General features: G+C 40.1%; 5 protein-coding genes across 12 annotated transcripts; 3 read left to right on the top strand and 2 right to left on the bottom strand.

Moving 5' to 3' along the window:
* Positions 1–3534: 3534 nt before the first annotated feature.
* ANKRD55 (ankyrin repeat domain 55) lies at positions 3535–50806 on the top strand. Its single transcript, XM_062019374.1, has 11 exons — positions 3535–3584; positions 9254–9384; positions 11902–12032; positions 14162–14271; positions 17192–17252; positions 22199–22327; positions 34483–34667; positions 36335–36502; positions 37898–38559; positions 41072–41173; positions 50538–50806. Exons 1-11 carry the CDS (start codon positions 3535–3537, stop codon positions 50804–50806), a joined length of 1998 nt encoding a protein of 665 aa, XP_061875358.1.
* Positions 50807–77100: 26294 nt separating this feature from the next.
* Positions 77101–110573, top strand: IL6ST (interleukin 6 cytokine family signal transducer). 3 transcript variants are annotated; one of them, XM_062018036.1, is made up of 16 exons: positions 77101–77191; positions 84480–84560; positions 85669–85980; positions 87765–87897; positions 89004–89164; positions 89509–89660; positions 93661–93820; positions 95819–95901; positions 97048–97267; positions 98388–98564; positions 99200–99301; positions 99845–99991; positions 100970–101110; positions 102371–102467; positions 103725–103806; positions 104545–110573. In XM_062018036.1, the coding sequence occupies exons 2-16, from the start codon at positions 84494–84496 to the stop codon at positions 105292–105294; spliced, it is 2784 nt and encodes a 927-aa protein (XP_061874020.1). In that variant the 5' UTR covers positions 77101–77191; positions 84480–84493; the 3' UTR covers positions 105295–110573. The 3 variants fall into 3 exon arrangements, with proteins under 3 accessions (XP_061874020.1, XP_061874021.1, XP_061874019.1); XM_062018037.1 differs by lacking the exon at positions 77101–77191 and adding an exon at positions 77686–77776 and having other exon boundaries at positions 104569–110573; XM_062018035.1 differs by lacking the exon at positions 77101–77191 and adding an exon at positions 77686–77776.
* Positions 110574–119815: 9242 nt separating this feature from the next.
* Positions 119816–165879, bottom strand: IL31RA (interleukin 31 receptor A). 2 transcript variants are annotated; one of them, XM_062018992.1, is made up of 16 exons: positions 165868–165879; positions 153476–153556; positions 151584–151880; positions 150143–150263; positions 147880–148061; positions 146383–146534; positions 143435–143600; positions 142761–142843; positions 142075–142291; positions 139825–140007; positions 136519–136620; positions 135063–135209; positions 132422–132562; positions 131037–131130; positions 122458–122536; positions 119816–121396 (listed from the first exon to the last, which is right to left on the bottom strand). In XM_062018992.1, exons 2-16 carry the CDS (start codon positions 153549–153551, stop codon positions 120827–120829), a joined length of 2610 nt encoding a protein of 869 aa, XP_061874976.1. In that variant the 5' UTR covers positions 153552–153556; positions 165868–165879; the 3' UTR covers positions 119816–120826. The 2 variants fall into 2 exon arrangements, with proteins under 2 accessions (XP_061874976.1, XP_061874977.1); XM_062018993.1 differs by lacking the exons at positions 119816–121396; positions 122458–122536 and adding an exon at positions 128555–128873.
* Positions 165880–176546: 10667 nt separating this feature from the next.
* Positions 176547–215965, bottom strand: DDX4 (DEAD-box helicase 4). Its single transcript, XM_062017997.1, has 14 exons — positions 215911–215965; positions 215023–215086; positions 208140–208208; positions 202085–202141; positions 199296–199438; positions 194542–194694; positions 193162–193316; positions 191137–191266; positions 189976–190142; positions 187714–187859; positions 186859–186958; positions 178879–179149; positions 178635–178724; positions 176547–176674 (listed from the first exon to the last, which is right to left on the bottom strand). Exons 2-14 carry the CDS (start codon positions 215054–215056, stop codon positions 176588–176590), a joined length of 1602 nt encoding a protein of 533 aa, XP_061873981.1. The 5' UTR covers positions 215057–215086; positions 215911–215965; the 3' UTR covers positions 176547–176587.
* Positions 215966–221305: 5340 nt separating this feature from the next.
* SLC38A9 (solute carrier family 38 member 9) lies at positions 221306–266710 on the top strand. Of its 5 annotated transcripts, none has more exons than XM_062018587.1 (15): positions 221306–221452; positions 230199–230348; positions 236090–236222; positions 236807–236928; positions 237052–237115; positions 237214–237307; positions 238263–238433; positions 240397–240456; positions 243203–243400; positions 245865–245972; positions 249401–249507; positions 255881–255994; positions 257239–257387; positions 264656–264745; positions 266089–266710. In XM_062018587.1, exons 2-15 carry the CDS (start codon positions 230245–230247, stop codon positions 266252–266254), a joined length of 1680 nt encoding a protein of 559 aa, XP_061874571.1. In that variant the 5' UTR covers positions 221306–221452; positions 230199–230244; the 3' UTR covers positions 266255–266710. The 5 variants fall into 5 exon arrangements, with proteins under 5 accessions (XP_061874571.1, XP_061874569.1, XP_061874572.1 ...); XM_062018585.1 differs by having other exon boundaries at positions 237214–237331; XM_062018586.1 differs by lacking the exon at positions 221306–221452 and adding an exon at positions 222324–222388 and having other exon boundaries at positions 237214–237331.
* Positions 266711–288358: the final 21648 nt, after the last annotated feature.

The raw sequence follows: 288358 nt of genomic DNA, 5'->3' as shown, positions 1-288358 counted from the left end.
TTTCATGTAGGAATATCTAAGATAAAGCAGTGACTTTATTCTCATTTGGATGGACCTCAGATTGATCCCCACCAGAGAACACAGCTGCATCCTCTGCCTGGCTCAGGATTTGACTTCTCTACACACATCTGAACCTGGTGGTAACACTCTCAACCTTGAGGATGCAGCTCCAAATCCAATCAGGAGTTAGTGTATATATACATCATGATACTTGAAGTAATTTATAATCAAAATATTATTACTAGATTTCATCAGGAACAGAAAGTTAAGGTTAACGGTACTCCTGTGTTCATTCTGACTTCCATTCACTAGATTACCTGCTTACCAAGCAACACTGAGGGTGTAGACATTCAGGCTTGTGATACATCCATGAAAAAGTAGTGAAACGCTTCTCCCCTGGAGCTGCTGTTTCTACCGTGCTGGCTGCTGGCAGTGCTCCTTACAGACGGGCACTGCTGATCCAGCTGTTTTTCAAAGGCAGAAGATCATGGTTCCTCCAAAGCACTAAAAGGGATAAAGAACCCTTACCCACTTGCCAGTGTCCTCTGCAGGAGCATCAGAAGAGCTGATATTTAAGCTGACTCTACGTTCTTGATGGCAATGGGGCACTGAGCAGGTGCTGTCAGCTGTAAGCATCAACGATCTCTTGATCTCTGCAAGGTCAGTCTTCAGACCTGGTCTGCAGCCCAGTAAAAAACATTTGAATATATGTTTTGATTAAACTCTGTGGTCTTACCACAACTTTTGCGTTCACCTAATGAAAAACAGGAGGAAGAGAATTAACTGTCCTATGCAGACCCAAATGCTGAAACACAGGAAAACATGGGCAAACAAATATGTTCCTGCTACTCTCTCCTCATCACTTTTCTAAAACAGGGTTTTCTTCCACAATTAAAAAAAAATAAACAGCAGCCCCTTCCTCAAAAAAAAAAAACCAGCTACCACTGACTGCATGAATGAAACACATTATTTAAATTAAATAAAAATATAAACTAACAATATTAAAGCTATTATCTTTATATGCTACCTAGATTGGGCTGTTTTGTGACTTTGCTGTCCTTAGGCAGATTGCTTTCATAACCACCAAACACAGGAGGCCCTTAGGAATTTCTGAAGACATTGACAACCTTCAGATATTTGAAAGAAGCAACAAAAAGATACAGAGAAATCAGCAACTCATGCCAAATTCCTCAAAATCTCAGCTTTTCTGGCAGCCTCTGAGCTGTGATATGTCTAACATAGGACATATGTGTTAAGCTGGTGCTAAAGTCTACATGAGGAAAGGCGTTTTGCATTGGTCTTGATTCTTTTCTGGATGCAGAGGGCAAGAGTTGTTGCCTTTCAAACACACTCTGTCTCTGTGAACTATGGAGGTGCCTGGTTTTCCCATAGCTGAAGGTAAGCTGAACCCATAGCAAATGTACACAGTTCATTTGTTTATAAACAAATAAACAAACAGAAATAAAATCAAAATAAAACCAAACCTTAAAACATCTTCCCCCAACCCTCCCTCCTCCAGGACTCTCCTTCCTCCCCCCTCAACAGTAGGGCAGGGGATGGGGGATGGGGGTTAAGGTCAGTTCATTATAGATGGACTTTGCTGCTGCTTCTCAGGGGGAGGCCTCCTCACACTTCCTACTGCTACAGTGTGGGGTCCCTCCCACAGGAGACAGTCCCTCATGAACTTCCCCAGTGTGAGTCCTTCCCATAGGCTGCAGTTCCTCATGAACTGCTCCAGCATGGGGCCTCCCATGGGAGCAGCTCCTCACACCCTGACCCAACGTGGGTCATTCACTGGGAGAACAGTCCTTCAGGTACTGACTGCTCCAGCCTGAGTCCTTCATAGGGATCCCAAGCCCTGACAGCAAACCTGCTCTGGCGTGGGCTCCTCTCTCCCCACAGGCTTCCAGGTCCTGCCAGGAACTTGCTCCAGGGTGAGTTTCCCAGAGCCTTTAGGCATCCACACACTTCAGCATGGGCTCCTCCATGGGCTGCAAGTGAGTCTCTGCTCCCCAGTGGCCTCCACAGACTGCAGGGGCACAGCTGCCTCACCATGGGCTGCACCAGAGGTCACAGGGGAGTCTTTCTTTCAAGGCCTAAGAACCCTCCTCTCCCTTCTTCTCCATTGACCTTGGTGTCTACAGAGATGTCTTCACATTCTCACTCCCTGTTGCTGCTGCAGTTTAGCAACTGCAGCAATTTCTTCTACTTCTCAAAAACATAATTCACAGAGGTGTTACCTCAGTCACTAATTGGCCAGGCCTGGGTCAGCTTCAGGGTCCATCTTAGAATTGAGTGGCATTAGCCCTGTCAGCTACAGGGGAAGCCTCTGGTAAATCTTTGTTTAAAGAAGCCACCCCTGTAGCCCCCCCACTACCAAAAACCTGGCCCAGGCAAATCCACTATTTGGGCCAAAAGTGTCTTGACTTTCTGAATTTTCATATATTAGTTTGGCTTCTTCAGCAGTAATGGTATATGTCTTCCAGTGCACCAGTGCTGAGTAAACTTGTTATATCCTTCTCACCCACCAGACCCAAGGCACTGCTAGTGATCTACTGCTCCTAGCAAATTCCAGGTCTGAACACTTATTGTTATTTCTCCCATGGAAACAATCCAGTAAAACGCAAAGTACATTGGGTTCCCCTCATTTTTACAGCACAGAGTCTGAGTTCTCAATTCAGGGAGGCAGAAGCCTGGTCAAAAAGATGATGTGAAGATGTGGGTCTACATCTTGGTCTGGGTCTCCATCTTGGTGTGGCATACACTGAGTTTGGAGCCTCTGCTGTGAACTTATTATACCTGTTACTCTATGCTGTGGGAGCCATCACTACCCACTTCAGCCATGGTAATATGCTCTCAGTTATTATCCCTTTGTTAAACATTGTACTTTAACTAGTCAGAATTGAGCAGTACTAAACTAAGATAGAAAGGATCGATAATTTGTTTTCTCCATGCATGAGTTAGATAAAGAAATAGGTAATATCTGAAAGCATCATCTCACAAACCACTCTCAGATACATGCTGGCAGCATAGTGATGCAGGCAGCTTGCTCACAGGGCTGTCTCTGAGTGCAGCAGATGATGCTCAGCCACACAGCAATAGCATTTGCACCCAACCTGTGCTGGCAGCTCTGCACATGCTCTGTCTGTTAGCCAAGTCCCACTCACCCTCTGAGGATTGTTTGTCTATGAGCTGTTGAGGATGCTGAGGCTGGATGAGCTGCAGCATCTCTCAGAACTGCTAGTAGGCAGTTTCACTCGCTGAAGCTGAGATGTTTTTCAGAAGCTCAGTTATGCTTCCAGGGATGTCATTTTAAGTGGGTCCATAACAAACAGAATATGCTATTTCCATTGGGCTAGTGATAATATCCTTGCCTTGACAACAACCTGCAGCCGTAAAGCGAGTTTAATTCTCTGGCAAGAAGACTGACGAAAGCTATCCTTGTATTGTTTACTGTAATATATGGCATTCTTCCCTGAAAACCCTAGAGATGGCATTTGTCTGTTTTAGTTGTAAACAATAAGACAGACCACAATGGATTTCAGTTCCTCATCAGTGTTTGATCAGCACAAAGGTAAGTCACTTGCTACTAATTTCAAAATCCTCTGGTCCTCTCATGCCTCTCATGCAAATGTACTAAGATTACTTGACAGAATGAATAACAAAGATTTTTTTAAAAATATTAGGACTCATAGAGATTTATTTTGGTTACATATGAAGGAATTTCTTCCATTAGTTCTAGACAGGGATATTTCAGCCTATTTCAGCTACAGTCATTTTTTAAAATAAAATCTTAAGCAGAACAGAAACAGCATCTGATTGCTCTTATGCTTAGCATTGAGAGATGTGTGTAAATATTTATTGTTTATAGTATGTATTGGTCCTCTTATGGATATATATATATATATATATATGAGAAAACAATTGCAATATTAGCAGACAGAGCAGTTTAAAATGGAGTAAAAATTTAAGAAAAGCTGATTTTCATAAGTTTACTAGTTTGTATACATTAAAAAGACAAGATGTTGACAAGTGATAAACTTGACTTAGCTGTATAGGTAAGTATTGCCATAACTGTGAATTTAAGATATCCTTAAAAGCCTCAACATTAAGATTTTCTACAGTGTAAGGTTGCTATGGAAATACAAATATCTCTTTGTTGTCTGTTTTTAAGTTAAATGGTTGAATTCCATGTCTTCATTTGCCAATACAAGTTTATATGTCTTACAGCTTATAATACTATCAGGAACATAGTGGCATACCTTTTATATTCCCAAAGCAGGAACTCTTTAAGCTGTCTTTAAGTCAGATGGCCAAATAATTTGTGCAGTGGCCACAGTTTGCTGTGTATACCTGCAGAGCGTTTATGGTGACATGGCCATGCTGCCCTACAACAAAGGTGCTAATTGTACAAAAAAAATAAAAAAAGATGAAGGGCAGCAGGAAGACAGACGTAGCAGTGATTTTCAAGTGTCTAGGTCCCACAGGTTGTACTTTCATGGTAGACTGCACTGCTTAGCTGAACCCAAAGTAAATACACTCCATGTAAAGCAGTAGACCTATGGCTGCCTTTCAGACATGGTAGCACTCAAAGCCTGAAGCAAGTCTTGAGATTTCTGGCCTACACTAGGCCAGCTGGGACCCCTACTCTAAGCAGACAACGAAGAGTGGGAAGCCATTGAGAAAAACTGAGAGACAAAAAAATGCTACCAGCAAAAATAAAGGAGGAAGGGAAGTGCGATGGCAGAAAGAGGATCTGTACTGCAGGAATAGACAGGTGCTTCTAGGTCATGTGCGAATGGCAGAAGGAGCATCTTCCCCAACAAGACAGAGGTGTGAGGTCAACTGATCTGCAGCTCCAAACAGCCATTCTTAGGCTCTCCTTCTGCAGACACTACAAGGGTACTCTGTGCCACATGCTAACCAAGCAGTGCTGAGACTGGCAAAGGAGGGGAATCCCTATATACTCAGTGCCATGAAAATGGCTGCCAGGGAGCCAATGGATGTGGTGTTGGGAATGAGGCTGGAATATGAGCAGGGCTGGGGAAGGAGAAGTCAAGTCTGCAGATGGATAAGGGGGCAGGCAGCAATGCAGGATCCCACTGACCCAAACCACCTTATCTGAACAGAAGTGGTGAGAGTTGTGAGGCAACATCTGCCAACACCTCCCCTTGCTCCTAATAGCTCCTAAATAGCATTTCAACATCTTGGCACATTATTGATTTAAGCTTGCATCATTTGTTTTAGCAAGAAAGGGGAATGACTTTCAATTTGTAACAATGGGAGAATATGGACTAGCTTTCAAACTTACCAGATCAATATCTATTGGTCCAATAAAATAACCCAGCCCTCCCTAAAAATCCTTTCTCCACTCTACCCATCAGAAATCTGTCCCAGCTACAGGCCAAAAAAAACAGCATTCCAGGCTTGAAAATAATACTATCTCTTTGCAACACTTCCCACAGTACTGCTCATTAATATCATATAATACTTACAAATAGTAACTGCAGTAGCAATGTGGGAGTTAAAGAAATCAAGCAACATAAGAAACTCTTCCCTTCCTAATACTGCATGGTGCCATTTAAATCTGTTCTGTACCTGGCTCAAATGTTTACCATTTAAACAGAGAAGCTAGACAAAGGTACAGCTGGACTGGTATATGCACACACAGGCACACATAGGGATTTTTAGCAACCAATAAACCATACTATGAGAGAGTGAATTTCTGAATTTTCCAAATTTCTAAAAACCACACTCATCCACCTCCCACTCACCCTTGCTGAAAGCAATTAAAGTGTCTAGTATCTTGTCTTGCCAACAAGCTGTGTGACATCAGATAAGGCATTTGGTTACTGATAGAGGCAAGAGGCTTCATAGGAAAGAGAGGAGTAGATTACATACATAAATATTTCTTTTCATGGTGAATATAAATTATCCTGTTATACAGCCTTCTGTTTTCAAAACTTAGTGTTTTAACAAGGTTTAAATCAGTCATTGTCAAAACTATATACACTAAACTGTAGCAAATTTATATTTAGAGGTGAAAAATGCAATGCAGGAGAAAGCATGCATTTACATACATCTAACATGAATTTTGTAAAACATCAGCTGTTGGTGCAGATCATGTAAAACATGCATTCTTCATAGCAGAGTCAGAGAAGGTTTAATGCAACAAGCAGCATTTCATTACTCTGAGTCCTGTGACCATTCTGTATGTTTCTTTATATACTCCTTATTCCAACACACAACTGCTTTGTCTTAAAGAAATGACACTTATATTAGATAGACTAGCCTTTAACATTGATCCTTTCTGAGGATTTTAGCTACAAAAGATGTCACAACTATATATGTGATTTGGTCTCTGCTCACAAAGATTCTTCCAGACCTTTGTACATCACTGCTGTGCCAGCCTGCAGTTTGTCTCTACTCTAGCTGCATACACAGGCTCTTGGTTGAACCTTTTGCTTTCCTGAAGCTGATTGACAGCTTCTTTCCACCAACAGCACAGCAATTTTCCAAAATAAAATATAAAATGTACCTGAAATTGCACTAGCACTCACTGGTATTTACAGAACTTCATTATTAACTGCATTAGTATTACTTCACAACAAGTGAAATAATGGACAGTCGGGAATTTGGAGGTCACAATGCCTTTATCCCACATGGTGCTGGTGCCCCAGCTGCAGCCAGGATCCCCAGCCAGGTAAACTCAGAGAGGAATGTAAGCACTCAGTACCTCACTGTCACCTTCTGCAAAACACCCACTCTCCAAACCATTCCACCTATGCCCAGGAAGCTGTCTGCAAAAAGAAATGGCCTACAAACTTCGCACCCATGCCCCCTCATTGCTTGACAGGATAAGGTGGAGGAAGATGAGGAGGGGGATGTTTTGTCACCTGAAGCCAAGCACATCCAGCATAAATTACATCCAAGCCCTCTCAGCATTTTCTGCTCCCTGTCATGTGAAGCATCAGAAGACCACATATCCATCTTCCTCTTTCCTGCCCACCCAAGACATACACCATGTTAAAGACACACCACTTGAAATAACGTCATCCTACGGAAACTAAATTAATGTCAGAAGCACAATATGTGTACTCATCAGCTCCTCATGGCACAGTCTCCCTTGCCAGCAGTGAAGGAGACTAGTCCACCTGCCTCTCCTTGCTCTGACAGCTAGAGCTCATGGATGGGGAAATGGGAATCTTTGACGTGGTTTCATGCCACCATCCTTTAACATGAGTGGAGTCTGTGTTCTGCAAGAGCAGATGTAGGGTAACTTCTTTGTTCATTCAGCTGCCAATTCAGAGTTTTGCGTTCTCTCCTCATACAGGAAGATAATTACTCGGAAGAATGCATTTTCAGCCCAGTAAAAGCAAAAGCCCAGGGGAGAAAGTATTCTAGTCCTAGATGAAAAGGGGAGAGGGAGTCAGGGACCCACACACAAGTGTGCATTTTTGTCCTTATCTTCCTGCCATCCTGACCTCTGTACAAGCAACCACTCTGCTTGAGAGATGGAGAGCTTGCCTTTGTGGCTGGATTGCACTGCTCCTAACTCACAATCAGAAAATTTAACAGTACTGGCAAGGCTAAACAGCAAAAGACACGTACAAAATTTAGATGTGTAATGCATAAAAGGAGGTGAGAGGCTCTTTGATCCACTCTCTCACTCAGTACATCTAACATTTTCTTTCCAAGGTCAGCAGCATCTTCTCTGTACTGTTCCCATGTAAGACCCATCAGATTCAGTGGTAAGAGTAGTTGTGTCGGTGCTCATGGCTGACACCTCCAGTGTAGCTCCAGAGACTGGCCAAGAGAAGCCACACAATCGATGAACCTCTGCCTTCTCTCCTTGCCTTTCACCTAGCACATAGTACATGCCTCTGAGTAAGGAAGTAGCTCAGATCTGAGCTAGTTATTAACATGTCTTTTGCTGAGTTTATTGATTGTGAGAGCAGTCTTCAGATCTGCCATGATAAGGAAATCTGATTAATGAGTCCTATGGGAAAGTCATTTTTTTTTCATCTACTAATCATTGATGATGACTCCAGAGGCAGTGACTCCTAGTTTCTCCTGATTTCCCAAGCACTTGGGTCAAAGCTCTTCTGCCAAGTAACAAGTTCCCTCAGCAACACTCACAAATAGACTAAAACACGGTTTAACATTTTTAATTTATACAATTTATCAAATGTGTAATTTGAAAGAGCAGCTAGAGTAAAGAAAAGAAATTATATTCTGTTCAGTTAAGCAGTGATGGCAAGGGAATTTGTTCACTGGTGAAGACAGATTTCATACCAGCTTTCCGGTTTTCCCAAGCCCACAACCAGAGCTTCAGCTTTGACAAACTAACCTTTCCCAGAGTAAGAGCTGATCATCTTTCCATGGCAGCCAAATTTTGAAGTCAAGACTGATGATGGCATTCTGGGGAAAGAAGGTCACATACAGGGAATTAGGCTGGACTGGACATGGTGTTCATGAGGGTGCTCAGCTGCAACAATATCTGATCACAACATGAACAGTGTGGCTAATACTTCAAAATTCTATTTCCAGAGCTTTTCTCACTCAAAAATACATGCATAGAATTTATATCAATGAGTTAACATATTATTTTATTTGAAAAAGACTTTTTACTAACTTTTCAAATTCTCTATAAAACATCTCATTTTTTTATGCACAGCTGATATAGTTATGCCTTCTTCAGAAGACAAGACAGTAAGGATAAGTCACCAGTCTCACCAGTCACTTAATGTCTTGCCTGTGATTGACTGTCTAGTGTGACTTTTGTGCCAGTTTTACTTTTTCCTGCTGACAAGATAGTGCAGTGGCTGGACAAATGTTATACTCTGTAGTGAAAGTGAAAAGCCTCAGTCTTCTGACTGGTAACACTGGATAACACTGAAACTGGAAAGATCACACTCTATCTCACAAAAGCGTAGCCAGCAGTATTATCAACTAATTAAGTTATTACTTCATTGTTTCTCAAATCATGTTACATTAATGTTAATATCATTTCTTCTAAGAAGTGGAAATTTTCCAGAAGTCTTCTTACGTCCTCTCAGCATTTTAGCACAGTTTTAGGAACAAGTTATAATGAAAACCAAGTTTCAGATGACTAAGAAAAACCACAGTACTGATTAGATACACTTTGTTCCACCTTCAGTGTGTATTCATAAAAACTCAATGAAATGAGTGTCATTATTTTCACTGTTAATCATTTGTACTTGCTTTCTGCTTACTCATGGGCATACTCCTCCCCTGCAGGTGATGCAGCAGAAGAGATTGACTTGACTGTGGTTTACCAAGCAGCAGCTAATGGTGATGTGAACACACTAACTGCAGTGATTCAAGAAGATCCTTCCATCCTGGAGTGCTGCGACACCGAGGGTAAATGAAGGCTGAGCATTAAATTTTCCAGTTGTTTATCCTGACTTGTGTGTTCAGCAAATTATAATTAGTAGCAGAATAAGGGAAATTTGAGTTATTCTTTGGAACATCCACTGGAAATGCTCAATTTGGATACTTCCTTCCCCCTATGACTGTAAGATTTCTACAGTGATACAAATAAGTTGCTTTGCTATAATCAGACCCTACTTATCATGTACCTACTTTATCTTCTTTACGGAGATGATGAGAAGTTGTTGTCACTTCAGAGAAGTAAAAGATATCGTTTTCAACAAACCAAATGCTGTTCACTCTGTACATCTCTAGAGTAGAATGTTGCAGTCTTTGCACTTAAAAAGTATGCATACAGGCACAGTTTGAATGATTTTGCAATGTAAATGTTTGCCAAAGGGTAGGTTGTACAATGTGCACTGATCTAAGTATTCTGTTTTATCTGTGAGACTGTGCTCCCTTTCATTTTGTGTCCAGGTTATTATTTAATGTTATTACAAAGTCCTGTCCATTGTCTGGGTTTTACATGTATAAGTTTCCCCAGTGAATTAGAATCACAAATCTCTGGAAGTTTCTCTCAAGGAAGACTTTGTCTATGCAAAAGCTGGGGTTTTTTTGCAGTCTTTTTAAAAGACTTCATATGAACATTGACTCTTCTAATTGTTACAAATTTTTCACACACTTTAAATCAGATCACCATTCTATCTTCAAAACGTCTATTGGTCAGTATAGAAAATGCTTAATCAAGCTAAGATGCTCCCAGACCATATCTTTATCAAGAGAAGAGGGAGGTTGGTGGGGAAAGACTGATCAGCAAAGAGAAGAATTTCAGCTTTACTAATAAGGTGCTTTACTACACTGTACAAATTAAAGACCAATCTTGCAAGAAAAAACATATGGCTCATATCCTGCATGTGTGTCAGAGTCCGCATAACCTTAGGTCAAGTAGCATGAATTTGATCAGCAGTCTCATTGAATCCAAAGAACAAAATGTAAGAAACATTGCAAACAAAGAACAAAATGTAATAACAATTATTCTTCAGTTGTGTATGAAGCTTATAGTAGTTTCTAACATTCATGCTTATTCACAGCTTAGTCATTTTCATCTCTTCTCAGATTCTGCAGAGAAATCTCTTACAGCAGTCAACAGAATGGAAGGAATAAGAAGCAATTAAAAGATATTCTGCAGGGAAGTTGGATTAGATGATATCTAAAGGTCCGTTCCAATCCCTACCATTCTATGATTCTATGATATTATAATAGAATCATAGAATAATTTCGGTTGGAAAAGACCTTTAAGATCATCAAGTGCTACCATTAACCCAAAACTGTCTTGTCCACCACTAAACTATGTCCCTAAGTTCCCTTTCTACAAGTCTTTTAAACACCTCTAGGGAGGATGACTCAGCTACTTCCCTGGGCAGCTTGTTCCAATGCTTAGAAACATTTGGTGAAGATTTTTTCCCTTGTATCTAATCTAAACCTCCTCTGGTACATCTTGAGCCTATTTCCTCTTGTCCTATCACTTGTTATTTGGGAGAAGAGACCAACATGCACCTCACTACAATCTCCTTTCAAGTAGCTGTAGAGAGTGTAATGAGGGGCCCAGAACTGAACATTGAGCTTGAGGTGCAGCTTCACCAGCACCAAGTACAGGGGACAACGGCTTCTCTGGTTCTGCTGACCACACAATTCCTGATACAAGCCAGGATGCCATTGGCCTTCATGCCCACTTGTGCACGCTGCTGGCTTGTTGACCAACATCTCCAGGTCCTTTCCCACCTTGCAGCTTTCCAGCCACTCTGCCCCAAGCCTGTAGCATTGCCTGTGGTTGTTGTGGCACAAGTGCAGGACCTGGCACTTGTCTTTGTTGAACCTCAGACAACTGGCTTCAGCCAGGTAGACAACATTTACAGTCTTTCCCTCATCCACTCAGTGGATCATCTTGTCACAGAAGGAGATCAGGAGCTGTCTTTCATAAACCCACGTGCTAGCTGCGCCTGACCACTTCCTTGTGAGTAAATCCAGTCTATAAAATAAGTCATTGTCTACATAAAGCATTGACATACACATAGACCCTTGCATGAGACTGGGCTTGATTTCATACATCTTTTGAATACACGGAGACAGAATAAAGCTGGGGTTTGAGAAAATTAGTCAAGCATCATCTGGTTACTAGCCACTCTCAAGAATATAAGCCTCCAAAATTGTGTGAAAAACCAGCAGTTCATCTTGGGCACTTGTCAGCAGAAAAACACTTTTATTTCCAGGAGAGTTAATGAGGCAAGGCTTTTGCTGGTTAAGTCATGCTTTTTTTAAAATCAGTGGTCAGTAACTGGCATAGCAGTTACTTTCTATCTACAAAAAGCGGAGTACAATTGTTGGATGGTTGACAGAGAAAGGATTTGTTAACTTGACAGTGTCATCATTAGTAAATAAGAAAATATCTCTGTCTTACGGCTTTGACAAAATAAAAATTGTAAAAGAACATCTGACTTTCTTCCCCAGGTTGCACACCTTTGATGCATGCTGTGTCAGGACGCCAGGTTGATACAGTGAAGCTTCTGTTGAAGATGGGAGCCAATATTAATACTCAAGATGCTTGTGGACGTACCAGTTTATCTCTGGCAACTTATCTGGTACCAAGACTTGGGGGAAAAGGATGGAAAGATAGATGGAGTAAAGGAAGTAAATGTGCAGACCAAATAAGATTTCTGTAAATACTACAGAAAGAAAAAAAAAACACAAAAAATTTAAAAACAAACAAACAAAAAAAAAACCCAAAAAAAAAACCCCACACATAAAACTTTTGGTCCTAGAAAACAGTGAAACTGTAAGCCTTATTATAATGGAAAACTGAAAATAATGATTAATAGAAAAGGATCTGGATTCCTGTCAGAGTGTCCTTTCTGTTTCAGGTTGTAAAATAAGTGCATGGCATGGGAATCTCACTAGATCCAGGGTCTTCTTTGTGGTTTCAAGAAAACCACTTGTTTCTGTGCATGGGAAAGTCCCCTCTTGTTCTCAGTATGCAGATTACCTTATCTCCTCCCACTATCAGCATAAGATATTTATGCTCCAGAGATAGTATTCCTATCTCAAATTCTATGGTCAGTGAGCATGTTATCCTGCACACCACATGAGCCAGGACACTGCTTTTTATTTCACTAAAGTGCTGGACCTTGAGCACCCTGGTTCAGAACTTACGTGCAGATACTCAGATCATAAGTAATCCAATCCCTCAGTCAACCCACATACAAGTAACAGTAGGGACAGACATCCCTTTGAGACTTTTGGTAAAGAAGATGTAGTGCTCTCTATCTGAAACACACAAGAATGGTCTTCTTCTCCTTAATCTTCTACTCCTGCTTGCTGGAGAGTATTCAGGATTCAGAGAGGGGATGGGGACCAAATTATCCAGGCAGAGTGGCTGATCCTGGACTTCTATTATAAGTTAGAAGGAAAAGAGGAAGGAATGTTCACCAATGCTGCACAGTATGAGTTATGTCTGGATGACTACCAGTTCATTTAAACAGATATCATGGCAGGGTAATTAAATCAAATCCCTTGCATCTGGTTTCTTCCTGCAAATTCGTGACAAAAACAATGTTCAGCTATACGATACTCAGTCAGAAAATAAGTGTAGAAAACAGCAAAACAGGGACTGTCATTCAGCACAAAGAGCATGCCTCAGTTATTTGAGAATAAACATTTCCTCTGCCAGATATTTTAAAAAATCCCACAATTAAGTGTCATACTCCTTTTTTCCTTCCTCCTTTCCCAGAGGGGAAAAAGTATTCTCTGGGAAAAAAAAAAAAAAAAAAATTACTGGAAAAGTTTTAAACCACCCAGGCTTCGAAGATTCCATTTCTGTTTCTGTGATGGATATAATCAGAGGCCTAGAAAGCATTTGGCTCTGATGTCTGTCCAGAGAATTGAATTCAGTAGAGCTCCACAGTCACGTAATTCAGTGGTCTTGTACTTCCGGCAGGAGCAGCAGTGGGGATGTTCTGATTCTAGTATTCCACACTTTTTACACTGTAAAGACTGGTAATGCCAACCCAGTGTAACTCACACCAGAGGGAACAGTCTCTATCATTTTTGTATAGAGGTTTTTACAAAACACTTAAACACGTGTTTGATTTCCCTTCAACTTAAGTATACATTGAAAGATTTATGGAGTCACAACCAGGTTGTTTACTTTTCTGTTGAGGTGATCAGTAGAAGGTTTTAGTCCAAAAACTGATTCATTCCATCTGTTTTGATGTTGTTTTCAGTCTAACATTGTCACTTATTCAAACTTCTGCAACAATGTTTGTAAGACCACACTCTAAGGCTTTTTGCTGTTGATTTGCCATCCCTGCTAAAATATCATAAAGGAAATGAGATTAACTGCTCACATTTCTTGTTTAACCTAGCATAAATAAACCCACATGCAGGAACATTTGCAACATTTGCTAGTGATACAAGAATTAGCAGGTTTTTCACCACTGTTTAGTCAGTTGGTGCTTGCCACAGCTGCAGAAAAAAAATGCAATGTGAAGGAAACACCTTATCACAGAAAAATGAATGACTGAGCTAGTCTGAGATTCAGACTCTAAAGGGGAACCAGTCTCAGTGCTGAGAGACCTCTATTGAGTAAATAAAAGACCAGTTCCCCTATTGGTAGAAACAGCTACAGTTACACACAGAGGCCAGAACCACCAAAGAAAGATCCAGCCTGATGCATTTCACTTTCCTCTTTGACATGCTCTAATTTCTCTTTTAGGGCTGGCTGGAAGGCTGTGTCAGCCTGCTCAGAAACGGTGCTAAGCAAAACATACCTGACAAAAATGGAAGGTTGCCACTACATGCTGCTACTGCAGAGCCTGATGTGAGGTATGTTCCAGGCTTCAATGGCATTTGCTGCTTGAATCTCAACACATAGCCACAAACACAAGCTACCCAGGACAAAGTGAGCCCAAGTCAGGAAGATTAGATGTGACACTTGTGTCTTGCTTCTTTGTTTAGTGATTGACATAAACTGGCTAGGGAGGAGGAAAATTTTGTACTACTCTTGTGTGACAGAGATATAGGTCCAAATAAATTGGAGAACCTAGTTTAAGATCACAACAGCCTGAGGACAAAAAAAACTCATTGAGGTTGAAAACCTGGATTTCTGCTGACCAATTCCCTTGCTGCTGCCTCCCTAGAAGATATATTACAAGAAGCTCCTTCTCTAGACTTCTCTTCTGAATAATACAGAAAATGTGAGAAAAGTTTTCTACACAACCTCTCAGAGAGTCCCTATTGCAAAGGGGAAGATGAGGTTTGGTGGACTGGCTCATTTTTAACTTATTTTTACTGAGGTAGAGTAACAACTTACAACTTAACCGTGTTAAGAAATCCTCTTTGTCTCATTCCAGCCTGTGATAATACGAAGATTTAACTAATGTTTATTTGTATATCTGAATAAATTCACTCAAAAAAGTCTCCTAAGTAAATCATCTCTGGAGGTATAGGAAGACATTAGAGACAGGTGGTACCTGCATAATGTTCATGTGACTTAATCAGTGAGTCTCCAGTTTTGCTGCTGTCACCATACCAGACCAGTCCAGACCTCTGTGTGTTTCCAGTCTTTTTAAACAGGTTTCTTCATTTTCCACATTATTGTTGCTTTTCACGCATCACTTGAAGAGAATAGTTTGAGGTTTGTGCAAAAGTACAGGTCAAAATCATTAAACAAAGCCTCCACAGAAAGAAGGCAATATACAACACTGCATATGCTGCTACTTGAAAGGGAACAGTAATCTACTTTACCAGCAAACAGGATTCCCTGAATGGTTTTCACATTCTCCATGGATACAGGCAGACCTTTGCTTTGCACAAGAGTTTACCAGTTGTGCAATTCCCTTTCCTCTGTCTCCTTATTAAGGTTTACTCCAAGCCCAGAAGATACGCACAGAGCACTGTGGGTGAGGCTTTTCCATCACAGTTATTGTCATTCTCTTGAATCCCGTGTTGTTGCCAAAACAATATAGACAATCACCACCTACAAAAATGCTTTTTTTAGTCAAGTTTGAAAGCTGGCAGCCTGCTGCTACAAACCTATGTGCTGGAAAGACAAGAGACAGTCATCAGTCAATTTACATATTGATTTTATAACTGATTTATGTGCTCCAGTGCGCCAAGAGGAAAGGTGGAAACAGAATCCATATACTTCCTGATACATGTTTTTCAGAGTAGTTAATAGAGAAATCTCAACTGCATGGCTGAACACCTATGCATTTGAGTGGTAGCACTTACATTGCCATAATGGTTTAAGGATATAAATGAGCCAAAGTTTGAAGTTTTACACTCAAAGAATGGGATTTCCTTCACATACACCCTTTCCATTGATTTAATCTGTGGCTAAACTATAGAACCATGTATCAGATTATAAAACTATGTGAAAAATGTGGTTTACAAGCATATTATGGTTATTTCACTTTACCCGCTCACCAGTCCATTTTTATCCACACCTGTTTTCAGATACTGAATTTCCAAGATTCTGAATCATTGTACAAAATAACCACGAAATGTCTCTTCCCTTTCACAGAGTTTTAGAAAACCAATCATAGCAATCCTAAAATGTCATCCTTTCCAGAGTTCCTAGTATGACTCCACTGTGCCATTGGCTGCACAATTCAGAAAATGTGTAACATCCTTTTCTACAAGTATCTGTATCCGTATATAAGTGGTTTTGAAGTCCTAGCAAACCATTGGCATCTGCCTAGTCTTCAGCCCTTAGGGATATCCTAGTCAAAAAGAAAAAATTTGGACTTCTGGTATCTGGAGATGGTATTACCAATGGATAAGCTTTTCACTTGCAGAATTTCCCAAATCATTCCCAATCCACTTTGTATATCTTTCAAAAAAAAACCAAAAAACAAAACAACAAAAAAAACCCAACAACAAAAATATCAACAAAAAAACCCCAAAAAACCTAAAACCCTAAAAAATATAATCACCCTGTGTCGGGATGACCCTTTTCATTTCCATGGTCCACTCATGTACATAATTCAAATGTTTACCATCCTACTATTAAACACAATGATCTTTGCCAAACCTATAGTGATTTCAGAACATCTTCATAGGATACCAAAGGAAAAGAAAAGCAAACACCAAGTAGTATGAGAAATATTATTGCACTTGAGTAATATTTCATGTAACAGTCCTATTTTAACTGTTCCCTCCACCAGAGGGGAGTGTTTGTAGTCTGATATTCTATAAAATGTGCACCAATGTGTTGCTATTTATACCAGAACAATGGCCCTATCCCAGCAGGCACATCTTAAGGCCTTGTAAAATACTATCAGTTTGTGTGTGTGTAAATATATAGTATGCATATATGCACACACACAAACATGTATACAACATCACATTACTCCAAGAGTTAAGGAGAGTGAAAAACTCTTTTAGAAATTGGTCATTAGCATTTCACTCTATTTAAAAATTTATAAAATAGGATGTCAATTTCGAAGCTACCACAACCTGCATACATGTATAGTATTACACACTCTGATGCTGGCCTGGCAATCAGCACATGGATCCTTCCTGGTGGATCTGCTTTTAATTCCCAGCACTAAACTTCTGTTGTTACAGTAAAACATTAAACCCCTATCTGCTTTTCTACTATGACAAAGCTCAGACCTCAGATTCTGACTTGTGCCCATCACTGATTTTTCTTGAAATTTCATGTTTTGTTTCTCAAAACAATGCCAATTTTTTCAGATTTAGTTAGGAGTATGGAAGACTGATTATGTCATTGCTTCCACAGGCTTCTGAACATACTTTTGCAGCAGTCAAATCTTAGTGAAATTAATCATCAGGATAATGAGGTGAGTGAGCTTGTGTTAAAGTCACAGTGCCAGACTCTGGGAGTATAGAAGTCATGCTGCTCAGAAAGAGTTCACTGTACTATCAATTTTATGATGAGATTGTGTACTAGTAAAAAATTTCTGTGCCTTTTCAGAACTTTGTAAAGCATTATCTCATTTTTCCTACTACACGTGGTGCACTTTGAGGCTAATATACCTTCTCCATATACCACCAACTATGAGGTACTTTAAATCCATCTTAACTCACTTGCTTTAATTGCTTTTGATTCTTCTGAGTTAGATATTATACTAAATCTTTGCCTTTGCCAATCATCCTGTCATTTAAGTACTGTTCTCAGGAAAAATACCACATGCTGGTGTTACACAGACCAGCCACAGAGCTACAAAAATTTATGCTTTCCTCTGATCTTTAAAGAACGGTGCCTTGCATATATAGAGTATGCAGGATGTGTTCTTCTGTGATGAACACATCCCAAATGTGTTCTTATCTAAACAGAGAAGCCAAGACACAAGAGACACACTGAATGTCTTTTAGTATGTTTTTCTTGACTCTTTACAGTTGCTCAAAGGTCACAGAATCATAGAATCGTAGAATAGTAGAGGTTAGAAGGGACCTTTAGAGATCATCTAGTCCAATGACCCCTGCAGAAGCAGGTTCACCTAGATAAGGTCACATAGGAACATGTCCAGGTGGGTCTTGAAGACCTCCAAGGAAGGAGACTCCACAAAGCCTCTGGGCAGCCTGTGCCACTGTTCCCTCACTCTCACAGTGAAATAGCTTTTTCTTATATTTAAGTGGAACTTTTTGTGTTCCAGTTTCATCCCATTACCCCTTGTCCTGTTGCTTGATACTATAGAAAAAAGGGATGTCCCAATCTCCTGACACCCTTTAGATATTTAAAAATGTTAATAAGATCTTCCCTCAGTCTCCACTTCTCCAGACTAAACAACCCCAGTTCCTGCAGCCTTTCCTCATATGAAAGATGTTCCAGTCCCCTGATCATCTTGGTGGCCCTGTACAAGACTCTCTCCAGAAGTTCTCTGTCCCTCTTGAGCTGAGGAGCCCAGAACTGGACACAGGACTCCAGATGAGGCCTCACCAAGCAGAGTATAGAGGGAGAAGAGCCTCCCTCGACCTGCTGGACACACTCTTCTTGATGCAATCCAGGATGCCATTGGCCTTCTTGGCCATGAGGGCACATTGCTGGCTCATATTTAGCTTATTATCAATCAGGACTCCCAGGCCTCTCTCTGCAGAGATACTCTTCAGCAGTTTGACCCCCAGCCTGTCCTGGTGCGTGGGATTACTCCTTCCCAGATACAGGACTCTGCACTTGTCCTTGTTGAACCTCATGAGGTTCCTCTCTGCCCAACTCTCAAGCCAGTCAAGATCCTGCTGAATGGCAGTACAGCCTTCTGGGGAATCAGCCAGTCCTCCCACTTTGGTGTCATCAGTGAACTTGCTGAGGGAACACTCTGTCCCCTCATCCAGGTCGTAGATGAAGATCTTGAACAAGATTGGCCCCAGAATCTATCCCTGTGGAACTGCACTGGCCACAGGCCTCCAACTCGACTCTGTGCCATTGATCACCACCCTCTGGGCTCTGTCATTCAGCCAGCTCTCGATCCACCTCACTGTCCACTCATCCAAGCCACACTGCCTGAGCTTTCTGATGAGGATGTTATGGGAGACAGTGTTAAAAGCCTTGCTGAAGTCAAGGTAGATGACATCTGCTGCTCTCCCCTCATCTAGCCAGCTGGTTATGCACTCATAGAAGGCTATCAGGTTGGTCAAACAGGATTTCCCCTTGGTGAATCCATGTTGACTCCCTCTGATAACCACCTTTTCCTTCATATGTTCAGTGATAACATTCAGGATGAGTTGTTCCATCACTTTTCCAGGGATGGAGGTGAGGCTGACCGGCCTGTAGTTTCCTGGGTCGCCCTTCCTGCCCTTTTTGAAGACTGGAGTGACATTGGCCTTTCTCCAGTCCTCAGTCACCTCGCCTGTCCTCCATGCATCTCTTCTCCACAGAGCCAGAACCACTATAGGGCTGTTAATCTTTCCTCTTCCCATGAGCCTTCCTTATCGCCTGGTTTGCCAATTGTGCTCACAACAACCTAAACCAGACATATGCTTCGTCTTGCTGTAGAATTATATTGTTTATGAATTGCATGGAACCACAGACTGTCATTTCAAGCTGTAATGTTTTACTGTAATGCATTGCTACATGCAATTTGGAAATTTTAGTCCAGCTCACTGTCATTTGGCACTGAGAAGACATTTGTTCAAGCATCAGTACTAAGTCCCGAATATTCATGTTTTCTGAAAGATATGGATCCTCACAAATGATTGCAGCTAATCGAGCTGTTCTCTTAGCACAAGTAAAACACTTCAGTTTTCCCATCTCATACTTGAGAAAATCACCCTGATGAATGTATAAACACGTAAACAATAAGAAATACATCTGGAGGTTTCATAGTTTCCACAACTGTGGCTTTCTTTGGGTTTGCTTATGAAGTCCATCAAATGACAATGTGAAAAAACATTCTCTGAAAAAGCTAAAATCTAGGGAAAACAAGTGGCATGCTATATTTCCCACAGTCATTTCTTGGGTTTTCTCCTTTTATTTTCAGTACTGTGCTTTGTTTTATTATAAACGTGCAATTGTTTGGCTGTCTCACCTTTAATGTTGTATTCCAGTGGATCTTCAGCTTTGACCATTCTGATATCACTCTCATGTCTTCCTCTCACAAACAGCAGTCTTTTTACAGATACCACTCAAGGGTAGTATCACCATGCACAAATCAGATAGGGGTTAGATGGCTACTGTCCACTACAGCAGGCCCATAGGGACAATGCTGTTTACTCAGTTAGGCGCTCCAAAAGGACATGTGGAATGTACAAATTCTTAGAAACAAAATGGAAAGCAAAACAGGAAGTAGCATTTTGCTCTGTCTGAATCCCTGGTACATGTGTATCTTGAATGTCGTCTGCGAGCGTAATCTGAAAAAGGATATACAAGAAAAGGAACAGAAAAGGACTACAAAGACAGTTATACAGTATCTTCCTTTCACAGGCAGGCTAACAACTAGGACAAAACTACAACAGGACTTTCAGCTTGGCAGTTGTGTCAGAGGATGACATAGATAGGTCTATGGCATCACAAATTGCACATAGAAGATTAAAATAGAATTATAATTCATTGGGGTTTATATCTCAAATGATTTGGACACCTACAGAAATTATCAGGCAGCAATTTTAAAGAATATTAAAACAATTACTTTTTCAGAAAATGCATCATTAACCTGTGGAAGTCTGGATATCATAGGAAGTCTTTGGCCTGATTATCAAATGTTAGGTGATTGTATATCATCAAGACTTGTTTCTTGTATTTTGTCCCTAAGTGTCTACTAATGACCTTTCTGAGCTGTGTTCCTGAACTAGAGAGATCTTCGATTCCTACCCACAGTTTTTACTCTTACATTACAGGTGGCTCTTCTAGGTATGGCAGTACAGACAGATGATTTTTCAAGGACTTTTCATCTCTATCAACGCAGTGGGAGTGGATGACGGAAAGCTGGCCTGACACACTGTGGCTTCTCGCAGTGATTTTTCCAGCTCTCCAAGACTAGGAGTGAGGACTCTTTTCACAGCTGGAAATCACTTCACTGAAGTCTCGTTTCACAGCACTCACAGTTACTGAGTGTCCGCTGACAGTGCCAAGTTCCTTGTGTCTACTAACATCAGTGGCTGAGTTCCCATTAATTTCAGTTAGGGCGGGATTTTACCCTCTCTTTTGGTTTTGCAAAACCAAAACTGCCATGATTAAGCTTTACTAACCTTAACTAAAAACAAAACTGCTGTTGTTCAACTGCTTGATGGTGTTATCGCCTGTTTTAAGCCATTTGGGAGTTCGAAAAGCCTTATGAGATATCTAATGAATGAGAGAAGTGAATGTTAGGGCATTCAAGCTTTCAGTTAAAAATCACAGTTAAAAACTTCCACTATTAATGCACTGATAAGCTGTCTGTATCAATGTTTCATAGCTCATACTTTACCTGAGTTGTTGCCAGTTGGCTTTATTTGGTTCCATGGCAAGCTTTAATTTCTTTTCCATTCTACATTTTTTTGTATTTTATCATTTTGTAAATCAAGTAAGACCTTTGAAGGCATTTTCCCTGATAAGAGATAGTAAACGACACAAGTTACTACACTTGAACAACACTTGCAATTTTTAAGAAACACATTGAATGTCTAACTTTATAGACAAAATTTTTAATATCATGGATATAGGGTTAAATATGTGTGTATAACAATGTTGATGAAGGTGCAAATATAGGCCATGAATTCCTGATCTACCAAGAATGACTGAACACTGCTATGATGGATTGAAAAGCAGGTCAAAATAGACTACCATTGGGTTCCTCCCTAAACAGTAAATATTAGGTGTTTTATTGAAACTTTTTTGTTGACATCATTGGGACAGTTCCTTATCCGGCTGATTAGTGCCAGCTAGAATACTAGCTTATAACACTTATTATGCATCAAAGATAACACCAGTAATATACATCACACTGGTGTTACATCAAAGCACCAGACTAAAATAGGCTTTTCTCACAGGACCTAAACTAAGCAGTGAGGAACCACCCCCAAGCCATCACGATCCTGATATACTGTTTATAACAGGCTGTAGTCATAAATGAAAGAAGCATTTGTATTTTCATCCATTTTCTGAAATAACTCCAAAATGCTGATTGCTTGGCTTCCCCTCATGACTCCACTAATCCAGAATATGTTACTAATTATGTCAAATTATGCCAAGAGAGAGAGGGAAGATACTGTCAGACCTGAATGGTTTCAGAATTGTCTATCTTATCTACAGAGACTTCAAGGGCGCTCCTGCCAATAACAATTATTTGCTGTCCATGTTTGTGGCTTTCAGGGAATGACTTCACTCCACTGGGCTGCTTTCCATAACAGGCCCCAGCACACTCAGACTCTGTTGTACAAGGGAGCAGACCTGACTCTGGTGGACAAAGACTGCAAAACGCCTCTGCACTGGGCAGTACAGGTGAGCCACGGCAACAGTTTTCACCAGGCAGTTTGTTTGAGCTGAGCTTGCTATTGCGGTGTCTTAAATGCTCCAAAAACAATTACTTTGGCTTTGAAATGAGGAAAATAGATGCTAGGAATAAGCACTAGCTGCCCCAGGATTTTGCCAGTGTGCATAATTCAAGGACCTAACATCTTTGGGAGAGCATGGCTTAGCACTGTTGCCCTAAACAAAGTCAGCGTTTGACTCACTGGGATTATGTGGATGCATAATGCTGAACTCATGCTTAATTTTTTTTCACTAAATCAGGCTTGCAGAAACCAGCAGCTCAAATAGTTTTGCCAAAGCCTTTGGGAATAAATCAATGTGAACATAAGTTAAAACATAATATAATCAGTTGAAGGGTTGACACTTTAAAGAAAGAGAAGGAGCCAGACACATTTGCTGTTGAACTGTATGTTTCTATCTCCTATTTAAAGAAAAAAAAAAAAAGTCAAATTGCTTAAAATTACTCAAATTACTCAGGCCATCATTAGAGAGGGAAAATACACAGGTTTAATGAGTCATTGAACAGTGGATTATGCAACTGGTAATAAGCGGTCTAAAATATAGTGTAATTTATTAAGTTATGCCTAAACTTTAATGCAGAAAACTTACCAGGTGAAATTATATAAATATGTTTTTACTTGCTGACTTACCATAGAAGGGTTCTGTGTCAATGTTCAGAACACCTGCACACCAGAGAAGCAGAAATAGAACTTGCATGAAAATCCCGTAACATTTTCCTACAATGAGTAAATATTTGCATCCTCACCTTTTGGTCTAAGTTCACTCATCTTAAAAAATGTGTCAACAAAGAAATGTAAAAGCTCTGAACTGACGCATACTATATTTGTCAATGAGTAAGGGCATCTAGAACTAACAATCTGTTTCCTTCAACTACAGTCTCCCACAGATGGTTCACATACAATAGGCTCAACTTTTAAGTGGAGATACATTTTGGCCTCTGCAACTGATTTATTTCAACACTAGTTTTGTTCTTCTTTAATATCAATGAGCCTGAAATTGGGCTATATCCCTTGCCATTATGCCGTAGGAAACTAAATGTATCTACTCTAAAACCTCTTGTGTATTTTTACTGGGCTTACTCCAAGCCTCTTACACAGGCTGCTTCCAGTGGAAAATCTCTGAAACTCAGGTAATCTCCTGCAGACTAGGCAGCAGTCTGGATCACAGCCCTGGGAACAAGCTGTCTCTCAAACAGAAAACCAGAAGGGAATCCCCTTCGTATCAGTACCCTCAGAGTTCCCTTCATCTCTTAATCTCTTCCTGATTTGTAAATTTCATTATTTAATTCCACCACTAACTCCCACCACTAACTCCCACCTCCACCTTTCTCTCACAAACATGCAGAATAACTCTTGAGAAAAGTGGAAAATTAAAACTGCACAAGACTCATATGGTCTCAGATAGTGGCAAATCACAAATACCTTTTCTTTCTCCCTTTAAACTGCTCCCAGAAATCAGAGGAAATGTGTGCAGGATGACACACACACAGTACCACCACCACCACCCCCTTTTTTTCTTTTTCTTCTTGAGAGATTCCTTCTACAAAAACTTGTAAATTGCTTCTTTTATCCACATTCTTCTCAATATTCTAGATCCATAAAGGGTTGTTGAAATACCAGAGCATGAGATAGATCTATTAATATTTCTTTTATTCAAGCTTGGCCAAGAAAAATTACTTCCATCCAGTGCTCCCTGATGCCCAGGAGAAACAGATACTGTGGAAAGGCATGACTTTCTCAAAAACAGTTCAGCTACATGGGATTTTCATTTTGCCTAATACCCTCCTCCATGGGGCTGGAAAGGGGATATTTTTTGTCCTTTAAGAGTGGTGTTAATACCTTCAGAGCACAAGAGGCTCACAAAGCTCTGGCAGTACCAGCTGCAGGGGTTGTTTTTGGCTGAATAGGGCCCTGTGTTTAATTTCATTTTTCAAAAATGCAGCGAGGGGAAGACCAGGCAAGTCCAGAAACCTGGTTTAGAAGTTACAGGAAAGTGGCAGTTTTTGCACACCAGGCTGAAACACAGAGCAGGACCACAGAAAAACCATTGCCTCCCATTTGAAATGAAATTCTCAGGTATGTTTCATACAAAATAATTGCTCCACATTGGCTGTTTCAAAGACCACTTGTTTGGCACTTGGTCTCCCAGCAGACAATGGGTAGCTATGGAGTCCCAGACATGAAATTAGACAGACCTTGTCCACACCAAGGTCAGCTCTGTTGAAAAGCTCAAATCTCCCACCACTCAAGTTCACATCTTCAGTGCAAATGTGTTGATACATTGGTGTCAAAACCACAGATCATTCTGATTTTAAGTGAGAACATCTCATGTCACGTTTTTTACACATGAAATATTTTTAAGAGATGGTTCAGACACGGCTATATTAGTAGTGTTTCAGGAGATATTTCTATTCATTGTACCCAGCAGTAATTGCTGTAATAAAAAGGAAACACACCTTTACAACAAAAAAAAAAATGTTGACTGGTACTGGATCAAAGTATAAAGCTGCTGTAACAGTCCTAGGTAATGATGTCACTGAAATACTACTAAAATGCAGTGTACACTAAACAGTATACTCTATCCTACTTCATACCACTGTATCATAGGAGTATCTTGTAAATAGCCTGGGAAGATCTAGAGTCTTCCTGCATTGTCTTTCCAGTTGTGGTGATTTTCACCATAAGTTTCTTTGTCTCCTAAAACTCTGGCTCCCAAAGTCATGAAATTATGTTATAAAATCAGGCTTCATCTAAAGAATATGCACTCTGATAAAGATTTCCTCTAAAGTGAAGAAGTGCAAACCTCTAGGGATAAAAAGACAGCAGCTAAAAAGAAGCCATAAAAATAAATATCCTGCCATGTGGAGCTGCACTTACGATTTTTTTTATAGGTTGATTCAGACCGCAAACTTTTAAAAAGAGTCTTCATATTTGCCCCTTAGCAATAATGCAATTATTTCATTTCCCAGCTTCCTGAGAGCAGGAATATCTGTATATCTAAAATACATTGTAAAAGCAAAGGCAATTATTTATTTATGTTTGGCTGAGCAACCATGGCAGCCTCTCTGGAATCACTTGGAAGGTGAGAGCACACTTAAACGTCAAGATTTTTAGGAAATAATCTCACTGTTGCTGCAGAGCATCTGGAAGACACAGGTGGTCACACAAGCCAAGGCAAAGGGGCCAGGGAAGGCAGTGGTGGCTCGGCTAGAGTCTCTCTCAAGGGATCACTAAGCTACTCTCTCTGCCTGGCACCTGTTTTGGTTCTTTCTGTGGGCTGTAGAAGAATTCAGAGAGACATTCAACGGCTTCTTAAAACTTAGTGGGTGTTTCTCCATGGCAGACACATTTGTTGTTGGATTCAGCCAGAGAAGGTGCATTTGCTATGCGTGGTTCATAGCCTGGTTGATTTCAGGCAGATTTCTTTCATTGTAAAATTGTACTTGCTCTCTCCTTTTTTTGTGCAGTTTTCTAGAGACAGCTAGAAAGGGAGAGTTGTGATTTTTTTTTTTTTATGTCACTGAGCTTTAAATTTTGACTATTAGCAAACAAATTTAAAATGGTTTCAATTTGCATTTTTTAAGCATATCATAGAATCATAGAACGGTAGGGTTGGAAGGGACCTTTAGAGGTCCTCTAGTCTAACCCCCCTGCAGATGCAGGTCAACCTAGATCAGGTCGCATAGGAACATGTCCAGGTGGGTCTTGAAGACCTCCAAGGAAGGAGACTCCACAGTCTCCCTGGGCTCCCTCACCCTCACAGTGAAATAGTTTTTTTCTTATATTTAAATGGAACTTTTTGTGTTCCAGCTTCATCCCATTACCCCTTGTAAATAATCCCTTTTTTGTGTAAATCCTGTCATTCCAGCAAAGGTAAGGGAGTTGCTCATGGACGCTGGAATGCAGCATAGCAGCAGGGCTCTACAGAATGATCTGTTAAGTTGTAAAACAAGGAGGAAGAGAGTTTGCCAATATATTTGAGTAAGAAATAAACTTGTTCCAATACCATCAGGAGGTGTTTCCTTGGCTATGGCACCAAGGCTGACTATCATAAGCCAGCCTGTGTCCCCTACTGCTCAGCTCTCTTACTCTCTGAAACAGGATGGTCATATGGAGACCACTCACTGGGTCTGCATGGTCTTAGTGGTCTGTGGCCTATGCTAGCTCCTGAACTGCATGCAAGAACTGGTGGGGAAAGTTTTAATTGACACAAGCCAAAACCACGCCAGGGATGACTTTTAAAAGCTCCTCATACAGACAACCAAGTTCCAGTGCTCAGGGACGCAATGTTCCCTAGTGCTACTTATTTTTCTTATATAGCTGTAACCTATTTCTCCACTTTGTCAATGGCCATTGACAATGTAATTATTCAGACCAATCAAATTTCCAAGGAAATCTACTGCAGAACTCCGCCAGAGCTTAGTAAGAATTTGTTTCGGGCAAAACCTCTAGGTAAGCACAGGATAATTGCCAAACCTCTTCCCGGCACACAGCCTACGTGTAATTCCACAAGTAGATGCCAGAACATGAGTAATGTACATGCATCAGAATTTTTGCATATCTATAAATGTCCTGATCTCCTATGCCTGACAAAAGGGCACTGGAAGATGTTACCATTTCTCCAATAGTAGTAAAGAAATGCATTGTTATTCTACTGCAGAATAAAATATGATGTCTTTTTCAAAGCATATAAACTGCTCATGCAGAGGAACCAGCCCTCAGAACAATATATGAGCAGGGGAAGGTTGCCAAGTAATTTTAGTCCTAGTCATAGTCATTTACACAGTAAATTATATACACTTATTATAGAAGACTCCAAGTGAAAATAAATTCTCAGAGAGACTTGGCCAGTATTTTATGCAGTTTGAGCAAAGAGAGGGTAAGAGAGGCAGAGACATATGATAGCCAGAGAGGTATGCCTCCATGACTGCTTTTTTCATTTGGTAGCTTTTTCCAACACCCACTAAGACTGTTGAGAGGATAAACAAAAAAATACCACGTCTCCTAGTTGTACCAGAGGCAGCAGTGCTCTGGGGACCACAGGACAAACTACCCTGTACAACAACATGTTCTCTTTCCAAGAGTACCACAAAGTCAAGCCAAGCTGGGTTGCTCTGAGTCTGCAAAAGAGACTGTTTCAGTGCGTGTCTGAGGCTGAAGCACTAGGGTTAGGAGAAGACAAATGAACTTCTCTCTTAGTTCTGAGCTGGCTAAGTCTCACCAATATAACTACAGTGGCGTCAGTAGAGTTTTGTTATTGTATATTGGTTTGCCATCAGAAACACACCCTGTGAAGTGCCTGGGTTGCATCCAGGCAACTTCTGGCAAAGTTTCCATGGCAGGAAGAAAGCTTAAGACAGTATTACAGATTATTCCTTTCCTGAACACAGAGCTCAGTTGTCTCTGTCCGCTGAAAGCCCAGAAACTACAGTGTGTACTGAATTTCCACATTGGTTCTCCCTCAGAAGCATTTGGCAGCTAGGGTACGGCAGTAGTGGAGAGAGAGGGAATATGCTTCCATTCCCCTGCTTTCCCTAGTCCAGGGTACAGAGTGGGGTAGCTGGAAGTCCTAAACAACAAGAGAATGCACCTCACTTTATGGGCTTTTGTCATTGCTCTGTGTTTGCTCCAGGCTAGAAAGAGCTGTGTTATGTCTCTACCTTTGAGTCGGGCATTCTTTATGCTTAAAACAGCAGGCACTGCATCTACAATGAGACAGGGATGTGTTGTTCTGACACAGTCTTAATATCTGATTCCAACTAGACACATCCTCACTGTTAATGCAACATTCTGTTTGTCTTGCTCTGAAACTAGGACAAAATTTTGAACTTGAGTTATAGTAAAGACTCAGTGCATTGCCATGGTTCTCTGAACATGAATATGAAGAAAAATGCACTTCAGTAACATTAATCGTATCACTGTAACTGAACATAGGGCTTTTGCCATCAAAGCCTTGAGTCAAATATCAAGACTCTCCAAGCCCCAAACACCAGAGCCATGTAGGAAAAGTGTGTGGAATGGCTTTTGCTTTCAGTAAATACTGAATTTCGGAATTAAAGTTGAAAAAAAAAGGTAACTTTGAAAGGCAAGATGTGTTTACCAATGTAATAAACTCAGCTGGAGTTATATAGGAAAAAAGCCTACAGATAAGTTATCTGCTTGAGTTTTAGTATGGGTTGCTCAAAAAATACTTGAAATGGCTCATGTTTCTTTATTTCAGCAAAGGAGGAAAACACTTTGCTTTTTTTTTTTTTCAATGGTCCTGTTGATGTTAGAGTCAAATTCACGTTAAAATATGTTATGTATGTCTGTTTGTGGAGGATAAGAGGAAAAATAAAAGGGTTGGGAGATCAGTCAGCTTTTTGTAACATGAAACTCAAACAGCACCGAATGATGCACAAAGGAGGAAAATAGAAGTGCTGATGCAAATTTTATTTTATCTGAAGTAATTTATGGTGCTTCATTATAAATGTAAGTTACCTCCCTGAAGAGTGCAATGGGAATAGTATTTGCTTGTTGCTGCAGAGAATGGTTAATATGTCAAGTCATTCAGACTCAGAGCAGGACATAAAAGAGAAAGTAAAACTTTGGATTGAAAAGTGTGGAACTGAAAGAGGAGAGAACATAGAAGAGGAAACACAGACAGCCCTAAAATGCAATGCTAAGAAGCAACATCAACACCTGCTAGTATGGAATGTCTATCCAGCAAAGCTGGCTATAGATGTTGGAAAGCTTTAAACTGCACACTAATATAAAGAGACAGAAAATACAGGAGAACTAATACAACTTAACCACACAACCTCCAGAGGCATTCACTTGGAAGAAATATACTTTGTCATAGTTTCCTGAAAACACCTCTTAGCTGTGGCCCGTAGCTTGTCCTTCTCTCCCTCCCACCTCTACATTACTGGGAGCCACAAGCCAGTCTAATGGACTCCCTTCACATGATTCATCTTTTTGGCATTGAAATATCTAGTTCACCAGAGTATTCTGATGAAGGAAAAATATTAACCCTCTATACAGCACACTGAACAAGGGACATCCAATGATAGGACAAGGGGCAATGGGTACAAGCAGGAACATTAGAGGTTCCAAAGAAAGGTATGAAGAATTCCTTCACTGTGAGGGTGACAGGGCACTGGAAGAGGCTGCCCAGATGGTTTGTTCAGTCTCCTTCTCTGAGGGCATTAAAACTCCACTGGGATGAGTTCCTGTGTGACCTATTCTAGGTGGTCTTGCTGTAGCAGAGGGATTGGACTATGTGATATTTCAAGGTCCCTTCCAAATCCTAAGATTCTGTGATTCAGTGATCCTGTAAAACACTATACCTTGTACAGTTGAAGATTCAGCAGAATAAAATGCAATGTTATGTCACATAAGTAACAATAAACTACCCAAATAAAATTATCATTCTGCATAACATTTGGACATACAAAGGGCTGAAATATAAGAACTGTAGTAACAATGAGGATAAATTGAACAGACCTAGGTGAAAAAAGTGTCAAAACCAAAAAAGCGTTACAGACTTGCAGGAATCTCCTCTTGGATTTAGTGGAAACTTCCTGAAGAATTATTTTCTCATTCTGATAGAGGGAAGTACCAGAAGTCAGGAGCTGTATTAACTCATCTAAGGAAAATAGAGTTGTGGTCAAATGAAAGTTCATTGTTTGCCATTCTCTGGAGATTACTCAAACCTCAGACAAAAACTTTCATAAAGCACAATAAGATTTTGCGTTGTAAGGGCTCACGGATTGAGGTTTTAGAACATTTCTTCTTCATTGAGTTTAATTTAGATGAATGAGAAAGAAAAGTTCACTGAGAAAAATGAACAAGGGGTGAAAGCAGATAAAGGTGTGAGATGGGACAAAATTGTAAAGAAAACTGTGCGAAGAGCACTGCAGGATTACATACCAAACACATAGTAAAAATAACTAATCTTCTCCAAGAATATTGATGAAAAGAATTTTAATACAAAAATGGAAGATTAAATGTAGGGATACAAAGAGCAAGGTTACAAAAACATGTAATTTTCATATGGTAAATTTACCACTGAACATCCTAGTCTAACAATAGCAATGTGGTTCATGGTAAATTTACTACAGGGAGACTACATTTTTTGGTAACTTCAGCTTAAAGCTACAAATCTAAGAACGAGGCCAGTGTAAGCATTTTGTGTTCAACTTCAAAAAAGAAAAGGTAGGATATAAAGATAGGAAGACATTCCTCAGAAGAGAGAGATGGGAAGTCAGAGAGCAGCTGTCCAGACATATCTCTCAGCAAAAGGTTAAAAAGGTCCCTTCCAACCCCTACCATTCTATGATTCTATGATTTTATGATATCAGAATATTTCCTTTTGATTATTCAGAAAACATAATTAACAATTTGATTGAGTTTTTAAAACTGAATAGAAATTTCATAGCCATCTTCAAAGAGATTGACAGCTCCTCAGACAAGAAGATATTGTATATAGTATGTTTGAATGTCAATCAATATAATATTATACATAGATACACACTACACAGAAATACTTGAAAATTGACAGCAAAGCAAAATTCATTAAATGTCACAGAAGCTTGTTAAGCAGGTAGTGAATCAAGCTATCAGAAAAAGTCCAGTTCCTTGTCCCTTTCTGGTGTAAGCAATACATGCAATTTTAATCACCTTGATTGATGTCAATAGAACAAATTATTATAAGATAAGTACAACCTGCTATAATGGACCCACAATTCAGTTCAAAGATAGGACATCCCAGTGGGGAAGAACAAAAAGTAATGCAATCAAAATCGACCCATGGACTTATACCACATATTCTCTATCAGCCACATTCAGGACACTTCAAGGTGGACACCTCACAGACAGTCCAGACAGGGATTAATCATGTTTTTATTTGTTCCATATTAAGATGATTGAATACAGAACAGGGATATTATCCAAAGCTACAACCAAAGTAGAGGGACACTGAACACTTCATGGGTCAGAAACAAATTCAAAATTATTTTGATAAATTCTAGGAATTAACTGAAATTGATAAAATAGTACTTCACACAGAACTGTGAAAAATAAATTGCTGAATAGCAGGGGTTGGTAAGGACTTCTACAGATCACTCAGTCCACATTAGAGAAAAAAGGTACCAACCCATCCTCTTGATATACACCTTTTACATACTTGTAAGTATTAATGACAAAACCCCTCAGTCTCCTCTTCTCCAGGCTGAACAGACCCAGCTCCCGCAGCCTCATAAGGAAGACGTTCCAGTCCCCTGATCATCTTGGTGGCCCTGTGCTAGACTCTCCAGAAGTTCTCTGTACCTCTTGAGCTGGGGAGCCCAGAACTGGACATAGGACCCCAGATGAGGCCTCACCAGGGTAGAGAAGAGGGGGAGGACAATACAGCTGTTTGCTGTAGTAGATCAGTGGATTACAAAGTGAGTAGGAGTTTAAATTATGGTGTTTATGCAAAACAAACAAACATCATTCCAGGACATATTAACAGAAGTGTGATACATGTGGGCTACACGAACTAGCAATGTCATTTTCAGTGTCAGGAGAGAAGCTTCAGCTGGATAATTATGCTGTTTGGGTTGTCATGGTTGAAGAAAGCCATAGACAAACCGGAAAAGGGCAAGCATCAAGTATAGATAGGTGGAAAAACCTGACTCATTAAGAGAGGTTGAAATGGCTTGTTTAGTCTAGAAAATGGAAGATTGGTGGGAGACAAAACAGTCTGTAAGTGTATACAATGACAGTAAGAACAGTGAGAAACATGCAAATGCTGAGTTGTGCAAGAACACTGAGGGATGGAAACTATAGGAACGACAGTTTCAAATTAGAGGGATAGTACTGTCACTGGAACGTGACTTCAGAAACTGTAAGATACTGCACATTAATACATTTCTGGATCAACGCTGACATGGAAAAGGATGATAACAGATAGATGTTTATAGTGGGAGCACTAGAAGTAAATAGTAGACTTCTTGATGCAGTTAGCCTTAAATATGAATCTGATGCTAGTGACCAAAAAATGTAACTGAGAATTATACTAGTATGAAGGACATGGACTTTTGGCCCAGGGACTGAAGAATAAAAACAATTATTTACAGGACCTTGGTATTCCTGAACATGGAAATCAATACTCTTTTTCCATTAGATCTTCAGATAAATTATGAAAATATAAAGCTATAAATTAATAATAATTTTAACAGGGTTAATGAGGATGTTATAAAATAAGTTTGGATGCCATGGTCATGAGTATACTCTAAATTTAACAGGTGAATAAACAAAGGGCCTACAAACCAAAATTCCTGATTTCAGACAGATATGTTTTGCTAAATTAAGGGAATACTCTGGGACCATCAGGTTCCATGAACCCCAGATGTGTCCTGTCAATGTTGCAAAATATAGCAGGTACATATATACCAAAGGCAGAGAAGAAAAGTGTGTAGAACAAGCTTGAGATCTAACAGATCAATTATCTACCTTTAAAAGATCTATATACATTTACTATATATATGCACACAATATATCTTACAAAATAATAAGCAAAAGTACAGAGAACCAAAAGAAGCTGTATATGCAAATCACGAAGTGAGCAATAATTAAATCCCGAATAGAGGTTGTAAACAAATTGCTTTCATAGATTAAGCTTGAAATTAATCTCGCTTTTTCTGATAACTTGGCACTAAACACAAGGATTTTCTGATGAAGTCTGCCAATAATAAACTGGAAAACATTAACAGAAAAGAACGGGGAAATCATACAGGGGAAGCTGGATCACCTTCAGGTCTAGAGAAATATAAATGGAACAAAATTAATAGGATAAAATTTTAAGTCACATATTTAGGTGCCAACAACAGAATGCCCTCCTAGAAACTAGAAACCTTATGTTTGGAAACAACTATGGAATAGAAGTACTGAGGTGTAATGTGACACAGCTGTGAATAAGGCAAATGTTGTTCTGACATACCAAAAGAAATATTTCTAACACAATCGGGGAAGAGCTAGTGTCACTCTGCAAAATCCTGGCAAAAAATGTCTGTGTATGACAAGGTACAATTCTAATTCTGCCTCTCAAAGGATACACAATTGAAAACACAAAAGGAGAAGGGTTAGTACATTAATGAGATAAATAGCATCTTTAACAATGAAAATTTAAAAGACCTTGAATTATTAGACTGGCAAGAGAACAGCTCAGAAGGGCTAGGATGGCTGTTTATAAATACATCTGAAGAACAAATACCAGCAAGAAAGAAATATTCAGTCTAAATAATAATGCTAGCATAGAAACAAAGGGACATAAATCATCCATAAGCATGATTAGAGATTAGAGATACTAATTATTCAGGTAAACAAGCTCTTGAAATACTTTCTTTGGAGAGTAATGGGGACAAAAATCTACCTGCTTTTAATGGACTCAGTAAGTTTTTGAAAGAGATGATATAACAGCTCCAAGTGATTGCAGGAACTGAATTTTATGATCTAGAAAGGCTTTTCGAACCTTGTGTTTCTGCGTTGTTATAAAAAAGATATTAATCCTTCTTCTCTGTTTTCACCAAGTTAGGATATAAAATGTTCTGTTTCATTTGCAGGTTAGGGAACAATGCAAAATTTCTATTAAGACACTGAAGCATTGGAGCAAACTAGGTCAGAAAGTTATCAAAAAACATTCAAGCAAATATTTTACACAGATTTTCTAGATGTACTTGGATAGGCTTACAGAAGTAGATGAGTCTTCTGAGATCCTTTCCAACCCTAAATTTCTATGAGAAAAATAAAGCCTCTTATCTTTTTGGACTCTGGCTTAGCAAAACAGCAAAAATCCAAGTTATTTCTGAGAAAGCTGTTGAGTAGTTTACACTCTGTAACTTTTGGAGATATTTGCAGTGGTACAATATATATTCTTTTGCCAGTGTTCAAAGTGTTTTAGGAAATTCACAAAGCTAACCCAGTTCCCAGCAGGAGATTGGGTACTCTTGGCTTTCATGTCTGGGGAGTCTGGTATACATAAAACAGAACATAATTTTTGTATTTAGCCATCTCTAGCACAGAAAATGCAGTTTGGTGTGAGCCCCATCATAAAATCCTTTTCTTCTCTTAACTTCCTCCCAGAGTGGCAATAGGATTCTGTGTTCCATCATTCTGGACCACTACCAGGGACCATCAATAATAAACTATGACGACGAGAATGGCAAAACATGTATGCACATTGCTGCTGCGGCAGGCTACAGTGATATTATCAGCGAGCTGGCTAAATTCCCGGAGTGCAACCTGCAGGCCCTTGATGAGGATGACAGGTAACCATGGAAACTCTGAAACTGAAATTGCTGCTTCCTTTCTATTAACCTGAAACTAGATCTGTTTATTCTATAATAGTGTTTCCTGTTTGACAGGCCATGGCCTGGTTAATGAACTGCACTTAAAAAGACCTGTGCTTGCTCAGATATACTGCAAAGCAGTCCAGCCCACATGTCATATCTAGTATAAAAACTGACTAGTAGGAATGTTATTTAGCTTTGTATTTTTGAGAGGAAATGATGTGTGTGTGAAAGGACTTTGTCACCTTTTAACTTCTTTCAACAAAAGTGAACATTCTTTTCAAAACAATAGAACAGGATCCTGCAACTTCAAGTTGGGATCCTGTTCTATTTGTATTTCAGAAATAGCAATGTTCCCTTGATTTATCTAAGATGCTAACACAGTACTCTTATTAGGACCAGAAGACCTTTACTTTCCTTTATGAAAAAGCATTTGATTTCTTCCAGGATGAAACCCCTATATCAGAAGTGCAGAAGAATCATCTTCTTTCCTCTTTTTCCGTCCACATCTACTTTCCTTGGAACTTTGCTTGTAGATTTATTTAATGCAAACAGAACTATCTGTTTGCATTGATTATCCTTCTCAGTGGAGCAAAAGCCAAGGTTTTCTTGGCTTAGGCCTTCAGGTACATAAACTAATAGCGTTCTTCATGGAAAAGTGCAATAAAATTGAACAGAAATAGAACCAACAGGGTTCTGGAGAAGTTTCTAAACATCAGTAAAATGTAGTTGAGAAGGCTATGTTTCTGTGGAAAGAAGGGCAAAGAGAGGAATTTCACTACACTTAAGAGCACAGTAAGACTATTGCACTGTCTCAGATATTTCCATAGAAGGCACTATACTTCAAGAGTGGGGAAAAAAAAGCTATTCACTATAAACACACAGGAGATCTACATTCTATTGCATTTCTGACTGCACACATCTGAAATCATTAGCAAAACACCAGGCAGAGAAAAGTCAAACTTACTTAATATTCTTGCAGTTTTCTTATGATATTTTCTTTGCTTTCAGATTTTTCACAAGAGGAAAATAACATAATTTGGGAAAAAAAAGTTTCCAAAGACAAAACACAAATCTTCTGCCAAGCAGAAAATCAGTTTGATTCTGCTGCACATATTCAAGACAATTATATCTTTTTCAGTCTGTGCTCCTCAAACACATAAACTGGAAATGGGGCAATGACAGTCTGGTAGCCCAGTCCTTCTCATGCATGTGGGAGAGGTTTCTTCTCTTATTTACTTTCATAGAGAACCTTGAGCCAACGCATGTTAGGTGTAAAGATTTGAAGAGCTTGTCCCTCTGCAGTGAATACTACAAAGATTTTTTCTCAAATTCTGCTCTGAAAACTTCAGACACTCATTTCACTCTGCAACTGAGCAGTGGAAGAGATGCTATTATATAGCATGTATGGGCATTCTGCAGCCCCAGATCTGCTTTCTCTACAGCTAGATAGATGCACACAGGTAGATACTGTTCTGTGCCCTTCCTGTCAACACTAGAAGCTACATCAGCATGGAATAAGTTGCTGGAGAATTTCTCAAAATGGATGTCACGTATCTGGACAAGTAGCACACTGCATTATGCCACTGTTAGTTTCACCACTAAATTTATTCATCTATTTTAATTATACTCCCCCTTTTCTGTAGGACACCTTTGCACTGGGCTGCAGCAGCAGGCAAAGCTGACTGTGTGCAAACACTGCTAGAGCTGGGGATAAACAGCAGTCCTCGAGACATCAATGAAAACACTCCTCTGACATATGCAATGTACTGTGGGCACACAGCATGTATCAAGCTGCTGTCTCAGGAGAGCAGGTAAAACAAAAGTTCACATCTTGCTTACCCATTGCCACAGACTAGCAAATAAATCTTTTGCTTTTTCTATGCTACAGAAGGGTTTGAGCTCTAGGTGATGTCTCCTCAATTCATATGCAATACTAAGTTCAAGTTTTCCATCGAAATAGTAACATAACAATCAGTATCTACTGGAGACTCACCACTGTGGTTACAATGCTAGTCTGCTAATCAGAAGAGGGTTCTGTACAAAGAAGATGTGATTATAGTTCTTGCTCAGTCACCTTTGTGCAGAAAACCTATCTCATAGAATCATTTCAGCCCTCAGATACACATCTTCCACTTTTTTGAGACATCTATAAACTACGTGTTCATGTAATCAGATGGACAGATACATTGAACACAGAAGTAGTTTTGCCAGGTACAATACAAAATAAATGTCCCATTTTCATTCTCAGGGTAAGGGTTCAGGAATATTTTTCTAGCCTTCTTTAGTTCTCTACCTTCATTGTCTCTTCTATTTTGATGCTTTTTCTACTAAAATTGTAATTCTTTTACTGTTGCTTATGATCTGCCTCTCTGTTTCTCATGCTTCAGCAGCTGTCATTTTATTTGTTTCCATTCTTCAACTTTAGTAAATAAGCATGCACTTACAAAGTCATTTATCATCACATTTTTTTGTGCTTTACTGTCCTTTACACTCAGCAGTTAGTATTACTTCCTGTGTTACAAATTGTGATATATGGGTAATACTACCTCTCCTCCTGTGCTCTGCCTATCAGAGTAGGTCTGAAATACTGATTTGTCAAAATCTCACCTAAAAACCACTACAGCAACAACACTGTAGGTAATTATCATTATAGACCCTAACTGTGCCCAGCCCTTTTTGTACAGGCAAGCTAAATGGAAGCAGAAGAGAAAAGAAAAAACGGAAAGGGAAGTAGAAACAGAAAGGGAAGGAATGGTGAACTAATGCCTTTGTTATAGTGCTAGCAATGACTGTGATTTTGGATAGATAATTTTCCAACACAACATAATAAAAAGACTACTTGGTTTTAAAGACCCCAGCATGTTCTTCTTCTTATTATTGGACCTTACTTTAGCATTAATAATAATGATTCTGCAGCTAGTAGATTAAGAAGACAGAAGAGTTTGTTAGGGTTTTTTTCCTGATAGCTGCACTGAGCCTACACTAAGATGAGTGAAAGGCAATGAATCCCATAAGAGGGAGTGAAGAAACACAGTTTTATTTTCAGTCTTCGTTAATTACAACTTTGAAGTCCAAACTTGCTGTGTCTCTGAGCCACTCCTGAATATGCATCTGAACAGTATTTATCTCATTTCATGGATTAACAGAGGCAGTATTTTTTTCATTATTCAGCAATAATGACATCATGTTTTGATTTCTACCTCCAGCAGACCTGAGCCAGTTCACCATTTTCCCTCACAGAGCAACAGACTCCTAAAGAAAGAGGGACGATTTGGTATGCTGAACCACATCTTCTCTTGCAAAAATAAGAAAGATGATCAGAAAACCAGTCTGAAGGAGAGATGCAGAGACCAATACCCAAGAGAAGAGACCTCAGAAGTAGATGACATCATCACCACTTTTGATTGTATTATGGACACAAACTGCAAAGACGTTCTAGATAAGAGTGTGACTACCACTGACTTTAAAAGAAGGACCACAGACCCAAGGTACCTCATACCAGAAAAGAAGCAATCAGAGTGTCAGGAACTTCTTCCCGTCAGAACACAGAGGCTTCCTCCAATCACTGCAGGCAATTCCTTCCTAACTGGTTCCCAGAGCACAATGACAAGCTTCTCCAGTGCCAGTCCCCACCATTTTACACACAAGTCTCAAAAGAGTAGGAGTGAACACAGCTTGCTGGACCACAGAAGCAGCTGCCAGGCTTTATTGGATGATCTCTGGAATACAGGTTCTAACCAACTAGTTTCCTGCAAAGTCTATACTAGGACTCCTTCAGACAAACTGATAAATAGCTTAAACTCTAATAGACCTCATCATGTGTTTTTGTGTCCTCCCCGTCTTCCCTCACTTCCCAGTTCTCCATCAGGTAATTTCTTCCTTCTCTTATCTCTCAAATTCTAAATTCTCTATTAATGTGGCAGGCTGAGTCATAAAATATAGGTAAGTCCAACCCATGACATTTCTATTTAATGTCTTTTTCAGTTTCTTCTCCCTGTATGTAGAAGCAATCAGACAACATATAGACACGACATCAGCTCACAGCTGAAGCGAGGTGCTTAGGTATGGGAAGTAAGAGATTTAAATAGGTCTGATGAGCAAGAAAATATAAAGGTAGTTAGGAAGTATGTAAGGTACCTGAACAAGGTAAGTGTCTCCAGATTATTCATGTGCTCTCTGAATTGCATATTAACACCTACTGCCATGCCTGCTGCCTTGTATCTATGTTTAGTCTTGAAACTAGATGTGCAAGGGAACAATACTGCACTCATTTCTCTAACCATACTGAGAGCTACTTCTGGATGCAAGAAGGTAAGTCTCCATGTGCATTGCTGGATGGCACCATGCCACTTTCTTCTTACAGACATATTCTGACTCCAGGCTGTAATTTCACCCCTTCCCAATTCTCCTACCCTGAGTACCAGCTCTTCAGTTTAAAGTGCTGTTCTTAGAGTTTTTCCAAAGCTGAATTCAGGTTGCTAAATATACAGAGACAGAGTAAATGCTTTTACATTGTGGTCTGGAAACTCTCATGCAACAGTAATGAAGCAGAGCATCAAAATTTTGAAGTAAACTCAAAACCAGCATTTGGCAGGATTTGGAATCTAGCACTTTGTTTGACTCACATCACGTTTAAATGAATCTGATTGGCTAGCTTGCATGCTGGAGTTTACTTCAACATATCAGTGTCTCCAAATTTGTCTGGCTTGGGATTGGTCTCATGCCAAAATTAAACACATCCAGCATGCCTTTCAACATTTGTAATATCCTACTCAAAATGCAGCAAGTAAAAGCAATACTCAAACTTGCCGCTACACTACTACAAGGACTAAACATTACACAATAAGTTAATCTACTCTCATCCCAACAGATATGAGCCATTACCCTCTAGTGGAAAAAGGAGTGAACAGAAACCTTGTCTGAGAAGTACTCTCAGATGGGTCAGGTCACTGTCTGAGCTTGCATGATAGTACAAACTGTACTGACTCCTAAGCAAAGGGACCTATAAAATAGCAAATATTTGTTCATGCCTCTAAACAAAAAGTAAAACATGGGAAAAGGAAACCAAAGTCTGTTTCTACCAGACACAGCTCATCCATACAAGATTGTTCATACTTTAGTCCATTAGGCATCAGCTTTACCCATGGGATTGAGTAGATTGATCCAATATCTACCAACTGCTGTGGTCTTTTGACCAGAATCTTACTCCACGCAAAACTGAAAGCTGCACTACAACACAGAGGTTTGGCTGATAAACAGTTTAGCTTCTTTCACATAGAATACATAACGTAGTTACAACAGTCTTGACAACTACTTCAGTGCACCTCTAGGAAACTGTTCTACAACTGTTTTCCTTTAGCTGTAAACTGTAATTTTATATGACATGCTCCAGCAACACAAAGGTAATTTCAAGTACCAACTACAAAGCCAAAAAGGCAATTTATATAATTCCATTTCTTCCTATTGCTTAAGATGGCCTACTACATGTCTCCAGTCCATGTCTTCCCTCATCTCTGCATGCTGAAAGACCATATTCTTGCTTTGCAATGTGCTATGTTGCAATGCCATGCTGGATGAGTAGCTGTTTGGCAAGGCAACTCAAGACTCCTTATAAAGCTCATCCCAGACCTGGGGATAATAAAGATGAAAAATTTGAAGGACTCAAACATCACATAATAGGATCAACTCAGTAAAAGGATCTGAGTTACTTTTTTAATAATAGTGACATGTCATTTATGTAGTGAAGCACACTACGTCATCTAACATTTTGTCTTTTTTAGTGGTACTACACCAAAGTTAACCACAGTTAGCCAATTAACTTTTAATTTTCCAGTATCTAGTCTTTGTAAAGATGAAATTGTCAAAGTTCAATAAGAATCAGTACAGTTTATATCAGTTCTGTTATGTTTTCATCTGCAGCAAAACCTTCTCAAAGCTCATCTTCACTACTGATATACGTTCACCAGTTTCATTTTCCAGTCAGCAGCTGAACTCCATTTGTGTTCTAGCTTGCAAACTAAAGCCTGAATTCTGAAATCAAATCCATCTAGCTGAGTATTTCTAAACATTTAGTGACCAAATATTCCTCCAGCGACCTAGCTACTGAATCAAGACTGTTTTAAGACTAAAGTCTCTATTTTATGAGAGGAAGTGATAAGAGTACATGTGAAATTATATTAAATCAGTCATTCTTTTTAAATGAATGTAAAAAGAACAATACAACAGCTTTTTTTCAGTTGGTGGTCTCTTGTTATTACATGTTTCTGAGTAAGTTTTAAGTAATTAATGTTTTCTTTTTTTCTAGAAGTCAGAGGTCCACAGAGCACCACATTATTTAAAACTATTTTTGTATTATAACAGATTATCTTTTTCTTTCACAGACAAAAATTTTCAACAGATGTCTGTAGAACAATCCACAATAAAAAATGTCACTCCCATACGGAACTGCCTAGCTCCCATACCCAACCACTGTGCTCACAAAAGTAAGTACATGCAAGCCTGAGTTACTGAGTATCACACTATGTGTGTGTCACTGTCATCTGAGGGCTTGAGAGAGGTTTCATGTTAATTTTTCACAGCACCATAAAACGGCTGAGGTTGGAAGGCGACTTTGGAGATTGTCTAGTCCAACTCTCCTGCCCATAGAGAATTCACCTACAGCAGGTTGCTCAGGATCACATCCAGTCAGGTTTTTAATATTACTAGGGATGGGGACTACACAACTTCTCTGGGCAACCTGTTGCAGTGTTTGGCCGCCCTCAGAGTGAAAGCTTCTTCCCATTTATTTCTGTACTTCGACTCTTTTCCCTTCATTAGACATCACTGAGAAGAGTCTGGCTCCCTCTTCATTATGCCCCTCAATCAGGATTTCGTACATATCGACAAGATTCTCTGAGCTGCCTTCTCTTCTCAAGGCTGAACAGACCCAGCTCTTTCAGCCTTCCCTTTGAGGCTGGCCACTCCAATCCCTTAACCATCTCCATTGCCCTTCATTGGACCTGCACCAGTATGTCCATGTCTCTCTTGCACTGGGTACCAAAGAACTGGACACAGTACTCTAGATGTGTCTCACCAGTGCTAAGTAGAAGGGAAGGGTCACCTCTCACAGTCTGCTGGCAACACTTTTCCCAGTGCCACCCCAGACGTTGATGGCTGTCCTTGCCTCAATGGCACATTGATGTCTCATGTTCTCAAGCCACCAGGTCCCTTTCTGACAAAGTCCTTTTCAGCTATTTTATCTTCAGTATGTATTGGTGCAGTGAGTTATTCCTCCTCAGTGCAGGACTTCAAACTTTCCTTTGAAACAGTCTTGTCCATCCATGCTGATCACAACCCTTTTCTCCAATGAGTTTCAGAGAGTTGGCCTAGTAGAAGCAATATATATCAATACAGAGAAGTTTGGTTCTACATTTGTTTTCCAGGGCAGAAACAACTGGAATTCTCATAAACATGGGATTTTTCACTTTCAGTTTCACTGTGTATTGCACATGCCTGTATGACTCTGGTAGCTTTTCACGGAGGGCAGCACATGATGTAACATGATAACTTACAGGATATAAAAAGATGGATGACAGCAATCTAATAACTGCACAACAAAGCAAGATTGGATCTGTCAGTTGAAAGCCAGGATAAGGAATGACTCTTCTGCAAACCACATGAAAGATACATCCCACTGATTTTTTTTGTCCTTTTGCTAGCAAAAAAGTAGAGGGAAGTGGAATAGAACAAGACAATCAGGTTTCCAAAAACTCTGTCATTTTCTGAATGTTACATAGATTAAAAGATGTTGTATCTCTCTGTCTTAAGCACAACAGATAGACTAGCATTAACATGAGGATAGGAACAATTCATTTCTCTCATTCTAACAACAATTGGTTTGGGTAGCTTCTATAATACAGCAGCTAAAATAAAAGGCATGAGAGCAGCCTCTTCACTTTGGGTCAATTCCTCATTCCCAAGGCAATAAGAAGTTGGGTCTGAAGAGTAGAGGAAGTCTCATCCCACTCGCACAGCCACAGCAGAGTGTCAAGACTTAGTTCATGTCCCAGGCTGGATTCAGTCAGCAACTGGAGTGCTCTTCACATGCAGACACAAGCCCTATTCCCAGCAGTGTCCTGCCCTCACATTCATCTACTCCACTAAGTGCAAATCCCTAAATGTGCTGTAGATGAGGATTTGCAGTTTACTGTTTGCCATTCTGCAGATCAGACAGGTCCTAAAGCATTCACACTTCAGAGCCAAATTTAAGATCTTTGCCTCTTATGATCTGAGTTTCAGAAGCAATTCTGCAACCATAAAAATACTACTAAAAATGAAACAGCAGAGATAGCTTTATAGGGAACATCAGATTGGATAGAGGAAATACAGAATTCTGCGTTGCTGTTGCATAGTAAAAAAGAGAGGAAGAAAACAAGTAGAGACATGTGGAATACCAAAGTGGTACTCTCTGTCTGCTCAGAGGAAAGAAAATAATCTAACCACTTTCAAAACCTCAGCACTGAGTCATCTATTTTTAAGATTTCTACTAATGATCTCTGTATCTCCCTGTAGTTAAAATACAAGCAAAATCCTAAACAAAATTGTTTCATAATAATTGGTGTTCTTGTAGTAATTCATATGAACATCCAAGATTTTCATTCTAATCCCATGCCAAAACCTGTTTTTTACAAATAAGACAGAATTATCACAGTTAAGAGTCATGATTTAATTAACACAACTATACAGGTGCCATTACTACTTGAACACCAATTCAAGACAATAATAGAAAAGCAAAGTTATTTGCAAAACAGATTACATTTCTTCTTTGTTAATACAAATAATATGTTTGATCCTGGAGCTTTCCAAATAACTACTTCAGAGCCAAGATTTCACTCATCCTCCATCCAGCCCTAAAAATATTATTGTTCAGGACACAGCCTTTATCCAGGCAAATGGCTCCAGTAACATAGTTTGGATAGAAACATTTGTGTTTCTCTAATACTTCCGTTACACAAGGTTTGTGTTAAAAACATGCAACAAAGCCAGTAGGGGGGAAAAAAACAGTAACCAGGGAGCTAGAACAATAAAATAAGCATAAATTAGAAAGAGAACTGAAACTAACTCAGAGATCCACAGAAAGAAGAAACTTGTCCCCTCCCTCCCCCCAAAAAAAAAAAAAAAAAAGGAAGAACAGTAAAAAAAAAGGAACAGATGCTTTAATCTCTAAGCAAAAAACATTTTAAATTACACATTAAACAGAGGATAATAACAATGAAACAGTAACGTAGGAAAAGAGCACTTGAGTGACTCTAAACCACAGTTTATAAACTCCCACCTTCCAGATGTTCCTAAGGGCCAAAAAGGTCTCTTACGTGGCATCTTGAGTAATCTCAGCCCAGCCTGGCATCTCTGTTACTCTGCAAGCTGCTGCTCCACCCCCAGGACCCTTTCTATCTTGTCAAGCAACTCTCTCAAAGACCCCTGGAAAACAGGGTTGTAACTATCACACACTGCTCACACACCAGAATAATTTTCCAAATAAATACCAGGTTTCTAGAGAACTCTCTGCTGGTCTCACTTCTTCAGGTGGCTTAGAAGGTCTGGAGCCATACTGAGGTCATGACTTGTTGAGTAGGAAAAAAAAGTCTATTTATGCAGGTCGTTCAACTATATTTTCTGGGCAATAGTGGTTGGTTTTGTTGTTACTCATCATGTTTTGAAGCTTCTTCTTTCCCAAGTTAACAGTAAAGGATTACACAAAGCACTCTCCTCTCTGCAGAGAATTACCATGGTTCCCTGCTTCCAAACAAGAGAGTGTAAGAGCCCCCATTTCTGCAACAGTACATACTCCTTAGGCAATGCCTCCCTGACAGCCTTTTTCTTGCCTCTGCAATTTGTAATAGTAGCCACTCAAGAGTCACTAGTGAGTGGAAAACACTTCCTGAATTAGTAGCTTTTACTGTATCGCTAGGTGTTCAGTAGCTGATTCTGCCTTCTGGACATGAATAATTACCGGTACTTTTTGCTGTACATAGCTTCTAGGTGTATGGAAACCAGTCTTAAGTGTTCTCTCTCTAACAGACCTCAGTATTGTGGCCAAGCTCATGTGTTTCAATACAAATACTGGTTATGATACATATTATTTCAAAGCCATCCACACACCAGTCCTGAAATACTTATCAAATAGACTGAACTAAGTACAGTATGCAGGACTGTGTAGAAAGTATTCACATCTGGATGCTGCTTACTTCTTCGAATGAGCATGGGTTTGTGACAGCTACCCCATCATGGGCATGAAGTTAAACTACACTACTTTTCCCTTGCTTAAACCTATTATTAAGGGCTTATCTAGAACACAAAGTGTTCTGGAAGTATTGTACACAGGTGTAAACTTCGAATGCGTGAACACGTGTCTGCCCTTCAGAGGGAAACAAGTCTCTGCCCCAATATGCATCTGGTTTACATATCAAAATTTCAAAGAACTCAAAGCATTCTACCATGTACCAGAAAGCAAATGGACTCATTTATTTAGTCCTGTCTGATTCACACAAATTCAATACAAACTAAATTAATTATGTTATTTTCTTTTAATGGAAAAGAAAACTTAGCAATTTCCTGAACTTCTGAACATGAATGAACTTTGAATATGACCTGTGGATTACATTGCCAGAGGCCAGGCAGCTCTAGTAAACACTGCCTGCTTAGGCCATCACGACTCCAATTGTACTGAAATTAGCATGAAAAGGGGAAAAAAAATCTCATTTTTCAAAATCTTTTCTATAACGATTCTGCTTTGCCCCAAATAGCTCACCCCCGATGAGTCTCAGAGAATTACTGCTTCTGATAAATAAATGATGAATTATGAAATAAGTATAAGGCATATGATACCAGGGAATATGACAAGAAGAAGTTTGGCCTCTTTGACAGATTGTATATTGAAAAAAATTACAAAGAGGCAAAGTGCTTTCAGTGCCCACTGCAGACATTAGAGAGGCAACATTTGTTTTCACCAGGGCAAATTTCTGTCTTATTAGTTATATGCTACTTAAATCCACAGACAGAAGGGCTTGCACGACAAGACTAGTGTATTTCTGTTTTGCCGAGGCATGGTAGCTGCAGGGTTTCTGCCTGAATGTCTTCAGTGTATTTCTGATTCAGGCAGAGTCTGTGTCCCCATTTACCTGCAGGGCTGTTACTCCCTTAGCCAGTTATTCCTCATCTTACATTTGGGCTTTGGGTGGCTTGGGATTTCTTTGTTTGTTTGTTTTCTCTAAGTGCAGCAGTTTGCACTTGCCTTTGTTGAGTTTCACTATCTGAATTTCTTATTGTTTCTCCCATTTATCAAGGTAATTTTGCACATTGCACAATTATATCTTAAGTGCATTTTTTTCATCATATGTGTGTCCACATTATAGTAATGAATCTATCTTATTTTTTTAATGAAAATTCATGATAAAGTTTGTAATCCTTCCTTATTAAAACTACATAATTTCTCACTTCTCCATCCTTGCTGACAGTCTCCTAATTATTCTTTTTGACGTTGCTTGATAAGCAACAAGAAGGCAGACTTCATAGGTTGAGAGAGTCAATTCTGAGAAACATGAACTGTGGGCAGGATTTTAAGTATTTAGGATTTTTTTAGGTTAGGTAAACTGACTTGAAATTCCTTAAGGCTCCTTTTCATACCTTTTTATTCTACAGCTCTCAAGAAACTCCATCAACTATTCTACCAATGAGTTCCTCAAGTGTGTTGAATATTTAGTTTGGTTTGGGGATGTTTTTTAATATCCAAATTGACTTGTAAGGTCCATCTTATCATAGGTGCATTGACTGCAGTAATTACTCTATTCATACCAGTTGATTGTGTGCTCTGTTGAACACTGTCCCAGTTTCTATTAATGTCAGATGCTTCTCCAGGAAACACGTAAGATTTTCGTTGGCTTAAAAGAGAATACACTTCTTCATTCCTCATTTCTGTAGAACTTTTTTGAACCTGCACCAAGAAAATTTGTATGAGAGATTATGAATAGGGAATAATCAAAGTGGCTGCCAGGAGAAATGCAAACAGAAACACTCAGATTCAGGTTTTCATTGGAGCTGACTAGGAAATGGAATTATAATGACAGGCTGAGATTGTCACCTTTTGAGCAGGGTGCTTGATAGCAGGAATTATTCTTCTAGGTAAACAACCAGGATACAAGCATGATACTAATCCGAGGACAAGTGATTGGCTTATAGAATGGTTTTCAATACCTGGCCTCTAGGAATTGTTTGTGGTGAGTTTCAAAGGATTAAACCAATGAAACAGACAGAGAATCCAAATAAGCTTCAGGAGGCTGCAATGACTAATAACATGACACTCAAACTAGAACATCTCACAGGAAAATGTTAATAGCCTCTCATATACTCATCATAACAGATGCAGATGGAATCACAGACAGAACGCAACCAAGGAAATATTAATGTGAAAAATTGCAAAGAGGATTGTGTAATCAAAATAGAGATGGTATTAACTACAGTAGTGAACTTTTCATATGGTTAAACTGAAAAAACCAAACTGTTTGTATCACAGAATCACAGAAAGTTAGGGGTTGGATTGGACTTTGAAAGATCATCTAGTTCAACCCACCTCCCAGAGCAGACCCACCTAGACTAGATCACACAGAAACTCATCCAGGTTGGCTTTGAATGTCCTCAGAGAAGGAGACTCAACAGCCCATTAGAGCAGCCTGTTCCAGTGCCCCTTCACACTCACAGTTAAGAAATTCTTCCTTGTGTTTCTTTGGAATCTCTTATGTTCCAGCTTATACCTGTTGCCCCTTGTCCTATCATTGGACATCACTGAGAACAGCCTGGGTCCTCCTCACACTCGCTCTTTATATATTTGTAAACATTAATGAGATCACCCCTCAGTCTCCTCCAAGCTAAAGAGTCCCAGCTCCCTCAGCCTTTCATCATATGGGAGATGCTCCACTCCATCATCTTTGTGGCCCTGCGCTGATCTCTCTCCAGCAGCTCCCTGTCCTTGAACTGAGTGGCCCAGAACTGGACACAACAGTCCAGATGGAGTCTCATGAGGGCAAAGTAGAGCGGTGGAGAACCTCTCTCAACCTACTACCACTCCCCTTCTAATACACCTCAGGATGCCCATGGCCTTCTTGGCCACCAGGGCACATTGCTGGCTCATGCTCATCCTGCTCTCCACCAAGACTCCCAGGTCCCTTCCCCCTACACTACTCTCTAACAGTTCATTCCCCAGCCTGTACAGGTACATGGGGTTATTCTTTCCCAGGTGCAAGACTCTACACTTGCCCTTGTTGAATTTCAATAGATTTCTCCCAGCTCAATCCTCCAGCCTGTCCAGGTCTCGTTGGATGGTAGCACAGCCTTCTGCTGTGTCAGACACTCCCCCCAGTTTAGTATCATCAGCAAACTTGCTGACAGTGCCCTCTGTTCCCTCGGCAAGATCATTAACAATATATTTTGAAAAAATAACAGATATATTGAACAGCACCGGTCCCAGCACTGACCCTTGAGAGGCTCCATTAGATACAGGCCTCCAACTAGATCTTGCCCCATTGATCACCACTCTCTGCCTTCTCCCCTTCAACCAGTGAACAATCCACCTCACTACCTGATCATCCAGCCCACACTTTCTCAGTTTTGCTGCAAGGATGCTGTGGGAGATGGTGTCAAATGCTTTACTGAAATCCAGATAAACCACATCCACTGCACTACCACCACCTGTCCACCTGGTTACATCTTCATCGAAGGCTATTAGGTTGATCAAACATGACTTCCCCTTGATAAAGCCACGTTGACTGCTCCCAATAACTGTCTTGCCCTTTATATGCCTGGAGACAGTGCATAGGACAAGTTGTTCCATCACCTTTCTAGGGATAGAGGTGAGGTTGACTGTTCTGCAGTTACCAGGCTCCTTCTTCTTGCCCTTTTTTAAGACTGGAGTGACATTTGCTCTCCTCCAGCCCTCACGCACCTCTCCTGTTCTCCACAACTTACTGAAGACGATGGAGAATGGTTTAGCAATGACTTCTGCCAGCTCCCTCAGCACCTGCGGGTGCATCCCATCGGGGCCTATGGATTTATGTACATCCAGACTGCTCAGCTGATCCTTAACCCAGTCCTCATCAACCAAACACAACTCCTCCTTTAACCTGACTTCCTCTGGAGTCTGGGGCTCCTGAGAACAGTCTCCAGCAGTATAGACAGAGGCAAAGAAGGTATTCAGTAATTCTGCCTTCTCTGTCCTATTTCACCAGGGCATCCGCCTCATTCAACAGTGAGCCTACATTGTCTCTAGTATTAGTGTTATCTGCAGTGTATTTGAAGAAGCCCTTCTTGTTGTCCGTGATCTCCCTTATAACGGATAACTCCAATGAGGTTTTAGCTTTCCTAGTTGCCTCCCTACATACTCTGATGACAGTCTTATATTCATCCCAATTAGCCATCCCTTCCTTCCATGATCTATAGACTCTCTTGTTCCCCTTGAATTTGTCCAACACTTCCCTGTTTAACCATGTGGGTCTCCTGGCTCCCTGCTTGATTTCTTACCTGCTGGGATGCTCTGATCCTGAGCCTGGAAAAAGTGATCTTTGAACAGAGAACTATCTTGGGCCCTTTTATCTTCTAATACTCTGTCCCACGAGATGTCCCCTAGGAATTGCTTGAAAAGGCCAAATTTGGGCCTGCTAAAGCCCAGGGCTGTGATCCTGCTTGGTATTCTGTTCCTGCCACACAAGATACTGAACTCCACCATCTCGTGGTTGCTGTAGCCAAGGCTGGCTTCAACCTTCACCTCTTCAATCAGATCCTGCTTCCTCGTAATTACAAGATCCAGTAGAGGTCCTCTCCTAGTTGTCACATCCGCCACATGCATCAAGAAAAGAGATAAGAAAGAACTTGTGAATAAATGACATTAAAAGAAGCTGATGTAATTCACAATAAATTCCAAGTAGAAAAAAGGCTACAATTAAGTTTTTGAATTCTTCTTTTACAAAAATTAGGAAATTAGTTATTGAGTTGCCTGAATGAAGAAGTTTGAGGATTTCCATTTAGAGAAGATATAGCATTTTAGATATATTAACTGTATAGATTTATTATTTATAGGTTATGTTTATAGATATACCTATTATAGATATATTAACTTTAAAGCACAAGTAATGTTACATTGCTGAGTGTGAGGTGGAGATTAAGGATGATCTAAATCCACAGTTTCTTACAAGACTACTGACATACATAAGACCTAAAACAGCTGTGTTTCTTGCGTTACAGTGTGGGTACGGGGTGCTACAGGTAATGGCACTTTTGTGGTCTGTGAATTCCAGAGAACATGTGGATCTATCTTCATGATGGACTTTATCTAGAGAAACCCAGACAGTGTGCCCCATTCTTCCACTTCATCTTCCTAAGATTTTTGTTTGAATTTGCCCTGGGTAACAAAGCATCCCCTCGCACAGGTTTTGTTAAAAATAACATATTTCTGTGGAACGTTTCTGTTTAAATCAGCCTGTATTTTTTTATGAATGAATTTCATGTGGAAATCCAAGAAGATCAAGCTTTCTTCAGGCAACCTATAGATTCTCTGCTTAACAAAATCAAATCTTTGAATTTATCAAGTCCTACTGATCACTACACACAAAGTAAATTGCATCACACTGGAGTTGTTTTCTTCAGCTGAAGATTAGCCCTTATATAGTTCAGCAATTTTTCACTCACATTTTTATCATATTTTTCAAATGCAGGTTTGAGTACACACAACTCAAGACAAACAACAAAAAGTAGCAAAGTCGTTTGTAAAAATGTCATGCTTTTCACTTTCTGTGCACTTTCTCATTCTTTTTCCTCTAGTTCAGCTACCATCTCAGGATGCTAAGAAGTTTAATTCCCTGCCCTTAAATTCCATGAGGACTGGTACAGTTATTCTGCCACCAGCCCCAACCTCCAGATCACAAAAAAGGGAACATTCTCAGAGTCGTCTGCTATATTCTCTCTTGCCTGGTCTATCAGGAGAGCCTCTGAACCCAAGCCGTGTTCTACCTGCTATCCCAAGCCAGAAGAAATCTAATCCTGCAGAAGAGATTGAGAAATCTTGTACCAAAATAGACGCTGAAAATTAAGTCATTACACTGATCTCAATCAGTTGTAATATATCTAAGAGCTTGTTATAATTGTACAGCAAAGTCTCATTAATTTGCACTAATGATGCTCTGTGAATTTGAGCACTGTGTATTTATACAGCCATTTACATTACAGTTTTCATTTATTAAAAAATTACTAAATCAATATTTAATGTGCTGTAAATCTACTTTGTGAATGGAATCTTCATAACATGCAAACTTGTTGCAGCAACATGCTTTTAAGCCTTTCATACAAAACAGAAAGAAAGAGTAAGGTTTTCTGCATGATTTAAAAGTCAGAATTAGGGAAACATAAATTGATAGGGATTCTCTGTAGTTTGTAAAAGCAAAGGTGCTGATTTTGAGGCTATGTGCCATCAAAAATATCCTTTTATGATTAATACAATAAGCTCAAAATAAAAGGTCCTTTTAGCAAACGAGGGGGTTTGGCTCTCTGTTTTTCACATATTTTCGGTTGTAAGTTTGTGGGGTTTGTGAAATCAAGAAGCAAACAGTGAAACACTAATCCCTCTGGACCAGACAAGGCTATAGAACACACTGCTCAAAACTGTTCATTGCACTGATAGATTTATGTCTCTTTCATTTAATTCTTAATATTCCTCAGGGACAAAAATACAATTGTGTATTGTTATTTTCATGAAAGAAGGATTGCACAGTCCTGAGTTACTAGACATTATTTCATCACTTTGATCACTGAACTAAAAAAAGAAATCTAACTAGACTGCTGTTCAGTCAAGAGCCTTGGCAAGTGCTATAAGCCTTTGACTAAACATTTCACAAGGCTGTACTTTCTTGGAGGCCGAAAAAGATGCCAGCTTCTGCTTGCTTCAGGATTCTTATCTAAATCTTGATACTATTACTTTAGAGGCTTCCCTGCTTCTGATTATGGAGGGGCTGCGGGGAGCAGATACAGAGGGGCAAGGCGAGGTGGGGAAGAGGGGGAATCATCCCCTTTTGTCACCATTCTGTATCACTATTGCTTGTCCTATGTTAGCTCTAAATCAGCAGCTCACTCAACCAGGACATGGCATTTCTGCTTATCTCTCAATGAATGTTTTATTAGCTGTACAAACATTTCTTTTGCTGTGTCACATTAAAAGACAAATCTGACATGAAAGAGAAGATAATCATGTTCCAGTAGCTGGAGTTTCCAGTTTCCTTGTGGTTAACTGCTGTAAATAGCAGAATGGCTGTTGGTTGTCACAGACAGTCCAGAAAGAAAAAAAACAGAGCACAACAGTTGCTCTGATGCAACACAGGGAAGAGAGAACTTTCACATACAAATAAAACAGTATTTTATTTTTAAACATCTAATCCAAATGTCAGGGTATGAAGCTCAAATTCAACAAGTGATGTAAACCTCTGGCTTCTTGCTGAAAATCTCATGTGCTTAAGCCTGAGAGACAAACTAGTTGCCAAGGCTAGACGGAAAAAATATGCATGACAGAAGCTTGCCTTGTTAAAGGAAAAATCAATTCTGGCATTTTCTGCCTTTACACTTGACCAGTCCTGCTCAGTCCAGCCTCAAGGAAAAGTCCAGAGTGCCCCCCTACACTGTAGCAGACTGGTATTTGCTCCACGGCGTTACTGCCTGAGCTGCTCTATTCTTTCCAGCCTCTAAGCTTTTCCGGTCCGGAACTCCACCAGTTGCAACCTCCAAATTCTCTATTCTGATTACAGCCCTTTTGTACTTCCTAGGAGCATTCAAGCTTCAATTCAGACCTTAAGCCACTATCAGATGGTGTGGAGGGCAGATTACTTTGGTGCAGATTGCATAGAGAAGGAAAAATTAATTCATATAGTTCTAGCTGGCAGTGAATAACATCTGTGTTAACCCTAAGTACGAGTGTAGACATTACAAGAACGCAGTTTGTCTTTGCAGAGAGCAAGAGCCCAGAGTCACTACTCTGACAATGATCAATTATCTTTAGTTTAACAATCTACTGGGGAACCCCTACAGTGTGTTGAAGGAAGAGAACACCAAATGGAAGGAAATCCCAGTGAGGTCAAATGTTTGTAACTCCATTGCCACTCTAGCCCCAAGTAATTTGCTCTCAAACTCGGATGCCTCAAAAGAGGCAAGTCACCTGCCATGATTCCCTTTTTTCCTGAATAGAAGGGGATCCTATTCGCTATTATTCGCTTTGATAGACAGCATGACTCTCTCTCATCTCTTGTGTTACCTTGTGGGTCTAGAGGCCAGGATAGTTCTGGTTTGCCTAATAGCAAACATATAATAGCCATTACTGGTGCCCATTTGTTTGCCAGCTGCAGTTCCATGCTGAAGACAGATACATGAGCAGTCTGTGTTGGCTGCCCATAGAGGCTTGAACAAATTTCAAATGTTTCCAGTATTACAGCAAGAGCCATGGCTTAGGCTAGACCCTTCCATTCCCAGAAAGGAAGTAATCAGCTTTCTGGTTTTCCTATTCAGCAGTGCTTTGTTAACACAGCACAGGCAGACAAAGCTGGGTAATGAACAATTTTTGATCAAAGATAACACTGTCATTCAAGTGAAATTCCTCCAAAAATGCAGAATTTCAAGTGCAGTCACTTGAAGCTAGAAACACACATTACCATTGCTTCCTCTCTATACAATCAGTTTACATGACAGGAGACATCTGCTAGCTGATTTTTTCCTACCATTTCCCCCTTTTTTGGTTACAGTTTTTCTAGGAAATAATGGGTTTTTTCCCTGGGTCTCCAACACAGGAAATAGACTTTTCCAGGACAGCTATGCAAATCCAGTTGCCTGTTCAAAGGTAAGCATACTTACCTGAACACACGCAGTCTCAAATTCATAGTAATATGAACTATGATCCAGGTCACTTTTTTAATGTGTTTCTTCTGTTAATAAAAAGCAATTCACCATTTACCAAACATAGATTTTTTTTTTTTAAATTAATACTCATAGAAAGCACTAAATCACTAAATAAATATTCTCAGAAATGTTCCCACCAGGAACTATTCTAACATTATTTGTCTGATAACAAATTACTTTAAATAAACAAGTCGAATGAAGTTGAAGTCCTTGACCTTGAGAGGAGAACAGATTGTTGACTGTAGCACACTGCATGGAAGTAACAAATGATCCAATACATACTTAAGATAGACTGACCTGTTGCTCAGACCTTTCCTGGAAGATAATGGCAGGAAAGACAATAAAAAGCTAACATAATTGATTAGCAATTGCCAAGAAATGTCTGGTCAGTAGGTCATGACAAAGATTTTTTTTTTTCTCTCTGTCTAGTGATTATATATCTGTGGCACATTTTTCTGTGGCACTAGTTGAGTGTTAACTCAAAAACTACTGAAGTGTCTGGGGAGTTTGGCTTGGCAGGGGAAGCTAAGAAAATATATGTACATATAGAATACCTTTTCCAACCAAAGCAAAATACACTTCCTCACTGGAACACACTCTACATTCCATATATCATTCTTATGAATAGAATTTGAAAATGTTTTTTAAAATCACACAGAATCACAGGATCTCTTTATTCCAGTGGACCTTTAACTTACTACATTGGTACTTAACAGAGTAATCCACTCTTCTAGTAAAATATACAGGAGGTTTGCATTAGTCCATTATTAAAAAGAGAGAAAAATGTTCATATGTAAAAATCATACAGTATTACAGGGATCTTTCTAAAGTTATTCTATTGATGAGCAGTGTGTCTGATAAGGAGCCTAATTCTCTTGTATAAATACCTAAAGAGGAAAATATATCCTCTAAAATTCAATTGTAATTGAACATTTTAAACCCTCTAATGCTGCCACAGGTGGAGATCTCTGTCCTTTCACCCCAAATACACTGCATTCTTCTACCATCACCAAAGAAGAGTCTGTACAATCCACATTTTTCCACTGCAAAACAGCAGAGCATCATAGTTATCAATTCAGGAAGTAAAAGAACAGCAACTTTTCAAATAGTTCTAACAGGGCAACTAATCATACTGTCATCACAAGACATCATACCTGTTACACTGCATCTGCAGTATAATAATGATTGAAATAGTTAAAGTATCCATTATTTGCCTTTGTGTTTTTAAAGTGTTTTTTTTCTCTCACTATTTTCATATAGTTTTTCCACGTTCCTTAGTTTCAGATAAAGTAAAGATTTTCCTGTCCTGTCCCCATTGGTGAAAAACCTCAGCACTACAACAGAGACAGTTTAGACCAGAGGTTGTCATCTGTCCAGCATCAAAGTCACCTCTAACCAAGGGCAGTGAGTAGTACTTCATGTAAAGCAGTTGACACAGAGCCAAGGAGTAAACTCCACGTCCAACAGCATGTGATTCCCATCTACAAGAAAGGAGGATCCAAGGAACTACAGGCCTGACAGGCCTGACAGCCTGAGCCAAGGAGTAAACTCCACGTCCAACAGCATGTGATTCCCATCTACAAGAAAGGAGGATCCAAGGAACTACAGGCCTGACAGCCTAACCTGCCAGGGAAGGTTATAGAGCAGATCATCCTCAGTGCCATCACACACCTCCTACAGGACAATGAGGTGACCAGGCTGATTAGTATGTGGGTTTATGAACAGCAGGTCCTGCTTGAGTAAACTTACCTCTTTTTACAACAAGATGACCCATTTAGTGGATGAGGAAAAGGCTGTGGATGTAGATTTCCTGGCCTTTGACATGATCTCCCATAGCATCCTCCTGGAGAAACTGGCTCACGTTCTATTCAACTCCTAGCACAAGACACATGTACTTTTTTTCTGATCTGGAGATCTGGAACTCCTTAAAGGTTCATTCACTCTCCAGCTGTTGATCCAAAGAGACATCCCGTGTAAGGAATTTATCAGAAATGGGTTGGATGCTTTTGAAAATTCTGCTTCTGTTTTACCATTGCTCAAGTTTCTTTATGAGACAAAAAATCATGACCATTACAAGAGGTTATGATAGTTATTATGCATGCAAATTTTCACTCAAGAGACATAGTGACTTGTCTGTACCATAGGCCAGGAGTAGCAATTTGACTCCTTGCTGTTCTTCTGTTTCCTTCTGTTCTGCTGAGGTTTTTTATGCCTGATGAATTTCCATCAGTATTTTATTGTTTTCACTCTTACATACGTGCCTAATGAACACTTACCAAAAGCTGCATTTATAGGCACTTTAAAAGCACATCTCAAGCCTCTCCTATACTGTTCTTGATGCATAGATCATAATACTTGTATTCACAAATGCAAAAATCAATGTATCAGAACTTTCAGCTATATTACTCCTGTCCTTGGAACAGTCATTAAGAATTCAGATGCCATTTTCTTAACTGAGGTAATTGTAAGGTCTTAACTCTCTTGTTCCACAACAGAAAGAAATATTTTTCCAAGTTCTTTTTCATAAATAAAACTTCATTTGACATCAATACTGACAGATCTATTAACATCAATGTTATTTTTGTAAACATAGGATCAGCACATGTCAGACAAATGTCAAAAACAGTCTGTAAACTTGTGGCAGGAACCACGGTAAGCTCTTTATCTAACATGGAAAAAAAGCAAGCACCAGTTTTTGCATGCTTCTGGTGCTCTTTGGTAAGGTGGTAAACAGGAAGATAGTCTTATTTCACAAAAGATTTAGTCTCCTCTCAGCTTCTTTGTGAGGATAGCACTTGGTTACTAAAATCCATGGAGATCTTGTAGCAAACGGGAGGATATTTTTATACATTCTAATGAAATTTAGTAATCACTCCAACACTGAAACCTTCCCAGTAGCTAGTAAATAATATTGTCCTAATATCCAACATATGAAGAAACTAAAGCAGAAAATTTAGACACTGAATTTCTAATAGTGGCTTCTGAGAACTGGGGTTGGAGGGCTATCCTCAGTGCTTGGGTGTTACTCCCCCAAAATGTGGCTTCTGTTTTCCCTCCTTATGGGAACTTTCTTGTGAGTGAGCATTCAGTATCTGTTACAATCAGGTGGAGAAATGCAGGAAGCCAATTAAGGACTGAAAAGTAATGATTATAAATGGTTTTTCTCAGGGCACAGTGCAAAGAGTCAGAATCTGACAGTAGATCCTGGCCAGCAGCTTATGCTTATTCTTGGCCAAAAGCTATCTTGGCCAGCTCAGTTGCAATGCTCTTGCTAGGGAGTGTGTAGTAGTCACAGTGCTATCACTGAGAATCTGAAAAGCAACATTACTCACCGCTAAGAATAGTTCATGCAGGATGTTGGGGACCTTGGTCAGGAACTGCAGCCCCAAAGCAGTAGTAAAGAACTGAGAAAAAAAGTCTTTATCTTCAGGAAAATTAAGTGACAATTTTCTTTGTTGTAGTTATTTTTTTATTATTTCTGTCTGGTCTAGGAAAAGTGCAGAGCTGCATTGGATGAACTATCTGCCAGCAGAGATTAGCTATTCCTTTATCTCCTTCATTCTCCTTATCCTCTTATCTCCTCAGTCTCCTCAGAGGATGGAAGAGAACAGGTAGAGATTTTGGAGTCACAGTACCACTCTGCCACCCCAAATAAAAGAAAAGAGATTATACAAGTTAATACATAAAGACCATGTTCCCTCTGCTCTCCTGACAGGTTTTGTGAATTCTAGCTCAGTTTATCACATCATACTTACAAGCAGGGTTTCTGTAAGAGTCACTGAACAATGGTATTTACCACGTAGAAGAGCAGCAGACATTCTCACAGACAACGGTTTTGTTTCACATCCTTTAGCTGATTCAAATCAAAATGCTGCTGCCCTCAAGTACTGCCCATGGAGGGACACCTAATATGATACGTGAAGTCAGCACAACCTTTCTTCAGCACCATTACTTAGTAAGCACCTTGGCATGTCATTTTTATGGAATCATGGAACCATAGAATCAAATCCACAATAGCATAACTTCCTGATTAACACTCTAAACTCCATTATCCTAGTTTACTAAATCAAATGCTGGGCTAAATTCAACAACTGGGCCAGTTCAAACTAACAAGTATAAACTGTTTGAAGTGATTATTTAAATTATCCTAATGTAAAACGTGAACAAAGCCTGAAAACTTTCCTGTCTACACTAACGTACATTTGTTTATGATTTTCTTTGAATATAGTAGTATATGAGTGGAAGCTTTATTTATCCCCTAGTCCACCTTCTCAACTCTACCAGAACATTAAGCTAATTCCCACATTCATGTGCACTTCTGCAAGTTTACAATCTGCAAGACTGTGACAAATGTTTGATTCCACACAACAGTCTGGGTTTTTTTTCTTTTGATTGCTATGCATAACTACATTGTATTATTTAACTATTTAATAGTATTACATTACATTACATGTCAAGTTGATTTTTCCATTCCAAACACTTTTAAGAAATATTCTAACTCCTCAGCTGTCTGAAGGTGAGAGGATGACACAGATCTGTGTCAAAATGTTCTCTAAATAAAGCAGCCCGCAAAGAAATGCTGTCACAGGTGTGAACTACTTCCTTTCAAGCACATCTACCAACAACTTCAATCCTAGTTAGTCTGAGAAACCAACTCTCAAGCTATTTTTAAATATATTTTCATAACAGAAATTGTATCTCAGTTCAAGAGAGAACTTTTAGAGAGAAAAACAGCATAGTGACATTTGTTATTTGGCAACCATCTGGATTATTTCAAGACTCTGAATTCTGCTGGGGAGTATTCCTTTCTTCTGTTTACAGGAGATCCCTGTAAGTAGTCAGCACTGACCTTCTAGCTTTTGAACTGATTACCCAATCTTCCTGGGCAGGTCTCCCAGAGTGTGTAGTCTTGTCTATAATGTGAGTAAGAAAATACTGAATACTTGATGATGGGGCAGTTGAGAGGAGGGGCTTTGTTGCATTTTTGATGGTAAAGGAGTGTAAGTTTAATATTGAAATTCTAGGGAAACAAAAACAGCCACCTCAGACCCCCAGTTAAATTCTGCTGTGTACTCTGAAAAAAAAAAGTCACTTTCATTATAAAAATAGCACATTATCTTAATTTATTTCAGTGGCATTCTCAATGTATTTCTAAGATACATTCTTTTTAAATCAGAACTTGTTTCCTAAGGGTTAAACTTGCCACCCCAACCCTCTGCAAAGAGGAAATGGTAGCACCTAGTTTGGCACAACAGAGCAGCATAACAACAAAATGGAAAGAAAGATGAAAACATGTTGAGCTCTGAATCTCATGTGCCCATGCAGAGGCATTGTAGAAAGCTGTTGTCAAGGGAAAAGGAAGGAACTGAGGAACAACCACAAGATGCCACATTTCCAAGGTGAAGTTCAAATGTGATCTGAGTTAAATCAAGAGCTTCAAGGAGGTATTCACAGTAGTTAAAGCAAGTATTGCCGTTGAAATCCACATGATTAGGAAATAAATAAAAATAAGATATTCACAAGTGGTATCAGAATGGTCTCTGACTTATCTGGTTATTTTTCAAGAGAATCTGCAGGGTTATGCTTCCCACATACAAAGAAACAAACACAAGAATACAGTTCCAGTTTCTGCAATCTAAAATGGGAGCCTGCTTTCCAGGCAAAGACAAAGGAGTTTATTCCTTCTCTTCCCATTGTCATCCAGACAATGACTCTTCCTTTCTTATTGGATTCTTGGACACTTTCTGCAGCAAACAAACACTAATTGTTACACCACCAGTTCATTTGGGCCAGCACCAACATATCTGACCCAGGCATCACCTCAGGAACTTGTTTACATACATGTGAACTGTTTAGCATCATACAGCTGTGCCACACAGTGCCAGGACTGCGCACTGTGTTTTGAGTTTTTGAGGATATTCATCCAATTTAAATTAAGATCTTACTGGCAAGTACTCTTATTAACCTCTAACAAGAGAATGTAACCAACATAATGTTTATGTGGGAGTGTAATGTCAGCAGTAAGACACATGACAGTAAGCTGTACTAGGATTTATAAAAGAGAAACCACTTAGCGTATGATTTGTGTGGTTGCCTTAAACAGGAAAAAAAAATGCAAATTCCATTATGCAAAATATTCTTTCACTTTGCAGTCAGCATAACTGGAAATACAGCTTGTGGTAGAAGCCAGCATTGCCTCAGAACTAATCTGTCCTCTCCCAAGCTGCAGGCAAATCTTTTGCTATTTATTCTTGTTCCATTAGACTCTAATTGCACTAAAGTCTGTCTGTTATATATAAGATGTGCCTGCTTATTTAATTGCTTGCAATTGATTTACTTAAAGCAGCACCCGAACATTCCAGTGAAGATTCAAATCTCACTCTGCTTCTTCCTGCTCAAACACATCACAAGAAATAGACCCAGTAATCCCAAAATTTAAAATGAAACGTAGAAGACTTCACAGAACAGCAAGAGTAAGAGCAATGGTAAAATTTGGTCAAGGTAATACAGCAAAGATGCCTCAGTTGGTTTCTTGATTCAGCCATACATATTGTTAGTAGCTTTCTGAAACTGAAAATATGATTCCTGATTACAGTTAATGACTGGAAATGGTGGTATTTGCATGTCATTATCCACTAATATCAGTCACTTGTCTGGTTATCAAAATGGATCAGCAGGAAATGAAGCTTACAGAGTAGAAGGAAGTGATTTTCCTTTTATTACCTTGCTTCAGATCCTTCAGTTGTAAAAGAAAGATATGTTATTTGGAGAAAGGAAGGCTAAACTACTCATTTCTGATAACCACGAATCATAAAGAACACTTGCTGATAGTGTGTTATAAAATTTGGCCATTTCACCATAGAACTACAGTAAGAAAATCCTACAGTAACAAAAGTCATGAGCTTGATTCCCCATTGTGTCTTTCTTTACATGAGCTCTGTGAAACAACATTCAGAAATGAAATCATAGTGCTTTAAATTACATTTTGATGAAACTGTTCAAGTGTGGAAGGTGTGCTTTCTCTTTCTTACACCTCTGGTGCTTGTTTTCCCTACAGCAGTACTCTCCTGGGGCTTTTTAATTCTCAAATAGACTGAAACCCGTCATAATGCCATTGCAATGAAACAAGGTCTTCCAAATAAGACTAACATCCTTTCTATTCGACTTTCACAAGCTTGTATTTTCATACTCTCATTTTATCTGAAAGTGGAATTTTATCAGACATTGCATATGCACTGCCTTTCCTTCCTAGTTATGTACTGTGCATACAATTTTATCTTTCTCATAGTGAAATGACAAGACAGGTCTATTAACACAGATACATACAACCCTTGTAGTGCCCTTTTAAAGTCATCCTGTTCCACCTTAGGAGGGGTGCTGCATTTCAGCAGTAGAAAAAATCATCGCATTAAGCATATATGTGTAATTCCTTAGGCTAAGCGTTAGCTATTTTAAATTAATGATAGCAGCCTGTGCTCCTGTAAGCACATCAGCAATGTATATAAACTAAGAAATATACATTCCTTCAATGGCTACATAATTTCACTCTTTTGAATGATCTTTTACACAGACTTCTCTTTAATCCTCCTGCAGAGCATCTCTTACCCCATACCTCATTCCTGTTACTATTTTTAGGAGTCTGAGATGCACATTTATTCTCTGAAATGGAAGACTGAGACAAGACCAGATGAAAAACACAGCTGCTTGGATTCTTGCATATGCTAGGGTGAAATCACTGTAGGGGAACATTGGGACAGTCAGAATCAAGTAATGACTTAGCTTCAAATGTTCCAATCAATTTTAAAACAACATCTGTAGAGCTCTGGGATGCTGTTGGACTGCAAAACATAACAGTAGATAAGGGCAGCAGAGCTTTCAGAACCCTTTTGACTCATGTCACAGGAGCCTCAAGATATATGTAGTGTAATTTTTTTTTTTTAGTATTACAAATCATTTTAAGTGTTTTTCTAAATACTTGAGATTTTTAGAATTTTAAAACAATTTTTAAAGTCTCATTTATACTCCCGAGGTGAAAAAAGAAATACATCACAAATCCATTTGCAGCAAGGCTTACACAAGTGTTTGCATTAGAGAAAAGCATTACAAACAGCAAAGAGGAAATACTATAATCAGAATCCACAAACTTTGACTGATTTAATGTAGGAATTGAAAACAGAAAGAGAAACATCTTTTTCCCCAAATATTTATCATCTTCCTTAGGACAAAATCCAATTTGCACATGAACAATACTGCCAATGTAGTTCAGGTGTCTATATTTTAAAAAATCACACAAAAATATATATTTTATGTTTCCTGGTGCTTTGGAGGGTGGAGAAAGAAGTTCCTCTGTCACAGAGTTTGAGGCTTAAGGCCAGCTAGAAAGTGTGGCAGCTGTTAACAGCTATTTGAGGTGAGCTGTAGACAGAAGTACTTTTATACATGGAAATTCACTCCTCCCTTTTTAAACCAGAAAAACAGGCAAGATGCCAGGAGCTACAGGCTATGAGCATGTCTGTGAGCTGGAAATTCACCTGCCAAATCCTAAGCCCCCTGAGGACTGCAAGACTTTCCACACCCTCTCTTCCAGAATGCACTCTGAAACAGCTTCTGCTTCTGTTGCAGCCTCAAAAGATTAGACTAAACTGCGACCTGTTCCCATGTCCTGTCTCTGGAGTTTCCCCACTAATGCTCTTTGAGCTTATTCTGTGGCCTCCATAATAATTACCTATGTATATACAGAGTCTTTATCATGTAGCTGTGCTATGCACAGCCTCTCTTACCATAGACTGAAAAGGTTCTGAAACTCCTATGACAGCTTTCCAAGCTGTCATACACTGACTTCAGCCTATTCAAAACTGATTTGAACGAATCCTGATGAAAAAGTGGGACACAAGCCTGCTACCAATAACTATTTAACCACAAAGTTTAGAATTCCTTAAAGTAATTTTACCTAGATGCAACTTGAGAGTGGGTCACAAAATATATAGTGAAAGGCAGCAGATTTTCTTCTTTCTGACATTAAGTTACAAAGGTGAAGTATGGCACCATTCTCATCACCATTAATAGTAAACCACTTCAATGTCAGCATAATTCCATAGCTTCACTGGTTTCACAACACTACTAAAACAATGGACAGTTTGCGCTCTCCATCCTTGCAATGGTATTGATTCATATATTCATAATATAAATCTTGTTTGTTGTAGCAGAGGATATGGAAGCCAGGTCACTTACACAAAGTGCTACAAAAACCACAGAGTTAGCCTGTAAAGCTTCTGCAAGCACCCTTAACATGCAAATTTGTCACTCTTCCAAACCAGAACAAAAACTACAGAATAACATTGTTTTGTTTTGCTGTTTTAACAGTTCTTATCTTGGAATAGCTCTTCCTGTAAGCTGAAGCAATTGTTTGTTTTCTAAATTGTAACTGTCAGACATGATTAATATGGTTTACATGACTGCAGAGCTGTAAGAGACAGTAGAGAAGACTTGGACAACTGCTTCAGAGCAGACTGACTCTCCAAACTACACTTCTGCTTTTATGGTAACATGGGGTAAGATGATGAGCAAAGGCATCTAAGAGATCTCTGGGTTCATCAAGAAGTGCAATCATCAAAGGAAGCACTTATGAAACATATTATTCCAGTGGTATCTTGCTCCACTGAAGCCCAAAAAAAGAAATCACATTCTTTGGAAATGTGCTGAATGTGAGGAACATTCCTCCCCATCTGCTGGAAATACTCTAAAGTAAATAACGATGCTAAGTACTGGGTAGAAATACTGGAAGTAATTTTTAAAATAACAAAAAAACAGACACCAATGGAGGCCCCTAGTCATCCTCTTCGGCTTAGCACTGAAAAGAAATTATGGTTTGGGTAACTAAATCTACAGATAGTTGCCAGATGGTTAATCATGGTTAGCAGAGAACACAATGGGCTTTGCTTGATTGATCAGGCTTAGCAAAATAACAGAACTCCCAAAAAATCTGAAAATTTTACAGATTCTGAAAGGTCTGGAGTCAGTAAATTTATACAGTCTGGCTCACAAATTCAGACCCTTCGTGCCAGACCCCACTTAAATGTTGATTGTTGCCTAGGAAATAGAGACTGCTAGGAAAAGCTGTAACGAACTTGTGTCTGAGGGGAATAGTGCAGGGTTTGACTTTACTACTAGTATACTACAACCAACATTAGACTAGGATGATAAAACTCTCAAATATTGTATTAGTTACTGGGCTAGGAAGCATTTCCAGTACCAACACTAGACAAAACAATTGCATCCCTGTCTGACATGATTTAAGTGAACCTGCTTTAGCAGGGCAGTTGGACTAGATGGTCTCCAGAGGTCCCTTCCAATCACAACCATTCTATGATTCTATGAACAGAATGTTTGCTGTACCTACTATAATTACTTCAGGTTTTTCAATAATTTACAAAAGTAGGCAAGTACTATCATTGGCGAGAATTCAAAGTGACCCAGGAAATATAATAAGAATTACACAAATATTTTTTTTTCACAGAAAAGTGAGTTGTATGCCTATCTTACAAATGTAATCAAAACCTGACAGAAATCCCAGAGATTTTAGGACAAGAAATAGAGAAGAATGAAATGTTGAAATTTGGTGGCATTTTAAAGCAATTTATTGCTTAAAGCAACTTCATTTAAGCAATTTATAATATTAATTGTGTTATTAATAAATAAAATATATTTTTTTCTTTTTCTGCAGAAGTTAGAATTCCTACACTGGCCAAATTCCTACACAGCAGACAGAGCCACAGTGTGCTCTGTATCTCTTCAGTAATCTTGCTATTTGCCTTTTCCTCCGTTTGACAATTTGTGGCCCTTTTCAAACAACTTACTTTGCTGCTATTATTCCTATTTCTTTTTTTAGCACTAGGGTTTGACTTCACCAGGAAATGGGTTTGCTGTGTTCTCTTTCCTTTCAAGATGTGTATATGTCAGTCAGTCAAGCTGTAAGCATCCTGACCTTTTTTTGTTGTTTTTCCATTTCGTGTCACTGTTGTATTTAAGCTGCATTTCATAAAGGAATTGACACTAATGCTGACATCAGTGTTTCAAAAATGAAGATAAGTTTCAAAAATAAACAATAACTGAAAAGGTACACACTATAAAAATATTACGGTTAAAGGCTTAAAATACAGACTACCTCTGTTACGACTTTTCTTTACATTTTTGGTTTGATCTCACTTATTCACCTGGGTAGCCTATTTTTGGAAAACTGAAGATGGAAATTAGCCTTGTAAAAGACAATGGGGAAAAAAATTAACTTCAGTGAGATCAGAATTTCCCTCTACTTCTTCTAATACATTAAGCTTTTCCAGCAAAGCTTTGGTTTTCAGTCTCCATTTGTGCAGGGACAACTTCCACAAAACATCATTTGGGCATTACATTTTTTCATGTATACAACAGACAAAACTCCTTTGCAGAAAATGAATTTGTCTGCCAGAGCTATGGCATTCTTTGCATTTTAGATTAATCTGCAAAAAGTTAATTCTGCAAAACTAGCACATATAGATCAACCTCATTTAACACAGACACACTGCATTAGCAGTGTAACGTCTCATATAGGATAAGAAGGTTGCTGTTGAAAGAAGGATTTCTCTTATCAGATATAGGCTTTAGATATCCTAGAATATTTTCTCTCCTCAGTTAACTTTAACAACATGAGGGGGGAAAAAAAAGGATACTGCTGTATCTCAGAATAACTTCATTTTTGTGTGGTAGCATTTTATAAAGTTTCTGAATAGTTCGAGATACTTTCACAATGATTCCATATGTTTGTAGGTAATTCAAAACATCTTGCCTGTTCTAATTACAGGTAAATATTTTATTCTTATTAATTGCCAAGCAACAACCTACCTTAAGAGCACAATGACAACTTTATTTCCACTCCTTCATGAGTCTGAGTTTCATCCACCTTACTAGTTACTTTAGAGGAGGATACCAACTTCACTTTACGTATGGGCTACAACCTCTAAAATCTTTTAACTGGTGTATTAAGCTGTAAGTTAAATATAAAAGAAGATCATTTTCATGACAATTCATATTCTTGAGTATTTTCCTGTACATCACTACACGGTACTGATTTGCTTAGGTCGCATATAAGAGGGGTTAGTAAGGGCCAGCAGAACCCTGTAGAATTTGACAGTGGAAGTTCAGTCCAACTGTTAGTAAACTCAACAGCAAATTTCTATCCATTTAAATGAAATCAGAATTAGAGTTAGTATACATTCATACTCATGCTTAACTTTCTAACAGCTGCTGAAGACTTAGTTCCTCAGAGAACATGGTCACCTTACAAGGTCAATAATGAAACACTTGTTAGTTTTCCTGGTCTAGAATTTTATCAACAAGTTTCACTTCACAGTTCAGGAACCAAATTAGCTAGCCCTTAATATGTTGAAAATCTACTTGTGATTTTTCAGTATATTCATACTATCAGATGACTTCACATTACTACCAATGAGAACACTGAAAACATAATGGTCATGTTGCCCCTTACTAGCTTTGAGGGGGAAAAAAAAAAGCAAACTGTAAGGCTACCACAAACGTACCTTTTTAATCTAAAAGCCAGAACCTATGATATGAAAAGACGTTAAAAAATCCTAAATCATCATCTGACAAATTTCTATTTAGATTTTTTTTTTCTTACAGTAACTGTTTGGAGTATTATGTTAGGTTACATTTCTTCTCTCAAGAAAAGCATAACTGATTAATGAGCAGCCAAAAAGTTGTTTCTTGAGTTGACTTGAAAAGTACCTTCTTACAGCACAGCACATACTCACAAATGATTTTTTTTTTTTTTTAAGTATACCAGATATTACTTTAGCTATCAAGCTTACAGTGTGTGAGCCAATATGTCTAATTTTGATCTGGATCCAGCTCTGGATAATTAACTTCTTCCTGCCAACAAAATCCCCCTACAGAATCAACTGGGTATAATTTAAGGCTTCACAATATTAAACAATTGTTACATTCACCCCAGAGACAGCTGAATTCAATCATCTGTAAATGAAACTTCTACTTAAGCACTGAATCGAGACTGAACTTTCTGTCTTCAACTCAGGCGCTTTTTTTCAGGTTATGGACAAAAAATTTACTGCTTACAGAGACAAGAACTGGTGCAAACACTGAGAATAGTTTTCTTCCATCCCACGGACACAAGGGTCAGCAATTTGTCAAGGATTGTATGTCAGACTGTATTTTTCTTTTCAAAGTCAGTGGTTGAACTTGCTGGAAATAAGTCAGCAGAAGCCAGGAACTGCTTCTTCCCAAGGGGCAAGATCCCATCACCATACAGTCAACAGCTCGTCTGCACATGAGGTACTAGTTTCTGGCTGCCAACAAGTCCTAACTTGGGCACTGAGGGCAGCAGCTAGTCAATCTTGTCTTCTTTTCCACCTTGTCTGTATCTGCTCCTAGTGCATCTGACTGTAGCAAGGGTTCTCATAGATCACAGGCTGCAATGCTAGCCCATCTTATCAAATTTGCCTCCTGCTCTGGATGATGCTAAACAAAGCCAGATGCAAAAGTCAGAAGAAAAGGTGGAGCAAGCCTGGGTAAAAAAATTAAAAAAACCCAGAAAGTCTTAAATGAAGACAAGGCGGGAACAAGAGAGCCTGGCACCTAAAATGTTGCAGGAGAGCAGAGACAGCAACTGTCAGGTCATTCCTGAGAAACCAAATATTCTAAGAAACCTTGAGCTTCAAACAACCTGAAAAGCAACTGTAGACTGCAATTTACACAGCCTTTGAGGAGCTTTCTCAGGATGGGAATGGGACACAAAGGCACTACAGGCTAGCTTTTTTCAAAACAAGATACAGAATACATCTTTACACTAAACATATAATAACTATAGAATCACAGGACCACAGAATCCCAAAATCTTAAGGGTTGGAAGGGACTTTGAAAGATCATCTAGTCCAACCCCTTTGCCATAGCAGGACCACCTAGAGTAGGTCAAACAGAACTCATCCAGATACGTCTACAAAGTCCTTGGGTACTTATTGTGAATATATTGTTGATTTTTCCAGTCATTAATAGTCATCTAAGTCTTTATAAAGTATGCATATTCTCAGTGATGTAAAATCAAACTCTTAATAGGGTATGCATAAATGTAACATTAAAATAAAAAACAATCCTAAAAGATTTGTTGACTATATTCCAGGAGGCATATAGTACGCATTGGACAGTGCATGGACTAGTAGCCTGATCTTCAGTGTTAATTATTACCAGCATTACCAGCATATCTTCAGTGTTAAGATAATGATTGAGCCAGCAACGTGCCCTCGTGGCCAAGGCGGCCAATGGCATTCTGGGATGCACCAACAAGAGTGTGGCCAGCAGGTCGAGGGAGGTTCTTCTCCCCCTCTACTCTGCCCTGGTGAGGCCTCATCTGGAGTACTGTGTCCAGTTCTGGGCTCCTCAGCTCAAGAGGGACAGGGAACTGCTGGAGAGAGTCACATCTTTCATACACAGAAAGACTGCGGGAACTGGGGCTGTTTAGTCTGGAGAAGAGGAGATTGAGGGGAGATCTTATTAACATTTATAAATACCTAAAGGGTGGGTGTCAGGAGGTTGGGACATCCCTCTTTTCTATAGTAGATAGTAACAAGACAAGGGGTAATGGGATGAAGCTGGAACACAAAAAGTTTCACTTAAACATAAGAAAAAACTATTTCACCGTGAGAGTGAGGGAGCAGTGGCACAGGCTGCCCAGAGGGGTTGTGGAGTCTCCTTCCTTGGAGGTCTTCAAGACTCGCTTGGACATGTTCCTATGCGACCCGATCCAGGTGACCCTGCTTCTGCAGGGGGGTTGGACTAGATGATCTCTAAAGGTCCCTTCCAACCCTACCATTCTATGATTCTATGATTACCACAGAACTGTAAAAGAATCTAGGAAATAATTTAGGAAGAAAGCTCTGAAGGCACGGTGGTCAAATCCTTCCCTCAAAACTCCTATTATCTACCATCAGCTCATGGGAGAACACCACGCTCAAAACGTCCAAAGATGACATTACCCAACTTAACACTTCAAACATTTAAAAGAACCTGCATATACTATTGATGTCATATGTTGATGTGCATGTAATATATAGTATGAAGTTGTCAACAGGAATTTACTAGGAGAATGTCAACATAATCTGCTAAATTTTCATGAAATCCAATGTATTAAAAGTAATTTGTTAATAGCTAAGAACTGCATATAAAATACCAGGATAGTGAAAATGTTAACACCTCATATTCAACAAACTATTATTGGTGAATTAATTTTTGTTTTACTTCATATTGACTATCACAGTCATCAAATAAAATTCAAGTAATACTTACTAGAACTTCGAAACAAATACTAGCAAACAGATTCATAAAGGATGTATTCAGAAAAGGCACTAATATGCAAATAGCAACAGCTTATGTGTTTCAGGATATGTTGATAACAGCATGACTTGAGCCTCATCTGGAGTACATACATATCTTCAAGAAAAATCTTCCTCTGCTTAATTAACTGTAGGAGAATACATTTAAGTAAACCTCTACAGGCTGAATACCAAGTGGTTTCAATTATAGAAAAAAGGAAGACCAAAGAAAGGACGCAGGAAAGTGACAAAGGGGTAGACAATGACAATATAAAGAAGTATGGAACATTTGTCCATGATTATAATTTGGCTTGTATGTTACATCTCTTACCACAATGTTTGTCTGCCATTTTCTTTACTCTTTTGTGATTTCTGATTCTGTGAGAAGGTCTGCATTTTCCACACATCAGACCAATATGATCAATGCAGAAGCCATTTATTTTTAGCATTCAATCACATTACATATGTTATTCTTTTTTAAATACATGATGTAATCTATTATGATCGGATAGCTCAGTCTATCACGCTCTGTTCACGCGCCTAATAGCAGAATATGATTTGTTACGCTTAACTATGTTAGTATCTTGATAGTAGCAGTTTCTACATTCTTTTACCTAATTCCTCCTCTATCTAATTTCTATTCTAAGCTTACACAGCTCCTTTCCCACACACAGCTGCCTTCATGTCTACATTCTAATAAACAACTCATCCTTGACTATTCTTCAGGCCCACTGTTCACTGTCTGATATAGCCAAAGTCTGAGGCCTGCATCTGAGGCCTGTGTCTGAGCACAATGCAGCTTACGGGTCTCAAAGTCTGGGTGGGTCACATGTCCATTTTCCATCAGGTACATTGCTACATTTACGGATGTCAACACTAGAGAGGAGTTTCAGTTCTGAGAAACCAGTCTTGATTTTGCTATGTCTTATGCATGATCACCATCATTTTTGTTTGGTAAATTCTGACTGCAAAGCACTTGTTACTGCAGGTGGTGAGACAAGAAGAAAAGGAATTCTGTAATTTCAAACTTTTAGTAGAATTTGTTACACAGCTGAGTGATAGTATAAATATGGCACATAAATACTCTTATCCAATTAATCTTCTCCCTAGGATGATCCTTAGAAGGAATTCTTTTGATGGACTGATTCTGGACAAGTTGGAAATCTAACTGCTATACTTAAGGTAATGTATGTACTAATGTAATGCTAAAGGAGAAAAGAGGAAAATATATGAAAGTAAGGTTGGCAAAGGAAGAGGAGAAAAAGAACACAAGAAGATAAAAGAAAGGAACAACTCTTAATAAATAGTAAAGAATAATGGTAAAGTAGGGGAAGGAGAAGATAGTATAGATCAGTGAGACGAGAAATGCAAAACACAAAGTAGATCCTCAAAGGTAGTGAAGGATAAGGCACAAAGATCTTTATTTGTATCTTTGTGCCACATATAAAGTTGCAGTATTAACTGGCTAATACAAATCACTATTGTTTCTCTAATTTTCCTGTGAATGCATAAGTTTCCTAGGTATCTAAATATATTTTTCAATTAGATGTAAATTAAGACCTGTAGCTGATGGAAGCTATGCTACAGTCTAGTATGTCTTAGCAATAGGAAGTTATTACCAAAAGACTATATTCTCCTCTGTTCTCTTTCATTCTGTTGTTTTCTTCATTCCATATACAACTCTTTTGTGCTACAAATTCCAGTTCAAATTCCTATACTCCTTCTTGTACCTCTTAGTTACATTTTCACACATAAAAATATACCTGGTAAGCCAAATTTTTTTACGGCTTTTTCAATTATTTTTATTCTCAGGTCTTCATTCTTTCATCATTTGAAGTTGCACCTCTTTCTCATAAATGCACTCACTTTTTGAGACACTAATCTGTCAGGAAAATACTCAGAACTGAATATATTTTCCTACACATAGCCTCAACTGCTCAAGTTAACTATCAGGCAGCAGTGAATGAGGCGTTCTCTAATACAGAAATTGGCTTTAGTTTTACTCATGAGAATGTACTTCCTCATGAGTCCCACAGCCTTTACTTGTAGCAACAGGCTCCAGTATTCTGTGTTTTGCTAACAGCTCAGGCAGAAAATTTCAAGTACAAAGCTGACAAGATACCTTTTTTAAAATCTGTCACTGTAAGGCAGTTAACTGTAAATCATTTTTGATAGCTCTCTTCCTGGAAATCAAGTGGTATCTCACTATATTGATTCCTGTCAAACAGTGGGTATAGCATGGAAAATATACAGGAAGGATTTGTCAGTAGTTTGCCTGTAGCAGATTTCTTCTCTGTAAACTCCACGCATATTGTTTCTTCAGTAAGTCTGCCATCTTATTCTGAGAATTCACAAGCTGCAGTATCAGAATGCTAAAGTTTTCAACCAGAACAGCCTAATTAATACACAAAATGCTACAACAGAATAGTCTTCAGAAGCTGGGTCACTCCAATGATTGAATTCAAGCAAATTTATGGTTGTGAAAGAAAGCCAGGCTGAACTATTTTCTATTGTATACAGGTTCCTATACCACAGCCACCCTGATGAGTACTTTCCAGTATTAGAAAGCATGACTAGCAGTTACGAAACACAGCAACTTTAAGCACAAAGTTGATGCTTGTTATTGTAGCTTCTCTTTTGTGCACAGCAATGTGCTAGCTTGTACCTCACTGTACCACAAGCAGGTAGAGTGCTTATGGGTAAAAATTAATGGGCAGGGCAAGGCAGATGATATTGTTGTAGGAGTTTGCTACAGGCTACCTGATCAGGAGGAGGAAGTGCATGAGGCTTTCTACAAACAGCTGAGAGCTGCTTGACGATCACAATCCCTTGTCCTCATGGTGGACTTCAACCACCCTGATATTTGCTGGGATGGCCACACAGCCAAGCACATGCAGTCCAGGAGGTTCCTACAGATTGTTGATGACAACTTCCTGTTGCACGTGATTGAGGAACCAAAGAGGTGGGGTGTGCTGCTGGACCTGGTACTGACGAATAAGGAGGGTCTGGTAGAGTTCAAGATCCTGTGTGGAAGGGGTAGAACACAAAGCCGGACCGTGACCCTTTGGCCTCTTCAAAGATCTACTTGGACAGATCTCAGGGGATATGATTCTGGAAGACAGAAGTGCCAATGAGAGCTGGTCAATCTTCAAGCACTACTTCCTTCAAGCCCAGGCTCAGTGTGTCCCAATGCACAAGAAAGAAGGAAAAGGAGGTAGGAGGCCTCCATGGATGAGCAAGGATCTGCTGGGACAACTCAGGCAGAAAACAGCAATCTATGAGAGGTGGAAACAGGGGCTGGCTTCTTGGGAAGAGTATAGGAACATTGCCAGGCCATGCAGCGGTGCAACTAGGAAGGCTAGAGCCCTTCTAGAATTAAATTTAGCCAGGGAAGTTAAGGACAGCAATAAGGCATTTTTCAAGTACATCAGCAACAGAAGGATGGTGAGGGGTAATGTGGGCCCGCTAAACACAGATGATTCCCTGGTGACCGAGGATGCAGAGGAGGCCAAAGTACTGAATGCCTTCTTTGCTTCAGTCTTTAGGGCCAAGGCCAGCCCTCAGAAAGCCCAGTCCAGCAAGGATAACTAGATGATCTCCAAAGGTCCCTTCCAGCCTCTATCATTCTATGATTCTATCTCTGGCATGGGCTCTCCCCACCAGTTCCAGCTTCTGCAGATATAGGGTCCATCCCTCAGGACATGGCCTCTTCTGGACATAATTTTAATGAGCTTCTTTGGCGTGGGTTCCTTCCCACAGTTATAGCTTCTGTGAGTATTGAGTCCCTCACATGCGACATGGCCTCCTCCAGCCATAGTCACTGCCTCTGGCACAGGGTCTTCTTTAGGAAAATGAGTCACTGACCCTGATACAGGGTCGTTATCAAATTCAGTCTCTGCCCTTGAAGCAGTCTTCAGCAAAATCAGTCTCTGCCTTCGATGTGGCATCTTTAACAAAATGGCAACAATCTCAGCTTCACCAGTCCTCTCTGTAGGATGCAGAGGAGTCTCTGCTCCAGCACACGTCCTCCTCTCTTTCATCACTGACCTTGGAGTCTGCATGGTTGTTTCTCTCACTCTTCCCACTCCTTGCACCACCACCAGCCAGAGAAGAAGGGAACAAAAGAAAGAAGAAACAGGAAGAAGCCTCCTCTTCCAGCTTCTTCTTAAAAAGTGATTGTGGAGGCGTCTAATTGGCTCAGCCCCAGAAGTGGGTCTGGCTCAGCGCTGGGGAGAGTTTCAAGCAACTTCTTACAAGAGCCATCTTTACAGCCCCTTCCCCCTTACCAGAAATGGCTGTCATCTCAAACCATGACAACTCATGAGCAGCTCACATGTGTGACATAAGTGACTGCAGCATGCTGCAACACCTTCAGCTGATATTTGCTACTAGTCTGAATCAGCACTTCCTTGCAGTGAACTGCAATTTCACTGTATTACTCATTCTATGTTAATAATTTTCTGTTTGAATAATTTCATGCTTTTCGGTATTTTTATTTTATCTTCATTGATATTTCTTATTTGCTTTCTTTGATTTAGAAGCCTTTTCATTGTTCTGGCTGAAGTTTTGCACTTGTTCCACCATTGAAGGTCAGACCCTTTTTTTCTGATTGTCCTGCCCAATTTCCTCCTTCTGAGGAAAAAACACCACCTAGTAATATGTTCCTTTAGTTAAAGCTTCCAGCCTAGGTCTAAAATGACATGAGTTGTACAATCTCCACTCCAGAAAAAAACACCGATCTGTCAGATGTGCCATTATTTTTCAATGGGCTTTAGCCAACCTTCTTTCTATTCTACCTGCCCTGCTGTACCTTCATGGTGTTGCTGTTCCTCTTCCTGAGAATCACAACAAAAGAGTTAAGTCCTCTTCAACAATCCAAAGCTTCTCTGCCAAGCTTATCACACGTGAAAGAGTCAATTGTCCCCATTTCTATTTTCTTCCAGTGACCAAAGATGTTCCTGAACTGCAGATACCCAGTTATAGCTCTATAGACCCAGGGAGAATTTTCCAAGATCTTATCCTAAATCTTATCCTGAATTAGCAACCTACTGAGCATGGCAATGCTAAAGAATGAGGTTAGCCCTGTTGCTATATGTACCACTTGGTGCACCAAGTATCAAGTGGACTTGCTTTTGCCCTAGGCTGCACATATTTGTTTGCTTGCAGTAGTGGCTGGTGGCTCAGGGAACTTCTACCCCTTTATCACCTATATACACTTACAAACTCCAGGGAAAAATGCAATATCCTCCAAACTCCCTCAAAAGGAAGTAATAAATTACCAAGTATGTTTTTTTGCTGCCACCAAGCAGCTCATGTTTGGTAAGTTATAAAGCTGGGAAATGCTGTCGCCCTCATTAAATTATTGCCAGCAGTAACATCATCCATGTTTTTGTTGCTTCTGCCTCCCAGCCTGCTTCCTCTGTTCCTCTTCAGGCAACTTTACCATGACTTCATGAACTTCAAGACTATGTCTTCAACACAAAGGCCTGCTACTGCTCTGGCCACCCAGGCCAAAGGACTAGTCCTCTCCACTCTTGGGGGGGGGGAAAAGTTACTCTTCTTACTGATACAGAAAGTCCATTCCATTTTGTTTACACCAGCAGAAGTTTAGCCCCAGCATTTATGACCACAGTTGATTTTCACCTTCACCAACACGATTTAAAATGAACCATTCATTACTAGAGAAGATGCTGACATAGAACTAGAAATCACTGCAACAAGATCAACCCTCCTGTCAGATGAAAACCCTAAGTTTCATATGAATAAAACAAAACTCAGCACATTGAGTGATGTAGAGTAATTACTCAAAACATCCAGTCCTGCCTGTGAACGAAGGAAAGGATTAATACAAACCACCTTAGGGGCAGATAGTGATCATTTAAGAAAAATATATCCTACCACACTTAATTCTGCTTACTTCTATTTGCTACACAGATGTCAAATTATTTTCTCTGAGTAGCACACAGCAAGCCAAACAGCACCCCTGATTGAGAATTACTGGATTAACAAGATCAACTAAGTGATCAACAGGGTCTATTACAACTCTCTTCAAGTCACCCACAAGGACAGTGGCTACCCCACAATCCGTGTCACTGCTGCAGTTAGAGCTGGTGACAAATACAGGATTGACAAGTGCCTGCTGACTGATACAACAGAGAAATGAAACTCGACCATAAGGCTATTCCTTTATACTTTTGAGGTAACTTTCCATGCATCTAAAGTTTGCAAAAGATTCTGAAGGGGAGATAAGGTATATAGGCAGCACACTATCATCACTTTCCAAGTCTATCAAAAAACCTTTGAGAAAGATTATCATCTTTGAAGAGCTCACATGCTACTGAATACAGAAACTGAATCCTATTTTGTGCCAATACAGAAAAAATAATTGTAAATAAATTGTTTTGTTCTTCTGTGCAACTTCAGCTATGCGGAAATATTTTACATGGAGTCTGTAGTCTGTGAAATACAAGCACTCTTGCTTATTTGAAGAGTTACAATACCTGCAATATGTGAGGCATAAGATTAGTTTTGCAGGGATGGGGGGAGTCTGTTCTAAAAGTTCTGGCAACAAACCAGGAATCGCTTCAGGCTATCATATTTCAGAGTGGGAGTGTCACAAGCAGTTTTCTGTCGGCTGGGGGAAGGCAGGAGAGTTGAACATCTACTCCTGGGATGTTTATTTAGCAAAAGAACTCTAATTATCTTACAGGGCACACAAGAAATGACAGGAAAAGGGGAAAAAACCCCATATTATTTTTGTAGTCTCTCTAGTTGTAGCCTGCTTCCACTAACTTAACCTTTTGTTTGTTAAATACTGTTTGTCTGAGAATAATGAAGCAGGGATATATCTACACAGATAAAAAACCTGCCAGTTACACATGATTCTTAAACTAATCCTATGTCAACATATGCACAAATACATCAGCCATAATCTGAAGACAAAGCAAAAGTGACTAATTGCATTGCTAAAGTACTTTCTTAATGAAAAAACCGTGATACTTATTCCCCAGATGTTAGTTGTCCTGACACATTAAGATAGGTTTCAACATCAAAAACCCTTGCAACAGAAGATGGAAAGGACTAGGTCTATAAAGTGTAGAGACCACCAGTGGGCAAAACAGCAACACTACAAGTACTTAAAGCTGCTAGAAAGAGCATCAGCTGTAAGTAGGGATACGAAAAATTTAATCTGCAAGTAAGATAAATAATACCTGTCAGAAACTACTTGAATATAGTTGATTTTGTCTTGAGGAAAGCAGAGGAACAAAGGAGTTCTAAAGTGCCTATCCAGCTTTACTCTGTTAGGTATAAAGCATACAACACTCTCAGAGTTAGTAAGGACAAAATTTTTGTTATGTATATTAAGCCATTTCAGAAAGTAGACCAAACACCATCAGATACTGGTAGTAAACACACGAGAAACAAGTCATCCTCCACGATCTTATCACAAAGTTTTTAATCTTTGTTTCTTAGCAGCTCATGGCCAGCAGTGCTTGAAACAAGGTATCAGACTAGATGTTCTATTTGTCTATTCCTCTAAAGTGGAATTCCGCTGACCTCAAAGATAATAAAAGAAGGAAATGGGCAAAAGCCTAAAGTCTAAGGCAGGAAACAACTTGGGCACGCATCAGTGATGTCTGGTACTTTCCTGCCTAGAGCTTACTTTGACACTCTTAGCACAGTCTAAGTTTGTGGATGTGGCACTGAAATGCATTCATTCTCACTTGCAAACTGGAAAAAAATAATCTAGAACAAAGACGACATGACAGCATCCCATTTACAAAAGTTATTTCACAGTGCCACTTAATGAAGACATGTACATGGATAACTACTGCAGGAACCCAGAGGCTTCCCTGGATCCTGGTCACATGAGCGATCTAAATTAAGTAGCACTTCCTAGCAACTCAGACTTACACAAACACCTTTTCTAGGAGCTGCTCTTGATAACAATGTTTTGGAAACGTCGGCAAGAGTATTCTCCTGCAGCTGCCCAAGCTCCCTGGGGAGTCTTGCGAAACGCTGGGAAGGCTTCTCGCTCCTCAGGCCTGCCCGGGAGTGCAGCTCTGCAGCGCCGGTGCGCGGGCCAGGCCGCCTGGGAGAAGCTTCCAGAGGCCTCGCCGGCTCAGAGGCCTTAGCCCAGGGGTCCCGCGACTGCCGCCCACCGCACAGGTAAGAGCCGCAGGGCGAATGGAGACGACTACGCTCCCGCCCCCCCGCCTCGGGAAGCGGGCCTGCGCGGCTCCTCTTCTGTTGGTGCACACCCTGGAACACACCTTGAGGGGAAAACCTTGAGGGGAACAGGTCGCCGGGAGGGGGCGGCCAGGCACCAACGAGGGCGGGGTGGGGGAGCAACGGGGAGACGGCAGCTGGCGGATGGGGGCAAGGGGTAGCGCGGCCGAGCGGGGCGGGGGTAGGGAAGGCGCCTGCCTCGCCTCACGGGCCGCCGGCCGCCCCCACTTCAGGGGCCGCCACCCTTCCCGCCCCCAGGCGCGGCCGCGCGCACCCCTTGCGCGCCTGAGATCCTGGCACCGGCCGGCGCGTTACGGGAAGCTCCACCCTCCGCCCCCTTTCGGTAACGTCACTCCTCCCTCTGGCCAATGACGGTGCAAGTCCCGGAGAGAAGGACGTGGGGCGGGGATTAGTGTGACCTGGCCTGGGGCCGCGCGTGGGGAACGGCGGTGCGATGGCGCGGCGCGGCGGGGCCGTTATTTAGGGGCTGTCGGCGGGGTGAGGGGCGCCGTGAGGCAGCGCCAGGTAAGAGCCGGGATGTTCGATGCCGGAGGCAGGTTTCCTCCTTTCCTCTCTTGTTTTCTCTTCGGTCTCGTGTTTCTTTGCCGCCTCCGTGCGTCCCTCTACCTGAGGAGTGTCTGCTGGCGGGGGCCTGTTTTCCCCTGGGCCGTAGCCGAGCTCGGCAGGACGTGCCGTGCGCTGCGGGTGGGGACGCCGGGGCAGGCGAGTGGGCGCTTGGCCAGCGCTGACTGGGAGACGGGGCGGGGAGGACGGCAGCCCTGCGCCACTCGCTTCCCAAGCCGATTCCTTGCCTTTCTCCCGGCGGCGGCGCTGTCCGGCTGTGCCTTCCCCGTCCGCGCCCTCCCCGTCCGCGCCCCGCGGCCATGAGCAGCCTTCTCTGAGTGGAGCCCGGCCCGGCCCGGCGGGCTCTAAGGGGCACGGGTTCCTCGCCAACTCTCCGCAGCGACACCTCGACTTTTCTCGGTGGGCGCCGGCGGAACTGAGCCAGCCGTGGCACGTAAAATACAATGTGGCCTCACTCACTGCCGGGCCACCCGGTGCTCCTCTATGTGGGGGTCTGAGGGGCTGTTGAGTCCCTCCCCTTGCCGGTGAGCTTAGTGCCAGCTCCTGAGGATGTCCCACACGTAACCCTTTCCCCTGTCTTGATGCGATGTTGCGGGCCAGCTGGCGTGGCACGAAGGATGAGACGGAAGATAATCCGGGTTTTTCCTTAGTGCCATGGTTGTTAACACCAGCAGCCTTAACCCTCACTGTACTTGCGTCTCTCAACTCTGAATAAACGTGGCCATGTTATCGGCAGGCGTTTTCGTCTTGAAATACGTGGCGTTTTCTTGGCTTCATTACTCTTTTTGCCTTTATACCAGAAAGTAGAAAATTACTGGCCTTGAAAGAAACAGACATTTTTACACCTGGACCGGCTATGGGAGGGATTCCCAGAGGAATTAAGGTGGAGTGGATACAGTGAGCAGCCCAGATCATTTACTAACTTCCACTCTGCTCCTGAGCTCCCATCATCACTGTATTGGATCTCTTGATGCTCTTCCCGAAGTGTCATGATTTTCATCCTGCAGATGATGAAACAGGCAGTGAACCAGGCACAAAGGAAAGCAGTCTGCCAAGTGTGCTGGCAGCGCAGAGACTGAGTCCCAGTCCCAGTTTTCATCTTTGTTTTAGGCTGATTGCTAGTTGATGCCTGCTTGATACTTTTGAGGCATTTCTGAAGGAGAAACCTGGCAATAGAATTCTGTGGGATTTTAGTTTTGTTATTAGTGGTCTGTGTTGCTTCTAAGAGAAGAAAAGAAAAAGTGGGGAGGATCTACAATATAGATAGGTTGGATACTTTTCAGAGTTGAGGATGAGAGAAATGTAATTTATAGAATGTAACTTTAGGCTTCCCTTCCTGTTACTTTCAAATAATAATGATAATGTAAAAGGTATCTATTGAAAATATGGCACTTCTGAACTTCAACTCCTAATCTGTGTGGCTGTATCACAATAGGAAAGTAGGAGAGGATGACGAAAATTTGAGAGTGCTTCTTAGAATTTAAGCGTTAAAAGTAACTATTTGTATCTTTTATACACATCTAGAAATTTAATGTCTTCGAGTAAAGCATCTATATATACTTAGGAGGCTGGGGTGAGGGGAGATAAAGGCACATCTGTAAGTCTGTACACAAATTGGTGATGCAGTGTCTTCCATACTGGCTCTCTGGAGGATTAGGACTAGCACAGTTGTATGAAAATAAACAAACCCCTGGCCAACTTTTTTAGAATAGTTCTTACATTGGTAAGAACTCTCTAATTTAGAGAACCACTAGTGGCTGTCAGTCTTGAGGGTTTGATTTCAAAGTGAGAACATGCAAAGTGAAAACATTATTTTGTATAAATTCATTTGCGTTTTAGACTACAGCTACTTGTTAGCTGCAAAAAAATAAAGCTCAAATATTTCAGAAAGTTATATGCAGTTTAAGAAGTTACCAAAAAGAATTATTGGAAGCAAATATTTTGTGCCTTTCGTGAGATATTTCAGTAATTTTAATTTGTCCCCCTTAGATTGTTTTTTTTATTCTTCGATACTAAAATGACAGGGATGGGGAGAAGCCTTCTCCTAGAGGCAAATGAATTAATAAAGTGGAGAAATTACAGACTTATTTGGTGAAAGTGACAGAGTTATTATTTGTGTATAGGTATTTTAAATTTTAACATTAATTTGGGGATATTTTGTGCATATAATATCTTAAGAGTTTTCAAGTGATTCTTTTAGAGGTGTTTGGGATTTGTTTTGTCTTAGCTCTGAGGAAGGAAAGAAGGAAGCTTGCAGGTGAAGTACTCTTAGTTAGAAAGCGGTTACAGCTTGAGCAGTCAAAATTCCTTGAGGATAGTTACAACTCTTAGACTTAAGTACTGCCTGGCTTATTATAAAACCTCAAGCAGTAGCTGCTATGTGCACTATCTCTTGCTGTCTGTCTACCTGAGCTATATGGATTCTTTGTGAGAGATAACTGCTTGAACCCATAAGCTTAGCTCTTAAATTTTTTTGAGCAATTTCTGGAAATCTGTTTGGTGCCAACTTTTTGTGATTGATGTGATGCTGAGTCTTAATAGACCTAGCACCTTCCTGTGATGATTAGATGTTGTCTATACTTTCTGACTTGCAAGTTGGCAAGAACATTTTACTTTGACTGTAATCTCTTAAACTTAACTTGGACCATAATTGTCACCATTCTGAAACTGAGAAGTATAAATAATCATATAACATATACCTGTATTCATTTTGGGGTAGTTATCGTGATTTATGAAATAAGATTAATTTGTATGATTTCTCTCCATTGCTCAGAATAAGTAATTATCAGTTTTACATGGGTACCTGACTTTCTTCACTGTTATTCTCAGGTTAGTCATAAAACCCTGTGCTGTTACAAGTTTGTGCTTATACAGCTTGAATTTAGGGTCATCATTAGCTTTTCAGAGGATACTGGCTGAAGTATCAGGTTAAGGTTCAGGCATAAAGGCTTAGTGCTTTCAAAATGGTAGCAGGATGTAAAGAATAATAGGAATCTGATATGGTTTAGAGATTAAATGGGGTGATCTCACGCTATTTGTGTTCTGTGTCTGTCTTACTGGAGTAATTGCAGTATTTTAGTATATTCTTCGTCTTCAAGATAGTTTATGTTGTGTGAGTTCAGGACTGACACCAGCAAGAGTTCTAAATGAATTGTGTTGGTTTTGCTGTGTAGCATTTTTATGGACTTTGATCCTGTGCCACTATCTCCTTTTCCTCTTCACAACAGCTATGTAGTATAGATAAAATGCTGATTTGACTTAAAAAAAAAAAAATACAAAAAACTTCTGAACTGACTAGCTTCTTCAATGTTAGTTCAACATCAGGTTGAACTTTAACCTTAATACATTAGACCAGCCTAAAACAGGAGGTTTAGGACTGTGCTGTGTAATTGCTGAAACTATTGAGTTTTCTGGTGTTCATACTTGCAACTTAGTAGGTATGGGTAAACAAGTGAATGCGTCAGCATTTGCTTTGAATGATGGAACTGTGTTTTACATTTTTAATATAGCTTACATGGATTGTTTCTGCACTTCAGCATCTTTGTATGCTCACATTAGAAAACATGAGCTTCCCCTACAAGTATCTTCCTTATACTAATCTGAAGTGCGCCTCCTTGTTTTGTCAATTGTAAGCCCCTTCATATGTTTTTTTTTACGGCTTTCATCTACACAAGGTAAGTGGAAATGCATAGTCTGTTTCTTTCTCCTAGAACTAAATTTCAATCAAGAATCAGTCTTGTGAAAAGCAGAGAGACTAATCTTAGCACACATTAGAAGAGATTGCAAATAGTCCCTTTGTGGGTTTGGAGGCATGTGTTTCGGTTGTCTTCAAACTGCATTGATCAGCAGGGTGGAAAAAGTAAAATACATTCAAACAGCCTAAAAGCAAATATATGCTGAATATGCAAATATATGCATGGTTTTGACACTACAGTCAGAACTACTCGTTTCCCATGCTGTAAGTGAGTGGGCTTTCCACTTTTCTGTTGCAGGTGGTGGAGCATGAGTTTCAGTTTTCTTGCCTTTCAGGAGCTGAATGCAGTGGAATATGTAGTATAAACTGTAGAGGGTTTCTTTGTTTTCTGAAAACACATACTAAACTTTCCAAAGGGCAAAGTAGTAGAGATTTAGACTTCAGTGTCCCATGTATACATGAATCTACTCAGGACAATTAACATTGTATTCCAGATCTGAAAGACAGACAAATATAGAAATGACATTTATTTAAAATGACGTAATCATATTTTGATTTCTTATGAAAAATATTGTACTTGGAGCAAAATAGGTGATAATTTAGTGTTACTATTCACTTCTATTGAGTTGGTTATTGCTTTTTAAGTATTAGCTTTTCTATTCATTCAGTTGCTTAACAGTATTTTTGTTATTAACTGTACTTGATATGGCTTAATAGTGATTTTAACACCAGCAGTTCTAGAAGAGTTTTGTGGAAATATCACTTAACCTGAAGTGAGTCATTACCAAAAATAAAACCAGTAACTTTGTAACAATGTCATACTTAGCTGTCACTGCCATTACTCTAATGTGACATCGGTTGTGATACGAATTGAGCAAAATGCTGTATTGAGTGTTTTTTTAAAAAGCTTTCTTTTTTTGCCTTTTTACATTTGTTTCACTTTTTATCGTGGAAGCTGCTTCTGCTTTTTTTCTGCAATTTTTGATAGTTAGCAGGGAAACAGAGCTGCTGCTTCTTTCTTTCTTTCCTCAGGGTTTCAGACCTACAACTCAAATTGTTCAACTCAAATAGCTTTAAATGTATCTTCTTTAAAATAAAATGAGAAATCTTACAGTCTATTCATAAGAGAGCACAACAAGCTCTAGGTAGCAAGCAGTATTTTTGATAAATGTTAAAGTTAAGACACTGAAATAGATTCTGGGATGGGGTGGGGGGGAGGGCGGGCAAGGACAGTACTCTGTGTCCAAAACCAGAATCAAAAGAGAATACTCTTCTGAGTTTGGTTGTATTCACTAATGGGATTCGAAAATACAAAAAGACATGGGTAGATCAAAACATATTTTTCAAGTATTGTGAATGTAAAGTCTTTCAATCATCAAAAATCAATTTATTTAAATCTCTAACCATACCCATAGATATCTAAAGATGTATTGCACTTAAAACTGTAGAATTGTTTTCATATTCATCCCAGTGATAATACTTCAGAGTAACATAAAAAATTAATAACTTTTTGATTCTCATCTCTGTACAACTACAGTCTGATTATAAATGTCTTGTTATTTACTTTTAAAAAGTCATCCTTTAGTGATAAATAAAAATGCTTGTTCACATAATTCAGTAATGAACATATGAGTAGAGATGCAAATAAAGATACTGATGAGTGATTCTGAGGGCTGTTATTTTAGTTGTAACTGAAATGCATCTATGTTGGTGAGAACTACAAAGACTGCTATAAAGGTTTGAGATTGGCTTTCATTTAATTGTTGGTGTCTAATTCTTCTGAATAGACATTTTTTTGTTATAGTCTTTACCTTCATTTGTTAACAAAAAAAGACTTGGATATGGCAATGCCTAATTAATGAGATTCTAGTTAGATATTAATACATCAGTGCATAAATAACTAGTTTTATTAATATGTATTAAATGCCTTGTGTCTTTCTGTCATTACTATAAAGTAAACTGCATGCAATAAAAGCAAAGGAATGTTTCCTGTCATAAATTGGAATTCCTTTTCCTTCTGATAGATGTAGCTTTTAAGTTTTCCTTTCTAGGGAATACTATGGAATTCCTTTAAACTTCTTAGTGAGTTGCCTTTTCTAGGGCTAAAGCTCAGAATACCAGTTTACAAAGAAGTTTTGTCAGATCAGTAAAAATTAAATTTAGGAAGCAGGGTTGCTACTGGTAGACATGTCTTACTAAATTTAGAAATTCCATGTTTAGTTTCTAGCTGTAAGAATAGCATGAAGCCTGCTTGTAGAAATCAGGTTGTAGGCTAAGTATCCTATTTGACTAAGGCAATGCACCTATTCCTGTAAACATATGTACATGTGGTTTAAAATAATATAGCTCATATGCCTAGTAGAGAATGATCATTTCCTTTTAATAATTTATAACTGCAAGCTGAGAAATCTAGGAGAGACTTTGTGGCTTCAAAAGAACTGGAGTGGAAGCTACTCAATGAGTGTGTCATTTTCTCTAAGATGTTTTGTAGAGTTGTTAAATGGAGAACAAGTGAACTCTGCTGCAATGCAAAAATTAAAAAAAGCGTAACAGAGGAGGGGAAAAAAAACTTTTTGACTTTTGAGGAGTTCTAGTTCCCCTTGTAAGGTTTTGAAGAACAAACAAACCTCATGAAAACAATAAGCTGATGCATTTCATGAAAACAATAAGCTGATGCATTTCATGAAAACAATAAGCTGATGCATTTCTTAAATGTTACCTCAAGAAGGCTTAAACTGCATCAGTTGTCTTAAGTAGACACTGGAGTTTCTTAAAGCAATGAGTAAAATGGAAACAATGTGTCCATTCTTTCTACAGAATGAGAAGACTAGCTTTCAAGAAAGCAAATGTGCATACCGGAGAAATTGTCCCAGATAAGATAAAAATCTGAATTTGACAGTCATTTGAAAAGTGATCATTTAATTAAAAAAAAATCTTTCTCTGTTACAGGATTTCTGTGCAGCATGTTTTCTGGGAGGAACTGGGTGGCCCGTGGCTTATATCTGCTCTTGAATATTTGTTCTCTCAAAGGTAAGACTTCTATGTTTCAAACACAAGAGAAAGGTAGAACTTCTTTAATTGAATGTTTGAGGCACATACTTGTTTTTTGCATAGATACTTTCAGGGTTGGGGCAGGAAGCAAGATATATTAGGATAGAGACACCTAGTCTGTCCCTTCAATATGGTGGTAAAATAATGCATGTTAAGCAGTCACTTCTGTTCTTCATTACTCATCTTTGTACAGAGGTAGTGAAGAGTGGTCAGTGAAAAGGTACTTTTGTTCCACTGACAGCCCTCAAGGTGGTCACTCTAGCAAACTGAAGTTTAATTTCACATACTCTATATTGTATCTGAGTGAAAGCATGTCTTGGTCAGACTAAATGCTGTTAAAGCAATAAGCTACCAGTGGACTTGTGTAGTACACTCCATAATTAAATTAGAGCCATGGCCACTGCTGTTGTGTAGGTGTTCAGTATGGTTGTTGATAGAAGGCAGGATTCCAGCCATCTATTTCATCTGTAAGGCTGTACACTTTTCTCTTTATGTGCTTTTCTCTTTATTTCCCTTATCTGCTTCCACCCTGCAGTAGTCACAATTTCACTATGGTGTTGAAGTTTCTTCATAGAGAGCACTGTTAAATGTGTACACGTCACTATAATTTAAAAATATGTTTCTAGTATATACCCTGAGGCTTTTGAAATGGACATCTCAAGTATTTCACCGTTTGCATGCAATTCTTCTTGAACTAGTTTATCACAACAAAGGTGCACACATACCATTTTTTTTGTTTACTTTCTCAACAAAAAATACTATTTTGACTGCAAGAGTAACCTCAAGCATCTTACCTTCCTCCTTCAAAACACAGCATCCAATCCTTGACTCTCCTCCCTCTCTAAAGTCCTGTGTCTATTAATGGAGCTTTTTTGTTTTCTTTTTGCAAAGCCTGGGAAAGACTACACTGGTTTTACCCTTAAAATCTGCTTGGTTGTCCATTAATGCATTTTAGTTTTATAACTCAATTCATGTCCTACTTAGACACCTGTAGTATTTTTAACATTACACTAGTGTTGTATCAGTAATATTGATTATGAAGTGTTCTATAGTTCTTAATAAAGATGCAATTCTTTTTCCTTTTCAGTTTATGGTGGACTTGTACAGTCATGTGGTCACATCCTCCCAGAATCTCCTGTATTGGCTCTTGGTTCCAATTTCACAGCATTATGCATTTTAAATGAGAGTTGTCTTGACTTTGGTAATATCTATGCTAGTCAAATTATCTGGAAAATTAAAAATAGAGTGGTACCTAGAGAACAGTATCGTGAAATAAACAGAACAGTTTCCAGTGTCACATTTAATGACACTTCTTCACTAGCTACTCCCCTGACATGCAACATTTTAGCAGATGGACAGATTGAGCAGAACATTTATGGAATTACAGTTACACTAGGCTGTAAGTACCATTTTTCTTGCCTTTTGTTCTGGTCTTAATGGGTTTTTTTTTCCTGTGCAACAGGGAAGAGAATAGTGTGGATATCTTAAGACACTTGTTTCCATTCCCTCATTTCCTGGATAATTGTATTAAAATGTTGTCAAATAACATGTCGTCAAAGCTGGTAAATATGCCCCAGAATAAAGTTTTCTAAAAACAAGAAAATACTCTGGAATATTTTAGTGTTGAAATAGGAAGAAAATAACAGAAAAAATTTAAAGCAAGCAAGATTTAATTTACACTAAGAAGATGTGAATGTAACTGAAATTGATCCTAGGAAATAAGTTAACTTTTCCCACTTACTTCTGTTTACTAATGTTCTCTTTATTAATGGAATGAGATATATTTAGCCCGTCTGTATCACTGAAACTAACCTACACCGACTCAAGGCTAGAATGTACTATTTAGATTACTGTACCTCTATACGTAAGAAAATTCTTTTTCTAAAAAACTAATGCTAAACTATTAAAAATTATTAATTAAATATAAAACTTAAAAATATTAATTAAAAATGAATAATGAACTTTTCTTCTTCAAGCATGATAGTACTTGGCATAGTTCTGAGCAAATGTTCTTTCAGATAATAGCAAAGTCTTGAGAAAGTAACATGAATAGCTTAAGATAATAATTCTTAATTAGTTGGTGGACCGTTTATAAAATAAGTGTTCAAGTGTCCTTTGTGTCAGCATGTGAATGGCTGGTGAATTACATTACTACCTCATGTTGGCAAAAGATAATGCAGTTGAACTTGCAACTCAAACTCACATGGTTCTAGCGTGAGTTAGAAAGTGCTTTCACAGGACAACAATGTTTTTATTTTAACTTATAAGTAAGTATCTTACCAGAAAAGATCTGAGAGGCAAAATAAGTGGACAGGTGGGGGGGGACATAAAATAGCCTAAGAAGGTAAACTGAATGACAGTAGAGATAATGTTCTACAATTGTAAATCATATGTGAATCTTGAGATGCATTAGTACTTAAACCTACTGTATTTTCATATGGTCAGTTAAAGAAAGATTCTGTAAACTATGAGAATAACAACTTTGAGGAGAATACAGCTATTCATGACAAAAGCTGTAAGGTTCATAAGTAGTTATGTTGAAAATAGCATTCTGCTTGAACTGAAATAAGATTCTTAAAGTACATCCTGCTCTTGTGAATAGTGATATTCTAAAAGATAGAAACATTATTTGTACACTCTGCATTGAATTTAAGAAGGGAAAGAATAGTTCAGCTGCACTCTGGAAAAGTTTCTTACACACTAAAGTGCACTGGTGAAGACCCCTTACCTTTGTTGTATGTTTTTGGTGCTAAAGTATCCTTCCTCTATAGCTCAGATAAGGGAGAATAGACCTATCACAATTGCCTTAGAGCTCAGATTATTGGTAAAGTCAGTATATGCCAATCCAGCTGTAGTGCTCATGAGCATTTTTTGTGAATGAAAGTAGATTTGTATGACACACAGTAGATCAGGTTTTCTGCCTGAAAGAATAAGAAATCTGTGCTGTTCCTTATTGTCAGGTGCTTGTTCTTTATCCACTACTGTTGCTCAGAACAGCTGGTTAAGCTGCTTGATTTCTATTGCTGGGTGGCATCTATCATTTTTTACCCCCTCCTTTAGAAATAAACCTGACTATAAATACTTAGGTTGTTCACTGAAATTGCCCTAACAGGACACTTAGCGTGATTCTTACTGGATTGAAATGTGTATGTAGATGAATTATTGCTAACTTTTTCTGTACAGTGCCCCCAGAAAAGCCCAAGAACTTAAGTTGCATTGTGCATCAAGTGTTAAAACTGACATATCCTATGACTTGTACCTGGAACCCTGGAAGGCATACATTCCTGGACACTCAATTTAGGTTGAAATACAGATGGTAAGTAACCCTCTATAGAATGTGAAATAATTTCTAAGAATATTTTGTAGGGTAAACTGAACTTGAAAGAGTTCTTAACTTAAATCCAATTTTCTGTCTATTTTGGGGGGAACAGAAGAGTAAAGTTCACATTTAAAGTAGTCCTAAGTCAGACTTGAAGTTTGGTTGCTGCACGTGTTTTGGGGTGACAGCTGTCTCATTTTTTTAATTTTTCAGATGCATTATTAGTGGGTCTTCTGTACAATACATCTAATGATTAGGTGCTTCAACCCAATTAATATGTTAAGTTTTTCTGTGGTAACTGCTGTATCCCATTCTAAGCAAGCAGAAGATGTCCCTGCCCATTGCAGGACAATCTGACTAAATTACTTTTAAAGATCCCTTCCAACCCAAACTGTTCTGTGATTCTAAGTAGAGAAGCCAATGTACAGTGACTGGCTTTAGTAGAGGTATTTTCAGTATTTCCTAAGAACTAAGAATGGTTGTCCACAACTAATACTAACATGAAAGCTTCAGAAAAAATATTTCCTGTGAAAGAAAGTTAAGTGACTTTCAAACTCTTCACGTGGGCTTTTGTAATTTAAAATGGAGTGGACAGGATTGTTCTGCTCTGGAAGCAGGAGTGACTGCCTACAGCTTTCCATCTACCCCACTCTGCTAAACTGATTTGGTAATGAGGGCTCTAGAAAGTGAGGTTGGATAAGTCTAAATGCTTTGCAAACCTCCTCATGCCCCTAGAACTTTAATGCGTAAATGTGCTTCTGGTTACTAGCAATATTGCTTTTGATTAAATATATCAGTTCTTGATGTTGATTGTTTTTAATTCAATTTTTTATACAATTTTTTAACTACAGTACTGTAGCTTCTGCTTTAGATGTATGACTTGAAGTCAAGAGATTTTGTTCTAGTTTCAGTTCTAATGCAATCATACATTTGTGACTGAACACTGTCATCTCTTCACCTTTTTTCCCACCTCTCTGTTTACAAAAATAATGGCAGAGGGGAAACACATGAGCTAAACTGATTGACTACTCTGATCTATTTAGAGTCTCTAAAGGAAACCAAACTTAAGGGTTTATGCATTTATTTTTCCTTTTCTTATTTAGGCCACATGAGAACTTTCCTGACTGTATACCAAAAGATGTAAACAATTCCTGTACAATTAATGAAGTTCTCTTCTTTGTTAACCTGGAGGTCTGGGTAGAAGCAACAAATGCTCTTGGGAAGGCTGAATCTGATCCTCTTGTTCTTGATCCCATTGATATTGGTAATTATATGCCTCCTAATAAAGCGTTAGTAGTACTTAAATGCTGCTTCTGTGCATATTACTGGATGGTATGTTAATATTCCTTCATTACAAAAAAAATGAACACTGTTAAAACATTCTTGAATAGAACTGTACTGGACAGAGGTATGAGAAGTAAGAGATTTGATCAGAATTTGGATAGCAAGCTCTTGTTGAGTAGTCTACTTTTAGAGAATAGTGTGAAAGAGCAGACAGACATTTGAGCTCGTCAAAGGCTTTAATGGTAGTCTTACAGTATAGTAAAAATAGCAATGGCATTGCTAAAGGCAGAGCTGCAGAGTTAACTCTGACTCCTTCTCTTCTAGTTAAACCTCTGCCTCCACACAACTTATCAGTCAACTCGGGGATACTACCAACTGTTCTCAAGCTTTCCTGGGAGAATAGGATTTCAGCAGCTGTGATGAAGTTGAAATTCAATATTCGGTATAGGATCATCGGTGACACAAACTGGATGCAGGTAATACTACAAATTTTCTTGCTTTTTTCCTGCTGCAAGTCAGCCATTTATCAAACAGCAGAAGTTTCTTCAATGCTGCTATTCAGAGGATGTGGTTCATTATCCTTAGGTCTTATGTAGCCTCCTACATTTTATTTGGGCTGTTCGTGAAGGCTGTGATCTAGTGTTTTTGGTACAATCTAGAGTGACTTTGTGTTTTCTTTGTGGACACACCTCCCCATCATGTTGCAGTATGTTTATTTTGGACTTTTGTTCTGTACGTGCAACATCTAGAACACTCATCTTTCCATGCATATACAAAACTACAGACCTAAATGTTATTTAAAGCTTGGGCAAACACTATACAATGATAGCTGGGGTACTTTCTTTGAATTTGCTGTACCTGCACTTGAGTCACAACCACCTCATGCTACAAGCACTCCTAGGGAAGAGTGGCTGCTGAGCTGCAAGATGGAGAAGGACCTGGGCGTATTCATCCACAGTTGTCTGAATATGAGCCAACAGTGTGCTCAGGTAGTCAAGAACAACAAGCTTGCCCGACAGGTCTCTAACTCCGACCTCATTCACCAAGGGAAAGTCTTCCATTCTCCAGACTGTCTCACTATCCCCCTGTGACTGGGATTCCTGAGGGCTGACCTTGGCAGTGAAGACTAAGGCACAGAAGGCATTTGGTAGTTCCATCTTCTCTGCATCCTCTGTCGCCATGACACCCTCTCCTCATCAGTGGGTTCACATTCTCTCTAATCTTCTTTCTGCTACTCATGTATTTGAAAAAGCCCTTCTTGTTTTCCTTTACTCTTTTGCCAGGTTTAGTGCTTTGTGGTTTTGTCCCTGCATACTCTGGCAATGTTCCTATACTCTTCCCAAGCAACCAGGCCCTTTTTCCACCTTATATAGATTTCTTTCTTCTCTTTGAGTAGTTCCAGTAGTTCTTTTTTTCATCCATGTAGGTCTCTTTCTTCTTTTTCCTGATTTTCTGCTTGTGGGGCCACACTTGAACTTAGGCTTGGCACTTAAGATTGACCAGCTCTCTTGGGCACTTCTACCACTGAGTATCCTGTCCCATGAGATTCCTCCAAGAGGGTCTTTGAAGACCCTGAAGTGCAGGGTCACAATTGAGCTCCATATCCTGTTTCTACAGAGGTTCTTGAACTCCACCATCTTATGGTCACTGCAGCCAAGGCTGCCTCCAACATTCATATCCTCAACCAGACTTTGTTAGCATAAGGTGCAGCAGGATGTCTCTCCTTGTTGGCTTCTTGACCACTTGTGACAGGAAGTTGTCAACAACATTCTGTAGGAACCTCTGGACTGTGCGTGCTTGTCTGAGTGGGCTTGCCAGCAAACATCAGGGAGGTTGTAGTCCCCAGTGAGAACCAGGGATTGATTGTGAGGCAGCTCTCAGCTGTTTGTAGAAGGCCTCATTCAGTTCCTCTTCCTGATCAGGTAGCCTATAGTAAACTTCCACACTTGTATCACCCACACTTACCCTGCCCTTTAGTTCTTACCCATAAACACTCAACCTGCCACTCGTCACCCCCAGACAGAGCTCAATGCACTCTAGTTGGTCTCTCACATAGAGAGCAACCCCACCCCCTCACGCTTGTCCTGTCTTGCCTAAATAATATGTACATGTGCACAGCTGTGCTCCAACCATGTGAGCTGTCCCACCATGTCTCAGTAAAGCGGTGAGTTCGTGGCCCTGCATCCTCACCCACGTTTCCAATTCTTCCTGCTTATTCCCCAGGCTGTGTGTGTTGGTGTGCAAGCAACAACACAGGCTTACTCAAATGAACAGGTTTCCCTGGATGAATGGAAGAGGATCCTCCCTCATTTGAGGATCCCTGGGGGTGGTCAGCCTTCTGCTTCTCATCTGGATGTGAGACTGAGGAGCATCATCATTGCATTTCCTGCTGTGACATTTGTTGGATGGGATGGCACATACTTTGCCATTTCACATCCCACTCCCCAAGTCCTTCAGATTAAAGCCCTCTTGATCAAGTTGGCCAGCCTATTCCCAAAGATACTCGTGTCCTTGTGACAGAGATGTATTCCATCCTGCCTTGTCAAATTATAGTCTTTGAAGAAGGTTTTGTCGTAAAAACCAAAACTTCCTCAATGGCACCAAACTCTAAGCTAGGAGCTAACTCACATGATTTTTCTATTATTGACTGTCCTCCTTTCCTCTGGCAGACAGGATGAATGAAAAGATAGCTCAAGCCTCATTACTTAGCAGTGGTAAGATGGCACCTCAAGTCCTGTGTTTGTTTCTGGGTCCCTCAATATCTGAGTTACACTGAGGTTCTGGTGTGTGTCCAAGGATGGGCAACAAAGCTGGTGAAGGATCTGGAGAACAAATCTGAGGAGCAGCTGAAGGAGCTGAGGATGTTTAGCCTAGAGAAGAGGAGGCTGAGGGGGAAATGTGGTCACTCTCTACACCTACCTAAAAGGAGGCTGCAGTGAGGTGGGGGTTGGTCTCTTCTCCCAAGTAACACATGACAAGGACCAGAGAAAATGGGCTTAAGTTGAACCAGTGTAGCATTAGATTGGATATTAGGAAAAATTTTTTCTCTGAAAAGGTATTTAGACACTGGCACAGGCTGCCCAGGGAGGTGATAGGTTCACCATCCCTGAAGATGCATAAAAGACTTGTAGATGATGCTTAGTGGTGGATGTGACAGTGTTGGGTTAATGGTAGGACTTGATGATCTTTCCAACCAAAATGATTCTCTGATTCTGTACAGCATGGTTATCCTGCATACATGTCTTAAACCTCATGCAGTCAAGGAACTGGATAAAGAATATAAAAAATACCTTGGCTGTAATGCACTGTAGTATTTTCGTGTCATCAGGTTGTGGGGTTTTACTTCCACATCAGGCTATGGTTCTATTTTCAATAGCTTCTCAGTTTTGCCTTTCTTTAAGCCTTCTTTTGAAGCAGCAGAATTCCAGAAACATTCTTTTCATTGAGATCTTCTCATGTTTCAGTACAGAGGCCCAAAAATATTACAAATTTCATGACTTGTTGGAAGGAATACTGCTTCTGACTTACCAAAATATGGTGTTAGAAGCAGGTAACGTAACACAGCTCCTTCTTGGAGGAACTCTTCGAGCTTTAGATGCAGAGATTAATTATTAAGGTTACTTGTATTGATATTTTAACTTATCTCATGCTTTTAACATGTGCACAATACAATTGAAATAGTAAATTTTAAAATAACTGAGCTTAAGTAGCTGTGGTAAAATTTGACTACTTGGACAATTCTTTGCACTCAGGATTAATCTCTTGGGTGTCCTGCATCTATGTTTCATCTTCAGTCATTCCTCTTGCAAGATTACTCACTATAAAAACCCATTAATGGCTAATGGGGTAACAAGTGATTGAGTCAGTGTGTGCATACCTACATATATCTATTATCTACACCACACGTTGTTTCTGTACTTACACAGTAAGAATGTTTTCTGGCATTCAATTCCTAATCTAAGATCAAGGAAAGAGCTTATGAAAATAAACTCATTTATTAGCAAAAATATAACATTCTCTAAAAACAGTTGAGAAACACTGTTTTATATTGGTGGAAACAGTCATCATGGATTGTCTACCTTTTACAGGAGCTTCCAGCACAGGTACTTTTGCAATCAGTAATCAAGCAGATTGCCTCGCAAAGCTCTGAAATGTGAAGTGAGATATTACAAATCAGTAGAGCAAAAATAACGGAGGAAGGAGAGGTAGTCATAAAGTAATTAAAAAAGAAAACTGGATATGATAACTTGTCCTGAGATAGCTGCTTACCTATTCTAGTGTATATATTATTATACCTGGTAAACACATGCTAGTCTGATCTCTTTACCAAACTTTACTGGACATTTAAAGCTTTTGGAAGTAAGAGGGGAGAAAAACTGTGTTATGTGTATGATCTTGGACAGGATCTGTAGTAGCAGAGAACTCGTCTTTAAAATCTTTTGAACAATGCCTCTAAAGCTTCTTCTCCATTTACAGGTTCCTCCTGAAGATACAGCTTCACCAAGAACTTCATTCAGTGTTCAAGGGCTCAGACCCTACACAGAGTATGTCTTTTCAATTCGTTGTATGAAGGAAGATGGAGTGGGCTACTGGAGTAACTGGAGTGATGAGAAAACTGGAGTTACCACTGAAGATAGTAAGTAATATATGAAAGTAGGTCACTGATTTTCAACGTGTGTCTACAGTAGGCAATTGATATTGTATGTCCTTGCTCCCGCTGTTTGATTATACTTGCAACAAGGCTCTTGAGTTACCTTCAGTAGTGTCCAACTGGACCCATATGTTCATTCCAAGGAGCTTTCCATAAAGCTAGTCTAGAAGTGCTTCCTGAAAACAAGTAAGAGGTAGAGAAGAAAAGCTGTCTTCACAGAAAGTTATGTTCTCAAAGTTAGAAGAAATGTAGGCTTTATACTTTTTTTTATTCTGAGGAAACAGAACAAAAGCTGTTCTGTTTCCTCATAAGAACAAGCTTCTGTGTAACAAGCTATTCTGCCAGTATGCTAGTAGTTTCTGATAGACAGATTGCCTTAGCTTATTAACAACTCAAGTGTTTAGGAGACCATTAGATAAAGTAGCAGGTGAACAAGCATCAGCAAGTATGAAATTGAACATTTTAGTCATGTAGGATACATAGACTTCTTCACAAACTTTGTAGAAAATGATACGAAACAATGTGCAGTTGGGAAGTGTAGCCTTTTATGCACCAAAGATTCTAACTGATTTACTCTCAACTTTTTTCCAAAGTATTCTGCATCTTTGACTCTTCCCTGATGGTCAGAGTCACTGAGACGATCTCTACACTGTTTTGTACCTAGTTGTTTATAATATTCTACACAAAGTAATCAAATCTTGCTACTCATTAGTGATATGGTTGTCACTTTGGGAGGTGTAGGAAAGAGAATGTCATCTATAAACCACTGTTTCTGAGCAAGACTTGAGTCTGTGTGGAAAATGGGTTTTATTTTGGCTATATTTAATCACAAAAATCACTGTTTCCTTGCAATTTCCATTCTTGATGACAGTCACTGGAGTTGTCATATTGTAGATCTGGACTAATAATACTCTGCCTGTTTGCAGTAGGAATTAACATTGCTACCTTGATTTAATGAAGAAAACTTCTTATCAACATCATCTCTTTGGGGTCAGTATTTGGGTCATGTTTAGTCTGACACAAAAGGACATTGCAAGCAGAGTGTTAGCAATGTCAAAGTATAAACCAATTACTAAAGATACATAGAAGATAGCAAACCACTAGGTTAAGCTTTTATGGTCACAGCCTTGGAAGAAAAATTGCTCAAGAGCCTCTCTGCCAAATGTCACCCTTCACTGCTTTGCAGAACAAATCTTTAGTATTGCAAGGTTGCTACCATGCACCAAATCAGTTCACTCTACAACCAGCTCATCAACTTGGCTAGTCTTTCAGCACCTTGTGATGCTTCAGTCCACTGTTACAACATTGTCTGTTTCCATTGAACTGTATTTCCTGCAGATATGCTGCATTGCCCTGGACTCGTTCCCTCAGGACGGTGACACTGAAACTCAGTGTCTTCTAAGATCTCTGTCCATTGCATTCCACAGCATGTTTTTAACTTCATTGCTTCCAGTTGCACACTTATACATGCAGTGCTTGAAATGTACTGTGGCATTAAAGTAACTACAATTCACTGTTAGGAATTTAATATACTTCACAGCTCAAGGAGGTTATAGTGGTATTTCCCCACTAGAGAGGCTCTCCTGCAGATTTGTTCTTAAGTCAGGATACTGTGTCGTCTGCCACTGAGTTGTGCGAGACCCATTAATTCAGTATGTTTAGCATTTTCTGTTAGTGATTACTAGTTAAGATATACAATGTAGACTTGATACTATTGTTGCAGATGCTCAGCAATGATGACTTTCAGTTATTTTGATACTCTACACTTGGAGCAGAACTGGTTGGTCGCTCATCTTTTCAGGAAGTCTTTCCGTGGAGGTGCTCTATTTAGTATACCAAGCTTTATTTTCTGAGGAGCTGAAGAAACACTTTTTATGTATGTTTTTATTAAAAATAGAGTAGCTATCTAATGATAGTCAAATGATGAATTAAAATGGATTAAATAAAAATAATTCTACTACCAAGCATTATTTCTTTCATCAGAACCATATAAAGGACCAGCCATATGGAGGATCATTGATGCATCTCGCTCACCAGCTTCCTGGACTGTGCATCTGATGTGGAAGGTAAAGCAACATGATGAACTGCAGGAACCAAGCATTCTTTTAAAAACCATGAGCTTTTAAGTGGAAAAATTTACCTTGGTAAACTTGAGTAGATAGCAGGAGTAGTACAGGTTTTACTGATACAAGAAGTGACTTAATATTCTTATTACAATAATAAGCTGCGAAAAATAAAAAGTGCAGGTGTAAGGCCATCAGTTAATTGACATACATCTGTGACCCAGAGTATAAAGAGTAGGCTTTCAGATTCCTGACTTGCTGTCCTTAAGTATTCTGTGCAACTGCAAACTTTCACTTGAACAAATAAAACCTTCATGTTAGGCCTTTTACCATATCCTGAAACTTTTTTTTCACACTGTCTGGACAGGGATACTCCAACTGCAAAATCCATATAAGAAGAAGCCAGAGTTCCAGAGGCCAGACTTTGTAAATACAGCAGTGTACACAGTAGACTGCTGTGTCTAGTTGACTGATTAGTCCAAAGCTGTGAAAGTGAATGCAATTATGGTCAGTCCTCATCTCCTGTGTTCTTTTGATCCATGGAATTCATTACATTTGATCTAGCTGTCTTTTTTTATTACTACTTTTTCCTTATTGCTATGTGACTTATGTGAAATTGTATGTTGATATCCCTTATATACCACTTCTGATATGATTTAGCTTAGAACTGGAAAACTGGCGCTACTTTAGTTTCAGCAATTTTCTCTAAGGTTGTCTAAAGACTCACACTGTTACACTGAAGTGTAGTATTTTCCAATGTTATCTAATAACACAGAAACAAATATTTTTCCATGGATAATAAAACTACTTAGTCTGTTTTGCATTCAGGTTCAGCATGGCTTAAGATCTGAGATTCTTTTTTTGTCATTGAGTTGTAAAGTCACAGAAAATGCATGTCTGCAATCATTGCAGAAAAGGTTTTATTAAACTACTAGGTAAGATTGTGAGCCAAGAAAGAGGATTTAAACCAGAAGTAAGTATTTCTGCTATACAGAAATAAACGAAAGTTACTTGCCCATTCTTTAACTATGCAGCTATTTGATATATGTAACTTGCGTCGCTCTCAGAGTTTTAAATTATGCATCAAAGGCAATAAAAGTTAAGCCATATTTATTCAGTGTCACTATAATCAAGTTGTGTTTCTAACAGGCATTGGAGCCATTTGAAGCCAATGGAATAATCTTGCAGTATGAAGTGACTGTCAGACCTAAATCGTCTCTCTCTAGTCCACCAGAGAGATTCAATGTTAATACCACCAATCTTACATTGAAGCTGCCAAATGGAACTTACGAAGTGGCTGTGATTGCCCGAAACAGAGTTGGGGCATCCCCTCCATCAGTCTTACTTATCCCGGCAAGTAATTCAAAAGGTTTGTGTCCTACTAATGCCATGAATATATTCAAATATATCTGTGTGGCTTTTGCTACAAAACATCTTCAATATTTTAATATCATACCTTTTAGATGACAAATAACTAAATTATTACAGAATACATCTACAGTCTTATGCCTTACAACTTAGCTGCTATCTGTATACTAGGGAATATGCACATTTATGTACTCTCAGGTTCATTTGAAGTTATATGTGCTATTTTGCCGTTCTTTTGGATCCTTAGAGCTACTGTGCACTATATTCTGTATTGCTTCTTAGCATAGTGGACATTTTTGTTTTCTTTTTTTTAAAAAAAAATTGAAAGATTGGGGAAGCAAGCATTCTTTACTTCATGTATGTACCATTGCACCATTTTCCTCCTTTTCCTTTCTGATCTCTCCTAGTTGCTATCTTCCCTTGTTCCAGTCTCGCTCTCCCACATTTTCAGTATCTTGCCTGGTTCTTTGTCATCTGCTTCCACTGTTTCCCTTTCTGTTTATATTCCTTTCATTGTGCAATAGCAGTAACTATATATGCTGGTTGCTCCTTACTTCCAGCCTCCTCTTAGACAAGCTAAACACTACTAGGACAGGAAGCAAAAATTAAGTCTGTGAACAGATGCTGCTTTTTTAGTGTAAACACTGAGACACAGATTCTAAAACTATTAGATTAACTAATTATAGGTATGTTTCAAAGAGTAGCATTGAAGCATAAGTACTTGGTAAGCTACATGAGTGTGAGGATTGCAATGGGAATTTGGAACTGTCTCAGGGTTTGGTTTTTCTATAATAGATTCTTTTTCGGTTTTTGGAAGACATGTAATATTGTCTTTGGTGTTCAGTAAGGCAGCTTATGGTATTTGAGCGCAAAGAAGCTGAGTCTAATTTCCAGTTTGTAAGTAAGCTAATACTGCTTCTTTGGTGGTTTTTTTTTCAGTTCTCTGATACAGAGATTCAGATGTAAGCTTATAAATTCCAGAAAATGGCTTCTTAGGTTCAGTCATATTGTCACTGCTACAATAACCCAACGTATCCATATTCATCAGAATAGCTATTATTATATCAGTCTAGTGGAAGAGCTGTCAATATTTATAACTTCTCTGTTTTCTTTTTTCACAGCTCCTGTGAAGAATGTTAGAACACTGCCTAAAGATGGCAAGTTGTGGGTAGGGTGGACTGCTCCTAACACTTACATTCTTAAATATGTGATTGAGTGGTGTCTGGTGTCCAACAGCTCAGACTGCATCATAGAATGGCAGAATGAACCAGGAAATGTTCAAGGGACATACTTAAAAGGTATGTTTAGCTCAAGTCTTTGTAAAACACTCTTTAAAACCTAGTAAGTATTTTCAGAGAGGAACATCCTCATGCTGACTAGAATTTTATTGTAGGACAAGAATCTGGGATCATGCTAAAGGCTTCTCTTGATGAGTTTGGAAGTATTTGTATATTTCTGGCAAATATAAAATTGTATCTAATCTTGCATTTTTACATTCGTTATGTAACAGCAGGGGATTTATCTGCATTTTCAGTTTAGTCTTGCTCCTGAAAGCCATTAAAATAGTGAAAAGGCCAACTTCAAATTTTCTAATCCCTCTTTCAGTTCAAACAAAAACTTAATTAGCTTTGCAGTTCTCCTCAGAATATGATCAGTATCTTGTCAAAATTTGGGAGTTTAGTGCTACAGACAGATAAAAGGTTTTTATTTAAAATAATTTAGAAAAAATATTAAATGTAACATTGTAATGAACTGTCAAGTTGTTACTTTTAGTTACATTTGGAGCAGTATATCAATGAGGTCTAGAAAAACTCAGCTGCATTAGATCCAAAGAACAGCCAAAACCCAGAACCCTGTATCTTGAAGTAAATGAGAAGGATGGTGGGGAATTTGACTGTCTGTAAAACAACACATTTTAAATTCCTTTTCTTAGGTGACATAAAACCATTCAAGTGTTACTTGATAACTGTGTACCCTCTGTATGCTGATGGTCAGGGAAGTGGACAGTCTGTGAAGGCTTATCTTCAGCAGGATCGTAAGTACAAAATAGTCATCTTGGAGCACATAAACTGACTTTTTCAACTGAAAATAAGAGACCTTTGTTTTAGTGTAGACGGCATAATGAAATAGGGTTCTACACTTGAGGCACAATTGCTCTTGTCCCTTTTATTAACATACATTCTGTATGTTTACAGTATTTAAAAGATAACAGATATCTGTATCTGACTGCTTCCCTTTCTCCAACGTTTATCAGATAATTCACCATGGGTTTGATATTTTATTGATATAGTAATATTTATATGATTATTTATTTTATATTTCATATATTAAGCTAAAACTAATTAACATCAGTTGAAGATTTCATGTCATCTAATGATTACTAGCTATCTTACCTATTTTCCTGGAGATTTCCCTTTGGAATGTCCTTTGGAGTTGCTGTTGTCTGAAAATAATGCTTTGCAGATCCATTTGTCTAGCTATTCCCTTAAAATTTTTATGCAATTCAGTGCTCATTAATACACTACTGCTGTGATTGTGAAGGGTACCTAACAGGAGTTAATATTCATCTCTATTATAGGTCCTTCGAAAGGACCAACTGTTCAGACAAAAAAGGTAGGAAAAGCTGAAGCTGTTTTGACATGGAACCATCTCACAGTAGATGAACAGAATGGATTTATCAGAAGTTACACGATCTTTTACAAAACCATCGATGGAAATGAAACAGGTAACCAAAAGCAGACAAGTGTTTTTGTCATTGGAGCATTCCATCTGTCTTCTTTCTAACACATCTTCCTGAAAAATGTTATCCAGAACTGAGTGTGGCTGACAGTCTGAGAGCTTATGTCTGAGTCATAGCTCTCTTCCATACTGAACAGAGAAGTCTGTAAGAAAGGATCCAGAACATCCAGTCTGTTTATAACAGGATACTGAGTTGAGTTTCTAAAAGCTAATTTGCAGACTTTGTGCTCTCACCTTTCTGTCTAAATACAGGATTAAACAGTGATATAGCAAGATGAAGGTAGACCATTCAAGATGTAAAGAGATTGACTGCATTTAACTGCAAAACCTTAAAAAAAGGAATGGGGATGTGAATGTTTAATCCTCCTAGAGCTCTAGATCAATATATATTACTGATGAGAGGCATCCTGTTTGAAGTGCATTTTTGTTTTCAGTAGTGTGTGACTTGTAGGCACAAGACAGGGAGATGGCATGATCAAAAGATTTTTTTCTTTTTTAGATTTCCTTAAATTGGATGGGCCTACTCTATTTAGTATTATTTCTAGTTAGCAGCTAGCTGTATGTATTCTGTTTATTAGGGACCTTAAAGATTCAGCTTTTGATAGGACTATAAAATTGTTCAGTTGGAAAGACCTTTGCTACTAGTTCAGTCTGTGGCTGTGTTTTGGCTGGGGGGAAAAAAAAAAAAAAAACAAAACAAAAAACCCACAGGAAACCCACATAAAATATCTTTAAGAGACAAACTTCAAACAGATGAACAGAATCAAACAAATCTCAGCATTTCTTGTACAAGTTTGTAGTCTTTCTATGTCTGTTATAATTTTCCATGCTGCCTTGCATTTGTGTTGTCTTGTACATCTGCAGACATGATGTTCTATTGCTAGTATGTTTGTGGATATCTAATAAATTGTACAGAAAGACATTACAAGGTTGCTGGTTTGGTTTTTTTTTTCCCTCTCTCTAGCTGTCACAGTGGATCCTTCCAAGACTGAGTATACTCTTTCTTCTCTGGCCAGTGATACACTGTATACTGTGCGGATGATGGCATACACAGATGAAGGAGGCAGGAGTGGTCCTGATTTTACATTTACTACACAAAAATTTGGTAAGAAAAAAGTGGCACAATTAAAAGTAGGAAGTCATGTTTCAACAGTATAGCAGGGCTCTGCAGGGTCTGGTAGGAGGGGAAGGTGATACATAAGAAAAGTTTGCATCACAGTCATACTCAGATAATGTGTGATATCCAGATAGCCTATCTAATATGTGGTCACACTGAGGTAGTTTAGTCAGGAGTAGTTCTCCTATGGGGAGAGGATTGTACAGCGGACAGCTGTCCTCTGCAAGTCTCCTGGATTGCTCTCATCTGTTGACAAACATGCTGGGTTTGGATACATGTTGTGTATGCTTTAGGTCATAGCATTATTTTGTCCCAGCTTTCACGTGAGGCACTAGGATTTAGACACGTGCCCTTGTCGTCTTAGCTGGTGTCTGATGACTCCTATTCTAGCCTTAGTTCAGAGTCTTTTTTTTGTTTTTAATCTGAAGGTAGGTAGGCCTTTTTTTATCCTGATACAGATGTGCTGCAGAGGTGTGCTGGGATCTCTATCTGCTAATCTAGATGCTAGTCAGCACATACTCTTCTTATAACCCTTCCTCAGGTTCTCTGTTCTCATTTGTGTCACCAGCAAAGTTTGCTACACTTCCCTGAAGAGACTCATTTTGAAGAGTTAAGTTTATTGGTATGTTTAGCCTTAGAAAGTGCTTCCTATTTGTAGTGGTAAGAGCAACAATGTGAACTGAATTAACTTCAAGTGTAGCAGGTTTTTGTTTTTTTGTCCATCTGTCTAATGTTGCTTTTCCCAAAGTGTTCTGTAAGATTTGATTAAGAATGTTTGTAACACTGGAAGGAATACGTAACAATAATGCAGCCTTAGTGTTTGCAGGCAGAGGGTGTTTTTGTATATAGAATAAGCTGATAATGACTAGTGACTACTTATATTAATTATTTGACCATGACATTGTTGTGACAGCCACTAAGCCACTGGAAAACCTGGACAACTATTGGAGTCACATGGATGTTACTCTCATATCTGCCCAAACTGTAAAGTTATTTGCTTTGTTAGTATTGCAGCTCCTAGAGCAACCTGCATTTGTACCTGATTCAAGGCAGTAGATTACTAGCACTGAACTTTTTCACCAAGAAGCTCTTTTCATATGGCGGTGTTCTTCTGAATGTGAAGCTTAAGACTGAGTGCTGCACACATACTCACTTTCAGAGTCTCCTTGTCCCTTGGGGAAGGAGTGCTGCTGCCAAGTTCCTTAAATGTCAAAGTGGTCTATAATGGCTTCTCTTCTTTTTCTTCAGGGAAAGGAGAAATTGAAGCCATAGTTGTACCTGTGTGTCTAGCATTCCTGTTGATTGTGCTCCTTGGAGTTTTGTTTTGCTTCAACAAACGTGATTTGTAAGTACAAGTGAAGTCTTGTGCTTCTGATATTTCTGGACATAACAGAGGTGTAGTAATGATTCAGTAGAAACAAGTAAATATTCTGCAGTTAGATCGGAAAATGAAGATAAAATGTGCGTGCACTGATGAGTGATATTTTCCCTAAGAAATCAGGGCCTCTTCTGGTAATAGTTTTTTACTGTTAATGATTAACACACAAGCTAAATGTTTAATGACTCAGTTCTGTGAGGAAATCCCTGCTTTTCTTGATAGAGTTGGACAGGATTAGATTTGTTAGGTTTTGATCAGGATACACTGTCTGTGTTCCCTTAGTCGTCATGTGAGAGTGGAATGATGGTCCTAGTTTGTGAAGCACAGATCGATTTGCTGGCTTTGAGCTATTTAATGGACAGCATCAGCAAACTTCAAGCTTTGCAGGAAAAAAAATTAGGCCAGCACGTTGTTATCTGCCTTGCATATCCTCAGTCAAGCTCTATGCCTGTTTACTGTCTGCTGGGAAACATCCTGACTCCTCCTCCTTCCCTTTACCCCAGAGCTCTTGTCTGTAGCTGAGAGCTTATTGCTGGAGTGATTTCCCTGGCATACAGTAATACCTCTCCCATGACCCCAGTCAACTGTCTTTTCATTGTGTTTGAAGACAGCATTTTGTGCCCTTTTCCTTCTGGCTTCTTTTCTGCTCCCAAAATCTTTTATTTGTGGATGTCAATTGAAAAGCCCATCTTGCGGTGCTCTACAGAGTTCTCTATAGAGGATTTGTTATTGCAGCCTGTTACAAAGACAGGATAGATGCATCAGTTTTGTAGTTAGTTTGGTTTAGGGTTGGTGTATCAACAGGAATTTCTGTTAAGCAGCCAGTTACTACATTCTTAAACTTAAGAACTCAGAGTTACAAAAGACCAGGCAAGCTTTTCTTAAAATATTTTCATTTTCTATTTAGCTCTGAAGTTGGTTTATATTTTGACAGCTGTGATAGTTACTAACAATTGCTTTGTAGATTCTAGACTACTATAGACTTGAAAATCCCCCACTAAGCATTACCATTTGTTGGATGGTTACATCTAATATGTCGAAGATGTACAAATGTAGTGCTGTGTTTTACAGGTAGAAAAGCTTCCTTAAAAATGTGAAGTGCAGAAGGATTTTGGAAATAAATACTCCTGCACAATTGCTGTTTAAGAGAGTGAAGTCCTGGACTATGCAGTACTTGCTGTCTTGTGCATCTTGTAGTTTTATTCTGTTCTTGATCTTTTACAGAATTAAAAAGCATATCTGGCCTATTGTCCCTGATCCATCCAAGAGTAACATTGCTCAGTGGTCTCCTCAAGTTCCAGCTAAGGTAATACTCATCTTGTTGCATACTGTTCACAAGGTTTCAAATAAACTAACCATTGGGAGTCTTCTGTCTTGTAGCACACACAGATTTCAAGGGGGAAAAAAAAACCCACCTTGGTTGTTATGTTTCTTGAACTTGTCTAGAGCAGGCTTTGACACTGTGAGTTATAGTCAGTTCACTACTAGGAAGGGTCAAGTCTTGATTATTTTTCTCATTCATGGAAAATCAGCATTAAGTAAACCAAATTCATCATTCCCATTCTTAAAACCCTTAAGTGATTTGTTTGCATAGTTGTGAATGACAGAAGGCTATAAGAGTTCCTCATGGATAAGGAGATGGTGGCAGAAGTTATGGTTCATGTTGGGTGAATGACGTAGCAATTTGTTTCAAACTTCTGTAAAGAAGGGCTGTGATGTGGAGTACAGTATTGGAAGTAATGTGTGTATGGCTCATCAACATACAATGTTCACATGCTGCATAATGAATTATTCTATGTTCATATCTCTTAAAAATAATTAAAATTAGAGCAAATACTGCACATTCACTATGGTTTTATAATAGCTAGGTAAGTAAGACTTTGTGTTAGAAACAAAGCTTCACCCCTCATTTTGTAACAGATACTTTGTAAATATTGCCAGACTTAGTAAGGAGAAAACTTACATGAAGAAACTTGAAACAATTACAGAATAAAAATTCAGATGTTTAGCAGGGTTTTGATTTTTAACATAACCTTCCTTTTAGGCAACATCCATCTCTTTCTTTCAGCATAACTTTAGTTCCAAAGATCAGATGTACCCAGAAGGCAGCTTTACAGATGTAAGCGTCGTAGAAATAGAAGCTGATGACAAGAAGTCTTTTTCAGAACAAGACCTAAAACCATTTGACTTGCTTAAAAAGGAAAAAAGTACTTCAGAAGGGCACAGCAGTGGTATTGGAGGATCTTCATGCATGTCTTCTCCTAGGCAAAGCGTCTCTGACAGTGACGAAGGTGAAACTACACAAAACACTTCAAGCACTGTACAGTATTCAACTGTAGTACTTAATGGCTACAGAGACCAAACACCAGTGCAAGTCTTTTCGAGGTCTGAGTCAACTCAGCCACTGCTAGATTCAGAGGAGAGATCAGAGGATCACATTGGAGGAGGTGACAGTACAACACGGAGGCAGCAGTATTTCAAACAAAGTGGTGGTCCGGATGAAGCCAGTGCAGACAGGCCATGCTTTGAAGGAACAAAGCAAATTACTTCTGATGATGAAGGGGATCTTGTCAGATTTGCACAACTGCAGGTCTCAAGTCAGAGTTCACAGCTGTTGGGCTTTGGGCTGGAAAAAGATACCCAGGAAGCTGCTTTATCAGATGTTTCAGAGACAAGTACTGAAGGGCAAACGGTGAGACGTGAAACAGGAGAAGGAAATCCAGCATCATTTGATCAAATGCCAAAGAGTTACCTCCCGCAGACTGTGAGACAAGGAGGCTATATGCCTCAGTGAGAGAAGAAACTGGCTCTGTTAAGGCCTTCGTTAGTGCCTGTTCACATTTTCTCCTGTGTTCCTGCTAAATTAAGCTAGGTATTTTTATCTGGATATAGATAGAAATACTGAAATTAAGTGAAGAGTAATTTGATAAAGTACAATAAGGACTGTGGTTTTGTGGAATACTTGCAGTCCAGACCTAGCAGAGACTTACTTTTATGCACTACATTAAAATCTTATGTCTGGATAGCTGAACAAGCCTTTGTGCAACCTTGGGGATTTTTTTTTTTCTGTCTTGTCATACCATGATTAAAAATGGCAAGTTTCGATTATTCACATCAGCCAGTAGACCTCCTAGAAGAAATACTTTGATTTGTGACAGTGTACAAGCCTAAAAAGCCAGATTTAGTTGCTTGGAGCATCTTTGTGCAAGAAGTAAGACTGAAGTTTAGTATTCCAGTGTAGAAGAACACCTACTTTTGTCACATGCTTTTCAGTAGCTTAAGTTGACTTCCTGAATTTTGACTTGGCCCAGTGTCTGTTTCCAGCTTACTGGATTATGCAAATCATGTTCATCCCTGTTTAAAAGTTCAAACAGAACTTGTAACAGTGTGCAAATAAGACAACACTGCAATTGTGTGACTCTGGGTGCTACTAGAGTAACGGATATTCTGCCGACATTTAGATACCATGTGCACATGGACTGCATAATTTGGCCTAAAAATGTGCCTTGCACAGCAATTCAGTCTCATGCCTGAAAGTTTAAAAATCCAGATGGAAACATAAATGATCACTTAAAGATTTCTGTACTGGAATCACTGGCTGATGATCCCACGCTACTCTCATCGTATGAGTTGCCTTTGTTTAATAAGTGCACCTTGGCTGTACACAGCTTTAGAGCTCTTAAGTTTTTACCATTTTTCTAACCGCTCACAAGAAAGGGAATATTCCTCCTGATTGACTACAAGGATTCCTCCTTGAAACTGAAAGCAGCGAAAAGAGAAAGCATTGAAGTCACTGAAGCTCTCAGAGGGGGAAAACAAAACCTATACCGTTAAACTAAATGTTACTGGTAGTATGTATCTGTTAGCAATGTGACCCATGGGTGACAACTTCCTTGGTAATTAGAATTTCTTACTTTTTTCTTATGTCTTACTTTTTCCCTGTTCATACAGCGTGTGTTTTATTCAAGAAGATAAATTTCTTGGAGACTATCTCTACCAGGGTTCAAAGATAAATGAGATTACATTAAAATAAACCCCATCTCCAATAATAACTAGAAATTTTACAGCATTCTTGGAGATTTTTTTTTTTTAACCTTAACTTAATCTATTCACCTTTCTTTGACACTAACAAAACCTCAGTTCAAAACACTAAATGTTTAGAGAACAAAATAAGGGCTTCATTTCTCCTTCAGCAAAAGAAGTCTGTATTGAAGACTACCTGAAGTGTTTTGTGCTATGGCCTGTGGTGCTGCTGTTCTGCAAAGCACTTGGCCAAAGGCCCTGGGAAGGCAGATGTCAGAATCATTTCAAGTTCCCTTGTCCTTATCTGCCAGCTTGTCTGGAAGGACAGGTTATACATGCAAATGTTCCCATATGTCTTCTGCTTCTGAAAGAACGTCAATGGTAAATTTATGAGATTACCTCTTGAACTCTGGAGTATTTAAAACAGTTAAATGTTAAAAGATTTTTGCATTCTTTCATTATTCCACAATTCCTTTCTCCCAACAGTATTTTTTTTTTTTTTGTACCTGGGCACTTTTTTTTTAAACTAAAAGGCTATATTGCAGCTTACTACAACTACACCTTTCTTCAAAGCAGTGTCCTTTCCTTTGCTCCCTGCTCCACCTCAGCACCTTCAACTTCTCTCCCAGCGGTCACGGTCATAATAAAAACTATGCTGTTGTGAGACAGCAGACACTGTCTTTCATTTCTTTCAGAGGCTGAGGGAGCATTCCCTTGTCAGAACACGTTCCTCCTAGAAAATGTTAGCTGTTACTTTGCTGGGGGATGTGTTGTCTTCTCTATGCAAACTTCGTTGTGACTGCAGAAACTGCAAGTCAAAGGAAAGGTTTCTGAATCAGTGTATGTGCTTATTAAAACTTCCGTGCAGCCCACCTCCTGCTCACCTCTCAAATACTGTCGGTCACAACCTGACTGCTTAGTCTGAATATTGCTTCAAGGGCCTGGATGTTTTCAGAAACATGCTGATGTTTTTTGTTATTGTTGTTACTATCAAGATACTAGATCGTGATAGCAGATCTTGTGTTTGAGGGACAGCTTCAGCTATTGCCTTTCTCTTGTGTGAAGGGAAAGTATTTTGTTCTCTCTTTTGCTATTGGTTCTAGACCCTTTCCAACATACAACAAACAGTGTGAATTGATTCTCGTTTTTTAAAGCTCTGTTATAACACGAGTTATGGCCTGCCACTGCTGGCATCTGTCTTTGCTGTTTATGGGCCATTGGTAATAAACTCAAGAGTTGTACAGGAGTGTACCCCAGAGAGCTCTGGCTGGCTGGCAGAGGTGTATTCTTTCAGGCTTGTGCATTTATCTAGGGCTAAAATGCTAAAGACTAAGCAGGAGATACTGGTGGATGAATTAATTTCTTGAAACCATAATACATATAACATTTACAGCTTGTTCATAAACTTATGTGCCAAATATTATATCAAGCAGCGTTCAGGGTTTAACTGGATTTTGTACTTTTGATCATAACAATCTAATTGAACCAAACAATACAGGTTTTAAGAGTATCTATAATGTTAAGTATAACAATCCACTGAAATCCTCTGAACTTGGCCCTAACATAGTAAAGAAAGCTTGCTGCTCCCAGCCCCCTATAACTGTGGTGCACTTTACAGAATAAAGGCATTATTAAAATAAAATCGTACTTCAGTATTGACATTTTCATGTCCATCTTGACTTCCTGGACTGAAATTTTTCAGATAGGGGTGGGAGAATATTTGTAAAGACCTTGTTACTGTGGTGGCAGGGAGGAGAGGCTAGCAGAAATTGTAAGTATGTTTCCTATGTTAGCACATGTGACACACCTCAGTGCAGGCTATAATTGTTCCTGTGTTCACAAGAAAAATGGATGTAAGACCTGTAATTTTGTTGCGGCAGACCTGTGGGAAGCGGAGGTGGCAGGGGCTGTTTCTGGGAGGCATTTGCTGGTGCTCAGGGCAGTTAGGCTGGGAGTGTCCTCCCCCTGTAGTGGAAGCCTTGGGCTTCTGTTTCATATGCCTCTATGTAATAAACTAAACTGCCTGCTAAGCCACAACCTAGCAATGCAAAGCAGAGCAAAAAAAATTCTAAACATCATTCTGGAGTGCTTGTAACAAGCACATGTGTGTCTGTGCTACCACTGCCCAGGAAGGTGATTAATTGTCAGGACTGGAAAAAGCATTGGTCCTGGGAGGAGAAGGAGGAGGGAGTTTGCTTGCAAGGGCCAAGCCCTGTTCTTGAGTGCTGGAGAAGGCTCGTGTCTGGCTGAGGGGATTGCAGCTTCGTCTTTGGCTGTAAGTCACAAGCACTGACAGGTGGTTAGAACTCACAGCACTGCCAAGAAGTGGGAATTGCCAGACTGATTTAGTGGTGGCAATTGAGCTTGTTTAATTAGTGTTAGGTCTTGAATATCCAAAACCCAAGTTAAAGTATGCTGCTATGGTATCGACTTCACAATGGGACCTGAAACTCAACAAAGACTCTCAAATTGTTAACTCTCATCCCTGCTCCAGGATGAACACAGTTTATACTGTAATTTATGTGCATTAACTTGGGCTAAATATATTGTTCATTTTTGCTAAGACAGGTGTAATTAACTTTGTCATACATTCCCGTAAGTATATTAAAAAGTTCTCCTGCATCATACATTGTAAAACTTCATTGATTCCCTCTAACCTCTTGTCTGTTTGCTAGGATGGATACATATATCAATTTTAAATTCCAAGAGTTGCTTTTAATGTTATCTGGAAGCAGTCTATAACAAAAAAAGTTAAGACTTTTGTTGTGAAACAGTCATTTGGGAATTACAGCCAACATTGCAATCTCCAGCTTAGCTCTTGATCGAGAACACACAGTAAAGCAGAGAAAGGTGAAATAAGTACCTCACGTTAGACTCACAGATTCCTCTTTCTCTGCCTTAAAAGCAAAAGGATCAGTTAGGGGTTAAAAAAAAAGGGATGAAACTGAAAGAAGTGTATGTGCTTGCTTTCACTGTCATTTCCTTTGTAATACTTGTACGATCTGAGCCATTCTGAAGAAGGGAAGCAGTGCTGGCAATGCACAAGGATGCATTTTTAAGGCCACAACATTTGATACAAGCCAATTTAGAACCAAGGACTGATGGGCTGATCTCAACAATCGTTTACTTCCACCTCCCCTCTTACTTGTAATGCAGAGAGAAGGTGGGCGGGAAGTGCCTCCCAGAATACAGCCTTAGCCACTACTCAGCTTTATTGCAAAGACAACTTTGAAGGGGATATACGCAATAAAGTCACTGCTACTCTGCAGAAGCACACTTCTGTAACAACAAATGAACAACACGTATGGCACAAACGTTGACAGCGGGAGAGATGGAAAGCTCTGTGTCCTCCTGCTCCAACTGGAGTGTTTTGCCCATGCATGGGCCGCGCTCCAGGGGTCCTGCAGCCATTCAGCCAGTCTCTGGAGCCTTGGAACTGGTTGCATCTGGCACTTCTCCTCTCAAGCACAGCTGTGGATGGATCTGGTCAGCTTGCTGTGTTTCTGTAATGCACCAGGCTTGTTTACAGTGTCACGTACAGCAATGGATTGTTGAGTAACCAAGTGCTTTTCTTTGGGGATAAGGAGTCTGTGGTCAAGGTTACGGGCCACCAAATGTTGCTGTGCTGATATGTGCATTGAGGTGAGCAGAGGCATGGGACAGAGGGACGGACCTAATGAGGAAAGTGCCTTGATGCTGGATTGGGTGGCTAGTGAATGTAAACATGTCAAATTTTACTATATACTTAAAGTAACTGTGGCTGATGAAGCTACTGTTAGTTTGAATGCCAGCTTTAAAGGGCTTGCATACTCCAGCCAGAGGTAGAGCGTGTACAATTGCTGCATAAGCTGTCTGTATATGGAAATATGTTTAATACCAGTACACTATCTTAATTCTTTTGCAAGCTGCATGCTTATTGTCATATAAACTCTACAGTTTATGGTAAATTTTGAATGTCTTCCTCTTTGTTACGCAACTGAGCCTGAATGTTGCATTTGTCCAGTACATAATACACAAAAAGAAACATAATGAAATAACATACTTACCTCATGTACCTGAGTCAGTGTTTTGTAAGGGTGACTTAGTCGCCATAGACAGAGGCAGAAGAGTCTGGGCCCTACCTCAGAGGCAAGAAACAGAGGGGTTCCCCAAGAGAGGCATGCCGTGGCCTACTGGGACATAAGTCTACCTAGTTATAGGGGTAGGTGAATGCTCTTTTGTGTTTCCAGGCCCTTGTCACATGGGCCGAATTCTTTTCCGCTGCTGGCTGTGGGTTTTTGTGCTCTGCACTCTGGGCTCCTACAGGGGAAGGAGTGGCTGCGTCTGCCTGTGGCTCCGTGTTCTGAAGACTGGGGCTCCAGACAGGCTACTGTAGGTCAGTTGGAAGTTGAGTCAAAAAAAAAATAAGAACACTGGGGAAGTAATGAGCAGGGTTGTCTAATCCTGTCTAGACATAGTTCCAAGATGGGAGTCACAGACCTGGCTAGGTCTAATGTTGCCCTCAGTCTCACCTGTGTTTGGCTCTTACGTTTCTTTCAAGTGGAGGAACCTCACAGGCCTTTAAGGAAATTCATCTCAGTGCTGAGAAAGCACAGTTGTATCTCCAAGAGACTGTCATATCTGCAAAAGACTTCCAGGGCAGCAGCTGAGGAAACACAGCTTTCCCCTTTGTGGCCAAGGTTGGAATTTGTGTAGGCAGCCTCAGACTCATGTAAAACTGAGGGGGCTGGGAGTGTGTTGAATTACATGTCACCTCTGACACCAAAGAATGGTTTCTGGCACTGCCACAGCAGAGCTATCCCAGGCATGTCATGCCAGGTAACACTTTGGTATTAAATCAGGTGCCAACACAACACTAAGTCGTTCACTGCACAGTCATTCACCTAATGGCTGTGTGCCAGAGGATGAGGCTTTTGACATGTCCTGCCCGCAGCATGTGGCTGCAGTGCGGTTGTGCCACAGGACTGCAGGAGAGGTGCAGGCAGAGCAGGACGCTGTGGCTGGCCTGTGGGCCACCTCACTGCTGCCAGAGCAGGAGTGCCTCCTGTCACTGAAAAGAAATGGAGGAAATGAGGCTGGGCAGTGGGTGGCGAGAATGCCCAACTTTCCTCAGGAAATATGTACCAGTGCAGCTGGCGTTTCAGAACAGCAGAAGCCACCAGGCCTCCAGAGCTGCACCCCACAGCTGGGGGCCAGCGGAGCCTGCCAAGCGACTGGAGGCGTGCCCAGCTGTGTGTGAGACCTGCAGCACACTGGGATTGTCCAGCCAGGATAGGGCCTGGCCAGCCACACAATTGCCTCAAAGCAACAGAGAGATGGGCAGGAGCCCGTCCAGCCTTGCACGCCTCCAGGCAAGGTGTGTGGAGAGCTGCTGGGGGATTATAGCTTCATTTTGACCCTTGATAATCTGGTAACAGTGAACCTCCCTGCAAAAACATGTTTTCCTGGCGTTTGTGCTGTCTGTGGTAGAGTAACCCAGTGCCTTCCTGTCTTCTCAGGAGCCTTTAACTACCACCAAATAACTATCAGAGCCAAATTATCCCTCCCCTCCTCTACCACACATGCTGTGCCCTGGTGCACTAGGCAGCATTGCTGCCCATCAGGCCACGGCAGCACCCATCCAGCTGTGGGCCTCGGTGCTGGGCTGGGGCAGAGCCAGCCACGGGCGCCAGAGAGGAGACACTTCCATAGGAGCTGTCCACCTGCACTCAGTCTGTCCTCTCCGGATGCTGGCACAGCCTGTGATCCTGAGCACACCATACCTTGCAGCAGGTAGGTTCTGAGCACCAAAAAAATAAAATGCCTCAGCCTGGCTGTGCCAGGAGGTGGCAGCAGCATGTTGCCTTCAGCAGCCAGGCAGGATGATTGGGCCTCAGCTCCAGCTCCTACCCACCACCAAATTACTCATCTATTTTAATTAATACTTCATTTGTAACAGTTTAGCAAGTTTCCTTGGCTTCTCTCCTGCTTTTCCCTTTGTCAGCAAAGGCTCTGCCATATCTTTTGTTCTTCCATCACCCAGAGTCCTGAGGCATTAAATCCAGGCCCATGGGCCGGCCCAGCATTAAGATGCTGCCAGGCAGGTCAGTGGCCCACTGCCCTCTGGCACACATTCTTGGTCAGGACACACAATAGCCAGTCCACATGAAACGAGCCCAGATTACTGGCTCCTTGTCCCTGCAGGCTGACTAACTGCTGGGAGTTGCTCATAGGAAGCCTTTTCTCACGCATTGCTACAGCCTGAATCACTGCGTGGCACCATCCAGATAAGTAATCACTGCTGACCCTCATTTGTTACCAACATAGATTCCCATGCACATTGGGAACAAACACGGGGTTCACGAAGACCATTTCTGGGCCAGAACTGTGGCAGCAAAACTCTTCCTGCTTGAACGGATGCAGCTTTTTCCCAAGTACTGGAGAAAGAGTATGTGTGGGTGTATGTGTGCCAAAGAGCCAAGAGGACCTCCCTGTCCCGTGCACACTACCTCCTTTGACTGAGTCAGTGCTGCACTCTAGGGACAGCAGTAGCAGAGTCAAGAAATCGAAATAAGGCTGCTTTCCTGAGAAATAAGTACTCATTTAAATCCTTCTGTTCTATCAAGTCAGACACTGAAATCAAGGTAACGTAGAAGTTGTCTCAGCAGGCTTCCAGCAATGATAAAGCCCCTGTGGCTCGTCAGTGTGTGGCTACGCAAAGGCTGAAAATTGAGTCAATCTAGAAGAGACAGAAAAATGCTGCTAGTGGACATCCAAACTTGGAAATGTTGACCTCCTTACTCAGTAGGACTAGTCAATGTTAAAACAGCACTTTTGAGATACAAAACACCGTATTATAGGATAGTTTCACTGACTGCTTGAATTGGGAAACAGAAGCCTGTTCCAGGCCTAGATAGACTTTTCTGCTGGGCTGCAGCAGCTCTCCCAGCACCCTCACCCTGTAGCAGATGAGCTGTGGGTTAACCATCTGCCCTCCACACTCCCAAAGCTCATCCGAAATACCTAAAGGACTCTGGACCCTGGGAATGGACGTTATCAAGCCACAGGTGAGGCAGCTGAGGGCAGCCTGGTTTGAAACTATTCCTCTTGAGACCATTTTCTGCAAATGAAGAAAGTATAGCATAGGAATGGGCAGCATGAAATAATCACTTACTTTTCAAGTGCTGTCTTTCAGTTAGGACAGCTCTACACCACTCATATACACATCTGTTTCTGGTTTTATATTCTATTTTTTAAAAAAAATCTCACTTCACAGAAGAGTATGTTAGTCACACATCCATTCCAAATTTGGATGGTCACTCTTCACATTCATGTTGATTTCAAAAGACCTAGACAAAACAACAGTTTGAACTAAAGGGCAAGTGGAAGCAAAATTACTGTTTATTCTTGGGAAAAAAAAGGACACACAATATAATCACAGGAAAGCCCAGGAAAAGAGCAGTCTAATTAATCCAAGTTCACTAGAATAATTACATTTTTGTCAAACACTGAAAAAAGGAATGTCAGCCAAGTTGGAAAACCGTGAAGAAAAATGAAATATTTAAAGGCTTAAAGAGGTAATATTTTGCTCAGAGCCTGACTCCTAAGTTGTCAGACTGGGAAGCACAACATGCACACAAATAGGGTACAGTTAGTATTTTATAATATATATGCCTAATAAATATGAAATTTTGTAATATATATGCCTAAAGACCACAAATTGCAACCATCAACACAGTACTGCCACATCCAGCACTAAACTCAGTCCCTCAGCAGCACATCCACGCATCTTTTAAATACCTCCAAGAATGGTGACTACAGCAGTTCTCTGGGCAGCCTGTTCTAATGTTTGACAACCCTGTCAGTGAAGAAATTTTTCCTTATATCCAATTTAAACTTCTCCTGGTACAACTTGAGCACATTTTCTCTTGTCCTATCACTTGTCACTTGGGGAAAGAGACCAACAATTACCTCCCTTCTGGCAACTGTAGAGAGTGATCATGTCTCCTCTCAGCCTTCTTTTATCCAGACGGAACAACCACAGGTCCCTGAGCTACTCCTCATCAGACTTGTTCTCCAGACCCTTCATCAGCTTTGTTGCCCATCTCTGGATACACTTCAGCACCTCAACGTCCTTGTAGTGTGGGGCCCAGAACTGGACACAGTACGGCCTTACAGGTGCCTAATATAATCGCTGCCCTAGTTCTGCTGGCCACACTATTTCTGATCCAAGCCAGGACACCATTGGCCTTCTTGCCCTTCTGGGCATGCTGCTGGCTCATGTTCAGCCAGCTGTTGACGTACATCCCCAGGTCCTTTTCTGTCATGCAGCTTTCCAGCCACTCTGCCCCAAGCTTGTGGCATTGTCTGGGGTTGTTGTGGCCCAAGTGCAGGACCCAGCACTTGGCCTTGTTGAATATCATGCAATTGGCCATGGCCCATTGATCCAGCCTGGCCAGGTCCCTCTGAAGAGCCTTCCTGTCCTCAAGCAGATCAACACTCCCACCCAAGTTGGTGTCCTCTGCAGATTGTCTGAGGGTTCACTTGATCTCATTGTTGAGATCATTGATACAGACATTAAACGGAACAGGACCCAGTACTGAGACCTGGGGAACACGACTGGTGTCCAGACACCAACTGGATTTAACTCCATTCCCCACCACTTTCTAGGCCTGGCCATCCAGACAGTCCAACAAAGTTTTCCATCCAAGCCATGAGCAGCTAGTATCTCCAGAAGGATGCTGTGGGAAATAGTGTCCAAATCTTCACTGAATTCTGGATTGGCCACACCCACAGTCTTTCCCTCACCCACTCAGCGGGTCACCTTGTCATAGAAGATGAGATTAGTCAATCAGGACCTGTTTTCACAAACCTATGTGCTGGCTGGGCCTGGTTGTCCCGTAGGTGCTATGTGATGGCACTCAGGGTGATCTGCTCCATAACCTTTCCTGGCACTGAGGTCAGGCTGACAGGCCTGTAGTTCCCTGGATCCTCCTTCTGGCCCTTCTTGTAAATGGGGATCACATTTCCCAACTTCCAGTCCAGTGGGACCTCCCAATTCAACCAGAACTGATGATAAGTGATAGTGTCATGATGAGCTCTTCTGCAGCCCCCTCAGCACCTTTGGATGGATCCCATCTGGCTCCATAAACTTATCTAAGTGGTGTAGCAGGTCAGTAACAATTACCCCTTGGATAACAGGGACTTCATTTTGCTCCTCATCTTTGTGTCCAGCTCAGGGAACTGAATACCCCAAGAACAACTGGTCTTACCATTAAAGACTGAGGTAAGGAGATTCTCCTTAGGCTTCCTTTTGTTGCTTTCGTTGTATTTATGGAAGCATTTTTAACTGTCTTTTATGGCAGTAGCCAAGGTCTAGTTGTGCTTTGGTGCTTCTGATTTTCTCCCTGCAAACCTCTTGACATCCTTGTAGTCCTTCTGAGCTGCCTGACCGTTCTTTCAAAGGGCATAAACCCTCTGTTTTTTTCCCTCAGTTCCAGCCAAAGCTCTCTGTTCAGCCAGGCTGGTCTTCTTCATAGCTTGCCCACCTTCCAGCAAATGGGGGCAGGCTGCTCCTGAGCCTTTAACGTTTCGTTCTTGAAGAATGTCCAACCCTACTGGACCCCTTCACCCATGCTGCAGCACTAAATCTCAAAGCAACACAGACCCTACACATTGCTGTGCAAAACTGGTAAAATGGAGTTTTAATAGGACTATTGAAATGACTGCAAAGGTGACATGAAGCCATTTGTTGAACAAGAATAGAACCTGTTGAGTCTCTCACCAATACTCTGTGCTCAGATTAGGGCTCTGCTACATGCAAACATTTAGCTTTGCTACATGAGACACCAAACTCATATTCAGGATGCAACTCTAAGTTTTCATTCCCTAACAAAAGTTGAAACATCTGTCTTCAGAAGTCATCAACTATCTCAAAAAGGGAGAGCTATTTATAATAAATCAGTCTTCCAGGAAAAGGAAAAGACAACATGCTATGTGTAATGAGTCACATGTTATGGCAAGTTACACATTAAGTGCACCAGCAAGGTCAGAGCCCTTGCCAGCCCATCTGCGGCAGCTGTTAATTTCAGTAGGAGCACGCACTGACCACGTGAGTGCTAACTGTAGGAAAAGCTCCCTTATCTGCATTACATTAACCACTCATACTCTTTCCTCCTATTTGAGCAATTACAAATAGCATGAGGAACATAGAAATATCGTGGGTTGTGTAATATGAAAAAATTGCCCATAATAGGATACTCTGTTAGATCAAAGAGGCTGTGGGATTCCTCATTCAAAGAACTAGCAGTCCTGGGGAGCTAAAGGTGATTTCAGATGACAAAAAAAATGAACATTTAATTTTGCTAAAAATTAGATAAGTGAAAAACATGACTCTCTTCCGTTTGTGTGGTGAGGTTTGGGTAGCAGGGTGGGCTGTGAGAGCAGCTTCTATGAGATGCTGCCTGAAGCTTCCTCTGTGTCAGATAGAGCCAATGGCAGCAGCTCCAAGACAGACCTGCTGCTGGCCACAGCCAAGCCCATCAGCAATGGTGGTAGCACCTCTGGGAAAACTTATTGTGTAGGAGAAAACTGCAGTAGGACAGAGGTTGAGAATGTGAGAACAAGTCCGTAGACAACACGGCCAGTGAGGAAGGAAGAGGTGGTGAGGAGGTGCTCCAGGCTCTGGACTAGAGGTTACCCTGCATCCCATGGGGCAGTCCATGGAGGCCACAGGGCAGCAGAGATCCACTCACAGCCCATGGAGGACCCCACGCCAGAGCAAGTGGATGCCTGAAGGAGGCTGTGACTCCATGGGAAGCTCACCCTGGAGCAAGTTCCTAGCAGGACCTGGGAGTCTGTGGGGAGAGAGGTGCCCACACCAGAGTGATCCCATGAGGGACTCAGGCTGGAGCAGTTGGTAACTGAAGGACTGTTCTCCTGGTGGATCACCCACATTGGAGCAGGGTGTGAGGAGCTGCCCCCATGGGAGGCCCCATGTTGGAACAGTTTGTGAGGAGCTGCAGTCTGTGGGAAGGACCCACGCTGGAGCAGTTCATGAGGGACTTTCTCCTGTGGGAGGTATCCCACAGTGTAGCAGTGGAAAGGGTGAGGAAGCCTCCCCCTGAGAAGCAGCAGCGGCAAAGTCCATCTGTAATGAACTGACCATAACCTCCATTCCCCATATTGCTGAGGGGAAGGGAGGAGAGTCCTGGGAAGAAGGCGGGGGGAGAGGTGTTTTAAGATTCAGTGTTATTTCTCATCTCCCTGTTCTTATTGTTTCTTTAATAAATTAAACCTTTTTCTCCTCAAGTTGAGTCTGTTTTGCCTGTGACACTAACTGTCCTTAACTCACAAACTGTTTTATTTCTCTCTCTCTCCTGTCTAGTTTAGGAGGAGAGTGATTTTATGACTTGGGGGACACCGGACTAAACCACCACAAAGACATAAGCCTTGAGGTCAGAAAGGAATTTTGTATGATACACAGAAGAATCACAGTTGTGCAGATCTATCTTCTTGAAGTTATGCACAAGCCAATCTCTATTAACCTTGCAAAGACCTGTATACCTGAGAGATTAATTTTCTGCATTTTATGGAGGGGTAGAAATGGTCATTTTTCAGATCAGTGATGGCAAAATGAAATCTAGGAAAACTGTTCTCTAGGAATATTGACACCAGGTGTTCTATTATTAAAAAGTACCAAAAACATATATAAGTATTGTAATGTCCAAACTACTATTGCCACTTCATGTTGTACAAGTGGAATTACTGCCCAAATACCCAGTCTGTGAGTCTATTAAAACAGTATCACATTTCTAAATTAATATTCAAATATTAAATGTCTTAATGGTTTATTTAGTATAAATTGCTAAAAACTTTTCCACATGCTCTCACTTTTTGCCTTCATGGTTCACAGCATTAGTTTGAAAGACAAATTGTAAAACGTCAGAAAGACTACAACTCTGAATGCACAGCAAACCAAGTCCAAGAAGCCACTGTTCCAACGCAAGGGCAAAAGACACCCCTTGTTCCCAAGATGTACTGAGACAACTTGTTGCATTATTTTTTTCAGAGAAAGCAATGGGAAAGGAAATCAGAAGTGAGGAGACAAAAGTGGAATAGCAATAGAGAAAGGAATAAAATGGGATAGAAATGCAGGTTATTAACTTACCTTCCAGAAGCTAAGAGATGTTATAAGGAGGATCCTACACAAACCATCCAGCAAGAACCTCCCATTTCTAACGATCCCTTACAGGCTGCATTATTTTTATTTTTTACCTGACTCAATCATGCAACACAGAGCATGCAGCCTTCACTTTACTGATAAACAATTCCTAGACAGGCCCCAAAATCTCTTTCTATGTGTTTATTTTTAAATCTTTTTATAATAATACTGAAAATTGAGGGGTAAAACACCTACTGTCACTGGAGTGACTTTCGAACCCCAGGAAATGGCAATACGTGGAAGCGAGTGAAGCAGCAGGAGCCCTGACATAGCCCAAGCAGTGACCCATGCCTGGATCATGCCTTACAGAAGTAACAAAGGTTTTTACATACAAACATGAATACATTTTGGCCTATAGCACTTTGGAAAAGGAATCCAACAAAACTAAGGGTGGGGGATGGGGGGAGGATATCAGTGTTGCTGTACTAGGAATATTTGCAGAAATTGTTCTCTCACATTTTCTTAGAAATTAAATAAACATTGCTGTAAGTAAAAGCAGCTTCCGAACTATAGGTGAAAAGCTTAAATGCAAATGTGACCCTGTCTTCCCCAGCGCAATACAAGTAACAGCCAGCACATCCAGGGCAAGGTTCAGCCTCCTCATCCATGCTGGACAATGTACTTTCCATTCTCCCACTCCTCTTCCTGTGCAGAAAGCAAAGGCTTTCTATTGCTGTTCACATTTGTCTCTTGTTTTTGAATCCCCATGACTCCTGTACCTTTTTCACCCCTAAAGAAGTCTGTAGCTATACACAAACAAGACTGATCGCATTAAGCCTTTAAATTCTGTGAAAATTAAAGTTTTAAAATAACTATATGCCACATGTGCCATAGTGCACACCTCCTTTTAATACATTTACTTAGAATTGTCTCTCCATCTCTTTTAACCTGTAACTTAAGAGAGTAAATATTTCTGTAATAATTTTAAAGTAATAGCTTCTTTCCTGATTTAAAAAAAATGAAAATAGCACAACAGAGAGTTTCCTGCTTAATTTGTGCTGCATAAAATGGAAACTACAAGGAGCTTTATGACTTTTCAAAAATAATTTTAAAAATGATAAAAGTTACAGAAATCAGTTACCAGCGGATATCTGGGGACATTTTACAGAATTAGTGGGTTTTTTTAATACTACCAAGAAAAAAAGTTTCCTAAAATATAAGTTTCCTAAATATAAATTCAGTGCTTATTCCAAAACAAGATGCTGTATTTGGCTGGGTTTTGGGGTTTTTTTTCAGTTTAAAATATCAAAGCCTCAACTGGAAAATACAGTTTTACATTTTTTAAACTGGGAGAAATGAGAGGTGAAAGAGCAAGAAGACAAGAAGATATCCTGCAGTAAATTGAGCTTTCAAAAGTAGCAAACAAACAGGAGAAACAAGAGCAGCATAAAATGCAGAGGACAACTAAAAACCCAGGAGAAAGGAAAGGAAGCAACAAAGTCTGCACAACTCTACCTTTTCTAAAATGCAGTTAAGTCAACAGCATGCTCGTGACACTACAAAGAAACTACAAGCCAAACCACTGATTTAAAAGCCAGGGCACAAAAAGAGTATTACATAAATCTACCGAGTATTTGAGAAACAGGAGGAACCGTTGGCACAAAACCATACACATAACAATCGAGAGAAACAAGAACGGGAACAAAGTTCTACTCCATGTAAGTTAAGGAAGGATTCGGCAGATCATGGCTCTTTCCATGTTTCCTCAGCACAACTTCTCTACGGGAAGTGACTGCCCGGGGGGGATATTGGTGAGCTGCTTGCACTGCTGGACGCTCCTGCAGTGAAGATCCCTTTGTTTTAGCAGACTTACACGGGACTACTAAGAAAAAACAAGAAAAGCTACTTCCATTGTCTCACTACTGGCACATCTGGGCTGGCAAAAAAACAAACACAAGAAAAACAGCCACTCACTCATCCAGTCTGAAAGTGAATCCCGACAGGTCTAACAGAACAAAAAGCTACTTCACAGGTGTTCAAAGCAAAGGGGTGTTTTCATCCCAAATAACGATGCTAGAAGGCATGCATGCATATGAGCAGCAGCAGTGATGTATCTCTGATCTTTGTATCATCTCTGATACAAAGAAGCACTTTCTCACACCTAATGAGACGTGGCCAGCCTGAACATGTCCAGTGTTACATAGGATTGTCCTGTGACGTTCTGTTGAGGTAAAACAGCTGTCTGGGTTTTGGGTTCATTCCTACTGTGTTCAGGCAAGTTCTCAGAAATAAGAAATTCCCTTGTTTTCACAGAATTTTTAAGGTATGGATTAAACAGTGCTTTTTCACCAAAATCTTCCAGGTTTAAAACTTCCTGATTATCATTTTCTTCATTTTTAATTGAAGGCTTCTGGGAGTCACATAAATCCTCTTCCAGCATTTCTGTGGGTTGAGTTTCCCTTGCTAGTATCCAAGCCAAATGCCTTTTACTTCTGACATCTTGATCAGTAATTACATAAGGTGAAAAACATTTAACAGCTCCATTTTCTTCATTGTAAGGTATATTTTTATTGACACAATTCATTCCTTTTGTGTTAATATCATCGCATTCAGGAACATGGTTTTCACAATTCATTAGTGACAGTCCCTCCTGACTTCCTTCAGAAGGTTCCAAAACACTTATGTTTTCAGAGTCTATGATCTTAGCCTCAGATTTCAAAAATGAATTAGTCTGTAGGTAGAGAGATAAATTGGGAAGTTATACAGGGATAGATAATGTATTAGTTTATTTTTAATAGATAAAATACTGCCATATGAGCTCTGTTTGACTTGTTTTTACATGCATTTCAGCTGGGATGCAATTGTATGTGAATGAGCACTAAAAATGACAGTATTTTTCTGTCCATTTGTTACACATATTTATATCAACTGCTAAATAAAATAAAGAGATTCAGTGGAGCCTTGGAATCAAGTTCTATCCGTTTCTCTTTTTTTCACCCTAATCAGCCATTTTCAGACAAAAGTTTAAACCTATTCTCCACAGATAGCACTTTCTACATAAAACTGATCAACTCCATTCAAACAAATACCAAACCCTTGATAAGGAGTAAATATCCAACAACAGGAAGGAGGGAAATGTTTGTACAGTAATACATCAGATCTTAGAATCATAGAATCATAGAATGGTAGGGGTTGGAAGGGACCTTCAGAGATCATCTAGTCCAACCCCCCTGCAGAAGCAGGGTCACCTAGATCAAGTCACATAGGAACATGTCCAGGCAGGTCTTGAAGACCTCCAAGGAAGGAGATTCCACAAAGCCTCTGGGCAGCCTGTGCCACTGCTCCCTCACCCTCACAGTGAAATAGTTTTTTCTTACGTTTAAGTGGAAATTTTTGTGTTCCAGCTTCATCCCATTACCCCTAAATCTTATTGTATGTTGCATTATATTTTTTTATGGAGAAGGCAGGAAGTACTAAGATATGGGAATCTGACTTAGTAAAGTCAATAACCTGAGCAAATTCAATTGACTTTATTGAACAAACCATGTCCATCAATTACCTTATGACTTCAAAAACACTATTTCTCATTATCATATAAGCATTAAATGAATATACTTCATAAAGATGAAATTTTTGACTAGTTTTAAATATAATGAAGAGAATTTTGCAGTAGTTAAATGGAAGAAAGAAACTCAAAAGGTTTATTTCATTTAGTCATAAAATGACTATCAGAGAAGGACTTGTCTCCAATTGGTTGATCCCTCCTTTGATATATAAAATAGTAATTATTACCATAGATGGATCGAGAGGCCATTCCACCGCAATGCTCTCCGCAGGATTGGGTATATCAGGCCAACAAACCTTTTTGAACCTATGATTTAGAAAGTAATTTTAGTCAAATGATTAAAGAAATAGATTATTAAAAATAAAATTAACACATCTCCAGAAAGCCCAAATACTGCTAAAATATAAAAATTTCACAAATTAAATCCTTCCTATGTTGACACAATATTTTTCATTAAAATTGCTTCCCTCCACACTACTTTTCATCACAAAAGATCTCCAGTAAAAACCTTAGGTTACAGAGAGATTGAAGAAAAATTACTACTTCAGAGAAGTAATTTTTTGTATTTTTATTGTAGGTCAAATAGCAGCATGCCAACATAAGTCTGTACACAAAAGCTGTTGTGATCCACCTGTCAGATGGTTTTTCAGTGAAAGGCCACTCCAGGTAAATTTTGTTGCAAGGAGGAGCCCCTCACTCCACACCACAAAGGAGCTATTCTGAGCTCTTATGTTAACAAGTAGGTTAAATGATGCCACCCACCACTGCAGCCTAAAGCTGTCCTGTGGAGTAGTAAACACATCAGCCATTGATATTGTGTACACATACAAGTGATGGAAAATCAGGTCATAGCTTGGCTTTCCACATCACAGCTATGTATCAAAGCGCTCTCTAGAATCAAAACACAGTTTCTTACTATGGTAAAAATCCAGAATGTACAACACAAATGAAGATGTAAAGGAGCTGGAAACTGCACTTACTACTGTAAGAAACTATGAATTAGGGTATTGTTTATTAAAATTTATGTTAAGCTCAATGTAAAGGTTAAGCGACAAAAGAAAGGAAAGTACTTATGCGAACAGCTGCAGGACATCACTCATGTGAGATAAGATAACTGCAATTGCCTTCACATACCAGACACCATTTGTGTAAACAGGAGAGATACTGCTCAAGGATGACTACAAGATGTTCTAAGGGACTGGCGAAGAGAAGAAAAACAACTCTATCTAAGTGAGGGATCAATTATAAAACAAAGAAGGAAAACTTCTTACTCAGCAAGCACCGAAAGACAGAAAAAAAAGACCCCTCACAGTAACTGAAGCATGCGCAGAGCAGTTCTCCTACTTTACGGCCACGGATGCAAAATGTATAAAAAAGGACTGTTTAAACTAATCAGTACGGCAGTTGGCGGAGCGCAGACTCCCCTGTCGTCCAGCGCTGTCTTTGCTCTTATTCTACTTGCTACAATTAATAAAATTATAATTGGCTTATGATCCATTGTGGTCTCAATTTATGACAATCTTGGTGCCGTGACTCGGATAAGGAACGGTGAGCTTCAGTCCTCCGGGGAGGCGCCCCGCGGCAATCCGCGGCCCCGTGACTGACAGCCTACCTCAACCTTACCGACGAACCTAAATTCTAGAATAATGAGCAAAGGGGAAACCGGTAAAATCCCATAAAAATTCTGTGCACGGGAGTCCGGACGAAGACGCAGGACGCGTAAGTATATTGCGAAAATTGGTTCGCGGGTTATCCGTTCGGGCGGGATTGGGTATCCTGGATTATAGCAAATGAGAGGTTCGATATACTGAACCAAGCGAGTGTGGACCCTTAAGTACTGCGTTTCCCATCTCCCGCGAGGGACTGGGCCAGGAACAAGGGGAGCAAGTGAGTGTGTGTTTGTGGATAATCCAGAAGATGGGGGCGAAGGGCAGCAAGCCTTCGACACCCATGGGAAGGGTACCTGCTGTACCTAAGAATACCCCTCTGGCATATATCTTAGATAATTGGAGATATTTCCCTGAAACCCTAGGGAAAGATAAGCAGAAAATAATAGAATACTGTACTAAGATATGGGGAGGGAAGAAGATTTCTGAAAATGTCTTTTGGCTAGTCTGCGGGCCAGAAGAAGATTGGATAAGACAACAATTAAATTTCTGGGTTAATAATAAAAAACCCCTTAACCCGGAAGAAAGTCAGTATGCGGAAGTGTGGCTAAAAAGACCGGGAACTAGACTTTACCCGCTGGGTGAAATAAAAGCTAAACAAAAGAAAAAGAAGGAAGAGTTAGACGAAACCCTTCTAACCCCCCCTTACATTTCCCCTCCTGCTCCCACAGCCTCTCCAGAGGTCCCCAGAGCACCCACTCCCCCACCGGAGTTGGAACGAAAGTCTCCCCCTCCTCCTTTTGGGACCAAACCTTTATACTTGGGATGAAATGCAATCTATCCTTGGTCAATTATTTACTACCGAGGAAAGAGACATGATTAGACGAGCAGGAATGAGATTGTGGGATGCTCAACATGCCCAGGGACCTAAAGCAAATATTAAAATGGCCACTCCAAAGACCTAATTGGGATAATCATGATCCGGTGCATAGAACTCATATGCAGGACCTGAAAACTATAGTAATTCAGGGAATTAGAAAAGCAGTACCCCGTGGCCAGAATATCAATAAAGCATTTAATGAAATGCAAAAGAAAAATGAGAGCCCTACTGAGTGGTTAGAACGACTGAGGAAAGCCCTTCAGCTGTATCTCGGGGTAAATCCTGACGAAGGGCAAGCACTCCTCAAAACTCAGTTTGTAGCAAAATCATGGGGGGATATCAGAAAGAAGATTGAAAAGTTAGAAGACTGGCAAGTGAGAGGGTTGGATGAATTATTGAGGGAAGCCCGGAAAGTCTGTGTAAGGCGAGAGGAGGAGAGCAGCAAGCGGCAAGTGAAAATGATGGTAGCAGCGGTCAGAGAGGATCGTAAAAGACAAACTGCTGCTGGAACGAAACAAGGGAATGTAGTAGTAAAGAAGGAACAGAGGTGTTGTTTTTACTGTGGAAAAAAGGGACATGTAAAGAAGAATTGTAGAGAAAGAATCAGGGATGAGGAAATTTTGAAAGTGGAATAGGAGAGTCAGGGGCTCTATATTTTGGGGGACCGGAGTCATCATGAGCCCTTGATAAAATTAAAAATAGGTCCCCATAAACTAGAGTTCACCTTTTTAGTAGACACTGGGGCTGAAAAATCGACTATTAAACAAATACCTGAGGGATGTAAAATTTCCCCCGAAAAAGTACAAGTGATTGGGGCAAAAGGAGAACCATTTAAAGTAAACAAAATCAAAATGTATTATTTGAAACTGAAAATAAATTCGGAATGGGTGAACTCTTGCTCGTCCCTGAAGCAGAATTTAATCTGCTAGGACGAGATTTAATTGTTGAATTGCAATCAGAAATTAAAGTAAAGAATCAAGAGCTAACAGTGTCTGCTTATCCTTTGACCGTGGAGGATAAAAAACAAATCAGCCCTGATGTCTGGTACTCTCCGGACACAATTAGTAGACTGGAAATCCCACCGATTTTTGTCCAAATTTCTGAACCCCACATACCTGTGAGGGTAAAGCAATATCCCATATCCCTAGAAGGACGGAGAGGATTAAAACCAGAAATTGATCGGTTATTAGCACAAGGAATCTTAGAGCCTTGTATGTCACCCTTTAACACCCCCATTCTGCCTGTAAAGAAATCTAATGGGAAATATCGGCTCGTGCATGATTTAAGGGAAATAAACAAAAGAACTATCACCCGGTTCCCTGTAGTAGCAAATCCATACACATTGCTAAGCAAGTTAGAACCTCATAACTCCTGGTATAGTGTGATTGATTTAAAGGATGCCTTTTGGGCCTGTCCACTGGCAGAAGAATGCTGTGATTATTTTGCCTTTGAATGGGAAGACATAGAAAAAGGCCATAAACAGCAATTAAGATGTACCGTGCTCCCTTAAGGGTTCACTGAGTCCCCTAATTTGTTTGGACAGGCCCTGGAAGAGCTCTTAAAAGAATACCAGGTACAAACGGGAAATGTACTGTTACAATATGTAGATGATCTGCTTATAGCAGGGAATAATAAGGAAGATGTAAGAAAAGAAAGCATTCAATTCCTAAACTTTCTTGCACAAAAGGGAACTAAGACAAACACCGGTTTTAAACCTACCAGATTTAAAGCGGCCATTCCATTTATTTGTTAACACACATGAAGGAACAGCATTCGGAGTAGTAACTCAGGAATGGGCCGGACAAAAGAAACCGGTGGCATACCTATCAAAGCTGTTAGACGCTGTGAGCAGGGGTTGGCCGAGCTGCTTACAAATCATTGTTGCTGCTGCCTTATTACTTGAAGAAACAAATCGTATTACCTTTAATGGAGAAGTTGTCTTATATGCTCCACATAACATCAGAGGAGTGTTGCAATAAAAAGCAGAAAAATGGCTTACAGATAGCCGATTATTAAAGTATGAGGGAATACTTATAGAATCCCCTAAACTATCTTTAAAAACTATTGGGGCAGTTAATCCCGCTGAATTTTTGTACCCAGGAGAAGATAATGAACTGTTACACAATTGTTTTCAAACAATTGAACAGCAGACACATATTAGGCCAGACTTAGAAGAAGAAGAACTATAATATGGAGAAGTATTATTTATAGATGGGTCATCACAAATAGTGGAAGGTAAACGATTGTCCGGATATGCCATCGTTAAGTTGGAAAAAGGAGAGTTTAAGATAACAGAATCAGGCCCCCTGAGTGCCAGCTGGTCGGCTCAAGCCTGTGAGCTGTATGCATTGTAGAAAGCGTTAGTGTCACTGGAGGGTGAACCCTGGCAGCACTCCACCGGCCCTCCACTAGTCCCCCCAAGCCTCGGCTGTGGTGGGGTGCTGGGAGAGCATGGAGGAGGTCAGGCCCCGCTTGTGCCCCCACCCTGCTCCTCTTCCCCCTGGAAGAAGTGTTTTTGGAGGGGGCAGCTGGATCATAGCTGTTGGCAGCAGTGGCGGTATCTGGAGCTGTACGGCCGGGTCACGGTGCAGAGCCCCTGGGTGCTGCCCTGAGGATTGTTTTGGCTGCCGTGGGGATGCCCAGGCACAGCCCTGCCTGCCTCCCCTGGCTGCCAGCCTGGGGCTGTGCAAGGTTTCCCGCCCCCCCCCCCCCCCCCCCCCCCCCCCCCAGCAATGCCGTCCCGGCCGCACTGCAGCGGGGAAGACAGAGCGCTGGGAAATGTGAAAAGGAGGAAAAAGACGGAACTATATATACAGACTCACGCTATGCGTTCGGAGTAGTACACACTTTTGGAAAAATATTGGATGAAAGAGGATTTGTTAACTCACAGGGAAAAGAATTGATACACCCGGAATTGATTCAGCGAGTTCTGGGGGCATTAAAAATGCCGAATAAAATAGCAGTTGTACATATAAAGGGACACCAGCGAGGTACAAGTTATCAAGTCAGGGGAAATAATGCCGCCGATACAGAAGCAAAACGAGTGGCAGGCAATTATAATACGATTTTGACTATGCACACAGCAGCCTGCGAGACCTGTCAAAAGGTTAATGGAAATAACATGAGACAAAAACCCCTTGGGGGACGTTCCCCAGCATACAGACCCTTCTCACACATACAAGTGGATTTTACTGAACTACCTAGGGTTGGACTTTACAAATATTTATTAGTAATGGTGGATCATTTAACACATTAATGTTTTAATTCGAGATTGTGTGATTAATGACTATGTTTCGCAATTAGCAGAACACCGTAACAAGCTTTGGGAGCAGGGACTGATTGTGCAACGACCCCTGTTGGATTTAAAAAAAAAAATCATAATGTCAAGCCTGGAGATTGGATATTGATTAAAGTGTGGAAGGAAGAAACTCTAAGACCCAGCTGGGAGGGATCTTATCTTGTTTTGCTTACAACAGAAACGGCTGTCTGAACTGCTGAGCGTGGATGGACTCATGCCAATCGCATTAAAGGCCCAATAACGAGACCCCACTGGAAAGTAATCAGTACTCCAGGTGACACCAAGATAACCCTGAAAAGATAACGTAATGATAGAGACTTTATTTGATTATTTTGCTGCGTTACCTTTTGGTATAAAGTGTATTGTCATTTATATTTGCAATAATTATTTCTTTGTTTATCTATTATATGGAAGCGTACAAAGTGTGCTGAAGGGAATTGCTAAACTCATACAACCACACCATATTGAATATAGAAAATATACTGATGTAAATAATATATATATATATATATTCTAGATATAAGAATTAGGTGTAATGATTTAAATTGCAATTGGTATCCATTTGCTTGTTTTAGGTGCAAGGTATGCCAGGATAAATGGTGAATTTGGATACCCTCCAATAGGAGTTTGCACACAGTGTTGGGAAACCACTCCAACGAACCAATCCCCTTTGTAGTTGAAATCCTGACTATAAAGAAAAGTGCTAACTGTGTCTTGCTTTATCCCATTAAAGCCTGTGTAAATAGGTAAAAGGCCCTGAAACAGCTGTCTCCTGAAGAATTCCCTTGCTGCCGAGAAGATGGTACACCCCGTGGCTCGAAGCAACCGAGTCGACGGGCGAGGCAGAGGAGGAACAAACTGTGGAGAAAAGAACCAAAACAATGGGACGCAAAAGCAACCATGGTCAAACTTCCCTAGGACTGGTAAAATTATACTTAAATTGGTAAAATTGACAAATACCGTTTTTCCTGGTATACTGGTGGTTTTGCTATTGATACTAACTCAAGCAAATGGGAACCCCCATGAGCCAGTGCTCTGGAAATTATATAACTTACAGGAAAGTAAGCTTATACAAAATCGAAGCAGTTCGGAAGGAAATTGGAATTTTACTGTATCTTTATTTTCGCTAATACCTTTTGAAGCAATGGGATGTCATCCAACAAACTGTTTAAATTTGGGTTACACCCAAGCGCAATGCAAGGCATGGTACATATGTCCAGCCTCAAACCCTGGAAAAAAGTTATTGTAATTACCCGGGACATTATTATTGTGGTTATTGGGGTTGTGAGACAATAGCTTCAGATTGGAAAACAACAGGAGATAGATATATAGACATCACTTGGGGACCTCCTGGATGTAAGAAACCACAACACAGATATGACAAATGGGCTATCCCGACACCGGGAACTAAATGGGTTTGTTCAGACATCGGAATAACACCATGTCTGAACTTCGGAAAAGGTTAAATCAACGTAAAAAGGATCGTGAGGTGGGCAGATCATGGTATAAAAATTGGTTTAACGTTTCACCCTGGCTAACCACTTTATTGTTTGCCTTAGCAGGACCGCTTATTATGTTGATTCTGGGACTTATATTTGAACCATGCATATTACGCTATATTTTACATTTTATTAAGGAGCGGTTTGACATAGCTAAACTACTCATTCTAACTATGGAGAGCTGAGAGAGATTATAAAAGTATACCTACTAATGAAGATGAAGATAACGAAGACTGTTGTGAATGCGATATGCCACGTGAAAACTATGATTGTAATTGTAAGGTATTGTAATTGTAAGGTATTATCTTGTGAGTGTTATGATACATGTTGGGATTGTGGAAAAAGTTTGCCTGCAGTGTCGAAAATGAAAATAGCGTCTAATAAACAATAATAGGATAAAAGAAAAAAGGGGGGATTGTAAGAAACTATGAATTAGGGTATTGTTTATTAAAATTTATGTTAAGCTCAATGTAAAGGTTAAGCGACAAAAGAAAGGAAAGTACTTATGCGAACAGCTGCAGGACATCACTCATGTGAGATAAGATAACTGCAATTGCCTTCACATACCAGACACCATTTGTGTAAACAGGAGAGATACTGCTCAAGGATGACTACAAGATGTTCTAAGGGACTGGCGAAGAGAAGAAAAACAACTCTATCTAAGTGAGGGATCAATTATAAAACAAAGAAGGAAAACTTCTTACTCAGCAAGCACCGAAAGACAGAAAAAAAAGACCCCTCACAGTAACTGAAGCATGCGCAGAGCAGTTCTCCTACTTTACGGCCACGGATGCAAAATGTATAAAAAAGGACTGTTTAAACTAATCAGTACGGCAGTTGGCGGAGCGCAGACTCCCCTGTCGTCCAGCGCTGTCTTTGCTCTTATTCTACTTGCTACAATTAATAAAATTATAATTGGCTTATGATCCATTGTGGTCTCAATTTATGACACTACTTAAGCTATATTTATTAACTGATGTTTCACACAGGAGTAATCCTGGTTCCAACATCTTAGAACACCCCAAAATAAGATTAAGACTTTCAACCTTCCTACAAAGCTTCAGCCAAACAAGCCAGTCAATTCTCATGCTAAAGAAATGCACACTCCTCACACAAGGGAGGAATGCTACAGCACCCCTGTATGCTCTGAGGAAGCAATGTAAAGTCTGGCCGGGGACATTTGTGATGGCGGATAAAAGTGTTATGAATCCTGCAGAGGCTGGGATCTAGACTCAGGGATCAAGCATCCAAATGCTCTTATGTCATGTAATTTCTAGTTCCTTCACAGCTCCTTTACAGCTCAAGGGAAGTGTCAGGAACTAACAAAAGTAATGTTAATATAGGCAAGCGATGCAACAGGGGCTATGTGAAATGTGTTCTAGTGGTGTTCTAGCAAAGAGTGACAGGGAAACTTTATTTTTGGTGTTACTAACTTTTTGTAAACTTACTTGAATGTATGCTCCCCTCACAAGTTACAATTGACTAGTTATATTCAGCTGTAGAAGGTACAAAATGTACTCACGTGTGTTTTTTCAAAATGCACGTTATCCAAAGGCCTAACAGAAACACCATGCTTAATCCAACAGGTAGAGCAATGAAAATAATGTCTTCTTTATCTTTAGAGGGGGAAGAAAACACCCAAAAACACACATTATTCATAGATTCATATATTCCATTAACACAGATAATTTTCAACATCCAAGTCACCTAATTATGACAATTCTAAAGAGCTTTGTCAAAACTAACCAAAATTACTTTGAATACTGTATTGTACTTGTACAATATTGTGTATTTTGAATCCAACAAGTGAGAGTTACTGAGCCTGAAAAGCAGTTCATCAAGAGACCTCTCAGGATATCCCAGGAACAGAAGTGTTGCACTTCAGAATTTTCTTTACTAGAACCAGATTAACTCAGATTGGAGTGGACCTTGTCCCACTCTGATATTAAAATCAGGTTGCTTAGGGTCATATCAAGTCAATCTTTGAAATGAAGAGTCTACCACCTCTCTGGGTGGTGTTATAGAGTCACCTAAAACCGACATACAGTGTCACATTACTACAAAATAAATAGTAAATGCAGTGCAGGAAACAGGTTTTAAATAGACAAAAAAATACAGTCATTCTGAAACAGTGCACAGATCTCTGAGCTACCTACCAGATGCAGGTCCCAACAACAACAGAGACTAGACCTCAGCATAACCTAACTTTATCTTGCATTTGAGTAGCAAGATAGCAGATGAATTTACAGGTAAACAATAAATTAACTTCAAATCCCATAACAAGTTTAAGGATGGCTCATGGACTTACTATATTTTATATTGGCCACAACTATGACAATTGTATTGAAAATACTCTTCTAGAAGTAGAAATGAGGAAATGTCTGAACTTCTGACCTGCAGCCATCATACCAACCTCCTGTTAAAATCTGGCTAGAACAAACAGTAAGAAATAGCAAAATGTATTTCCCTGCACATGCTGGCCACAATCTGTGCACTCACTTTTTAGTTAAGCCTATACAGCTGAAGAGATAAAACACAATGCACAGCTAGTCCAAATCCAATACCTCAGACATAACTGTCTGCTTTTTAATGAACTGTTAGGTATGCTGGTCAATAACAGCATACAAACCCTTGCTCCCACATCCAATAGCATTCCACGGCTTTACTGACAGTATAATACATATTTTAAGTTTTGACTTCTAATCTGGTAAGTTTTTGACTGTGAGATAATCAGTGAAACTGAGTTAAACTCAACTAGTGTTGGTAATTTTTCCTTACTAAAGGAAGGGACTAAACACTAACTAAAAAAAAAGGAACCTCAACAAATGCCTAAACAGAAATGTTCTTCATTTCTTATTCCCACACCTGTTTTCAAAAGATTAATAGCTAACCAGGAATATTACTTACTGAATTTCAAAGTCTTGAAGGTTTTTGGCTCTCCACGGGTTCCACCAGCTCCATTGCTTGCCATGATATGAACAGTATATTGCGTATTAGCCTGTAAGGACTTCAGTCGGTATTGCAGAACATCAGAGTTCACTGTTTCATCTTTTTAGGAGAAGATTTACATCAGTAAGTCATGTTATATCAGGGAACCGTACGCTTATTGACCATCTTTTACAATGACAAAAAACATAATGTTTTAAAGACAACTCAAAATACAAAGCAACCTTATCAGTCCTTTGAGAAAGAAAACTTAAATTACCAAACAATGTTTGGCAACGCTACTTAAAAGTTTAGGGCAAAAAATAAAACTATTACGTATTTACTTTTAAAAATAAATACATACTTTTTGCTGATAACACACACAGGCCGAGGAAGAACTCTTGTAGTATATTTTATCATTGAAAATAGTGCTCTGAGAACTTAATTTCCTGGAATCTAGGCTCAGAAATCAGGAACTTAAAAACAGTTGGTTCAGAAATTAGGAATTTAAAATAGTTTCTGCAGCTCATGAAATTTAACTTTATTTCTGGGATGCAGTCTATCAGCACTGAGACACCACCCCAGTAAAGTCAGAGGAAAGCCAAAATCAACAGGATTTTTTTTTCCAAGTTTCAAAAAGCTTTTCTGAATAGAACTCAATGTTTCCAGTGTGTTCTCCATAACTGAAATTTGTGTGATGAGTTTCACTTTTTTTTCCCCCCAAGCAGGGCAATTATCATAATATTCTATGTCTACAAACAGTATTAAAAGCATGTTCACATTGTGAAATGAAAGTCACTAAAACATTTTCAGGTGCCTAAAATCAAAGCCAATTCATGTCGTCATTCAGTTCAGTCAAGAAACATTCAAGAAATAGATAGAATGTAATAGGCCTTGATATTAAACAGAGCTTCTCTTAAATCAAGGAGGGAAAGGTAAAGTTCTAGAGTTAAGAGGCCATGAGTGAAGTCACCTTGGCATAAAGTCCCTTCTTATCAAAAAGATGTGACACCAGAGAAGCCTCAATAAACATGAATACAGCAGGGTTTTGCCATTTAGATTTAAGTCCCATGAGCCTGCTGTTTAAACTAATCTGAAGCCCTAAATAGGCTTTACATTAGCAGTCACATGGAGACATATGGGTCCATAAAACAAGGCTGCTGCACTCACACAAAGCAGTCAGCATTAAATTACTCAGAAACTAACACTGCAGGGAAAACAGCATGCAGAGTAATGGATCTGGCAGAAATAACCATCTTCCTCTTTCTAATTTAGAAATCGTAAAGAATAGTCTTGCCCTGTCTCCACACTAAATATCCAGAAACTAATGACAGCAAAAGATTTACAGGTTTGAGATCTTAAAAAAAACCAAAACAAAACAACTATTAGGTGCCTGTTCTGAGTGACGCCTAAAATAAAAGATGAAAAAGAACCATTTCTGAAGCACTGAATGATGATGAATGCATTCTTCATAAACTATACAAAAAGAACAACTTTAGGTAACCAAAACACGTCATAAATGATTCTGCTGAGATTTAGGCTAGAGAAGTTCTGAATAGATAGGACTAGACTGACACTTTGTATGAACACTACTTCTGAGGTAGGAAGTTAAGAATATGCTCAAAAAGTTACACTATCAGCCCCAGAGTAGAAAAGCAATATCAAGTACAGGAAATCAAGCTCATTTAAAGAAAACAATCTAAAAATTATGTCCAAAGAAACTATTTCTTATCAGTTTATTTTAGTACCTTGACTATCATTTGGTATTTTGCTTTTACTATAAAATTGACTGCAAAAATATTTTTACCAGAAAATCTGGACTATACTGTTCTAGAAGCAGAGAGCCTGGGAAAGGCATCCTTCCAAGGACACGTTACAAGGACATTACAAACTCACTGAACTCTAATAATGTTCAAAATAATGGATTTGGACAGTGTCTATATTTATCTCCAACATATTTTAGCTTCACTTCAGCTTCTCTACCTCTGTCATGACTTTTGCTTCAGAGGTGTGTCACAATGGAAGAGAGATTTGAAGATGGTGACAGAGCAGTACATACATAGAAGGGGAGAATACAGCAAGGACCTGACAAATAAATCTCTAACTTGGCATAATGTCACAAACTATTTTTTTACTGTTCATAGGAAAATCTGCAAAATGTTTCTCATATATGATTTTCCATCTGGTCTGGAAAGGGAAAAGGAATGATAGTGCTGCCATTCACTGCTATACATGCCTCACCTGGAGATCGATCAGATTTGCGTCTGAGAAGCAAAAAGGACAATGTGGTCAACAGCGATGGCTGCACTACCTTGAGTAGTACAATGCCAGTAGCAAAAAAGATTAATTGAGAGCAAGTAGTGCTGTACAAAATAAGTTCAGAACAAAGAAAAAGAGCAAGAATACACACGTAGTATTAAAGCAGAGACTATTCACTACAATACATTGTCATTTCAATTAAGCCTAAACCTTTTTTTTCATCTTCATGTAAGATACATTTTAGCACCAGTATTTTCGGATGTATTTATAACATACAATAACTACTTTGATAATAACTACAAAAATAACTACCTTCAAACAGCAGATTGTCACAATCCTACTGAAAGCATTCATGTATACTCACTCAATTCTTTTCCATCTTCAGGTTTATAAAATATTGTATAGTTTTTGATAAGCCCATTTCTTTTATCCTTTGAAATCTCATTCCATTTTATTGTTATTTCATTTTTCCCTGGAATGCCTGTGTCAGCCACTGGTCCTTCTGATGGCTCTACATGGAAGCATTACAAATTACAAAAAGTAGTAAAATAATTGAAGTATCGCAGCGTTACTTCACACATATTAGTAACATTAAGGTCAGCAAGCCTATTACAAAACATGTCATCTGAACACTCTGATATAGCCTTTAAGTTTTCTGAGTCTCTTTAGTGTGTGTTCTCAGTATTACTGTATCCAAATACCTTGAGATCATTAAGAGGCTCTGTCCTTGCAACATCAGTGAGATCAAGAGGTGAAATATCCTTATGCAGTCACAGGAGAACCCAGGTGCCAGGTCACTGCGTATGCAGGACGTCTATGGCTGAGCTGGGATTCAGCTGGGGTCTCCAACACTCAGTTTTGCCCATTACACTATATAAAGTCTTTCTGCCTAACGAAATCTCACGGTCACTGCTTGTAACTTTGTAGCAAGAGTTCTCTGTGCTTCAGTTTTAAAACAAACACTTCTCTTCCCATTCTCTGACAACCTTGGGTAGTCACAGGTCTCTGTGAACAGGTAAGCACTCAAAACAAAATTCTAATTGTGCTGGTATGTATTACTCAAACATACAGCACTCCATTACCTCCTCCTAGTAATTAACGCTGTGCACTGTACAGTGTGTGCACGCACACTTACACACATCTACACACGCACATGAACCCACATAAACAGACATTTTCACTCAGAACACTAAAGTTACCCGTAAACTACATTCTTACACCTAGCTGTATAAATCACTGAACTCACAATTCTACAAAGAGAATATTCTCCTGCAAAACACCCTGTTATTTCATCCAGTCTCTATCCAATCACAAACGTCATGGCTCCAGATTCTTTTTGTCTCTGGAGAATGGCAAATATTTTTTACATCACAAAATTTAACAAAAAGCAAGCTTTTCAAACTATCCATTTTATTCTGTGAGTAGAATTTCCTCATAGATTAGGACTGACAAATGCAGTGAAGCAGGAAATCAAGTCTATTTATATACCTAAATGAGCTGCAACTTTTAAGAGACATTTTTAAAACCTGTTTCATATTTTTGCAAATGCTTTGTATACAGTATATAAACTTTAACACAAATGAGTGGATTCAAGTAGCAATGTATCTGAACCACAAGATTGTTTTTTATTTTTTTTTTTTACAGAACAACTCAGTAGTTGATCTACGAAGAGGAATCAGGAAACCCCAATGATGTTTTCTTTCAGCATCCACATCTCTCCATCAACAGTGCCAATACCAAACCGGTCAAAGATAATATATTCTTAGAGATAGACTACAACACTCCTTCCACAACATTACTAGTTTAAAATACATACATACCTTTTTCTTGAACAAAAGTTTGTATTGAATAAGGAGCTGCTACTTTATTTCCATAGAGAGGATACACTGAGATGTTGTAGCATATAAATGGTTTAAAGTGTTCTGTAAAGGAAACAAAGGAATTTTTACATAAACTATGTGAGATTAATACAATTAAAGCAGACTGTATCAGTGCAGTTTTAAATATACTGTTACAGACCTCTCTTTTCTTAAACTTTTTAGCAAGCACAATACATATTTATGCCCTCAAATACTCATTACGTGCTCATTACTACCCTTCCTTGCAATGATTTTTATTTACTAGTATTCAAAAGAACACTTGGTTTCTGGCTCGCTTTTCACTAGAAACACTTTGAGTGGGTAATCATACATTGCAGCCTTATACAGCTTCTCCCTATGAAGCCATTTATTCATCTCGTAACAGTTTAAGGTTTTGAAGGAAGTTTTTATTTTCAAATAGCCCATATAGAACAATACTTCTAAGAGTACTTTTTATTTCATATGTCTTTATGTTTACTGCTCTGCAGAAGTGAGCTTTGTCTCATACATCAAGCAGCCTAAAAAGGGCAACAGAGCCTCAGCTCTTTACACTGATGTTCCAGTTATGTGCACTGCGGACTTGCCTCTAGTCAGCTTGACTCAAAAGTACATCTGTACAAGTGAAATCTCCACAACAGAATTTTGTATGTTTCAAGACACAGTTCAAGCTTCTGTAAAGAAAGCTTTGGATTCTGAACAATTCAGCAGCCACGTAGCCAAAAGGGTACAGCATCTACTTACAAGCAACTCTTACAACTCTGAAAGGACACATCTGTAGCTTTACACACAACAGGATGAAGTCAGTGTAAAAGGTTTCCTAGACCATTTCTGCTCAAGCTCTGAGGGCTTGTTCAGCAAGAGTAATGGATATCAACAGATCCTTGTATTACATCAGCTCTCTGCTGCTTCTTCAGTCCCTTACACATCCCATTCAGCAAATGTTATGATGGCCCACATGTCATCCTTAAAATTATTTCACAAAAGCATTATCAGTATCAGGCCTGAATAACAATAAGTCTGAATTTGCCTTGACATTTCTCATATGACATGCTTAGGGTAAACAAAGATCTCCTAATAATGCTGATAAGGAAAGCTGGGGATTTATATATCAGAACAGCTATAAACAGCATTTATTCCTCACAGTAAATTGCTGAAACAGTACAATTTTTGGCATTAAGACTCACCCATCGCAGTTCAGTAAGGAGTGATCTGCTCTTGAATTTTACTTCTAGCAGATTTTTGTTCAATTTGTTTTACTGTAGCACAGAAACAGCACTTAACAGTAAAACAAATTCCATGGGCAACTTAGCTATACTCATCAACAACAAACCAAGTGCTCCTTCTCACATTGGAAAATGTGAGGTACTTGTCTTATGAAAAATTTTTTCCTTGATGTAGGATTCAGAAAGATCTTTACACGAACAAAAACCATTCCCAAATTTGATAAATCAAATTTCACTAATGGAGAACCAAAGAACTAATAATCAAAAATTCACTTATCGCATGTACTACATACATTAAACATTTTCACCATTATTCCTGTGGGGTTTTTTTTTAAATCTAAATGTACAAAGAAAAGCAGATGAATGTCATTAACTAATGTGCATGAGATAGTCACATCAATATTCACAGTTTTGCCTTTGCACATATCTCCTGAAATCTGCACACTGGTTTTTCATTAACACTGCATACACATAGACAAAACAACACTAGAGATTATCTGTATATAAAAAGTGTCTAAAATAAGAAAGTGAGCAGGTCTTCATCCATTTGTCAGTGCACTATAAGGACACTGATAGTTCTTACATCTGCCTTAGGTCATAATACAAACATTATTATGTGATACTTAACATGTGAGATTGACCATTGCTCCACTTGCTTATTTTTAAGCAGAATTCTCCCTCAAGTTGTCTTTCACGTTTCCAGCTCTCTCTCTAACACACATGAAGGCACAAGATCTTTTCCTATTTCCATTTTTTTTGTTCCAGATTTCTCTGCTAAAATAGTATATCTGTGTCTTAGGCCTCCCTTCTGGAAGATTTATGTCATAAGATCAAGCCACAGAAGTGCTTTAACATGAAAATCTGTAGCATAACCTTGCATGAGGTTTGTATGACTGGGGTTTTTTTTTTGTAGTCGGGGACGTGCTGTAGCAGCAGCTTCTGAGAGACGCTGCTAGAAGCTGACCCATCTCCAAGTCAGACTTGCTGACCCAATCAGGCACCTCTGTGATAACTATTTACGAAGGGAAAATCTGCAGTGGATGTGAGGAAGTGAGATGAAAGAGAAGCAACCATGCAGACCCAGAGGTCAGTGAGGGAGGAGGTGCACTGGAGCAGAGACCTGCCCATGAGATGGCAGCCTGACACCCAGCAACCCATGGAGGGCAATGGTGGAACTGAGATTTGTGTGCAGTCTGTGCAGATCCCATTTCAGACCAGGTAGCCACACGCAAAAAATGAGCGTGGGAAGACTGTGCTGCAGTTGCCTGTTGCTGCAAGACTGCAGCCCACAGAAGGGACCCAGGCTGGAGCAGTTCGTGAAGAACTGAAGCCTCTGGGAAGGATTCATGTTGGAGAGGTTTGTGGAAGCCTATCTCCCATAGGAAGGCCTCTGCATTAGAGTAGGGGAGGCGTGAGGAGTCCTCTCCCACTGAAGACGAAGGAGCAGTAGAGACCATCTGTGATGGACAGACAACAACATTCCTGTTCCCTGCCCTCTGGGGTAGAGGAGGTAGAGAAACCAGAAGCAGGTAGCTGATCCCGAGAAGAGGAGAGAGGTGGGGGGAAGGTGCTTTTTCTAAGGACTGGTTTTGTTTCTCGCTATCATACTCTGATTTGATTTGTAACAGATTAAATTGATTCCAGTTGTCCTCAAGTCTGGTTTTGTCCATGACTGTGATCCCTCCCTATCCTGATCCTGACCTACAAGGCCTTCTGTTATATTTTCTCCTTCCTATCCCACTGGGGTAGGGGAGGAGAGAGTCATCAGCTGCATGTTGCTTTGATGCTGACTGACCCTAAACCATGACAACAGGAGCAAACACATGCATGTTGCATGAAAATTTGAGAGACTTAAATTTGTTACTGAATTATATGCAAATATTTTAATAAAGCATGTAATAATTCTGTTATTTTTCAAAATAGTCTCGAGGAAAGATGGATGAGTTCATCCTCGTTTGTTCTTTTAGGTCTACCTACAAATAAATATACATAAAAATATATATATCTGTACATTGTTACAGTTGTAACTGATAAATGGACATACTTTTGTTAGTTTTCCAGTTTGTGGAATTTGATACATATTGCCACAATCTACCAAAAGGATTTGTCTCCACTTCCTCATACCACTCAACTACGTATTCAGTTACTTCTGGTTCCGAGGCTATCCACTCCACAACCACTTCTTCATTTGTTGTAAAGGTCCTTGCTGTTTCAATCATCTGAGAAGCTAAAAAATTAACAGAAAACGTCAGCAATCCTAGCTTCATAAGAACTACAACAAGAAAACAATTCAACTATAACAAGCTGAGATCACTTATTTAGAAGAATATGGGATTTGGTCAAGGTTAAAAAAAAAGCATATAAGAATTACTAAAAAGAAAAGAGGCAGGGGGAGATTGAAGAGACAATATTCAAGGAGATTGACAGATACAGAATCAAAGACCAGTCCCTCTTGTAGGATATGAATTCTACAGTTAGCAAAATTTTACAAACCAATTTATGACCAATTGTACAGGCAGTGCAGATCAGCAAGTTTCGACTGAGATAACAAATGCAACTGGAAAACAGTAAATCAAGCCAGTGAGGTCATGAATGACAATGAAGCAAAAGAGAACCATGACCCCTCAGAATAGATATCATAGAATCATACAATGGTAGGGTTGGAAGGGACCTTTAGAGATCATCTAGTCCAACCCTCCTGCAGAAGCAGGTTCACCTAGATCAGGTCACACAGGAATGTGTCCAAGCGGGTCTTGAAGACCTCCAAGGAAGGAGACTCCGCAACCCCTCTGGGCAGCCTGTGCCACTGCTCCCTCACCTGAACAGTGAAATAGCTTTTTCTATATTTAAGTGGAACTTTTTGTGTTCCAGTTTCATCCCATTACCCCTTGTCCTGTTGCTTGATACTATAGAAAAAAAGGGATGTCCCAACCTCCTGATATCCACCATTTAGATACTTGTAAATATTAATAAGATCCCCCCTCAGTCTCCTCTTTTCTAGACTAAACAGTCCCAGTTCTCACAGCCTTTCCTCATAAGGAAAATGCTCAGGTCCCCTGATCATCTTGGTGGCTCTGCACTGGACTCTCCAGAAGTTCTCTGTCCCTCTTGAGCTGAGGAGCCCAGAACTGGACACAGGACTCCAGACGAGGCCTCACCAGGGCAGATACAGGACTCTGCACTTGTCCTTGTCGAACCTCATGAGGTTCCTCTCTGACTAACTCTCAAGCCAGATGAGATCCCGTGAATGGCAGCACAGCCTTCTGGTCTAAGATAATGAAAGGTCTGAGTGAAAACCCAACCAGACAAAGCAGAGGGAAAAAAGACTTGGTGAAGCAGAGGGAAAAGAAATACATGTAGGGAAAAAACCCAAATCACAGTATGAGGACAAAAAAAAAGCCAAACCCAACAGAAAAATGTTTATTGTGGGATACAAAAGTGGACAGAGTGGTAGTCAGCAACCTCCAGGACAAGACGACATCATGTCTATATATCCAGTTTTCTGACCAGACCAGAATTTGATTGAGCAATTCCAGAGGGATACTTGCACTTTTGTGAACAACCGATGCAGGAGAAGTGATTCAAGTGAGTTATATGTAGCCTCTCTTCTCAATTGTGGGTAGGCAGCAGGATGTTGCAATATAAGGCGCATAGAGATATCAGAATTAAACGTAGGAGACAAAGAGCACAACTATAGTTCTAGAGCAGACCAGCTTCCTGACTATGGCAGTGGGTGGGATAGGGTACTCTGGGAATGCATATGAGATGAGAATAAACACAATCTTTCTCTCTGCTTCCACAAATGCATCTTAAGCACTTCTCTTAAACACATCTTTGAATGATGTTGTTAAATAAACTGCAATAATGCCCTGTTGTAACCAATTTTATGACCTAGGAGAGGGATGTGACACAATTGGGTGAGATTCTATAAAGAGGTCGAAAAAAATTCAAAATGGAAAAAAAAAAACCCAGACAGTAATAAAATAGAAATGTTAAGATGCTGTCAGAAAAGTGCTGCTACGTTAATAGTATCTCAAAACAAAAACCCCTACAATAATTATCAATAACAAAAACATGATATATCATCTAAAAACATGACAGTCAGATAATACTGTTATTTTAAAATTTAATGGACTACACAGCTTTGTACACAGCATAGTTCTGCAGATATAGGCCTATGACAAAAGTCCTCGGCACAATTTTCTTTCCATTATAACAGAATTTAAATAGGTATCAGGAAGATCATGTTTTTGTTAATCACAAAAAAATATATCACAATATTGAGAAATCTTACTTTTTTCATCAGTGGATGGAATCCTCAAGATAGCTTCAGGAGAATTTCCAGCAGAGTTATAGGCAGCAACAGATACTATATATGCCTCTTTATTCAAATGTAAAATAGTTTTGTTACCAGTAGAGATGTTTGTCGTCTTCAGTACAACATTGTTTTCTGGAGAATACTGTATTTTGTAGCCTAGAATTCTCCCAGAGGCTGGAAAGCTGTTTAGTGGCTATTAAAAAAATATGCAGTAGTAATTGTTTCACAGTTTTATTTGTATATTCAAAAGTGTATACTATATTAAAGAGTCCAGATGAAATGACAAAATTATTATAGGACATTTAGAAAAGCAAAGTACTTTCTTTAGTCCCATTTTCAGGACAGTCATTGAAGGGAATGTTCAAAAGTCAAATTCAGAGATTTGAAATGCAAAGAGCCTCCGGTCATTCTACTAGAAGATTAAAATGAATTGAAATACAGCTTTGGTAAGGCAGATTATTTGGTAAGGGCAGTTGTAAGGACTTTCAGTTAGATTTTCCAGTCATCTGAACACAATTGAAACTTTCCTTTCTGCATAGATTACAAACTGACAGTTTTATGTTCTGCAACACCAAAATACTTAACACAACAGCTGTGTTGATATGATTATCCACTAGCAATGATTAGCAACATGATGATCAATTCACAAAAAGGGTATATACCTTCCACATAAGATGTACACATCTGTTTCCATCTGAATGTGAAGAGCCAATTACCCTCCACAAATCCACCTTTTCTGAAGGTGCTGTTTAAAGACACAAAAACATATTGAATTTTTTTTATTTAAAAAAAGAGTATAAGATGGTTTTAAAAAATCAAAACACTTGAGAACTAGTCTTAGGGTACCTTATTAAAAAGTTTTCCCTTGTGTAATGTTATGCCTTTTCTCGTAATCAGTACAGTGTCTCTCTTCATAAATTTCCTTCTACTTTCTTTTTTCAGTTCTAGAGATTTCATGATCTTGTTTTATAAGTGGCAATTTAATTTCTCTACTTATAACTCATTTTATTGGACATACTTGCTACCCTACATTTCTGCTACTATCCTGCTTAAGCAATGTTCAGTCTTCATCTATACTCTCAATTTTCACTGTCTGTTTATTCACTCATTCTTTTCCTTAGCCCTATGTTGCTTGTATCATCTATCAAATCGCCTCCACTCCTTGCTCTTGTCTTTCAGTTCTCTCCTTCATATTTAAACAAAATATACATTCTGTTTAAACAATGGAATTCTAAGTTCAATAGACTAACAATATGCTGAAAATACAGTTTAGCATTATTAAATCCCAACATCCCAAAGTATAACCAAAGAAAAACTTTCTAAACAGTTAGCCCACCTTTCTCTTCTGTTCTTGCTGTTATCCCTCTACTCCACTCACTCCAGAGCTTTGACATAATACTGACACACCGAACGGCAACTGAATATTCTGTGGAATCCCACAGACCTGTGAGATTACATGAGCCTGTTTTCTCTGCAGAATTCAGTGCGACAGTGACAAACTCCTGAAAGCAGACACACGAAGAAAGATTATTTGCTATAAAATTGCATGAGGACATATGACCTAGCTTTTAAAAAAAGCCACAAAAGGTGCGGTTTTCATATTTCCCACCTTACTTCTCTGAAGCTCAAAATGACTTTTACATTTCATTTTTTTGTGTAGTATATCCACTCTTCCTGTAAACTCTGGGGTCTAAAAAACTGTAGCCAAAACTAGGTTTGTATTGACCAACCTGTGGCTTGAATTGTGTCCAGCTCACACACAACTCTAGACCAGCTGTGCTGGCATATGAGGTGCTAGATGACTGCACACCAGCAGGAAGCAACCTGGTATTTCTAAAGTCAGTAACACCACAACATCCTGGATATAGCTCCAGCTCACAGCAGGAGCATTCCTGGTGAGTGTGTTTACAGTGTCTTCTAGCTCTTATCCGTATAACAGCATGGCTGTAAGCCATCCCAAAGATTATCAGCATATGATTAAAAAAAAAAAAAATCAAAAGACCAAAAAGAAAACACAGAAAATTCTGGTACCAAGAGGTAAAAAAATAAGATAGAGCCTTTAAGTGGTGAAGGAAGATATAAGTATGAGCAACGATTGATGCCGTATCTTCTTCAATAAGTGAGTCATTTCCTCATCTTAAAAGAAGCCCACTCATCTCACTGATGGAAGTCAGATGCTAGATTGTTGTGATAAAATAAAAGGTGAAAGATGACATGAAACCCAGAAATTTCAGCTAATGTATCAACTCAGCTGGACTGACAAGAAGTAAAAGAAAACAACGGGAACTACAAAAAGATTCAAGCAGTTGTGCACAGAAGGATTTATATCATCACTACACCAACATGAATGTCTTCCCTTCCAAATTGCAAGACTTAATCAATAATTAATAATTATCTTCCTCTCAAATTTCAGATAACTGAAAGACACTACAATAAATGTTCAAGCTAGCCAAACTCTTAATAAAGTCAACAAAGGTAAGTTTTAGAATAAGGAAGACAGTCTCTTGGGAATCAAATTGAAGCAGTAACATCATGTAAATTTACACAACAGAGACAAAAACCTGTGAAGAAATTCTTGTGTTCCACCAGCTGAACCTTCCAATGAAAAGTAAACCAATCTGTAACAAATCAACACGCACATACCCTCTCCTCTGAACACCATACTGGAAAGCACGCTGCCCAAAGAAACCTGAAATTTTAATCCATTCTGATCTCAAGAAACTCATTGTCAAAAATACAATACTGCTCGATGAGAATGAATTCAGGGATCTACAAACCACTTGTAAGTGACAGACTTTAACCAACCTGCAATAAGAAGGGCTTCAAAACTATTATCGACCTGCTGCAGCAACTGACATAAGCATACACCCTGGACTGGCTTTTAGTGGCTCGTCAAAAGGTTGTTAACAATATTGAAATAGGTCATTTGGTTTTCACTCAGTAAAAACAGTTCACAGCAAACTATTTAGATTGTTTTGGTAGGAAGGCTTAAAAGGACAAGAAAATATCTGTCATTTGCTCCATATTTTATTTTATATAAAGACAAAATTATGAATCATGCCTGTCTAAGAGCCTACAGAACTAGACTTACTGGTCTTTACTGATCATGGCTACTATTTTTTCTCTAGAATGTCTGTGAAAAATATACATAAGTTCTGAGGATGAAAATGGATATAAACTGTACCTGATAGCAACAATGTAGATATATGATTTCTTATGCAGGTGCTGACAGATAGACACAGTACACAATAATGTTGTAACTTCAAAAAACCATGAATGTATTCAACATTTGGGAAGGATCTCATATGCATGTAAGCATCACAAAGACACTAGCGTCTTGAGTCTTGAATGCGCCTTTTAAATAAATATTAGTTCAGTTTCTAATATCCCAGGTACACATGAGCCATCCTGCCCATCAGATCACCCCAAATACTATATCCTATACTGAATCCAATGACTAATATGTCATGACTACAGTAAAAATGCCTCCCCTTGCCATAAGACTGTGAGGAAGATGCTAATGAGAAACATCTTTTCTACCAGGAACTCTTTTTTAAAGGCTTTGTGTTCTACTCTTAGTTACCCTGATTAATCCTCCTCTCCCAGAACTACAGGTTTAATGTCCAAAATAGAAAGGTCAAGGCAGATATCTCAGTTTAACAAACTTAAAAAAGCCAAGCCATGCAATCTGGGCCATTCTTAAATTTGGAAGAGGAAACAGTAAGACTGCAAATAGGATTCTTTCTGCACTTGAATGTTATCTGCAAATAAAAAAAATACTAAACGCTCTTTTTTCTGTAACAGTTCCAATTAAGTGTGGGAAAGACAAACTCAGAACAATAACCTGTGAGAAAGACAAACTCAGAACAATAACTTTTCTTATTTTCCACCTTGCAAAATTTATACTTCACTTGAAAACTAATGTACCACTAGTCCACCTTAATCTGACTAAACTACTGTGGCTGGGAGAAAATGCTGTTTGCAACATCAGAATGGGACAGAAAACCAAAGTATTTTGACTGTGTGTGCAATGCCACAGTCTAAGATCATTGCTCAGCCTTACATAGAAATAGATTCAGATGTACGGTAGACATTGACCAAAAGCAAGAGAACAATAGACAACAAAACAACAATCTTAAGATCAAGCATATCTACTCATATTCCACTAAACCAAGGTTTTAATCATTATTTCCAACTACCTTTTTCTTACATTTGGCTTTTTATAACATTAAGAAAATAGTCACAAATAAACTAACATTCATTAAAAAAATTTAAGTAGCTTACCAAAGAGTTTGAATACATGTTTCTGTATTGAACCTGGCAATTTAAGTCTTGTGAAGGGACAATCTTCTCAGGCATTTTCCAAGTCACTGTAAGCAACTGCCTTATACCAGTGATTTTTTTAACTGAAAGTATTTCAGGAGGTTCAAATTTCTCTAGAATAGAGAAACAAAACCATTAACAGGGGTAAATGCTTCTGCAAAAGTTCAGAGCTCCTTCATCTATGTATTCCGAGAAGTTTAATTACTATCCCAACAACAGATACCCTATCAGAGCATTCATGCAACGTTTTACAGGCATAACTCTAACATGTGGGAAGTTCTCTATAGAGGCTGCACACATAACTGATGAGACTGAATACATCACTTATTTACTGCTGGCAAACCTACTCTCAAACAGATGTGCAGATTTCTTTCATTTGTACGGCAACTGAAAAATGCTTCTCAGAGGCAACAGCAGGGAAAAGAAACAAAGTGGAGCTGCAGTGCCAAAGTCAAGTCTGAGCTGCAGATGCAGGAAGAATTCAGATGAACAGGATTTTGGGGGGGGAAGCGTGAAGGAGACGATGGGAAAAGAATGGATTAGTACTAAGAGGTGGCTGGTACAGAGGGTATGGAAAGGGGTAAAGAGCCACAGCAGATTTGAACAAAAGGAGGAAAAGAGTGCATAGATGAAGAGTTGAGTAGCGCTGCAACAAAAATACTCAGTTGACGGGGGGGGTCGATGAACTACACCAAAAGAAACTGAAAATGCAGCACAATACAGAGGGAGAAAAGAGAGACAAAATGTTATTGCTGATCCTGGGAATCACAGAACTGGTGTTTTTCAAACATTCCTAACCAGAAAGTATGTGATGGGCAGATCTGTAGAAATGATAATACGACTATACATTTACAGCCAGATATCGTGCTGACATCTAGTACCACTGCAAATATAGAAGTCCAAGTTTCACAAAGGTTTTATTATACGGCCTTGTTAAGAATTAAAAACTTCATTCATAATGCTGTAGTTAGCCATTTTACAGTATGATTACAGCACACCATTATTTTTCAACACCTCTCACTAAGTGAAAGAAATTGCTGCTGTATCACCAACCAGATTGAAGAATTTTACATGGAAAGGTCACAAATTAAAACATATCAAGAGACTTGCTTTGATTCGGAAGCATTCAAATTTTTATGAAAAATATTTGGAAGGATGAAACATTTTATTAAACTCTAAATGTAATTTCAGAGACTTTACAATTTTAGCTAACAATTAAAATTAGATGGTACTTCAAAACTGAAACCAGTTTAAAACTAATTGAAACACAAACAATTGTTTCTCAACTGTGATATTGCAAAAAAACCCCATCATTTTCTTCTGTGTAAAACCAACTTTGATTACACAATTTGTTTCAGAGTTCTCTAACCTGTACTCTTACAGCGAGTGAAAAAGAATTGTGGAGGATGCGGTCAGCTCAAAATACATTGTTTTATTTAACCCTCTTTTTTAAATTACCTATTTTTTCCATAGGTATAGGAACACAGTCTGATGAAGCTTTACCCAAAACATTTTCCGCTTTCACCTGAAAACAAAAAGAACTACTATACGGAGTATCTGGATAATAAAACGAACATGACTCTGTTTTGCTTTGGCAGGAGGCCTCTGTTTTTGGAAAAGTCATCCTTTCTTCTGGTATCCTAAAAAAAGAAAAAAGGAGCTATAAATCAGATTTTCTTAATATAACTCAAACTGATAACTGGGTTACCATTCAATTGTTTCTAGGTTTATGAGGTTATAGGGCATTTTTACCAGTGAATATCTCCTTAGATGATATATTTGTGCCAAGGAATACTCTACCTCAATTGCACTGCCCCTGCAAAAGCCTACAAATAGCCTTCACAGGCACAGGCTCAATTAGTTTTAGTTGCAACTAATAAGGTAACTTTCCAGGAGCAGTAATCAAGAGTAAAAATGTCTTAATGGGGGAACCACATCCTATTATTATTTTAGATTACAAATTCAAAAAGAAGTGAAATCCTGTAACTCCACACAAGTCTTCCTTTAAAAATAAAGACATAGCTAGTAGCATCTGCCATGTGGAACTATGTGATAACAAGTTTTTATTCATCTTCTAGACATGGAAAAGGGAAAAGAAACTGTACCACTGCCAAGCTATTACAAGGTAATAGAAATCTGATAGATTTTCCTGAAAGAAGACATATGTCTTTACAGCATGTACTTTCATAATAATCAGTGTTCGATGCAAAAGTAACAAAATTTGTATCATTTTACCAACCCAGAGATCAATTCTTCAACAAATAAAAACTCGTATACGGGGCACATGTTAAATCTTCCATATTATGCATTAAGCAAACAGATGATTAGTGTAGCTCACAAACCAGTCTGAGGCTGGTATTTCATGAACACCTCTAAGCTGGTGCAAGCCCACACTGCTGTGAAGGGATGCAGTCCTACCTTCCCTACATGCAGAGACAGCTATTTCCATCCACAGCTCTCTGCCCCCTTGTATCAGTGCTTTTGCAATCCTATGGTAAACTCAGTTGGGAAGTTTTGTAGATTAAAATTAATGGTTAGGTTTTATTGGAAATAGTTCTGCAAGCCAAGTTACTGTGTGGTGAAAGAAGAACTTGCACTGTTACAGTAAGGAACAATAGTTAAATATTTTCAACAGCTGTTCTATAGATTACAAATTCAGCTAAGTTATAAAATGTAGAAACACTAGAAAGAGTCAGAAAGTTCTGTCTTAATGAAGATGGAAACTTAAAATGGGAGACAAAACTAAAGATATTTTCCTGTCCTATCATTTAAATTAAAAAGATCCCATATGTTAGCATAACTTACAATGAGAAAATATCTCCTTTAAAGTCTGAGTTCCTCCAAGTTCAAGAACAATTTTAGACATTTTAGAGAACTCTTCATGAAATTATATTACCTAGCATCTTGTTCAAGCAGAAAAGGAGCACTACAAGAGTACTATTAAAAAAAGCAGACTGGCACGTATATTTGCGGAAAATTCTGTGCTATCACATATGAAATAGTATCTGAGATCTGCTTTAGAACAGCACTGATTTCACTATTTCCCCAGTAACCTATGAAAAAGTAAGCTCCTAATCAATATCTTAAACTAAAGAGAAATTGGATTAATCAAGTATTTATGCCTCTATAATGAGGTCACAAAAACACTAAAATGCCTAAGACTACATAATTTGTATTTCTAAATAACATCCCCAGATATAAGTAATCCAAAAAGCACAATTAACTCTGGATTCTTCCACTGAAACCTTGGAACTCCTAAGGTCTCTAGGTTTAACCCTACTGGTGAAAAGCAGAATAACAGGGGCTTTACTAGTTTTAACTGGAAATTGTTTCAAGTAGAGGAGGAAGTTATCTGTTTTTCACCCATCCGAAACAATGCCTGTTAGTTACACTCCATTCACCATTTGAACTCAGCTTTTGATCTAATTAGTGTTTTTATTTCAAGGAAATAAGTGAAACGTCAGTTCCAATGTAAGCATTTCCCTAGTAAACACTGGGTTGAGAGTGCTCATTTCCTTTATTCGGTGTACTAAAAAAGTACCAGATTGCAATTTGTTTCAACCATTACCAACCCCAAATTAATTGAATTTACTGAGGAAATGTCATAATTCTGAGCCCCATGATGTTTCCAGACCTTCTTTAAACAGAAGTCAGGATATGCAGGAAAGGAAGTTGGTGCTCTCTCCCCAGCAACTTAGTTCTCAATACATCCTATACTTACATTTTTCGGTAAAGAGTATAGTTTGTTGTAAGATTTGTTTCTCTTCCCGAAGTCCAGGTGCAGGTAAGTTCAACTTCAAAGTAATAAACGCATGAAATATTTCTTGGTGTGTCTGGTGGAACTACAATGACACACGATAAGAAAAAAATCCATTAAAAACAAATAACTTTAATGTACAACTGATTCTGTTGGTCAAGATAATAGCAAACATCACTAGGTCTCTTGCAGAGCACTTAATTTTATAGTTTCTTACTGCCCTCAAAACTCCTCATAACTGCTCAAGTATTTAACTAAGAGAGCCTGAGAGATTTTTACAGTAATTCATTATCTATTTTGTATCAAGCCATTATATGCACTGTCCTGAATCTGTGAGCATACTCCCCAGTAACACACCTGTAGCTCAAGCCCAGTCCACAGAGTAAGAGGAAAACACAGAAAAGTTAGAAGTTCAGGAAAAATAGTCTTCTCTGAAAGATAAAACTCCTCTTGGTTCCTTCCCAGAATGTCTAACCACATATCCTATGAAAACCCTTAATCTGAGGAGCCTGTACACCCTCAGAGTACAGAAGACAGCTTCCTGTGAAACATACCTACATGACCTTGAAGAGATCATTAATTCTGGGCACTGAAGTCTTACAAGCAAGACAGCACAAAGGATCCTCTGCAATCTCTAGAGTCTGCAGTGATCCACAAAAATGTAACACCCTCAAAGACTTCTTTGTTAAAGCCAGACTTCTTCACTCAGTAGAAGGAACTGCAGTCAAGAGGAAGAGAGCCACAGCCACTGAAATAATCTGGTTGAAAAATCCTTCTCTCCAAAACCATACTTTTCTGTCCCGCTTAATGTAACATTGAAAAGATCGACCTTTTATTGGCAGTCTGACGGCACACTAAATTTTGCAGACAGGCAATACCTTCTGCTGCTTTTTATTCCACAGATGTATTTTTCTGCATTTATTGTTTCTTTACTACAGTGAGAGCCCCAAATACATTAGTACAATCTGGACTTCATCCATTCAATAAAATAGAGAATTTGTATAATTATTTGTCCTCCGAGCTTCTCCATAAGAGATTGTAATTATCATTTCTTTTGAACAGAGGATTAGAGAGGAAATCCTCCCTGGAGAAAGTTGAAGTTGGATAGGCAAAAGATATAACCAGAGGGGCAGATCCAGTACCCTCTGAACTCAATAGAAAACCTCCACTCATTTCAGTTGGCCAAAAGCCAGGCTCATACAGGTTATGTACCAGTGTCAGTAAGGAATGCCTACAACATCATGTTTCAGGGGGAAAAAATAAGAAAAGAGAGAAGATACTTGAATACAGATGTTTTTCAATTCCACAAGCTTAAAAAAAACCCAACCAGTTGCTTTAGAAAAAAAAAAAGTTTACTGTAAGTTATCGAAAAATGTTAAAAATATTTTTCCACATTTCTACTTACAGCCTGATTTAACTTCAGTATGAATCAAAAGTTGTTCCTTCCCCAAGTATTTAGTGAAACATTTCACATGAGCTTTGCTGTAAGTGAAATTATGGATGGTTATACTAGACACGGTCTCATTCACGATGTTATAGTTTTCCCGAGCAATCAATTCATGATTCAATTTCCAGATGATGTGGCTTGCATTTCTCTGAGGTGTGTAACGTTTTCCAAGAATGCAAAATAGTTTCAGGGTGGATCCTCTTTCAATTTCAGGAGAAGGAGGAAAAATGTCAGCATCTCTGATAGAGTTTTCATCTAAAAACAAAATCAAAGATATCACATAACTTGATTCCTTTTAAAATACTGGGGGGAAAATGCTAACTTATTTTGTTGTCTACAGATCATTTAATTAGGGTTTTTTTCATATGGAGTTCAAATAAAATGCTGAGTTAATCGCTCAAATCAGATATTGCCCTTTGGAAACTCAGTTCACATTAACTACAACATTACCATGCAAGAATGACATTTCTATACCTTCCCAGAAATAATGGAGTAATTTCAACTCAAATGTTTTTTTAATAGCTGAAAATGAAGAAAATAGATTCCTGTTTTATAAATCTATTTGTAAAACCATATTTCTATTTGTAAAAGGTATGAATACCATGTTCCTATGCAACCTGATCTAGGTGAACCTGCTTCTGCAGGGGGATTGGACTAGATGATCTCTAAAGGTTTCTTCCAACCCTACTGTTCTATGATTCTGTGACTACTAATTACAGTATCAGGAAATACATGAAACTGATAGATTTAAAGTTTACAACTAAGCTGCAATATAATTCAATATCTCATTGGTACTTTTACCCCTTACAGAATTTACATGCACAGATACATTTCAGGAACTCTATACAAAATCCACGTAAAATAAAAACACGGCAGTAGGCCCAATGAATTAATTCACCACAAAGTTAGAAACAGTGCAAGAATCATCCACTGCAGTCCTGCAAGGAGCTAGACATTTATTTTTATTTATTTCTTGAAGCCAAATTTCTTAAGTAAATCTGTTAAATAAAACTGAAAGAGGCCCAAATTTTATGGACAGAATTTCTTTGCTAGAATGCAGGAATGAAAGGAAATCAAGTATCAAACTTTCTTCCTTGCTTTCTGGTAATTCTTTCCTGTCTTTGGATGCATTAACTGTAAATTGCTTTCTATGTTTGTTTTTGGGTCCTTTTTGCTTCAAAGTAATTCTTTATGTTTCAAAGTCATACTAGTGGTTGTTTTATACCCTACAGTACAAATTTTATCATGTATCAGTTGCAAGCAATAACCTGCACTGTTTGATACATTGTTCAAGCTTCTACAGACATATGTTAACCCTCCCTCTTCCATGTAATGCCCATACAATTTAAGACATAAAGACCTTTGTATAATAAATTACTATTGTGCATTAAGTCGTATGTGATAAATTGCACATGAACTTTCACTGGCTGTCATAAAGTCATTATTTCAACCTGTCCTTCTGATTTCCTTTTCTAACCTATGCTATTCAACTTAATCAGTTTAAAGTCCCACCGTTATCACAAGAAACATTTTTAACCCTCAGTCACTTCGCTGCTGTTACCCGACTGGCATGCCAGAAGTGCCTGCTTAGTGAACCAAAAGGAAACAGATACAAATGTAAAACAAAAGCTTGGCAAAAAATAACATAGTCCCCCATCCAGACGAAATTCCTCACCACTTCACAACTAGCCACACAAACATGCACTCCAGGAGACAGAGAGGGAGGTAAGACAGAAAGGGTGCAGAACTACCTGCTCTTCCAACTTCAGCACTTAACCTGTGCCCTATTAAATTGACTGCTTTGAAAGCTTTCTTACAGCAAGGGAGCTACTGATAATGAAGAAACATACCTGTTAGAGAGCTGCAGAGCAGGACAAACATCCAAATCAAACAGCTGAACATTTCCTTTTCAGTAACTACGGGCATAAATGCTGTCATAAAATCAAAAATAAAATTAACATTAATATACTTCAAGTACAGATGCACCATCAGACTTTGAAAGCATTTGTATTAATTAATAACGCTATTCAGCATTTTTCAATTGTGTTCCAGTAAAGTATAGCTCTAAGTGTTACTTTCTGCATCGTGGGAGAAATTTGATGCAGTTTTCCTAAGGTAAGTATATATGCTTCCTATAAAGGAGAGGTAAGTGCACCTGAAATCTGTCTGAGTGCAATTCACCTAAGAAATTCAGCTTTCAAGGACCATGTTAATAATTCACAAGAAATATTTACATCCACTTTAAATCCAGCCTGCCTAGCCATCTTCAGAGCAGATTCACTTAGCAGAGTGAACTCTTTTGAAAAGGAAGCCTGATGCAGAAGGAATGATCTGCATCTCTTGTGCATCACCAACTAATAAAACAATTTTTCAGGAACTGGGTAACAGTCCCAGGTTCATCATCCATCTGACAGAGGGTGAATTCACATTGTTTTTATCTCAGCTAAGCAACCCAGGAAACTGCCTTGAGCACACTCTGAAGGCAAGGCAAGGCATCTCTCTTTGGACTGCTCCTTGGAAAAAAAGGCAAAACTGTGAGCTAAAAATGAAGTAGAATGATTTCTTCCAAAGGTACAGCTCAATCCAAGATTTTAGGGGAAAATCATCAGAAATTTAATACCAGCCTTGCCTCAAGCACTGCTGTTAAGAGTCACAGAATAACAGAGTGGCTGAAATTGGAAGGAACCTCAGGAGGTAATTTGGTCCAAACACTCTGCCCAAGCACAGTCACCCAGAGCCAGCTACCCAGGCCCACGTCCAGATAGCCTCTGAAGACCTCCAATCTCTCTGGTCAACCTGCCCCAATGCTCAGTCAACTTCACAGTAAAAAGCTATTTCCTGATGTTTAGAGGGATCTTCCTGTTGCAGCTTGTGCCCATTGCCTCTTGTCCTGTCACTGGGCATCACTAGAAGGAGCCTGGCTCTACGCCCTTTGCATCCTCCCTTCAGCTTTGTCTTCTCCAAGCTGAAAAGTCCCAGCTCTCAGCTTCCAAATGACAGATGCCCCAGTCCCTTAATCATCATTTTGGACATTCATTGGATGCTCTACACCATGTCCATGTTTCTCTTGCACTGGGGAATCTAGAACTGCAAATAGTATTCCAAGTATGGCCTCACCAGCCCTGAGCAGAGGGGAACAATCCCCTCCCTTTACCTGCTGGTTACACTTCTCCTAATGCAGCCCACCCAGTATACCAACAGCTTGCTCTGCCACAAAGGCACATTGCTGGCTCATGTGCTATCTATCTGGTGTCCACCGGGACCTCCAGGGCCCTTTCTGCAAAGCTACCCTCCAGCTGGTCATCTTCCTTGTCTGTACTGATATCTGGGGTTGTTCCTCCCTATGTGCATGATTTGGCACTTCTCTACTGAACTTCATTAGGTTCCTGTCAGCCCATTTCTCCAACTTGCCAAGGTCCTCTTGGACAGCAATACAATCTTCTGGCCAATCTCTCCTCACAGTTTTGTATCATCAGCAAACTTCAGAGGGTATGGTCTGCCCCATCATCAAGATTGTTAGTGATGATAATAAACAGAACAGGATCTCATGTTGACACCTGGAGTACACCATTAGTCACCGGCCTCCAACTATACTTTGTGCCACTAATCACCACCCTCTGGGCCCATTTTTTCAACCAGCTCACCTCACCATCTCAGCTGCTGTCCATAAAGCAGCCTAACTTCAACATAAAGGGCAAAATATGTTGCAACCCAGACCACTCCTTTGACTAATAAGCAGAACTGCCTTTAGAAAACAGAGATTTTGGATCCCCTCCAGCAGATGGGGGCCTAGGGCCCAGTATTCCTACTTACTGGACAAGTAGATCTAGCTACTATGCTCATAAGCAAAAAGTGCTCATTACTACTGCTGCAATTAGTTACTGTCCCTGATTCACATTAGATTCCCAGATTTATCTGAGGAGCAACTGGAATTTCAGGTCTCCATGCAAACCTGGGTCTCAGGAGGGCTCCAGGTCAGAGGCAAGTGCTGTTTCCCTGCCAGGTACACCAGCAGTTTTCAGACCAAACAAGGCATTGCCTCTTCCCATAGGTTCAGAAAGTGCTAGGAAGCAGGTATGCACCAGGTCACAGGTCATCAGGTTTGACCAGAGATCTACAGGTAGGATACCTGCCCTATGGTATGGCCCCTTCCACAAGAATTTCTTGGTTTTGCTACCAAAAAAAAAAAGTTTTACACTAATCTTAAAAAGAAAACCCACTTTGTGCTCAGTTTCTGCCAGAACTCATATTAAACATTATTTTCACTCTGTCTTACAAAGCATTATATAAACTTTGAGGCTATGACAGTGAAAAACAGGAGAAAAAAAATTTAAAAGGATATAAAGAAAAATGAGGAAGACATTTGCGCAGTGACACGCTCCTAAAAACAGAGCAGTAGCACAATGTGTACAAACAAGAAACAAAGTAATTACAAGATAATTATTACTACCTTAATGACCTCAGGTGTAAGTGCTGATTCTCAAAGCAGTAAAGATAAATTACACAACTGGTGGCCTTAAAACCAAAAACCTTTAAGTAACCGTTCCAAGACTTCTGCATCAGTAGATACAGAATTAAAAATAGATCCAGATGGGAAAATCTTATCATAAAATTCTAGAAATAATGTAGTCCATAGCAACATTGATAAGATACTAGAAGTTACACTGTTAAAGCTAAGAATATAATTATTGATAATATAATGTAAATATATATAATAATATAAAGTGTGTGTTTAATTAAGACAGATGCCAAAGTAAAGAAAAAAGTCAGTCCCAAAGTCATGACTAAAAGAAAACTACAATTCCATTCAAAAATAAAGAAAAATAATGATAATTACTCTGAGAAAAGGCTTTGTCAACTCCATACACACTAGTGATCATTATGCTGCTTACAGTTGTGGTAAACACTAATGTAGTCTGTACTTCATTAGCTAGGAGACTAGCAGTAGCAGAAAACCAACATGCTTCAAATATGATTATCAACATCAAAAACTCCAAGGAAAATAACCAAGTGCACTACAAGATGATGTGCCTAAACAGAACCATGTGACAGGGGAGGAATGGTAAGCCAAGGACTTAGTAACCACATCAGCCAGTTCCCTTGGCACTGTCGGATGCATCCCATCAGGACTCACTGACTTATGAGCCTTAAGCTTGGCCAACAAGTCTTCAACCTCTTCCCCTTCCACCCAGTGCAAGTCCTTTACTGTCCAGGTCATCCTAATATCCTTGCTGCACTGGGCTTCCCAAGGGTCAGCCTTGGCTATAAAGACTGAAGCAAAGAAGGCATTCAGTACTTCGGCCGTCTCTGCATCCTCGGTCACCAGGGCACCCTCAGCGTTTAGCAGCGGGCCCACATTCCCCCTCACCATCCTTCTGCTGCTGATGTACCTGAAAAACCCTTTCTTATTTTCCTTGACTTTTCTGGCTAATTTTAATTCTAGATGGGCTCTAGCCTTCCTGGTTGCACCCCTGCATGCCCTGGCAACATTGCCATACTCTTCCCAAGAAGCCAGCCCCTGTTTCCACCTCTCATAGATGGCTGCTTTCGGTCTGAGTTGTCCCAGCAGATCCTTGCTCATCCATGGAGGCCTCCTACCTCCTTTCCTACATGTTGGGACACACTGATGCTGGGCTTGGAGAAAGTGGTGCTCGAAGACTAAGCAGCTCTCTTGGGCACTTCTGCCATCTAGAATCTTATCCCATGAGATCCATCCAAGCAGGTCTTTGAAGGCACCAAAGTCGGCTCAGCTGAAATCCAGGGTCACGGTCCTGCTTTGTGTTCTGCCTCTTCCACACAGGATCTCGAACTCTATCGTGTCACAGTCACTGCAGCCGAGGTTGCCTCCAACTTTCACATCCCCAACCAGGCTCTCCTTATTTGTCAGTACCAGGTTCAGCAAGGACTTGTGACAGAAAGTTGTCAACAACATTCTGTGTTGGTTCGATTCTCCTGGACTGCGTGTGCTTGGCTGTGTGGCTTTGCCAGCAAATATCAGGACGGTTTAAGTCCCCCATGAGGACCGGGAACTGAGACTGTGAGGCAGCTCTCAACTGTTTGTAGAAGGCCTCATCCACATCCTCCTCCTGATCAGGTGTCCTGTAGCAAACTCCTACAGCAATATCACCTACCTTACCCTGCCTCTTAATTTTCACTCACAAATGGTGTCTTCCTTAGATTCACCAAACACATCAATACAGTAACAAAACCAGTAAAGTTGACATAAGACAAAAACTGACATTGGTAACAATATGTCAAGAAAGAATTGCTTCCAGATCATAGAGGAAGAAGTATCATTTCAAATACATACAACAGCAAAATAATTGAGCAAAAAGAAAAAAGAGCAATGTCATCACAGAGCAGCTGTCAATACTGAACTTAATTACACTGCTCTAAATAAAAAGTACTAACAGGTTTTCCTACTTTGTGGACTGCTCAGAAAAAGAAAAAGTAGTTCAATAACAAGAACAAAACAAAAACCATGGTTCTCCCCAGGTAGGGAGAACCATGCAAAGTCTCTTCCAGCCTAGAAAAGAATCAATACATGAAACCTTTTTATTAAAATTAACAGTCCATTTTAACAGAAGATCCAGTGCAAAACAAAGCAACCATCAGCTGACATGCACACTGACTTTACATATGAGCTGCTATCCTTCTTCTGCAAATTAAATTGTGTTGCAGACCTCTTTTGAGAGTTAGTGAGAAAAATGACAAGACAGGATGAGCAGAACCATGCCCTTAAAGCACAGAACACTTATAAGGGTGCAAAACTTCTAGCAGAGAAAGAACAATCTTCTATATTAAAAAAATAATAAGGAAAAGGCCTTTTTGGTTTACCAAACACTGCATACAGTTTTTCTTTGCTTACAACTTGGCAAAGCTCAAATTTTCTGCTGATATTCTACATATGCTGGCTCACTATCTGTAAAAGGACACAAAACAGAAAAATATGCATTTCAGCCAAAATAGTTCAACTGTTTCCAAGAATAAGGGAGCCTTTTTTTCATATCCTTTGCCCAGCTCCAGCAATCCCACACATTTTTAGCAAGGAATTTGAACTCAAAAGCATTGGGAAATCACAAAAACATTTTTTAATTATGCCTATGTCAAAAATAAGACATGCCACCACATATTCCACCACAGCGGAGCACAGCACTAAAAGATCCGGCGTGGCAAATCTGACCATGATGCCAAGTTGCAAGCCTTAGAAATATTCTAGTTTCACATAATCAACAGCAAATCCATCCATGTTTAGTGAGTACTCACTGTCCTGTACCCACATCTACCTTTTCCCCCTCCTCTAGTGCTCATCATACAGTAATTTCACACAGTAATTCCTCTGGACAGCAGAGGACTTGCCTTTGATAGATAAGGAAGAGGTTCAAGACTTGTTGGCCAAGCTTAAGGCTCATAAGTTAATGGGTCCTGATGGGATGCACCCTAGAGTGCTGAGGGAGCTGGCTGATGTGGTTGCTAAGCCTCTCTCTATCATTTTGAACAATCATGGAGGACAGGCGAGGTGCCTGAGGACTGGAGAAAGGCCAGTGTCACTCCAGTCTTCAAAAAGGGCAGGAAGGACGACCAGGAAAGTACAGGCTGGTCAGCCTCACCTCCATACCTGGAAAAGTGTTGGCACAGCTCATCCTGAATGTTATCACTAAACATATGAAGAATAAGATGGTTATCAGGGGGAGTCAACATGGATTCACCAAGGGGAAATCCTGTTTGACCAACCTGATAGCCTTCTATGAGTGGATGGCTAGATGAGGGGAGAGCAGTGGATGTCGTCTACCTTGACTTCAGCAAGGCTTTTGACACTGTCTCCCACAACATCCTCATCAGAAAGCTCAGGCAGTGTGGCTTGGATGAGTGGACAGTGAGGTGGATCAAGAGCCAACTGAATGACAGAGCCCAGAGGGTGGTGATCAATCGCACAGAATCGAGTTGGAGATCTGAGGCCAGTGGAGTTCCAAAGAGATCAGTTCTGGGGCCAGTTTTGTTCAACATCTTCATCAATGACCTGGACGACAGGACAGAGTGCACCCTCAGCAAGTTGGCTGATGACACCAAACTGGGAGGACTGGCTGATTCCCCAGAAGGCTGTGCTGCCATTCAGCGGGATCTCGACTGGCTCGAGAGTTGGGCAGAGAGGAACCTCATGAGGTTCAACAAGGACAAGTGCAGAGTCCTGCATCTGGGAAGGAATAACCCCATGCACCAGGACAGGCTGGGGGTCTAACTGCTGGAGAGCAGCTCTGTGGAAACAGACCTGAGAGTCCTGGTTGATAATAAACTAACCATGAGCCAGCATCCTGGGATGCATCAAGAAGAGTGTGGCCAGCAGGTCAAGGGATGTTCTCTTCCCCCTCTACTCTGCCCTGGTGAGGCCTCATCTGGAGTCCTGTGTCCAGTTCTGGACTCCTCAGCTCAAGAGGGACTGTTTAGTCAGTAGGAGACTGGGGGGGGGAATCTCATGAATATTTACAAGTATCTAAATGACAGAGGTCATTCAGGAAGGGGTAAAGTCAATGAAGGTCTCATTAAATAAATACAAAATTGTGTAACATGGCTGATGAAGTAAGGCTTTCTAAACACCAAAACCTCTGGGTTTTCATTTTAAAACATAAGTTGTTTGGAAGAGCTATGGTTTAAAAAAATCTAAAGAAGTCAGTCCGAGGAAAAAACTACCCGAACTAACTTGTCATAGTTTAGCAAGGAGCTGTTTTAGCTTGGTTACAGGGGTAGCAGGTTGCAGTGAAGACCCGGTAAAGAGTGTTTGGACTTTCCTCCGGCTCCTGGGTTCAGACCCACCTCTAGCCCAACTGAGTCAATCTGGTATCTCTGCCATCACTATTTAGGAATGGGAATTTTAAGCGGTTGCAGGAAAGTGTAAGAGCAGTACAAGATGGAGGCAAGAAGTAGGAAGGAAGGAGGAGCACCAGACCACAGACCCCTCTGCAAGCTGTGGTGAGAACACAGGCTGTACCCCTGCAACCCATGCAGGGCCATGGCAGAACTGGCAACCACCAGCAGCCCCATGTGAGTGCACCCAGATGAGCGAGGGACTGTGTGGGGAGACGGCCATGTCCCAGGCCGTGTTGGAGAGCCTGCGCGCCGCAGGGCAGCCAGAGCAGGCAGAGCAGGCAGAGAGGAGCTGCAGCTTTTGGGATAAATGCACGTTGGAGGAGCCTGTGCAGGGCTGTCGTGTGTGAAGTACCCTGCAGAGGAGCAGAGAGGACTGGTGCAGAGCTCATCTGCCCTGAGGAGAGACAAACAGCAGAAGCTATCAGGAATAGACTGATTGAAACCCCCATTCCCAGCCCCCCTGAGCCATTCAGGAGGGTAGGAGATAAAGACATCAGGATCAGGACTCTGAGCCCAGGAAACGGGGAGGGGTGGGGAGAAGATGGTCTTAAAGGGCTGGTTGGATTCTTCATTGTTGTACCACTCTGTGCTGTTTTATTTTGGTTATGTTTTGGGGTTTTATGGTTATGCTTTAGTTGGTGTTGCACTAAATTACTTTCTGTTTTCTTCCCCAAGCCGAGTAGCCTGGTCTGTTTTGTCCTGGACCAGCAACAATTAAGCTCTCCTTGCCCTTTGGCAATCCTCAGCTCTTCAGTACTTGAGGCTGATCGTGGTCTTTTGTTTCCTGATGGGCCTAAACCATGACGTCACTATAGCCTATTTAGGACTATTTCTTAACCACCCTCCTCCCTCATTTCAGGACAGGAAAGCTTTTTCCATTCAGATCCAGTTCTAAAACTGTTTTTAACTACACAAACATGCAGTGTTACACCATGAAAAAAGAACCTTACTCATCTACAAATGGAAAGGCAAGATGCCTATATAAAACGTGATAATTTCAAGAATACATAAACTTCACCTTCAAGAATTTCTAATATCTGGAACCTGAGAGGGCATCCTTTCCTACTGAAGTCTAGTATTCTGGCATTCTAATAACTATGAAAGAGGAATTAAGCTGCTGTCTTTTAATAAGTCTTTAGTAGCAATTGCTACAACTCTGCCATGCTAGTTACCATAGATGCAGACCTTGCCTTACATAAGATCAGTCAAGGCTGAATGCCAGGGGCCCAAGCCCATGCTTAGCCCCCCTGGGCCATCCAATTGCCATGTTATGCACAGATACAATTGGAAAAGCCATTACTGTCAGTTTTCAGAACTCTACGATTCAAATCTACCAATGTTTACACAGATCCCAGAGGGAAAGAGGACATTTCAGGCAAATTATTTAAATATCAGCTTCAGTCTTCTTCCCAGATAACAAGGTGTAGTAGCATCAACTTCCAGGACCTGTCAGGATTCCATCAAGAGTGAGTACCAGTGGGCATCGGAAGAAGAAAAAGGAGGCTTCTCTACACAGGTCAGAGAAGAGACTGACATATAATCATACTGGAGTGGTAAATGGTAAGTGGTAAATGTAAGGGACAGCTAACGGCTTTTCCCAGCTCTCTAATCCCTGTAAATCACAATCTGACAACTGCATCCATGGTAAGAATGGTAGACACTGTAGTGAAAGATCCTGAGCACATTGACCTAAAAATAGTCATCTGAAGCTCGTATCAGGATAAATCAGATGTAAAATTTTAACATTTAATTAGAACTTGATTTAAACAGCACTTAGGTATGCTTTCTTTTAAAAAAAGAAACCTATTTAAATTTTTAATTATTTCAGCCTACACTAAAACATGATGGTATCATAATCTATGATAATAAAATAAATTCTAATATTGCATATATATTGATAAAAGAATAATCACTAAGCTTGCAGACATGTCTGAAAGAGCAGCGTGGAGAACAGTCTCTTGAAATGCTGTCCCAACACTGTACTGCTAAAACTTGCTCTAAAAATCCCATAGTAGGGGGAAAAAAACCACAACAAAAAATAAAAACCTGAAGTCTGTATTCCTCAAGTTCAACAACTTGTTAAATTAAAAGCTGCAAATCAACTGGAAGCTGAAAAAGCAGGAAAGACACTTTCCTCTCTCAGTCTTGAAATTAAAAAAAAAAAAAAACAGGCATAAAAGGATAAGATACTTTTGTTCTAAAATCCTGATGGTCATGGTAACTAGCAAAGGCCAATTCAGTCAATAACTGCTGACCATAGTAATTTTGTTCACCCTAGAGTTACAGATGCAAAACATGTTTTGAGACACCTTTTCTTTTATTACAGAACAATATCTAACAGTATATTGAATATTAATGTTTTGATATAAAATGCTATACATTAGAATTTAATTTTTTTTTACCTAACTGCAGTTTGATATTAATACAGAAAAATAATCCATGGCTAGTAAATAAAATAAAATCCACTGTTCTCTGAACAAGTGTAACAAATAAGCCTCTAAATACACCTTGAGGTATAAAAATAGATAAAAATAGCTCAGCTAGATAAAAAAGTTGCAAAACAAATACTTGCTTCCTAAGTAATACCTTATAATAAAAATCTAATTTTTAGGGAAAAAGCTTAAAAGTTACACAAAACGAGACTTATTTTTACTTATTGGTCACTTTTATAATTTGGATACACGGTTGTATCAAATTTAATAATTCTCACTACATGAAAAGCCAAGCCATCAATATCACTGAATGCTGGTGATACTACCGAAGATGACTGCACCTCTCACAGGGGCATAGTTGCTTCTTGTTCTTTTTTCACCAAGAACCATCAAGCTAGGGCTTAAACAGGTTTCATGTACAGGTGTGGTCTTGTAGCTTTCTTCTAAGGTTCAGTCTTAGATGTACTACAAAGTCTATTTTCGCTACAAGAGTTTACTTTGACACATGATTTTGTGTTAGGTATTTTCTACTAGTAAGACATTATTAGATAAGTATGTTTGCCTTTGTGCCTCGTTCCTTGAGCGGTCACTCAAAGGTGGAGAACACGATGCCTCTGCCACGGTAAGCAGCAACTATGTGAGATAAATGGACTGTCAGGGCTGAAGAATCCATGCTTTGAGTTTTAAAGAAATGTACAATTCTCATAACAAGAGGGTAGCCAGATCCAAATCTTTTTCAGTTGCCAGATTTGAGTGATTTTAATCCGATGTTTGTACAGAAAACACACCTGTTAGAAAATCTGAAGATTTTTTGGACTACTTCAGAGCACTAAGTCACCCTTGTCCAGTCTTGCCTCTTAAACTACGATAAATCACAGACGTTCCAGAGTAAAACACACATCCACTTAAATAACATTAGCAAATTATGTTTCATAAGAAAGGAAATAAAAAGTTTCCTGGACTGTTCAGGGAATCAGCTACAGCCCCAAAACATGGGATATAATTATACTCCCTACTCCACTACACTGCTGCAAGTATTACAAGAAGGGGAAAGAACAAAGTGAGTACAAAACCTCACTTCTTTTCACTCAGAAAAGATGACAGTGACCTTGCAGCTCACCTATACACATACTACATCATTCCGAAAGAGATTAAATCATATATTCTAAAAAACATTATGAACTTCGACTCAGCTAATAATAGTGAGTACCATTTCATCTCTTCTTTTTTTCACAGCGTTTAGGGAGCTTGCTTACACCCTACTACTATCAAATATCCTTCTCCATATTCATCTCAGCTTTACATAAGTGTAAAGAGTACACATTAAGCCCTCTTGAAAAAGTTTGTTTTCCATTTCCTTTGGGGATGTTTTCATGTTCTCTTCTGAGAACAGACACAACATCTAAACAGTCAGAGCTAGATTACAGAAGTGAATTAGTCTCCACTGCATTAATGCAGTGAATGTATAACATGACAGGGAAGCCTCTGCCCAGCTAACTTCCACCTGTTCCTTACCACATTTCACTGCTGGATGCAGAACCCCTCACATACCTTGCTACAAAAACATAACAGATAACAGATACTTACCTGTTATTTCTATTACTGTACCTTTAAGGAGAATGTTAACACTTTTTTTCACCATCAGAGGATACAGCCTTCTAAAATAGTACTTACATTACTACTTTCCACTAGTTTTTTGTTCTGTTCAGCATCCTCTGTATTCCTCGATACCAAATATATTTATGTTGGTATTGACTTGCATAAGACAATTACTATGTCACCCTGCTAATTCAGATCATCTCAAAAAGATTATGTCTCGTTTTTCTTTTATCACCCATACTATGAACTTTAGCAATGATATTTTTGTATCTTAGTCAAAACTGCTAGCTAAAAAGTGGCACAGCAGCATTAAACCAGGATCCACAGGACCTACTAAAAACAGGTATGTTTCGAGACCTCCTAGTATGGCATTTTTTAATTGAAAGTGTTCCCTATAAGCACCAAACAATGCAAAAGATTCCTAGATTTATATAGATTTATATGAGAAAAATCAAGATCTTCAGAGTTCGAATCAGCAACCTCTATGATATAAAACTAAATCTTCTTTGACTCCACATCATCCCTTTCGAGACCTTTACTGATTAGTTTCTGGCAGAAAAACCTGAATTGACTATTCCATTGTTGCGCACAAAACATGAAGCTTTCTTCAAGCATGAAAACATTCTCTTGCCCAGCATCAATTCACAGACAGAGGCCAGAAGTTACATTTTAAATATTTTAGACAATCATCTTTAATACACAACAGTCATGTAGCCTGTTACCGATGAGTACCATGCAGCTTCCCCAATTTAAGCATACATAAGCGATACTCATGACAGATGTGTATACAAACACGATGTAAAATGATTTTTCCCCGGAGGCAGAAACTGGGCAGGCATAGAAGCAGCTAGGGACAGTGAGGCAGCATGCTGAAATCTGATAGACCACCTGGAAAAAAACTGAGTGAATACAAACAATTTAAGCAGTCAGTTATAGGAAAGAGCTGCTTCTGTCTTTGATAACAGCATATATTGCAAACATTTTGAGAACTAAGTCTTACCATTGCACACACAAAAAGGAAACTACTGCCTAGCATCTGTATCATATTCTTCCCAAAAAGAGACAAATGCAATCAGCTAAACGGGAAGTTGCAATTCTCACTGTCTCACGGACTCTAAAGAAAGAAACTGAAAGGACTTGCTTGGCCCAAGGAGATGTCGAAGCCCCAAGACACTGCCTCAAGCCTGGGATGAAAGCCTGGAGAGATGTGAGTGAAAGCACGCCTCACGGCTGGTAAAGCTCCACCCGAGCAATGCTCCGGGTAAGAAATTCCCACTTTGCCACGCTTCATACTCACAGAAGCGGGCAGAGGGGTCTCTGCTAAAAACAGTCACCGCTTCACTTACCGCAGCTGCAGAACGGGAGCCCAGGCGCTGCACAAGTAACTTTTCCCTGTGTCCGCGGCAGGCGGGCAGGCAGGCAGCACCGCCCCGCACCGAGGCGCACGGCGGGCTGCGGCGGATTGGGGCAGCCTCCCGCCAGGCGCCGCGGGGCCGCGTGCGGCCGGGCCTCCGGCGCTGAGGCGGGGCGGCCTCGCGCCCGGCCCCGGCGCGGCCCGGCCACTCCGCCCCGCTGCCTCAGCCGCTGCAGCGGGCCTTCGGCGGCTGCCGACATCAACGACGGACACGCAGCGACTGTGTGGTGCGCGAGTCGACCTGACAGAGTCGCGTAAACACGCTCATCCTCATACATTATTTAGGGCGCCAGCACCGTGAGAGGGAAGGACTGAAATCAGGATCCTTTTTAAAGCTCAGAAATGTATTTCAATTGAAGACATGGAAGAAAACTGGAACCAGTAACAACATAAAAACAAATTAAAGGAATTAGAAGAAGTATTGCAATTAAGGGAAATACTGTGAAGTTCACAAATTTCCGGAAATCCAGAGTGCCCAGTAATGTGCCTTTTACGAAGTACTGACAGCCCTGTCTAAGCAGACACTTTACAAGAAGAGGTACTGTATTTTAATATCCTCATCAAGGGAGATGTCATCATCCAGAGGTCTTGGAGCGAGATCCGTAACAGCCTTTAAACGTGTTTATCCTATATCAGTGTCACAAGCAAGATAAGCTGTGGATCTGGATACAGGCATTTATTTTAAAACAAGTGACGTTTGGGCTGTCACCCAAACCCCTTACCTCAGCCACTCCTTTACGTCGACCAATCCTTCACATTACGGAAGACATATGCTGGCCCAAGAAGGTTGTACTGAGTTCCTGTGCTCCACAGTTCCTAAGCATTAGCAACCCTTGCCAACCAAGGTCCCCAGACTCCTCTCATTTGTTTCCATGTATTTTTCCCAAGAACAGGACCTCTCCCCACTTCCAAGACCACTCTCTCTGCAGCATGTTCACTTTCTTTCTGCTCCCCACACCCCGGCTTTCCCCTGTGATAGATTGCACACACAGGGCACAAAACATTGTTAACCCGCTCAGAAGCTCATGCTTGTTCATTAATGTGAGGATTTGGGAAAAGCCCCTTTTGTTCAGTTCAGGGCCTTCAAAGTTGCAAGCATCCCACATAGCTGTAGGTCCCAAGCACCAGGTTTGGACTCAACAACACAAAAGTTGTGTTTCAGACCCTGACCCTGCACATACACAACACATACATGTGGTAATTACCTATCAGCATTCATAACTTAAGTTTTGGAGGAGGGTTTTTTTGTCTACCACAATCCACCGTTTTCTCTGCTGCTCCCAGTCTGTAAGTGAGCTGGCTGGCTAACAAAATCCCCCAAGCACAAATCCCCCCAATCCCCCCATGTCTCAGGCAAAATTGATGGTGGGTTAATGCCCATTTCACAGTCTTGTTCCAACTGCCATGATTGATCCAGCTTATGTTTTGCATGCCTTTTTCCTCTCAGAGCAGCCACTTGAATACACAAGCTCAGCACCCACTCCAACTTCCAGAGGACTCCTAAGCCTTTACCCTCTTTAGCTGATGATCAGTCTGCCAATTCCATTTGTATTTTTTTAACAGTGTTGTCATCTCCCCATTGTCCATGACCACAGTACAAACCTGCACCATGAACTGCTTAGATGTTTGTAACTTCCCTCTGGTATTTAAAAGCACTGTAATAGAGTAACATGAATACTAGTATTTTTTAAGCCTCCATGTATATTACTACTACGTAACACATAAAACTGAAATGTGATTCAACAGAAACAGACCCAAACTGTAATCTAAACTCTGCTAGACATAGCAGGTTTCTTTACTGAGCATGAAAGAAAAAGGCAGAACATTTGAACTATTTTGACCTGTATTCTGGACTTGGTTCTGTGCTGACAGACTAATACGTTGATTTTACTGACCTACTGAAAAGATGGCTGCTCAGAAAAATTGCACTAAGACCTAATAAAACAGTTCAGAAAGTGCTTAACTTCCAAAAACTTTGATTCATACTTTGATTGCCTCAGGACTATTTATGTCCTTACAGTTCCCACAGTCTTAGATGTTTTGATGTGGACTCAGCAGTTGCACTTAGAAGATTCCAGGATGCAGAGGGCACTTAAATGATAAGTGGCAGTAACTGTTCCAGCTACCACCATTTGCAATAATTTAATAGTACAGGGGAAAACATCATACAGAAAAGGCAGTGTGATTTATCAAAAGTGATTTGTCACAGAAGACAGGCAATCTTCAGAGTATAATGGAAACCATACAAAAAATGTGTTTCTATATCCATGCTTACAGCTGCTTTTATCCAGTTTGCACATAAGTGCTCTAAAAGGACACTCTCTTCCATCCTGAAGGTGGGAAGAAAGTGAAGCTGTTATTCCTGAAACACGGGGGAATGAAGTGGTTTCAAAAGGAAGACTTAGTTTTCATTGCCCATTCCTCTCTACCACTATTCTTTTGGCTGGTGATTCAGAGACTGCTGCTCCAAGGACTGGCCGATGCCAGATGCTACTCTTCTTGAAAATGAGGCATTTGTGCTGTCCCTCTTGGCAGGATGCAATAGGATACTGCAGAACTACTGCTAAAAACCTGGCCCTTGTCATGCATGAATTTGTTACCTTATAGTACAGTTTTGTAAAGCATTTATCTTCTGTATTATGTATGAACCCATCCTATAGAGCTACTAATAGCTGTACAATTACAGTGAGTCTGTATAGATTCACACTTTGGCAAAGAACAGACAATTCTGTAGTTAAGTGGGAAAATTACATGCATTTTCACCGGTCAGTTTGCATATTGACCTTGCAGCATTTAATTGTGCAGTCCTGATGAAAGGAGGTTTGATAGATAGTATGTACAGAATTGTATTTGAAGAGGTGACAAAGCTGGTTTTGATCATGAAATAGTTAAGAGCCAGTGATAACTAGGGACACACACCTCTCCCAACAACTACTAAAATATGAGACAGTAACATTTTCTAAAAATCATACACAGAGGAAATCCTTAAGCATGGGAAGCGTAGTTTCAAGACACACTTTGCCACACTGAGCTGCATGCATACCTTCTTCTGATCTATCCTACTGGGATGCAAAACTTGCAGAATCAATGATACCAAATGCCAGACTTGCACAAGAAAAGCTTTCAGAGACAACCTGGTCAGATTCTCATTCAAGGAAGGAAAAAAGGTAAGACACTTCTAGTTCTAACTCACTTGTTCAGCTGTTTTGTTCTGCATACTTTCATTTCATGACTTTCATTGACTAAACCACAGCAGAACCACACAAAAATTAAAATCATGAATGTCTCTCTACTCCCTACTGATCTAGCTTGGGTGCTGGGGGGATTCTGTTGTCAGTTTGAGTAGATACATCTATGGTTTTCAGTAAGTAACTTGTCATTAAATACCTACCAGAATCAACCTCCACACTGCATTTACGGGGTAAAAAGTTAACTATGTCCTTCTTAAATCCCATTTTACCATAACAAAAAAAAATCCACAACAGCAGCACTCTGAAAACCATGCTCTTAAATTACTGATAGCTTCAACGCAATGTATCTGCCAAGCTTATGACTACCTTATATCTAAATGAGCAGCAATAACATGTATCAGTTTAATTCAACAGTTTCAGAGGCAGACAGATTAAGAAACATGCCAACTGCTATGCTGTGCAGTGAGCAACTGCTTACATTTACTATACACAGAAAGGTTTTAAAAGCTAAGGAATCTTAATCTCTATACTAGTGAGGATTTATTCCTCAAGAAAAGAATCAGGTGTTTTCTCAAGGCCACAAAGCCATTATCCATTTCTGAATAGAGAACTAAGCAATACTTCCTTCCTATCACATCTTCCTTCACAGTATTGCAACAGCTTAACATCAACTGCAATTTCAACTTGTTAAAGCTTTGGCAATTAAGACACTTTATCCCTGGAGCACTGCCATTGAAGGTTTACTACAGAAATTTTTAAAATGTTTTCATCTCGCAGTAATTCAAGCTTCCCAAACCTTTTACTACAATTACAAAGGTGGAGAAAAAAAATTAAACTCATTTATACAAACTGACTAAGGGAATTACTGAAAAACTCCTGTGGCTTTAATAGCAAGACTGTAAGATGCCATTTCCTCTAACTTTCCCTCCCAGAACCACAGCAGGAGGAGACTCCCAACAACAGCAATGTGAGTTACTCCTGACCGAAAGTTACTATATGGGTAGAGTCACGGCAGTTTATATTAAGAACCACCTGTACTTAAAGCCAGTTTCTCAAACGCATACATTTTAACAGAGAGGCAAAAAAAGGCTATGTAGCTGAGAAGGATTTGTTGTACAGACAATCCTCCCCACACACATCACGGTTGGCTTTAAAAAGATTTGTGTTTTAACTGGAGCTAGCATCTTTCAAATGCAGTATGCCCAACACCACATTTCTCCAAACCAAAGGGCAGGAAGCGCAAAAGCACACAGGCAACATGCAAAACTTCCAAGACCCAAAATACTCTCCTCAAAGGCAAACTGAGGAAACTGAGTTACTACAGTTGTGAATTCTCAAATCCAGGCTAACCAAAGCTCCTTGCTGAGCTGATCCTCAAAAGACAGCAGGTACATTACTTCTTAGTTGTCTTATCTTCAAACGATGCAGTTCCTGCCCCAACATACGCCATCTCAGGCTGGGTGTGCTCTACAGCTGCAGGGTTTGAGTACTGGGGGGCTGCAGGGATGAGGAGAGGGGTCAGCTGCCCAACACCACACCCCAAACAGTTCCAGCAGGCACCACCACAGGGCACAGCTGAGCCCCTCAGTAGAGCCGGGGGTGTCTCAGGGAAAACACATTTAAGAAAAGGCAAAAAAGGCAGAGAGGCAGAGAGAGCAAAGAGAGAACAAAAAGGAGCAAGCAGCAGCAGACAGAATGAGAGAGACAGATGAGAAAGAGCTCCATCACAGAGCAGGTGTTTCCTCCAGTCCATGGAGGACACTCACCACAGGCCACAGCAAAGAAAAAGTGGGAGAAGGGAGGACCAGAGTGAAACTCCTACATACTGACCACAACACCTTCCCTCTCCTTCTTGCTGTTCTCAAGGGAGTAAGCACAACCTGGGGCAATAACAAGGCAGGGAGATATTGTCTATGGAGTAAAGTTGATCTTCGAAAAGGCAGAGAAGAGGTGTTTTCCCTCTGTTTCAGTGTTTCTCTTCATTCCAAACATCTGAATCAGTAATATATATAAAATTGGCAATAAAGTTCATTTTCCCCACATGAAGTGTTTTATCTGCAGTGGTAATTAGTAAGCAATATGTCCTTATCTTGACAAGCTTTCTTGTTCTTTCTTACTTTCACCCATTGAGGTGGAGCAACAGGGAGTGAGCAAGCAATGTGTATTTAACAATATAAGCTGCTATGTTGTATGACTCGCAAGGCCTGTGACACTGTCTCCATAACCATCAAACAGTTCAGGCAGTGTGGCTTGGCTGAGTGGACAGTGAGGCAGATCGAGAGCTGGCTAAATGACAGAGCCCAGAGGGTGGTGATCAATGGCACAGAATTGAGTTGGAAGCCTGTGGCGTTCCACAGGGATCAGTTCTGGGGCCAGTTTTGTTCAACATCTTCATCAATGACCTGGACGACAGGACAGAGTGTACCCTCAGCATGTTCCCTGATGACACCAAACTGGGAGGACTGGCTGACTCCCCAGAAGGCTGTGCTGCCATTCAGCGGGATCTCAACCGGCTTGAGAGTTGGGCAGAAAGGAACCTCATGAGGTTCAACAAGGACAAGTGCAGAGTCCTGTACCTGGGAAGGAACAACCCCATGCACCAGTACAGGCTGGGGGTCTAACTGCCGGAGAGCAGCTCTGTGGAAACAGACCTGAGAGTCCTGGTTGATAATAAACTAAACATGAGCAGTAATGGCACACCATGGCCAAGAAGGCCAATGACATCCTGGGATCCATCAAGAACAATGTGTCCAGCAGGTCAAGGGAGGTTCTGCTCCCCCTCTCCTCTGCCTTGGTGAGGCCTCATCTGGAGTCCTGTGTCCAGTTCTGGGCTCCTCAGTTCAAGAGGGACAGGGACGTGCTGGAGAGCCCAGCACAGGGCCACTAAGATGATCAGGGGACTGGAACATCTTTCTCATGAGGAAAGGCTGCAGGAACTGGGGTTGTTTAGTCTAGAGCAGAGGAGATTGGGGCAGGGGAGATGTCTCATTAATTCTTACAAGTATTTGAAAGGTTGATGTCAAGAGGATGGGCAAAACTTTTTTCTGTAGTGCCCAGTGATAGGACTAGGGGTAATGGACAAAGGCTGGAATACAAAAATTTCCACTTACACTTAAGGAAGAACTTCTTTCCTGTGAGGGAACCCTGGCACAGGCTGCCCAAGGAGGGTGTGGAATCTTCAGTGGAGGTTTTCAAAATCCACTTGGACATGTTCTTTTGGGACCTGATCTAGACAGACCTGCCTGAGGAGAGTTAGACTAGATCATCTTTATAGCTCCCTTTCAACCTCAACCTCAATGATCCTTCATTCAACTCCAACATCCTTAATTTCTGAGTGCAGATGCAACCCGTAACAAATTTAAACACTTTCAGATTGCCTGTTTTTCTCAGCTACTACCTGTAGATCCCCTAGAACAAGTCCATAGCCCATGAGTGGCTGCAGCCCAAAGACTGTAAAATGACTAATTTGTATTTTCTTTTGCTGACAAGAATTTTCCTTTAGTGAAAAGAAAGGGACATTATTTGTACTGAAACCAGCATCCCATTAGCATCAAAGCAGAACACATATTGACAGTGCTGCTTTATGTATATCCCATAAAAATAAAATCATACTTCAACTTGAAAAAAAAAACCCTCACCACCACAGTTCTCTGGAGTATCGTTTTCTGCCCCGATTCTCTCACTATCCCAGAAACTGCTGGATGCATTGCCATTTCAATTAAAGACTTAGGACTACAACCACACCCTGAATGGAGAAGACACTCTCCTCATCCTTCTTTCCTCCTATTGCTACCCAAAGTAGTAGGCATCACAGGAGCCTCTCAGCTCAACCTCTTCCTGAAAGCATCTGCAATGAGAATGGAGCACAGGGCTCAAGGCTTTACCCTGCCTGGTCTGGATAAAACTACCATGGATGGTGTTCTACACCAGGAGGTGCTGGTCCATTATAATCCCAGTAGAAAAGGCACACTGACTTAATTATCATTTGAAATTCTACTAGAGCTCAGCATCTGCCTACTCTGCACCGCACAAGACCTGTTCCTCCAGCCTGTCCAGGTCACTTTGGATGGCAGCCACGCTCTTCAATGCACCTGCTGTTCCCCATCCAGCATGCTATTTATCACCTGATAAACAAGTGCTCCCTCACCTCCTCCTGATCCTGATGCATCTTAGGATGTTTTTTTCTTAGCTGCTTAAAACTAGTAGTTCATAGTCATCCTGTGATGTACCAGAACTCCCAGATTTAAAGCTGAGAAGTTTTGTCCGCGGCTACAGTTGGAAGGGAACTCAAGGTCATCCTGCCCAACTGCTAGAAGGCTAACAGTTACTAATAGCTTTCTCATTTACCTTTCACTTTCACTCATGAATAGTATTCAGTCCTTTGTGCAACTAATTAGCCTTCCTCTGTACTAATACACCAGTAACATCTACCTGTAAGAACTTCAGTTCCTCAGAGTACTTTCAGGAGAATAAAAATAAGAGAATGTCTACAGGGACTAGTATTCACGCTAGCTAAGAAGACAGAACTTGCTTCAGAAGAAGCCTACTGATCAAAGCTAGTACTTGTCCAAGTTCTGTCTCCTGTTTTTCAATTTTTCAGCTACATAAAGAAACCCTTGACCTCTCTTACTCTTAGCTACTCTCTCAATTTCTGTTCTGATCAGGACTGACATTCAAGACAGTTGCCTCTACAGACTTACCTTCTCACCTGCGTGACAGCAGTCCTCAAACTCTGATGAAACTCAGCTCACAAGTAAATAAAAGCTCCTGCACTCAGCTCACGAGAAAAAAATAACACTGCATTGTGTTACTATTGCAATGTGACAGAACTAAGAAAAAGTAGCACTTTGTTGAAGGAAAGAAGACTTGACAGTCATGCTGAAACATCAAAAAGAAATTTATTTTGTTCAGAACACCACAGGAACAACAACTGAGCTTGAAACAATCTACTATTGTATACACATGTGAAAACCAGAAACCTAGGTAAGATTACTGGAAAGTACAACAAAGAGATTTTGATGAACTGCCTATGTCTGACAAACTAGGAAGGAACCAGGCAGAAGGTAATTGCAGCCGGGGAGACGGCAACCATTTTTTACATGAAGTAAAAAAGCACTCAAGAACCTCAACTTTGCACAACTGTAGGCAACAGAAGCATCTAAAAAGGAATTACAGGTATGCTGCTCTTGGGTTTCAAATAGTTCAGTGAAAGCTTCCAGGAACACTCAACTAGTTTTCTGCAGGCATTCTTCTTGACTTTTTCCATTTTCCTTAACCCTAATTCTCCCTCACTCCCTTTTTAATGGGCCTTCTGTACTTCTGAGAAGACAAAATTATCTGACTTGAGAGTTGATTCTGCAGTTTCTCACTTTTATCTAAGCAGTAGTAAATTAGACTTCCCTTCCTCTTCAAATTGTTTCACTACCATTCCAGTATTACAGGGACAGGTTTAGATGGTCGTCTTTTGTTGGTTTTATTGGGCTTTCTATGATGCAGTACAAAAAAATTGTGAACATATTTGCTTGCAGCAACTCCTACCACCTTCAGAACCTATTTAAACAAAATGGTCAGTCTTATTCCCTTAGGAAAAGGGCAGTTCTGAATGTGCTCTTCAGTTGTGGAACGCACAAGTGAAAAATGAACATTTCCATGTAAAGGAGATGCGAAAAATGTCTGCTGTGCTGAGAGCAGTATAGCTTCTGTTGAACACTACTATGTTTTATTTTTGGACTGGTGTAAAAGGGGACTTCCAAGCACAAAAGTTAGCTAACATTGTGCTACCAAAAGTTCCAGAGATACTTGACAAGGATTCCACAAGTATGCATGCACTATTTAATACACTACTAATTTCCTCATTGGTCAAGTCAGATGGTCATTGCTTTTCATTGCTTTTTTTGTCCTAAACTATTTTGGTGGTTTTTTGTTTTGTTTTGTTTATTCTGATACCTACAGTAGATTTATACCTAGCTGAAGCAGAAAAAAAGACTGTAGTTCAGTGCACAGTGCATAGTCTTTCAAAACAAGATACTATACTTCATAACTGCATGCAGTGAATAAAAAGTTATTCTGATCATTACTTTGAAAGCTACAAACAAAATGCAGGCCTTGAGACTAATGCAACTTTAACTTCCACCCTCTACATTTTATGGCATTTAGTCAGGCTTGTCAAGTTGTACCTTCAACTCCTCTTAAGAAGGTTAATTTCCACTATGTTTAGTTTTTTCATGCAGTGCATCTGAAGGAAGGTGTTGATCAAAAAGAGCACTTAAAAAATAAAAAATGTGACACAGCAGTACAGTAGCAGTAGCTGTAAGCTACAGCAGCACCATTTTTTAATTTAACTTTCAGTGCAAGTGATCAAGAACAAAAGGGCCAGAATAGCTCTTATAAATACAGAACTCCCTCTGCTGCTTCCCTCAACTCAAACAGCACAACAAAGAAGGCAAACCAAAAATCACCCAGTCATCTAAGTGTTTCCTTCATAGGTTCCCTTCAATAGGATTTGTCAGCTGAGAAATGGCACTCAACTTGAGACACTTCTAAGCTTGTTCAGCTGTGCAAGATATGACCATTATGACCATTACTGTGCCATTATATGCATCTTTGTAGGCTACTGCACTGGTATTCTCAACTTAAAAGCAACTTTAAGGACATATGCTTGAATTGTTAACAGCTGCTTACTCCCTAGAGTTTCTACAAGCCTGGGTGACTTTTGGCTTTAAGCCATCAAGCTTGTTCTAAAGCAAACTTTCCAAAGAGGTAACAGAAGAGTATTTACGTCTGTCAAAAGCAAAAACTTCACACTAGAAGCAATACAAAGATCTATAGTGCTCTGAAGATGGCTCTGTAAAAACAGACATTTCAAGTAGCTTGTGGATGTAGCCACTGACCTTTAGTTCTGTACAGATTACATGCTCCATGCATGTCAAAATAATACTAGTTCATGCAATTTAAATGACATACTTTCTTGTATATCTGTTGTAGAAGCAACCATCAATACTCACTCCTCAAACTTACTAAGAGTTCACAAGACATTTAACAAGTCATTAATAAAGTAAGGTTAGATCAAACCTTTACATATCAAGTTCTTTTCCAACCCAAGTCTTCACAAGACTGTCTTCCCAATCAACACTGGGGTAACAAAGCTGCTAAGTTCAAAGGATCTATTACTTTCCACTCACAAAACCCCCATCTTTTCACAGACGCATACTAGCTACTAAGCATCAAATATTTACTCAAAGTAAATAGTATCAGAAACCTTTCCTAAAACATTGCTTTTGACTGCCTACTTTAAGTGTTAATCATCACTGTGCTCATCATAAAGTACAGATAAAGTAACAAAAACTTCAGCACATAGTATGAGCTACTCTCTTAAATTTAAGAGTTCCGTAAGCTCAACAGTAAGAAACATTAAGTGCTCAGTTAAAGGACAACAGAATACCATTTAGTTTGGTATTACATTTAATCCCATGACTCAGGCTCCAAGGCATTTGTAGAATATGACAGGTTCATCCTTCCTGGATTCATGTTGCCTTGACCTCTGTATTTCTAGAGAGACAGAACAGGTTTTAGTTTAGAATCATTAACAGTTTTCTATCATTTGACAGGAAAAGTCACTACAAAACAATTTCAGCCTTCCACATGCATATCTCAAGGTATTTTCATATTTTTAAGATAAACAGAAAAACTTTCATCATTAAACCTGTATATATAAAGCTTTTGGACCCAAATGTGAAATTTACACACTTCAATCAACCTCAGATTTTATCAGAATAATCATTTCCAAAGTTCAAATCCCAACTTCTCTTACCCAACACAAACCAGTTTGCACAACTTTAAAAATGGGAGATTTTCCCCAAAGAATGACTGTCTACATCGCTTTCCCAGCAAAAGCCTTTTCCTTTGGAAAAAAGATGAAGCCTAGTAACCAGAAGATGACCTCAAAATAATCAGATAAGAGCCTCCAACAGATTTCTCCTTCAAAACCATCACGTGTCTTTTCAGGCATTCTCACTGAAAGTGAATATTGTAAAAACCCAAGATGTGACCTTTTTTTTTCTGGATAAGGACATCTTTATAACAAACAAGTTTCTATTTCAGTAACAGTAAAACCATGAAGACAGGTTTATTGAGTTAGTTCAAAAGCGAAAAGGGGCTGATCACAAACACACAAGTTTATGACAGAATCACTGCGATCAGAAAGTCTCGTAAGAATGGAATTATCTCTGACACAAGAGCTGACGCAGTGTACATTTGTGAAAGAGGGCAGTACTCCCTAAGCAAACAGATCCCTTCAAATTACTCAAGTGACAAATATGAGGACAAAGAGTGAGTCAGATTTCCTAACTCAAGAGGTTGTAAAGAATACGAAGGAAAGATCTGAACCCAGAAGTGACAGATTTCATGGAATGCTGGGTGACACTCCACAAAAGTTGGAAATGTGTATTTGGAAGTAATCTAGACTCAAAGGCTCATGAGAGACACCTTTAAACACAATCTACACAAATTTTAAAAGTGTCCTTGAACAGGAATATAGAAGTAAGATTGACTGAGGCTGCAAGTGTGAGAAGGAAGGAAAAGTTTAAGAGTGTAACTGTGTAACTGAGGTCTCATGAAGACTCAAATAGAAAAGATTCAGATCCAACTAGGGAACTAGTTGGGCAGGTAAACATACCCAAGACACTCAATACTTTCAGTAATCATGGTACAGAAAAAGATAATGAAAGGGAAGTCTGAGTTTGAACTTGAGCTTCAAACACTGTAGAAGTGAGAGTCACTATTTCTTTTGCGGTCTTCAAGAGATTTTGAATGCAACTGAGAAGTGATAAAGTTCTTGCTGAAGCAAGATATCAAGGAAAGGCTCTTGAGGCACCAAAAATCCAAGTACATAAGCAAGAAATATCAAACACCACTTTAAAGAGATTATTCAAAGTAGGAGTAGACACAGAATTTAAATCCTGAACTAGCGGCTGCAGAATTATTTCAGTTACATCACTATCTGTATTTTAACATCTGGTACCAGCAACAGTAAGAGACCAGAAGGACCCACACAGACATTAAGAATCATTTGGATGATTTGGATGACTGGGGAATTTACCTATAAACTATGATTAGCTGAAGTTTTTAGTCAAATGAGTTGAGTTATTCATAAGCAGTAACTGTATAATCAGCAACTCTTTGCATGTTATAACACGCCCAGAACACATGCAGTAGAGACATCTCTGGAACTACAGTCTTGTGTATGTTTGTACAAACCTTCACTTCCAGAGTAATTCTTGACACTACAAATGAAGACTTAACACAGCTAATAACGCTACTCTGTAAGACAGCAAGTCAAGCAAGTTGTCCAAAATTCATTTCAGAAATACTGTGCACTTTGAAGATGTACAACTAAGATAAAGGGCATAGTTACATTTCATTATCATTATTCTGGACATACACAGCTAAATGCACTTTTATATTGAAAGAGTTCTAAAAGCTAAGTCTTCCAATTCATTTCCAGACTTACCTTTTTGTTGTTAACTGACATAAAGCTTGTTTCTCCTTGTACACCACCAAAAGAAATTTCTTCCAACCAAACAGGAACTTCCTGCTGCGCCTACAGAATTAGAAACTTGTATTTAGAGACTCTGATTGCTTCATTCTTCATATTTAAAGTTTCATAACCGCAGCAAAGAAATAACAGTTGTTTAATACATTAAAATGAAATTCTAAAGAACAGAAGAAGTTAAGCACTAAGATTCAAAACTTACATCTGAAAGCACTTTAACTAAAGACTGTGCAAGATGGGCATCTGAACTGCAATCAAAGAAGCAAATTGCTCTGCCTATATTTCCACAACGACCAGTCCGTCCAATTCGGTGTACATACTCTTCAATGGTGGAAGGAAGATCGAAATTAATAACATGTTGAACATTCTCTATATCCAGACCTCTTGCAGCCACTGAAGTCGCCACGAGAACAGGACATTTTCCAGAACGAAAATCCTGAAGAGCCATTTCTCTTTCTCTCTGTTCTCTATCTCTACAAAGAAAGCAACGTTTAGAACAGATGTTCTGAAAAACCCACATAATTACTTAAGTTATAAGCTCATTATCCGTGGACAAAAATAGTTTTTGGGGTAAAAGGAAACCAAGGCAAACAACCTACACATTACCAGTTTAGGTTTTCTGATTAACTGCTTAGCAGAAGATAGAACAACCATGTTAAAAGGTAACAGAAAAGGTACAGAAAAGATAACATATTAAACTCATTGTCTTCCTAAGAAGATCCACTTGTTTAAGTTATTGATTCTTCACACTTTTCCTACTGCTTTGTGCCAGAGACCCAGAAGAGCAAAGATGAAGTCTGCCTAGAACCTTGCATAGGCCTTTTTTTGAGATATACCAGATCTGGACCAACTTGTGAGTTGACCAGAGAAGAACCTCATGAGGTTCACAATCACAGAATCTTAAGGGTTGGAAGGGACGTCGAAAGACCATCTAGTCCAACCTCCCTGCCAGAGCAGGATCATCTAGAGGAGGTCACACAGGAACTCATGCATGTGGGTTTTCCAGAGAAGGAGACTCCAACACCCACCTCGGTAGCCCATTCCAGTGCTCCATCACCTTCACAGTGAAGAAATTCTTCCTTTTATTTCTTTGGAACCTCTGGTGTTCCAGCTTATGCATCTTGCCCCATGTCCTATCATTGGACATCACTGAGAACATCCTGGCTCCATTCTCCTGACACCCACTCTTTGTGTATTTGAAAATATTAATGACATTATCCCTCAGTCTCCTCCAAGCTGAACAACCCCAGCTCCCTCAGCCTAGCTTTCATCACAAGGGAGATACTCCACTCCCTTAATCATCTTTGTGGCTCTGCACTGAACTCTCTCCAGCAGCTCCCTGTCCTTCTTGAACTGAGGGGCCCAGAAATGGACACAATATTCCAGATGTGGTCTCACAAGGGCAGAGTAGAGGGGGAGAAGAACCTCTCTCAACCTACTAACCACTCCCCTTCTAACACACCCCAGGATGTCTTTGGCCTCTTGGCCACGAGAGCACATTGCTGGCTCATGCTCATCCTGCTGTCCACCAAGACCCCCAGATCCCTTTCCCCTACACTACTCTCTAACAGTTCATTTCCCAGCCTGTACTGATACATGGGGTTATTCTTTCCCAGATACAAGAATCTACACTTGCCCTTGTTGAACTTCCATTAGATTTCTCTCCATCCAACCCTCCAGCCTGTCCAGGTCTCATTGGATGGCAGCACAGCCCCAGTTTAGTATCATCAGCAAACTTCCTGTCAGTGCCATCTGTTCCCTCAGCAAGTTCATTAATGAATATATTGAACAGTACCAGTCCGAGCACCAACCCCTGAGGGAAAAAGGACTTCTGAGGTTCATCAAGGACAAGTGCAGAGTCCTGCATCTGGGGAGGAACAACCCCATGCACCAGACAGGCTGGGGAATTGATTTCCTGGAGAGCAGCTCTGCAGAGACAAACCTGTGAATCCTGGTTGATAATAAACTAACCATGAGCCAGCAATGTGCCCTCTTGGCCAAGAAGGCCAATGATATCCTGGGATGCATCAAGAACAGTGTGATCACAAAGTCATGGGAGGTTCTGCTCATCCTCTCCTCTGCCCTGGTGAGGCCTCATCTGGAGTACTGTGTCCAGTTCTGAGCTCCCCAGCTCAAGGGGGACAGGGAGCTCCTAAAGAGAGTCCAGTGCAGGGCCACCAAGATTATCAGGGGACTGGAGCATCTTCCTTATGAGGAAAGACTGCAGGAACTGAGGCTATTTAGTCAGAAGATGAGGGAGGATCTAGGTAAGAGGCGGGGTCATCTCAATAAGTATATATAAGTATATAAAATACAGCTGGGGCACCACTTTTTTCTGTTGTGTTTAGTGACAGGAGAAGGGATAATAGAAAAAAGCTGGAACACAGAAGTTCCTGTAGTGGTTTTGCCTGGGCTAGGTTTTTTGGTAGCAGGGGGGAAGCTGCAGGAATGGCTTCTTTACACAAAGAACTGCCAGAAACTTCCCTTGTAGCTGACAGTGCTAATGCCTCTCAGTTCTAAGACAGACCCTGCACTTGACCCTGGCCTGGCCAATTAGCAACTGAGGTAACACCTCTGTGAATGACTTGTTTGAGAAGAAGTTGTTGCACAGTTACTGAACTGCAACAGCAACAGGGAGTGAGAATGTGAAAACATCTCTGCAGACATTAAGGTCAGTGGAGGAGGGTGCTTAGGCCATGGAAGAAAGACTCCCCTGTGACCTGTGGTGCAGCCCATGGTGAGGCAGCTGTGTCCCTGCAGTCCATGGAGGCCACCAGGGAGCAGAGACCCACTCGCAGCCCATCGAAGAGCCCATGCCAGAGCAAGTGGATGCCTGAAGGAGGCTGTGAGTCCATGGGAAGCTCACCCTTGAGCAGGACCTAAGAGTCTGTGGGGAGAGAGGTGCCCACGCCAGAGCAGGTTTGCTGTCAGGACCTGTGATCCTGTGAGGGACTTGGGCTGGAGCAGTTGGAAACTGAAGGACTGTTCTCCTGGTGGATCACCCACATTGGAGCAGGGTGTGAGGAGCTGCCCCCGTGGGAGGCCCCATGTTGGAGCAGTTTGTGAGGAACTGTAGCCCATGGGAAGGACCCACGCTGGAGAAGTCCACGAGGGATTGTCTCCTGTGCGAGGGACCACATAGTGTAGCAGTGGGAAGTGTGGTAAGGCCTCCTCCTGAGAAGCAGCAGCAGCAAAATCCATCTAATGAACTGACCGTAACCCCCATCACCTGAGCCGCTTAGGGGGGAAGGAAGTAGGGTCCTGGGAAGAGGGAGGGTTAGGAAGAGCTGTCCTAAGATTCAGTTTTATTTCTTATCTCCCTGTTCTTATTGTTCCTTTAATAAATCAAACCTTATTCTCCCTATGTTGAGTGTGTTTTGCCCGTGATGCTAATTTCCAAGCCATCTATCTTGACTTACAAACTCCCCATTATATTTCCCTCTCTGCTGTACAGTTTAGGAGGGGGACAGATATTATGACTTAGTGGACACCTGGCTAAACCACCATAGTTCCATTTAAACATAAGGGGAATCTATTTTACTGTGAGGGTAAGGGAGCCCTGGCACAAGGTGCCCAGGTAGAGTGTGGAGTCTCCTTCTCTGGAGGTCTAAAGAACCCACCTGGATGTGTTCCTGTGTGACCTGATGTAGGTGGAATCTGCTTTAGCAGGAGGGCTGAACTAGATGATCCCTAAAGGTCCCTTCCAACCCCTAACATCCTGTGATTCTGTAATGTCAGTCAACAGTACAGAACTTGCCTTTTGTTTAGCATTATGAGGAGAAAACTACACTTGCTCTAGGACTTGCCTTTGAGAGTATTTATAGATTATCCAGTACTTAAACACAGTAGATCCAGACTTTAACTCATGTACTTTGTTGTCCAAAAGAGAGAACAAATCAGAAAGCTAAAAATCAATGCTATCTTTTATTCCAACTTGGGACATCTAGTGAAGTCTGGTATAATCATTATTTCAGAGAAGACCAAGTATCCTAACTTAACTCTAAAAACTCAAGTGAATCAGAAACCAGTTAAAAGCAGTTTCTATGGAACCGGTTATTCTCTTAGTAAGTATGCCTTAATACACACAGTAATAATTCCACAGAGATGTGGTTAGCCAAGAACAGGAGGTCAGATCTCAAAATGATCCTGTAAACTGTTTAGGCACAAGATACAAAAAAAAATCTCATACCTATGTACTAAGCTCATTTTAACCCTTCTACAACCTTGACATTCTGGTGTCAACCAGAACACGGTCTAAAACATTTTGTTGGCAAGAATTCCTAAAATTATACGACTGATCTGATTAATAAAGACCATCAAGTCCAACCACTCACCTCACAGTGCCAAGAGCACCGCTCCACCATGTCTCTCGGTACCTTATCAATCTTTTAAAGATGTCCAGGTGACTCCATCACCTTCCTGGGCAACCCTTTCCAATACTTAATAACTATTTCAGTGAAAAAGTTCTTCCTAATGTCCAATCTAAAACTCCACTTGTGCAACCTGAGCCCCTTTCCCCATGTCTGATCACTCATTACTGGAAAAGAGATCGACCTCCACCTCCCTACAATTCTCTTTCAGGTAACTGTAGAGAGCGATCACGTTTCTTCTCAGCCGCCTCTTCTCCAGACTAAACAGCCACAGCTACCTCAACTGCTTCCCATCAGGCTTATGCTCCTGACCCTTCACCACCTTTGCTGCCCATCTCTGGACACACTCCAGTACCTCAATGTCCCTTTGGGAGTGAAGGGCCCAAAATGAACACAAGCACTCAAGGTGCAGCCTCACCACTGCCCAGTACAGGGCGACAATCACTGCCCTGGTCCTGCTGGCCACACTATTTCTGATCCAAGCTAGGAAGTCGTCGGCCTTCCTGGCCACCTGGGCACACTGCTGGCTCATGTTCAGACAGCTGTCCATTAACATCCCCAGGTCTTACTCAATGGGCCTTGGCTCATTGATCCAGACTGGCCAGGTCCCTCTATAGCCCTACAGCACATCCACATTCCTGGCCAACTTGGCCTTCTCTGAAAACTTACTGAAGATGTTCTTAATCCCCTCATTCACATCACTGATAAAGATTAGACAGACGTAGATCCAATACTGAGCCCTGATGAATGCCACTGGTGACTTGCCAACAACTGAGTTGGATTCCATTCCAGTCTCTGCATGGCCCAGCCATCCAGCCAGTTTTCCACCCATCTCAGAGTAGGTCCATCCAAGTCATGGGCAGCCAGTTTCTCCAGGAGAATACTGTAGGAGATGGTATCATTATTAAACTCCAGGCTGACAACATCCCCAGCCTTCTTCTCATTCACTCAGGGGGTCACCGTGTCATAGGATATCAGGTTAGTCAAGCAGGACTGGATCTGCTCCAGAACATTTCCCAGCACTGAGGTCAGGCTGAAAGGCCTGTAGTTCCCAGGATTCTCCTTCTGGCCCTTTCTTGTAGATGTGGGTCACATTTACCAACTTCAAGTCCACTGAGACCTTCCCAGTGAGTCAAGACTGCTGGTAGATGATGGAAACTGGCTTGGCTTCTGCCAGCTCCCTCAGCACCTTTGGGTGGATCCCATCTGATCCCATGGACTTGTGTGCATCAAGGTGGAGTAGCAGGTGACAACATTTCCCCTTAGATTAAGGGGGCCAATCCCTGTTCTGTCCAATCTCTGTCTTCTGGTCCAGGTACCCAGAGAACTGCTGGTTTTACTATTAAAGACTGAGGCAAAGGTGGCATTAAGCATCTCAGCCTTTTCTTCATGCTTGATTACTATGCTTCTCCCTGTGACCGTTAAGGGATGAAGATTCTCCTTAGCCCTTCCTTTCTGGCTAGTGTATTTGTAGAAATATTTTTTATTCCTTTTTATGTCAGTGGACATCTCAAATTCAAGTTGAGCCTTGGCCCTTCTAATTTTCCCCCTGCATAACCTCAAAGACTTCTTGTGTTGCAGATACACAATTATTTTAGTTAACTTATCATAACAATTAGTCAAGCACTTGTTAAGCACCTAGTAATAGTTCTATCAATTAGCTAAGCACTTGCAAATAACTCAAACACCTATTGATTAAGTAAGTATTCATTTGAATCACATAAGGATCAAACTGCAAGAGTTACATACCACACCTGATGGGGACCTGTTACCTTAGCCACGAGACCCTGGTAAATGTATTTGCTAGGTTACCTTAGCTGTTACCTTAGTTGTTACTAAAACAAAGGGACTAATATCATTTTTGACCAATCACTGTGATTTTGGAAAGTTAGTGTTTGTTGGGAACCAATCAAGGTGAAGGGCTAAATTGACAGATGGATATTTTATGCATGCTTGTGTTGGCAAATGTGATTCTTTTGTTTGAGCTGTATAAAACCCCTGAAAATGGTAACTAACAACAAGCATGTATGGAGGAGCTATTCCACCCCCCCACCGTGTTTTCCCAGCTGCATAATGAAGAAGTGTCTGGCTTATCTGCATTCCTGTGTAGGTAAGTTTTTCCCGATTGCAGATCCATCAACACCTGTAGTCCTGAGCTGACTGACCCTTCTTCCAAAGACCTTCACCTCTTGAGCTCCAGTAAAAGCTCACTGCTCAGTCAGGACATTCTTCTGCACTGTCAGCTCATCTTCTTGCACATGAGCACAGCTTGATCCTCTGCCTTCAAGATTTCCTTCTCAGAAAAACATCCAGTCTTCCTGGACTCCTTTGCCCTTCAGTACTGCCTCCCAAGGGACTCTGGCCACCAACTTCCTAAACATGTCAAAGGCTGACCTCCAGAAACGAAAGTTAGCAGTTCTGCTGACCCATTTGTTGGCTTCTCTGAGGATCAGAATTCAATCATTTCATGATCACTCTGCCATAGGTGGCCTCCAGCCATCACATCCCCCCACCAGACTTTGTCCACAAATACTAGGTCCAGCAAGGTGCCTTCCCTTGTTGGCTCCCTCACCAGCTGTATGAGGCAAATATCTTCCACACACTCCACGAACCTCCTGGACTGTCTCCTCTCTTCTGTGCTGTATTCCCAGCAAACATCTGGTGTGTTGAAGTTTGCCATGAGAAAAAAAAAAGACTAGCCTTCTCTTCCCAGCTGCCTATAGCACATTTTGTCTACTTTTTCACCCTGGGCAGTCTCTAACAGACTCCTACCATGACAATCTTATTGTCTCTCTCCCTGATTCTTACCCATAAACACTCAATCCTATCCTCACTATCATTAATCTCAACAGTCAAAACATTCCGTAATATCACACATGGACTACCAATTCAGCCACCTTGTGGGAGTGTAAAGTCCTGACCCCTACATGACCATTTTCAGGCATCTTCCTGGCCTCCAACACATGAACCCTTGCCTCTCCACTGCTGCAAGGATCTCCATCTCCTGCTTCCACTGAAACCACAGACTGATGGATGTCACCAGCAGACCATTCATGCATGCTGCCCCCAGGCTTATCTCTGGAAACCTATTTTTTTTTGCCCTTCCCTCTCTTTTCAAATTCAGTCCTCCATTCCTACTAAAATTTGCTAAATTTCCTAATTTGCTATAGTTCACTTGGAATCTTAAGATTCAGTTTGTTGTCCTACATTGACATACAAACACCACAGAACTAAATTCAAGTTCATTAAGTGAAAGGCAAGACAAACCAACTTTTTGGATGGATTTAGCCCTGGAATTCAGAGCTATTTCACTTTGTTTCTTAGCATTGTTCAAGTAGGAAACACTAATGAGCAGACTACAAACACAACTTAGAAGATATGTTCTCTTTGGATCAATCACCATACAAATGCTATGTCCAGCACAACTTGAGTTGATTTATCACTTTGCATAGAATACAGAGTGGAAGGTTCACAACTGCTGCTTCAATTTACAAAGATTGCATCACCAGTAACACCAAAAGCTCTGGACTTGGTCACAAAAACTACATATAAAACCCAGCTGAAATTATTGTATTACAGTAGTATTTACTTAGTATTACATACTAAGTGGGCATAACATTCTCCAGTTCATACACAGCATCTGAAGTCTGGTCCACCAGCAAGATGTATACTCAGCAAATGCTGTGAAAAAAGGCCTTCAAAAACACCAATGTTCTCCATTAGTAGAGCTTCTGAGAATTACAGAGCTAAACAAAACAAGTGACTTGGACTTAATACCATTACCCAACTTTCACTTTAAAAAAAAAACTTACCCATGGATGCTTGTGGCTGGTATTTTTTCTTGACAAAGCAAGGCTGCAATGAAGTCTGCTTTTTTCTTTTTGTCCACAAACACCATGGTCCGTTCATTACCTATGTTAAACAAGAGTTCAGATCCACTGCAGTTTGAAAATCAATATATCTTTGTTATTCACAGTTGCAGTTACTTATATAAAGACCTAATATCAGAATGGGTTTTGAATGAAGTCAGTAAGCTATGATTTAGTCTCCTGCCTGTGTTGAACTGATTAAATTCATTGATCTCTGTATCAATGCAGAAACCTACTTGAAGACAAGTGCCTTGTCTTTTTCTCCTCACTAAAAGGAGGAAAAAAATGTTTACCATGATAAACACGCACTTTCTACAGCACATGACCAAAAGTGGCATGTTATTCTGACCACTGAATATCAACATACACAGATAATTTTTTAATTCCAAACTCTCAGTTTTCAGTACTAAAACTTAAGATACATTTAAAGTAAAAATGGAGAAGTTCCACCCACTAACAGAATACAGGCCCAGGAGTTCACTGAAGTTTAATATACCTATAATTTGGAGGTAATACATCCAAGATGCTGAAGTATTATAATTGACTGTACAAGGAACTAACCATGTGGGAAGCTTGTCTGTTAGTACTCTATAGAATTAAGACCTTGATAAATACCCATAGCACAAATGTCTAAAAATCTAAACTTCCTTGAGGTCTGTGTGTCAACCTTCCAGTCTCATAAAGCACACAGCACATGTAAGAACAGAATCGTGACATGCTCAATAACAAGAACACAAGCTTAAAACCAAGTAAGTTTATAGTATTTCCTGAAAAACAAGTAACAGTAAGTTAAGTTACCTATGCTCTGTAGAACTTCTACCAGTTTATCCCTCTTCGAATACTGAGAAACCTGAAGGACACTTTGTTCAATATCACTGCAAGCTCCGCCCACATGTCCAACAACAACAAATAAATAATTTGGTTTCAAAAAGTCACAAGCCATCCTTGAAAAGAAATAAAGTTGTGCAACATGAGATCTATTACACGCCTTGTTTTTGCTTAAGATCAAGTGATTTATGTTTAAGCAACCTTCCCAATAAAAACTTGTATCATTCCTCGTAAGGCAGAGGATGTAAGTAGTCATGTGCTTTTTTAGAAAGTTAAAGAGTCGGTACTGTTTTTTTTGTACAACTGTCTAGAAAATATCAAGAAAGTGCACAGACTGATTATATCCCTGCAGCTTTTCATAATACAAACTTTGCATTTTCTGGACACCTTTGAAAGAATCCCACATACATGCTTAAATTACAATGCGTTACTAACATGAACAGTCAAAGATCACTTCTCTGGGCATTGTTTCATCACTAGCTGGAGGAATGGGCCAGAATTCTAATTCCCAGTGGTAACCGTATCTTTTCTGACTATTCAACAAAAGCATTGACTAAAACTAGTTTACTACATGGCATTTGTTTGCCAGTTGCCATAGGTAAGAGTTTTGTTGTAAAAACTCTCCTCTCCATTTATCTTACAAGGTAATCTCACCTGAGTGATGAAACTCGCCAAAATAGCTAATTCCTTGAAATACCCCATAATAGTAGAGAGTTCTACAAATAATTCACAAGTGTTGCTTTTCCAGTATACACAAAGCAGCTTCTACTGTAGTAAAATTCAAATGATAAACACATCAACTTATAAATGAAAAAAAGGTGATGTCAAGTTTTAGAACGAATTCCTAAAAGGAGGAAAGTATCAAAACATTGAAGTACTGCCTTAAGGACTTAAATCTGACTCGACTTACAGTCAAATTGCCACCGAGAAGGTGTTTTTCATAACAAATAAGTTACTAGAGACTTAAGATGTGTTTGGTCTTACAATTTGAGTGGTTTAAGATCTCAGAGAGACATAGTTCTGAACTGAAAGGGCAAGTTCAATCTCTGAAAACTGAACAGTAAACAAAAAACAGGCTTGGAGAGAAGAAAAAGGCCTTCTAATGGGAGACAAAGCCTCAAATGCTAAACTGAAAAGTCCACCAGGTGCAAGGTTCTCTCAACTCATGTGCACAGGAAGAGAAAGCCAAGGTTTACCTAACAGCAGAGATTCAAAGCCAGGTACAAAACCAAATTATATGTTAAAACTAAACCAAATTACCCTCACTGAAAAGCACGGGAGAGTCTGAACCACCAGCAGAACCAAAGAAAGCACATAGTACTATACTATTGAAGCAGTATACTCTCCAAAGTTGTTTTGATAGCAGACTATGGGGAAAAAGATTCCTTCTCCTAACTTCAGAATCCAAAAGGCACTAAATCAAGAATAAACTGACTTCAAAGAAGAAAGATTTTCACTCAGTGAGAACATGACCTTTCACCATTCCAAGTTCAAATGGTTACAAGAACCTTATTTCACATTTCTAAACCATGATCTAAGCATTCATGTCTCTGAAGCCTTCAACAAGCACCTGTAAATCCTGCAGGACTGATAGCATAAAGGTCAATCTTGGAACTGGGTCTTTTTCATTAAACAGAAACTGACAGTAAACACCTTGCACAGTTGAAATAATCTCCCTCTTTCAGATGCTGGTCGTTGCAGTACTCACCCCTCAACACATAGCAAAAACACACAGCAAGAACATTATTGAGAACACACTGATAAAGACAACAGATCTAGAGATCAAAGGATGAAAATTCCTCTCAATCTCAAAATCTGAGCCAATCTGGGCATACTGTGCATCTTAAAAGGGAAACAAGACCGAACTTCTCTTACGACTAAGTGAAAAGTGAGACCACCTGGCACAGGTGTCAGGGAGGACACACAACACTGGTAGTATGAGGACTTGAACAGAACTGAAATTTAGAGGACTTGAACAGAACTGAAATTTAGAAGCCTTCAAACAATCTAGGTTTGTTTTTATTCTCTGAAGAGTTCCCAACTGAATTGAACAGCTGATCTACAAAGTTACTAGTATGGTTACCTAAAAAAAGGAAGTCAACAAGGAATGTTATCATCATAGCTTTTCAACAACTTCTGGCAAGATCATAAGCTTTTAAACACAATGAGTGCTCTGAGTAACTCATCAGCTCTATATATCTTCAGATAGTTTTCCATTTTTACTTTACTCACCTCTGAACTTCTTCAGGAAAAGTGGCACTGAACATTAGTGTCTGACGATTGTCTCTTGATGGCATGTCTGGGTTAGAAATCAGCTTCTTCATATCTAACCCAAAGCCCATATCAAGCATACGGTCTGCTTCATCTAGCACCAAATGTTTTATATTATGCAAACCAATCTGAAAATATTTCAGTACAAGAAAAGTGGTATTGGTTCACTGGCAGTGTACACTTACAGACTTGCTAAAATCCACCTTTTACTTACTTCTTTCTTATTGAAGTTAACCATTTACAAATAAGAGGCTATGTACATTATGTTTCATTTGTATCTCAACCTCTAACTTATAAATCTGCAGTAATTCTAATATTATGTGTACACTAAAAATACTTCAGAACTTGATTCAACAATGTAAACCAAGAAAGAGCCTGTACATGAACTGATGTATTTTGAAATGATGTCTCAGTTCCAGAAAGGTTCTCTCATATAATCCTCACACATTCAAGACTACTGAAAGATTGACATTAGAAAGCATTATTAAGGACATTACATCTTCACTGCTGCTGACCAAGACTGTCATTTTGACTAGAAGCCTGGCAACAGAAGAAAGTCAATCTCTAGTTTATTACCAAGTGTTTATCCAAACTTCATTTGTCAAGTGTAACATCACTGAGCTGCTATTTTACGACATAGCAATTTTTATTAAATTATGACTGGAAAAATTTTTTAAAATAAAACACAATATTCCATGTAGAGCTGTTTACATTTTGAATAAAATAAATATTTTAAAAATCAAATAATTAATATTAGTATAGTTCCAGATAAATGAACACTATTAATGCAAAACAAACAGAACATCGAGTGAAAACCTGATATGAAATTTTCCATGAGAACTAAGAAATGCCAAGAATAGTGCAGACAGTTTGACCCAGGCTGTTGTTTTCCAGGGCACCTTGAGAAAGTCTTCAGAGATCCAGACTCATACCACTCTCTCAAAAACTTCATGGTATTCAGATATGCCTAGAGAAGTTGACTTTTAAGTGCTTGTAAAGAGGCAGAAAGCTGACTGGTTTTCACATCTCTTATCTTTGATTCTATCCAATTTCATGAATGAAAAACAGTGTGTAAAACTGTTAATTGTTTAGCAAAATCAGATTTAAGTTTTAAGATCTTACCTTCTTTTTTCCAATGATGTCTAGAAGCCTTCCTGGTGTGGCACACAGTATATTACAGCCTTTCATTACCTGATGAATTGAATGGGCTGTCTGTGTACCTCCATAGATCACAACAGGCCTTATACAAGTTCTATCACATTGAATAAAGAAAGATTAAAAACCTCAGTACATAAATAACACTGTTTCATTGAAAACACATAAAACTCATTCAGATCTAACATAAACCAGCTAAGAGTGGTTCAGTCCTTCCACTATACAGCACTACTTACAATCAAAAGCATGACTCAAGACCAGAAACTAACTCACTGTAAGCTTAAAGTTCCCATTCATACTATGTAATCGAGGCTGCATGGGTAAATTACTTGGAAAGAACACTTCATTTCACCTGCATTCTTTCCACTTTGTTAACCTAAGAGTTACTGGCAGTAAGAGCCAAAATGCTGTTAGACATTGCCCCCTTTTATATGGCTTATTAAGAAAAACCAGAAGAATCAAGTATTTGCATTTAGAACTTCAGAAGTAACCTTTCAACATCCTTAAACAACAAAGCAAGAAAACCCTAGGTTGACCTTGCAAAGCAACCAATCACACTGGCCATGCAAAGTGACACTCAGCTGTTAAGGCTGCAAACAAATTCAAACACTAAATTACTTGCTGTTCTGCTCACTACAGCTTCTATTTACATCTATCAAGTAGAGCTACATCACCATTCTTCTGTGCAAAACCACTTCTGTAAGCAAGAACCACCCTAAGCAGTTGAAGATCAAGTTGACAAGTTTTCCTTTATAGCCTCCTGCTCAGGCTTTTACATGAATGCATTAAGTATTTACCTACAAATTCAAACTATTTATTCTTGAAGATCATAATCCATCTTCACATGCCACAACAGTGAATCAGATGAACCTAGTCACTTTTTTACCACATTCAACTGGAACTTCATAAAGTTTTAGTCAAGAATAGACACAAGTTGGACTCACATTTTGACATTTACCCAGTATTAATTAATGCACGTATTTCATATTCCCACTTGTGAAGTAAATCAAAGAGTTTAAGATCTTTAATCTGAACTAAGAAATATACATATTCTTTAGAGGCAACAGATTCATATCCTCATGTTGTTTAACTGGCCCCCAAATGTGGGTTATCTTGCTTTTACTGTAGCAGCAGCAGCAGAAACTTTCTACATTCAAAAGGTATTTTACAGAAAAAAATCTGTACTTAGTTTAAAGTAGTTTCATTGATAGAACTAGCTATATCAAACAGTTTTACAGATTAAGAAGCTATTATTAGTAAAATTCTAAGTAGATATGCAAACCTGATGGTACTTTCACAAAGCAGACAGCCTGCAAGCATAAGTCTGCTTGAACAGGCAAAAGCAAGTGTAGTTTAGCTCACTAGATTTTGCACTGATCAGGCTCAATTCCACCTCCTAGAAGTACCAAGCCATACAGACAATAGATCTAATTCTATTCCTGTGCACTGGTAAAAACAATCACTTGGCACAGTATCACTGGCAAACTACTACAAATGTAGTCTCACACAACATCCAAGGGCTCAGTGACAAGTTTACACCTTTTCTTGTGTTCTGAAGATGCAGAGCTAAAAGACCTTGTGTAAGCTGTGAAATCCCTGTCCAAGACCAGAAAACAATGGGAAATAAAATTAGAAACCATCACTGGAAGGTAAAAATCCTAATATATTTTTGTCAAGATGAAAACAGATACAAGTATAAATTGCCTAAGGCAATCTAAATTTAACTTACTTCTATGACAAGTTTAGTATTTATGTCCTCTTCCAGCTCAAGCAAGCCTTCCCCACCCCATGTCCACTCTCAATATCAGGAATATTAGGAGTTTAAATCCCTAGTCACAGTAAGTAACATGCTAGCCAGTATTACCATCTAAATTCAAGTGGTTTTAGTCATTTGATTCATACATATTCTTTTTCATTAATACTTTCAAAAATTAAGCACTGCTGATTGAGATGAAGTAATAATCAGTATCAAGCAACAGTGCAAAAGCTTACCCATACACAAACTTCCTTGCCTCAAGGAAGATTTGATTTATCAGTTCTCTAGTGGGGGCAACAATAATACATTCCGGTTCCTGCTGATCTTTGAAGCTAGTGGTAGTCACACCATTTCTCATCATGTGGGCCACAATTGGTACAAGAAAAGCTGCCTGGAAAAAAGGATTGGTATTTATGCTGTTTTGTTTTAAAAGCCTTCGTCAGTCACACTAAAAGCTGCATGTCCTTACTGAAACTAGAATGATACAGCACACTATCAACCTCAAAGACAATCAGACTATGAAGGCATTTACCTGAATGCATTGTAACTTATTTCTTGGTCTAAGAAGCATGAAAATATCTCTTCGAACCTTCAGAATCTAATGATACAGGACTGTATCATGCAATAGATTAGTTTCTCCGGCAATTCTACACACCATGCTGACATATATTGATAATTATGTAACCAATGATCAAAATCTCTCCTTCACATCTACATAGAAGCTTCACACAATCATCAGATTTGTAAGGTAAACACGTACCATCATTCTCCAGATAACTACAAATGATGAGTCTGCAATACAGCAGCATCAAAACCTTTACTTCCGTATAAGACTAGTCAACCTCAAAACAGACTCTGTACAAGCAGTCCCAAAGTCATTCAGAGCATTAATAGCATAAGCTTTGGATATTTCCTCCTCTGCAGACAGCAGAGGTTTTTCAAAACCAGTAACTTAAATGGTCAAAGCTAGAATTTCACACTACAGTGATCAGCAAAAAAATGCATTTGACACCCAAATATTCTCGTTCAGTGACGTAAGAGGTAAGATTTGGTACACTAGATAGTTTCAGAAATTGAAAAAACTGTCAGTATCAACTCTCAACACTACTCCATCACTAGTACTGAATAACCTTAAACTAAATCCAGTGCAAATCAGACTTAATCAAATCAATGATGGTAAATCAACATAAACCAGTTAAAATGCAGCATATGCTTAAACAAGAAACTCAAATCCACACCACCACAATAAACCATAAAATACAAAATAAACCCCACAAAAACAGAGATAACACGGAAAAGAAATTCTAGCTTTCAATTGATTATTTTCCTCATCAGCATTTTTGATGACTGCCTGTACTTTGGAGTCTGTATCTGTAGCCCTGAACACTGGCTTGTCGAATCAAGACACCTGTTGACAGAATTAAATTCAGCCCAAAAAAGCACAACAATCCATCCACTATTCATATCTGTGCTTAATACTATACCTGACACTGCAATGCAAGTCAGACAACCAACAGTGAAATACATTTAATCGGGCACATGAAAGCCTGAGGCATTCACCTAAAATTTCAAGGTCACACATCTCCAGTACTATGAATACTACATGAAATGCTTACCGTTTTCCCTGACCCTGTCTGGGCACATGCCATCAAATCCCGTTCTGCCAGTACAATAGGAATACTGTACTTTTGCACTGGAGTAAGTTTGTAGTATCCAGCTCTAGCAATGTTGCTATTTAAAGTTGGACAGAAATTAGCCTCTTCAAAAGTCTGTAAGAAAAAAGTTAACAGTACAGTTAACTACTACAGAAGATTGAAAACTGAGAGTATTAACTCTTGAGGGGGTCTCACCAGTCATCTAGCTTGCCAAGGTTCCTACAGGTAAAAGCCCCAAAGGTTTCTTCAACCTGTTCGTGACATTCAAGTAGAGCTGTCTGTAAGACAGTAAAGGCTGGTCTTACTAGCTTTGAGAGAAAATTGCTCAAAAGCCATACATTTGGATTCATGCAGCTAAACTCACATCATGGTACACTGAGAAAAACTACAACACTTCATCTCCATTTCACAGAAGATACACACACTTAGTATCTGTGCTAAAACTAATATGGGGACCTAAAACAGTATCCCTATCCAGGTTCAAAAAGCATCATGCATGACACAACAGGTTTAATTCTGTGAGAAAAACTTTCAGAAGATGGACTGAGAAAAAAAAAAAGTCAACACAAGTGCTACTTCTTCCTCTGTCCTTTCTCATTCTCCCTAAAAAGAGTTTTATTTTTAAACACTAGCCACTGGGTGTAAAGTAGAAAATAAACATACTCTGTGGTGATTTAGCCCTAGCTGAGTTCCAGATGCCTAGCAAGTCCTTCTATCACTCCCCCTCCTCAGCTGGGCAACAGAGAGAGAGAGAAATGTAACAAAATGTTTGCAAATCAAGATAAGGACACAGAAATCATTCGGCAATTAGCCAACATGTGCAAAACAGACTCTGTTTGGGAAGACTTGGTTTATTAACAAACCATCAAAACAGAGTAGGGAAATGCAAAATAAAATCTCAATCTTAGAAAACCTCCCCCCAACCCTCCTTCCTGCATACCTACCTCCTCCCTGCCAGTGGCACATGGGGATGGGGGTTACAGTCAGTTCATTAGATGGACTTCATTGCTGCTTCCTCTCAAGGGGAGGTCTACTCACACTTCCCGCTGCTACAGTGTTGGGTGCCTCCCACAGAAGACAGTGCTCCATGAGCTTCTCCAACATGGGTCCTTCCCATGGACTGCAGCTCTCCACTGTCCTAATGTGGGTCTCATCCATGGTGAAACAGTCCTTCAGGTACCGACTGCTTCAACATGAGTAAACCAGAGCTAGTCCATGATTTTCTCCTCTCTCCACAGGTTCCCAGACCCTGCCAGGAACTTGCTCCAGGGTCAGCTTCCCACGGAGTCACAGCCTCCTTCAGGCATTCACTTGCTACAGGCATGGGGTCCTCCACGGGCTGCAAGTGGATCTCTGCTCCCTGGTGGCCTCCATGGGCTGCAGGGATACAGCTGCCTCACCATGGGCTGCACCACAGGTCACAGGGCAGTCTTTCTTTCAGTAGCTAAGCACCTCCTTCCTCTCCTTCTCCACTGACTTTGGTGTCTGTGGAGACCTTCTCACATTCTCACTCCCCATTGCTGCTGCTGCAGTTTAGCAAGTGCACAGCATCTTCTTCCCCTTCTCAAACACATTATTCACAGAGACGTTATCTCAGTCACTAATTGGCTCAGCCTTGGTTAGCAGCATCTTAGTATTGATTGGCACTGGCCCTGTCAACTACAGTGGAAGCTTCTGGCACGTCTTTATTTAAAGAAACCACCCCATAGCCCCCTGCTACTGAAACCTGCCCACACAAAATCACTACGTACTTTTAAACGATAGCAACCAGAGAGAAAAGAGCTAAGAATTACTTCAAAAACACCTCTGTCCAACTAGAAACTATTCTAACTGATTATTAACACTATTAATTTTCCTCCAGTAATGCACTTCAGCAAGATAACTCAGATCATCAGTCTTCTGAGAAACTGCTGTCTAAGACTAAAATGGTATTTTTCTGCAACTTAAGGACCACACTACTCCACCCAGTCTCACTTTTTCTGGCCCACTTCTGTACTCAGTTAATACCACTTGGAAATCAATTTTCTACCTTCTAGATGGGCAGCATCTCCTCTAATATAGTACTGTCTGCAAGATACACACTATATTACTATATTCATTAGCATTGAATATTACATTCTGTTTACCTCCATGCAGAGTGCCACTCAACAAAAACAAGGAGAATGGCAGGGATGGAAGGGACCTCTCTAAAGATCCACTCAAACTCTCTCTGGTCAGGCAGGTCTCCCTAGATCAAGTCACACAGGAATGTGTCCAGATGGGTTTCAAAAACCTCCAGAGAAGGAATCTCTGCACCCTCCCTGGGCAGCCTGTGCCAGGGCTCTCTCACTCTTAACAGAGAAAAAAAAAAAAAAAAATCCTTCAGTGGAACTTTTTGTGTTTCAGCTTTTGTCCGTTACTCCTTGAATTATAAGTGGACACTACAGAAAAAAGTGTCAAAATCCTAAGAGTTCATTCCCCAACCTGTACTGGTTCATGTGGTTATTCATTCCCAGATGCAAGACTCTACACTTGTCCTTGTTGAATTTCATCAGATTTCTCCCCACTCAACTCTCCAGCCTTCTCCAGTCCACGTCTCATTGGATGGCAGCACAGCCTTCTGGGGTATCAGTCACTCCCCCCAGTTTAGTATCATCAGCAAACTTGCTGACAGTGCCCTCTGTTCCCTCAGCAAGGTCATTAATGAATATATTGAACAGTACTGGTCCCAGTACCAATCCCTGAAGGACTTCACTAGACACAGGCCTATAACTAGATCCTGCCCCATTACAACTCTGTGCCTTCTTCCCTTCAACCAGTTAACAATCCACCTCACTACCTGATCACCCAGCCCACTCTTTGTACAAGCCTGTCAACCTCACTTCCATCCCTAGAAAGGTGATGGGCTTACTCAAGCAGACAAGTTTCCCTGGACGACTGGAAGATTCCTCCTCATTTGACAGCCCCTGGGGGTGGTCTGCTTTCTGCATTTCCTGTCGTGAAGTCCATCAGGTGTCAGTGTTGGGACCAGTATTTTTCAAGATATTCATGTACAGTTCTGGGCCCCTCAGTTCAAGGACAGGGAGCTGCTAGAAAGAGTTCAGCACGGAGCCACCAAGATGATTAAGGGAGTGGAGCCCTTCTGATGAAAGGCTGAAGGAGCTGAGGCTCTTGAGCTTGGAGGAGATTGAGGAGTGATCTCATTAATATTTATAAAATATGTAAAGGGTGGGTGTCAGGAGGATGGAGCCCGGCTGTTCTCAGTGATGTTCAATGACAGGACAACGGGCAATGGGTATAAGCTGGAACAGAAGAGGTTCCAAAGAAATGTAAGGAAGAATTTCTTCACTCTGAGGGTGATAAAGCACTTAACAGGCTGCCCAGTTGGGTTGTTGAGTCTTCTTCTCTGGGGATACTGAAAACCCAGCTGCATGAGCTCCTGTGAGATCTACTCTAGGTGGTCCTGCTCTGGCAGGGGTGTTGGATTAAATGATCTTTTAAGGTCCCTTCCAACCCTTAAGATTCCATGATTTTGTGACCTGTTTCCCTGTTGGATGGGATGGCACATACTTTGTCATTTCACATTCCACCTCCCGAGTCCTTCAGCTCAAAGCCCTCTTGGTCAAGTTGGCCAGTCTATTCCCAAAGATTCCAGTGCCCCTATAATACAGACATATTCCATTCTGCCCTATTGGAAGAACAACCTGTTGTCATAAAAACTGAAACCTTCTTGTCAGCACCGATCTCTAAGCTAGTAGTTAAAGTGCATGATTCTTCTGTTATTGACTGCCCCCTTTCCTCTGGTAAAGCAGTATAGGCAAGAGGATACCTTGGGTTCCCCTACCCTTCACTTACTTCACCAAGGTTTGCAATTCTCCTTGACTGGGACAATGTCCTGACCCATTACATCGTTCATACCCATGTGGAAGAGGAGGAGAGGAGAGTAGCCCATGTCCCTGGCAAGACCTGACATCTCAGATCATGGCTCCCAGCAGGCAGCACACCTCTCATGACTCCTTATCAACAGTTGAGTCTGAGTAACTTTTAGCAGTGAGTCACCAACAATGAGCATCCACTGCTTCTTCTTACAGTGCCTGTTGCTGGTAGACCAGTTGGTGGTAGATTGGTTGTTAAGGTTACCCCAACTGGACCTTGCTCATCCATGTCCTCCACTATTAACGCATCAAAGTTGTTTTTGACTGGAACACTGGAGGGAGGCTTGCAAAAAAGGAGCTCTGCTTTTTTGTCACCAAGGTCCAAGGCATTGCATTTTCAGTGGAGGCTGGTACCTGGTTTTGTCACCATCTTTCAACCTGTAGCTCTGCTCCTCTAACACTCTGGAGTCTATTAATGGTCTCTTGTAGCTCTTTCACCTCATGCTGCAGCTCTTGGACTTGGTGGCACCTATGACACATATTTACCCTAGCAGGTGATGTACCTAAACACTCCTCTGCAGTCTGCCTGCACTGGGGCATCCTTGCTACCCAGCTCCATCTGAGTGGATGCACTGATCTTCTGTGGGGCACTCTTTCTGAGACCTGGCTTTAGCATGCAGGCAAGTGCTCACCATTTTGTCAACTTGAGACCAGAGCACTGCCCTGGACTGTGGATCCCTCTGCAGGTAGCAGGTTGTTCCCTGCCCATCGTCTCTGCTTGAACAGCCACACCATGCCCCAGCTGCCTGCCCTGGTCACCACCCTTGTTGTCTAAATGCCAAGATTAATGAGTTCACTAACCAGTAAAGGTGCTGGAGGGTCAAGTCCTGAAACGTCAACACTGTTTTCATCATATTTGTCAAAATTAATTCCTGTTCGGTATCGTGCAAAGATTGCTTGTTCATCATCCGGTGGAGGAGGGGGCACATAAGTCACCTTTGGACCTTAAGAACAGAACCACTGTGGTTAAGCTTTCCTTATATTGTTCATAAAACCACAACTTTAAGTACAGAGCTAATGAAGTTCAGCAGAGTGTCACTTAAGACTTCTCTCCACCTTCGAGAGAAAAAAGAAATTTCATAAATGAAATCTATTTTATTTATACTACTAGACCTACAAGTCACTTAAGTCGGACTTTTGTAAAGTGTTCTTGTCTCACATTTACTAAAAGACATTACTTCAAAGAGCTACAAGAGTCACATGCAAAGGAAAACTGGCATGTTCTCTGTGAAGAAATCACTTACCTCCTCCAAAATCTACTTCCTTGCATTCTTTGTGATCTGCTATTAAAGAAAGCATTCAAAATTTAACTGCTTCTAGGAAAAAAAGCTCATTTGAAATAAAATTCCTAGAGGCACTTTATAAAACTGGGTGGGTTCTGCCATGGGTGATGGAATGAGTAGGAATATTTAGGTAAGCAACAAAAGCTTAGCTACAAAAAGCTGGGAGACAAAGGCCCCATATTTGTCTTTTAAAAGGCAGAAAGAGAGAATGTCAGAACACTCATCTTTGCAGGACCTTCCAGAACAACATGAAAGAATTTAACTCAACATTTGGCTGAGGGGTTTCAACTAAATATTGTGTGTATAAAGTTCACACATGCTTACTATGGTTCTAAGAACCATTCAACCTTTTCACAAAATCAAGAGATGCTTGTTTTATGGTCTGTAACCAGCTTGCAAACAACTAAAGAGACATAGTCATAAACATAGCTGGGATAGAAATTATATCAGAAAACTATCTTGTTATTTCAACAGCCACAGATTTATAAATTCCACTACATTGAAGTTCTGGCCGTGATACGCACATACTGTGTAATGGTCTTCATGTTACAATGAAAGCAAATACATTTTTTCTTAAGACAGAGGAAATAGCACATTTTACAAATGTAAAACCTGTACTAAGACTAAGATATTAGCAGCAGCTTTTCCAGAATCCACTTTTAAATCCTCACTCTTACTACATAGAGAACAAAAAGAGTCTTAAACCTAGCTGGTAGCCTCTAGCCAGACTGTGAAGGACATTATGTTGCCCATTTCAAAGAAGAGTATAAAATCCCATTTAGTGTAAGGCCCCCATGGAAAAGACACTAGTAGTGTAGGTAATGGACCCAAGACTAAGTGAAGACAAGAGACAACCACAAAGGCTGCTCATAGGTTCTCTAGTCCAACGTGCAGCTCCAGCCATTCACAATTATCATTCTATGATACTTCCAGTCTTAAGACCAGCACCACAGAAGAACAGGGACCCTGCAATGCCTCCTTCATCTGTGCACTTCCTCACTACAGCAGGTCAAGTACAAAAGAATACTGTCAGGGCAGCATATTAATCAGATTGCTTGTTCTCAACAAGATCAAATTATTACCACTAACTATATTTACCCATTCTAAAGAAGCAGTCAATACTGTGAGTTGGATCAAGAATGCTCTGCTCAGCAGCAACACTCTTAAGCAACTCCGTAAAACCAGAGTTTCACTGAGATGGTGAGAGAATCCAAGCAAAGCATGTAATCACTTCTAATTTACTTATTCTTCCATCAGAGGGTAACATATGCACACAGCACCTCAAATTTCATAAAGTATAACCATTTTAAGAAAAGCCAGCACCTCTACAAGCTCTACCAGAGCGATACAACCACTACTCAAAGGTGGAGACCATACAACAGCCTAGTAGTAGTTGCTCTGTTCCTTCACTATACCAACACATTCTCATACTATATGAGGACATACTTCACATGCAACATCGACTCTTGATGAAGAATTATCTTTCCATGTGAACATCTCTATATAGACACTATAATTGTTGTCTCCCAAAATCTGCAACTGTCTTCACACAACAACACTCAAACATCTGGAAAACTTTATTTAAACTAAGTCAAACAGAGAAAACCAAATCTTCTTTGGATATTAAGGAGTACTTCTGAAAGTAGTATGCACAGTAATCATTCTATCCTTTCTACTGTAAACAAATTATTTTACTCATGTCACACAAAATCTTCTGACATAGAGAATATCAGCCATCAACTAACCATTACACTATTTTAATGGTATTTCTAATTTGAATTATGGAACTTTGAGTAACAGATTACTATGCTCTAGGCAGCAAAACACACAGGTTACAAGGTACAGTAGCATCACTGGAAAAGCACAACATGACTGAAAAGGAAAAATCCTTTGTAGAAAGAAAAAACCCCAACATCAGAAAAAAGTCATTAGGAAGAGCTAGTCTCTCAGAGCTACAAACTGAAAACAGGACTTCCCTTTACAGGGGGGTGGAAGATATTTGAAGCAACTATTTAAAAATTGAGTAAGTTCTTAAAAGCTTGTTTTGAATGTGCATCGACTCAGTAGCAGTAGGAGCAAAAAAAATGTGTAATTAGACACATTTTTGAAAATATCATTCATTAAAATTAATTAATTACCAACACATCTTGTGTGTGCATGCAAGTGAGTGATCTACCAATTGCAGCAGGCTCTTAATTCAGATAGGGAAGACAATCAGAGATAGCATTTGGCAAAGCTAAGAAAGTATTGCCACAAATCAGCAATGAGGAAGTCTGAAAAGTTCATCACCCTACTAAAAAGTCTCACCTGCATCTCCAAGAAAAGCATCAGACTGAGTTCCACCTCGTGGTTCACCTTTAATACCTGCAAATAACATCAGTGCAGTGGATATAGTCATTATACAAAATTAGTATAAAGAAATACTATGCTTAAAGCTAATACTATTTACTCCAAAAACTCTACAGAGAATCTGGGGGGGGCTGTAACTCCAATCTATGCTGTCTTGTCAGTAATACTATCTCCCAAAGACATCATCCATGACACAATACAGTTTAAGATGAGAAGCTGTTTCACAGCTTTCAACTTTATGATTGTAGATCTCAAGGATCAAGCAAATCATAAAGAATGACAAAACATACGTTTTTCCCCACACAAACCTGTCAACATTAAAACAAACACCTTACTGTCACTTCTTTGAAAGCCACAAGGAAATCCTTTAAAACCTCTGTTTTGTGCACTACAATCTTCTGCAACACTCCTTTAAAACATGCAGTAGAGCATAGCATACAACTTTGTTTGCCCAATTTTGCATCAAGTGCCTTCTATCTGGCAATTATTCTTCACAGTCCTTGTTTCATGAATTTGCATAACAAGTAAAATAAACCCAAGTCATTTGTCCAAACATATGAAAACATGAATAAGTATTTTTCAACAAAGTATGACAAAAATAGTCATACTCTTCTTTCTCTCCTATAGTATTGCTTCCTGCAAGAAGTAAATCAAACATTAAGTCTTCAAGTTCACACACATGTAAGTAACTTTCAGGTCTTCAGTTACTACACAGATCAGATCAATCCTCTGGTTTACAGGACAACTGATAGCATTTGTACCTTGTCAGTTTACATAACCAGTACTGTAAAGCAAGGTAGTATTGCACTTGCTGCCTCCTACAGACCAGGGACTTAAAAAAATCTCCCTTTCAGAGTTTTTTTTTTTTAATACTTAGAATTGTTTGTTTGGTTGCTTAAGACAAACCGTGCCAAGTATTTACTGCATTTTTATTTCCAGCTCCTTTCCCTAATCACTTTCCTGAAGGTGAGATTGAGGAAGTAAATGGACACATGCATAAAACAAGGTATTCCTCATTTCAGGTTACAAAGTTTTCAATGTTGCCCAAGATCCAATCAATCCATTTGTATCACCACTTATTCCTAAGTCTTAGTTCAACTGAAAACATACATGTTCTTGTACTGACAAGAAGCATCTTATCCTAATTAAGATCTGAAAGTTCACCTACCACAGCATCTGTAACTCCTTCTCCATTAATGCTTGGCACATACCAATTTATATGTCATTTGAGTTTATGAAATTAAGAGAAACCCACACATCTTAAAAGCTCACATGCAACAGTCTAGATATAAACACCCATAAATACTACGAGCCTTAAATACAGCTTGTGACCTACTTCACAATTACTGGAGAGCCTACAGCACCTATCATCATTCCACACCACCACTGAAGTGTTGCTGCTCCCTTAGTTAAACAAGTCTAGCTAAACAAGTTGACCAGATCCATCCCACAGAGAGGTCCACTGTCTCGCTGAAACCAGGGTTAGAGATGTTGACAGGAATCTCCCTGGTCTGGTACAGCCAACTGATTACTGCCTGCTATTGCTAATGTAGGTTGGTACTGACAAGGTTACAGAGAGAAGTTCAAAAGCTATTAAAAAGGACTTCAGGACACTGGGGAGAATCCTTGATGGATCAGGAGCACAAGCAGTGTTCTCCTCCATCCCTCTCATGGCAGGGAGGAATACTGAACAAATAAGGAAAAGTCAATTCATTAACAGGTGGCTCAGAGGTTGGTGCCACCAACACAGCTTTGGAGTTTTTGACCATGGTGAAATTTCCATGACACCAGGTCTGATAACAGGTGGACTTCATCTGCCTCAAAGAGGGAGAAGGATCTTTGCAAACAAGTTAGTGGGACTCACAGAAAGGACTTAAATTTTGAAGGGGGAAGGGGATAAAACCAGGCCTGCTACAGTTAAGCCTAAGGATGGCAAGCCAGTGTCAGGGTTGAATCCTACACAATCAGCTTTCCTTTTGAAATACCTGTACACCAATGCACACAGCATGGGGAATAAACATGAGGAGCTGGAAGACTGTGTACAGGCAAGGGATTCTGATCCAGTGCCAACTAAAGAGATACGGTGGGATAGTTCACATGACTGACACGTGGATGGCTGTGTCCTTTTTAGGAAAGACAGGTCAACAAGGTAAGGTAGTGGAGATGCTCTTTATGTGAAAGAGCAGCTGGAAAGTACTGAATTCTGTCCAGGTGAGAAGGAGCAGCAAGTTAAAGAGTTTGTGGGTTAGAATTAAGTGGCAGGCTGGCATGTGTGAACACTGTTGTTGGTGTCTATTAACAGCCACCTGATCAGGATGGGGAAGTTGTTGAAGCCTTTTACAGGCAGCTGGGAGCAGCCTCAACATCATAAGCCCTGGGTCTCATGGGCAATTTCAACTACCCAGACATCTGCTGGATGGCCTACACAGCTAGTCACAGTCCAGGAGGTTCTCTCAGTGCATCAATGGTAACTTCTTGATGTAAATGGTAGATGTGCCAACCAGGAGAGGAGCTCTACTGGATTCTGTACTCACAAACAAGCAGAATCTGGCTGAAGTATTGAAGGTTGAGGACAGCCTTGGCTGCAGCGACTACGAGATGTTAGAGTTTAGGATCAGAATTCCAAGCAGGATCATAGCCCTGTGCTTTAGCAGGCCCAAATTTGGCCTTTTCATGCAATTACTAGGGGACACCTCATGGGACACAGTGTTAGAGGATAAAGGGGTGCAAGAGAGATAAGGTGGTCTCTGTTCCAAGATCACTTTTTCCAGGCTCAGGATCAGAGCATCCCAGCAGGTGAGAAATCAAGCAAGGGAGCCAGGAGACCCACATCGTTAAACAGGGACCTGTTGGACAAACTCAAGGGGAACAAAAAAGTCTATAGATGATGGAACGAAGGGATGGCCAATTGGGGTGAATATAAAACTGTCATCAGAGGATGTAGGGAGGCAACTAGGAAAGCTAAAGCCTTGTTGGAGTTGTACCTTGCAAGAGAGGTCAAGGACAAGAAGAAGGGCTTCTTCAAATACATTGCATATAAAACTAATGCTAGAGGAATGTAGACTCACTGTTGAATGAGGTGGGTGCCCTGGTGACAGAGGACACAGAAAAGGCAGAGTTACTGAATGCCTTCTTTGCCTCTACTGCTGGATATCTATACTGTCCAGACTGCCCCAGACTCCAGAGGAAGTCAGGTTAAAGGAGGAGTTGTGTTTGGTTGATGAGGACTGGGTTAAGGATCAGTTGAGCAGTCTGGATGTACATAAATCCATAGGCCCCAATGGGATGCACCCGCAGGTGCTGAGGGAGCTGGCAAAAGTCATTGCTAAACCATTCTCCATCATCTTCAGTAAGTCATGGAGAACAGGTGAGGTGCCTGAGGGCTGGAGGAGAGTAGATGTTACTACAGTCTTCAAAAAGAGCAAAAAGGAGGAGCTGGATAACTACAGACTGGTCAGCCTCACCTCTATCCCTGGAAAGGTGTTGGAATGACTTATCCTGGGTGCCATCTCCAGGCATTTAAAGGACAAGAGGGTCATTAGGAGCAGTCAACATGGCTTTACCAAGGGGAAGTCATGTTGGACCAATCTGATAGCCTTCGATGAAGATGTAACCAGGTGGACAGGTGGTGGTAGTGCAGTGGATGTGGTTTATCTGGATTTCAGTAAAGCATTTAACACCATCTCCCACAGCATCCTTGCAGCAAAACTGAGAAAGTGTGGGCTGGATGATCAGGTAGCGAGGTGGATTGTTCACCGGCTGAAGTAAAGAGTTATGATCAATGGAGCAGGGTCTAGTTCGAGGCCTCTATGTAGGGGAGTAATCACAGAATCATAGGATGGTAGGGTTTAGAAGGGACCTTTAGAGATCATCTAGTCCAACTCCCCCGCCAAAGCAGGTCTACATAGATCAGGTCACACACAAACATGTTGAGGCAGGTTTTGAAGACTTCCAGAGTCCCTCAAGGGTTGGTGCTGGGTCCGCTACTGTTCAATATATTCAGTAACAATCTTGATGAGGGAACAGACAGCACTGACAGCAAGTTTGTTGACGACACTGACTGGGGGGAGTGGCTGACACACCAGAAGGCTGTGCTGCCATTCAACGAGATCTGGACAGGCTGGCGGATTGGGTGGGGAGAAATCTAATGAAATTTAACAAGGGCAAGTGTAGAGTCTTGCATCTGGGAAAGAATAACCCCATGTACCTGTACAGGCTGGGGAATGAACTCTCAGAGTAGTGTAGGGGAAAGGGATCTGGAGATCTTCGTGGACAGCAGGATGAGCATGAGCCAGCAATGTGCCCTCATGGCTAAGAAAGGCATCCTGGGGTGTATTAGAAAGGGGGTGGTGAGTAGGTCAAGAGAAGTTCTCCTCCCTCTCTACTCTGCCCTCGTGAGACTGCATCTGGAATATTGTGCCCAGTTCCAGACCCCTCAGTTCAAGAAGAACCGGAAGCTGCTGGAGAGAGTTGAGCACAGGGTCACCCAGATGGTGAAGGGAGTGGATCGTCTCCCTTGTAATGAAAGGCTGAGGGAGCTGGGGCTGTTCAGCTTGGAGGAGACTGAGGGGTAACCTTATTAATGTTTATAAATATATAAAGGGTGGGTGTCAGGAGGATGAAGCCAGGCTGTTCTCAGTGATGTCCGATGACAGGACGAAGGGCAAGGGGTACAAGCTGGAACAGAAGAAGTTCCAAAGAAAGAAAAAAAAACCTTATTCACTGTGAGGGTGACAGAGCTAGAACAGGCTGCCCAGATGGATTTTGGAGTCTCCTTCTCTGGGGACATTCAAAACCCACCTGGACAAGTTCCTGTGTGACCTACTCTAGACGATCCTGCTCTGGCCAAGGGGTTGGACTAAATGATCTCTAAAGGTCCCTTCCAACCTCTAAGATTCTGTGATTCCCTTACCATAAGGGATATAAGAGATACAGAAATGGTATAATTTTTTTTTTAAATCAACATAACTTCAAGTGGCTTCACTGCTTTCTTCAGTTTGTAATTCCTCTAAACATGCTCAAACCAGGACTTTAGTTCCAATCTTCCTTGTTTCATAACAAGTTATACTCAGAGCCATAAAATTATCTAGATAGATAGTAGCTCCCACTACCCTAAGTGCTTCTACTACACCTGGTAGAAGCACATACAGTAATACAGTCAACTGTCAATTACTAATCTCTTCAGTGTGCATCATATACTAGAGTCACACTTGCCGAAACCAGGAAGAGGACAATTGCATTACAGATACTAAAGAAAGCTTTCTATAAGAAATATAGCACTCCCCATGGAAAACACAAGCAATGGAAGACTTAAACAGAACATTCATTTTGAATGTGAGTCCTGCCTTCTGACAAAAATGGTGTGGTATTTTTTAATGTGTAGTCAAAACCAAGGAGTGATATTGAGTACCTACAGTATGCAGAAATAGAGATTGGTTATTACCCTCCAAGTCATAAACAATCATCTGGCTCCAATAAAACAGGGAAGACTTGATATATGAAATACAATTAGCCACTGGAATTACAGATATTTCAGAAAGTTACTTCTGTTTGTGAAATTCCTTTTACTAACAAATCTATTCAGTGGTTGACACTGTCTCTTTAGACATTCATCAGCACCTACAGTTAGAAAAAAGAATCAACTTTCAACTGTATTTTTGATCTCAGGGTAGGCTTCCAGGTTTGGGTTTTCTTCCTTTCAGTTTGGTGCATCTTCAACTCAACAGCAATTTTTCAAAACCATTCAGGCTGAAAAGTACCTACTTCCCACTCAAAAAAACCACCACAGAACAAAGGTGTCCCTTTGTCACACAAAGAATGAATGAAAATTACACTAATTACAGGACAGGTAACTTTCACAGGTAACACCACCACTTTGCAACAGTACTACTGCCAACAAAGGGGAATGAGTTTCCAGAACCCACTTAGACACCAGTTGTGACATCCTCCATTCTACATACTGTGTCCAAAAGCAAGGCGTGATGACCCTCAAAATTTACCCACATAATCCTACCTCTAGTCCTAGAATATCCTTCCAAACTATCCTGCATACGCTGACTTCTATTCCATTTTTCAGCAGCACCTAGGAAACAAAAAGAAAAAGTAAGGCTTTTGACACTGTCTTCCCTAACATCTTCAGATACAAACCGAAGAAGTATAGCCTACATAATTGGACAGTGAGGACAACAAAAGTAAGCTGAAAGACTGGGCTCCAAGGGTTCTTAGCAGCACAAACTCCAGCTAGAAGCCAATCACTCGTAGAGTATCTCACTGATCGACACTGGCACCACCACAGTTTACCATCTTCATTCATGGTCCTGGATGGTGGGACAGAATGTAAACTTGCTGAGAGTGCAGGCAAACAAAACCTGGATGTAACACTTGTCTGTGTTTTGCTCAGAAGAAACTCATAACATGTGAGAGACACAGGCTGGCAAGAATCTTATGTTCAATGAAAATAAATGCAAAATCCTGCACCTTGGGAGGAATAACTCCAGGCACTTGCACACATTGGGATCAATGAAATGGAAAACGGCTTTGCAGAGAAAAGCCCGAGAGCTTCAGTGGATAGCACATCAAACAAACAGCAGTAATGTACCCTCATGGTAAAGGCCAAAGACTTTGGGGCTACAGTAGAAAGAATGCTGCCAGCAGGTGATTCCTGCCCACTCACGATACCATTTTGAGAGTATTGTGTCCAATTCTAGGCTGTCCAGTTCAAAACCTCTACTGAGGCACTGGAGCAAGTCCTGTGAAGGATTACAAAGACATTAAGACTGGAGCATCTGTTAGAGTGGCTAAGAGCTGTAGGTGCTGTGCCTGTAGACAATAAGACTCAACGATCTTAACAGAAGTGAGCAAAGACAACAAACAGTGTGTCAGATTTTGTTCACCAATATCCAAAGGGAAAACAAGAGACAATTGGTATAAACTGAAATACACGAAAAGTCATTTTAACATTAGGAAAAATCTTTTTGCTCTGGAGGGTGACTAAACACTACACAAATCACCCACAATCTCTGTGTAGTCTCCATTCCTGGAGAAATTAAAACCTCGGCTGGACAAGGTCCTAAGAAACATGCTATAGTTGACCCTACTCTACACAACAATTTGGCTCTGCTAACCTTCAAGGTTGCCTTCCAACCTGAGTAACTTTATAAAAATTAAATTCAATATCAAAATAAAAATCATGGTACACCGGCACCCATCTTCAAGATACAGAAAATGAAACAAAAAACCATGAAATCTAAAAAACTCCATGATGTGCAAGTGTATGGCACAGCACAGAAACTGTTACCATTTTCCTTCTAAGTTAAAACTGTTTCACCTAATAATATAGCTACCCCAGTTAAAAAAAAAAACAAGGCACTAATACATTCCACAACAAGACAAACACATAAAAGAAGAAATCACCTTTGACATTTGATACATCACCAAGTCACTCCATTAGGTAACTTAGTTCATACAATGCTAAAAGCATTACACTGCTGCTTTCATAGTCCAAACCATGTTCAGCATTTCTACTCACTTGGAAGATTTCAGTCTTTTTGGCAAAGACAGTATGGAAGATTCTGATATTCATCTTACATGTGGCATACAACAAGTAGCAAATAAAAATACCTTATCAATTATCTAAATTGATATTTTTCTGTTTTACCACAACAGATTGGTTTGTATTGACCAAGTCAACTTGTGTATAAAGGGGTGAGGACTCCGCCCTCTTTACTTGCCCTCCTAACCCATTTTCATTGCATCACTGCTTATATACTGATAATTGCACACCTTAAGCACACTTTATTAATTCAAAGCTTTTAGAAAGCACATCACAGGCCAACAAAATACTTGATCACTAAAGCATCTGCTTCAGTAAGTTCCTTCACCGTTTTACCCTCTGTGTTTACTGCCTCTACTACTGAGAAGATGGTGGACAAAAACACAGATTGATAGAAAGTGAACTGTGATTCTGTGAACTCACAGCTAAATATGTTTGCAAGCTAACTGGTCTTATAAGGAAGTACCAAATACTAACATTTATTTCATCACTGTATCATCTACCACTCTAAATTTACTAATTTTCAAGCAATATTTATCAATCCAGAGCCCTAGAATGAATTTTTATTTCCGATTTGCAGATGTGCTCATCATACGCATCCACTTGCACTTTTCTACTGTACACAGGAATACAATACACTCCACTTGAGACATCCACACCCAAATACTGTAAATGCTAAATAAATTTTATTTTTGCAAGTTCTTTTTTGAGTGGCTTTGCTATATATACTAAAGCAGCATGAAACAAAAGAAAAAGTTCCTTTTGACATGACAGCCTTTTCTGGTAAAGGGGGAAGTGGCTGTAAAGATACTTTTTGTAAGAAGTTGCTCAAAACTCTCCCCCCAGCTCTGAGCCAGACCCACTCCTGGGGCTGAGTCAGTTAGATGCGTCCACAATCACTTTCTAAGAAGCTGGAAGAGGAGACTTCTTCCTGTTTCTTCTTTCTTCTGTCCTTCTTCTTCTCCAGCTGGTGATGGTGCAAGGAGTGGGAAGAGTGAAACAACCATGTGGACTCCAAAGTCAGTGAGGGAAGAGAGGAAGAGGTGTGCTAGAGTAGAGACTCCCCTGCCTTCTACAGAGAGGACTGGTGAACCAGAGATCTGTTTGCATTTTGTTAAAGATGCTACATTACATCATTCATTCCCACGTGGAACAGGAGTAGTAGCCCATATCCCTGATGAGCCGTGGCACTCTTCTAACCGCATCAAAGGACTCATTTTCATGGCATCATCGGATGGTAGGGTTAGAAGGCAGCTGACCTTGGCTCCTGGCAGGCAGCACATCTCTCGTGACTCCTTATCTGCTCCACAGATGTGTCTCTCCGTGCCTCTCAGCAATAAGTTAACCACAATAAGCACCTGTTGCTTCCTTCTATGGTGCCCATTACCTGCTGCAGGTGGAGCAACTGATAGGAAGTTGTTTGCTAGGCTTTCCCCTTCTGAAGCTTGCTTGTCCAAGCACCTTGTTGCCAGTGCCTCATACTTACTGTTACTGGGCAACTCAACTTGTTTTGAAGATGAGACCTTGCCCTTTTTTTTTTTTTTTTTGTTACCATGGTCCAAGGCATGTCAGATTCACTGGAGATTTGTACCTGACTGCAGGAACCTGTTTATCTCCACCTCTGCCCCTTTAATACTACAGTCTACTCAGTTTCCTGCAGCTCTTTCACCACGCGCTGCAGTTCTTGAACTTGACCTATGGCACCTATGACACATGGTTACCTCAGAAGCATATGTCCCTAAACATCCTAAACACTCCCTGCACTCCACCTGGACTGAAGCATCTGTACTAACCAGCTCTGTGTGGATGCATCGACCTTCACCAAGGTGTTGTCCACCTGAGCCTTGGCTTTAGCCCTCAGGTGAGTGCCCACCATCTTGCCAGATTGAAGCAGGGGCACTTCTCTGGCTTCTGTCTCTGAGGGCTGTGGGGTTGTTCCTTTTTCATCCCCCCTGCCCACCCTGCCTGTATGAACTGCCACGCCAACTCCCGTACCACACCCTGTTTGCTATGCTCCTGGTTGCTCACGCTCCCTGAATCATAGAATGGTAGGGGTTGGAAGGGACATTTAGAGATCATCTAGCCCATCCCCCCTGCAGAAGCAGGTTCACCTAGATCAGGTTGCATAGCAACATGTCCATGCAGGTCTTGAAGACCTTCAAGGAAGGAGATTCCACAACCACTCTGGGCAGCCTGTGCCACTGTTCCCTCACCCTCACAGTGAAAGAGTTTTTTCTTATGTTTAAGTGGAACTTTTCGTGTTCCAGCTTCATCCCATTAAACCTTGTCCTGTTGCTAGCTACTATAGAAAAAAGGGATGTTCCAACCTCCTGACACCCACCCTTTAGATATTTATAAATGTTAATAAGATCTCCTCTTCATCAGACTAAACAGCCCCAGTTCCCGCAGTCTTTCCTCATATGAAAGATATTCCAGTCCCCTGATCATCTTGGTGGCCCTGCACTGGACTCTCCAGCAGTTCCCTGTCCCTCTTGAGCTGAGGAGTCCAGAACTGGACACAGTACTCCAGATGAGGCTTCACCAGGGCAAAGTAGAGGGGGAGAAGAACCTCCTTTGACCTGCTGGCCACAACTTCTTGATGTATCCCAGGATGCCATTGGCCTTCTTGCCCACGAGGGCACATTGCTGGCTCATATTTAGCTTATTATCAATCAGGACTCCCAGCTCTCTCTCTGCAGAGCTGCTCTTCAGCTGTTCAACCCCCAGCCTGTACTGGGTCATGGGGCTGTTCCTTCCCAGATGCAGGACTCTGCACTTGTCCTTGTTGAACCTCATGAGGTTCCTCTCTGCCCAACTCTCAAGCTGGTTGAGATCCCGCTGAATGGCAGCACAGCCTTCTGGGGAATCAGCCAGTCCTCCCACTTTGTTGTCATCAGGGACGTTTCAACTACCCACAATTGTTTTGTCTCCACCTTCCGGCAAGACTGTCACCCTCGTAAGAGCTGCCTGCTCCTGGTGGCTGTCCTCACTTCTCCTTGACTCCCCGTGCTCCAGGAACCCCTGGATTACCTCAATCGGCCATAGAGCTGCGAATAAAAGAGCCTTGCCTCCACTGTGTCCTGCCGATTTTGCTGACAATGCCACATCAAGGGCAGAGAGGCTCATTTTGATAATGACCCCATATCAAGGGCACAGACTCATTTTGCTAAAGAAGATCCCATGCCAGGGGCAGTGATTATGGCTGGAAGAGGCTGTGTCCCATGGGAGGAACCCAATCACTTACTTACAGACCCCAAGTGAGGGGCAGTGATTCTCTTCATTAAAACTATGGCTACAGAAGGCTGTGTCCCATGGGAGAGACTCAACAGTCACAGAAGCTGTAACTGGGGAGGAACCCATGTCAAAGGAGCTCATTAAAACTATGCCCAGAAGAGGCCACGTCCTGAGGGAGGGACCCTGTATTGGCAGAAGCTGCAACTGTGGCAAAGAATCCACGCCAGAGATAGTCACCAAGGACTGTGTCCCGCGTGAGGTACCCTGTGTTGGCAGAAGCCACAGCTGTTGGGAGCAACCCACACCAGAGAAGTTCATTAAGAACTGTGTCCTGTGGGAGGGACCCTGTATTGGAGCAGGGTAAGAATGCCAGGAGTTATCCTCATCTGAGAAGAGAGAAGCAGCAGAGCCCATCTGTGAGAGACTGACCACATCCCCCATTCTCTGCCCCTCTGAGCCATTGATGGGGGAGGAAGTAGAGATCTGGGGAGCAGTAAGCTGAGCCTGGGAAGAAAGGAGGGATGGGGAAGGGAGATCTTTAACTGCTGGTTGTAATCTTTTCATCATCCTACTCTCTTTTGGGTTTTGTTCTGTTCTGTTTCTTTTAAGTAGTAGAATAAACTTTCCTTCTTTCCTCTCGAACTCAAGTGCTGGAGTTTGTTTTGCCCAGAACTACAACTGGCAGCGAGCCCTTCCTGACCTTGTCTTAGTTCACAACAACCTTGGTTATCTTTTTCCTCCTATTTTGCTGGGGTCTCTGCCATACTAATGAGGGTGGGGGGTGAATGAGGGGCACCAAGAGACTGTTGTGGTGTTTCTTTTCTGGCTGAGCCAAACCACAACACCACGATACTAATTGCTGAGCGATCTCTCCGTCATTTATCTTGACTCACAAACCACTCGTTATTTTTCTCTCTCCTGTCCAGTTTAGGAGGAGGAGTCATATGACTTGGTGGACACCTGGCTAAACCACCACACCTTCCTACTTCCTAAACATCTTGAGGAGAAGGAATTGGAACAAGTCAGACTGCCTTTCAGCTAGACAAAGGCAAAAGAGAGATACATGAGCAACGAACATATTGCCATATTCTAACTACTTAAACACATTACCAGTTATAAACATATGAAGAATTTTCCCTATGAGGAAAGACTGGGGAAGTTACATTGTTCCTCTCTGAAGTAGTACCAGGAAGGACTTCATCACAGTATTACAGTACTTGAAGGCCAGCTACAAAGAGGACTGAGCATCTCCTCACAAAGAGCCAGATGGAGAACATTAAGTGCAACAGGTACAAGGCTGCACCGTAAGAGGTTTAATCTCAGTAGAAGAAAGAAATTTTAAACAGTGAGAACAATCATTTACTGGAATTACGTCCCCAGGGACATTGTGGAGTTCTCATCACCGGAGATTTTCAAGATGAGATTGGAGAGATTGCTACATTATCTCATATAGAGTTCCTTTACCACAAAAGGTCAGATCAGATGATGTTCTGAGGTCCTTTCCAACCTCAGCTGTTCTATGATTCTATGGCAGTGTAATTTGTGCAATCCAAAATGGGTTCAAGTTCAGGTTTTCTTCCACAGTACAATCAACTAAATTACACAAACTCAATTTTTTTACCTCCTATTTACAGTTCATTAAATTTAAAACATCCTCAAGTAGTCTTAAAGAGCATTCAGAAATCAAAGAGAGCACACGCTGACTGCCGCCTAACCTCTAGTTAGGGTTGGTTGGTTTTGAAGTGGATCTAAATTTCTGTACAGTAACTTCATCTGATTTCTTTTTATTTTCAACACAAGTACAAGCCAAGACCTTGCTAGACCTGTTCAACGTTGCACACAATTTATTTTCTACACTGTTCCATCTACAAAACGTACAGCCTGTTTTACAAATGCTTGTGAGGTAACACCAATTGACTCTGATTAAAAGCGCTGTATTCCACACATAGCTGCAGTAAATAAAGGGTTGAGGGTCAAAATAAAAGTCTACTCCTGCTGGTACCCATATAATTTCATACTGCTTATTTCACAAGGGATATCAGAAAATATCATAAGGATAATAGCATGCTTTCTTAACAGTTCAGTGAAATTAAAAGTGCTTTTCACATACCAAATAAGCACACACTTGGACTGAAGTCAGACATGGAGCCATCCGGTCTTGCAGAGAAGCCAGCCTTCAAAAAGAGAGGCATACAATATTAGTCCCATGCCAAGCAATGCACGTAAGTACAAAATCAGTTGTGAAGTCTCAGGCTCTGCAGTTTATTACACTGTTTTCTTCATGGCATACTGGTTCTATCTGAATGTCACAAAAACCACATTATACATCTTATTTTGCCTTCTGTCACTGATTTAATGGAGGCATCAGTTTTGTCCATTTTCCAACAAACATTTTAAGAGTTAAACATAAGAAATATTATTCAGTATTATTTGAGGTATTTGTCTTTTCCAATCTTTCAGATTGTTTGTACTGAAAATAAAAACTTTATTTCAGTTTCATAACTGCATTTCTAGGGTTTTACTAGAGAATGTTTACAGGTTACCTTGAACAGGAAGATCTGAAATACATCAGACCCTGTTCATGTCTTTAAAGATGCAGATACTCCATTTGAAACAACTCAGAACAGCACTTAATCATCACATTTTACTGTTACAGTTTTATTTCCAGCAAAAGCTGTGCATAACTTCCTCCTGTTACATGCGAGCCAGGCTAGCTGACTGAGGAACATCATGCAACTACCAAGTCTTTCACTTCAAGACTGTGCTTTTAAGCTACTACTACAGACTTCACACTTCTCACTCTTGCTAGTAACCACTACAGGAAATAGAACCCAAAATGGTCTCTTCAACATGCAAATTAAGGGTAAGCTCCTCCAAGTACCTCAGGAATCATAGGAACAACAGCCTGCCTGTCATCTGTATTGCAGAGCTGAGCCTGCAAGGAAGGAAAGGGCAGCAAATAAAAGAAACACCGCAGCTCACGAGCTGCCACTCATACCTGCTCAAACGACTGGAAACTTGGCAGCACCTGATCCTCTATCTCTGTGTCCCAGTGTTCTTCATTCTTGTAGTATTTCGCCATATCTAATGGCAGAAAACAGAACCCATTAGCCAGAGTCCCTGGCGACCCCCGACGGCTCCACAGCGCCCACACAAAACAAGGCACGCTCTTGAGCCTACTTATCCCAGCACTCGCTGTCTTATAGCCAACCCCACACCTACCTCCTTCCGACCACCACTACACCTCCGCCTGAAAAGAAAATGGCGTTCTTTAACGAGGCCCCGAATAACGCCCCCGCCACGTGCCGGAGTGGCCCCATCACGTGCCCCGCCCGCCGGCCAATAGGCGCGCGGCTGGATCGCAGGGCGCGTGCGCTGCTGGCGGCCGCGGAGGGCGGGGGAGGGCGGCTGGGCAAAAGCGCGCGGGGGCTGCGATGGCCCTGCACGTGAGAGGAAGAGGGCGCTGAGGGAAAGGCAGGTCCGCCATGTTGGGTGTCTTCTGCCCTTTGCTGATAATCCCGCCCAGTTCTTTGAGTACCGGAATATTCCGTTGCTTCTTCCTGTTAAAACGTGATTTATTTTGCAAACGTCTGATAAAAGTGAAACGCACTGCTGGGCAGAACTGCAAGTAAGATATTAAATCATTTTACTGCAGATGTTTTCAAGTGTTAGCATAACAGCTAACAATGTACTCCTTTCCTATAATAATAATAATAATAAAAATAATAAAGTTTAGCTACGTTAAACGTGCTATATAATTTTTTTTTTTAAATCCACAAAAACCCCAACACACCAGCAACATCCACCTCCCACTATTTTTTTGTTACAGCGGATATAGCAAAGAGGACTTAAATTCCTAAGTCAGGAGTTAGATTGGAAGTACGGGAGAACGTAGATGGGATGTGTATGTGTTGTAAAAAATATTAATGTTGGTTTTGCAGGAATAGAGCCAAAGAAATTAAGACAAATAATTTCTACCATTTTCTGTTTCTTTGTAGTGTTAACCACTAATTAGTCTTAAATCAGGGTTATGGGTGATAAGATACAAGAATCGGACATCCCACGAGGGGATTTTAAGCGTCTCGGGAAGTTGTAAATCTTGGAGTACCTAATCAATGGGGAAATGAAGGACCTTGTGGCCAGGTTCGGGAATAAAAAGCCGAATATTGTACCTATCATGTGTGCCTAGTAGCTAGGACACCCGCTCTTGCAAGAACACTTAATAATTAAGTGCTTCACTGCAGCGTCTGACCTGAGTCTTTCGCAAGAAAAACCTGTTTGTTTCTTACAGTGTCTAATGCTTCTAATAAAAACTGTGGCAAGTACTCTGGTACTTCTGCTTGTGTTCCTAAACTGATGGTGCAGTGTATTTTATCTCTGTACTTCTTTTAATGCTGTGAAAAAATACAGCAATTATAATTCTGAAAATCGTGAAGTGTATCTTATTCCATAAATGTGATAGTCATTGACCTGCTTCACCCTGCTCAAAAGACCTTCCTCATTAGTAAAACTATTAGAAAAACTCTGTGTGTGTTTGAGAACTTGGAGAACTTTAATTTCTTCTGTTGCAGAGAAACTACACCAGATTGGTAACTTTGCAGTGAATATCAGAATGTCTAGCAAAGGCTTTGGGCAATAATGAGGCAAATTCTTGCAGCAGATGGAGGTTTTTGGAAGAGTGGTCTCTGAACTAATGCTCTGGTTTTTTCACCGTACTCGCTGGCAGTAAGGCCCTACACTTTATAGCTGCTAATTTTTCAGGAATACTACGACAGGACACAGGTTGTGCTCAACTTAGAATGCAGAGGAGTTAAGAAACTAAGAACCAGCTTCTCTGTCTCACAGTGAGCTTGAAACTGCACTGATAGGAGCTATGTATAAGGCTGTCCCTAGTGCTGGTAGCAAAGATAGCTGCTTGGAGTTACTAGCTTTCAATAAGTAATCTGTAAGAAACACAATGTCCAAAAATTAAGAACTTACAGTGGCAGATCTCTGTAAAAAGCATGTAAAGCTATTTGCAATTTCCTGAAGCAGCATCTGGAACTGTTTTATGAGCCGAAATGGCTTCTGTTTTCATTGCACTGAAACTCTATTTTGGATGTCTGTAGCAAAAAAAAAATAGAGCGATATGTCTGTTCTCCTGAGAAATTTGTGATTATTGGCAGATGTGGTCCCTTGGTACATCTGAGCCAAACTGAGAGCTTTCAAATTGTTCATCCACCTTTCCGTCAAGAGATTACCATTCCCTCAGCTTTGCCAGCAGAAGTCCATGTTCATCACTCCCTAACTCATTCAAGGAGATGCAGTTTCGGTTAATACTTTTAATGGTAGACGTAGGAAACAACTATGAATGCAGTCATGGTGGCAGACCCATAATCACTGGTGAGCGGTCTCTTAGTTCATTTTAGATACAATCCGATGTAACTGATGTGAGAAACAAAAAAAGCTTTCTCGCAAAAGACTCAGGTCAGACTCTGCAGTGAAGCACTTTTATTAAGCGTTCTTGCAAGAATGGGTGTCCTAGCTAGTAGGCACACCTGATAGATACAATATTCGGCTTTTTATTCCCTATCCCGGCCGCAAGGTCTCTCCCTTGTTTCCCCATTGATTAGGTACTCCAAGATTTACAACTTCTTGAGGCGCCTAAAAATCCTCCCCAGAGGATGTCTGGGTTTTGTATCCTATCGTAGATTCCCCCCACAGTCCTAAGATTTAAATTCTAATTAACACTTCAAACAAACAGATGTTAGTTGCTACACAGAAACAGAAAACAATCCCAGGGCCAATTCACTGATTTACACTACACAGAAAGGGATAAGGCCAGTTCTCCTATTAATACTATACAGAAACAGATAACAGAAAAAAACCCAATTCTTTGTCTTCATTTCTTTTCTACTTCTGCAAAAACAACATCAGCATTTCTCACACTGCCTTTAACTAGCTGGTGAACTTGCAGAGTTCTTATTTTCTTTCTCTATTCCTTTGATTCTGCACATCATAGGACACTATCTACAGCATCGAAATTACTTTCCACTACTTCGGATGAAGCCACACCATGAAATTCTGAATTAATGTCATGAATGACAAGAAAAGACACGGTAAATGTTCAACTCAGAAGATTCTTCAGGGAGCTACACCTTTTTTGTTTGCGTGGAAGATGCCAATGTTGTTTTTGCAGAATGTAGCTGTGTTTGTGGTACAGGATATAGCTATCAGTATATGGCTGAATGTGTGAGATGTAGCTGTGTTGACAGGATGAAGCTGTAAAGTAGCTGTGTTTGTGGGGCAGGATACAGGTGGCAGCATATGGCTGTATCTGAGAGATATCACTGTGTCTCAAGGATGTAGCCGGTTTTGTAAGATATAGCTTGTTTGTGTAGGATATAGCTGTTTTGTAGTATAAAGCAGATGTGACAGGGACTAAGAACAGGGCCTTAACATTAATAATAGTGGAACTCAATCACGTGCCAACAATTAGGATATACTTTTGAAAACCTTATCGTAGTAAGGAACTAATAAATCCAACAGGGGTGCAGGAGTTCTAAAACAGCTTGTAGGAATTGGAGGCATCCTGAGGAAGTTGTACACCTTGAAATACCCAACCAATGGGGAAACAAAGGAGGGACCTGGCAGACAGGAACAGGGAATAAAAAGCCAAACTTTGTATCCATCAGGTGTGCCTGCCAGCTAGGACACCTCCTCTTGCAAGAACACTTAAAAGAGGTGCTGCACTGCAGAGCCTGACCTGAGTCTTCCACAGCAAAACTTATTTCTTATATTTGTTTTCTTAATTCTGCTAAGATTTTGGTGTAAACTGGTGGCAGGACAGAGGTTGCACAAGATATTTGTCCACTACCCTTGAGGTCATTTTGTCTAACCAGCCCCACTCAGGCAGAGTCACCTAGCGTCAAAAGAGAACAAAGTAGTATCTAACAATCTTATTTAGTACATTCAAATATGACATGCAGATCACTGGGAAAAAAAAAAAACAAACAAACATAAAAGTATATTACAAAAACTTATACATATAACCCCAAGTGTAAGTGTAACCTCCCCCCAAGGGTGAGGAAAAATACTGAAAAATATCAAGTTCTTAGCACATTTCTGCTTTTGTGGGTTTTAGTTTAATTCACTTTCATAGCACCAGTATGTGGTGTTAGCACTGTATTTCCAGTTCATGTAGTAGCAGGTAGACAGACTTTCTGACTCACCAGCCAAAATCTTCAAGTGTCCCAGAGCCATATTGCACCTGTGGATTCTAAGAGTGGCACATAGTCAAAAGATAGTGAAATTGAGGTAAGAGTTTTAGTCTGAGTGAGCTTGTTTGCAGATGGATTTCAGGCTCACAGGTGGTGTTACTCTCTGCTGCCTCGTTTCCTCTCACAGTCTGAAGTTCAATTACAGAGTTTTCAGCAGGAACAGTTAGCCACAGAACTAGGTTTGGGCTGCACTTGAACAAAAATCCATCTGGGGTTCCATCTGGAAAATGCACCATCTGGAGTTTGTGTCTAGCATGATTTGTCATGTTCTTCATGCAAGGAATGCTGTCTCTGCAGTCTTCCTTACATGCAATTCAGCAGTTTTCCCAAGCATGAGCTATAAATACCCCTAGAATGTAACTTTTTTCAGCAATAAAAAGGACACATTCCCATCTTCATTTAACTGGGACCAAGAAGGAAACAGTGCCTCAGGATTAAAAATAGTGACTTTCTAAAATTTATTGGCTGGCTCATTATCCCTAGTGTCTAAACTGCTTATGTGTCCCTTGCTTTGAGCTGGTCAGAAAACTCAGGACACACCATTCCCCAGAGAAGATGCTCAACCACTCACATGAAGACCAGAATCGTTTGTTTTGGCAAGGACCATGTCTACATTTTGTCAATATACACATTGAAAAAGCATGGAGGCACCTCATCAACTGCAACCAGCAAATGGCAACCTCTTCTTCGTGACTGTTTGGCAAAGGTTGTCCACACTGTAACGACCTCATTTGAGAACTTAGGTCTGGCGCAGGCCGAGTCTGCTTGCGACACCGACGCCTCAAGCGCCGCGCCGCCCAGGGCCCCTCGCCCCGATGCCTAGAGACCTTGTTTACGACAAGCGGGGAGAGGCGGGAGCGCCAAGAACGCCGTCGGCACCGCCGTGCCCCAGACCTTGTACCGGTCTGCTCGCAGCTACAACCGCCGTTTCACCTTTGCGTTACCGTCGTTTGTGTTTGCCCCGTCCACGCCGGGGCCGCCCCCCACCGAGCGCAGCGGGCCGCGGGCGAGGGGCGGGAGGCACCCCCCGCGGGGAGCCCCGCCCCGCTCCCCACCGCCGGCGCTGCGCGACGCTGCACGCACGGCTCTCTGGGAGGCGTAGTCCCGCGCTCGGCAGTGCTTGGGCCCCCTCTGCGGCGGAGCCGCCGTCGGGAACTACGCGTCCCGCCCCGCCCGCTGCGGGGGCCGCCGTTGCACTCCCTCCTCTTGCGGCCGCGGCCCGGGTGCTTCCTGTTACCGCCGCGGGAGCGTGAGGCTGCCGGAGCGAAGCGGCTTCTGCAGGTAGAGGCGTAGCGCGTATTGGTATGGCGCCGGCTGGCAGCACCTTCGGGCTGGCCGGGGCGCGGAGTGGGAGAGGGGGACCCACGGAGGCGCGCCGCGGGGCCTTCGGTGGGGCTGTGGAGGCGGGGCGGTGGCTGGCGCTGCCTCCCCGCTCTGTCCGTAGCGCCGTCCGGTTACTCGGCCACCGGAGCGGGACAGCGGGCCGGCTGAGGTGCTGGCTCACCCGGGACTGGCCGCTCCGCTGCTCTCTACCTGCCGCCGGGGGCGACGGGTCTGCGGGGGGAAGCGTCTCGGGCCGCAGGAACTGACCGGCGACGCCCCATGTGGTTCGAGGGTGAGGCGTTGCGTGGGGAAGCGAACAACACATCGGATCACTGACGGACGGCCGGACGGCAGCGGCGTGAAAGCTTTCCGGGCGATCTCTAAATGAGGGAGAACCTTACATGAGTGTTCACAGGCCTGTCGTCCCATTAATCTTAAAAAAAAAAAATTAAAAGTAAATTAAACTCTATGATCATAACTGTATGTTCCTGTAAGTATTTGTTTACGATCTGCCCCCCCATCTATATGCAAATAATAGATGCGTAATTTGTTGGCGACCAATCAAATGTTTCATTTCTTTTGAATTTTACTTAGATTTATTATCTGGCAGCAGCTACATACTCAGTTCAGTCTGAGGTACACAGAGGTGCAACGGTGATTCAGCTTGTATTCAAGTCTCTTTTTTTTTTCCTGAAAAGTCACTAACTTATGTTGCTTATGCAGTTTTAATCATCTTCAACAAATACAGTTGTGCCCAGAGTATGGACAAGCTATCTGGTGGCAAGGCAACCCAGTTTTAAGGAGTTCTGAATGTACACCATTAATCTTAGTAACCAATATCACATTCTTCAGTCCCTTCTGATGAAGGACTTGCTGCCCAAAAGAGGAACCAAGGTACTCTGCTGTCTTGCTTTGAAGTTCTGGTCTTTCACTGTAGACCCTGCTTATTTCTCACAATTGATAAGGGCATGGCCCCCAGTTTACTTGAGATTTATGCCTTGAGCTTTATTAATTCGTTCACCTGTACAAAATTGTAAGAGTAATACATGAAAAGCTCATTTTCCTTGTTTGAACTAAAGGCTTGTGTTGGTAGATTCTTGTATTTAAGCTACGAATATGCAGTGGGGTGTTAGGAGTTGTGACTTTTGATAAGAAATGAAACAAAATGTGTCCACAGTTTAAATTGTCATGGTTTCAGTTGTGTAACCTAATTGACTGGGAGCTGTCCTTTTAAGAAATACTAGAAGTCTCAAAACAAAATAAACTACCGGTGCACATAAACACACAAGCAGCTTTTGGTGGCAGAAATACAACCAAAATAGTTTAAGACTGCAGTCCTAATTAAACAGGTTGAAAACTAACAAGTTATAGGGGATTAAGATTTTAGGGTGCATGATTTGATGTCTGGTCCACAGGGTCTCCTGCACTGGGAAATAGTTACAGAACCACTCCTAACCTCTGTGCAGCAACTTTAGCTCTAGTAGTGTGGAGTGTAAACAGCTCTTGGCTCCAACTGCTGTTTTTCTAGCACTATGTCTAACTGCACTGGTCACCATTATCACAGGCTAGAGGCAGTGGTGGTACTGTCCCTATCTGCCCCTCCTCCATCTCTGCCTTCTGTGGAAGAGTCTCTGATAAATAGTAGTCCCACAGACCAGCTGAATGCATTCTGTGCTAGTGACTAGAATGTCTGACTAACTGAACACAGTTTTGTTCATGCAATTGGGTAAACCTGTTTGATCACTCTCCTGGCCTGGGCTATAACTTGGAATGATTTGTCAAGAGGGATGTCTCATTTTAAAGTGTTGACATGCATGTCTGTAGCTGAGCCAAGAACTACCATTGTTAGAGTCACAGTGCAAGCAAGCTATCATCTGGTTTTGTTGTCCAGTATAAAGAGGACTAGGACACAGCACACCCACCAGGCTCATATAATAATTTCTAAATCTCTTGGGTTCTTGACTTTACTCCTTGAAGCTTTTCAGACAGGAGAGAGGAGAACCTGAAGGCAGTAAAAGCAGGAACTCATGAGAGCAAGCCAAGGAGGGTTAATAGGTCTAGCCTTGTTTAGATTGCCATTGGCAAGTCATGTGGAGTGTAGCCGAAAGCAGGCCCCTAGGTATTGCTTCAAGGTTTTATGACCAGCAGCAGCAAAGCTGGATAATTTCTCTTCTGCTTCATCCCATTTGCTACCCTTTTGACATTGTGCTTCACACGTTTGTAGGAGAATTGTTAAGTAGGGCAAGAGGTCACATTAAGTCAGCTTCACCACAGGCAATCAGTGAAACTATATGCTGAAAAGGGACAACAGGATTCAAAGTCTGTGCAGGCTTTTGACTATTGAAAGGTACCTTGAGAAACACCTTGTTGGTGTTTGAATATGGTTCGATATTAAGGACTGTGTTGATAGCATATGACTGGAAAATGTAATAGCTGTTTTAAGCTCTTACCCAGAAGAGAATCCCAGACTTATTCTAGCATGCTAACAGTTTGGACAAATTTTTTTAATATCTGGAAGAGTATTTAAAATTTTCTTAAAAGATGGTAATGTCATCGTTGCTTCAAATTGATGGGGGTTTTGTTACTACAAAGGTATTTATCATAGAATTGGAGAATCATATCATAGAGTGGTAGGGGTTGGAAGGGACCTTTAGAGACCATCTAGTCCAACCCCCCTGCAGAAGCAGGTCAACCTAGATCAGGTCACATAGGAACATGGACAGGTGGGTCTTGACCTCCAAGGAAGGAGACTCCACAACCCCTCTGGGCAGCCTGTGCCACTGCTCCCTCACCCTCACAGTGAAATAGTTTTTTCTTATATTTAAGGGGAACTTTTTGTGTTCCAGTTTCATCCCATTACCCCTTGTCCTGTTGCTAGCTACTATAGAAAAAAGGCATGCCCCAATCTCCTGACACCCACCCATTTGTAAATGTTAATAAGATCTCCCCTCAGTCTCATCTTCTCCACACTAAACAGTTCCAGTTCCTGCTGCCTTTCCTCATAAGGAAGATTCTCTAGTCCCCTGATCATCTTGGTGGCCCTGTGCTGGACTCTCTTCAGAAGTTCTCTGTCCCTGTTGAGCTGAGGAGCCCAGAACTGGACACAGGACTCCAGATGAGGCCTCACTAGGGCAGAGCAGAAGGGGAGCAGAACCTCCCTCGAGCTGCTGGACACACTCTTCTAGATGCATCCCAGGATGCCATTGGCCTTCTTGCCCACGAGGGCAAATATTTAAAGAATATACTCTCATTGTAGTAGCTATTGTGGAAAATCTACCTTCTTATCTTAATAACTGTGCTAGATACAGCCATGAAAGCTCAGGGAGACATTTTTAACAGTACTTAATATGGACTTTCATAGGGGTAGCAGATACCTGTGGGAGTTTCACAAGTGAAACCAAACACTTCTCCCCACAGCTGAGTTGGAAAGAAAGAGAAACGGGGGTGCAGGGAAGACAGGATTACAGCCTTTTCACCTCAGCAGCAATATAGCGTGATACAGAGGAAAATGTAAAATTTCTTCCTTTGTTCCTGCCTTATCAATAAGATTTTAGTTGTGGGAGAGTGCAGGTAACACTAACCTTTATCTCTGCTGTTACTGGTAGAAGTTAAGAGATATGATGCTTGTGACAGAAGGCAGAAAACAGGCCCTTGCAGGTGACAAAAGAAAACTTGCCGAAGAGCAGAATGGTCATAAGCAAATGGCAGAGGACCTGAAGAGACAGGAGGGAGAAGAGTATAGGAGAAAATGCCTAATGCATTACCAAATATGTTACAACACAAACCCAATATCTGTACCCAGATAATTAAACACACAAACCTGTATTTGGAAGGACAGAGGTTGCAAAGTTGAAGTATTCAAAGGTTGCAGTATTAAACATTGCTAAGTTTAATGAAAACTAAAATTGCCTAGGCAATCTTAGTCATCTGGGTATAAATGAATTATGCACACATCAGTTAGAAATACTTAGTTATCAGGTCATTATTTTTCTCAAGCTGGACAGTTCTCAGACTAGGGAATGTTTCTTAGAGCAACAAAGTGGTACAGTTCACTCTTCTGTGAGATTCATGTGACTGCTGCTTAGCAGATACTGACTGGTCCTCTTGGATGTTTTCTTGCGCTGCTTGGTACCAATCACAGCAAAGTTTTACATAAACATTAATTTCTATTTACAATGTATCTGAGCTAAGGCAAGTATTGTCATTATCCTTGTTCTAAGGCTAGGGAATAAAGCACAGGAGAAAACCACCAATTTTGAATGCTTAGTTTGGGTTAGTTGATTGTTTTCAGATGTTTAATATTCAGTGCTGCACACCACAAATGCCCTTTCGTTTTGCAGCATTACATGCAGTAGGTTCTAAGCAGAAGGAAGAAAACAGGGAACATAACTTTCAGAGATCCGTGGTCCCTCAGGCTGTTTTTACTTAATGCTTCTAGGAGCACTGCCTTCTTTCTTCCACAAACCATACCCTGTGTCTCTTCAACTGGAAAGTGAAACTGCTGGTTCTGCAGAACTACAACCTATATAACCATGAACCAAAGCTAAAACAATTATCTTCCTCTTCAGACTTTTTTTTTAGCCAGATCTATTCTGCACTCCTGTTTATTCCACCAGGACAATAAAGAGGACAAATAGCTGTGCCACCGCAAATAAAGAGAGGAAAGACTGAGAGTGAGCAACAGGGAACAGCAATGCTTTTAACCTGTAGCACTGCTGAAGAGAAAGTATTACGAATTCATACCACCAACTCCAGGCACACTATAGCTAGCAGGAGCCTCCCAGATGCAGGAAAGTCCAGTTTGACGAGTGAGTTGAGTGTCCTTGAAACAGCCTTCTCCATCTCCAAGCAGACATGCTAATTCCCAGAGATCCATAGTAATTCTTTGAAAGCAGTAGTGGCCTCCTTGAAGCTACAACCATAGTGTAGCATGAAATATACAAATGGCATGAGGTTTATCAATCAACTTTGATTTTGTGTTTGACATCCCAGTCCTGATTATAGGCTTTTAAGACCATACAGAGAAAACTGCATGTCATATCACAGGTTTTTAGATGAAAACTCCAGAATGTCTAGAGGTGAACATAAATCATATACCAAGTACAAAAGAGTCTTCAGATAACTAGGACACAGGGAAATTATGAAGTTGAGAGGAGATTATTGTATTGAAAACTGTCAGGCACTAAGTTCAGATAGCAGAACTGGCACCAATGAAAATGTTTATTGAGAGTTCAGTCCAGCCAAAAGGGGTGAAAATTAGATAACAGAGAGGTTAATCAGGTTAAGGTTCATTTTCCTCTCCTGCTTACAGTTGTCTCTAAAACTATACTGGGTCCAGCTGTAGCCTTTACATATGTGATAGCTGCATCTATTGGTAATCAATTTGCTGGTCATAAGCTTCACCTATCTGTTCTCAAACACTTTAAAAAAAACCCCAAAGCTTGCCTTCACCAGTCCATCTTTTAAGTAGACCCCAAAAAGTCAGTAAGGAGCAACTCCGTCAGCCCCAAATCATGCTGTCAAGCCAACCAGTGTATGCTGTGTTTTGGAAGAATTATTTTTCTTTATGGAATAATCTAAAATGACAGTTCTGATTTCTTTATTTATAACCATAGTGCAGGGAATATCTAACTTGTGATCAGTGTTGTCTACATGTGTCGAATTGTAAAGCACAAATACATTGTTTTCAACAGAGTTTAAGGCAGGGTTGTGTTCAAAGCAGTCCTTTATTTTAGAATGTGATTGCTGCTTAATCTGTACCATAAACCAGGGCCTTAGAAGGAAGGGATCTCAGTACCGGAGACTTCTGGAAAATTCTGGCTAAAACCACTTGTGAGTGTTTGGGATTTTAAATTATTTTGAGTTTTAGTTCAGCCATTAGGAATTGAGATTTTAATCTGCACTTTTATGGCCAGATCCAAAGAGTGATTTAAACTCAGCATTGCAAAATGGAGAATGAATGAAGGATCCGTTTTTGAGCACTGAGTGTATCTGTTGACAGCATGCAGGATGTTAAGGCGAAAATTAGAGAAGAATGGAGTAAAAGAATATAATAGTACCAGTCTTACCGGTTTTCAGCCTGAGACTGCTGGTGAGGTCTCAGAAAGAAGCTGTAGACTTCAGAGATGATAATTAAAAGCAAAACATGAAAGTCCCTGAAGACTCTTGTCTTCAGGTGTGGTCAGAGAGATGCAAAAAAGTTTTTTGTAATGGGAAGGGCAGAGGAGTAGGTGGCTATCTGTAGCAGTGTGTGAAATCTCTGAAGCCTGTGATTTTGTTCTTGAAGTGTTTAGCTGCTGGAGGAAGTTCATGTACGTTTGGGTGAGTGAATGTAACAGTGAAATGGTGCAGGGAATCAGTAGGGAGGAAGGAGGTGACCTCTACTTTTTATGGGCAATCAGTGGGAAAGAAATTAAAAAGAGGAGAACTATTAACAGGATTTGAAAAGGAACAGAGTGCCACATGAAAAGAAACAAAAATATGGCTGTGAACTAAGAAATCTGTTTGTAAGCACAAGTTTGGAAAGCAGTTTTGACTTATGTAGGAGACAGGCAATTGAGAGGATATGAGGAGAAATTTATAAGATAAACATTATCAGAGGAGCTGAGGATGACAGAATGTAAGATACAGTTCAGACCAAAGGAGCAACAGCAATTATGTGGAAGAGGAGGACGTCAGGATAAAGAATCTGATTTTATGGTTTGTAGGACTAGAGTGGCAGACAGGAAGCAGTCAGTTAAAGTAGGTAAGAGAATCCTCGTCTTGGAAAAGCTCTGGAAAGAGGGAAGGAAAAAGACTTCAGCGTGTGACAACAAAAATTAAGTGCTATAGAAGAGGTTGTTATCAAGGAGTTCAAATAAGGCTTTTAAGATTGCCTGGATTATTATCAACAATTGCTTATTACATCCACTCAAAGGGCTAAAATGAACAAAAAGTCATCCCTTTAAACTTAGTAACATCCTTCAACTCCTTTGTCATGAGTGCAGAAACTAGGACGAGGCTGGCAGCACTGCCAGAGAAGCTTCACCCACGCACTATTCCCTCTTTTGCAGAAGTGTGTGAGTGTGTGTAGCCAAGACAACAATCCCCAAGGTCAACACTGATTTATATGTAAAGCAATGGTTAATTTTCATATGCATCAGTCTTCCCAGTCCAGTTGGATGTGGGGGTCACACCAATACCCCTGAGCTGTCAAGGGCAGGAGCACTGCTTGCAGCATTTGTGTGAAGCCTGCAGTTCCCCTCTCCCTTTGAGAGCAGGAAGCCACTACCTAGGCTCCAGCACTCTGGGGACGGGACAGAAAGGGAGAGCAGACGAGTGCCTGTCCTCTAAAATGCACTTCCTCAGCATGTCAAACCAGTCTTAGTGCTTTCACAGACTCCACCACAAGTACCTTCAGTATTTTCTCACTCCCTTAGCAATTGATTGCATCCCAGAGAGTGATGTGGTTGAAAATTGCTGACTTCCCTGCTTTTTTCATCCTTTCCTTCAGCCCCCCCCCCCCCCCCCCGACCTCCAAGGTATTACTAGGATGAGTTAATTTCTGAGGATCGGCAACATGCAGCTAGGAAAGGTAGAACCATGTCAATGCTTAACTTAGGTTGTCTTAATTTCTGGGAATGAGCCTTTACAGTGTATTTCCATGAGAATGCAGAAGGATGGTACACATCTCATTCTGTCTTCTTCCATTGCCACCCCAAGTTTCGAACACCTATTTCTCTCCTTCTTTATCTTGTGCCAGCTCTGGTTCCCATGTTTCTTTCCTCTCTTAGCATTCTAAAATATCAGGAAACAGTCCCACTGAAATAGCAGATAATTCTGCCATTTCTCTTTGAAGGAGTCCTGGCTGAGGAATTCTTTAGCAGGTAGCAGGGATGAGAGCTGTGAAAACCATTATGATTTTTGAGCTGCACACAAGACCACAGCAACTCCCGTGTGAGGACTGTGAATTAGTCTAAGTAGACTTCCATTAGCTTAAAAGCAGTCTTCTCCCCACTGTTTGGCCATGAGCACTCTGAATGCATATAATGCATTATTAGTAATGCATTATTAAAACATTCATAGCCTTGAATTCAAAGAGCCTGGACATGGCAGACTGCAGTAATCTGATCTTTTTTTTTCTGGGAAATACGCTGGAAAACTGCGTGTGTGTCTGCTGCAAAGTTGGAAATAACTTAGTGAAACAATAATCTCTAATAACTTATAAATGATTCTCAGTTATACTATTAAAAATTGGAAATATATATATTTTAAATCACTTGTTTTACAGTGAGCAGTAAGAAAAGGATTCTCATGCTTTGAAAGTGGGAAGACCAGGCCTACATATACATGCACTTAATTTGTACATGGTGGACTTGATTCTTAGCCATTGTAACTTCGGATTCCGAACCTCACTTTTTACAAATCTGTTTTAGTTCCAATGATGAAGCAACAGCATTCATCATATTCTTTATATTATCTGCTGCAGTGCTGAAAGGGATTTGAAACACATGGTTACTGTGTTGTAAAAATAGTGTCCCCGTTGTATTTGATGTGATCTTTGTATTATGGAATGAGAATTCTCAAGTGGCAAGTTGAAGGGATTTTCTGTTGCTTTTTCCTTCAGGAGCTTCTAAAGCTGTGGAACTCTGCCAGTGTTAAATTTGTAGCACAGACACAGTTTTACTTAACTGCAGTTGTCTCATTTTTTTTCTTTTTTGGTCAGAATAACTTACCGAATCTAGAAGAAGGAGGCAGCACGTTCACCAAATATGGAGGAGGATACCAAGCCTCTCATCGTTCCTGTGGGAGGTGATGAAAGCAATTATGGAATTATGAATATACAATTTAATCCAGAAGACTTTAAGTGCAAAAGGTATGAGAATGAGTTGTTTAATCTTTCCTTTTGGCAACAGAATCCTACAAAGACAGAAAACTAACATTTGGAAACCAGAGTACAAACAGTTCCTGCTTTGTGTCTATAAGATATTATTTCCAAGCACCAGGTAAACAGATGTTTCTGTTGTGCTTTGTTTATAGGGATAAGATTTTTCTGTTGACATCACTTCAGAGAGAGTGCTCAAATAAGAAAAAAGCATGTGGCTTTTTAGGTGCTCTTCAAACACTATCATATGTGTATAGTGAAGCATGATGATTTTTATTTAGCACAACAAACTGAAATGTTGAGACTACTATGCAAGAAAACTTTCCAGATGGTGTAGAGAAATGGCTGTCAGTACATGTGAATGGCTCTGTATGCATTCTGCAGGTGATGCTAGAAAAATAAATTATTTGCTAGTAGTGAGGGAATTGTGACCTTTACTTATGCCTTTAAGAAAAGATGTAGTAATTTTCGAAATCGAGCAAATATGAAAAATTTCGCAGCCCAATTTTTTTGGCGGGCCCGTGAAAATAATACATATCTAGCTACTTGGGGTTTTTTTGTTTGTTTAACAGCTCTCTTCCTCAAAAGAGACTTCCTCTGCTGTTAGAGTTTTCTGTGAGCTGAACTGAAGATGGCACTGTTGTATATACAAATCTTTGCTGCTCTCTCGGCCTGAAGCTTTGGAAAGCCGTGAGAACCTACTTAAACGATTGCCGGGGGCTAAACTATGTCTGTTTGAGCAAGGGAAAGAGGATAATAGTCTGCATGAGCTATGGGCAACACACAGAGCACAGATATTAGAGTATACTGAAATGTGTATATAAAGGTTAAGAAATAGCAGGATATTTTCTGATGGGAAAAAGTAACACGCAAAATGAATTCTTGCTTTATGTTTCTGAGGAGCGTCTAAGCCTTTTGTGGCATAAGAAGGTTGCTAATTTATATGGCTTCTGGGAATTCCTTGTATCAGAGGAAGTGTGTATTCTCTTTGAGAAGCAATAGGTTTCAGGTAGTGTGGTGATGAGAGAAATTTGCACCTTTGTGATATATCAAAATGTCAAGATCCATTTTTCACAAGTGAGTTTAGGTGTTGTTTCCTCATTGTGTGGGTTTTATTCTCATGATTTCTTAAGTTTGAAGACACAGCTACATAGAGGTCATAGCATTTGGCATTTGGTTCCCTTCTCAAAAGCAGAAGCACGTTTTTGGATTGTGTTAACAACCTCTGTGATCTCCGGTTTTGGATGTCTGTCCACATCGTCCTTATTGTTCCTCTTTTGATTCCATTCATTCTTCCATTTTCTGTACAACCTAGTCTTTTGCCATCGAAGCATGCAAAGGCACAAAGATGGAGAGCATGAGCCCTGGGATATCAAGAAGGCCTGGAAGTCATAGGGAGCCAAACAAGACTGAACTCTATCTGAGTGTATTAGAAGACGCAGTTGCCGCAGTCTTTAGAAGGAGTGAGGAGGAGCAGACCATCAGGGCCTGTGTCAGTTGAGATGAGAGCAGTGAGCCGTGAAAGGTCTTCTTCATTAGAGGTTTAGGGAGTAGCAGCTTTAGGGAGAGTGGTTTATCATGCATGAAAGTATCAGACAATGCAACTGCAGTAGTACTTGATTTCTTCTATTTAATTTGCTCCTTTTTTAGCTTGCTAATCAGAAACCTGATAAGACATTGGTGAGTGCAAATTTTACTTTGATCGAGATAGCTCTTGAAGCATTTTGTGTGATTTGCTTAAAATCACTATTTGTCTTTCTAAGTGCTATACTGTTATTTTGTTTGAGATTTCAAGGTGTTTACATAGTTACCTGGTTTTCTTCATAGTTTGCAGTATTTGGGTTTTTTAAAAGGTGTGCTTTTCAGTGTTTACATAAGAACAATAAGCTAATTGTTCTTTAGAGGTCTGAAGTATGTCATCTAGTAATCTTTTGCTAATTTGAGGGAACATAAAGCCACTTACAATCCTTTAAAAAAAGTTACAGTTGTTTTTCACAATGACACAAATTACTTACACCCTATTAGGTGTTTTTTGCCCATTTCATAGGTCTCTCTAAAAATTAGGATGTCAGTGCTGCAGTGGTGTATTGATGATTATTCTATGCAAGAAATTGAGGGATATTTTTTATTCTGACTGGTCTTTAAATCTGTTTATTGTCAACAGATACTGCATTTGTCTTCAGGAATACTTGAACCTTCAAAGAAACAATATTTTGTGTTTGTTGTTTTGCATATGAAAAAACTTGACACTGCTAAAGGAAGATCAAGCCTTCATCCATTTTTTAAATTCTTTTTGAAGTTCCTTATAGCATGTAGTTGAAATTAGTTGGGTGAAATTAAACAGTTATAAATTAAACAGTGTCTGTAGATGGCAGTCAGGGAAGCCTTTGTCATGCAAACATGTTTGGTTCCCTTTTATTTTCAAAGTTCTTTTAACTTGCAAAGAGGTAGATAATGGTCGGGACTAGCCTGTGCAAAGCTGCCCTTTCTGCATTCACTATGCTTTCACTGCTCCATACAGGTGTGGTCTTTTCAATCCATTGACTGCTTCCCCTTTTTCTGTGTCGCTAAGGTTTTTAATAATTCGTAATATTACTACTACTGAACTGAAAAGAATTAGAACCTTCTTAATTAAGAACTTTAGTACTTCTTTGTAAGACAAGACTAAAATAGCTTTCCCTTTGACACAGGAAAAGGAAAGGTGCATGTGATATGATAAAGCTTGTGATTATTTGTTACAATGTGTATCCTGTAAACAGCAGAGGTGGTACAGTACTGTGCTCTGAAAGGTTATTTTAGTTCTGCATCCTGCATTTTAAGTCACTTGTGGGAGCATGCTGCAGTCAGTGGAAGGACAGTGGTGATATGAATGTAAGACTAGAGGTGCAGTAGTACTCTTGAGAGAAAGAAAAGTTAAATCTGCTTTAGATCATTTGATTTCTCAATAGATGTGCTACCAAGTAGCCCAAGTGCTTGCAGCATTAAATGTGCAGTCCTCCAGTCAGTAAGTAGCAGCAATAAATGTATTGACTTTCTTTGGGGTTGTTTCAGCTTTTTTTTTCCCCTCACTCATACGTGGGATTCTAGATCATACCATTCAGTTTTGTGCTGGGCCGTAATTTGCTTGTTCAACCCAGGCTCTGTTCATAATACTAAGGAAAATGAAATATCTAAAGACTCTCTTACCTACAGACAGATTTGGGTTTGCTACATGTGAAATTTGTCTTGGTATTTCGTTGTTGATTAACAACAATGCTTTCTCCATAAAATACTATCTTGTATTCATATTTTCTGTTATTTTAATTTCAAAATAATTTGTAGCTTCAATTACTTAAAAAAAATCTCCCACTGTTCTCCAGTCTGGAAGATATCCATGTCAGCAGTTGTTGAACACTGTTTTGAAAGAAATCTTTGCTGCAGATTGGCTAACTTTAAGGCAGAAGACAGACTTTGTCTCAGTGTAACTTTTCCACAGTAGCAATGGAAGTTTGTGGGGGTTTATTATTAATATTAACTGGAGATAGGGGAAGACGTAGTCCTCATGGAGCTCTTCACGCTATGCAGTTGCCAAATAATTAGCAAAGCACATACTTTTTGTGTTATATATATAATATGTGTCAGTGATTCAGAAAGAAAATAGCACAGAGCTGACTGGAGGTGGGGAGTCTTTATTTTACAGGTCTTTCAATTAAGTATTTTTTACCAGTATCCAATAACTATATCAACCCAAAAAATTTTGAGCTACAAGTGAAGTCCTTTTGAGCTGACAATCTGTGAGTATTTCAGTATGTTACATACCCATGGAATTAGTTAGCCCTGTGTGCCTCTAACTTGAATAATAAAACTACTGCTTAAAATTTACCTCTGTTTAATTGTGGTATCTCTTATTGTTTATAAGAATACCACAGAAGTCCACACACAAAAGAGAGGTTTTCCTCATCATGTTATGGACATGGAAAAAAAAATTAATTGAGAATGTTTTGAAAATTGAAAATGTATTCACTTTCATTTCAGTAAGTGGGATACAGCTTAGGAAATCTAAGCCATTTTTTCTGTGATGAAGGAAAATGTAAGAATTACTGAAGTCTAAAGTGAAAGAAAGAATGAACTTATGGAGAAGGAAGTTATTTTTATGTTTTCCACTTTTGTCAGTCAGATTTTATTAATTCCATAAATAGTGTTACCTGCTTATCCCCTTAAGCACACGTGAATGAGGACCTACCTTCCTCTCTTCCAAAGAGAGAACATCTATTTTAACATCTGTATTCCTTCTCTTCCTTCCAGATAAAAGGTGCCAAGGTGCAAATGCTTAATGATTCACTGAGAAAGAGAATGGGACCTTTGTCACAGTATTGAGAGCTGGGGCAGGAGGGGTTGACCAAACCCTTTGTAGTCTGAGGCAGACATGAGTATTGAAAAACAGTCAATTCAAATAGTCTTTGGTCAATTAGAGGAAAAATGTCATGGACTTACTGCTGACCTAATTTCTGCTCTTGGTAGTCTGAAACGTGTTGTGACTTGTACTTTATTGGTTCTGGTTTTGGGGCAGTTCTTGTTTCTGAGTAATCTAAACATCAACGTGGAAGAAAAAGAAGAGAAGGCTGTTGAGGTTGCTTTAGAAATTAAGAGCACTCACAAATGGGGAAAGACACCTCTTAAGCCCTGTATCAAGGCTTACAGTTCATCAACAACCCCTCTTTTGTTTGATAATTAGCTTGTCAGTGCTAGGACTGGATGTTGGATTAGGACAATAGCATAATATTCCTGGTATAGAGGTAAATTATACTTCATTTTTAAAAAACTCTCCACAATATCTTGTTTTGGTTCTGTGTCTCTGGCAGCGTCCTTGCATGCAACTATATTTGTGCTGTGTTGTAACTTCAGGAGCAGCTTTTGCTCTGCTTGCTCTATGCCTACGTGAATGTGGAGAAAGTAAGGTGTGTGCAGTGTGGTTGCTTTCTTTTTTAGTGGCTGTGACTATGCCTGTAGCTTAACTCATCTGGGAAAAGAGAGCACCTGTATTTTGTACATCTCTGGATGAGAGATGTGGGACTTCTGTTGTTGGAAATCCTGTTTTCCATGATTAATTAAAGAGAAATCATGAAGTAATTCAAAACTGCAAGTGATCATGTGTTGTTCTACGTTCTGTGACAAATTCCATTCCCAGTTGCCTTGTCTTAAAAATAGTTTGAGCAAAGGGACTTATTTGGGCCTGATCCTTTCCCATTAAACACAATTTCATACAGTATTTATGGCTATATTAGTAGCTCCTAGCTTTTTCATAGGTGTTCCTCATTACAACTGCTCATTCCTCTCTTCGTCTTCTTTCTGCTTCTGCATTCTCATACTTTCTATTTCTACCTGTTCCTCATCACTAGGTCTGACAACACTGGTTATAAGCACTAGTGAGGTTGGCCAGGCTTATAAATTTGTAGTTCTAGTGTGACTCATTGTTGAAAGATAATAGACTGAATGTTAGGTCTGAACTTTGATGTTGGATTACCTCTCAGAATCTGGGCAAGAGGACATTTTAATGTGGGTGATGTAAACACATAGTTCATCTATGGATGCCAGCTTCCCTCACGACACCTAGTATTTTTGCATTTGCTTTGTGTCAGTAAAAGACAGAATCATATGAGTGATGCTTAGCTGTTCTCTGAGTTGTGTATTAGCTCTTGTGGTCTAGAGTTTTAAGGGTTTTCTTTCTTTTTTCTTTTTTTCCCCTCCTTTAGACCATTTAATGTGGAGCCTACAAACATAGTCAGTGTGAATGATGACATGCAAAGAGTCACTGACGAAGCTTCAGCAATGAATAAACGGATTCATTACTACAGGAGGCTAACATCTCCTGCAGATAGAGCATTGGTAAGGCAAAGACAGCACCAGATGAAGCAAGTGGTCTCTGGCATGTTGGCCTTCCCCAGGCCTATGCGAAGCCTAGGTTTATAAAAGAAGCGCAAATAAAGGTAGAGGAAGTTGCTCGCAGCTTACTTTCAAGTAAATATCTGGTAGATGAGTTCCTCCGCAAGATCTTGTGTTATCACAAGTTGTGATTGACTTCTTGTACAATGCTTCAGCATCCAAAGAAAATATATAAACAGCTTGAATTTTCTAACAGTAGTCCAAGCTACCTAGATATTTCTCCCATCTATAAGATGGTTATCATTAGCAGTGGTCAGCTGCAGTGATTGAACCATCGTGATTTGTGCATAGTATGTTACAGACATTTTGCAGAAGAAAAATTCATTTTTCTGCTATTTAACTAAAAATCCTATCAACTTCTCTTTTTTTTTTCATGGGGAGAAAATTAATGCAGTCCAACTTTGTTTTTTTTTTTAAATGCAATTTTCATGGGAAAAAAATGTTAAATATAACAGATGCCCTGCTGTATTTGGGACGATAGTTACTTTGGTGTTACTAATAAATCTTGGTTTTTATCTGTTTGTTAGATTGCTCCAGATCATGTACTTCCAGCTCCTGATGAAATCTACGTGTACAGTCCATTAGGAACTGCTTTTAAAGTTGACAGTTGCACAGATGGTTCTGGTAAAAACTCCAGTATAGTGACCATGTATGTTAAGCACCTTGCCATATATTGGGCAGAAAATACATAATGTATAACTATTGTAGCTAAAAGGATATTACTAAGTAAGAGTGCTGCTTAAATTATTCACTATCTCTTTTTTATTCACAGATTTATGATATGGAATACAATGATGGGTACATCTATATTAAGTATCCCATGGGGAATAAAACAGGTAAACTATGAAAAATGTGTTATAAAAATGTTTTTGGCAACATGGCTTGCTCTTGATTTTTCTGTAGTGTTACTGATAAACTTTCTTCCTCTTAACAGGCAGGCTTTACTTCTGGCATCATTCTCATCTTACTGATGGGCATTTTGACTCTTTATTGCTGCTACAGAGTTGTGAAATCACTGAAAATGATACGTAAGAAATACAAAGCTTCTTCAAGTATGAAATACAGAGATCTAGTAGATTCTTAATTAGTTTGTATATTTCCTAAATCTCAGATTTGATTGCAAATAAAAGTTATTCCTTTGAATGTCTCCCTACTTCTGTGATCTAGATCCAAGCTCAGTAAGCTAAGTATCTGTCTTAACTTATTAGGTTGTCCTTCCGTTCCTCAGTACCTAAATATTATACCAAAACTCTTAGAAAGCAAGGTTTCAGATGTTCACTTACTAAGTGTTTGGAGACTTAGAGAGTTAGAGGCTTCCCTTCTCCATAAGCATTGTGCGGTTCTCTGCATGTATTGTTGATCACATTCCACTGTGAAACAGACTGGTGTGTAGCTTCATCCATCCACATACATTGTCTGCCTGTACTACCCTAATATTTTTATCTGTTCTGTGTTGCAAGCAATTTACAGACAGACAATTGCCTCTCTGACAGTGGTTCTACTTAGAATGTACTTTTCTTGTTCAAAATTTTTTTTTTTAAACTTGTAGTTAGTGGTTTTATGCATAAACCAACTCATCACCTTCTAATATAAATGCAGTTAAGATATCTAGTTTGTGACAGCTCATTTCAGGGCATGGTTCAGGACTAGTTCATGATTTTGGGCTACTTTACCATAACTCCTGCAAAAGTCTTTAGCTCAAATGTGTGGCTGCATTTTCCACTGTATCTTATTCCAGTGCTTTTGGAAGTACTCAAAGTAGTAGTATGGCCACAATAAATGCCTCTATTTCTTCTGAGTCCTTCAGTTGAATGTATAATGAGTCTAATGCTTTGAATTTGACAGCAATCATCTTAGCTCTTGAAACCACTGTGAATTTGTGTCAGAACATGCTGAAGCAGGAACACATCCTGTTATAAAGACTTCTACAGATTCTAATATAACATGTTGTTTAGATGCATTTCTGGGTTTTTTTATCTTCAGCTTTAATAGATGCCTCCAACTGGGAATTCCCAGATGTTTGCAAGTATTATTTTGGATCCTTTGGTCACTGGTCGAGCCTCTTATTTTCTATGGTGTCACTTGTTGGAGCCATGGTTGTTTATTGGGTGCTTATGTCCAACTTTCTGTTCAACACTGGAAAGTTTATATACAGTAAGTATACATTATTGGTTAACTTTTGCAGCTGTCTTGAGGAAGAATCAACACTGCTTTGTATTGAAAAAGGATTGCCCATTTTATATTTGTTTTTTCTGTTAGTTTGCATGAAAAGTAAAGTAAGAATAAGTAACTACGTGTGGAATTAGGGACACAGTCATGTATGTGTTCAAAGCCAGTTTCTCAATAGTTCTCAGAGTGTGGTTTTAATGAAAGACAAAGTACCAATTATGTCATTTGCCTGTCAGTAGTGAGGCTTCATGGTGTAGATTAAACAACCCAAAACTGGTTGCTTGTTTCCGCTTCTTATTTTCGATTCCCTCTTGTTTGAATGGGTGTAACTATTTAAACAGCCATGTTACAGGCTAGGCTCTTCAAGTGATGAAGTCTAGTTTCATTCTAGATTTCAACAAACACACTTAGAGTGCTGCCGTATAGAAAGTTTTGGCAAGTTCCCTGAAGGAACAATAAACTGTAGCACAGTGAGAGAAAGATTCTAAGTCTGGCATTGCAAGAAAAGAAAACATACTGATTGTTTACACCTTTGTATGTGCACAGACACACAAGCTTCTACACAATTAGGTGTGTAGAGTGCTTGGGTTTGCATCCTAACTTTCACTATGGTTATTTCATTACTAGGGTATAAAATGGGTAATACAATGTAGATGTGACACGTGGCATCTTCCAGCCATACATTTTTAAGTTATTCTAAGCAGGCTATTGTATTTCATGTACTGTATGATGACTTTTTAAAAAACCTACACACAAAATTTAGGTGGGAATAAATTATTTCCTAAGAGTGGAAGATCTAGAGGTTAGTAGCATGCAAAGAATGCGAGAACTGTAAACCAAGGTGTGGTGTTTTTAACGTGGTGTCCCATACTTTTATTTTGCTTTTGTTTTAAGAATCAGAAGTAAATCCAGAAATGCAATTGCTAGTTCTAAAATGCTTTTTAAGTAGAGAGGAAACATTAGTTGGCTATCCCTCTTTTACTTCTTCTGTAAGAGCTATCAGCTCTTTCAATGGCTTCATACTAGGTGCTTTTTTTAAAGTAGCAACACAAAACAGTGATGAAGTGATGAGTGATTTTTACTTAAGTATTCTGATTGTTGTATACGTTGAACTGATAGCAGTAAGTAGGAGAAATTAATTTGTGATTCATGGTGTCATCAATCAACATGAAGAGATAAAAAATTATTATCACAAGACTTTTAGCTTTCTTTATGAGAAGAAAGGTGCTGTTAGTTGCATTTAAAAATTCTTAAATTAAAATTTAATTTCATTAAATTTAAACTGAGCCTACTGCCCAGTTCATTTTCCATGTGCATAATACACACATATGCAGCAACTTTTAACCAGAGACACAATAATTATATTTTGGGTGTTTTCTCTGTGTGTGTATATACATAAAGATATGGAAATTGCTATCCAGTACTCTCATACTGGTGAAGTTGCAGAAACTTGGAAATATCTGATGTAGCAAAGCGGTAAAGTAGCACAGGAGTGTACTGGAAAGAAAATACTACTAGAGATGACTGTAGACAATGAGATTTAAACCTGTCTTTGAAACACAGCATGGAAAAAGCATCCCTCAGAGACTTGAGGCTGGTTTTAAGTTGCATCTCTTGTAACTTACTGTACAAGACTGCAAACCAAGGAGCCTGAGACAAGTGGAAGTGTGCTGAGGGATTAGAAATGAGCATCTGGGAGGGAAGTCTTGTGAATTTCATAAATGGACGAGGCTGCTGAAAATAAAGTAGTGCAGTGGTGGACTACTTTAAAACACTTATAAAAGAAAGGTTTTAAATGTCCACTTGGAGTTATGGGGATTGCAAGCTGCTGTATTCCGCCTCTGGTATAAGGAAATATTTTTCAAAATTACTTAATTTTTAACAAGTTGAAAGATGAAAGCCTAATACTAGGTTTGAGGCATTCATAGTACGATTTTCTTTTTTTCAGACTTTGTTCATGACATTAATGTAACAGATATTGTTCCTGGCACAAATGGAAGTAACAGAGGTAAGAAACACTTACTAAAATTGTTTCCTGGTTTCGAGTTGGGTTTAAAGGCAAGTCATCATTTTTCCATATGGGCCTATCCACATTCCGGTTATACAGTGTATATTGTGAGTTCTAACTACCTGTTTGTTTTTTTCTTTTAAAAAAGTAATTTCCTATCTGGGATTTGTACCTTTCAAAAACTATCACACATTTGGAAAGCTTAATAAACATTTAAAAAAAAAAGAAAAAGAGAGAGTGGGAGTGGGAATGAAGGTTAAAAAGCAAATTACAAGTTTGTCTATATCCAGATAGATCCTCCCTAAAATCATGACTGTTGGACCTCATAACAGTAGTCTGACAGTGAGGAATTGCCTTCAGGATTTTTAACTTTCATGCCCTAAAATTGAAGCACATCAGATCTTTTAACTATTTAAAATCTTGTCAGGGTCAAGTCTGCAGCAGCATTCTTGCTTTTAAAAAAACCTCTAAGAACAGCTTTAATAATGCTAAGTGCAAAAAGAAACAAGTGTCAGGCATATGTTTTGTGGAGAGTCTGACATTCACACAACTAAGGGAAGTAACTGCTCTCAAGTATGAAGAATAGATCTGTTGAGAGTCCTTAAATAGGCAAAGTAATGTAGAATGAAGGTCCTTCTCCCTATATATAGGGAACATGAAGTGCTTTGTAACTGAGGGAAAAGTCTCTTTATCTTGTGTTCTTAAGGGAATGGGGAAAAATTTCAATACTAGACAGCCGTGTGTCACACTATCAGCTGCATTTCTGGAGAGCAACTGTTGGAGTCAGACAAAGGAGTTGAGAAATAATTCTGAAAACCAGTTGATCTGCATTTGAGGTAGTGTTGAATCCCTGTTTCTTCTTCAGTCCTTACCGGTGAGGCACTGATAGCTGCTGCAATACTCTTCTCTTGTGCTCTCTTTTGCTTTCATGGTTCTTTCCCTTTCTCATGCAACAGGGGATATAACTTGGAGACAAAATAGACAGCAATATTCCACAGCATCCTCTAGGAACTAGAAGGTTTAAAGCAGCTGCTTCACAAAATTAAGGCCTGCCAGATGCTCAAATAATTCTTGACAGGGCATTCAGGGCTACCAAGGAGATGGGTAAGAATGGGAGTTCTGGTAGATAACAAGCTAAACATGAGCCAGAAACATGCCCTTGTGGCCAAGAAGGCCAATGGTATCCTGGGATGCATCAAGAAGAGTGTGTCCAGCAGCAAGAGGGAGGTTCTGCTCTGCACTAGTGAGGCCTCATCTGGAGTCCTGTGTCCAGTTCTGGGCTCCTCAGCTCAAGAGGGACGGAGAACTTCTGGAGAGAGTCCAGTGCAGGGCCACTAAGATGATCGGGGGACTGGAGAATCTTCCTTACAAGGAAAGGCTGTGGGATCTGGGACTGTTCAGCCTAGAGAAGAGGAGACTGAGAGGAGGTCCTCATTAATATTTACAAGTATTTACAAGGTGCGTGTCAAGAGGATGGAGTGACACTTTTTTCTGTAGTATCCAGTGACAGGACAAGGGGTAATGGACAAAAGCTGGAACACAAAAAGTTCCACTTAAACATAAGGAAAAGTTCTTTTACTGAGAGAATGAGGGAGCCCTGGAACAAACAGGGAGATTGTGGAGTCTCCTTCTCTGGAGATTTTCAAAGCCCACCTGGACACATTCCTGTGTGACCTGATCTTAGTGAACCTGCTTTAGTAGGGAGGTTGGACTGGGTGATCTCTAGAGGTCTGTGGTCTTTTCAAGGTCTGTGGAACAGTTGTCTTATCAGCAGTGGAGAGAAAGCAAATTATAAAAATGGAAGTAACAGCATAATGTTATGTTTCTTTCTGTCAAGAAATTTGACAAAACAACACCTTTGCCTTTGAACAAAACAGGCATGCAGCCAGCATGGGAGGGAGGTTGTCAAGTACTGGGGGATACCAATTTTTTAAAAAGGCTTTATGAGAACAATAAGATCCATATTTCAACACATAACTTCATAGGCATGTATTAGAAAGAAGTATTAAATATTATCAAAGGTCAAATGAACCTTTGGTTGCTTGGTTTTGTTCCAATCATTTGTTTGGTTGCTGCCATTAATCATCCACCATGTAACAGGAGCATGACATTCCCTTATTTCTGTTGTGTTATCAGCAGTGATGTGCTGGTGTCTGTCATGACACCAAGATGACAGGGAGTTCTGATTTGGTGCATGAGTTTTAGACCTTTCAGTTGTTACAGTAGCTTTCTTGTCATCCTTAGTTTGTGTGTTCCCAGAGCAACACACAGTAATTCAGGCTTTTCTATATGCAGATGTACTTGTGTCCTGGTTCTCATGATCTTACTGAGTGTGCAGGGACAGATTACAATGTGAAACATGTAGCCAGATGCAGAGATGTGTTGCCATGACTTCATTCCAGCAGATGCGTATAGACACTGAACACACCTAGTAACAGATACAGGACCTTGAAGACTGATCGTATGACACAGCTCAGGCTCTAGACAAATGAACATCTTTGTTGTGTTCAGCTGAAAAAAGAAAATAGCACGTGCCAGCTTATAGTGCAAGGTGCATAGCAGTGAAATCTCAGTGCTGAACCTTTGATCAAAGAAAAAAAAAAAAAGTGAGGAAACAAATTGTCAAACATTATTTTTGGGTGGTCCTATTGCCCACAGGTAAAACACTCTCCAGAAGTTATGATATCTCAGCTGTAAAGATTCTGTTCAACTCTTTTCATCTTGGTATGTTTTTCTTTTCTTCCAGTCATTTGTCCAAGTCCTGCTAGTGATCACCCACCACAAAACAGAAGCATGATGTTTTCTTCTGGCAACAGTACAGAGTTTGAGCTGTTCGAGGAGTGGTGGAACAAATCACGAACAGTACCGTTTTACCTGGTTGCTGTTCTTCTACCCCTCCTAAACCTGAAGTCTCCATCCTTCTTTGCAAAGTTTAATGTCCTAGGTAGGTAACAAGTACTGTTAAAGCATTGGTTCATTGTGACTAAAATGAATAGAAAACAGTGAAAGCTACTCCAATTAATAGTCATAGAGTAGAATCATAGAACCATTTAGATTGGAAAGGATGTTTAAGGTCATGAAGTCTAACGTTAAACCTAACACTTCCGCTAAACCATATCACTATGGAATATATCTACATGTCTTTTAAATACCTCCAGTGATGGTGATTCAACCACTTTCCCAGGCTTATATTCAGGTGGATGTCAGCCAGCCCCCTCAGGTCCTTTTCTGATGAGAAGCTTTCCACCCTTTCCTACAGCAGTTTTCTGGCAGCCCATATTTTACCTTAAGGGGGTTTGTTTGTTTGTTTGTTTGCTAATCACCCACAAGCTTTCGACCCTGCTTTGCTTGAGTCTTACAGGTAATAGATATTTCTTTTTTCCCTTTGTTCCCTTGATAATCCTGTAAAACAAGTTCCACTATATTTACCACAGATTTTCACAAATGGTAGTAGGCATGCTGCTATGCAGCTTTAGATGCATACTACCTTGGCACAATCTGGGATACTGTTACTCATCTGATAAACATTTCAACACAGGCAGTTACTTCTAAAATGAATTACTTCTCACCTGAAGGCACTTTGTACCAAGCAGTTGACAAGTCAATCATAATATCAGTCAGAGTAATCTGCCGCTGTGCTTTGCCCCAGCTCCCAATTCCCAGATCTGTTCCGCTACAGGGACAAAAAGAGTGTCTTTTTCTTGCTTCCACGTCTTGAGATAAAAGATTGAGGCTAGTGGGATTGGTGAAGTGGATAAATCACATGGATGATGAATTGGATTGGTCATAGTTTGTGGAGTAGGAGAGGTCTGAGAACATAGCATTGAAGCCTGTGATGAAGAGAAAGGGAAAAGAAAATGGGGATCACAGAACATGTTGAAAGAGATGAAATGTATTGTAAAGGAGGTACAGGACAGGGAATTGAAAGTCCAGTTTGTCCTCTGTTCCACTGTGACATCTAGTAAGATCTTGGATCTGCTGTTGCTGAAACCACTAAATGACAGTACAGCACAGGAACTTGGGTAAGTGGTAGTGCTTCTGTGTAAAAAGTGAGGTTTTTACATAGACTAGATAAAACATTAAGGATGAGAAAATATTTTTTCAAGTGAGATCTAGCCATACTGTATCTGTTTTTAAAATAAACACGTTATGGTGGGCAACTGGGTTTTCTTTTGAGAACCTTAATATTAAAATACGAATTTTCTCATAACTTCAATGGATAGATATGTCATTTAGAAACTGTTCAAAGTTATCTTTATTTTTGTAAACCTTGAATGTTATAGAACAATAAAAATGGAAAGCAGTTTTTGGGGTTCTGAAGTGAATGTGAATAGAGAATTCTTACTTATCTTTATACTTACAGAAACCTCAATCTTTAGGAAACTACTGAATATTTTAACTTTTAAGATGATCTTCAAATATACAGAGTCTTTTATCTACCTAATTATTTGTCCTCTGTGTAATCAAATTATGATTTCTTTGGAATGTTTTTTTTTAACCTTGGAGATATTACTAGAATTAAATGAAGTCTTACCTCAATCTGTATTTTAAACTGTAAAAATGCTGTTCCTTTGTCTTTACTTATAGCTTTTTCTCTGGTGACTAAGCAGTACTTTTGGCTGGGATGTTGCATCACAGTAGCCTTAATTACCATTGCACAGTTTTCTTTAATTTTTAGGTAGTTAATATCCCACCTTTATCTTTCAAAAGTCAGGGGACAATATCATCTGCTCTACATCTCACATGCAGACACAGCGAGAGGTTTATACTCATCTGTGATCTAGCCTGTATTCCTCTAGCTGTGTAGAACATTGCGGGAGGCCTCTGAACCACTGAGATGGAATGCAAATGCAGGGTCATCATCAAGGTTATCCAAGGTTATGATCAATAGAAGGTTTAAATCAGTAGTGATAAAATATTATTATTAGCTTCTAGCTCCCAGTGCAAAGTTCACAATTGCAGTAAACATTTGTATCTTGTGGGGGCACTTGCTTCAAAAAGTCAGTGTTGGAATGGACTTTGTTGTAGTTGCAGTACTGTCTTTGACTTTGTCTCATATTAGATGAAAATCCTGGCAGCTTAAGCTGGAACTGATCTGTTACTCCAAGAGGCCTCTCTACCTGACCTGCACCAGGGATTACAGGATGGTATTTCCACTATCACTAGGGCAGCATCAGGAGAACAGTAAACATGCTGAAAGCTTGCACTGGGTGCAAGTGCATTATTCTTTCTCTCTGACTTCGAAAAGAAATAAAAAGGAAATGTAGACCTAGCCCATGTTTTTAAGAATGAATGAATACCAACCCTGAGTGTTTGAGCTGCTGGTTACTAGTTGGATGGAGCAAGAATAAAACATAGCATAAATACTTTCTACTGCCTCGTGGTATTTAGCTCTTTGTATTTTTCAGGTACGGTTTCAGTTGTCTACTTAGTTTTTCTGGTTACTGTAAAGGCTGCTCGTCTCGGAATCCACTTAGAATACAACTGGTTTACAGAGAATGACCTATTCGTACCAGGTAAGATAGTTAAATTTCAGTAATGAAGCATATATGTGATGAGTTTAAGATATTTTAAACCAATCACTGAATGACTTTCTCATTCACTTTTTAACATGTACCATTCTATGATTCTATATCTGTGACATAATTAAGATGCTGTCTGATGTTGTATGTAGAGGCTCAGGAAGGACCCTTTGTGACCAAGTGATGAGGAATCCCTTTCCTAGTGTTAGTATTCCATTAGGAATCAGTGTCAACACTGGAGAAGGAGAGCCTGACAAAGGTGTCTCTAACAAATATCATGTGACAGAGTCCTGTTTCACCATTGTTATAGTAAGTTCTAGTTGCACCATTTTCAGATCATACATGCATCAATCACAAATGACAAACTGTAGACAGACTGAGTGGTAAAGGTGCTGTAAGTTCTCCACACAGCCTTGCTTAAATGAAGTAGCTCGTTCACCATAATTTGTGATTACAATTTTCCTGTATTTCCCATCCCATCTCAAGTTTTAGTCCGAAATCTTAGATCACTCCGGTATGTGTGTTTACTTGAATGTTGCTTTGGTGTCTGTTCTTTCCAAATGACTGTTAGAAATTTCCATGTGAGATGTCACAAACAGTGCTATTGCATGAACAGGTAGTCTAAAGAGATAGATTTCCTGTTTTGGGAAGTCTGGAATGAGAGACCTGGGGTTAGGTTGTAGCTGTTCTTTCCTTATCTTTTACAACAGGCAAAACTGTATGATCTGTTAGCTCCAAGGAGTTGTGTCCTGAGGTATTGAATTGTATCACTCCCTCTGTTCTTAGAAACGAGAGTTTTGTCCTTATTTGAAAGTTAACTTACTTGTGGCAAAATTCTGAGATAGGTACCTTCAGTAAGCTTTCTTTTGTGGGTTTGAGCATCTTTAGTTTCCCTGTCACAGTAAGCACTGTACTAACAGCTTTACACATGGGTTACAAATTATTACTAGGTCCAGTAATAAAGTATTGGAAATGAAAACAAAGACCACTTGAAATATTAGAATGGGTTTTGAATTACTGTAGCAAGTTAGAGGTCAAAAAGCAAACCAGAGTTTTTCTATCTCATCTAATTTGTGGAATCATGGTAACGCACCATGGCAACAAGAGTAAAAACTCAGTGAGTAAAATACAGATAGTAGCTAGTGAGTAAATCTACTGATCTAAAATTTGACTAATTTTAAGTGTATTCGCATCACAGTTGCAGTAGTCTTGCAGCTACTTATTTTTTCTTCTTCTACCACACCCTCTGGGTTGATTCAGCTCTCTATTGGAACTGAAGTTCATCTGGCACAATACTATGCAGAAAAAAACAGCTTAGCTAGCATATTCCATGCCTGTTTGGCAAAGAGATCTGCTGAAAACTTAGTATTCTCCATCCCTAGCCCCTAGCAATCATCAAATCTTGTTTGTTCGTTTTCCCATCACTGCTGAATGTTCTTCCTTTGTGATCTCAGAATGGCATTCAGAACCTTATTACAAGATCTGAATGCCAAGAAACAAGTGAAAGGCTATGTAAAACAGTTTCTCCAAGCTTGGTCACTTCACCAACATAAAAATTTGTCCTTTCTGTCTGAGGCATCAAAGTTGGGTAGTTTCTGCTGAATATGTGTGCAAAACCACAGCAGATGCTTTGAAGATGAACTGTCTTCCTGACTACTATGGCATAAATACAAACTTGAAGGTAGACGTAGGTAGTTCTGAAACAGTGCTAAGTATGCTCTCTGTTTTCTTCCATCACTGCATTTACTTTTAGGCATTAGAATTTTTTGACTAACAAACTGTTCTTGTCTCCTGTGTAAAAATTTGTATTTCAAAGCACAGTGTGATTACCATCTGCATTAATTTATTTTGTATGGCATTACTCATAATGTTATTTGTAAGCAGAAATGATACTCAAGTATGTGCTGCTCAGGCAATAGATAGACCACAATGATTAGTCTTGCTGTGTTACAAGTATGCAAACATGGTTTTAACCTGAACTGCCCTAGCAGTTAGTCTTCAAATGCTCACATGGCCTAGTATCTGTGAACTCTTCCTGAGCATTCAGGAGAAATTTTTTCCCAAACTATGGTTCACTAACAAACCTACATAAACCACAAGCCAGCCTAAGTCTAAGAAATCAGGTTTTTAAGACACTTGTTCAAGATCTATTAAACAGTCCTAGCGTAAAGAGTTGTAGCATGACACATGTGCTACAGGTTACTAAGAAGTGGACCTCTCAGTGATTTGGTTATTTTGGAAATGTGACTGGTATTGCTAAGAAATAGAGCATGTAGCTAATGCTTACAAATCCAACCACTACTGATTGTTGTAGTGATGTGGGAAACGCTGTGCTTAAAGAGATTGTGAGTCCATCAGTTTGCTTTTTATTACTGAGATTAAAGTATTGGATGGAAAGCAAGCCCAAAAGTCACTTGTATTCTCAATTCTATCAGTAATACCTCATGCTAGTCAGGCATTTCAGACTAGTGAATCCAGCCCTAGGGGAGGAATATTCTCTCAGCTGGATGAAGTCTTCATTAATTGCCTGGTATGTGTTTGCCTTGCTTCTAGTTTAAATACATTTGCATGGAGCATACTGTGGTTTGATCTGTAAGGGTTTGTGAACTTCTGATGAGTGTTTTGCTGTATTACTGGATGCATTCCAGAAGCTGAGCTAGCTCAGGGATCTCTAATTGATGTTAATACTCTAAACAGTATATATCTCCTTATGTAGTACCAACAAAGATGGTGCTTGAATGATGTTACACATAGGTCAATTCCTAGACCAGTGCAGTGCTTCTAGAAACACAGTCTTGTGAACAAAATCCTTCAACTATTAAAGGAAGCAGAGCAATGCTATTCCCATCGAGACCAAAAAAAAAAAAAAAAAAAGTTTTTTCATAGATACTGTAAGGTGTGGGATTAGACAAGAAGTCGTTCAGCCATTCTTTTTCCCCTGGTTTGTAACCAAAACGTCTTAAACATCTATAGACATCAATTTTTTTCTCTAGTAGGTTAAGTGACTTGTTAAAAACAAAAGATGCTTACAGAGCAAAGGATTCCTTCCACCCATCTCCCTGCTCAGGGACTGATAAATACACAGCTTCATTGCAGTCAGTCCCTCAGTTCCTACATCAAAAACATTTGCCAGTTAAACTCAAGAAGAAGAAAAGCTTCTGTGTGCAAATCCTAGATTAACATATTAATCTTTAATGACTGGGATGTCTTGAGAAACTTTACTGGGCAGTTGGTTATACAGTAACCACTATCTTCATGCATTTTATACTCCCTGCATTGGCTGTGATCAAAGATGGATTGTCCCATTTCAATGTGGAAATTCATGTTTCTGTCAGTAAACTGCAGAGCACTGCATGTCCTCTCCATTTTGGTATTTTTTGGTTCCAAGTAGTAAGTTATTAACACTTTTTTTCCTCCCTTAGAGTTTAGAATTCTGTTCCCTCAGCTCACAGGGGTTCTGACACTTGCTTTCTTCATCCACAATTGTGTCATCACACTTCTTCAAAATAACAGGAATCAAGAAAACAATGTAAGTAATTTCCCAAGACTTGCTGATTTGTATCTAGATTGCCTGGCAATGCTGACTTTTTCCTGCTTGTTTCCCTTGAAATCAGTCCAAGGACTGTAATATCTTCAGAAAATGTAACATGCTTTTGTGATAAGAAACCAGTTGTTCACTAACTGCCAACAAATAAGAGATACGTTACAGATTTATTCAAATGAAAGCCTTGAGGAGTGTCCCAGACTTATTTATGTGCAAACTGGTATGAAATGGCCAAATTACACAAGAAGCTTGATGATGTTCCAAGACTCTAGAAAAACTGACTGATTTTTAAATGAAAAATGCTGGAGAATATTTGTCACGGGACTAATTTTAGCAAGAGTCCTGAACAGTAGCGCTGAGCTCTAGGTAATATCTCTTCTCAAAGTTGCTTCAGTAGTTTTGTGTCACAATCCAAGTTCAAGGTTCATAGAGAAACCTGACCCTGTTTAGGAAATCCTCAGAGTTGACGCCTGGATTGGGAATGTGTGTGATAGTGTAGCATCTGGGCTAGTCCTTTCTTTGCCCTTGAGAAAGTTTTGTACTGCTCATCCAGGTGGAACTGCATCCTTAATAACTTCTCATGATAAAATGTTTTACTATTTTAAGGTAATGTGTAGACACGAGTATGGAGTTATAGGAGTAAACATGACGTAGAGTTAAAGTATTACAGTACATTTTTACTATAGTTATTCTGATTATTTTTTTCCTCCCTATTTTCCAGGATTTTTTTTTATAGCTTCATTAAAATCTTAGATGTAAAGGTCACTTCAGTGACAGTCAAATATTTTTTAAATGCTAGCTGTATGAAAAACTTTTAAAGAATCCCACAATGGTTGGCTTTGGAAGGGGCCTCTAGATGTCATCCTGTCTACCTCTCCGTGCTCAAGGAGGGACGTGTAGAGCTGGTTGCCTACACAAAACATCAGATTAAATATATCTGTTTTTATTATTCAGAGATGAAGTGCAGGTTATATGCTAAAGCAGTGAGATAATCTTTGGCAATGTGCATAGTTACTTTTTTGTCCCTGATAACCAAGACCAGTGCTTGAGTGACCACCTTTGCAAAGGAGTCATGAATTCTCCAGGAAAGCTTCTTGGGGTTTATGGATATTCCTGAAAATAGTGTTAACGACTAAAGAGAGGGTTAGTGGAGCTCTGGCTAAGTATCTTGTCACTTGAAGAAAATCTTACAGTGTGGGAAAGGGCAAGATTTCTCTTTCTCTTCAGTGGTGGCTTTTAAATTCTCAAAGCACTGTCTCTCCAGCAGTCAGCTCTATGTGCCCAAGGAGGCCTAACACCACCTTCAGGACTTTTGACCCTCCATTTACATTGGAGCAAGCAATCCTTTGCAAAGAGCAGCACCTGGAATAACATTCATCTTGCTTTTCCTGTGTTAAGAAGGAAGAAACTGTTTTCTGCATTTGAATCTACTTTCTTGAATGCCTTCCCTGGGGCTTAAATTGAATTCCCAGGTCAGGTCTAGCACGGATCCCAAACTTTCAACAAGACTGACATTCCAGAAGCGTGGAAAGAGTACCTTTAAGTATGTCAGCGGAGGTTTGTTATTGGAAACCAAATCTGTGCCTAGACGGTACTTTTTATTTGTCTAGAGATTACCATTCCTGTCTGTAACTGTGTGAGATCCTTTCACCTAGAACTCAAAGGGCTTTGCAAATGCTAATGAGGCACCAGTGCTTTTGAAGAGCTAACTGGTTTGGGATTATTTCACTTAACTGCTGGGTTAAGTGAGAGATTTACATATATATAGGGTCTCAACCTCTGTCTTGGGTATTTTTTCCTAGCTGTTTACAGCAACAAGGTGCTTTCTCATATCAGTATCTCATGTTAACATCTGTTAACATGTCCGTCAGAGTTCTGTGAAAAGGCACAGAACTTTGCAAGCTGGAAAATTACTATTTTAGTTTTGAACAAAGCTTGCTGAAACAACTCTTTGGGAGGTGGAAAAAAGTAAGAGAAACAATAACGTTCCTTTTATGGAGTCAGAAATACAAAACAATAGCAGCTTCCATTCTGGCCCCAGGTGTGTGTCACTGCCCAAACACACATAGGGGGAGGATTCCTCTGGCTGCTATTCCAGTACAGTGATGTGGTGTGGTGGTGAGAAGACCATGCCAAATGTCAGCCTGGAGAAGCCTTGAGAGTGGAGTTCTTAGTCTACAATTCAAAGTTGAGCTCCCTGTTTCCATCTCCCATTGTCCCCCCTTATATTTCTCAGTGAAGATTTTAGTGCACTGCACTAAAAGTAGTTTCAACTTACTTTGAAACTGATCACATAGAAAGCTAACCCATCACAAAAAAAAAGCGATTTGTTGCGGCTTCTGGTTTGTGTGGGGTTTTTTTTTCTGAGTCATGTCTGTGATCAGATTCCCCGAGCAACTGTACAAATGCTGCACAATTGTAGAGCATGATCTACAGGCATGAGTATGCTAGTCCTGTCTGCTAAGAATTGTTTGTGGACCTGCCTGGGAAAGGCAGGGAGTGGAGAATTGCTTTTTGTTTAGGTGGTAACTGCAAAGGGCATGAAGATGTGCATGGTTCTTATTTCTGCAATACTATTTATTCCATGTAAACAGAGTGCACTTACACTGATGCTGCCCTACCACTGGCTTCTCCTTCCAGCCAAAATCATGCACCGCATCATGCATCTTGGTGAAGTACTTTTTCATCATCCTGTTAGATGTTACTGCTTGTCCTTGATGCTTGAACAGGTGAAGTCTCTTCTTATGATATGGATCAGAGTCCTGATGAGATGATCAAATGCTGATACTTCTCACTTGTTAATAATTACTAAGTACTGAGTAGGCTTCTTGAATGAAGAAGAGTCAATTCTACAAACTAGCTTTCACTGTGGTATTGAAGAAAAAAATGAACTATTTTCTCTACCGCACACAGCAGGCAAAACAAAGCCTGAAAGTCACCTGTTCTTTTCAGCATTATACAAGAAATATCTGTAGAGCCACAGAGCCTTAACTGTGCTGAGTCCAGTCCTGTGCTGCAGGTCCATCCTGTGCGTGGGTGGTAGTTTGTAGGTATGACATAACATTTTGTACTCTTTGTTAGCTGCACCCAATTTATCAGATATCCTTTTGTTAGGAGGCTGATTTCTGCCTTTGTGCTGCTGCTGCTGCTAGCCACAGTTACCCAATTTTCTAATCTTTTAGAACCATTTTAACACTGTGTTATGCGCTTCTGACCACTGAAGCTCCTGGTCAGAAGTAACTACAACTAGCATATATTATCCAAGTTCCACCTTCAAAATCTACCTGTTAGTTCAAGTGTACTTTGATACAGGTTTGGCAAGCTGTGATCCCTATGTGATCTGCATGTTCCTTTGACACTTCCACTCTGATCCCCTAAATACTTCCTTATTTCAACCATGTTTTCAATTTGAATATTTTCTACATTTTTCCTTTTTGAATCTTAGATTATAAACTCTAGATGGAAAACTGCTGTATTCTTTACGTGTTGGCAACTTCCACCACAGTCATGTCCATTCTAAATATAAACCTCTTAATATAAAATCTAAATAGACAAATGCGATTATTGCTCTGTTACTTAAAATTAATCCTTATCTTTCTCCCATATGTCCTTCAATTTTATGTGCAATTACTCAGTCTAAACAGTCAAGGTCTGAAGAGTAATGAACTGTAAATACAGAAATACGCACTTGTACAAAGGTAACCGTCTTACATGCAGGAGCAGATATTTGCAAAGGATCTGACCGATGTTTGAGAAAAAAATCAATTCAGGTTTTCGACTTGTCTGTATTTATTATTTCATATAGAAATCAAAATCTGGGTAGTCTTTGTATGGTGACAGCACCTGAAAACAAGGTTTTATTGTGTCACATGCTTTAATAATACATTATTAAAATTATCTCAGCACTTAGCTTCAGTACAGATTAAAGTATACACCCTTAAAAGCTGTAGGAATATGAACAGGTTAGTGTAATCAGAAGTAATAGCACATCAGGTATCTGCCCTTAATCGAGCGTAGTCCAAAGGAAGCACTAAGAATTTAATTTCAAATTATTTGTTCTCACAACTGCAAGTACCTATTGCAGCAAAAATAGTTGTACTGTCTATACTACCATATGTAAACTGAGTACAAATAACAGCTCAAGTTGTTGTGCTGTGTTTATGTGTGAGGAATACACCTAAAGTACAAAAAACAAATTATGTGCCTCAAGAAGGTTTTGGATGCATTTTGAAAAATTTTCCTAGTCTTGTCTTCAATGAGCTGAGAGTCAATGTTTGTTTGCAAAACCACCTTGCACTGATGAGTCTCTGGCTCCTGCAGTTAATGGAATTTACTCATAAATATCTCTTTAAGAAATCTAGATGCTCAAATTTAGTATTCCTAAGACAACATTTTAGGTTGGGCACTAGGGCTTTGAAGATGTAGCTGTCGTATAAAAAAACATACAGCTTCTCATGCTATTGAGGAGAAATCCGGGCAATAATTTAAAGAAAATGCTATTGCTCGTCCTCTGATGGAGGTTGATAGTGCTTACTCAATGGCCACTGGGAGGAGGCCATCTTACACTGGGAAGAGAAGCATCTTACAGCTGCATGTAGCTGGTCAGCAGGAGGAAGAAGAGGTTGCAGCTGGAAGTCTGTAGCTGCCAGAGGGCATGATGGGCACCCTGGGGTACACCTTAATAGCATTTTGCTGGTTTTGGGTTTTGCCAGGCTGGAGGGAAAAAGGGCATAAATCTTCTACCCCTAAAGCACTGCCAAAATGAACAGCAGCTTCCAATTCCCTCACTAAAAATGGTCTTCTTTCTGAACTTTTCTTGAAACTCGTAATCTAGCTTTTTATACTTTCCTCACCCCCTTGCCTTTCAAAGACCCTCAGAAAGGTGTGCTGCTTCTGTCAAGGAGATACTGTGAGGAAGCGCTTAGGGAACTGTTTCCATACACAGATATCAGCAAGCCTTGCCCATGCTTAGTGAGCTGGATGTAGGCTGTAATTACAATCCTCGTCTGGAAGCTGTATAGTCCTAAAAATTTGGTGTTGTGTCTGAGCTACTAAGACTTGCGTCTCAGTCACAGGATAATAGGGTCATGTATTGAAGTATTACTGGTAATCCTTTAAGAAGCTGCTTATTAATAGCAGCTGAAGAAATATTTTGCTCTAAGATAATGAGTATTTTGTAGTGTAGCATAAGCTTATACAGAGTGTAGTTAGTTAATAGCTAGAAACAAATGGCCTCCCACTTAATTTTTTTTTTTTTTTTAAAAGGGTGTAGAAGAATAACACCCTAAGTACATTGCTGTGTGGTCACTCCGATTTTCATAAAGTGCTTGAGTAGATTTACTGCTTATTTTCCAATACTAAGTGTTGCTTTGTGTAGTTCACAATATTTTCATCTATTAGATACTTTGTAAAAATGGTGAAAAGTGTTGAGACCTGCACATTGAAGTGAAGGTTTAAATCCATATTTAGGTACATGTAATAGAGTAAATACAGATATGTGACCCTAGCTTCAGCACCCTCTCCTAAAAATCTTTTGACAATTTATTGCATTTACCTGAGATGTTTATAGAAATTCAGTAATAAACTGGACAGGCAATTTAAAATGAGAGTCATTATAAAACACAATGGTAAAGCTAAAGGACATTTATACCTCTGTACCTATCTCTAGTCTTCTGCTTTGTTTGTGTTTTTTATTTAATGATATATTAGCTGTGTGTTGCATTGTCACATAACTCGTACACAAGCCTGACTTAACAGTTTCTGGTTTGGAGCCAGTGTGTGTGGATCATCCTCTGAGGTTTCAAAGCAGCTACTTAGAAAGTGTCTTTTACATGGTCTCTGCAGTTATGTGTGCTAATATCTTGAGTTGCAATATATTAATCCTGACAGGAGATTTAGCTATAGCATTGATAGGCTTTTTATCTTCAATAGCTGCCTCTCTATCTCAGGGCTCTGAGTAGGAAAAGGTGAATGTAAGAAGGTAGAGGGTTTTTTTCGTTTGTTTTAATAACTAGTATATGTTTGTATAACTAGATATGTTATATCTAGAAAACACATACTATATCTATTGGCATATCTGTTTCAAAATGCCTTTTCTGTATGTAGACAGATATGTAATACTTGTCTAGCACCACTTTAGGGTATTTTCTTGTAGCTTTCTGATCTGATGTAAGACCAGATCTGGAGTCCTCATTCAAGTCATAGAGAGTAAAAATCTAAAAGTGATAGTAATAAATATAAACCAGTAATAAATAAAAACTGACAGTAAAAAATGCAATAGAGATCTTCTCGTGACATTTTTATTTTGCCTTTTTTGATGTGTCAGTGCTTGTCAAAATAAGATACTACTTTTCTTCAGGTGAGAGACCTCTCAATTGCATACTTCCTGGTGGGATTAACATATCTGTATGTTGGAGTGATAATTTTTGCATCTTTTCCTTCTCCACCACTGTCCAAAGAATGCATTGAACAGGTGAGATCTTTTAATAAATATCTATTAAAAAAAAGAACTGCTATGGCTCTTTCCTTCATGACTCACCCTGACAGACACGTCTGTCCTTGCCTGTGATCAGTTGGCTAGTGCCTCGGGGCACCACCACAGGGGTCATCTCATTTGTATTCATGTCTAGTTGGGAGTAGTTGTGTAAAAAACAGACTCTTAATAAATACTCTGTCAAAATGATGAAGAAAGGACCAAAACAAACAAGTGAACAGTTCAGGCTTTAATTTCTTTAGCTTCTTTAATCCTGAAGTTTGTTTAGTTCTGTGTACAGTGACCAGCCACACTCATTAATTCTGGTTTCAGGTCTTGCAGAAAAAGAAACATAATCCAGCTGCAAACTCATTTAGATAGCAGTCCTCCCTGTAGCTATGTTTGGAGTCTTAACGCTGTGATGAGCCTTGGCTACAAAGTTGTCCAGATAATAGCACCATGTGAAGGCTATTAAATTTATAGGCAAGGCTGATTCCCACACCTTAAATTACTTCAAGTGTAGGGGTTACCATAAATTAGTGATCCATTTTAAGGCAGGTGTTTTAAGACTCTTGCATAATATTTAGCAAAAAAGCAGCATTTAAAGGCATCTGACTGTAGGTTAGTTAGAACTGGTACCATTGTTTAACTATGAAGTAATTTTTTTTGACCATTTGAAGTAACTGAATGGAGTGAAATCCACAGTTAAATAATAGATAAATTATTCTATTCCTATTTATTTTCTGTAGTGGTGCTAAGTATTATTAAGCCATTTGTATATTTCCGTGATACTTAAATCTTGGACTGCTTTTTCAGGTGTTTCCACTTGTAGTATGTAATACCATCCTTATTTGTATATCATGTAGTTTTATTGATTAAATAACTGCTTTTGATATCTATATATTATATGGCAGGTAATAATAACATATGAATATATTTGCTTAAAAAATCAGATGACCTTATCACAGCCTTGATTATTTTAGGATGTTCGGAAGACTTGAAAATTATTCCATATTTAATGCTAACTTGAAAGCTGATATCAGCCCTGTGTTAACTCAAAAATCAGTTGGTATTTGGTGGTAAGGCAATTGTAAAGGCAGAGGGTATTTCATGTTATGGAGCTCATTCAATAATTGTAGTTGCTTGGCTTTCAGCCCTTTCTTTTTTGCACACAGCTATTGAAAACAAGCATATAGAGGTAATCAAGCCACCATTGGTAACTGTAACATTATTCCTGTGTTTAGAATTTTCTAGATAATTTTCCCAGTGATGACATCATGTCATTTGTTGCAAGAATATTCCTGCTGTTCCAGATGATGACTGTGTACCCACTGTTAGGCTATCTGGCACGAGTTCAGCTGTTAAGACAATTTTTTGGAAATCCTTACCCAAGGTAAGAAGTCTGCTTTGGTTGTCAGAAATTTGGCCGAGCTTGTGGGAATTTCATTTGCTGAATTAGATACATTTCAAAATTTAATTTCACAGAGTTTGTAGTCAGGGAGTGAGCAGGCATGCAAAATAAACTTGCCTGCTGATCAGGACTACTACAGCTTGGAAGAGCAGAATGGGAGAGTTCTTTTCGTTTAGCTCTGTTTTTTTCAATAAACAGAGGAATTTTGTCAACACAGTTCCTTTGTTACGCGTTTACATGGCAAAGGAAAAGTTGTACAGAAAAAAAAAGCACTCAGTCCAGAAACATTTCATAAAGTAGTCTTTAAGCTGCAAAGGACATACACTATGGATATTAACCTTTTAGGATGACATATGTGTTTTGATTGTGCATTATGAGTGACCACCCATCTGTTTTTAAGCCAAGCTATTAGCTAAGTGAGTTGTTAGCTGTGTTATCTGGGCTGCAGCTAAGCTTATAAAAATAGCTTTTCACCTTCTAATTTCAGAGATGAGCCACACCCCTGCATTTGTACACAGTCTGAAGTCAAGGGAGGAGCTATTCCAGATTTCAATTTTAGGTTTGGGTTTGGTTTTTACTTTACAAAATAAAACCTAGGACATTTTATATTTGGAGTATTGTCTGAACTTGTCACGGCTGAGAAGTTGGCATTTATATCTGAGTCTCTTATTTTATGTTGTGAATTGCTGTTGATGGAGGAAAGGAAAAATATATCCCAGGAAGAAGCGTGTATTTCCTCTGTGACATTAGCAGTAGCATACAGGTCTGGGAAGACTCTGTTCCAAGTTTCAGGTTTCTTCTGTGTCCTAAAATAGGTATCAGAAGGCCTAGAAATCGGATGCCTAAAATTAGGCAGTGAAATAAAGGCCACTTTTTTTGAAGCTGAATTGTAAGCAGTTCAACATTGAGGAGAGTTTTAGGAACTGCTGCAAGTTACTGTTGGAAACAAGGCCATTTATTTGAGTGCTAAACATGGATTTCACAGACACTGGGAAATAGTTGTGTCCTTTATATTATGTGGATGTACCTCTTCCTATCTCCTCCCTCCAGTTACTCCCTGACCAGAATGGTTTTCATTTCTCTTGTGCCCTCTCCTAGAACCTACAACCAGTCACTTCTGAGGTTAATTCCAGCTTGCTGTTTTAAGCCTTCACAGTATGGTCAATGTGATGATGCAAATACTTGCTTTGTTCTTGTCTCCAGGATGTCCTGTGGGTAGCTTCACATGCTTTTGTGCAGGTTTTTTAAAGACTCCTTATAGAGAGGCATTTGAAGTTTCTGAGAAGTAAGAAATGGTTTCTAGGAAGTGACTTAAATCACTGCAACATATAGTGATGAGGTAGCACATGTTGTTTGGATTTGCCTCCCTGTCTAGTATCTCAGGTGTTTCAAATGTAGCACAAAAATAATTCAAATAACCTCTACGCTCCAATTACCTGTGCATTAACAATGGGTAAGGTCAGCCTTTAGTTTTTCTATGCAGTGGAAACTAGATGAAGAATGGTAGCAGGCACAGGACCTGTCTCTGGGGAGATGGTGAAGATTCACTACCTGGTTGTGTAATATGTCTTTTGATGATGCGTTCTCACCAGTAGCTCAAGCTGATAAAGGTCGTTTGGTAGCACAGTGCCTATATCACCTTTCTAGGAAAAAAATCAGTATTCTGTTTTCTCAGAGCTGCTTTTGTGGAGAAACATTTTGCAAATGTAAATAAATAGTTCTTAATGACATAAACTGATGTCTCAATGGGGAGGATGATGATCCACTCTGAAGAACCTACATGAAAATATTAAATTCCATGGCTTTTGTGTAGGAACATGAGCACTCTACAAGTAGTTGTATGTACTCATCTTCTTTTACAGGAATTTTCAATGTCCAGGGTTAACATTTCTCGTGCAATAAGAAGACTGACTTGCAGAGGCTCAAGCTTCAGGTCTTCAGTGTCTGCATTAGGTATACATATGGAGAGAGTATTCCCAGTCACTTGACTGGAGAAGATCTCTATATAAGTAATGAACCAGAAGGATGAAGCAGAAGAAAAAGAGCAGAAGTGAAAGTCAAGTTCTGTACTGTTCTAGAAGAACTGAAAACAAAACAAAGTTTAAAATTGTGTCATTTTGTCACTGATTCTGTACATTTTTTTTTTTAGCTTTTTCTATTTTTATTTCTTCATGGGTTTTGCACTGATTGCACATCCATCCTTCTCTTTATGCAGCAGGATCCTGAATTCATATTGATAGTGCATGTGAGGATCCCTATTGGCAACCTAGCCTTCTTTAACCCTGTGATTCCCTGTGTAGCTAAGGGAATGTTAGAAATTTTCCTTCTGGAAAGAATTGTCTAATTTTTTTTTTCCAAAAAGTAAGACCACCTCCTTTGCTCCAAGTCTCCATTGTAAATCTTCCTGTTTTCATTTTGGAACTCTGGTTTGCTCCATATGGATGTCCTGCAGATTTCACATGAACTGGGGCTCATGATATTAAAAGCCAGGCTTCTTCAATAAGAATTGTTGGCAGATGTGGACACCTGCTCTTCCTATGTATGGAGTTAAAGGACAGCCATTAAGTTTTTAGCTGGAGCACTTGGAATTCTGGATGGATCATTCTGAAAACTGGCTATTGATTGAATAGCTTGATCACATATATTGTACAGGGCTGCCAGATATTTTTTATTGCCTAGCAATGACTGTATTGCTCAGATCAATATGATTCTTTGCTTTAAGTCCTTTTCCTTTACCATTTTTCTGTCACTGGTTATGATGAAGCACCAACATACTAGCTAGCTGTTTTGTAGTTCTTATTCTTGACAATTGATTCAATTCAAGGCCGTTTCTACCAAAAGCAGCATCCTGTTTGATATCCTTGCTTTTGTGGGTAGGCCATGAATTATAGCTGGATTATAAGAGGAACCATTTACTCAGCTTCAGACAAACTTTTCTTGTCTGAAGACTGATCCCCATGTCTTCTGTCCTACATATTCTAGATGCTTTGCAGTACTATTTTTCTACTGTCAATGCTTTATTGTGGTTATCCGTAAATGTGTCCCACTAACCTGTAGTCTTGCATGATGAAGCAGCTCACCCTGTCTGAACTTAAAATCTTGAGCAAATAACATGTAACTTTTTCTCCCAGGTTTCACATCAGAGATCACCTGAACAATGGCAGTATGCTTGACTGATGCATATAGAAAATCAGTAGCATCCTGTGTCCTCCAGCAGTCAGGAGGAGAGCAAAAGGCCCCTTGCTTCTAAGAACATGGCTTCTCCTTGTGTACTAGTATCGGTCACCCAAGTCTGCTTATCTTAAAAACAAATGTGTGTGTAGATATGTGGGCACAATAGTCTCCTGATAGACATCATCACAAAGCCTTCAGCCTTTCTGTGCTTCCTGCAAAAGGTTTAAAGTCAAGAGAAGGCATCCTAATTTCTTCTTTCATTTTGCAAAGTCTATGCTAGTTTAGAGATTATAACAGAGAAAGTGATGTACTGGGATAAAGCCCGGGATCTGTTAATTCTCTTCTAGTCTCCCTGGTGGTGTAAAAGAATGACAAAATGTCATGTACTGGGAAACTGCTTTCTTCTCTAAAATGAGATATGTTTGTGATGGCGTCATTTAATGGGTAACTCGTGGCTAGAGGCATGTAGTTTATCTGCTCTTACTTATGTGACTCTGGATCCTCTTACATGCACAGAAACATAATTTTTTTATTGTTATTGGCTCTTGGCTACAGTGGTATTTGTGACAGAGAATTCCCTTGATTAATTATATGCTGCATATAAAGTGCTTTGTACAGTCATCTGATCAGTTTTTAAAACTTTTTTACATCTTTCCTGTTCTGGGAGGTTAAATAAGCTGATGGACAGAAATCACTTGGCTTTGCTTAGAAGTTGTCCTCCCATTTACTCCATGGTAGCCAGTTCTTCCACAGATGTGTCTTCTGGTGCAATGAAATACATTTCTGCTGTTTACCTGTGTGTTTAGTTATTTATTCTTCACCTAGCTTTTATCTTGCTTCTTAACTGCTGTGATTCATATTTTTTTTGACCAATGTCACTTGAGTGAGATTTCCAGGAAGAAAATGTGGTTTTAGATACAGTAACACTTCAAAAATTGTTACTTAAATGATCCAGTTTTGCTCTTTTTTGTCCTTTCCTGTTTCCTTTAGTTTGTGTGTTCACTCTGTGACTCCATGCTGAGTCCAGCACTTCTAATTTCCCTGCATCTGACCCGAGGGGATTTAAAATCAGTTTATTTAAATGTCTCCTGCTCTAGTGTTTGGCTTCACAGTTTTCTATAGGACTCTTACCTGAGGATGCCAAAGTTAGTTACATATATGTGGTTGCTGTTGTTCAATGGCTTATCTGTAACAACTACTTCTGCAGGAGAGAACTTGACGGAGCAGCTCCTTCGATGATGTTCTAGCATACCATGTTGTTTGTCACCTCTGTCATTCTGAAAGATTAACCTTGCAACAGGAAAGAAATACAAGACTTAGGGGAAGGTTTGATTTTTATATTAGGGTTTCTTATTTTTTCCTCCTCTCTGCTATCATTTTTGTGGGATTGCAGGGTTTTTGCAGGTGAGCAGCAATTCCCTGTATAGAAAAGCACTGGAGTCTTCATCTGTTCAACCAAGAATATTGAGACTGAGGAATATAAAAGATAGCACAGCATGTTCTGTGCTTGGATGGCTGTGGGTGTACCTCTTTTGTGAATTCCAGCTTTCCTGAGGCACTCTGACCTGTGCCACAGAGCAGCTGTGCAGGCCAACAGTCCATCCCTGGCATGGGCCACCTGTCTCAGCTACTACTGACCATAAGGATGAATGTTTTATGTGCCAGCAGGATGGTTAGGTAAAAAGGGGACAAGTCTTTTCTGATCTCTAATGTAATCTAAATACTTCTCTTCATACAGTTGTAATAAGCAGAGGTGGTATAGTTATGCCCTACCAAAATGCTGTTCTTCTGGCTGCACTTTTGCAATGTGTGCAATGTATGGCGATCACTAATTGTACTGTCAGCCAATATCAGACTAAAACTGAGCAGTTTACAGCTCGTTAAAATGTCACAGGCCATGAGAAATGCTTGTCCCTTTGGAGACACGCCGCCATTGAATTTGCAGTCATGAAAAATACTATCTCAAGTAATACAGCTACTAGTAGCCCTAGATACCAGATTCCTCTTTATTCAGAAAGATACCAGGTTTTTTTCTAAATTATAAAGCTTTTCTCTTTATTAAGAATGAGGCTTTTCCCTGTGTTGGAACTGAGGTAACTATGAAAATCTGCCTAGGTAAAAGAAAGACTTTTGAAGTTAAATACCGGTTGTCCAATAACATTAGTACAACTCAGGCTGTTTCAAAAAGGTAGGAAAAGGAGTAAAGATGTTCCAAGGGAAAAATAGAGTGTAACTTATTTCTCTAAAACAGACTACATTTCTGACTTTCTGGTTTTGGTATTGTTGTTGTACTTAGTTTTAACAATTAAAATTGCAAAGGACTACGCTGCACATACTATTTTTTTTTAAAAAGCATTAATTTTGAACTACAAAATCACTTTTTCTGTTTTAAAGCATGCTGGAATGAAATACTTCAGACTTTTTTCAAGTCTTCTGCTAAAATACTCTGGATTGACACAAATTTGCAAAATGTTTTTGAGTTACCAAGCCTGTATTACTTTGCTATCCTTCTTGCTAAAAAAAAAAAACAGAAGAAAAAGATGGTGGAAGTGCTGCAATTTTCTGAATGAATAAAATTTTAGCTTCATTTATGCTATCAGACAGTAAGATGGGCAATCTGCTGTATGTGTTTGGAGAGGAAGTCTTTTTTAATGGCAAAGGCTTTTTGATTGGTTTAGTTAGCTGGTTTTCCTTAGCAATATTAGAGAAGCAGTTTAGTCCTTCATTACCTACTAAGTCTGATTCTTGCAATTTTGTTTTTTATTCTTGGGGGTTTACAAAGTTTATATGCAATTATGTTTTTGTTGAAGTTCCAGATGCTCTATTCCCACTGCCATCTTCAGTTTCTGAGGTACATGTCTTGTACCACTATCAAAATATTGTGTGCAGAATTAAAGGTATTATATCTGTCTTTTTGAAATCAGTTTTTAAGGGCCAATGTTGTAAGTAGTCCGTATCTTAAATTATTCCTTTGCATTTCAATTACCTCCATTCCCCTAAAATTTAATGAGGCTGTGTCTCTGATCTTTCTTCCTACCTTGGAAACGGGAAGCCAGCCTTTCAGCCATAGAATGATCACTTTTCAAAAGGTTTTTAGCTTGTGATGTCCTCCATATTACAGCTGTTTTCTACGGCTAAAAAAACCATTAGCATTGGCTTACAGATTTTGGTTATTTTTAAGAAATCAAATCCTCTAGAAGAACTAAAAAAAGTATAGGTCTGTGTATGTTTCCTCTGTGTGAATTCTTTTTTCCTTTCATAGAAACATCTGTGAGACCAAAATATCTCATTTCTTTATTGTATTTCCTGACTTTGCCTTATTTTAAAATATACCAACATTTCATATTCTCTAGAGACAAGTGATACTCTCCTGAGTCTTAGCTCCCATACCTACACTGGGTTTGTCTGATGCATTAAATGCTGCTTTTGCAGAAGATAAATACTCTTTTCTTTTTAATCCTTAATGCAAAAATAAAGCAATAGAAAATTATTTGTAAAAAGAAATTCAACTGAAAACTCCAGTGTAAGTAGTACACAGGTCGTACATGAAGTGACAGCTAACATACTGTTTGTCCCATGTCAAAATGCTTTAGAGTTCAAGTTTCAAGATGTTATTCCCTCTTAGTATTCCATGTAATGTTTTCCACTTGGTGCATCTTTTTTTTCCTGGTTTCTATTAGTTTAAGCAATTCAGATCATTCTCTGAACAAGCTAATTCTTTCATGTGGGAATTGAGTTATACAGTATTATATCCTTGGTATTTGAATATCCATCTGAAGTACTTGAGTGCTGAATACCACGTATAGTGTTTTTCAGAGGAGCTGCCAAATTACACATACTTAGTCTTGAAGAATATTTTATGTCAAAGCACAAGATATTTCGAGTTTGGCACTATGAATATTCAGTAGTTATTCAGATGTTATGTTTGGTGTGATATTCATTAGCTTTAATGGAAGGAATCGCGCAAATGGAAACACTGTTCACATACCAGTCAAATGTCAGAAATGAAGGATAATGGTGGTATTTTGTAATAAATACAGTGTAGATTTTAACACCTTTTCCTCACTTTTCCTTAGCGTCTTCCATGTGCTCATCCTGAACCTAGCAATTGTAGGAGCTGGAGTAGTAATGGCAAGGTTTTATCCAAATATAGGAGGTATCATAAGGTAAGTATTGCTTGCACAGAGAACTTGCCTGTGGTGTTGCTGCATGTTTGCCTCTTGGTGTTGAAAAGAAACAGTATGAGTGCAGGTAATTATGTCTTTGTGTTTGTGGGGCTTAAAGCTTTTTAAGTTCTGAATAAGGATTAAGAAGTACAAGCACTCACCTCTTTTAAAGTTCCAATAAGCAGCTATCTGTAATTGTGCCTCTGTATCTGAGGTGATTGGTCCAAATTTCGTTGGAGCTGTATCTGAGGACCTTATGACTATGAACACGAACTAATATGATGTCAGTAGAAAAGTTGCTTGGTTGTTGTGTGTCATCTCTCAAGTTTTGCTATGTGTTAAAACCATCTCAAGCTGTTCTGAGAGGCCATACTAAATATCCAAGAAAGCAAGCAACTTCAAAGGGAAAATAAATGTTGTACTTTTCATATCTTAAAAAATTACCTTTAAGACATCTGAAATAATATCTTAAATTTACCATGTTACTAATCACCTATAATTCCTATAACTGAGAAAGATTAGAAGAAACAATTGAATTAGTCTCATTTTCTGTATTTGACATCACCATATTTGTGATCATCATCATTTTTTCCTAGTTTGCATCTTTCCTTCAGCAACCAGGAGAGGGGGGTGTTTAAAAATACATAAATCTGCAATTATAAAACCAGAATGTCACACTGGAGTCTGACCAGAGTAGCAAAATAACTTCCTTTTGCTCAGTGACAGACCGTTGAGTTTTTTTCTCCTTCTGGTTTTTTTCCCCTCTCTTCTTTTAGTGAAAATTTTTGTATTCCAGTAATAGAGATGGCCTAGTTATTAATTTAAATAAGTGTAATGCAATAAATTTCTCTGTTTGCAAGCTAATCCTGTCCTCTGCTGTTGTGTTAGTACAGTGTGTAGTAACTGGATGTTTTGAACGGTGAACTTCCAGATGAAAAATTGTCTACATGCAGTCTAACGTAGATATTTGCTGGTTTTGTGTGGCAGATGCTTATTCTGTATAATGTTTCCTCCGTCTAAAAGGAATATTCAAATATGTGAAATAATAATTGATATGAAAAGTTAATAATTTACTGCACTTGGCTGCAGTATAGCTTACTAAGTGGAAATTCACAGTAGGGAAATGTTTTGGTAAGCAAGGGAGTGGTCAAAAAAGAACACTTAAATGTTTCACTTGCCCTGGTGCATCGTGTTACTAGGAGGACATGTTGGTCTTTTTAGGACTGGAGAATTATTAGCTCGTTAAATTCATTGAAGTAAAAGTTGCAGATACAGGAACATTTCTATTGCTTACATGGTTTTTTTTTTCCTTTGCTGCTTCTTCTCTCTCCCCCTTTCCTCAGGTACTCTGGAGCAACATGTGGTCTGGCCTTTGTGTTTGTGTATCCATCCCTCATCTACGTGATCTCCCTGCATCGTGCTGGGAAGCTGACATGGCCAGCATTGATCATTCATGTCTTTATAATCCTCCTTGGACTGGCTAATCTGATTGCACAATTCCTATTGTGAAAAATCCCCCTTCTCCCTGTGGTTGTCACAAGTGGTACTGTGACATTTGGCAACAGCCTTGAGCAACAGTGTCACGCATGAGAACTAACAGAACAGTCCTCAACATGATCATCTTGAGAAAAGATACACCTTTGAAACAAATTCAAAACACATATTCTGGGTGCTTCACCGGAAACCTGTCATGTTCTAAAACTACAGTTTTATGAGAACTGTAATGGTTCAGATTGTGAGTGAGGTAGTCCTGATTTTGTTGAACTTACATCAAAGATTAATAAAGCTTAAATATTTCCGTTTTTTACAGCACACTTCTCAAAACACAGAACCTTCAGCCTAAGGCTGTAGAACTCTCTTTTTCCTCCAGAGGAACTGTCCTTGACTTTATTAAAAAACATGCTTTCAGAGTGTTGTTCAGTGACTCATTTGAAATACTCTTTTGTTGCAGTTTGGAAAATGAAATAATTGTCCTTTTTTGTATTATTTTTACATTAGTTTATAGTCATTTGGGTCAAAATGCATTCTTAATTTTGAATATACTAATAAATTGTTTTGGCAATATTTTTCCTCTAGGAAATTCCAACAAAGAGAAACAATAAACTCATGTCTTGGTATTTTATGCAGAGCCAATATGTGTCCAATATGTGGACAAGTTATTTGAGGATTTCCAGTGAAAAGATGTCTTCCAAGCTTGATGTCACTTACTAGCTCTGTTAACCAGGCTATTAGTGCTGTGAAGTTGTCTTCTTCTGTGGAGGAGTTGCACGTGGTTTTACAGATGCATGCTGGACACAATGTTCATCCCAGACTTGCCCCCTCCCTTGTAGGGTCTTGCTCTTGTGGTCTCTCACTATGCACTTGCACTACATTTCTGTGAATATGAGCACAGAGGCAAAGCTAGCACTCTTCACAATTCTGGACTAAATTGAGGAATTCAAGTCTTAAACAATTCCTAACAATAGCTGGAAAAATATGGTTTTGTTGCTTTTTTTTTCCCCAACAACTTCTTTACTAATCCAGAGGATGTGAAAGCACAGACACCTTCCTTCCCGTACCATCTGGGAGCCTGAGGCATTAATGCACAACGTGCAATAATGAATTTGCCAGACACTAGTGGAACATCATCTTTTGTCATTGGAGAGAGAGAGAGCAGAAAATAGCTTGTACAAAATCACGGTATATTAAAGTAATCAACAAATGTGGAGTAACTGAGAGAGGACTCTGAGCAGTGCTAAATTACAGAGTAAGTAAAAGAAGAAAAATGCTGTCATGACGCAATTTTGTGAAGGAGGACTTAAGTTGGGAAAGATAACCACATGGCAGCCTAAGGTTTGTATCATCATCAGAAGGACAGTGACAAGCGTAACCTAGATTATTACCATGCTTCTCTGGAAAACTGTGTGAAGTTTTGTAGTGTTCATGTAAGTCTTATGTATTTGAGTTAGCCTCCTCAGACTGTGTAAATGACACTGATTTTTGTACATGTCCTTTGATTTGTATGATATACAAGGTCACACAGGTTTGTATTATTATCTGCAGAATAGAATGATTACCTAAAGTTCTCTCTTTTTTTTTACTGTGGAACTTTTAATGCCTTTAAATCACAACTGGAGAATACATCCATCATCTCTTTTGTGTTAAGGGGAAGTATTTGGCCCATCTGGGCCATTTTCCCTGTGCATATTCTTCCACTGCTCCCTTTCCTCATTCTGTAGGGTTTATCTGTCCACCCTTTTCTCTGCCTGAGTGTGTCTTGCGGTGCTGCCATTAGCACTGGCCAACAGATCTGCTTTTCAGGGACTGAGTCTGACCTCTCCCATAAAATACTTCAGTGAATATCTGAGTGGTCATCACAGTGTCTAACTTTATGGCTGCATTCCCTCAATCTTGCTAGTAGTGTGTATTTCACCAACTAAACCTGGTTTGTTTGGGGTTTTTTTTACATTGCAACAAACTTGTTCTCTTTTCCAACAAATTTTACAAAATTACAGTTCCACGTCTGTGGCATGTTGCTGAACCCTCCACTGTTTTGTGATACAGAAGGGAAGTACTTGAACACCAAAAGGAAGGACAAAAGTCCCAGGATTCCAAGCATCATTGACTCATTCACGGTAATCTCCGGAGCTTATTTGTTATAGTGTTTAATTCAGGTAAAAACCCTGATGGGTGCAGGTACTTCAATTTCATTGTATCCTTCCATGTTCCATCTGGATATGACTGCGTGAGTTAAATCACAGAATCTTAAGGGCTGGATCGAGAGATCATCTAGTCCAACCCACCTGCCAGAACAAGACTCCCTAGAGTAGGTCACACGGGAACTCGTCCAGGTGGACAAGAACTCTGCAGCAACGAGACTCCACAACCCATCTGGGCAGCCTGTTCCAGTGCCCTGTCACCCTTACAGTGATGAAGTTTTTAGAGGTGAGGCTGACAAGTCTGTAGTTACCCAGCTCCTCCTTTTTGCTCTTTTTGAAGACTGCAGTAACATCTGCTCTCCTCCAGCCCTCAGGCACCTCTCCTATTCTCCACAACTTACGGAAGACAATGGAGAGTACTTTAGCAATGACTTCTGCCAGCTCCCTCAGCATCCGCAGGTGCATCTCATTGGGGCCCATGGATTTATGTACATCCAGACTGCTCAACTGATGCTTAATCCAGTCCTCATCAACCAAACACAACTCCTCCTTTAACCTGACTTTCTCTGGAGTCTGGGGCTCCTGAGGACAGTCTCCAGCAGTAGAGACAGAGGCAAAGAAGGCATTCAGTAATTCTGCCTTCTCTGTGTCCTCTGTCACCAGAGCGCCTGCCTCATCCAACAGTGTGCCTACATTGCCTCTAGTATTAGTGTTATCTGCCTGGTATTGAAGAAGTCCTTCTTCTTGCTATTGACCTCTCTTGCAAGGTACAACTCCAATGAGGCTTCAGCTTTCTTAGTTGCCTTCCTACATCCTCTGACAACAGTCTTATATTCGCCCCAAGTGGCCATCCCTTCCTTCCATGATCTATAGACTCTCTTCTTCCACTTGAGTTTGCCCAACAGTTCCCTATTTAACCATGTGGGTCTCTTGGTTCCCTTTCCTGTTTCCATAATCTTTGGGATGCTCTGATCCTGAGCTTGGAAAGCTTTGAAGCAGGTAGAAGAATGCCCATTGGTTTTAGGAGAATTAAATTCTGTGAGGATCTATGAGCTCAACAGAAATTCCTAAGTAAGGCAGAGGTCATGGTGAAGTGTGTTCCATTTGTCAGTTTCTCAGTTGTGCAATGCAAATTGATCTGAGTTAATATTTAGAAGGAAATTGTTCAGTACCTTTCTAAAAGTCTGGTATAGCTCTGGGTTACACAGGTAGATGTTTATATATTTATGGTGGCCTTTAACAACTTTGATTTGAACTACAAATTGGAAAGTATTAAAGTGATAAATTCACTTCACTGTCATCACCCAAAGTACATTTTCAAATGAGAAAGGGTTTTTTTTTAATTTGCTACGTGCAGGTGGGATATTCACAAGTATCAGAGGCAAGTTAGGGGTGCGTGAGCAGGAGTGGCATTTTCAGGTGTGGGTTTTTTCTTTGTCAACATCATAAATTCACTAATATTTTAAAGTTTAATAGCAACTTAGTGATCTAAGAGACCAGAAGTAGGTTGTAGAGTCCCTTTTTGTGCAAATGCAGAATAGAGTTCTCCACAGGCACACACTTTGTCTTGCACACTTGACCTTAAGTGATGGGCAGCAGATTCCAGTATGTTCTCTTTTCCAGCAAATCGTCACGTCGTTTAGTAGTGCAGAAAAAGTGGACCCAATGGTGTATTGTGAAATGTCATTTATTACCTTCTCATAGAAGAAAAATTATTTCTTCTGGAAATAACAAAGTTTGTCTTTACATTTGAGCTTTGCTGAGGTAAGCTGTGAGGTGAAATACTGTCAGCTCTGTGCATTGAGTCCAAAGTTTTCTTCATGACAGTACCAGCCTCCTCATTTGGCACCATCCCTGCCTCATTCCACTCTGAAAATCCAGCCTCCCATATAATGTGGTGACTGTGATAGAAACTCAAGTTTTTGTTGCAGGAAGCTCAAGCAGCTGTAATCGTCTGTTATGATGCCTTACAGGCTAAAATCCAGATTTCAGGATAACAGAAGGCATTAACCCATCAAGACCTTTAGACATCACCAAAGCATCAGTAACCAGGGAAATTCCCAGGAAGCTCTTAAGAGCAGTTGTAGACATGTCTGTGGGTGATTACACACATTCTAAGCACCGAGACTAAGGGATTCATTTTTCAGTGGGATCTTTGTGATGAACAGGAGGATTTGCTTGTACTTACCAAGGACAAGGACAGATAATGAGGCTTTTATGCCTGCCTTCTGCTAGGACAGAAGGAATTATCTTCTCCATATCCATGCTTGTACTAACTTTAGTGCCATCTCTGTAATGGCCTTGCATAATTTGTTCGAGTTTCTTAATGTTATTGTGGCCTAGATTCTTCCTTTCAGCTTCTAGCAGTCTTCAGAATCTCTTTAGTGCTTATAAGCTCTGTTTCCCTTTACTCCTCTAGTCACTCACAGCTGCATCTGTTACCACTAAGAAATTTTTCCTGTTCTTTCTGGATCAATAATGTAGTGTTGATATAGTAATTCCATAGCTCAAATGATCTGCGCAGCAGAAGTGAGCATTTGGGACTCATATGTCACGTTGATTAAAGAGAGGGGCTCAGGGAGGACATTTTGGGTAACATTTCACTTTTCCTTTAAAAGTTCATCCTTTGGAACACCACATACAAAAATAAATATTTAAAAATAATGGCCTTTGGTTGCAATGCTAAGTGCATTGCCACATTGTCAGTTTGCCTGTCCAGCCTCCAGACTGCCTCCTCCTTCTCCTGATAAACACACAACAGTTCCATTTGATTACATGACTGTGTAGGTTTTTTTTCCATAGGGCGTCAGCATCAGAGTGCAAAGTTTGCAAGAGAATTGGTTCCCTATCGTTGCTTAGTCCTGGCATCTCCTAACTTGGAATGCTGGGCTCAGGAGAAATGTTGATTAATGTGCAAGAATGTGCAGTCAGTCCTAAGGTTGCTTAAAACTCCTTCGTGACCCATGTTGGTGAATGTCCCTCCAGCAGGGCATAATGGCAGAAAGCTGAGAAGCAGTGACAGAACAACTGAGTGCTGGAGCTGTTGTGAGAAGGAAGAGAGACTTTCCGGGGACTTGATACACTCAGTCTTCATTCAGGGCAGTCCCAGAAGCTCTCATTTGTATGTGGCCAGAGTGATGCTGCAGAGGCCACGTTCTGCAGAAAAATAAATGGTAGTAAGGGAGATAAGAGATGGTAGCCTTTGGAAAGCATATTTCCAGGTTTCAGGATGTCCAGAGGACAACTGCACTACACTGCACTGTTGTGATTACCGTGGATGTGAGCTTGTTGATAGCTTTTATCAGATGTACCAGCAGAGCTGTCCCTCTCACCTTCAGTCAGAAGCAGAAATTCATTTCCACGGGCAGTTCATGAAATTTGGGGATTGTCTTCAGTAAATACAATGCCATTTTAGTAGAGCTCATGGTACCTTCCTAATAAGTAAATTGTTAATGTATGCAAAGCACTGATATATTTGGTTTAGCTCACAGTACCATGCTTTATGGGGAAGTAAAGCATAAACTTTTCCCTCTGAGTGGGTATCTTGTAAGATTAGAGTCAGCATCAGCATATTTAATTTCTTCTGCAGCTGAGAAAACCATTAAACTTTTCTTGGAAAGGGAGAGGACTCAAATTGCCATATCCTCTCTACCTCACACTCCTGTAATTTCAGGTAGTATAAATGATGCTATGTAAACTGTTACTCTGTGGTATTTCCAAACACCAGCTGATCTGACTGGGGCAGGAAGGATCTCTCCTTTTTTTTTCAAATTTAACTAATTACATCTTTTCCCATATACTTCCTTTTTGTAAATCTAAAGTAGATTAAACAGTCCAGATGAAAAATGCAGCATTATATAGAACTTTTTTTGGTCCCTTCTTCATATATTTATATTGCAGCTTGCCTAAAACTCATTGAATTATTTCCAGTAGCCCAAAGACTGTTTAAAAACTGTTGTCCATGTGTTTCTTTTCATCATTGTTTGAATGGTCTTTTTTTTAGTTCTATAGACCTTATTCCATTCCGACTTTTCATTAAACTGTTAGAGGAAGTTGAGATTAGTCAGGTCATTTCAAGTCAACACAGCGAAGTCATTCAGCTGCAATATAAAGGGAGGGAGAATGCCACATTGAGTGCCACACCAAACAGACATTGTCCCCACTGCCCAGCTGGCTTCTTCTCTTAGAGCAAAAAGAGACTGTATTACTAAATTACCACAGGGCATTGAAATTACAGGCTGGTTATGAGAGGGGATGCTGTTTTGCATTGAAGCTGGTAGGTTTTCTTTATCTCCTCAGCGAATATCTGTGTTTTCTCACACAAGACAGGTAATAAAAGCCCAGGTCAAGATACCAAGTTAGCACGAACAAACCTGGGGGCAACCCTTCACCTTCCAGCGTCGGAGTTGAAGAGATCTGGGCTGGTACAGGGCATTGAAGATGATTCACAATGATGCTTTGTGCTGGCTCTTTGGGTTTGGGATTTGGGAAAGCTCATCTACACTCAGAGTGTCTTCTCTTGTAGAAGCCTAACACTGTTTACTAAGGGAAGGCTGAATCCTGCCTATTCTGTCTGCAGTTTTTCTGCTTTAGAGGGAGAATTTGCACAACTTAAGTCCTCTGTTAGGGAAGTATAGCTGCTATTTAGGATGAAACCAAATTGATGACAGGCAAAAGATCATACTTGTCTTTGTGAAAGTTTCCATGAGCCCTTTACATTTGACCAGGAAACTGCTGTTTTATTCCCAAGCAGATTTATTCAGCCCTTGAAATCACGTTTATTTATGGTGTCACCAGCTCTTTAAACATTTCTGCAGCAGTGGTTCAGGTTTAACTGTTACCTTGTCTATCCTCTTGATACATCGTACACCAAAGGAGCAAGAAATTAGTCTTTCTCTGTCTGATAGACAAACTTCAGATAGTTATTTCTTTGAATAATTATTTGTGATACCAAAGGTGTAACAAAACTTGCTATTCTTAATGCTGTGGTGGGAGTAAAGGGGGTTTGTATTTTTTTAAACTAAATGAAATCTGGACTAAAACAACATTGGTCTGTGAAAACAGTGAGTCGCAACTGCATGTACTTTTTCTGCTCCTACTCCAAGACAAGAAGTTTAAAGAAAAACAGAAGACAACAGTCTGCACTCTGTGTCCACTTGTTTGTACCACAGAAAGCACTTACTTTCTGCAGGCAGCCAACTGCCCCATCACAGCAATTGCAATAAATGATGGGCTCCTCCAGAAATAAACTCTTACCTGAAGTTGTGCAAGGGTTTCATTCCTTTCCTGGCTGTTTTCTTCGTAGGTAACTCAGGTGCCCCAATGAACCCATTTCAGACAGGTTTGTTCACCTAATTTGCACCTCACTAGTAAATTGCCATTTAGTGGCAGAAGTAGGTGACCACAGGCTCTCTTGCCTTCCCTGGGAGTTTAGGAGACTGCCCCAATTCTACCCACAGCAAAATCTACCCTCAGTCCTCTTCCACACTGTAATGCCTATACTTACCTCTGAGGCCAAACTGCAAGTCAGCTGCAACCGCAGGGTAAACTTGTTAAAAGCCTGGCTTCTGTGGTTTTATTCTGAGGGCACCACACCATTTTCTTTAGCACATGACTGAGTCTTTTACCTTTATTCCATGTGGTTACACAGGGACAGTGAGTCTGTTGGATGGCAGAATGTTTTAAGGCTGCATGTACCTCTCAGTGCACCCGGACTTATGTGGGCATCTTAAAACATTTATCTGATAAAATGATCTTACATATATGTTGAACCAGGAATAGAAACTCATCATCACTGCTTTATCCAGTATGTGAAATGTCTGGAAAAAATTCACTGAAAAGTAAGATCCATAAGAAAGACAACTACAAAAAGAGAAGCTTTAAAAGTCATCAGAATGCTCATAAACAACATTTTCTGGCAAGGGCAGCCTAGACCTTTGGCTTACTTGGGAAAACTGCCATCAGTAGGAATCTTTGCCTTTACTTTCAGTGTGCACTGATTCAGGCCTCTGAGAAAACACTCCTGAAAAGAACAAGGGAAGCTGGGCAAAAGTCAGCAGCTGTTACTCAGGTGCAGTGAAGCCTGCATCAGAGTTTGTGTGCTGTAGTGTTGAGTCTGATGTAACAGATTTACCTTTAAAAAAACTCACTGAAAAGGTGACCACCAAAGTAAACCACAGAATATAAGGGGGAAGCAGAATCTGATTTTTCAAGTGTTTTTTTGTGCAGTGATCACTCATACAGGAAAAAAAACAAAACAAAATACCTTTGGAGTACCCTCAGCTGCTTTTTTCATCACAGGGTGATCTTGCTTTTCTTTGACTCCTTGAGCAAACTGTTACAAGCACTCTGGCATTTGTGTGTTGCTGTATTTTTGTCCTCCTCTGCATGTCTTCTTTGCCTGTTAGTTTCTTGTCAGCAGCGTTTCTCTGTGGACTATTTTATAGCTCTTGAACCACACGGAAAGTATGCACCAAGCTGAACCTGCTAAATTTGATGAATAATCCGTTGTGTGCAGATGCTGTCATGTATTTCTGGGGAAGAAAAAAACACTAAGGGCACTCTGTCCTCTTCACAAACACTTGTAAGGAATGGCCCTAGGCTTTAAAAATCCTCCCTTTACTTAAGTGCTGTGTGAATTTCCGTGCAGTTCACTACCTTCATTACTGACTAGAGCCACAAACCTCAAGCCAGCAGACAGCTGCAGAGGAGCTGTGAACTTTTTTGAGCAGGTTTATTTTAAGACGTTAAGCCAAAATATATATAAAGTCACAGAAGACTCAGAACTCAGCTTTCCACCATATGGGTCCATCAGCCCCACCACTTGTCCAGTGTATTTCACTCCTTTTTAGAGCAACTACTCCAGTTCTGCTTAACTAAGCTCCTGACTGTCCTTGCTCTGGCACTCCTGACGGCAGTTCTTCTTTGGCAGATGAATCAGTTATTGCAGAACTCATCAGGTGTCTCTTCAGAGAAGCCACTGATCTGTGCAACTCAAGTAGAAAGAATCTCTTTTGTGTATCTAGAGTCCTCAGAACTCACCTTCTGGTGCTGACCTGAGGGCACCACTGGATATGCCTGACACACAAACAACGTGTCTGTCTGCGCTGGTTGCATCATGCAGCTGCCTCAATACTCCTCAAAACAGGATGAGTGTGTGAGTCAACTTCACATCTTGTCTCTCATGAACAATAAAATACCGTGGCCACAGCTCTGAGGGTTTTGATCTCATCTTAATGTATTAGCCATGATGACCTAAGTGAATTTGAGAGGCTCATCTTGCACTGGCAGGAAAGGGGAGGGAGCAGTCATGGATGGGCTGGTGCAACACAGGTTCCACAGCACAGCTGCTCCAGGCCATATCCAGCTTGCAGCCATTCACACTTAAGGGGACGTGCCTCAAGGTGGCACATACATCATCACTACTCAGATTGCTGTAACTCTGTGGGCTGCCTTGCTGTCTTGCTTCTGGAACTTTCAAAAGGGGTAAAATTCCGCCTTACTGAGCACACCAATACTGTAGGTTAAATAACAGGAAATTAACAGAAAATGTCACCCAATGGCAAAAGCTACCTCGGGACATGTGCAGTTTCACCCAGAAACCTCGAGGTGCAGAGTCAGAGGAGAACACTGTGTCATTGTTTCCATCTTCTTACCAGTCACAAGAGTATTAGCAAGATACTCCCGAGCTTCACCAAGCTCTCACTTCAGCCAGATAATCAACAGCAGCCAACTAGTTCCTGCATATTCCAGCAGAGCTGAGTTGGAAATATAAAGCTGTAAGTGAATGACTTCAGCACAGGATAGCTGAATTTCTTCAAGAAACAGTGCAAGTGGGGCAGTCAACATGTAGATCCATCACACGCTATTCTTGTGCAGCAGATGCCTTCTCTTAACGTTCCATGTTTAACTAGAAGCCTTGTGAGACAAATGGAGTATGTTACTTATGAAGTTGTAGGCAATATGATGCGAAAAGTCTCTCTCCTTAATAAATTATTGCTATGCTTTTAAAGGTGTGGGTCCTCGATGATACGTTTTTCTGTTTGCCAATATTAAATGAATCCCACTTGGACGAGATAGATTCTGTTGCCTGTCCCTCCTCAAAGCTCTGAAAGCCAACACAGCATTAAACAAACTGAAACAATGTGAACTTTGTATAGTTTTTCTGCTGTGAAACAGCTACTACAGAAATGGCATGTAAGAGTGTGTCTCTTTTTTGCCTTCCAAGAGTTTTGGAGCAGTCCTTCTTTTTCAGTTTCAAGATGACCAAATAGTTCCAGTAACTTCTAATCTCCCTGCCAGTTTATTATTAGTGCAGCTGGTTACAAACCAGCTGAGTGATGTCAGTCTCATAATAAAGAATGACAAAGCTAGATAAGGGTCCCATGAGAAACTGGAAGAAGGAGGATCAAACACTGTTGTAAGTCTGTGCGAGAGACTACAAGGTCTCTGGCAAAAGTTTTATTGCTTTTCACAGTGCTACTTATTCAACAGGTTTTCTTTCTTTTCCAGGTGTGTGCATGTTGCGTTGTTCTCTGTTTTGTTGTTTGGGGTTTTTTAATATGTCGTGTGATGGAGTAAATTAATGTTTTTACTTAATGTGAGTGCATAACTCCATTTAGTCTGATTAGTAAACATATCCCACAAGGTAGAGCATCTCTAATTATTTGCTATATTGCCAACTGTAATCTTACGTTTGCATCTTGCAGTTGTGTAAGTGAATTGTAATTGTGGAGAAAAGCCATGTTTTCCAAGGCTTCAACGGCAATTTTTCCAGTTATTGTGTGCACAGGAATGTGGCTGCACACACCCAGAGATCTCCAGACATCAGTAAAGCTTATGGATCCTGTCAGCTGCAAAACCAGAGACTGTTAGAATGAAAGCCACCTATGTTCTTCCCTCCTCTTTCAGTAGCTCTATTCTGGACTTAGCCTTGTGTGATTTTGCAAATAAATTTGGAGTGTAGTGTCATAGAAAGGTCATTGCAAGAAGTGTATCTGTATTATTTGAGACAGGATTGAGACATTATATTCTGTTTCTCCTGGATTTCTTAAAATTAGATTAAAAAAGATAGCAGATTTAGGTTGTTCTGCCTTACCGTGTTGAATTTTTACTGCCCTGCCATGCAGGATACATTCTTGGAGGGAGTGTTATATCCCCAAGAGTAAGATTTGAGGAAACCATCATTACTAAAAAATGAATTGTGGTGTAGCTCACAGTGCTGTAGAGGAGGAAATGCTGTAGGAAACCCTGAAAGCAGTTGTTCACCTCAGACTGAGTTGCAGGAATGTGGTACAGTCACTTGTGTCATTATAGCCAAGAAAAGCTGTTGCATTTTCCATATTTACACCTCCAGTTCATTCAGGGATCAAGCTGTACTTACCTGAGCTGTACTGCAGATCAGTACCTCTCCACAAAAAAACATCTGAACTTCTGCATTTAAAAAAAAAAAGTGTTTTGAATAAAATCTGAGTCTCAATACCTGTTTTTATCTTGTTTTCCATTGCCTGAACTGTATCTTCTTTACTATCATCTGTTCTACTCTGCTGGTGATAAAAAGTTTCCAGCCTTGAGGCAGTATGAATATATAAAGCATTCCAGCAGATTCAAATACCTCACTTCAGATCTAGGAAGGTGGTTTTCCAGCACACATTAGGCAACACCTAACCTTTGAAAATTCACTCTATTTCAGCAGACAAGCTCTGCCTTCAGCCTAGACCATCAATTCAGTTAACTGCCTTTAAGATACAATTTCTTGTTTCCAGATTGCTACATGATATGAAACAGTCACATTTACAGAGGGCAAAGGTTTTACTAGGAAGGCACAGAGAGCCTCGCAATGTCTTTTGTTCAAGGAAATCACCACTAGATTAAAAGGAAAGAAAAAAAAAACATGAACCAACCCACCAAAATAGGCTTTTGCTATTCATCATATTTGTAATGGCATCTAACAATTAGGGAAGGCCCCAAAATTTTGACTGCAGTCTGGTTTCTTTTTGCAGTTTCAGCAGATTTGGATACGATCATTTCAATCTAAACTCAGTGCTGCCAATTCTTTATTATTACCTTTTCATCTCATTCATTTACAAGCTGCAATGAACATCTATGTAGATAAATCAAGATTTCCCAAAGGCTGAAGTGCCTTTCTTTAGCAGTAAGACCCAGCTGAGAAAAAAGGGCGTCTTGGAGGAGTCCCCATGTAGGATTAGCCCAAAGCTTGTGGAGCAGGCAAGTGATCTTGGACCTTGGCATCATGTCTGTATAGACATGATTGGTACCTGTCATTCTTTCCACTTGACCTTGCTCCTCACTTTTCCCCATAGTTTTCTCTGCCTCTGAGAGCTGTCAAAGACTGCAAGGTGGACTCACAGGAAAGATTGTGTAGCATTAAGACATAGTGTCATTGCATTCAGTCCAGAAAGAGGAGAAAACATACAGGGCAATGCTCTCTTCCAGCCTTCTGTTCTCTTTCCTTAACTTAGAGTCCAGTGCCCTGGAGCTAAATGTTCATCCAGATGAAAGTTGCTGTAACCAACTGGAAGGGCACAGAAATGTAGAAGGTAAGTGCCCATCCTTACACAAGGTCATCAGCTCAGAGATATATTAGGTTCTGCCATCTGTAAGAAGATACCGGTGACTACAAGGGATTGGGACATTTGTTTCACAGCTGTTTGTAATGACAGAAGCTCCAGCAGCACAGTGGTCGCCTAACTCTGAATTGGGGCAGTGGTTCAACACTGACTCAGAGGGAAGTGTGCCAGCAGCACCACTGAATGTGCATTACATATAATACAGCAGGAAATTTGGACAGCAACTTGTTATAACACTGTGTTGGAAATGCATGAGTCACTGTATTTCTGGAATCTGAACCTTTCTCAGCATGTTTTTGTGCTGGATACCCTGTTGGGTTGTTTGAGAAAGCCTGAAGGGCCAATGCTGAGTTAGTTTATCCAGGATCTTTGTATTGGAATATTTTAATCCATCTCCGTCATCTTTCTTCTTGTTTCCAAGAAAACAGAATTCAATCCTCCATTTTCTTCCATTGTGAAATAATATTTAAAACATTTTATTAACTGATACTAATCTCCTCCTTTGTTAGAGAAACTCGTTGAGTCTTTCAGCTCAGCTGTTGCACTGACTAACTTCTCTGATCCTTTCAGGTGAGGCTCCCTCAATTCCTCACACACCGTTCATACAGCATTCCTTCACCATTCTCTTTAAAAATGTTTCTTGCAAGACTGAACACTAACACTACTGATAAAATCACATATGCGCCCTTACTTACTAAACATGCCAGGGGATGCCTCTGCATTTGCTTTGCTTCCTTCCTCCTCTTCTCCCCCTAGCATTTGTTTGTCACTACTCCCCTGTGTCTGTGGGCTTAGGGTCCAAATTACCACTGTGAATGGCACTGATGGCAAGAGGCCTCTCCCTCTAACAAACATCAGAATTTGTCTTTGGTTGTTTTTCTACTTCTTGGACTAAAACCAAGGGCTGAACTGATCTGCAATTAAAATAGTTTTATTTAATCTGATAAATACGGCCACGCACACAACACACACATGCATGCTTCTTAATGAAGCATTTTAAGTACAGGTGGATTCCAGATTATCAGACTGCAAAAAAACCCAACATGGTTGTGCCAGAAGCAGGCTGCAGAGAAAGGACAAGCTACCCGTCTTGCAAACAATTACATGTGATGGATTGAGCATCTGAGCAAACAAATCTCACCAAAGATGAGTAAGATTAAGGAACTGTGTTTAGAAAGGGTCAGGGGTGTAGACTGAATGCTCTATGACAGCATCCATACCGAGTCTGATTGGCAAAGTCTTTGATGCCTACTAGGATTTTTAGGTATTGGCACGCAGGTGTAATTCACAACATCTGTGACCCAAACTGAGTTGCAACAGTACTCAGAGCCTACCTCACAGGTGAAAGCAAAGGAGATGCAAATTGCTGGGAGTCACCTGCTGGTACTGGCCAAGCAAGAACAGTCAGAGCATGCCCAACTGACCCGTGAAACACAGCTGGCAAGTACACAAGTTATATCCTGCCCATGTCCATGTAAAAGCAGTCTGCTGGAAGATGGGACATGTGGAAAGTTGAGTTCCCTCTTCTTTTCCATAACACATGTGGAGCAGGCTTACAGCAAAAGCTATGGTCTGACAGAGCTCTTCCTGATCAGCAGCCTTACAGAACCATCTCTCTCAGTTGTCTTTAGATGTCGTAAAGTCAAGCAGGTTCTTTACCATGTAGAGTTACTGTCTCATTTTTAAAAAGGTCTGGTTTGAGTGTTTTTATTTTGTAAGACTAGTTAATTTTTTTAAAACAACGATAGTACAAAATAGAAACCAAACCATACGTGAACATAGCTAGCAGATATTAAAGTTGCATTACTTAGTGTACATGTCACTTTTTAACACTGTCTGACACATTATAGTCTGGGTGTACCCTCTCCCTGGCATGTCTCCTTGCAGCTTTCCTTTTAGCTTTTGTCCTAGAAGCAGAGAAACACAGCGGTGAAATGCCGCTCAGAATTTATCTGTCACCGGTACTGATTCACAGCTATCAAAGTTTTTTTAATACTGCAGGTAGCTTGGCAATAAAAAGCATGTTCAGTCCTGTATACCTCTGTCAACTTTCTGTGGCTGCTCCAATATAAGTTAATTTATCCCACGCTTCATGGGCTTTTAAACAAAACAAAGATCATGTTTGTGATAAATGACTGCAGGACATACCCTCTGCCAGCTACTGGGTCTGGGATGGGATACTCCCCGTTTACCTATTTTTAGCAACTGCATGGCCTTTGTATGCCTCCTAATTGCCTTAGTCATACAAAGTACGTATGCAGTGAGCAGATTTTGCCCTATTGATTTGTGGAAGAATTCCATCATGAGGCTGCTCTGCTCTTGTATTTGTTTCCAGAAAACCAATGCTGCACAAGATAGCTGCAACACCAGCTTTTTATATTGGCATGGATTTGCACCATTTGTGTGCGCTCACTGTTTATAGGAGGAGCCATCTCAGCTCTGTACTGCTAGTGTTGATGCACTGGTACCTCAAGGGATCTTAACCTGAAGTAATTTGGGTTTGCATCTGAAAGCTAGCAGCTGTGCCTCTGCAAAGTATGGCAAAAGTTCCCATCTAAGTCTGAGAATAGATTATAATTTGTGAATTTAATAATGATAATGATGGTAATAATAATGACAGTAACAACAATAATAACAGTAATGGTATTGGAGAAAGGAAAAACCTCCATGTGTGTCCTGGATCTAAATCCATGGCAGTAGTACCTTGTCATTTCTGTGACATTTCTACTCTCAGTATCTACCTGCAGTTCAGCAGTGCTCTCTTCCCTGTTTGTCAGAAGGAAACAAACAGGGCACGCGGTTTGTGTTAGCTCATGGCTTGTGTTCCTATTCAAGCCCAAGCTCCTTGGAAGCCCATACCACCTGTTTGTTGACTCACACTCTGATGCAAGCCCCTGTGTGCACCAGGAAAGGAAACTCAACAACACCGCAATGCAATGCCTTCTGTGTCTGAAAATGAACCCCTCCCTCACAGGCACCACTATTTAACCCTACAGAATTTCACACTCAAGTCCTCAATCCTACAATATGGCTAAAATATGGACTTAGCCAGAGGGAAACAATCCAACTAGGTCTCCTGGAAGTCTGGGAGAGTGTTCATACCATAGTAGCTACGCCCTTCTTCCTCACTTCTGGCTAATACCAAGCACAGTGAAGGACAGCATTATGTTATCCCCTGGTCTTGTATTGGGAGGGTGATCATTTGGGGTCATCATCTCAAGTTTTCTTCCTTTTTTTGTAGCATCTGTAGGTATGAATTTCTTTAGTATGTTTGTATTCCTTTCCAAATGTTTTCAAAGTCTGAGAAGTTAAAATAACAAGGAGTGGTTTTAGTGCAGTGCACCACACATTGTTTCTATCATGTGAGGATTGCTAAACTACAGTACACTTCAGCAGCACAATTTATTACAAACCTTGGAAGTCATTTCAGGAGCCCAAGGACCTCATGGACCTTGGACCAAGTTTCAGCAAACTGCTCAGATGTGCAGTCACTAGGCAGATGTCTGGAAACATGTGTTCTTCCACATTTATCTGCTAATGGAAATGTCCCAGTGCAAGCATTAACGCTCAAGAGCATTACGCGGATTTTAAACAATCCCTGGAAGAGCTGGGTTCTATAAAAGTTATTCTGACAGGTATAATCCTCCTCCTCCTCTCCTTTGCCAAGTGCTTGCTCTGACTACAGGAGCCAGAGCACATCAAGTGAGACTCCTGCCTGCTTCCACTGCTCCTAGTGCTCCAGACACTGCAACATCTCTGCCCAGGGCTGACTTCTCTCTTATTACTCCAGTTGGGAAAGATGCCGCAATGTGGAGGAGAAAGACAAAATAGCAGAGAGCATTTTGATGTTTTCATCTGCACAGTTGACTTATATGGGACAGGTTTGTTCCTCGTCTCTCTCAAGATTAATGCCTCAAGGAGAACAGCAGCAGAATTAAGGCCCTTTCTGCTGGTGTGGAAAAGAATACATTCACTCTGCTCTGGGAGGTCTCTGCAACAATGGCTCTGAGTGTGTGCAGCACAGAGTACAGTTGGCTGCAGTCTTACTGGGACCTCTCAATATTAATGTAATAAAAGTAAATACCAAGTGGTCAGGGCTCAATTATAATCTGGACATTCTTGTGTTCTGGATATAGATTACAGGAGCCATTGACTTGTACATTAAGAATCTACTGTTGGCATGAGGGTGAATCTCTGTAACGGGACAAGACAGCAAAATGAAATCCCATGTTTCCTGTTCAGCATGTAGGATGAAAAGTAAGAGGAAGCCAGTTCAAGGCAACAAACTCTATTTTATGGAAGATGGATAGGCAAAAGCTTTTGTTAGGTAGTGATTTTATTAGGACACAAATCCTCACATAGTTATTTGAAGAAGAATTTTTTTTAAATTACCATTGTGATTATCTGTTTATTCTTCTCTACCTTTAATTTTGTTTTGAGCAGGAACTGACCCTGATCATGCTCTGTGAAAAATAATTCAGAGATGCAAGAAATAAACATGCTCCACAAGCAATATTACAGGGGGTTCCTTTTTGCCTTACTCGATTCTGCTGGCTTGAGGGCTTTGGTAACATTTTGCCTGTTGTTATTTCACTTTCAAAGACCCCTCATAATTTATTTTTGTAGTTGCCATTATTTATGTGCTAGGCTATTGTGAATGCATTGTAGCAGTGCAGGGAGATGTGTCTGAGGTTGAATTCGAACCAATATTTTTATAATGTCTTAAGAAAACAACAACAACAAAGTGCTATGAACTTGTGAATAAATTCCTTCGGATCTGTGGCACCAGAAAAAAAATTAAAATCACAAATTTGTGGATCTCAAACAAAAGCAACATTGACAACTGTAATGGCATAACAGTGTTGCTAAATATGTTGCAGAAGACCTGCTACAGACATATTTCCATAGCCATTCTGGTTACATTAGCTTGGCCTTAACTTCAGAGTGCAGTTTTGGATGACTGTGAGTACTACAGAAGTGTTTGGAGGCCCAGCTCACTGTGTTAGGACAGATACATGGTAAGGAGCAGTTGCTGGTCAAAAGACTTTTCAAGATACATGAGCAGAAGGTGTGGAACTGAAGGAGCAGCAGTCAGGTGGTTTAGGTCCCAGCCTGCTGCAGTGGTGTGGGACTGGGTGCTGCTGCCTTGCCATGGCTTCAGCGTGGATTGCTGCCTGCTGAAAGCACAGTGCCAGGGGTGGGACTGTTGCTGCTGAGCATGGGTGAGCAGACAGCCTTACCGCTGCGCTCTGGACACACAGTTGTGGTCAGTCACTGAAGCTCATGGAGATGCACCTGGAAGACATGCAATTACACACGTGTTTCTTCACCCTTATCTTCCAAGTGGATAGCCAAATGTAGATGGAACCCAGCACAGGAGGGTGAGTTACTGCTTTGGCTGTGCAATGGGTCAAAACTGAGTGCCTTTGAGTCATTGGCAAATTCTTCACAGTGCAACTGGTTTACCATGTTGAAGTTCACTTCTTGAGATTCCTACTGCTGCCAGTTACCTCCATGTTGCTAGCTGATTTCACTGGAAAGCATGACCAACAAGGGAAGAAGAGAGAGCACACAAGTCCTGCAGCCCCTGCATCACTCCAACTTGCAATAACTGTAAGACTTTTAAAATAGAAGTTTCACTCAGCCATAAACATTTTGTGAGTGCTCCTGGGACATTCTTTATTTCAGAATCTAGTATTGCTTGATGAGCAATATCTGTAATTGAAACAAATGACAAAATTCAATAAAAAGCAAACAGGGACAGATTTTTAGCATTAAGGCCAAGTGGTAGAGCACTGATGGCCACACAGATGCATTTTCTTGCTATCAAAATAGCATGACTGCAAGTAAACTTGCCATGGGGAATGCTCCCTGGCCTCTGTTGGTTAGTTCTGAACACATAGGTAGTATGGGAAAGTCGTGTGCTGCTACATGTTTCTTGTGTGTTGGCCCCACTTAATTAATTGTGTAGATGTTCTTTCCAGAATATGATCTTCTGAGGTTGCACAATACATGCTATTAAATATATACAAAGGTAGATACCTGGGGTTTAATGCATTTTCATTTGTTAAATGGACAGCAATATTACATTTATGTTATTATGCTGTCTGGTGATGTCTGCTTGATTCATTATTTCTGTGGCTCATCTTTAAAAATAAGTTGTCTTTTCTACCAGAACAGGTCTCATTGCTCTTGTAACTTTGACCTAAGATTGGAGGAGCAGAACCCTTCTTGGATCTGAACTTGCTCAGGAGCAAAGGAATGCAGCATCAGAGGTGACAGTTCCAAGTGAACCTGACAACAGGAGCTTTTTGTCCAACAGGCAGAAAGAGATGTGTGTGTGAAGTACTCAAATAAGCATCAGTTCTATTTAAAAGGAAAAGAATTAAAGGATAGAAGACAGGAAACTTCTCCTGCTTTGCTTATAAGTGTTCTTTATTCCTTCTTGCTCCTTTATTAAAATTCAAACAAATGGGAGACATAGGAGCAAAAGGAAAAAACCCAAGTAAATAGCCAGACCAAACAAAAGAAGAGAGATGAGGCTAAGGTATTTTGCTAGAAGCTAAATTCTGCTTCCTGAAGCATCCTGTGCAACGGGTGTCAACTGACTTCCAAGGTCCAGGTCTCATCACTACCTATGTCACTTCATGAGAGGAAAATCCTATGCCCTGGGATTCAGGAGGGCCATGTAAAGTAAAATTCAGGAGGGCCATGTTGGCAGACTTCCTCCTTAGTTGTCTTCTGGAGGTCTTACTGCATGAGTGGAGTTTTGGCAGCTAAATTCTACATAACCACACAAAAATATTGCAGAGTCTGAATCTGAAAGAGAATTACAAACAAGACTGAACTCTTTCCTCTCTTTTATTTATTACTCACATATTTTGCAGTGTTATATTGTGGCCACTGACTGGCTTTGAACACACAAAGACCTGGTTCAGATCAAGTCCATCCAGCCCAGTGCCGTGTATAGTGCCCAGCAGCAGATATTTTGGGGGAGTGTAAGAAACAGGCCCTGTAGAATTATCCTTCCCCAGCAGACCTTTCTAAAGGTGTGAAATCAGTAGTTCTGGTATTTCTTTAACTACTGGGATCTGCAGTTTTAACAGAGGACCTGTCTTCTGTGAATTTACTTAGTGCCTTTTGGCTTCTCTGTAATTTTGGGCCCCATAGCAACCTGAGGCAAGGAATTCCACAAGATTGTCATGCAAAGGAGTTCTTTTGTCTGACACTTTACATGGGTTCTTCCTAGTTCTTATCTGATACAGAGAAGTGAATACTTGTTACACATTAACCTTCTCCACACCTTTCATGGCTTTCCCCTCCTATCATTCCCTTGAATTGTTGAAATTGAAATGTTGAAAAATTATGTTGTTGTTCTGTTTCTCTTGCATTGAAGCTGCTGTATAGAAGCTCTGAAAATCTTTCCCACCTTCCCTACAGCTTTCTCTGCTTCTGTGTATCCATTTTGATGTGTGCTTGCCAGCATTCAGGAATATGTCGTAATGATATTTGAGGGATTGCTCTCCATGTCTTTCCCAACAGCATTCCCAGGGCTCTGTTCAGTGGTGATGCTGAGCACCCAGAGGATGGCTTCCCAGAACTATCCACCCGGACTCTCTCAACCCTTTCCTTTTAAGTGGTAACAACTCATTCAGAGCTAATGACTCTCACCCCTGATGAAGCTACAAAGAAGCCTGGGAAAGTCCCCTCATTTACTAAAGCTGATTATGTATGTGAATGATAATGCAGTTAAGGGTCCTGTTGGGTCAGTACTAATTAATTATCATACAAATACCACTACAGGCTAATGATAAACTTCCTGAGGCCTCAGTCCTAGTACACACAAAACTTCTAAGGAGGGTGGGAAAAACACAGAACATCATAATTTCTAGAAGAAGCAGAAGAAAACACAGACATAAACAGGGCTTTAACTTGGGCTCCATGTCCTCTGCTGCTTGCTGCTCTCAATTAAATGAACAGATTTGATTTACAGAAACTAAATAACCATATCTAAAGAAGAGCATAGGTGAGAGAGGAAGATATTTAGCAGAATCTGAGTCCTAGAGACTAATATTACACAATTTTAAAATGTAAATTTAATGAAAGGATGAAATATAACTTACGAGCTCTGCCTGTGGCCTTCCTTTTACTTGGGTCCTATTTCAGAAATGTTCCTTAGCACAGACCCTGCTAAGCATGTGAGTGGATCTGACTTGACACCAATTGGTCACTATGGTGGTTAAGAATGGTGGACATCTCAGTGCCTTGCTGCAAGGGACACGTGGCAAGAAAAGCCTAGACAGGGTAAATGCCACAAAGTTTACAAAACTCTCACAGCAGCAGAAGAAAATGAAATTCAGAATCTCTGATGTTGTATACTTGAAAAAACCCAACTCTAAACTCCAACTGAACATGATTGCTATTTGTGTTTATAATCAACCAAACATCCTCCATCCCCTTGGGAACATAGTACTCCAGATAGTCTTTGATCGAGCAAGATCAGTTTGTCTTTTCTGCTACTCTGGGCACTGTTGCTGTTACAGGTACCACATTATCTGTCAAAAATGCTTAAGTACAGGAGGTGAGGTATTTTTTCCTCCACATGGAAACATCTTTTTTTTTTTTTCCTGAAATAACAACATATCTGAACATGCAGTACTTGTGCTGACACAGCCCTGAATTAATGTAGGGTTTTGCTAATCTGAGTAGCAGTTCAAGATGAAGGTGCTTGGGTTGGTGTGCTTCTGTGGTTAATATCTATCCACATATGAGAGCCCAGAAGAGACTCCTGTGAGCCCAGAAGAGTGCAGTGCTAACCTCTTTCTTCAATCTGTGCACAGCTGGGGGTTTCCAAGGCAAGGCTAGGGTTGCAACAGCAGGCCCACAGCCCTTGTGCAACTGGAAAGTTGGGAGAGGAACTTGGTGACTGCTAGCTTTCCTGAAATCTGGCAGAAGATTGCAGATATGCCTCAGGCAAGCTATGTCTCAAAGGTGAAATAGAGATGTAGAAACTACAATAGGATAACGCATGATTAATTTCTCTCCTTGGTGAATGCTGGTGTGAATTTCCAGGTGTTCTTAAGAGTAATCACTATCTTGCTTACATTCTTCTGGGAAGAGATCCATTTGAATTAGCGCAATCTCTTTGGTCTCTAATTTACTGCACAGGGGTGTGGATCAAGAGAGCTGTTTGCTCCTTAGCCCAGACAAGATTAATTGATGCTTTTGGGTTAAACAAAGCAATTAAAGCAATTGCATAGGGAATGTTTGCATTGCTTGTCCTCCATCTTGCAATTTTGAGGATATGATCTACTCCTGATTTAACACCTTGTGAGCAATCCCCTTCTTTGTGAGCAGTGGATTGCACACTTCTCTTTCAGCAGCAG

The sequence above is a fragment of the Colius striatus genome, chromosome Z, assembly GCF_028858725.1.
Source record: "Colius striatus isolate bColStr4 chromosome Z, bColStr4.1.hap1, whole genome shotgun sequence".
Lineage (NCBI taxonomy): Eukaryota > Metazoa > Chordata > Aves > Coliiformes > Coliidae > Colius > Colius striatus.
This window is presented reverse-complemented; position numbering and strand designations above follow the sequence as displayed.

Bases quoted from the DNA above. Each gene is read 5' to 3' on its own strand.
- ANKRD55 (XM_062019374.1), top strand. From the start codon at position 3,535: ATGGATTTCAGTTCCTCATCAGTGTTTGATCAGCACAAAGGTAAGTCA. The intron at 9,385-11,901 runs GTAAATGAAGGC...TTTCTTCCCCAG, and splicing joins GGAGTGCTGCGACACCGAGG to GTTGCACACCTTTGATGCAT. The intron at 12,033-14,161 runs GTACCAAGACTT...TTTCTCTTTTAG, and splicing joins TATCTCTGGCAACTTATCTG to GGCTGGCTGGAAGGCTGTGT.
- IL6ST (XM_062018036.1), top strand. From the start codon at position 84,494: ATGTTTTCTGGGAGGAACTGGGTGGCCCGTGGCTTATATCTGCTCTTG. The intron at 89,661-93,660 runs GTAATACTACAA...CTCCATTTACAG, and splicing joins GTGACACAAACTGGATGCAG to GTTCCTCCTGAAGATACAGC. The intron at 93,821-95,818 runs GTAAGTAATATA...TTCTTTCATCAG, and splicing joins TGGAGTTACCACTGAAGATA to AACCATATAAAGGACCAGCC.
- IL31RA (XM_062018992.1), bottom strand. From the start codon at position 153,551: ATGCCCGTAGTTACTGAAAAGGAAATGTTCAGCTGTTTGATTTGGATG. The intron at 136,621-139,824 runs GTATGTCCATTT...TTTCCTTTACAG, and splicing joins AAACTGGAAAACTAACAAAA to AACACTTTAAACCATTTATA. The intron at 122,537-131,036 runs GTGAGTACATTT...TCTAAATCATAG, and splicing joins TGCATTTTGAAAAAACACAC to GTTCAAAAAGGTTTGTTGGC.
- DDX4 (XM_062017997.1), bottom strand. From the start codon at position 215,056: ATGTCTGACTTCAGTCCAAGTGTGTGCTTATTTG. The intron at 193,317-194,541 runs GTAAGCATTTCA...CCTTTTTTCCAG, and splicing joins AGACAGGGTCAGGGAAAACG to GCAGCTTTTCTTGTACCAAT. The intron at 176,675-178,634 runs GTAAGTCTGGAA...CTGTCTCTCTAG, and splicing joins TGTCAGTTAACAACAAAAAG to AAATACAGAGGTCAAGGCAA.
- SLC38A9 (XM_062018585.1), top strand. From the start codon at position 230,245: ATGGAGGAGGATACCAAGCCTCTCATCGTTCCTGTGGGAGGTGATGAA. The intron at 237,116-237,213 runs GTAAACTATGAA...TCCTCTTAACAG, and splicing joins TCCCATGGGGAATAAAACAG to GCAGGCTTTACTTCTGGCAT. The intron at 240,457-243,202 runs GTAAGAAACACT...CTTTTCTTCCAG, and splicing joins CACAAATGGAAGTAACAGAG to TCATTTGTCCAAGTCCTGCT.